This window comes from Bubalus bubalis, chromosome 3 (assembly GCF_019923935.1).
Source record: "Bubalus bubalis isolate 160015118507 breed Murrah chromosome 3, NDDB_SH_1, whole genome shotgun sequence".
Classification (NCBI taxonomy): Eukaryota; Metazoa; Chordata; class Mammalia; order Artiodactyla; family Bovidae; genus Bubalus; species Bubalus bubalis.
In genome coordinates, this window is record NC_059159.1 from 129,286,615 (window position 1) to 129,574,972 (window position 288,358).

Genomic DNA, 288,358 nt, shown 5'->3' on the forward strand with positions numbered 1-288,358 from the left:
GAAAAGATGATGCTGTGAAAGTGCTACACTCAATATGCCAGCAAATTTGGAAAACTCAGCAGTGGCCACAGGACTGGAAAAGGTCAGTTTTCATTCCAATCCCAAAGAAAGGCAATGCCAAAGAATGCTCAAACTACTGCACACTTGCACTCATCTCACACACTGGCAAAGTAATGCTCAAAATTCTCTAAGCCAGGCTTCAACAGTACATGAACTGTGAACTTCCAGATGTTCAAGCTGTATGCAGAAAAGGCAGAGGAACCGGAGATCAAATTTCCAGCATCCATTGGATCATTGAAAAGGCAAGAAAAACATCTATTTCTGCTTTATTGACTATGCCAAAGCTTTGGACTGCATGGATCACAACAAACTGTGGAAAATTCTGAAAGAGATGGGAATACCAGACCACCTGATCTGCCTCTTGAGAAATTTGTATGCAGGTCAGGAAGCAACAGTTAGAACTGGACATGGAACAACAGACTGGTTCCAAATAGGAAAAGGAGTACGTCAAGGCTGTATATTGTCACCCTGCTTATTTAACTTATATGCAGAGTACATCATGAGAAATGCTGGACTGGAAGAAACACAAGCTGGAATCAAGATTGCTGGGACAAATATCAATAACCTCAGATATGCAGATGACACCACCCTTATGGCAGAAAGTGAAGAGGAACTAAAAAGCCTCTTGATGAAGGTGAAAGTAGAGAGTGAAAAAGTTGGCTTAAAGCTCAACATTCAGAAAACGAAGATCATGGCATCCGGTCCCATCACTTCATGGGAAATAGATGGGGAAACAGTGGAAACAGTGTCAGACTTTACTTTTATGGGCTCTAAAATCACTGCAGATGGTGACTGCAGCCATGAAATTAAAAGACGCTTACTCCTTGGAAGGAAAGTTATGACCAACTTAGATAGCATATTCAAAAGCAGAGACATTACTTTGCCAACAAAGGTCTGTCTAGTCAAGACTACGATTTTTCCTGTGGTCAAGGCTGTGGTTTTTCCTGTGGTCATGTATGGATGTGAGAGTTGAACTGTGAAGAAGGCTGAGCGCCGAAGAATTGATGCTTTTGAAGTGTGGTGTTGGAGAAGACTCTTGAGAGTCCCTTGGACTTCAAGGAGATGCAACCAGTCCATTCTGAAGGAGATCAGCCCTGGGATTTCTTTAGAAGGAATGGTGCTAAAGCTGAAACTCCAGTACTTTGTCCACCTCATGCGAAGAGTTGACTCATTGGAAAAGACTCTGATGCTAGGAGGGATTGGGGGCAGGAGGAGAAGGGGACGACAGAGGATGAGATGGCTGGATGGCATCACTGACTCGATGGACGTGAGTCTGGGTGAACTCCAGGAGTTGGTGATGGACAGGAAGGCCTGGTGTGCTGCGATTCATGGGGTCGCAAAGAGTTGGACACGACTGAGTGACTGATCTATGGCAGAAAGTGAAGAAGTACTAAAGAGCCTCTTGATGAAAGTGGAAGAAGAGAGTGAAAATGTTGCTTTAAAACTCAATATTCAGAAAACTAAAATCATGGCATCTGGTCCCATCACTTCATGTCAAATAGATGAGGAAACGATTGAAACAGTGAGAGACTTGATTTGTTTTGGCTCCAACATCACTGCCGACGGTGACTGCAGCCATGAAATTAAAAGACACTTGCTCCTTGGAGGAAAAGCTATGACTAACATAGATAGCATATTAAAAAGCAGAAACATCACTTTGCCAACAAAGGTCTATCTAATGAAAGCTATCATTTTTCAAGTAGTCATGTATGGATGTGAGAGTTATACTATAAAGAAAGCTGAGCGCCGAGGAATTGATGCTTTTGAACTGCGTGTTGGAGAAGACTCTTGAGAGTCCTTTGGACAGCAAGGAGATCAAACCAGTTCATCCTAAAGGAAATCAACTCTGAATATTCATTTGAAGGACTGATGCTGAAGTTGAAGCTCTAATACTTTGGCCACCTGATGCAAAGAACTGACTCATTGGAAAAGACCCTGATGCTGAGCAAGATTGAAGATGGAGAAGTGGATGACAGAGGATGAGATGGTTGGATGGCATCACTGACTCAATGGACATGAATTTGACTAAGCTCTGGGAGTTGGTGTTGGACAGGGAAGCCTGGAGTGCTGCAGTCCATTGGGTCACAAAGAATCAGACACAACTGAGTGACTCAACTGAACTGAAGAAATAACAGGGCTTCCCAGCTGTCACAAGTAGTAAAGAATCCTCCTGCCAGTGCAGGAGATGCAAGAGACTTGGGTTTTATCCCTGGGTTGGGAATATACCCTGGAGAAGGAAATGGCAACCCACTCCAGTGTTCTTGCCTGGGAAATACCATGGGTGGAGGAGCCTGGCAGGCCCCACTCCACAGGGTTACAAAGAGTCAGACATGACTAAGCAGGTATGTAAGAAATTCCATCTGAAACCTGGAGTTCTGGGGAAAAGAAGGGCCTAGATGTTGGTTTTGGAATTCCAGCCGCAGATTGATGAGATTACCTAGGGAGAAAATGGTAGAGAAGAGACATGCTCTAGGATTTCAATATTTAGATCTCAAGAAGAGAAGGGGCCAGTAGAGGAGACTGACAGAGTGTAACAAGGAAGAACGAATCTGACTCCATATTGAATCTGTTCTCTTACCTTAACCTTTGAAATCTATTGATTTTTCTATAAGTGAATCACTAAAGAGATGTCCCCTATTGCTAAAAGTATACATAAAGACTCACCTCTGGTAACTCTGCCTCTCACACCTGAGCGTTAGGCTAAAATACCTTTGTTTAGGTCACAGAAAACAGCCTGACCAAGCCCACCTGTGAATGGCTGCAGGAAGGAAGAAATTAGCACATCCCCTGTAGAATCTGTCTGGAACCGGGAAATACTTGCACTACCTTACCACCGCTTTTTACTTTATCTCTTCAACTCCCCCTATATAAGAAACTAACATCCAAACCTGAGCAAGATGTTTCCTTGTGACACTAGTCACCATCTTCTTGGTCTGCTGGCTGTCCAAATAGAGCTGCTATTCCTTGCCCTAGCACCTCATCTCTCAATTGATTGGTCTGCCCTGCAGTGAGCAGTACAAGCTTGGACTCAGTAACAATGGCGGCCCATGAACTAGGAGGAAAAACAGAGAAAGTGGGTTTCTCAATACCAAGGCATGAACATGTTTTGAGTAGGATAGCATAATCAATGGTTCAATAAGGAGGGGATCAGTAATTGATCACTGGATTTGGTAACAGGGAAGTGGTTTTGACAAGTGCAGGAGGATGTAGAAAAGGCTCGAGGGTCTTACATAAGGATGTATCCTTCCCTTTGTTTCCATCTTGCCTCCCGGCTGCCATTGGCCAGCTGTGAGAGCAGGTGGTGTCTTCCCACAGCAAGTCCACAGTAATAGAGGCCAACAAGAGCCCCAGACTTGGGGAAGTTCAGTGACAGGAGTGGTTACACCAAGTCACAACAGTGGCAGGGAGAGAAGGTCCATGTATGTGTGGTGGGGGGAAGGAGAACACAAATAAAGGAAAAGCATTGCTTTTCACCCCAGGAAGTCATCAGTTAGATCTTCCCATCCATTGCATGGGATTTCTCAGAGGGCTTCCCTTCCTACTTCCATGAGCCCTAGCCTGAGTCCCAGCTTGGCAGAACCATTAATTTCATGGTGAAGACCCTTAAGATCTGAGCACTCACATCCTTAGAGTAGAGCATTCACTGGACATAGGGAGCTGGATCAGGGACACTTTGTGATGGCATTGCTTTTAGTCCATTTTATCACAGAGGTCTGAGATGGAGCTGATAATTGGACATTTGACTCAGCAAAATGACAGCTGTTTAAAATAACAGGTTAGCCAAAGTATAGTCTTTTTCTAAGGCTTATTGTAATGTTTAGGTTCCTAAGTTTTTTTGTTTTTTCTTTTGAAGATGCTCCACTTTGAGTTTTTCTTTCTTTCATTTTTTTTTCTTTTTCTTTGACCAAAAGAAAGTGGCAATTGACCTGCTTCTTCAGCTATGGTTCTTTTTACCCTTTCATAAGGGTTGTGTTTGTCATAAGCTTTGTTTAGCATTATGTGTGGATGATATCTGGGAATTGAGTTTGAGTGTTGGGACTTTTTATAAAATCATACAAATTTTAGTTTGGACCTAAGACATATTATTGCTTGCTGTTCCTTAACCCTTCGTGCCTCAGTTTCTTCATCTGCTTAATGGGATGATAATAGGACTCAGAGGAGTATTAGAGTCATATGAAATAAGTTCTGAGCACAGTAGCTAACAAGTAATAAGTATTCTTCAGGTCAGTGATAATACAATTACTGTAATCCACAATTATCATTATCAAAATAAAAAATCAAAGTTACTCTTGGGAATCACCTTCCAGTAGATCATCTTAACTTCTGTTCTACAAAAAGGTATTTAAAAAGCTGTACTTCTACATAATAGCCATAAAAATTAAAAAAATAAAATAAAGGGAGGTTCTGTTCTAATATGCTTCCAGGAAAATCTGGGTATAGAATTTCCTCTGAAACCTTTTAGGAAACTTGGCACATCAGTTAGGACTCTTTCAGTTTCAAGTGACAGAAACCTAATCCATACTAGCTTAAGGAAAAAATATAATTTTCAAATAAGCAGGTAGAGAGATAATAAAAGACAGACAGAGACTTTCTCGTCTCTCATTTTTCCCCTCTGTCAAACTAAGTGATTCTCTGTTCATCACTTGTGTCAGTTTCCATCTCTGGGTTGGCTCCCTTCTCCCTTGCTCTCCATTTAATTAAGGACATGACCGTGGGCAATTCTGGAGTAATGTTCTTAATATTACTGAAAGAATATTCAGAGAAATTTCCTTACCTCCAACTACTGAAAATTCCAGGGAAGGACTCTAATTGGTCTAGTGTGAGTCACAGTCCTAACCGCAGGGGTCTGATTGGCTCAGCCTGGGTCATGGTCCAAGCCCAAAGGTCTGGTTGGTCCAGCCTGAGCCACAGTCCAAGTCAGGGGTCAGGGAGACTTGATTGGCAGCTCTCCCAAAGTCTAATGGTCCAGTCAGGGAGGAGCAGTTCTCTGAACAATGGAGAGATCTGCTAACAGAAGAAAGTAAGAAGGCAAGGAATGAGTGCTTGGGTGGTCCCAGACAGCTAATGTCCACTGCAGTTGGAAATGCTGGACACTTCAGGTCTTTAATATCCTCAGAATCTTGTTTAGCTCTAGTTCGGCCTATAAACCCCAGTGGTTAAGAGTGTAGGTATGAAGTCTGACTGCCTGGGTTTGGAATCCATCTCTGGTGCATCTTTCATAAGTGACCTTGAACAAGTGACTTCGTCTCTTTTGTGCTTGAGTTTTCTTATATACAAAATGGAGATGACAGCAGTACCCACCTCACAGAGTGCTTTTGAGCATTAAATGATGTAATTAATGTATAGCATTTAGCACAATGCCTCGTGCATATTAACTACACAAGATATGTTATTATTAATACATCATCATTATAATTCCAAAAGCTGGGCCAAAGTCCAGGCACTGACCACTGCTTCTAAACAAAGCTTCCCAATGAGACCCACAGTATTTTTTGTTATTCAAATTGCTTGTCATAGACAAGGGTGTCCATTTTTACCACTATTATTCAACATAGTTCTGGAAGTCCTAGCTACAGCAATCAGAGAAGAAAAAGAAATAAAAGGAATCCAGATTGGAAAAGAAGCAAAGCCCTCACTGTTTGCAGATGACATGATACTGTACATAGAAAACCCTAAAGATAGTATCAGAAATAATCAGTGAATTTAGCAAAATTGCAGGATACAAAATCAATACACAGAAATCACTTGCATTTCTATATACTAACAATGAAAAATCAGAAAGAGGAATTAAAGAATCAATTTCATTCACCATTGCAACAAAAAGAATTAAATATTTAGGAATAAACTTACCTAAGGAGACCAAAGAACTATACACAGAAAATTATAAGACACTGTTTAAAGAAATTAAAGATGACATAAACAGAGAGATATTCCTTGTTCCTGGGTAGGAAGAATCAGTATGGTGAAAATGACTACACTACCAAATGCAATCCACAGATTCAATGCAATCTCTACCAAATTATCAATGGTATTTTTCACAGAGCTAGAACAAAAAATTTCACAATTCATATAGAAACACAAGAGACCCCGAAGAGCCAAAGAGGTCTTGAGAAAGAAGAATGGAGTTGGAGGAATCAACCTTCCTGACTTCAGATTATACTACAAAGCTACAGTCATCAAGACAGTATGGTACTGGCACAAAAACAGAAATATAGACCAATGGAAAAAGATAGAAAGCCCAGAAATAAACCCAAGTACCTATGGGTACCTTATTTTTGACAAAAGAGGCAAGACTATACAATGGAGCAAAGACAGCCTCTTCAATAAATGGTGCTGGGAAAACTGGACAGCTACATGTAAAAGAATGAAATTAGAACACTTCTTAACACCATACAGATGGTAAAGTGTCTGTCTACAATGCAGGAGACCTGGGTTCGATCCCTGGGTTGGAAAGATTCCCTGGAGAAGGCAATGGCAACCCACTCCAGTACTCTTGCCTGGAAAATCCTATGGATGGAGGAGCTTGGTGCAGGCTAGTGTCCATGGGGTCGCAAAGAGTTGGGTACGACTGAGCGACTTCACTTTCTCACTTTCTAACACCATACACAAAGATAAACTCAAACTGGATTAAAGACCTAAATGTAAGACCAGAAACTATAAAACTCTTAGAGGAAAACATAGGCAGAACACTCAATGACAAATCGATAAATTGATAAATTTATCACTTGATAAATCAAAGCAAGATCCTCTATGATCTACCTCCTAGAGTAACAGAAATAAAAACAAAAGTAAACAAGTGGGACCTGATCAAACTTAAAAGCTTTTGCACAGCAAAGGAAACTATGCTGCTGTTACTAAGTTGCTTCAGTCATGTCCGACTCTGTGCTACCCCATAGACGGCAGCCCACCAGGCTCTCCTGTCTCTGGGATTCTCCAGGCAAGAACACTGGAGTGGGTTGCCATTTCCTTCTCCAATGCATGAAAGTGAAAAGTGAAAGTGAAGTCGCCCAGCCGTGTCCGACCCTCAGCGACAAAAGACAACCCTCAGAATGGGAGAAAATAATAGCAAATGAAACAACTGACAAAGGATTAATTTCTAAAATATACAGGTCATACAACTCAATATCAGAAAAACAAACAACCCAATCAAAAAGTGGGAAAAATACCTAAACAGACATTTCTCCACAGAAGACATACAGATGGCTAACAAACACATGAAAAGATGCTCAACAATGCTCATTATTAGAGAAATGCAAATCAAAACCACAGTGAGATATCACCTCACCCTGGTCAGAATGGCCATCATCAAAAAGTCTACAAACAATAAATGCTGGAGAGGGTATGGAGAAAAGGGAACGCTCTTGCACTGTAGGTGTGTAGGGAATGTAAATTGATACAGCCACTATGGAAGATGGTACTGAGATTACTTTAAAAACTAGGAATAAAACCACCATATGACCCAGCAATCCCACTCCTAGGCATATACCCTGAGGAAACCAGGGTTGAAAAAGACACACATATCCTGTTGTTCATTGTAGTACTATTTACAATAGCTAGAACATGTAAGCAACCTAGATGCTCATTAGCAGATGAATGGTTAAAGAAGTGGTGGTACATATACACAATGGAATATTACTCAGCCATAAAAAGGAACACATTTTGTCAGTTCTGATGAGGTGGATGAACCTAGAATATATTATACAGAGTGAAGTAACTCAGAAAGAGAATGATAAATATTGTATTCTAATGCACATATATGGAATCTAGAAAAATGATTGTGAAGAATTTATTTACAGGGCAGCAATGGAGAAACAGACATAGAAAATAGACTTATGGACATGGGCAGAGGGAACTAGAGGTGAGATGTATGGAAAGATTAACATGGAAACTTACATTACCATATGTAAAATAGATAGCCAATGGGAATTTGCTGTGTGGCTCAGGAAACTCAAACAGGGGCTCTCTATCAACCTAGAGTGGTGGGATGGGGAGGGAGGTGGGAGGGAGGTTCAAAAGGGAGGAGATAAATGTATATCTATGGCAGATTCATGTTGAGGTTTGACAGAATACAGCAAAATTCTGTAAAGCAATTATCCTTCGATAAAAAACAAAACAAAAATCAAATTGCTCGTCATGAGCTGAAGGCCAAAAAATTACCCACAGCCTGGAGATTTCCCCTTCATTAATATCCCAGATGGTCTCATTTTACCTAGAGAGCAGGGTCTAACACATCTTGTGTGCTGGCTTAGTTGTTTTGTGGGAAAGAAACAGAGAATGATAAGATATGACACAAAGCACCTCAAAAACGAAGCACCAAAGTCAACAGCTTACTCAGAGGATAAGCAATCGAGAAAAAGTTCAACCAGATGAAGTGACTTGCCTGAGGTTCTCCAATCCACTGGTAGAGGCAGTACTTAATCCCAGGGGGTCAGTGCTCTTTCCATCCTCCTCTCTGTCTCGGGCCCGGATCCCATGCCTTCTGGAACTCAGTTCCATCCTACTCAGACAGTCTCATTTTCTAACACTCTTCAAGTCTCCTTTGAAATCTTTTTGCCTTTTCTTGGTCTTCTTTTCTTTTCTGGAATGCCTTTTTCACCTCTTCTCATCTGTCTACATCCTTCAAAACCCAAGTCAATTTTTTCTTTTGTATGAACCCCTTCTCAGGGAACTATTGTCCTCACTGACCTATGGCCTCAGTCATGAGGACCAACAGACCAACACCTCCCTGTCCTTCGATGATGTCAGGTATTTTAGGTCTGCCTACCTCTTTGTGTCCCTCCCTCCTACAGGGCTTCACACAAGTTTGGGAACCTGGTAGATTGAATTTCAAGATGATGGGACCCCAGGACATTGGAGCTGAGATTGTCTAAAATCTCAACACTTAAGGTCTTTGATTTGCATGCCAGGAAGTGATTGGCTGAGAGAACCCTAAGGCTTTCAGGGAAGACTGGAGAACCACACAGTTTCAAATTCCTAGTTAAATTCAACCAGTAATTATATTAAAAAAAAAATTTACTGTCACTGCTATTAAAGACCACCCTGAGATTTGCTCCATCCTGGTTTACACAGGGTCCTTTCCTGACTCTCATAGAACAAGGAAGTCTTGGGACCAGAAAGTCAGGAACCACACTAGCCACTGTGATCATCCTTGGGGAATCAAGGAATTACAGGTCTCAAAGGATGCTCATAGCAGTCTCCTTTAGCATCCGGAAGGCAATGGCACCCCACTCCAGCACTCTTGCCTGGAAAATCCCATGGACAGAGGAGCCTGGAGGGCTGCAGTCCATGGGGTTGTGAAGAGTCGGACACGGCTGAGTGACTTCACTTTCACTTTTCACTTTCATGCATTGGAGAAGGAAATGGCAACCCACTCCAGTGTTCTTGCCTGGAGAATCCCAGGGATGGGGGAGCCACGTGGGCTGCCGTCTATGGGGGTCGCACAGAGTCGGACACGACTGAAGCGACTTAGCAGCAGCAGCAGCAGCAGCACCATGAAGTCGGAAGTACTGCCATAGTAATGTCATCCCATCCATGGGAAGTTAAGGGGCCCTGAGCTTACCTATTGAGAAAACCAAGACTAGAATTTAGGTCTCCTGAGTTTGGATTGATGCCATTGTCATAAAAGAAAGGAGCAGACTGTGGGGAAAAGTGTTTCTCAGTTTCTGCCTTGTCTACCCAGGGCATCTCTCCAGCCTAAGATTGATTCTCTGCTTCTGAGCCCTGGGACAGCTTTCTGTCTGGCTGACAGCCTGGTTGAAGGAAAATCCTGGAAAGGCACGGTACCTGGGGCCAGCAACTATCTCTTTACTCTCCCTGTGCTCCCCATCTGGGGTCCCCAACTACACATTCTTTAAAGCACAATAGTACTCCCAAATGTGCACTTCTCTCACAACTGGTGAATTATCAGTATAATTATGTTACTGAAGTTGAGTAGAGGAAACGATTAGACTTTTACTAGATTTTCCCAGAGAAAAAGAAAGAAAAGAAATGGGATAGATGGAAAAAAGATAGTTCTATGCCATCAGTTAAGCCTTGTTGAACGTGAGTCTTCCTGATCATCTGGCAGCACGTACTCTCTCTCTGGACCTCTGCCCACCAGGTCACCTGCCCCCTACTGTGTACCACATCCTTCCTTCAAACAGCCCTGGCATGCTCCATATCGGCTGCAGCTTTCAAGTCTTCTCCTTTTCAACTCTTCTGAGGCCTAAACAGCTTCCCTAATCCTTGGAGCTCTGCTTTCTTCCCTTTCTTTGAAAGTTCTCTCTCCCTGCTGCCTCCCACCCCCACCAACAGTCTTACCTGGTTTTCCCTCACCCCGAGTCCCCGTCTGGCCTTTCTGTCAACCCACCCCCACTGTTGACCATTATGATCTTCCCCTGCATCCCCCAGGGCTGCTGCTTATACTGCATAAAGATTCTTGTCCTGGTTGTCTCTGAATCTCTCACAATGGCTTTCCCCATTCTCCAGCAAGAGTTGAAGGAAAGAAAATATAGTTACACGAACTATAAGGGGAATGGGAGAGAAAGGGTTTTGAAACAGAATGAAGGAGATTTGGATTTTAATCCCAATTCCTCTACAAAGAAGCCATTCATTTATTTATTCACACATTCATTCACATATTTATTTAATCATAAAACATTTAATTATGTGTTCTATGCCAGGCATCCAGCTAGGTGCTAGAGGTTGCAGAGGTGAATAAGAGATAGTTTAGCATTGTTGTTGTTCAGTTACTAAGTCTCGCCTCATTCTTTGTGATGCTGTGAACTGCAGCATGCCAGGCTTCCCTGTCCATCACTATCTCCTGGAGTTTGCTCCAACTTATGTCCATTGAGTCTGTGATGCCATCCAAACATCTCATCCTCTGTTGCCCCCTTCTTCTCCTGTCCTCTATCTTTCCCAGCATCAGGGTCTTTTCCAATGAGTCAGCTCTTCACTTCAGGTAAATATTGGAGCTTCAGCTTCAGCATCAGTCCTTCCAATGAATATTCAGGGTTGATTTCCTTTAGGATTGACTGGTTTGATTTCCTTGCAGTCCAAGGGATTCTCAAGAGTCTTCTCCAGCTCCACAATTCAATAGAAAGTACAAATTGTCTCTGGGGAGACAGACACATGAACAAGCAAATATAAGGCAACAAGGTCATGTAGTAACTGAGACAGATGGAAGGTGAAAGAGGCATGGAGGAGAGTTCCCTTTCCAGCCTCTGAGGCTAAAGGAAACTTCCCAAGGAGGGACCACTGGTCTGACTCAAACTGAGGGGAAAGAAGGAGGCAGGGCACACCAGGTTGGGAAGGCCACTAAGCAAAGGCAAAGGGCTTGAAAGTGTGTGGCAGGAAGATGGTGGCTGGGTGAGTGGAGATCAGCACACATGGGGGTTTATTGCTGCTTTGCCTGGGTGGGAAGTGCTCAGCAATATTTGGGACAAATATAAAACCTTAAGAGGCCATGGTAGGAAGGTTGGAATTTATCCTACACATGAAGTAGAGCCTTTTAAAATTTTTAAACAGAGGAGGCGCATATTCTGTTTTGTATTTTTTTCTAACAGGAATTTGGGAGATGGATTTGAGGGACGCCAAGAGATGGATTCCCCGGTGGCTCAGTGGTAGAGAATCCTCCTGCAATGCAGGAGATGCAGGAGATGAAGATTCGACCCCTGGGTTGGGAAGATCCCCTGAAAGAGGGCATGGCAACCCACTCCAGTATTCTTGCCTGGAGAATTCCATGGACAGAGGAACCTGACAGGCTACAGTCCATAGGGTTGCAAAGAGTCAGACACGACTGAAGTGACTGAGCATGCCTGCAGGCATGCAAGAGATGGATTGGGAGACTGTAGTAGGAGTGCCCGGGGAGGGGAGAAAAGGGGGACACATTTGAGGGATGTTTAGGAAGTAAAAGCATCATCAGAATTTGTCAACTGGTTCCATGGAAGTGAAGAAGAGGGAGGGGACAACAGCTGAGACTGAGACTCTGGGAGGACCCAGGGAGGGCCATGTTTGAGGGTGAAGGCAGGGAGGGATGGGGCAGAGTTGGTAGTCATTTAGTTTGGGAAGGTTGAGTCATGGATTTGGGGACTTCCAGGTGACAATGTCCAGCAGGCAGTTGTGTGTAGATGAATCTGATTTCATCTACATCTGTAGATTTGAATCTCTTATGCTTAGAGCAGAGTGCCTAAGCTCACTCAGGGAGGATGTATCCACAGGGCTATAGACACCAGCAGGAGGGAAAGAAGCCCCACCAAGAAATTGAAGAGTCACTTGGTACCAGGATGGGGAGCCAAGGCCTGGAAACTGTTAGTCGTTCAGTCATGTTCGACTCTTTGCAAGCCCAGGACTACCAGAAGCCTGCCAAGCTCCTCTGTTCATGGAATTCTCCAGACAAGAATACTGGAGTGGGTTGCCATGACCTCCTTCCTTTAGGGGATCTTTGTGGCCCAGGGATGGAACATGGGCTTCCTGAATTGCAGGCAGATTCTTTACCACCTGAGTCACTGGGGAAGCCCCGAAAGGAAAGTCTCAAATGACAGAAGGTATGTTGGTGGTGACCAGGAATTTATTATGGAGAGCTCTCTTCAGGGGACAGTGGGGGGCAAAAGTTTGGTTTTGGTGAATTAAGGTGTGGATAAGATGTGTAGGAATAGAGACTATGAAGATGGACTTTTTTTTTTCTTAATGAACTTTTGGCCGAGAAAGGGAGGAAGGAGTTTTGCCAGTAGCGCCAGGGGAATCAAAGAATCTATGACATCTCTATGAGACGTTCAACCAGGGACAGGGCGCCGAATCTAATTTAAAACTCAAATCCAAGACTTCTCTGGTGGTCCTGTGGTTAAGAAATCCACCTGTCTGTGCAGAGGTTATGGGTTTGATCCCTGGTCTGGGAAGACTCCACATGACACCAAGCAACTAAGCCTGTGTACAACAACTACCGAGCCCACGCTGTACAGCCCATGCCCTGCAATAAGAGAAGCCTCTGCAATGAGAAGCCCACGCACCACACCCGGAGACCAGCTCATGCTCGTCTCATGCAGCAAGGAACACCCAGTGCAGCCAAAAATAAATACCTAAATAAATAAAATTAAAAAGAAACAAGAATTGGTGAGTTCAAAAAATATTCAAATACAGAGACTTGGTATGAAGAGCATTTCTGGAGCCTCACATCTTCACTGCTGCAGAGCTGACCTAACATTATATTCAATTTCACATCCATGTGACTCCACTGATATATTCTATTTAGAACTCAATGTTGGGAAACATTTGCTTCTTCTGAGTAAGTAAACTCTCTTTCTTTCATCTGACAGCAAGATGTTGGGATGTATTATATTTTCTTCTTTACTTTGCCTGCCAGGAAGCCCAGAGGCAAATTAAAGTCTAGTTATCGTGAACAGTTTATTTCTGGCTTTTGGCATAAAATCTCCTCCTTTGCCTACATGGCTTCTGATTTCTCTTATACTTTATTTTATATTCACATGCATATGAGTAGTTGAATGTTTTTTAAATGTTCAATATAAGTTTATTGAGCAAATAAAACCTGAAAATGATGATTTTCTTCATAAATTGAAGTACTTAAATTGTCATAACATGTTTTCAGCACATAGTTTTTGACCAAATGTGGAAATGTTTATACAGTTAAACTTCAAATGCTGGTAATTATGTAAATATGGTTTTATTTTAAGCCACTGAAAATCCTTTCTGAACAGAGGGAGGGTATAAATTACAAAAAAATGGGAAGAGGTTTAACCTTTTTGGAACTCAGGCTCCCCATCTGTGAAATGGTGATAATAGTTCCTATCAGCCTGCCTCAGGAAATAAAGAATATAAAAACAATTTGAAAGAGGTAAGACAGTCTACAAAATCATATAAATAATAATATGATTTTTTTCTTTTGAATTCCTCATAATGCATAGCCCAAGTCCTTCTCTGATTTATTGAAAATGGAGGTATTGGGAGAAGGGGGTCTTAATGACCTCTGACCTTTCTGATGCTAAGGGTCTAAGGGTCCACAAGTCAGACTTATTTTTAGAGGATGATAGGATGATGACAATTTGCTTTATAGTTAGGGAAACTGTTCAGCTATGCCATTTCCCAGGTGTTTGAGGTGGGATAAGAGTATGGTAGTGTGTTAGTCAGAATTCTCCAGAGAAACAGAACCAATAGGATATATATATGTGCGTGTGTGTGCTTCTGTGTGCGTTGGTCGCTCAGTCGTGTCCGACTCTTTGCGACCCCATGGACTGCAGCCCACCAGGCTCCTCTGTGCCTGGAATTCTCCAGGCAAGAATACTAGAGTAGGTTGCCATTCCCTCCTCCAGGGGATCTTCCTGACCCAGGGATCGAACCCAGGTATCCCACATTGCAGGTGGATTCTTTATCATTTGAGCCACCTGGAAAGCCTGAGAATACTGGAGTGGGCAGTCTATCCCTTCTCCAGGGAATCTTCCTGACCCAGGAATTGAACTGGAATCTCCTGCATTGCAGACGAATTTTTATTTCCTGTTGTTCAGTAGCCAAGTCACATCCGACTCTTTGCTACCCCATGGACTGCAGCATGCCACGCCTCCCTGTCCCTCACTATCTCCTGGAGTTTGCCCAAGTTCATGTCCATTGAATTGGTGATGCCATCCAACCATCTCATCCTCTGTTGCCCTCTTCTCCTTCTGCCTTCAATCTTTCCCAGCGTCAGAATTTTTTCCAATGAGTCAGCTGTTCATATCAAGTGGCCAAAGTATTGGAGCTTCAGCTTTAGCATCAGTCCTTCCTATATATATAGATCTATAGAAAGATATTTATTTTAAGGATTGGCTCAAGTGGTGATGGAGGCTGAGAAATCCCACTCTCTGCCATCTGCAAGCCTGAGGCCTAGGAAAGCTGGTAGTAAGTCCCAATCTGAGTCTGAAGATCTGAAAACTGAGAGCGTTGATGTCTGAGGGCAGTAGAAGATAATGTCCCAGCTCAAGAACAGAACAAGTTCGCCTTTCCTCCAGGCTTTTTGTTCTAATTAAACCCTCCAAGGATTGGCTGATGCCCTCCTGCACTGGTAAGGGTGATTTTTATTTTTTACTGGAATGCAGTTGTTTTACAATGTAGTATTAGTTTCTGCGGTACAGCAAAGTGAATCAGCCACATGAATACATATATTTCCTCCTTCTTGGATTTTCTTTTAAATTAGGTCAGAGGGTGATCTTCTGTCTATTGATCCAAATGCTAATATCTTCTGAAAACAGCCCCACAGACACACCCAGAAATTATGTTTTACTAGAGATCCAGGCATCCTTTAGCCCAGTCAAGTTGGGCTTGAAAAATAAAATTAAGCTTTACAGGTGGGGAACAGGTGGTTGCTGCCTGTCATCCTTGTTACACCCTGGTGACTGACCTGTCTCAATGGGGATTTTTTTCAGCAGGTTTTGTGAGCATCTTCGGACCCTGGAAACTATAAGGGTGGGTGATGCATGGAGGAGATACAGTGCTGAGGCTGATGAAGAGCAGCTGCCTGTCTGCTGATATGCAAGGAGCTGTTCCTGCCTTGCTGGGAGGTCTGCAGGGTTATGGAGGGAGAAGGGATGATGGATAGAAGCGGGGCTCCCTCCCTGCCATGGCCCGCTGGCCGGACCATCATTCACAACCCCTGATAGACTGCCTCCTCTCCACAGGCACAGCTTTGGGGTGGGTTATGAATGAGCTACCGTAAAGACTGTATTTTATAATTACATTTTTGAGCTTGGGACACGGCTGTCCATGAGAGGTGGAGGTGCCTGATTCTGGAGGAGGAGGTAGAGAAATAAAGATACGGGAGCATGTGGGAAACTTTTGCTCTGTAGATGACTCTATGTAATCAGCTAAGAAAGATCAGGTTTTAGGAAAGGCTGTGGATGAAACTATGACTGGCCTTTGATGAGCCTTTCCATACTCACTCACATATTCATTCATCAAACACTCTGAATGACCGCAATGTGCATGACACTATACACAAGACGTTCTCTAGACAGAACTTGTCATACTTGTGCATACAAAGCACCGGGATCTGGTAAAAACTAGAAGCTGACTCAGTGGGTCTGGGGTGAGGCCTGAGATTCTGCATTCCTGCTGTCAGGTCTGCCTCTGTTGCTGATCCAGAAACACATAGATGATATATGGCTCTTACCTTGGAGGAGCTTTCAGTCCAATGAGGAAACGGGTATGTAAACAACTTGCTGCAATTAAAATAAAAGTCCAGTTTTATGATATAAAGGCCAGAACAATGAAGGAGCAGGAGAAAAGAGCCGTTAATTTTGACTTAGAGGATCAGGGAAAGCTTCAGACATAGATGCTGTTTAAATTGTGCCTTGAGGGCACACTGAATTTTAATAAGGAAGGAAAGTAGGAGAGAGAGAGGGTTGGAGGGTTGTAGTGAGGATGCTTTCCAAGGCTGATGGAAGAACATTGTCGTGAACCAAATATCTGTATCCTCCCAACATTCAATACTTCATTGGAAATGACCCTGATGCTGGGAAATATTGAAGGCAAAAGAAGGGGGCGGTCAAGATGACATGGTTAGATAACATCACCAACTCAATGGACATGAATTTGAGCAAACTCCAGGAGACAGTGAAGGACAAAAAGCCTGGAGTGCTGTAGTCCATGGGGCACAAAGAGTCACATGACTTAGTGACTGAACAAAAACCCTATGCTGAAACCTAATCCTAATATGTGAAAGTGGGGCCTTTGGGAGATGATTAGGTCTTAAAAGTGGCGCCCTTATGAATGGGATGAGTGCCCTCTCATAAAAGAGACCTCCATAGGGCTCCCTCACCCCTTCTGCCATGTGAGGTCACAGAGAGAATACTGCTGTCTACAAACCAGGAAGCAGGACATCACCAGACCCTGAATCTGCCAGCACCTTGATCTTGGACTCCAGTCTCCAGAGCTGTGAGAGATCAAAGCCTGTTGTTTAAGTGCCCTGGCATGTAGTATTTTGAGATATCCATGAAAAGAGGCATGCTCAAGGTTAGATTAGTCCCCAGTGATGGTAGGCTTGCTGGACAATTTAAGTTGGATCTTTTTCTCCAATAAAAAGACTTGTTGGGATGGGAGTGATGAGATGGAACCTATATCAAATGCACTGCTTTGAGCTTTAAAGGGGTGGGCTGGGCAGACTGGAGGTCATCTGGGAGGCTCTCAGTCTCTGTGGGAAGAGGAGAGACAGGACTCCTGATGGGATGGAGAGAGGGGCTCTAAACCCACAATGATCTGTCTCTGCAGCTCTTATTGTTCACCCAGGAGGCAGTGAGCTCTACCTTCCCAATTTTCCCATGAAAGTATGTCCTATTGTTCTACCTTGAATATGGGCTTTGGGGGTTAGGGAGACTCTCTTGCACCTGGCAAAGTACCTTGTACTCAGCAGGTGCTCATTAAATATTGACTAATGACAAGCATGTAAGGAAAGTGATGAAGACGAACTAACTCACACTGTGCCATTAGTGATTCCATCCAATGGCCTGTGGTTTTCACCCTGCAGTTTGTTGCATCTCTGTGTTTGACCTGAACATCTCTGAGGAACAAGATTGAAAGGAAGTTATCCCACCAGACATTAAAACATCCTTTAATGGATGATGAAGTCATGCGTGACTTTCCCAGGTGTGAATAGTGAATATGTGCTCATTCGTGTCTGACTCTTGGCAACATGGACTGTAGCCTGCCAGATTCCTCTGTCCATGGAATTCCCCAGGCAAGAATACTGGAGTAGGTTACCATTCCCTTCTCCAGGGGATCTTCCCAACCCAGGGACTCATTCCAAAACTCCTACATCTTCTGCATTGGCAGGTGAATTCTTTACCTCTAGCACCACCTGGGAAACCTCAGGAGCACTTGCTTTTTGAAAGTAGAGGCCTGAAGAGATCCCTTGAGGCTTGCTTACCTCCCTGCCCCCAGTCTTAGCCTGAAGATGGATGGAAGAGTTGGCAGATGCCACAGAGAGATGCTAGACTCCCAGGTGAGGAAGGAGATCTGGAGCATCTTAAGGGTTTCCCAAGGCTGTGCCACTGGTTAGGGGCACACAATTCAGACATGTTGCTTGCCCTGGAGCAGGCTGGCATTGCTGGCATTGCAGACCTTAGAGACAGACTGCGGGACATCCTCCGTGTTCTGGGCTGGTAGACACTGAATATTGCGTTTACACTAGCCTTCTTTGCAACGTCTAAGCCACCTCCTAAGAGGGAAATAAATGAAGAGGACTTACGAATGAGGTCTTTTCACACATGCTCAGAAATTAGGTGCAATAAACTCCAACAAGCCTCAGTCCTTTGTGAACCTTATTAGTTAGCCCTGAGGAAGATCACTGAGACTCAGAGAGGTAAAGTCATAGGTTTGGGATGCAGCGAGGATGGGATGAGCTGATCTGAGCCCACAGCTACTTCACTGAAAGCACCTCCCTGTGCTCTGGCCTGTTTTACCTGGTGATAAATGCAGACAGCTAGGGGGACACATGTCTTGGGAAGAAGGTTAGAGTCAGCCTTTAACATGTGGCCTTTATGAAGGCTGCAAGAGACAATGTTTTACAAGCACAGCAGCTCTTGTGGGAAACCGGTGAGGGTGGTAACCAGGGCCGTGCCATTCCCTCTCTCTCCTAAACCCACCAGCATCATCCTGCAAACTGTGCCAGCACCTGTCTCCCTAATTCAGAGTGACTGCAGATCAACACCCTCCAGCCACACCCTATCAAGGGAAGAAGGAGAAAATACTCAGGTCCAGATCTCAGCGCTAGCATGAAGTAGGGATGAAGTGAGTAATTGTGGAACAAATGGTTGGATCCAGAGAGCCAGCACTCAGAATCCCAGCAGGTGATAGGACTGCAAGAACATGGACCTGGAGTCAGAATTATTTGGGATGAAATTCTGCCTCTTCTTTGTATTTGCTGTGTGATGTTGGGTGAGCCCCTATCCTCTCTGAACTGGTTTATTCATCTGCAGACAGAGGGAAGGTAATGACTCCCACTTTATGTGTTTGTGAAAAAACAAGAAAAGAGAAACTATGAGGAAGTTTCCTTCTTTTCTCAGCCCTGGATTCTACTCTTACTTTATTCTTGTTAATTATGTGCCTTTGGGGAAGTCAGTTTCCACACTTGTGAAATGAGGAGTGATGTCATCCTGCTTAACTCCTCATCTTTTAGGACGATGTGTGTGTTGCATGTGTTCTCAGTCGTGTCTAACTCTTTGGGACCCTATGGACTGTAGCCCACCAGGCTCCTCTGTTCATGGAATTTTCCAGGCAAGAATATGGAAGTGGGTAGCCATGCCCTTCTCCAGGGGATCTTCCTGACCCAGTGATGGAACCCATGTTTCTTGCGTCTTCTCCACTGGCAGGCAGATTGTTTACCACTAGAACCACCTGGCCTTCCAGGTGTCAGGCTGGGTAGTGACGAACCAGTGATGTTAGTAATGACAATGGAAGCAGCAGCATGGCTGCTCTATACTGACGGCAGTCAGCACTTGCTGAGTGTGTCCTGGGATTAAACAAGGCATCATATGGTCAGAACTATACCTGGCACAGAAGGAGTGCTCAGGACTGTTTATACTGTTGCTATTTTGGCCGCAGAGTGGAATGGTGGGGGAGATAAGCTGATGCCAAACCAGGGGTCAAAACTTAAGATCAAGAATGCCCAGGCAGAAGCCCCAACTGGGACCTGTTGTCTGAATGCTTCTTCCTTTCCTTCCGGACCAGCAAGGTTGTGTAACTTGCCCAGGGTCTCAGCCCAGAGTCAAGGTCCTGACTCCTATCCCAGTGCTGGCCCCCCAAAACTACTGGGTTGCCCTTCCAGCGAAGGGGCAGACTGGAATGGTTCTGGCCTTCAGCCGTCTCTCTTCCGGATTTCAGTTAACAGCTTCTTGGTTTCTCAGCCCCGCTCTGCCCTCCAGCCTATAGTCTTTTCTCCTCTGCAATCTTCCCAACTGGCAAACCCAATCATGGCACCCCACAGCTGAAAAATTGCCCAACTCTTAAATCTGAATTCCTCAGAACAGCTCAACCCTCACCCCAGGCATAATGCATGCTCTGAACATGCAATTCCTAATGCCCGTGTTGCCTTGTGGCTCCATGCTTTTGCCAGTGCAGGTCCCTCTGCCTCCCACACTTTCCCCTGTCCATCAGTTTATCCTTTAATTCAGCAAATAATATTGAGCTCCTGTTATATGCCAGATGTGGTACAGGATGCTGATGTCATAGAAGTTAGTGAGACACTGTGTCTTTGGTCTCTTGGAATTTACAGTGAAGCGGTGAGAGACACAACATAGAGAACAAAAAACCAAAATATGTACATATTTTGAATTTATGTATTTGTTTGTGCATGTATGTATTTATGGGGCTTCCCAGGTGGTTCAGTAGGTAAATAACCTGCCTGCCAATGCAAGAGACTTAAGAGACGTGGTTTGACCCCTGGGTCAGAAAGATCTCCTGGAGGAGGGCATGGCAACCCACTCCAGTATTCTTTTTTTTTTTTTCTTTTTACCGGTTTCATTCACTTTATTACTCTTTTTATAAAATTATGTGGTGGCTACAGCTGGGGCCTGCGTCCTCTGCGTGGAGACTCTGGTGTGGGTCTTCACAAGATGGTGAGTGAATTCCTGATATGGAATCTTGGTGAACACTGTCTCTTTCCAGAGGTCAGGGGTGAGATAACTGGAGGTCTTAGAAATGGCATCAAAAGTGGCCTTGGCGAAGTTGTCCAGGGTGGTGGTGCAGCCCCTGGCAGAAGCGTAGCAGTCGTTAATGCCGGCCATCAGCAGCAGCTTCTTGAGCACAGGGGCGGAGAGATGCCAGTGCCTCTGGGGGCAAGGAAGAGGAGCACCAGCATGGAGCCACAGCGGCCAGTCACCTTGCAAGGAACCGTGTGGGGCTTGCAGATCTTGTTCCCCCAGTAGCCTCTTCGCACAGGGACGATGGACAGCTTAGCCAGGATGATGGTCCCACAGAGGCAGTGGCTACTTCCTTAGAGCACTTGACACCCAGACTGACATGTCCATTGTAATCCCTGATGGCAACAAATGCCTTGAACTTGGTCCACTGGCCAGCACGGGTATGCTTTTGCACGGGCATAATCGTCAAAACCTCATCCTTAAGGATTGCTCCCAGGAAAAAATCAATAATCTCAGACTCCTTGATGGGCACAGAGAAAAGGTAGATCTCCTCCAGGGACTTGATCTTCATGTCCTTGACCGGGAGGCCCAGCTTGGTCACGGGGAGCCACTCCTTGTCCTCGGCCTTGCCTCCGCGAGCTCCGCGGCCCCTGCCCCGGCCCCGGCTGCGACCCCGGCCCTGGAAGCCACTGCCGAAGCCTCTGCGGAAGCCACCTTGGCCTGCATTCCACGCCCCCGGGGCCTCCAACACTTCCGCAGCAGTGGCGTCATCCACCATTTGGTGTTTTCACGAAGGAGAAGCCACTCCAGTATTCTTGCTTGGAGAATTCCATGGACAGAGAAGCCTGGTGGGCTACAGTTCACAGTGTTGCACAAAGTCGGATACGACTGAAGCGGCTTAGCACGCAGCACACACGTATGTGTTTATAGGTGGGAAATGCTACAAGGGGAAGTAAACAGCATAATATAACGATCTCTGGGGTAAAGGGCTGGTGGGTTTGGATTACTAACTCATCAAACTAATGTTTATTTATCTACACACTAATCAGGGGCACCTCCTCCAGGAAGCCATCCTGGATCAGAACCTCTTTTGCCTGTGTTCCCAGAGCAGCCTGCCCTGCCTTGCCCATGCCATGTCTGGGCACTTAACACACCAAACATCTTACAGTTTTAGTGTCTGTCTCTGGAGGTTCTGAGTTCCCTGTGGGCAGTGGCTGTCCTCTCTCAGGGCAGTACCTGGCCCTGAGAGAGGGCAGCTGCTGACTGTGAGTGAATATACAGGCCAGATAGTCAAGGGACTGGGGTAGGGGAGGGAGATATCAAGGAGGAGAGCTTGGTTGGCTCTTTTCAGAAGAGTGCAGTTGAAAATAAAATTGTGGAAGTCACTTGGGTATTTGTTTATAAATGACAAAGGCGGTCAGGAGCTTTTGATGAGATCCTCATTCATCCTGCCCCCATCACCTTCCTGTCATTTTCCAGTTATTTAGAACCAACCGGCCAGATAGCCCTTAACCAAGCAATATACATGTTAATGTGGAGAGCAGAGGCTGAGATTGGAGTAGCAGGCACAGCACATTATTCAAAGGGAAGATGAGAAGGAAAAGAAATGAATGGGCTGGAGGCCGGGGGCAGATGTTGCCTTCATTAAAAGTCACCACCAGCCTGGTCTCCCTAGGGCCTGACACCCTGCTGTGCTCTCCGCCCCTCTTCTTGCTGCCCAGCCTCTCCCCTCCAACACTCTGTTCCCAACAGAACACCCTCAGTTTATTTTTAGTCCTTTCCAGAAGGCCCTTGGCAGTCTCACTTTAATTAGAATTGTACCCGAGTACTCCAGAGCTATTGATGGAATGATTTTGTCTCATCTTGCTGGCATTGTGTAGGGGGTGGCCAAAACTGCTTTCAGAGAAGTGGAAAATTTATCATTTATTTATTTCTCTTGGCCAATTAGCATCAGTCCAAGGAGGCATGTGAGAAAGAACACTGGAGCTGCCAGGAGGAGGGGGCGTGAGCTGACACCTTCACCTATGGGCTGAGCCGTTTCCTTCACTCATGTAATGGTGTCCTCATGCCTGCCAGCCTTCCTCCTGGGTTACTATGAGGAGCAAATGACTCCAGGAGAAACACTGATATTATGAAATGAGGTTCAGTGGAAGCACTGCATGTCAATTACTGAAGCACGTGCATAGAGGGGGAGGAAAGGGAGGAGAAGGAAGAAAAGGAGTCACATTCCTAGGTTCTTGAGCACTGCTGCTTCCACCCTTCTCTCTTGGGTGGTGAAGGTGACATCATACTGGCCTTTGCAGCCACCTCCTCTGGATGGAGTTTTTAGGATGGATAGAAATGATTGGAAAATTTTTTGTGTGTTTTGTGTATGTGTGTGCATGTTTTTTGTTTTGTTTTGTTTTCAGATGAGTGACTCAGGAGACCCTCCAGTGTACTCTGGAGGATCAGGGACCCTTTTGGTTCCAGGTTGCAACTCTGTAAGCCATGGATACAGCATTGGAGGTACCTGACAGGTGGGCTCTGGTGGGCTTCCCAGAGTCTTCCCAGGCTCAGCCAAGGTGTTAAGGTGTGTGGCAAGGGCACCACAACCCTCCTGGCAGCATACCCAGACAGACACTTGCTCCCAGAAGTGAATACACACACCTATTCTGATGTAATTCTGCACACACCTCCATGGGCACACACTCACCCATGCATGCTAAAAATGTACAGAGCTTTGACATAGGAACCATATTAGTCATAGGAGGTTGGGTTATTCTGCCTGTATTCTGTATTAGTCATTACAGGTTAGGTTACCCTGCCAAACCAAAGAACCCCAACTACTTCATTGACTTAAAACAGCCAGAGTCTGCATCTCTCTTTTGCAAATTTATTGTGGATCTGGGTGATTCTCCAGGGCAGCTTCCCTCCAGATGTTGGCTCGGTCGTCCACATTTCCTTACCTTACGGCACCTCTGCGTCAACACGTGATTGCCATGGCAGGATTGGAGGTGAGAAACAGCCATTAAATGCTTTGGCACCAAAGTGACACATTATCATTTCTGATGGAAGGAGAGCCAGGACTGATGATCATCAGTTACATTTTCTGCTTTCACTCACCCCAGTCCTCAGGTTCCTTCTCTGTCTTTGTTTCCCCCTTTCAGTGACGAAGATAAGCCGGATGACTTCCTGCTCAGATGTTCTGTTGTAAAATGTGCCCAACAGTCTTGTACTTCCCTTTAGCTTGCTGCCTTAGTGCTCTGGATCAAGTCCCTTTTTGATATCCTCCAAGTCACCCTACTTTATGAGAAACACCTGCGGGGTGTCCCTGAGCACCTCTCTTGTAGAGCTGGTTTATGCATTTATAAAGAATGAAGTGTATCCACCTCCATTTAGTGTCTGAGGTTTTCTAATTTTAGTCCCAAATTAGTTTTCCTGGATCGTCTGTTACTTCAACTCCAGTCCAAATGGACAACTTACTGTTCCTTAGATATAACCTTGGCCTTCATCTAACACTACTTTTCTACTTCTCTATTCTTCTGTAGCCACATTGGTCTTAAATCTTTTCTCAAACATGCCGAGCTTGCTCTTGCCTCAAGGCCTTTGTACTTACTGTTTACCTTGTCTTGCTTTGCACTTGTCTTGCACTTACTGTTTACCTTGTCTCAGTCTTTTTTACTCTTATCTGGAGTATGTCCCTTCTAGTTATCCTAACATATTGTCTTCATGTACTTATCACTGTCAGAAATCATTTTGTGTTCTTAACATTGATGTTGATTGTCTACCTATCCCAATTAAAATGTAAGCTCCCTGATGTAGTCACCTTGTCTATCTTCTTCTCTCCCGTGATATGAGAATAGTGGTTGACACATAATCTTGTTGTTCAGTTGCTCAGTTGTGTCCGACTCTTTGCGACCTCATGGACTGCAGCACACCAGGCTTCCCTGTCCTTCACCACCTCCCAGAGCATGCTCAGACTCATGTCCATTGAGTCCGTGATGCCATCCAACCATTTCATCCTCTGTCATCCCCTTCTCCTCCTGCCTTCAATCTTTCTGAATGTCAGGGTCTTTTCTAATAACATATGCCTTGGAAGGAAAGTTATGACCAACCTAGATAGCATATTCAAAAGCAGAGACATTACTTTGCCAATGAAGGTCCGTCTAGTCAAGGCTATGGTTTTTCCTCTGGTCATGTATGGATGTGAGAGTTGGACTGTGAAGAAGGCTGAGTGCCGAAGAATTGATGCTTTTGAACTGTGGTGTTGGAGAAGACTCTTGAGAGTCCCTTGGACTGCAAGGAGATCCAACCAGTCCATTCTGAAGGAGATCAGCCCTGGGATTTCTTTAGAAGGAATGATGTTAAAGCTGAAACTCCAGTACTTTGGCCACCTCATGCGAAGAGTTGACTCATTGGGAAAGACTCTGATGCTGGGAGGGATTAGAGGCAGAAGGAGAAGGGGACAACAGAGGATGAGATGGCTGGATGGCGTCACTGACTCGATGGACGTGAGTCTGAGTGAACTCCGGGAGTTGGTGATGGACAGGGAGGCCTGGCGTGCTGTGATTCATGGGGTCGCAAAGAGTTGGACACGACTGAGTGACTGAACTGAACTGAACTGATACAAATACAACATAAAGATGGCTTTATTTTACATCTTATTTGACAGTGCTTCCCTTAATTGAATATATCAGATAAACCTAATTATTTTAATATTGCTGCTTCATAAGGAGAGAGACCAAACATTTTGAGATATCTCAGGACACTCTGGAAAAATCCCAAAGTTAGTTAGAGGTCAAAAAGACTTCATTAAAAATTTTATTTGAACCCAGAGGGATGGTATGGGGAGGGAGATGGAGGGGGTTTCAGGATGGGGAACACGTGTACACCCGCAGTGGATTCATGTTGATGTATGGCAAAACCAATACAATATTGTAAAATAATTAGCCTCCAATTAAAATAAACTTATATTAAAAAAATTTATTTGAGGAAGTTTACCAAAAAATATCAAAAGTTATGGACACTTGAATAAAAGGATCACAGATCATTATGAAATACTGCTCAATTATCCACTGAACCAAAGAAACAATTTTAAAACAAATACAGGTCACAAAATTGTGAGCAAAACTTCACTCTTTTTAATATTGAAAAAGAAGATTGTTTTCTTGAGTTATTAAAGGACTGATTAAGACAACATTGTAACACAGGAAATTATGTTGATAAAACACAAAATCTTTGCTTTCTAGGCAGATTATTTAAAAGGTAAAGAAAAAGATTTCACAATCTGTTATCAAAAGCAGATCAAAAGCCCAATAAAACTTGGTCCTTTCATAGAGATAGCCAATTCTAATTTTACACTAGTGTACTTTTGATATTAAAAATCATTTTTTAACTTAAATTTATCCCAATCTTAGCCAGCTTGACCATGCATAAAATTTCTTCCCAAGATTACTGGAGTGGGTTGCCATTTCCTTCTTCAGGGGATCTTCCTGACCTGGGGATCGAACCCAGGTCTCCCTCATTGCAGGCAGACACTTTACCCTCTGAGCCATCAGGGAAGCCTTCTTTTTCCACAAAACTGCTAAAATATTTTTCCTATTTTCCCCCTCTTCTTCATTCTAGAACAATTAATCATTCTTTTTTCCTTACCTACTTTTCAAACAGAGTTGTTTCCTTTCATCTTTATTATTATTACATAGCTTTAAAAATTAAAATTCCTAGCCCTTCAAATTCTTAAATAAAATTCTCAACCCTTAGAACCCTTAATTCCTGGTAAGGAATTACCTAGGAGGTAAGCAATAGTGGACTGTCTTTTATACTAGAATTCTGTATATCACCAGGCTTATAAATATATTTCATAATTTCTGGAAGTACATTATTCCTCATCATAAATTTTTAAATGTAGCTCCAAACATGTTTACTAATAGACCCAAATACCTAAAATTTCTCAGTGGTAAGAAGCTGTGTATAAGACTATGTTCACTAATTAAAGTTTCAGTATTTTATCTGTAAATGATCTAGATATTCATTGGCTATCAGTTATTTGATTAAGCTTAGCAAAACTCTAAGATTTCAAGTTACCAAAAAGATTTGGGGAAATGAATTAAATAGACATGCCCTAGAACACAATTATTTTTGCAAGTTCACCTAGAAATGTTTATTCCACTTACATATATTTAATTCACTTGTTCTCAACAATTATATTTGCATTGCTCATGAACATTTTATCATACCAAGTTATTGTTCTAGTTGACAAATTTCATCTAACAGAGATAACACAAACTTATTTGACTAGTAAACCAAGCAGAATAAAACTGCATTTCTGCATTATTTTAAATGCTGACAGCCCTGAAGATATAACTAATTTAATTAAACTAGAGAAGTTAAACTAACTTTAATGCTGAACATTTTCCCAGATCATGTGAACCTGAAAAGCATTTGGGTTCATTTTTATTGTATTTCTTAGATCTTTAGGAATACTTAAACAAGTGCTTGCTGTTTTTAAGCTAATTAAATAATGTTCTTTTACAAATTAATTTTAATAATACCATACAGAGGTAGAAAAATATCTCACATTTACTATCTCTCTATCTATCTAGACACATGTAACATACAGACAAATGTAGAGATCATATAGGATTTGTTTTAAAACTTTAGGCACGAGATGAGTGTGATCATGAAAGACTCACTGGTTTATAAAGGCTCAATTGGATCAAATCATGTTTCTTGAAGATGGAATAAATTTTAGGGTTACCTTCTCAGATGGCTAAAGCTTTTTATTAATATTTGTGGAGATAACACATGATTGTTCATTCACTTAAATCCCAAATAATCAGTTTTTTCTTTTCTTTTTTCTGTTAAGAATTGCCTCCCTGAGGTTTGCATTTCAAAGAGATGGCCTAGATAAGAGTTCCTGGCACTTGGAAAGAGTGAATGTACCACCAAGAAGGAATTTTGATTCCTAGGGTCAGAATTTTTATAATATTTACAAGCCCTTTGAAATAAATAGGTGATGCTTTAGGCTTGATAAAAAGGATAGGTGAGCTTTGAATTGTTTCTGGAGCTGCATTTTCTGTTATTGTAAAAAGATACAATTTGTAAGAACATTTCTCAAAGAATTGGTTGCAATCTGAATGGTCAGGTCATGGGCTGAAACAATCATCCAACTACTTTATCCTTAATTTGCTTCTTCAACCAAGATGGAAATAAAAACATTTTTATGTTCTAGACTTAGAGTTGTATGCATTTGGGATGTTTAGTAAACTCTTCCACAAAGTCTTCGGTAGGTTTTTCTTTTCTGGTGGGTACATTTAGCTTAGGGGACAAGGTCTGATAAAAGAGTTTCATATTGGCCTTGAATATCAGCTTCCAAATTGGCCAAATTCTGACCCTAGAGCTACTTAAAAAAAAATCCTTTAAAATATCATGACAAGTTTCAGCCAAAATAAGCAGTAAATATTCCTGGCAGTATTAGACAACCTCATGGACCAAAGAAGCATCCCCAAAGAAGGTGCAAAAGATGTTACCTTCCCAAGATTCAGAGTCATCCCCAAAGATACCCAAAAGAAAGATGAACTGAGACAATTCCCTTGAGCTCTGGAAGCAGTTTGATATAGGGTCCCAGATGCAAATAGAGTTCAACTCATATTTATGTCCAGTCTTAGCGACCCACAAATGGGATGCAACCCACTTTTCTCTCTTGCTATATTTTTGAGGGTAGCTCTGGTTGTTTTTCTCCAGTTGCTAAGCCATGTCTGATTCTTTGTGATCCCATGGACTGTAGTATGCCACACTCCTCTGTCCTTTACCATCTCCTGGAGTTTGCTCAAATTCATGTCTGTTGAGTCAGTGATGCTATCTAACCATTTCTTTCTCTGTTACTCCCTTCTCCTTTTGCCTCCAATCTTTTCCAGGATCAGGGTATTTTCCAATAAGGCAGCTCTTCACATCAATCTTTAGCATCAGTCCTGCCAATGAATATTCAGGGTTGATTTCTTTTAGGATTTACTGGTTTGATCTCCTTGCTGTCCAAGGGACTCTCAAGAGTCTTCTCCAGAACCACAATTCAAAAGCATCAATTCTTCAGTGTTTAGTCTTCTTTGTAGAGACTCTTGGAGAAGGAAATTGCAATCTGCTCCAGTATTCTTGCCTGGGAAATCCTATGCACAGAGGAGCCTGCTGGGCTACAGTCCATGGGGTCACAAAAAAATAACAAAACAATACCATGATGAAGTACATCTCATTCCAGAGATGCAAGAAGTGGTCAAATCTGCAAATCAGTCAACATGATACATCACATTAACAAAACAAAGAATAAAAATTGTGTGATTATCTCAATATATGCAGAAAAAGCTTTTGGCAAAATTCAACATTCTTTTATGGTAATAACTCTTAAAAAAGTGAGGTAGAGAGCACATAATTCAACATAATAAAGGCTGTTAATGACAAAACCACAGCTAACATCATACTCAACGTTGAGAAGCTGAATGCATTTTCTCTAAGATCAAGAACAAGACTAAGATATCCACTCTTGCCACTTGTACTTAACATTGTACTAAAAGTTCTAGCCAAAGCAATCAGATAAGAAAAATTAAGTCATCCAAATTTGAAAGGAAGAAGTAAAATGTCACTGCTTGCAGATGAGGTGTTACTATATAAAGAAAACTCTAAAGACTCAAATACTCTAATACTCAGACTAATACTCTAATACTAAGACTCAGACTCTAATACTCAAAAAAGTATTATAACTAATACATGAATTCAGTAAGATTCTAAGATACAGAATTAATATATAGGAATCTATAGAGTTTCTATACAGTAGTAACAATATTTTACAAAGAGAAATTGAGAAAAAAATTCTATTTACAATTGCATCAAAAAATTAAAAAAAAACCTAGGATTAAATTTAATGAAGCAGGTGAGAAACCTGTACTCCTCAAAATATAAGATATTGATGAAAGATATTGGAGATGGAATAAATGGAAAGATATACTGTGTTCAGAGACTAGAAGAATTAACATTGTTAAAATAAGCATACTACCCAAAGCAAATTACAGATTCAATGCAATCCCCATCAAAATACCAATATCGTTTTTTCAAAGAACTAGAACAAATAATTCTAAATTTTGTAGGGAACTACAAGAAATCCCAGGTAGCTGAAACAATCTCAAGAAAGAAGAACAAAGTTGGAAATATCATGTTTCCTGATTTCAAGCTATACTACAAAGATTTACTAATCAACACAGTACAGTACTGGCACCAAAATATATATATATATAAAAAAAAATATATATATATATATATATATCAATGGAACACAATATAGAGAAATAAACTGACACTTATATGCTCAAATATTCTTTGATAAATGAGGCAAAAATGTACAATGAGGAAAACACATTCTCTTCAAGAAATGATGTTGGGAAAATTAAACAACTACATGCAAAAGCATGAAACTGAACCATATTCTAATATACAAAAATAAATTAAAAATAGATTAAATGGAAGACTTAAAACCATGAAACTCTTAGAAGGAAACATAGGCAGTGTGCTCTTTAAAATTGATCTCAGCTATATATTTTTTGGTCTGTCTCCTCAGGCAAAGGCAACAAAAACAGAAATAAGCAAGTATGACTATATGAAACTAAAAAGCTTTTGCACAGGAGAGAAAACTATCAACAAATGAACAGGCAACCTAAGGAATGAGAGAATATATTCGCAAATGATATGTCTAATAAGAAGTTAATATCTAAATTATATAAATAAATTACATGCTGCGTGCTGTGCTTAGTTGCTCAGTCATGTCTGACTCGGTAACCCCGTGGACTGTAGCCCACCAGGCTCCTCTGTCCATGGGAATTCTTTAGGCAAGAATATTGATAGTGGGTTGCCATGGCCTCCTCCAGGGGATCTTCCCAACCCAGGGATTGATCCAGGTCTCCCACATTGCAGGGGGATTCTCTACCAGCTGAGCCACCAGAGAAGCCCTTACAACTCAATATATTAAAAAATTCTGATTAAAAAATGGACGCATGATCTGAATAGACATTGTTCCAAAGAAGACCATACACATAGCCAACATATATATGAAAAGATGCTCAGTATCACTTATCATCAGGGAAATGAAAATCAAAACCACAATGAGATATCACTTGTCAAAATGGCTATTGTAAAAAAAACAACAACAAATAACAGATGGTGGAGAATAAGAATGTGGAGAAAATGAAAACCTCATGGACTGTTGGTGGAAATGTAAATTGGTGTAGCCACCATGGAAAACAGTATGAAGATTCCTCAAGAAATTAAAAAAATAGAACTACCAGGTGATTCAGAAATTCTGCTCCTGGATATTTAGCTGAAGAATACAAAAACACTTATTAGAAAAGATATATGCATTCCTATATTCATTGCAGCATTATTTCCAATGACAAACATACAGAAACAATGTACATGCCCATCATTATATAAATAAATAAGAAAGATATGTATATGTAGATATAGATATATGTATAATAGATATATGTAAAGATATTAATAGATATGTAAAGATATCAGCCAAAAAAATAATGAAATCTTGCTGTTTGCAATCACACAGATAGACCTTGAAGGTTTTATGCTAAGTGAAATAAGTCAGACAGAGAAAGACAGGTATCATATGATTTCAATTATTCATGTAATCTAAAAGGCAAAACAAAAGAGAAACAGTCTCACAGATGTAGAGAACAAACTGAGGGTTACTGTGGGTTGTAGTGGGTAAAATAGGTGAAGGAGATTAAGGGGTCCAAACTGCCAGTTATATATAATATATATGCTAGAATGTGACCCCAGAGAAGGCAATGGCACCCCACTCCAGTACTCTTGTCTGGAAAATCCTGTGGACGGAGGAGCCTGGTAGGCTGCCGTCCATGGGGTCACTAAGAGTTGGACATGACTTCATTTTCACTTTTCACTTCCATGCATTGGAGAAGGAAATGGCAACCCACTCCAGTGTTCTTGCCTGGAGAATCCCAGGGACGGCAGAGCCTGGTGGGCTGCCGTCTATGGGGTCACACAGAGTCGGACACGATTAAAGCGACTTAGCAGCAGCAGCAGAATGTGATACACTGCATAAGGAATATAGTTAATCTGTGATAATTTTGTATGGTGACAATGGTTACTGACATCGTGGTGATTATTTTGTAATCACCACGATGTCAGTAATCACCATAAAACACTCAGTCAGTAATCACCATTAAATACTCAATGTATTTAAACATTGAGTCACTATGTTTTACACCGGAAACTAACATATTATCCATCCAAAAAAAAATCTAGTTTTTATAACTACAAAGAAAGAGAAGTATCTGTAGGTATCATGCTCCAAAGGCTACAGTATTTTTCAGATTCATTTTGCTTCTTCATCTCACAAAAACCTGTGATAAATTCTTCACAGGTGAAGGAGCTCAGAGAAGTCCTACTTCTCGTGAGAAATCCTGTCATGCCTGGAAGTCATGTGTCCTGCTTTTGTGTCTTCTTCCACATCACAATGATGTTCATTCTCCTCCAACCTATTGGTTGTACGCAAATCAAATAGTCTCAGTCCCTGTCCCAGTGGTAAGCACAACCCCCTGGGCCTGCTTCTCTCTTTCCCAGTCTTGAGTCTCAGAGGAAACTGTGCTGAGCACCACTGGACTCTTGTGGAGGCAGCATCTGAGGATCACAGGCCAGTGGGAAGGGGGCCTGCAGGGACTTCCCAAGGGAGGTGCTTTGTGAGTCTACTTTCAAAGGAGGAGACTCAAACAGGCGAACAGGAGAAAAGATGGGTATTCTGAGCCAAGACAGTCAAGGAACAAAACAGCAACAAAAGGAGATTCTCTGGGCCCAGCCCCTCTAATTTGCTTTCTGCAGGCCATTTAAAATCAGGAGAACCTCTGACTTGACTCTGGAGCCTGGGGAAGAAATATAGTCTGCTGTTATTGAAAGGAGGAGCATTCCACTCCCCCCAAGGCTGACCAGGATGTTTGGGGTCTAGGGAGGAGTGAAGAGGAAACCAGCTGGGAAAGAGAAATAGGGAAAAGGAAAATAAGAAAAGACCATCAAAGGAGGGGCATTCTCAGGTTGAAGCTAGCTTGCAATCGTGGACAGCTAAAGCCAGAGAGTAGGCAGTCCAAAGTCTGCACTGGCTTTAACCTGTTCTGTAATACATTATTATTCCTCTGACTTTAAAGAGCTTTAAGAGAGGTCTTGAGTTTGAGTCCATGATTTAATAGAATAGGAAGCCCTTGGTAAGTTATGTGGTGTCTTTGAACCTCAGTGTTGTCATTCAGAAAATGCAGGTAATATTGACAGTCTCATAAAATTATGAAGATTGAATGAAAAAAGTTCCAGTTAATTTGATGCTGGGGACCATTCATCTGCTTAATAAATGTATTTCCTTTAGTCTCTGCTTGTCAGGGGACAGGGGACTGCTCTTCTTCCCTCAAAAGATGAAGGAACTCAGTCCCCTGATGGGGACTCAGGGTCTTTTGGCTGAGAGCAGGGTTATCATTGTACTGGGGGATTATCAACCTGTCCTATTTCTCCAGCAGTTTATACTAGCCCCCAACTCCCACCACAAAACCCATAGTCTACAATGAGATTCGACTGTGGCCATTCCTCCAGCAGGAGAACAATTACTCTTACCTTCATTGTGCAGAAAGAGAGTTGAAGCCCTGCAAGCAGGGAGAGCTGGAGCTGGAATTCCCAAGGCTTGACTCTCTCATTCCCTGCTTTCATTCTTTAAGACATGTTTCCATTCCTCCATAGCTCAATTAAAGACAAAACAAAACAAAGAGTAATGTTGCTTGAAACAGAAAAGCACAAAGCTAGTTAGGGCAAGAGTCTGGCAATTAGTTGTTGCTGGAATGTCTTTTTTTTCCCCCTCATATGGTTCAGAAGCCTTCACAAACAATTTTTAAAATAGACTGGGAAATTAGATAACAACAGTGTTTCTCAGTAACAATGATAAAAAAAAAAAAAAAAAAAAAAAAAAGATAAGACTATGGTTTTCCCCTCTGTGTGGCCTGCAGCTTTCTTGGGAAGAAACATGGGAGAAGGTAGTGTCTCTGGGCTGGAGCCTAGTGGGGTGGCCTTAGAGCGGGTGGAAGGCTGTCCCCCTTGCCTCTCATGATCACCCTTTTTGGAGGGTACAGCAAGGCCCGAGTCTTTAGAAGGAAGGTATTGGAGCTGACTGAGACCTGGCTGGAGGAAATGCCCCCAAAGAATTCCAACAAAGATGGATGACCATCGCACTCCCATGATGGTCTCCCAGAGACTGCCTTTCGGATTATCTTGGTTGTGTACCAGCAAGCCTGTGTCTCTCCTGGGTGAGAAGCCTCAGTGACACATGGCTGAGTTCTCAGTGAGTGGACAGTGGGCTGGCTAGTGCAGTGGCCCAGGAGGCCCTGGGCTCCATCCTTGCTCAGCAGTGAGTGTAGTGTGACATCATGACCAGTGGTTTTAGTTATCAGACTAACCCCCCTTCTTGGGCTTTCACAAAGTTGTTGGTTTGCTGAAAAAATTACAAAGTGTTAGGTGGACAACCTTTAAAGCACTTCTGGGCCTAAGAGCATGCAATTTTTGAGAGGCTGGGTGACTGGCCTGGGGCTGGGTGAAGCAGGAGAGACACTGTGGCACATAGTGAAGGGAGGCTTTGCTCTCAGGGATGTACAGGCACAAGGTTGGCCTCAAAAATGGGAGCCTCCTTAAACTTGGCATCCCCGGTGCCTCTCCAGCCTCAGTCCAGTCCCAGCTCTGGTGGGTGAGCAGATATTCTTCCCTCTTAGTTCCTGGAGGACCACGTGGTCATCTGAAGTCACCTGGACTAGCCAGGAAAGACAGCCACCCAGCAAACGGGAAGGGTGATGAGCTCTTGTCTGAGCCAATGAAAGCTCAACACTTTGAAGAAGGGAGAAGGCAGGTATAATAGGGACCAGGAATTCCTTTCCAGCACATCAGGGTAATGATGGGGGAAGAAGGGGATCTGTAAGGTCAGAGGGAGGTATCTGGATTTGCACCCTAGAACTGTGATCCTGGACAAGTCATGTTACCTCTCTGAGCCAGTTTTCTCATCCATTAACAACACTATAATACCCTCCTCAAAAGGTTGTTGAGAAGGTGAGAAGGGGATAAAGGCTACAGGAATGATGGTCTTTGGGATATAAAAGGCATTCATAAATTGCAAATTTCTTACTCCTTCCAAATAGTACTGGGGGAAGAAAACTCCAGAAAACCTTAAATCTATCCACTGAACCCATCAACTCTCCCATCATTCTCAAGTGAAGATGGGGAGAATTGTCATCACAACTTGTTAGCATCCTTTTCTGCTTCCTGCCTGACTTGCATGTCCTTGGTCTTTGAGAGTGGGGGGCTAGAAAGAAGAAAAAGTGGGATAGCTATCATATCATAAATTATGGAGGCTCAGACACTCCTGAGAGAGGGAAGTGGGCATGAGAGGCTAGAGGAGGAGAGGTGCAGCCCTCATTGCCCTGGGCTCTGTGCTGGGGGTGTTTGTGTGCTTAGGGGCTGGCATTCAAATCAGATGAACTGACCCAATATCTGGGTTCTTTCTTCTGTACCTCTCGATTCACATAAGTAGGCAGGGGTCTCTGCTTTAGATAGCTCAACCCCTGGCCTAATTAAAATAATGATGAAAACTGTACCTGTATCAGTGGAAATTGTGGGACCATAACTTAAATCCATTCCTCTGGTTCAAAGGTTGTGATCTGGCGCTGCTGCCACATCACACTTTCGGGTTGATGTTCCTGACTTACTGACCCAATCGTAGGGCTTTTCCATGAGTCTCTATGGGTTAAGGTAACACTTCTTCCAAAAACAAAGCTCAAAGTTTCAACCTGTAGGTTTGCCCTTGCAACACTTGGCTTCCAGGGTTGTAGTCCTCATATGCCATTACAGAGAGAAAGAGCATGGAGTGTCATGCCCCAGAGGCTTCACAAACCACCTCACTTCCACTCTCATCCTACTGGTTGGAGCTCAGCTACATGACCACACACAAGGGATCCTGGGGAGCTGCTGGTCTGCTTTGGAGACAAAGGACTTCTGCATCAGCTGACAGTGGCTGTGGGGAGCTTATTGAGGAGCAAGAGGCCCTTAGGGGTCACCTCTCTGGCTGTCTGCTGCCCATTGCCTGATTCTGACCCTGGCCTGTTCTGGAGTCCTGTTTCACACGACTCACCCAGTGCTGGAGTCCTATTTCATATGATTCCATTGGAGACCCATAGAGTTCCTGACAATCTCTAATAGCCCAGGTAGGGAATGGGTCCTGGATGACTGAATTGCTTTCACAGAAGAAGAGTATATTGGCTGTGAGGGGTGTTTGCTTGTTATGTCCTGTGGCAAGGTTTGTTTAGAGAGGGGACGCTGGCTTTAGAATTCCATGGAATGGGTATAACTGAATCACTCTGCTGTGTACCTGTAACTAACATATCATTGTTAATCAACTATACTCCAGTATAAAATAAAAATTGAAAAAAGGAAAGATAAAAAAAAAATGCCTATGTGTAAGTCATTTCAGTCATGTCCAACTCTTTGTGACCCTATGGACTGTAGCCCTCTAGGCTCCTCTGTCCATGGAATTCTTCAGGCAAGAATACTGGAGTGGTTTGCCATTTCCTTTACCAGGGAATCTTTCCGACCCAGGGATTGAACCCGCATCTCTGGTAGCTCCTGAACTGCAGATGGTTCTTTACCACTGAGCCACTGGGGAAGCCTATACAAAAAACAGATCTAGACTAAAAACCCCTCAAACAAAAAAGCCAACAAACAAACCAACAAAAAGAAGCCCTTGGAAATATGTTTCAAAGAAAGAGGGAATTTGGGGATAGCAGAAGGGGCTTGGAGGCAGAAGACCCAAGTTCTGATTCTGACTCCATCTTTCACTGTCAGTAGGCAAGCTACTCAGCCTCTCTGAGCCTCAGCTGTGTGTGTGATAAGGCAGATCGCCTCCTCCTACGGCTACCATGAGGACTGGACATGATGAAGGTGTTTGAAAGTGTTTGGCATATACTCTGCCCTCGCTACATGTTAATATCAGTCCTACTGGGAAGGAAGGAAATTAAGTCCGCTTCCTTTTCTTAATCACCATCAATGTCTAGTCCCTGCTGTGCCTTCTTTTCACCAGCAGAGCATTCTCAAAAGTTGTGTATCAATTGAATCTTTTTTTTTTTTTTTTTTTCTAAATTGAATCTCATTTCCAATGCACCGAGGGAGCCGGAGATTTAAAAGAATTCTCTAGTTTGTCTTTTTGTAAAGCTAATAACTACCTCTTGATGTCCTTGGTAAAAATCAGTTTTTTCATTTATTGGCTTTGTTGAAAGTGGGGTTGCATGTATTTATTAAGAAACCCCTATATTCAGACTTGAGTGCTGGCTCAGAGATTGAAAAAGTCAGTTTAACAGACCTGGTGCCTCCTGTCATTGGGGATGCAGCTGAAGAGAAGTTGAAAGATGTCAGGGAGAGAAGAACCATGGAAATTGCTTGGGGAGGCCAACTCCTCTCTCTCCATTGGAGAATGTGAATTGATGCTGCTACCTGCTGGGCAGTGGGGGGCAGCAAAGGAGGAGGGACATTTTCATTTTAGATCTGTGGCTGCTCTTCCAAGAGAGAGTCCCACTGTGCCCAAGTGAATTCTTGATGCTGCATTTCTGTCCCTTTACTGAAATGTATTCCTCTCCTCTCACTCCCCCCACCCCCACCCCGTCAACTGTTTCCTGATGAATGAAGAAGTCTTCTGTTCCTCAGATCCCTAGACACATGTCCTGAGGTCCCAGGACTGACTTCAGCATAGATACAGATTCATCCGTCTAGTCTTTAAATCTCATTTGGTTTGTCTGTTTTCCCTAATAAGAAGAATAGAATTAGTTATCTTGCTACTCAGCAGGGCTCCAGTATGGAATTTACGTAAATTATCTCCTTAATAAAATTACTAAATATAGAATCAACATGGTTGCAAAGGGGGAAAAAAAAAGTAATGCTCTCAGATTGTGTCTTTAAAAAATGAAGCAATGTTCCACCACCAAGGGAAATGAAATTTAGCTTCTTAACCAGTAGGTACAATATAAGGGAAGGGGAAGTGGGAAGCTCAGGGAGGGTGGGGGACAAGATAGGGAGAGAGAAAGGGAAAAGTCTCTAAGCCAGACACAGAGATAACCATTTAATTAATTGCTCTCCAGGGATTTGCTGGGTGTTTGGAATCAGGTCAAGAATATAAACAGTTCTTGCCTTCCTGAAAAGATATTCTGATTACCTTCTCTCGTGTCAAAGAGATTGATCCAGTAAAATAAAAACACTAGATATGTGACAATAGGTCAGGGTAGGGTGTGTGTGTGTGTGTGGTATGTGTGTGTGCGCGCAAGCAGGCCAACACTGGGAGTAGGGGCTAGATAGAAAGCATAATGTTAGAACCTGGGGACAGAAACTGAAACTTTGTTTTAGGGGCACATTTTTGTGCTAGCTACAGGAGAAACACAGAAAAGACCCCATGGTGTTCTGAGTCCTCCCTTAGTTCTTACATATAAGATGTCCTCTGTATTCTACCTACCAAGTCTCTTGTTTTCAAGGGTCCCCATCACTCCCTTTATTCAGTTCCTTCTCTGTTTAAACACTCTCCATAATACTCTCCTGTGACCCCATCTCTAACCTCTCATATTCCATCTCCATAGGGCTGTCAGAGGCATCTTCTTAAAGTATGCTTAGATCATGAATTGTGCTGAAAAAGCCTGTGGTCCCTGATATTCTCAGTCCATCATCCTCAGCCCAATGCTCAGGGGCTCCTACCTCACATCCGACCACCTCTTTTCCTGCCCAGCCTTCTCCACAAGATCCTGCCCTGCCTTCCACTCCAGCAATGCCAGAAGGATGCTCCTCAGATGCATTTTCTGTAGCCTGGCATACCTCACCAGCTCTCCACACATAGTCCACACTCAGATGCCTAGATACAGCTCACACCCAAACCCTCCATAAGATATTTCTCTCTTCTCTGACCTACTTCACTCAGTGTGACAATCTCTCAGTTCAGTTCAGTTCAGTCGCTCAGTCGTGTCCGACTCTTTGAGACCCCATGAATCGCAGCACGCCAGGCCTCTCTGTCCATCACCAACTCCAGGAGTTCACTGAGACTCACATCCATCGAGTCAGTGATGCCATCCAGCAATCTCATCCTCTGTCATCCCCTTCTCCTCCTGCCCCCAATCCCTCCCAGCATCAGGGTCTTTTCCAGTGAGTCAACTCTTCGCCTGAGGTGGCCAAAGTACTGGAGTTTCAGCTTTAGCATCATTCCTTCTAAAGAAATCCCAGGGCTGATCTCCTTCAGAATGGACTGGTTGGATCTCCTTGCAGTCCAAGGGACTCTCAAGAGTCTTCTCCAACACCACAGTTCAAAAGCATCAATTCTTCGGCACTCACCTTTCTTCACAGTCCAACTCTCACATCCATACATGACCACAGGAAAAACCATAGCCTTGACTAGACGGACCTTTGTTGGCAAAGTAATGTCTCTGCTTTTGAATATGCTATCTAGGTTGGTCATAACTTTCCTTCCAAGGAGTAACCGTATTTTAATTTCATGGCTGCAATCACCATCTGCAGTGATTTTGGAGCCCAGAAAAATAAAGTCTGACACTGTTTCCACTGTTTCTCCATCTATTTCCCATGTAGTGATGGAACCAGATGCCATGATCTTCGTTTTCTGAATGTTGAGCTTTAAGCCAACTTTTTCACTCTCCTCTTTCACTTTCATCAAGAGGCTCTTTAGTTCCTCTTCACTTTCTGCCATAAGGGTGGTGTCATCTGCATATCTGAGGTGATTGATATTTCTCCCGGCAATCTTGATTCCAGCTTGTGCTTCTTCCAGCCCAGCGTTTCTCATGATGTACTCTGCATAGAAGTTAAATAAGCAGGGTGACAATATACAGCCTTGATGTACTCCTTTTCCTGTTTGGAACCAGTCTGTTTTTCCATGTCCAGTTCGAACTGTTGCTTCCTCACCTGCATATAGGTTTCTCAAGAGGCTCTAGGTCCATCCATATTGCTGCAAATGGCATTATTTCATTCTTTTTAATGGCTGAGCTATATTCCACTGTCTATATGTACCATATCTTCTTTATCCATTCCTCTGTCAACGGACACTTAGGTTGCCAAGGGGAAGGATGGGGGAAGGGATAGTTAGGGATTTGGGGATACACATGTATACACTCCTATATTTAAAATGGATAACCATCAAGGACCTACCATATAGCACATGGAACTCTGCTTAATGTTATGTGGCAACCTGGATAGGAGAGGAGTCTGGGGAAGAATGGATAAATGTATATGTATGGCTGGGTCACTTTGCTGTTCAACTGAAATTATCATAACATTGTTAACTGGCTATACCCCAATACAAAATTGAAAAAAAAAATAAAAGACAAAAAAATAAGTAGTTTACTATGGTGCCACACTTAAGAGATGAATGAAGATGCCTACAATAATTTTTCCCTACCATCCCTGTTTCTAAGCTACCAATTGTTCTGCCCAGAGGCAACAGTTTATTGTGTACCTTTTTAGGGATATTTTATGCATCTGCAAGCAAACATATATAGCTATTCTTTTTCTTCTTGTTACATATGTAATAGCTTGCCATACAACTGCCCTGTACTTTGTGTGTGTGTCAAGGTTGGGGGGTGGGGACGGGTGCTTAGAGATCTATCTTGGTGCAAGGATTTTAAAGGTGTGTCCAGAGATTCTTCAATACTAGCCTCCTCAAGGGATGGAGGTAAACTCCTCTCCCCTTGGCTGTGGACTGGAATTAGTGACTTGCTTCTAGTGCATAGAATACAGCTGAAGAGATAGGGAGTCACCTCCAAGACTAGCTTATTAACAAACTGCCTCTTTTTTCTTAGGAGCTCTCTCATCCTTTCTCTTTTGAATCACTTATCTGGAGGAACCAGCTTTCTTATCCTGAGGACACCCAAGCAGCCCTAGAAGAGGCTCTCAAGCTGAGGGACTGCGTCCTGCCCAGTGAGAGTAGAAGCAGATCTTCTGAGACCAGCCAACAATGACAGGACTAGATTAAGAAGCAGATATGGAATCCTTTCCAGTCAAGTTTTGAGGTGAACCCAGTCTGAGCCCATAGCTTGACTCTGACCTCATAGAATCAAGAAGCCCCCAGCTAAGCCACTTCCAAATTCCTGCCCATGGAAACTGTGAGATAGCACATGTTGCTTTATTTTATTATTTTTATAAATTTTTCAGCTGTGCCACGTGGCATGTGGGATCTTAGTTCCCTGACCAGGGATCAAACCCATGCCCCCTCATTGAAAGCACAGTGTCTTGACCACTGGACCACCAGGGAAGTCCAATAAATGTTGCTTTAAACCAGCAAATTTGTTAGCAGCAATAGATAATATACTTGGAGGTCTTTCCACAAGAGAACTTAAGCGGGTGTGTCTGTTCCTTTATATAGCTATTTTGTATCTCACTGTCTGGACACAGCATCATTTATTTTCACCAGTCCTTGGTTTATGGGCATTTTGGTACTTCCAAGCTGAATTCTTTGGGAGAAGGCAATGGCAACCCACTCCAGTACTCTTGCCTGGAAAATCCCATGGATGGAGGAGCCTGGTGGGCTGCAGTCCATGGGGTCGCTAAGAGTCGGACACAACTGAATGACTTCACTTTCACTTCTCACTTTCATGCATTGGAGAAGGAAATGGCAACCCACTCCAGTGTTTTTGCCTGGAGAATCCCAAGGATGGGGGAGCCTGGTGGGCTGCCGTCTATGGGGTCACACAGAGTCGGACACAACTGAAGCGACTTAGCAGTAGCAGCAGCAAGCTGAATTCTTTAAACAATGCTGCATAAAAAGTTTGATAAACATAGCATTTTACATGTGTGTTTATGTATCTGTAACATAAATTCCTAGAAATGAAAAAGTCATGTCTGAGTGTTTCTTTTATTTTGTTGCTGCTGCTTCTGAGTCGCATGAGTTGTGTCCAACTCTTTGTGACCCTACAGACTGTATCCTGCTGGGCTCCTCTGTCCATGGGATACTCCAGGCAAGAATACTGGAGTGGGTTGCCATTCCCTACCCAGAGATCGAACTCGTGTCTCTAATGTCTCCTACATTGGCAAGCAGGTTCTTTACTAGTGCCACCTGGGAAGCCCTCTTATTTTGATAAATTCTGCCACATTACCTTGTGTAGAGGCTGCACCAGTAGCCATAGATGAGAGGACTGCTTTGCCTACATCTTCACCATCTTCTGTTACCCCTCTGGAACAAAACACACAGGATGGACTTAATGCGTCTGGTGATAGACTATCTTCTGCATCTGAAGAGGAAATGAATTGAAATCCCATTAATTTGTTTAGAATCCTGGAGGTTCTCTGGCTTCACCCAATGAATTCAGTCTCTGCAGTGAATAGGATCAGCAGTAAAAGCTATGCTGGACAGCAGCCTGGTATGCTGGGGATAAAAAAAAAAAAAAAAACAAAAAAAAACAAAACAACAAATAAACCAAGACCAAGCTTGGTCTGTTTCCGTTCCTGCTCCTAGGAAGAAAGGAAACATCCAGGGGTCTTAAAATATGTGCTGTGGAGATGCAAAGGGAGATCTGTAGTTAGCAGGTGTCTAGTGACCTTCAAGGGAGCTGCTGGCTGCCTCTGAACCTGGGTGGGTGGCTGGGCCTTCAAACACTTCTGCCCTCGGAGCACAGCTGCCTGGGGCCCACACAGTGGGAGGTGCTGTAGCTTGACTGCGGGAGGGCGCTTGTGAAGCAGGCTCTGAGCTGATTGAAGCAGGCAGGGGCTGGCTTTCACCTGCAAGTCCCCGCATCTTCTGGCTCTTGGCCATTTGGGGTGGTAGTCTTCTCCCAGCAGTAGGCAGGCTTCTCTTTCCTTGATCTAGGAGGGTGAGAGAGAAAAAAGAAGGTAAGCAGCCCCCCAGATTCTGAGGAAAAGAAAAGTTCTTGGGTGCCTAGTTTTCTGGAGAGCAGGGATGCTCTTCCTGCTTCCCTTTATCCAACTGGAAGTGAATGGCTTCCTGCAAGAGGCTCTTTTGTGCACTCACTCAATCAACCAATATTTCCTGAGCACCTGCTGTGTGCAGTGAACTGGCTAGATGAGAATCTCCAGTTCCTTCAGGAGTGAATCCTACCCAGAGCCTGGGATCTGTGTCTATTGCTAAATTTCAAGTGTAATACTCTGTGTGCATGCCTGCTAAGTCGCTTCAGTCATGTCCAACTCTTTGGGACCCCATGGACTGCCTTCCAATGCAGGAGAGGTGGGTTTGATCCCTGGCTGGGGAACTAAGATCCCACAGGCCTGTGGGGCAGCTAAGCGCACGTGCCACAGCTACGGAGACTGTGAGCTCTGGAGCCCACCCACCATGGCTGGAGAAGCCTGAGCACAGCAACGAAGAGCCTGCGTGCTGCAACTAAGACTCCCTGCAATCAAAAAAAGTTAATTCATTTAAAAATTTTTAAAAAGGAGAGACTTGGAGACAAAGACACACAGTGGGAAGATAATGAGGTGAAGATGAAAAGAGATTGGAGTGTGTCAACTACAAATTGTCACTTGCCAAGGGCATTTGCCAGCGACTGTACAACAACAACAAGGGCATTTGCCATCTGCCTCTGAGCTGCTGCAGTTTTTGACCTTTGATGCTCCCTGAAAGGAGTTCAGGGTGGGGAGTGAGGCACTCTGTGCTCCAGGGAAATTGATGGAACAGGTCTTTAGATAGTTAGATATTTTTGGGAACTGGTTTCATGATCTCAGTCCTTGCATCTCCTTATATCTAGGAAAGCATTAAATCCCCTCATGGTAATATCAGCCCCTTGTGATTAGCAAAAAACCTTTTGTAAATTGAGTGCTTGATTGCATTGAACTCATCCTTCGCCAAAATCATATATAGCGACCTTCCCCCACTGTCTCTTTGGAGCAGTCTCTCAGAGCTATCTGAGATGCTGTCTCCTAGGCTGCAGTCCTCCTTTTGTCCCAGATAGAACATAACTCGAAACTCTCATGTTGTGTATCTTTTTTAGTTCACGGAGGATGTAGCTACAAACCAGTGAGTGGCCAGGGCTGCTGGGAGCCACCACAGCCGGGAAGAGGTGAGGATTCATTCCTTTTCTAGAAGACTGACTATAAGAAAGATTTGTCTCTAGAGTCTTCAGAGGGAGTGAGGTCCTGACAATAACCTGATTTTAGACTTCTGGCTTCCATAACTATGAGAGAAAATTTTTTGTTAAGTTAAGCCACCCAGCTTATTCTACTTTGTCAGAGCAGACACAAAAAACTCACATAGAGCCCCAGGCCCTGGACGGTTCTTGGTCTAACACATTGCTGGGTTGAATGAATGAATGCCCTGTTGACTGAAAAAGAAAGCACCATGTGAGAATTGTGAGTTAAGTTTTATTAGGGGCAACATGATGACTATAGCTCATGAGACAGCATTTCAAATAGCTCTGAGAAACTGTTCCAGAGACGTGGGGGGAGGTCAGTGTTCTATATAATTTTAGTGAAGAGGGATGCATGTAGTCAAATAGACATTTTGGCAGAGGCTCGCTGTTAGTCACGAGGAACAGAAGTGTGTCAGTTGCTCAGTTGTATCCAACTCCTTTGCGACCCCATGGACTGCAGCCCATCAGGCTCCTCTGTCCATGGGATTCTCCAGGTAAAAATACTGGACTGGGTTGCCATTTCCTTCTCCAGGGGGTCTTTCCTACCCAGAGATCAGACCTGGGTCTCCTGCGTTGCAGGTGGATTCTTTACCATCAGAGCCACCAGGGAGACAGATATCACCATTAATGATTTTTAGCGCTTTTCTAGATTTGAGGAGAGGCCAAAATTGAGCTCATAAAAATCTTCTCCCGAATATACCTAAGTATCTGAAGACCTGTTCTGCCAGTTTTCCCCAGAGCACTGAGTGCCTCATTCCCGATCTCCACCCTGAACTCCTTCGGTGGGTGTTGAAGGTCAGTGGCTGCAGGAGCTTATAATTTGATTCTCTAGAGGTAGACGGCAAGTGCAGCTCGTAGTTGGCAGCCCTAAACTGCTGTCGCCTCCTGGTGTTCAGTGTGCCCTCTGAGTGCCCTGTGCTCAGCTGGGGGCCCTTACAGAGTATGGGCTGCTGAGGAGGAAGAAGGCCTCACTCACGCCTGTCCTGTGTTTTCATGTGGGAATTGTTTTTTGGCGTATCTCGGGGAGGTTTGTGTTTTTGAATCCTGAATCCTGAGAAAAATGAGTTGAGAAATTGGAAAAAGAGTGAAGAGTATTACAGCTAAGTCCCCTACATGCAAATGAATTCCATTTGTTCCGTTCTGAGAGTGTGATTGTAACTCCAACAAAATTAGCTAGGAACCCAACTAACACAATCAGCTATATAGTACTGAGACCCCCTGGAAGGCCAGGGGTCTCAATAGGCTGCAAGAGTCAGACATTTTTTGTCTCTCTCTTAAGCAGCAGGAGGAAACAAAATACAAGCGTCAGATTTTTTTTCCTTCTCCAAACAAAATTAAAAGGAGGTTTCTCTATGAAAATGTTTTTCTTGAGCTATGTTAATGAAACTATGTATTTGCTTTGGAATTTGCCTTTCTTCAAAATGGTTCCACCTAAGACTAACTTTTTTTCTTTTCTCAAAACTCAGGCTGATAATAGCTCAACAAACCAGTATTCATATCAATTGTTTTATGGCTGGGGGATGACACACCTCATGCCATCCTATCTCAGAAATGCATATTGTGGGAGGGGGGCCTGATGAAACTCCGTCAGCCTTGAGGTGTCTTTCTTATCTGATTAATAGCTTTCTAGCAGACATAAAACAGCTTGCTAAAGACTAACAGGGCCACTCTCCATCCCTCTTCTGATGTCTATGTCAGAAGGTTTCTCTGTCCCTTTTCATACTTAAATAAAACTCTGCTATTCAAGAACTCTTGAGTGATCAAGCCTGGTCCCTGGTCCCAAAGCTAAATCTTCTTCCTCGGAGGGCACGAATCTGACATCATTCACCATAAACCATCACTACTGTACTGTAATAGTTTTATAATACTTTTCACACAAATAATACATAAAAAACAAACGCAAAAAATAGAGAACATTTTTAATCTTACAGGGCCGTGCTGTGCTTAGTCGCATAGTCGTGTCTGACTCTTTGTGACCCCATGGACTGTAGTCCACTAGGCTCCCCTGTCCATGGGGATTCTCCAGGCAAGAATATTGGAATGGGTTGCCATGCCCTCCTCCAGGAGATCTTCCCAACCCAGTATAGTACCTTGAAAAGTACAGTACAACAGTTGGCATATAAGGACTGGCATTGAGTGAAGAGGCCAGAAGAGTTACTGACTGGAGGAGGGAGAGGAGGAGGGAAATGGTAGAGTTGAATGATCATCAGCAATAGGAGTCAGAGGGCAAGCTGTGATTTCACTCATACCTGACTCTGATGGACTGCATGTTCACAACTTTGAAAGTTTGCAACTTGAAGTTTCGTTATGTACTGCTTAAGTCTCTTGTGAGAATTAAGGCTTGCAATCAACATAAAGACCTCACAGCTTTGAAGAAAACCACTGAGGTCAAGTCTATAGCAAGATTGGGAAACATTAAAGTGTAAAATTGAAGGTTGAGGTGGACATTCCCGGGACCTAGGGCCAGAGCAGGTGGAAGAAGTGGTGTCATGAGTTGAGATCTGATCAGTATTCATTGCCAAGTTGAAGCATGTGTTTACTGCTCTGCCTGCTGCTAACAGTTACCTGTGTAAATAAAATAAATGTCACTAATTTTATGTGCATAGTATCCTGTTACAGATACTTTAAATGATGTTCTTAAAAATGCCAGCTTTTGGAAGCAAAATAAATCCTTAAATTGGCAAGTTGACATACCATTCTGTGTGATGCTCCCTACTGGCTCAGATGGTAAAGAATCTGCCTGCAATATGGGAGACTGGGGTTCTAACCTTGGGTTGGGAAGATCCCCTTGAGAAGGGAATGGCTACCCACTCCAGTATTCTTGTCTGAAGAATCCCATGGACAGAGGCGTCTGGTGGACTAAAGATCATGGGGTAACACAGCCGGACGACTAATACTTTCGCACTTGGTGTGTGATGCAGTTAACCCGGCTGGGAGACATAGATATTGTATTATTCAAATTCCACCTCAAAGGTTCCCTGGTGTTTTAAATGTTCACTGTAGGCTATAGCATTTTTTGTAAATACTACTAAATTTTTCTTATTTATTAAATAACTGTCTTAAGAAATATATTCATAATAATAAAGAAAAAGTATACAATATGTTGGAGAAGGCAATGGCACCCCTCTCCAGCACTCTTGCTTGGAAAATCCCATGGACGGAAGAGCCTGGTAGGCTGCAGTCCATGTGGTTGCAAAGAGTTGGACGCGACTGAGTGACTTCACTTTCACTTTTCACTTTTCACTTCCATTCATTGGAGAAGGAAATGGCAACCCACTCCAGTGTTCTTGCCTGGAGGATCCCAGGGACAGTGGAGCCTGGTGGGCTGCCATCTATGGGGTCGCACAGAGTCGGACACAACTGAAGTTACTTAGCAGCAGCAGCAGCAGCAGCATACAATATGTTGGAAGTATTTTTAAAATAATATGATTTGGGGAAATTCTGATTTGTTGCTTCTAAATGCAGAAGATTAACAGCTATTGGGAATTTAGAAGCCTTATAGTTCTGCCTTAGATTAGAAATAGCTTTTGTACCTCAAATAAAGTTTGGCTCAATCTCAAACCCATCACAATGCCTTTCTTTGGGTTTGAAGTGGAACTATGGGTATCCAGTCCTGCCCTGGGGCAGCTGTGTGACCTTGGGCAGACAAGGTCATCTCTGTGGGCAGTTTCCTTTTAATATTTTATCTCTGTCTTTAATTTTTGTCAGTTTGATTACTATGTGTCTCAGTGTGTTCCTCCTTGGGTTTATCCTGTATGGGACTCTGTGCTTCCTGGACTTGGTTGACTATTTCCTTTCCCATGTTAAGGAAGTTTTCAGCTATTGTTTCTTCAAATATTTTCTCAGGACCTTTTCCTCTCTCTTCTCCTTCTGAGACCTCTATAATGAAAATGTTTGTGCATTTAATGTTGCCACTGTGGGCAGTTTCCCAATCCCTGTTCCCACGCACTGACCATCTGTATGGATGATGTCATAGCTTTTTCCAGTCCTTGCAATCTTTGATCTCATCTCTCTGTTTAGGCTATATTTCCAAGTGAAAATACCCTGTAACCCACTTCCCACTCAGCTGCCTGGTGGGCAGGCTTTTTCTTGTGTCCAGTGAGTATAATTTAGGGAGCATTTATTTGCTACTTGACTACTGCAAGGAGATCCAACCAGTGCATCCTAAAGGAGATCAATCCTGGGTGTTCATTGGAAGGACTGATGTTAAAGCTGAAACTCCAATACTTTGGCCACATGATGCAAAGAGCTGACTCATTTGAAAAGACCCTGATGCTGGGAAAGATTGAGGGTGGGAAGAGAAGGGGATGATAGAGGACGAGATGTTTGGAAGGCATCACCAACTCAATGGACATGAGTTTGGGTAAACTCCAGGAGTTGGTGATGGACAGGGAGGCCTGGCAAGCTGCAGTTCATGTGGTCACAAAGAGTTGGACATGACTGAGGGATTGAACTGAAACTGAAACCGACTCTGGGTACATCCCTCCTGTATGTTACTTTGCTTTATCTCAGAAGCTTAACCCTGTTTTACTAATGATCAAGCTAAGGTTCAGAGAGGTCATGAATTGTGCCTGAGGTCACACAGCTGGTAAGTGGTGGGTCAAGGAAAAGGGAATATGGGTGGTCCTGTGAAATGACCTCTGGGCACATGTGGAAACAGGCTCCATTGAGAGCCTTTCTCTTCCTCTTTGCTTTTTCTTTTTTGCATTTTGTCTCCCTCCCCACAGAGGGAGTCTCCTGTGGAGGGCTTTATAGACGAGAGGGACATTTACATCCTGTGGGAGTTGCTGGCTGCTCTAACACTACCCAAACCTTGGTTTCAGTGCAGGGGAGAGAAGAAAAAGCTGGTGCAGGTTAAAGTACAGGACGGGATATAGATGCTGTGTTCTTTCCCTCCTCCATAGATGCTTAGTGAAAGACCCCGGTGTGCCCAGCATACTCAGGCCTGGGGTACAAAGGTGGATCAAGTTCATTCCCCAGACAGGGTCTGTGGTGTGATGGGGATACAGGTGAGGATACAGTCCCCTGGCAGTGCTGGGTGTGGCAGGAGGACTGATGGGGCCAGCGGAATCACTTCTCCCACTCTTGTGCCTTAGTGTCCCCTTCTGTAAAATGGTACATGGAAAATGGATATAAAGCGCCTTCTTGATTTATATTTCCTAGATGTATGATCAAAATAAAGCTGTCTTTATGCTCTCAATTTTAAAAAGTTCTTAATGCCATACATTTTAAGATCTCAAACAAATGCCCATGATATTTACATTACAAATGGATTCTTCACCTGGCCGGAGGACCCATGTAGGTGTCTTTGAGGGAGAACGCTTCCTTCTATTATGAACTGAATTCTGTAATCCCCATGCCCTGGCCACAATTTATATATTGAAGCCCTAAACCCCCAATGTGACTGCATTTAGAGATAGGACTTTGGGAGATAACTGAGGTTGTGTTGTGCTTAGTCACTTCAGTCTTGTCAACTCTTTGCAACCACATGGGCTGTAGCCAGCCAGGCTTCTCTCTCCATGGGGATTCTCCAGGAAAGAACACTGGAGTGGGTTGACATGCCATCCTCCAGGGGATCTTCCCAACCCAGGGATCAAACCCTGGTCTCCCACATTGCAGGTGAATTCTTTACTGTCTGACCCACCCCAGGGAAGCCTAATTAAGGTTAAATGAGGTAAAAAAGGCAGACTTGTGGACACAGTGTGGGAGGGAGAGGGTGGGATGAATTGAGAGAGCAGCATGAAAACATACATTCAGTTCATTTCAGCTGCCTAGTCATGTCCGACTCTTTGTGGAGCCATGGACTGCTTCCAGGCTTCCCTGTTCATCACCAACTCCTGAAGCTTATTCAAACTCATGTCTCTCGTCTTGGTGATGCCATCCAACCATATCATCCTCTGTCATCCCCTTCTCCTCCCACCTTCGACCTCTCCCAGCATCAGGGTCTTTTCCAATGAGTCCTTTCTTCACATCAGGTGGCCAAAGTATTTGAGTTTCAGCTTCAGCATCAGTCCTTCCAATGAATATTCAAAACTGATTTCCATTAGGATGGACTGGTTGGATCTCCTAGATGTCCAAGGGACTCTCAAGAGTCTTCTCCAACTCGATAGTTCAAAAGCATCTATTCTTCGGTGCTCAGCTTTCTTTATAGTCCAACTCTCACATCCATACATGACTACTTGAAAAACCATAGCTTTGACTAGATGGACCTTTGCTAGCAAAGTAATGTCTCTGGTTTCTAATATGCTGTCTAGGTTGGTCATAACTTTTCTTCCAAGGAGCAAGTGTCTTTTAATTACATGACTACAGTCACCATCTGCAGTGATTTTGGAGCCCAAAACAATAAAGTGTCTCACTGTTTCCATTGTTTCTCCCATCTATTTGCCATGAAGTGATGGGATAGGATGCCACGATCTTAGTTTTCTGGATGTTGAGTTTTAAGCGAACTTTTTCATTCTCCTTTTTCACTTTCATCAAGAGGCTCTTTAGTTCTTCTTCACTTTCTGCCATAAGGGTGATATCATCTGCATATCTGAGATTATTGATATTTCTCCTGGCAATCTTGATTCCAGTTTGTGCTTCATCCAACCCAGCATTTCACATGATGTACTCTGCATATAAGTTAAATAAGCAGGGTGACACTATACAGCCTTGATGTACTTCTTTCCTGATTTGGAACCAGTCTGTTGTTCCCTGTCCAGTTCTAACTGTTGCTTCTGGACCTGCATACAGATTTCTCAGGAGGCAGCTTAGCTGGTCTGGTGTTCCCATCTCTTGAAGAATTTTCCACAGTCTATGTGATCCACACAGTCAAAGGCTTTGGCATAGTCAATAAAGCAGAAGTAGATGTTTTTCAGGAACTCTTGCTTTTTCAATGATCCAGCGATGTTGGCAATTTGATCTCTGGTTCCTCTGCCTTTATAAATCCAGCTTAACATCTGGAAGTTCACAGTTCATATGCTGTTGAAGCTTGGCTTGGAGAATTTTGAGCATTACTTTGCTAGCGTGTGAGATGAGTGTAATTGTGCGATAGTTTGAACATCTTTGGCATTGTCTCTCTTTGAGATTGGAATGAAAACTGACATTTTCCAGTCCTGTGGCCACTACTGCATTTTCCAAATTTGCTGGCATATTCAGTCCAGCACATATATATCACCATATGTAAAATAGATAGCCAATGGAAATTTGCTGTGTGACAGGGCGCCCAACCCAGTGCTCTGTGATAACCTAGAGGCATGGAATGGGGTGGGAGATGGGAGGAAGGTTCAAGAGGAAGGGGACATATGTACACCTGTGGCCGATTCATGTTGAGTATGATAGAAAACAATACAATATTGTAAACCAATTATTTTCTAATAAAAAGTTTAAAAGAAAAAGGTGGGGCTGTAATCTTATAGGATTGGTGATCTTATAAGAAGAGAGAGAAATCTCTCTTTCTACATCCACATGCCAAGAAAAGGGGACAGCAAGAAGGCTGCCATCTGCAACCCAAGGGGAGAGCTCTCACCAGATACCAATGCTGCTGTACACCTGGATCTTGGACTTCTAGCTTCCCCACCATTAGAAAATAAATTTCAGTATTGACGCCCCATGGCTGGGCAGTCTAAGCTGACTGTCTTAGTCCACTTGGATGGCTATGACAAAATATCATAGCCGGAGTGTGCTTATTAACAACAGACACTTATTTCTCACAGGATGGAGTCCAAGATCAGGACACCAGCACTGTCAGGAGAGCGTCCACTTCCGGTTTCATAGCTCATGTCCTCTTCTGGTGAAGGGGGCTAGGGAGCTCTCTGAATCCTCTTTGGTGAGTGCAGGCTAGGTTGCTTCAGTCGTGTCTGACTCTTTGTGACCCCATAGACTGTAGCCCTCCAGGTGCCTCTGTCCATAGGATTTCCCAGGCAAGAATACTGGAGTGGGTTGCCATGCCCTCCTCCAGGGGATCTCCCCAACTCACAGACTGAATCCAGGTCTTCTGCATTGCAGGCAGATTCTTTACCATCAGCCCAAGCCCTCTTTTACCAGAGCACTAATCTCATTAGTGATTAGGTGTCCTAATCACTTCCAATGTCAACATATGAATTTTGGGGGACATAGATATTCAGATAATTGTGTCCACCCTCCTTGTCCCAGAGGCATACAAATATGCTTTGACTTCTCATTTATTAGCATGAAATAAAGGTGTGTGTGTGTGGGGGGGTATGGGTCGGGTATGGATATGTGTATGTGTCAGAGTGTGTCTGTATGTACATTCTGTTGTTTTGAACAAGCATTCTGAAAAACACAGTCATAAAAAGAATGAGAAGCTCCCTCCATGGGAGTGAGAGGCCCCCTTCTGTGCCAAGCAAGCACCTCAACACAGAGGAGCCCCCTTCTGAGACCCTGAATGGGCAATGAATGGGTCCGGCTTTATCTCCGTCTCCTAGCAACAGTGCTTGGAAGGTGGAAAGTGCATGGCATGGTGAGGTCTGCAGACCAGGCTGGGTCAGGAGGGCAGGCGGGAGACCTGGGCGCTGCTCCAAGAAGCCCCCGAACCCTCAGGGCTATAGACAGATGCTTTCTCATCAGTGTCACTAGCAGAGGGGTGGGTGGTGGTCATTATTTAACTGTATAATTTGTGTTGACAGGATGGATAAGAATGTTTCATCAAGCAATTATACCAAGGAGTCTGACTTGTTCCAACGCACAAAAGGCGACAGCCAGCAAAAATTAATGTGCACGTGTGCTGGTGCATTAAGTGTCTGCCATAGCTGAGAGGAGGCGGACACTGCCTTCTCCTGGCAAAGTGAGTGCAATTCAAGCAAGAAATATCTCTGCACTCAGCCACTCATTCCAGTCAGTGTTCTCTGGGGCCCTGGTCTGTCCCTCATGCCCTGGGAGCCTCTTCATCTATCTCTAGTACAGTGGGGCTCAGACAGTAGTACTCTGCCTTCCTCTGCCTTTGATGTTCATCTTAACTCGAGGTCACGTGGCTGAAGATCAAAGGTACTTGGAGGAAAAATAATGTCACAAAAAGCTGCTTGCCTCTGAGGAGGTTTGGAGAGAGGCTGTGTTCTGAGGAGGCTTGGAGAGAGGCTTGGAGAGAGGCTGGGTTCTCGACTGCTTTGCCTAAGTACTAAGAGGAGAGCTTGTTGCTTTCTTTTCTGTTTTTCTCTGCTTTCCTTTGGTGTCCTTCCCCCTGCTTCCCCTGCCTTCCCCTCTCCCTTTCCTCTCTTTATTGAAGGAAGGTTTGGGTAGGGAGGTTTTCTGAGCACACGCAGGTTCATAAATATTAGCAGCTGCAAATGGGAGAGGCAGTCTTACAGGGTGAAAAGGAGCTGGATTAGAAATCCAGAGGCCAGAGCTTCTATTTCTGGCTTTGCCACCGGATCGCTGTGACTCTGGGCAATTGAGCCTCAGCTGGTCACTTCTAAAGCATACGGGTTAGAGTAGATGGTGTTCAGAGCCCCTTGCAGTTCTAACTTCCCAGGACTCCTCCCTAGCCATTTGGCACCTTGGGCATCCATAAGTGACTGCCTGCCATCATCAGAGCAACATGAATGGGCAGGGGGAGGGCAGGGCTGACGTGCTGCTGACTTTACCATCTGATTGTCAGAAAATGATGAGCGGGGCCATACTGGATACAGGACTTACTCTTCTGTACATTTTTCTCCAAAGAAAATATATTTATTATTAGTATTATTTTTGGACATTTATTGGGCTTCCTTGGTGGCTCAGGTGGTAAAGAATCTACCTGCAATGCAGGAGACCTGGGTTCAATCCCTGGGTTGGGAAGACCCCTTGGAGAAGGAAATGGCTACCCACTCCAGTATTCTTGCTTGGAGAATTCCATGGGCAGAGAAGCCTGGTGGGCTACAGTCCATGGGTTGGACACGACTAAGCAACTTTCACTTTGCCTGTATACACATGGTGTAAAAAGAAATTCAGTTAAAGACATATTCCAAATGAAATCCTCCTCGCCCCAACTCCACCTACAGTCAGATTCATCCCTGATGTATATGTTACCAGAGTTTATAAAACACAGCCTTATGTGATACGGGTCTTCCCTGATGGCTGTGATCCACCTACAATGCAAGAGACTCAAGAGGCACGGGTTCAATCTCTGGGTCAGGAAGATCCTCTGGAGAAGGAAATGGCAACTCATTCCAGTATTCTTGCCTGAAAAATTCCACAGAGAGTAGACTGGCAGGCTATCATCCATGGGGTCACAAAGAATCGGACACGACTGAGGAATTGAGTGCAAAGTATATATATATATGTTTTGATTAGTGTAATTTTGATACTTGCTATGATTTTGTGGTTCGTGGACTGGTGATATGGTGACCACCAGGACTGTCACAGAAAAAGGAGGGAAGCAAGCAGCATCTTCTGAGGGGAGGCAGAGAGACAAGCTAGGTCCTGTCTTCTGGGCACCAGGAGACAAATGCAGAAGTTTCAGCCTAAACGAACTTTACAGCTCATGATGGTTAACTGTACATGTCAACTTGGCTGGGCTAAAGTATGCCCAGATAACTGGGTTAAGCATCATTTTGGGGTGTGTCTGTTAAGAATGTCTCTGGATGAAATTAGCTTTTGAATCAATAGACTGAGTAAAGAAGATCGCTCTCACCAAGGAGGGTAGACTTCAATTAATATGTTGAGGGCCTGAATAGAACAAAAAACTGGAGGAAGGAGGAACAGACTCTCTCTGCTTCAGCTGAGACATCTGTCTTCTCCTGTTCTTGGAGATCAATGCTCCCATCTCTGTTGCTTGGACTTGGGCTGAATTACACCGCTGCCTTTCCTGGTTCTCTAGCTTGTAGACAATAGACCGTGGGGTTTCTTAGACTCCATAAACATGTGAAACAATTTTTGTAATAAATCTCTTCTTATGTATATCCTATTGGTCCTGTTCTCTGGAGAACCCTAGCACAGACCTGCTGATACATTCCCACAAAAGCACAAGTGAGTGCTTGTGGGATTCAAAAGCTAATTTCTTAACCTTCTCAAAGCACACGTGAAACCACTTTGTTGCTAATACAATGGTAGAATCTCCAGGGATTGCTATTTATTTCTCTCTTTAAAACACTTAAACATTTTAAAACAAATGCCTTTTATTGTGAAGAAATTAGAAAAGAGAGAAATGTACAGAAAAAAAAATCAGAGCGTGTCTTTAAAAATTATGAAGTGTTTTTATCAAAGAATAAATAAACTTTTTGCACACATAAATTTGAGTAGCCTTTCCAGTGGCTTGTTATTTGCCATTTGGAGACAGTTTGAGGTCATATGTCACCTTTCATGCCCCCTGGGACCTAGATATGAAAGCCACATTTATGCAGCCAGGCCCTTGGAACATGAGATGAATATAGACCGGGTTCTTGTTCTGAAATTTCTCACAGTATGTTAGGAGAATGGTCTCCCCTTCCTACCCCTGATCTCTAAGTTACAGTATGGTGTGTGCTAACATTTAAAAATATACTGAGCATCATGAGAGCGGAGAGGAAGAAGTTGTTAATTGAATAGATGTGAATCTGGTAAAAGGCCATTGAGGTAATTTAGAACATCTTCCCGTTCAGACATTCATCCTAGATAGAAGCTATTTACTCTCATTATGAGGGAGCTTTAAGGATGCCTGTGGGTGGATTCGTAGAAGGGGGCTCTAACTTTTACTCTCAGCTGTTTGAGGCAGAGAGGTGGGTGGTAACATTTTCTTTTCTCTCTGCAGAAACCCTGCTTTGCCTGCCCTCCACCACCTAAGTCTGCAGTCTTCCATATGGGTGGGTGGGTGAATGTGTGTCTTTGAGTCTAGGGCAACAATACCAGCTTCATTTTTAGTATGTGCCAGACTCCAGGCCTTGTGAGTCTACCAAGCTAGAATAGACTGGTTATACACAAACTTCTTATCTTCAATTCCTTAGAAATCTGTTTGAGACCCTAAGTCAACTCTTACTCATTCTGGAGGAAAAGTATGGGATGGGTGAGGGCATTCTCAGGTGGTTCCAGGAAAGTGCAATGATATAAATTCAAATCTGGGAAGAGATATGTACTGACTTAGGTTGAATTAATTGGACACAGATCTTGAGACAGAGAATTGCATATGTAAGATTTCTTGTAGATTGCTCTTAAGAGATGTACTCTAGGAGACTGAGGAGGAGGAGATTGGGCTTTGGGAGAAATGAATGGATCAGCAACTCTGTTGCAACTGAAGCTTCAGTTGATCTCATAAAGAGTTCTGGAGCCAAGATAAGAGTTCAGAGTTACCTAAACTGAGTCAAGAGTGCAGTAGCTATGTGTTCACATCAGCCAGTCACTGGCTATGCCCTATCTTCTGAGAGGAGGAGTCATTTCAGATTCCTGCAGCCAAGGGCATTTTCCAGTGAGGGACGCAGCTATGAGCTGTCAGCAGTGATATTCCGAGAAGTGGAGGGACGGGTGTCAGGAAAAATGGGAACCTAGGGTGACAACAACGGTATCCATTACAGTCCACATTCTGTGCCCCCAAGATCTACTTCTTCATACTGTTATGCTCACACAGTCCTTCTACTAGGGCCTCACGGCAGACCACGGATTTGGTATTACAGGTCGAATGTCTGTTACAGGTGGCACGGTCTTGCTCTAAAATCCCAAGGGTCACGTTGTGATACTTACTGGGGTGTGCCATCAACTTAACTTGATGTCTTTTCCAAATGCAGAAGCCTCTAATACAAAAAGGTTTGCCAACTTGGATGGTCAAATGACAGGACTGTCTGTGCCACAGCTTGGACCTGCTACAGAGCCCTCTCTAGGCCTCACTTAAAGCTGGCAGCTTTTGGTACCACCTGGTAAATGGGTCAGAACAGTTTTCCAAGTGTAGAATATACTGCCTCCAGAACCCAAAGAATCCTACCAAGCATTGTGCTTCTTTCTTAGTGGTGTGTGTGTGTGTGTGTGTGTGTGTGTGTGTGTGTGTGTGTATGTGTATATGCTCAGTCTCTCAGTTATGTCAGACTCTTTGAGACCCCATGGATTGCAGCCAGCCAGGCTCCTCTGTTCATAGAATTTTCAGGCCAGAATACTGGAGTGGGTTGCCATTTCCTTCTCCAGGGGATCTTCCTGATTCAGGGATCCAACCTGCCTCTCTTATGACTCCTGCATGGGCAGGCAGATTCTTTATCACTCTGTCACCTGGAAAGCCCCCATACTGCACTTGATCTTAGCTAAGTGACAAGCTGGGAGTTGTGAGATGCAATAATGAGTCATTTATTTGGAGGACTATATTCTATGCCCCACATCATTGGATGTTGAAACTTCACTTCTAGGGCAAGACACTGAAACGTCATAGAGTTCACCAATACCCTCTAGAATACATGTCCCTTACCAAGGTCTCTGACATATCTGCCCCTTCTTGCTTATCTGGTGGAATTAGCATGATGCCACCAAGCAGAGGACTAATTTGATAATTGGTGGAATGGATGGATGGTTCAGGTTTCCTTGGTAGAAAGAAGGTGAATTAACAGAGCTCTGGGATTTGTGAATCCATGCTGCTTTTGATCTTTCTTAGGAAATGAAACAGAGGCATTTGCCAGAGTAATGTTGGTATATCACCTGCTGGCCTCTGTTAATCTTCCCTAATCAAGGTATCACATCTGGCACAGTAGCTACAGTTGAGGCTGCTCTTTGGTTAAGTAGGCAGTAGTCTACCATCACTTACCATGATCTATCTGATTTTGGGGTTCGTAGCATTCCCACTGTGATCAGTATGTCCAGTTCTGTAACAGCATCTCCCTTTGCCAGCTCCGGCTATTAATACAAGGGGACAGACACTATTGGGCACCTTAATGATGCTGGTGTCCTGCTACCGGCACATTCCTTGTTATTTCCGTAAATGGAATGTCCTCTTATCCTCCCGAGGAACATAGTAAGCTGGTAGGTGTTCTGCCTATATCCGCTCTCTCAAACCCACTTTTCTGAGCCCTTTGAGCCCTCTTCTATCATCTGGCAAGGAAGTTCTGGTACATCTATATAGTGTGGACCATTGTTTTTTTCAAGCTTCCAAGATTCAACCTGGCAGTTTGTTAGCACCTTCTCCTAGGATTCTTGCCAGGGTGTTGAATTCTGTATCATGAGGGAATTTTAGTACACTTGCATGCTGAGACACTCTTATTTATCCAGCTTTGTTCCACCCCCTTGAGCCATCACCATTGGGCTCCAGTCCAATATATACCCTCCTACCTTCTCCTTTACATATTATCCAGATTCTGCATTCGTTTGCTATACAGCCCCTGTCTTTTCTTTTAACTGACTTGTTGGCTGTGTCATAATTTGACGATGATTTGATCATGATCCATATTGATATGATTAAAAGAAGGAGAGTGGGGTAGGGATCCTGAGGGGAACTAGCAAGGTCTAAAAGGCACCTGATTTATTTGAGGCCTTGGGTGACACTCAGGCAAGGGAGGGTGTGCTCACTGTTTTCTGTCACAGAGGATAGGCCATCTCTGCAGGTTCTGTAGGTTTAGGGGAAGCTAGGAGTTCAAAACTCTCAACTACATCAACCCCAGTAATCACATCCCAAGTCTCAGAGTCCCACTCATTTTGTGTATGACCTTGACTTTGGTGTAGGAGGCCTGCGAGCTGAGAATTCAACCTCCTCTGAGGTTCTGCTGTTCCCATATGATTAAGCCCTGAACCTGATCCTTTGTGGTGACAGCCTTCTGCTGCAAGAGTTTCAAGTTTTCCTAAATGCTGCAAAGGAAATCCTGCTTTTATATTTTGCCTTGAATTATTAACTAATTGCCGTATGTCCGATTCATCTGTCTTTGGTGAGTGAATCGGTAACGCTCTGAACAAGCCACCCATCCCATGGCTGTTCTGGTTACTCTTTCTCTTCATGCCTCTCCTGGGCCAGAGATATTACTCTGGTGTGTCACCTTCCATTGGTGTTCTAACATGCTTAACTTTGGTTGACATTTTGCAATTGCACTGCGGCAGCGCACCAGAGACTCCCCATACTACCCCAACCGCCAGGGATAGAATCCACATGCCAGCTGGCCAGGGAGTGTGCTCAGTCACTTGATTGTGTGTGACTCTTTGTGACTCCATGGGCTGTAGCCCACTAGGCTCCTCTGTCCATAGGATTCTCCAGGTAAGAATACTGGAGTGGGTTGCCATGCCCTCCTCCAGGGGATCTTCCCAACCCAGAGATTACTCACCTCCAAATTCCCATTTTATAGTCTGTTTTCTAGGATCACTCCTGGCTTAGAAAGGGATCCCTGGAAACAGACTACCATATGGAGAATTCCATCCAGTGTTTATTAAGGAGTTGTGTTGGGGAGAAACAGCTGTCCAATTAAAAAAAAATGGTGCGGGGAAGAAGGCAAAATTGGTGAAGAAGGAGGAGGAAGAAGAGAGGCAGAAAGATAGTGAGGGGGAGAGGAAGATGAGGAGGAGGAAAAGTAGAAGGAGAGTGAGGAGGAGGGGGGAGGAAAAAGCGAAGGAGAGGGAGGAGGGGAAGGACAGGGGAAGGAGGAGGGGAGGAACTGACCTCAAATGCAGTTTCTGCTGAGGATTCAGTTGGCTTCATGGAGAGCTTTGAGCTCGGATGGCTTTTCAGTAATACCCCAGTTGAGGCAAAGGTCCTGAGGCTTTTGGATTCCTAGTCAGCTCATCATTGGCCACGGCTTGTCTCCTAAGAGAGGTGTAACCTTAGGAAGACAATTCCTTGTGCCCAGAGACAACTCCCAGTGAGGGATGCACCTATGAAGTGACTGTAACCAGTGTTCTCAGACCAATGTTCTCAGCAGCCGGGGACTGGATGAATCAGCCCTGGTGAGGGGATCTGAGGAGAACACCCAAGAGTCAGCTACAGGTACCCTGTGATCATGCTTCCTGCTGAGCAACCAGGAAATAACTGGATTTAGGCAGAGTGGGAGAGCAAAGATAATATATTGGTAGTGGTAACATCAATTTCACACCTGCCTAGGAATATAAAAACATTATTCTGTTTCATCTTGAACAAGGTTTTCAGCCTTTTTGTGCCTGAGATTTTTTTCGACTATAGAATGAAATGACTAATTAGTAAAGACCTGAAAGAGTGCCTAGCATATTGCAAAAAAAAAAAAAAAAAAAAAAGTCCTTACTGTTGTTCTTGGTTTTGCTTTTAGCATTGCTACTTTTCAACAATCCAAACTCATTTTCCAGCTACATTTTTCTTCCCATAACCCTCAAATCTGGCTCCTCAATGCTTTTGTCCTTAAACAAAACTTCCACTTCTAATTTGTAGATTTCTTCTTTCTTATTCCTGAGAGATGCTATGCACTGTTCATTTGCTATTTCTCTTCCTAGACTCTGCTTTCACTTCTGTGAAGCTACCTAAATACATCCCACCCTTTGAAGGAGAGGAAGGAGCATGCACATTTATTCAAGATTCTCCACTTGCTTAAGTTGTGTGACCTTGGGTAAGCCACTGATCATGCCTGAGGATGGATATTCTCACATTTAAATTGAGGATTAGAGCCACTGCTCCATTAGCTTGTCATAGGATTAAATGTGATGACTCAGTTAAACTCCCAGTATGATGTCAGGCACAATTTAGTTGCTCAATGAACAATAGCTATTGAACCCAGTGCTGCTGTACTTAGTTGTTCTGTTATGGCTGACTCTTTGTGACCTCATAGACTGTAGCTGGCCAGGCTCCTCTCTCCATGGGAATTCTCCAGGCAAGAATACTGGAGTGGGTTTCCATGCCCTCCTCCAGGGGATCTTCCCAACCCAGGGATCAAACCCAGGTCTCCCACACTGCAGGCGGATTCTTTACCATCTGAGCCACCAGGGAAGCCACTGAACCCAGTAGCGATCCTAATACTATCTAAGTGTAAAGTCATTCAGTGTAGAGTTTTTTACAGCTAATGATGTGCAGGTACCTGTAGGGGATGCATAGATGCAGGAACTACTATAAGGAAGAGAGCACCCTGAAACTTTCCCCAGCCTTGCTTGTGCACATCTCCCCTGTCTCCACTTCTCCTTCCTTACAACACCTACAGCCTGGATCCATTCTGCATCTGAATATTAATTTTCTTGGAGTTGCACTTTACATTTTCCTGTATGCTGGTTATGGCTCTCCAAATAGAGATGCTTGTTAGCAGCTTGAGGGGAGAAACTGCTGTATTCTTCTTTATCCCCCACACAACCCCTAACACAGAAGTGGGCAGTGCCTTATGCTAAGTGTTTGTTCAATAAATTATGGTAATGATGACAATGAATGAGTATGATTCTTAATAATGGTTTCCCAGGAGGCTCAGTGGTAAAGAATTGCCTGTCAATGCAGAAGAAATGGGTTTGATCCCTGCATTGGGAAGATCCTCTGGAGAAGGAAATGGCAACCCCTCTACTATTCTTATCTGGAGATTCCCAGGGACAGAGGAGCCTAGAGGACTACAGTCCATGGGGTTGCAAAAGAGTTAAACACGACATAGCAACTAAACAACAATGCTTCTTAACAACATAAAGAAGTTTCCACTTTGCAGGTGGAGACCTTTTAGAGTCAGAACATCAGTTTTGTATCCTGTGATATAAAAATGCACCTGACACGTGTAAGTAGTATTTGGTAAAACTTCTGTTTCAGTTTTGAATATGTGTTATGGTCTGAATTATGGTGTAAAAATAGATTTCTTGCTGAGAATTATGGCTTTAAAAAAAAGTTAGAAAAACACTGGCAGAATATGTATCATAGGACTTCCCTGGTGGTCCAGTGGTTAAGAATCTGCTTGCCAATGCAGAGGACATGGGTTCGATCCCTGGTCCAGGAAGATCTTACATGATTTGGGGCAACTAAGTCCATGTGCTACAACTACTGAGCCCTCAAGTTACAACTACTGAAGCTGGCAAACCCAGAGCCTGTGCTCTGTGACAAGGGAAGCCACTGCAACGAGAGGCCCAAGCACCGCAACTAGAGAGAGTAGACCCCACTCAGCACAACCAGAGAAGCCCAAGCGCAGCAACAAAGACCCAGCACAGCCAAAAATAAATAAATAAATAATTTTTAATTCATGCATGTTACAGGGTACCTGGTGTTGATGCTGACAACCTCATGGACCAAAGAGGGAAGTGGACGCCAGAACCCCTGAGCAGACGAGGCAGAGACTGGGTTCAGAAAGGTTCTGTAAAGGTTGGTGGGGATTAGAGAATACAGTAGTCAAGGGAGAGGAAAGTTCCAGGGCCCTAATACAGTCACTCAAACTTCTTATTGCCTGCACAACAAATTGGAACCATGGGCACACCTGAAAACCTCAAGTGCCTTTCCCTCTGAGAGACAGAAAGCATTTGTGTGTGCATGCGTGTGTGCTGAATCCCTTAGTCATGTCTGACTCTTTGTGCCCCTATGGACTGTAGCCCACCAGGCTCCTCTGTCCATGGGATTCTCCAGGCAAGAATACTGGAGTGGGTTGTCATTTCCTTCTCCAGGGGATCTTCTGGACCCAGGGATCAAACCCACATCTCTTTTGTTTCCTAAATTGGCAGGCCAGTTCTTTACCACGAGCACCACAAAGTATTTAATAGCCTGCAATTGCTCCAGATTTTCCTCTGTGCTCCCTTGTTTTTTCTAGAGTTTAAAGATTATAATAGAAACACGATTGCCTCTATTCTCTCCCCACTTATTACCCTGAGAAAGTAGCCCAGGATCGTTAACCTCTGGAGATGCAGTGATAATATTTTGATGTAAAATTTGTACACACAGCTTGACAATTATTGAGGGGACCACAGGATAACCTCCTAATTGAAATTATTCTCGGAATTCTAGGACAGATGTTCTCCCCATCTATAGGAGCTTGGAGATTCAATTCAAAGTGTCCTTGGCCCAGGTGTCCTCAAGAGTAGGAAGAATTGTGCTCGTGGGAACTTGCAACCTTGCACCTTCCTAAGTCTACAGTGATGGAGCTCGAGTTGTCTGCTTTATTCTGCACAAATTCTTCCCACCTTGCTTCCAGGAGTCCCTGCCTAGTGCCTGGCTGTCTGCTATTTGTACTCTGAAAAGTGCTTTAATTGAGAAGGTAAAATACAATATCAAATGCCTTTTTTGTGTGTGCCTTGTGAAAGGCCTCTAAAGCTTAGCTTAACTCAAAGAGCTTAAATCAATAGAACTGGCCCATTTTCTAATCAACAGAGAATTTAATAATGATCAGGAAAAGCCATTGTCAGTCTGATGTGTCAGACTGTTAGGACTTTAACTCTTGGAAAACAGCTTCCTGTCAAACTTACATACCGTTATCATATTAAATGCCACTCAGAAGGGTATTAAAATTCTTCTTTAGAGAGAAAGCTTTACAGGGGTTCTATCAAAATTACTCTATATGCTGATGAGCTGGTTGCTGGGGTAGTGAGTTAAGACAAGCCTGGCCATGGGAAGAATGGAATTGTTCTCTTACCATAATACACCAAAGCCCACAGGAAGGGGCTTGGTGTTTGTGTCTTTAATTCTGGAAGACCATTGAGATACTTTAGCCCAGAGGCTGAAGTTTACTCTTATCAGGTGAAGCCTGGGAAACCCCTTGGGGATGCATGATGGGAGGAGCAGCTCCTAGCATGTCAACCAGGACACTCCAGAAGCCCTAGAGAAGCCGAAGACCCAGAGGCTCCAGCAACTTAACCCCGTTCATTATCAAAGAGATTCGTGATGACCTTAGGTCCCAACACGCATTTTGGAAGTGCTGCTGAGGTTTCCAGCCCTGACGCCCAGGCAACAGTGGAGACTTTCATATATTGAACCTGGCGCTGTTGTTTTTAGGGATTAAATTTTCAGACAGAACCATTTAACTGGGGGCAGATGGTTGGCCTTTAATGAAACCCTAAATGAAATGGGAAGGAGTGTGGATAACAGGGGATAAACATAAATGAGAAGAGGAAGTAATTGAAAAGCTGGAAGAGGATGAGGGCAGCAGAGCACAGCATGGCCATCTGCCTCTCTGCGCATGTACTTTTTTTCTGCAGCTAGGGCTTCCTTGGTGGCTCAGATGGTAAAGAATCTGCCTACAATGCAGGAGAGGGTTTGATCCCTGGGTTGGGAAGATCTCCTGGAGAAGAAAATGGCAACCCACTCCAGTATTCTTGCCTAGAGAATCCCATAGACAGAGGTACCTGGCAGGCTACAGCCCATGGGGTCACAGAGAGTCAGATATGACTAGCCACTATCACTTTCGCTTCACTTTCAAACATCTGTAGAGAGAAGGAGAAATGAGTGTGTCTGGGCTCAGCAGAGCTTATACCTCCTGTTGTGTCCTCACATCAGAGCCCATCTCCCCATCCCTAGCCAGCTCTCGAGGCTGCTGCCTCCAGGAGTCTAGGGTCTTTTCCAAGCCATTGCCACCAAGCCCAGCGAAAGCCCCCAAGTGAAGGAGCCACACAGCCAGCATCCTGGGGACTGCTTGCCCATTCAGTGCAAATGGAGATCCCATTGTGTCTTTGCTTGGTTTCAGAGTTAAGTTTTTTCTTGTTTGTTTTGGTTTGTTTTGCTTTTGGCCACATCCTGAGGCATGCAGGATCTTAGTTCCCTAACCAGGGATGAAACTCATGCCCCCTGCAGGGGAAGCAGAGTCTTAACCACTGGATTGCCAGGGAAGTCCCCAGTTAAGACTTTTACAATCACACATCATAGGTTTTTAACCATTTTTAACTCTTTCAGAAGGCATTAGCCTTCTAATAAACTTATAACACATATACCACAGATGCCACACCACTCACTGATTTCAGGTATTTGAAAACTCAGAGATGATAATTGAACCCTGCTGGTAAGTAGCAGCCTTTGGCCAAGATGCTGGTCTGGAACCTCCTTGCAGCCTGTGTGATGATCTGTACAACCTACCTGGACTTGTCACTGTAAGGGAGCAAATTTTACTACCCCTAAATGTCTCCTTGGTGTGTGATTATGTTTTAGGGAAAAAATGGGGCTTGAGAGGATGGTCATATCCCAGATCGCTTGTGAGTCCCTGGGATGGGCTGCGAAGTGAAGGTTGTGGCTTTGAGTAGGAAAGAATTCAAGAGCGAGTTACAGTAAAGTGAAATTTGGTTTATTTAGAGAGATATACACTCTGTAGGGGGCTTCCTTGATGGCTCAGTGATAAAGAATCTGTCTGCCAATTCAGGAGACATGGGTTCAATCCCTGGGTTGGGAAGATCCCCTGGAGAAGGAAATGGCACCCCTCTCCAGTATTCTCCAACCTGGAGAATCCCATGGACACAGGGGCCTGGCGGGCTATGGTCTATAGAGTCACAAAGAGTAGGACATGACTGAAGGGACTTAGCATGAGGGCCAGGTCCACTGGAAGTCAAATCTTTTGCTATCTTGAGCCTGCTAAGTTCTAACTGGTTTTTGTGGTATGCTGTTCTTAATGGTTGTGTCATTCTTTTAATCGTTGTGCCCTCCCTCTTCCTTTTTTTTTTTTCAATTATTTTGAGCTAAAAAGTATCAAAGGACCCATAAAGAAAGCTCTGACCTTCCCCTTTAGCTGCCTAAAGAATTTAGACAGAAGGAGACCTGTTCCCCAAACAGAGCTATCACCAGAGCTATCTGCAAAAAATATAGGCTAGACAAGGATATATTGTACAGCACAGGGAAATATAACTGGTATTTCATAAAGACTTTAAATGCAGTACAATCTATAACAGTATTGAATCAGTATGTTGTACACCTGGAACTACTATAATATTTTAAATCAACTATACAACTATAGAAAAAAAAGAATATGGGCTAGATGTGATGGGGGAGACTTGGGCAAGCCTAGATATCAGAGTCCACTCTGTTGTTCCATTGTCTCTGTATGGCCCAGCAAACATTTTTTTTATCAAACATTTGCTCTTCCATGAGGTAGATGAAACTATGGCCTATTATACAGAGTGAAGTAAGTCAGAGAGGGAAAAACAAATATCATATATTATTTCCTGGTGAAACAATTTGCAGGGCAGCAGTGGAGATGCAGACATAGAGAACAGACTTGTGGACTCAGCTGAGGGAAGGAGAGGGTGGGGCAAATTGTAACAATGACACATATACATCACCATACATAAAATAGGTAGCCAGTGGGAATTTGCTGTATGACTCAGGGAACCCAGATCTGGTGCTTTGTGACAACTTAGAGGGGTGGGATGGGGTGGGAGGTGGGAGAGAGGTTCAAGAGGAAGGGGACATACGTATACCTATGGCTGACTCATGTCAATATATGGCAGAAACCAACACAATGTCATAAAGCAATTACCCTCCAGTTAAAAATAAATTAAAAAAATTGATTTTCCATTCAATGTAAGTTTCCTTCCTTCCCTTCAAATTCTCAGGCTGAAATCATGTAACTCAGATTGGACTTGAACCATAGTCCTCTGAGGTCACACACTTGGTCTCAGGACTTAATGAAGCTCGGGTTCTGATGTCTCATCACAGAAAGAATTCAGTGAGAGACAAAGTGATAGGCAAGAAGTGGATTTATTTAGAGATAAACACATTCCACAGATAAGAGTATGGACCATCTCAGAAAGTGAGAGTGGCACCAGGGTACAGGGTTGTCAGTTTTTATATGTGTGAGTAATTTCATAGGCCAATGGGAGTGGGAGCTTCCCTGGTGGCTCAAATGGTAAAAGGTCCACCTGCAATGGAGGATAACTTGGTTGGGAAAACACCCTGAAAAAGGGAATGGCAACCCACTCCAGTATTCTTTCCTAGAGAATCTCATGGACAGAGGAGCTTGGCATGCTACAGTTCATAGGGTCGACTGAAGTGACTGAGTATGCATGCAATGAGTGGAAGGAGTATTTCAGTTATTTGGGGGAAGGGGTGGGGATTTTCAGGAATTGAACCATCACCTACTTTGTGACCTTTATGGTCAACCTTAGAACTGTCATGGTGACTGTGGGTGTGTCACATAATTTGCTCATGTGTTATAACGAACATATACCGAGTCTCAAGGTGTAGTGGAAGTCTCATCCACCATCTTGGACTTATATGGTTCTAATCAGTTTATGTCATGTCTTTGGGCTATGTCATTCTTTTAAAGATTGTGCCCTGTCCCCTTCCCTCCTGTTTCAAGAACACTACCCCAAACACCTGATGCAAAAAACTGACTCCTTTGAAAAGGCCCTGATGCTGGGAAAGATTGAAGGCAGGAGGAGAAGAGGATGACAGAGGATGAGATGGTTGGATGGCATCACCAACTCAGTGGACATGAGTTTGAGTAAACTCCGGGAGCTGGTGATGGACAAGGAGGTCTGGTGTGCTGCAGTGCATGAGGTTGCAAAGAATTGGACACAACTGAGTGACTGAACTGAACTGAACTGAACTGAACCAACACACCCTTTTGTCTTTTGCTGAGGATGGTATTTAAGGTGATTTTAGCCATTCTGATGAGTTGCTGAATTTCCTGGCTCTCTTCTATGTATATATGTTTTGAAACTTTTGTTAGATTTTTCTTCTGTTATCAGTTTCATGTCAATTTAATTCTTAAACCTACCAGAAGAACTTAGAAGAGCAGAAGAAAATTTCTTTCTCACTGATGTCTCCATGTGCCAAGTGAAGACTCTGGTTCAAGATTTGTCACCTACAAACTGAGTGACCAGAAGAATTGTCATAACCCCTCTGATCCTCCCTCTCTTCTTCTGTAAAATGAGGATAATAATGTCTAATTTAAAGCCCAAATGTATATAATATTAAACACTCAGTTGAACTATTGCTAGTATGCTTCCAGAAACACTACAAGAAAAAATAGATCTGGAAAGACAATTGGGAACACAAAGGAACAAGGAAATATGACCCAAGTTTGAATGCTGGACTCTGTTGAAGACTTGGGGTTATCAGATCTATTTTCCTAAGTGCTGGTCATGAGCACAACAATGATATTTGGGTAGAAAGGCCAGTGATTGAGTTACAATACTTACTACATAGACAGAAAGGACCAACCTTAACAAAACCTGAGTTAGACCTTCCCAAGATGGTGGAGGAAGATGGTAGAGTAGAAGGATATGTGCTCATCTTCTCCTGTGAGAAATCCAAAATTACAACTAGCTGCTGAACAACTGTCCACAGGAGGATGTTGGATCCCACCAAAAAAAGATACCACGTGTCCAAGAGCAAAGGAGAAGCCCCAGCAAGACAGTAGGAGGGGTGAAATCAAGTTTAGAATCAAATTCCATACCCACCAGAGACACTTGGAGGATTCAAACAAATCTTGTACATACCAGGACCCAGAGACCTCACAGAGACAGATCCAGAACTGAGTTTGAGTGTCTCCTGCAGATGCATGGGTTAGGAGTGGCCTGCCACAGGGATAGGGGCTCTGGGTGCAGCATACCTGGGTATGGCATAAGCCCTCTTGGAGGAGGTTGCCATTAACCCCACCATAGAGCTGCCAGAATTTACACAGGACTGGGGAAACAGACTCTTGGGGGGCACAAACAAAACCTTGTGCACACCAGAACCCAGGAGAAAGGAGTGGTGACCCCAAAAGAGACTGGCCCAGACTCGCCCATGAGTCTCAGGAGTCTCTGGCAGAGGCATGCATTGGCAGTGGCCTGCTGCAGGGTCACGGGCACTAAGTGCAGCAGTGCATGCATGGGAACTTTTGAAGGAGGTCGCATTTATCTTTATTACCTCCACCATAGTTTGGCCTCAGGTCAAACAATAGGGAGGGAACACAGCCCCGCCCATCAACAGAAAATTGGATTAAAGATTTACTGAGCATGGCTCTGCCCATCAGAATAAAACCCAGTTTCCCCCTCAGTCAGTGTCTCCCATCAGGAAGCTTCCATAAGCCTCTTATCCTTATCCATCAGAGGCCCAACAGAATGAAAGCCACAATCACAGAAAACTAATCAAGGTGATCACATGGACCACAGGCTTGTCTAACTCAGTAAAAGTATGAGCAGTGCTGTGTAGGGCCACCCAAGACAGACAGGTCATGGTGGAGAATTCTGACAAAATGTGGCCCACTGGAGAAGTGAATGGCAAACCACTTCAGTATTCTTGCCTTGAGAACCCCATGAACAGTATGAAAAGGCAAAATGATAAGACATTGAAAGATAAACTCCCCAGGTCGGTAGGAGTCCAACATGCTACTGGAGATCAGTGGAGAAATAACTCCAGAAAGAATGGAGAGACAAGCCAAAGCAAAAATAACACCCAGTTGTGGATGTGACTGGTGATGGAAGTAAAGTTGATACTGTAAAGAACAATATTGCATAGGAACCTAGAATGTTAGGTCCATGAATCAAGGCAAATTGGAAGTGGTCAAACAGGAGATGGCGAGTGAGCATTGACATTTTAGGAATCAGTGAGCTAAAATGGACTGGAATGGGCGAATTTAACTCAGATGACCATTATATCTACAAATGTGGGCAAGAATCCCTTAGAAGAAATGGAGTAGCCATCATAGTCAACAAAAAAGTCTGAAATGCAGTACTTGGATGCAATCTCAAAGATAACAGAATTATCTCTGTTCGTTTCCAAGGCAAACCATTCAATATCACAGTAATCCAAGTCTATGCCCTTACTAGTTATGCTGAAGAAGCTGAAGTCGAATGGTTCTATGAAAACCTACATAGGTCTTCTAGAACTAACACCCAAAGAAGATATCCTTTTCATTATAGGGGACTGGAATGCAAAAGTAGGAAGTCAAGAGATAACTGGAGTAACAGACAAATTTGGCTTGGAGTACAAAATGAAGCAGGGCAAAGGCTAACAGAGTTTTGCCAAGAGAATGCACTGGTCATAGAAAACACCCTCTTCCAACAACACAAGAGAAGACTCTACACATGGACATCACCAGATGGTCAATAATGAAATCAGATTGATTATATTCTTTGCAGCCAAAGATGGAAGCTCTGTACAGTCAGCAAAAACAAGACCAGGAGCTGACTGTGGCTCTGATCATGAACTCCTTATTGCCAAATTCAAACTTAAATTGAGGAAAGTAGGGAAAACCACTTGACCATTCAGGTATGACCTAAATCAAATTCCTTATAATTATACAGTGGAAATGACAAATAGATTCAAGGGATTAGATCTGATAGATAGAGTGCTTGATGAACTACGGATGGAGGCTCGTGACATTGTACAGGAGACAGGGATCAAGACCATCTCCAAGAAAAAGAAATGCAAAGAGGAAAAATGGTTGTCTGAGGAGGACTTACAAATAGCTGAGAAAAGAAGAGAAGCTAAAGGCAAAGGAGAAAAGTAAAGATATACCCATTTGAAAGCAGAGTTCCGAAGAATAGCAAGGAGAGATAAGAAAGCCTTCCTCAGTGATCAGTGCAAAGAAATAGAGCAAAACAATAGAATGGGAAAGACTAGAGATCTCTTCAAGAAAGTTAGAGATACCAAGGGAATATTTCATGCAAAGATGGGCTTGATAAAGAACAGAAATAGTATGGACCTAACAGAAGCAGAAGATATTAAGAAGAGGTGGCAAGAGTACACAGAAGAAGTATACAAAAAAGATTTTCATGACCCAGATAACCACAATGGTGTGATCACTCACCTAGAGCCAGACATCCTGGAATGCAAAATCAAGTGGGCCTTAAGAAGCATCACTATGAACAAAGCTAGTAGAGGTGATGGAATTCTAATGGAGCTATTTCAAATCCTAAAAGATGATGCTGTGAAAGTGCTGCACTCAATATGCCAGCAAATTTGGAAAACTCAGCAGTGGCCACAGGAATGGAAAAAGTCAGTTTTCATTCCAATCCCAAGGAAAGGCAATGCCAAAGAATGCTCAAACTACTGCACAATTGCACTCATCTCACATGCTAGTAAAGTAATGCTCAAAATTCTCCAAGCCAGGCTTCAGCAATACATGAACCGTGAACTTCCAGACATTCAAGATGGTTTTAGAAAAGGCAGAGGAACCAGAGATCAAATTGCCAACATCCATCAGATCATCGGAAAAGCAGGAGAGTTCCAGAAAAACATCTATTTCTGCTTTGTTGACTATGCCAAAACCTTTGACTGTGTGGATCACAATAAACTGTGGAAAATTCTTCAAGAGATGGGAATACCAGACCATCTGACCTGCCTCTTGAGAAATTTGTATGCAGGTCAGGAAGCAACAGTTAGAACTGTTCATGGAAAAACAGACTGGTTCCAAATTGGGAAATATACATCAAGGCTGTATATTGTCACCCTGCTTATTTAACTTATATGCAGAGTACATCATGCAAAATGCCAAGCTGGATGAAGCACAAGCTGGAATCAAGATTGCTGGGAGAAATCAATAATCTCTGATATGCAGATGACACCACCCTTATGGCAGAAAGCAAAGAAGAACTAAAGAGCCTCTTGCTGAAAGTGAAAGAGGAAAGTGAAAAAGTTGGCTTAGAACTCAACATCCAGAAAATGAAGATCATGGCATCTGGTTCCATCACTTCATGGCAAATAAATGGGGAAATATTGGAAACAGTGAAAGACTTTATTGTTTTGGGCTCCAAAGTCACTGCAGATGGTTATGGCAGCTATGAAATTAATAGACACTTGCTCTTTGGAAGAAAAGTTGTGACCAACCTAGACAGCATATTAGAAAGCAGAGACATTACTTTGCCAGCAAAACTCTGTCTAGTCAAAGCTATGGTTTTTCCAGTAGTCATGTATGGATGTGAGAGTTGGACTATAAAGAAAGCTGAGTGCTGAAGAATAGATGCTTTTAAACTGTGGTGTTGGAAAAGACTCTTGAGAGTCCCTTGGACTGCAAGGAGATCCAAACAGTCCATCCTAAAGGAAATCAGTCCTGAATATTCATTGGAAGGACTGATGCTGAAGTTGAAACTTCAATACTTTGGCCACCTGATGTGAAGAACGGACTCATTTGAAAAGACTCTGATGCTGGGAGAGATTGAAAGTGGGAAGAGAAGGGTATGACAGAGGATGCGGTGGTTGGATGGCATCACCATCTCAATGGACATGAGTCTGAGTAAACTCTGGGAGTTGGTAATGAACAGGGAAGCCTGCAGTACTGCAGTCCACGGTGTCACAAATAGTCAGACACAACTGAGCGACTGAACTGAACTGAACTGAATGAGTAAGTGGCTTCCCTGGTGACTCAGTTGGTAAAGAACCTGCCTGAAATGCAGGAGACATGGGTTTGATCCCTGGGTATGAAAGATTCCCTAGAGGAGGGTATGACAACCCACCCCAGTATTCTTGCCTGGAAAATCCCCATGAACAGAGGAGCCTAGTGGGCTACAGCCCATGTGATCACAAAGAGTCAGACATGACTGAGCTACTTAGCACAGCACAGCACCGCGAGTAAGAGGATTATTCCAACTATTTTGGGGAAGGGGCAGAGATCTTCAGGAATTGGGCCACCACCTACGTTTTGGTCATTGGAACTGTTATGGCGCTGGTGAGTGTGTCGCTTAGCTTATGCTACTGTATTACGATGAACACATAATGAAGCTCAATATCCACTGGAAGTTGAACATTCCACCATCTTGGACCTGGTTGGTTCTAACCAGTTTTTGTCATATCCTATTGCTCTATCATTCTTTTAAAGCCTGGGCCCTGACCCCTTCCCTCCTGTTTCAAAAGCAAAAATTTGTATGCTACCATGCAAACTTTCTCAATTAACAATATTAATGAGAGGGAGCAGAAGAATCTTTGATTCAAAAGTAACAAAATATATACTGGCCACCTTTTCCACCAAATAAAAGCTTGAGAGGGACTTTATTGGTCCCCTTCCTTGCTGTGTCACATGGTAGGCACAGAGTGAACATTCTTTGAGTGGACAAATCCTGAATTAATTCACAAAATAAATCAGGTAGGGCTAATCAGAATTCAATTATTTGATATCGAATATGCTGACTAACATTGCAGTTTTAAGATCTTAAAGACATGTGCATATTTAGTCAGTTCTTGACTATTCCTTCTGTAGCCTGTACATGCTTCTAGATCATCACCTAGAATCTCTCTTTACTGCTCATTTGTTGCTAGTTTTTTGCCCAATTGGTTTGCAGTCTATAACCATGTCTAAGCAGAAACCAGTTCAAGCCAGGCAATAATGTGAGTCTTTGCTCTAGAATGAGCTTATATCTTGAGAAAGTTAGGCTGATTGAGCAAATGGGGTTTTGGGTGCTCTATGTCAGGCCATCTATCTGTTTGCCCTGGTCCTCACAGTCATGTAAAATTGAAGAGTGAGAGCCAACCCCAACTTCCTCAGAATCTTCCATGAATTGAGAGCACTGGCAATCTGTCTGGGGCCACAGTAATTGAAATTAATTGGATTTTAGAGATAATAACACTTATGCTAATGTGGGTATTGAGAAGAGACAATAGCCCTGGAGATAATACCTTAGAGAGGTGGGGTGGGAGAATTTGCTGTCCCAGCTGGAGAGATTAGGAATCCTGGTGGGGCGGGTGAGTTGCTGCTGGAGTGTGGGTGTGAGATGAGGTACATGAAGTTATAAAGAAGATGGGAGACTTTAGAGAAGCAAGAGAGGAGTAAAGTGGGGACAGGGGTGGGGACACGGAGAAAAGAAGAGCTTTTTTGGTTAAGGATAGCAGTCACAGAAATGAGCCAAATGGCCCTATTTCATGGTTTCTATGTATCAAGTGCTACGTGTTTATGCCATTTGATCCTCATAGTAAACTCCTTAGGTGGTACTATGTTGTTTTCTTTATTTTAAAGAAGAGGCTTGCAGGGGTTAAATAACTTATCCCAGATTGCTTGGCCAATGCATGTGTAATCTTTTCTCCACACCACCTTTGGTTTGTCCAAAGCAGGAAACAAAGAGCAAAGAGGACCAGGAGATGGATGTGAAGTTCTGCTACATCTCTGAAGAGAGTGATTTTGACAAGGGACCTGAAGGAAAGACCTAGGACCTGAGAGAATAATTTCAAATAGTAAGCCCTTTATAGGACTTCCCTGGTGGCTTAGTGGTAAAGAATCTACCTGCAATGCAAGAGATCCCGGAGATGCCAGTTTGATCCCTGGATTGGGAAGATCCCCTGGAGGAGGGCATGGTAACCCACTCCAGTATTCTTGCCCAGAGAATACCATGGACAAAGGAGCCTGGTGGGCTACAGTCCATAGTGTTGCAAAGAGTTGGACACTAATGAAGTGACTGAGCATGCACACACAAGCCCTTTACAAGGAAAGACCTTGGCTTATAGGTTTTCCCCTACTTTTGCATCACCAGCAATCTTCCCATGGGGCTCTGCATGAGTCCTGTCAAGTGAGGGATTCATGATCAGAAGGTGAACTGCAAAGCTGTGCAATCAGCTGAACATGTTAATGAACCAAACATTACCGTAAGTGAGCATGAGAACCATCACCCCATCCTGGCCTGTGTCCCAATAACTGGGGAAATTGACCTTTGCAAACTTAATCTCCAATACCTTGGCCACCTGATGTGAAGAGCTGAGTCATTGGAAAAGACCTGATACTGGGAAAGATTGAAGGCAAAAGGAGAAGGGGGTAGCAGAGGATGAGATGGTTGGATAGCATCACTGACTCAATGGACATGAGTTTGAGCAAACTCTGGGAGAGAGTAAAGGATGAGAAAGCTGGGCATGCTTCAGTCCATGGGGTCACAAAGAGTTGGACACAACTTAGTGACTGACAAACAACAACAAACCTTATCTACACTGGGGTTTTCACACTGAGAAAATGCCTGCAAACTTTTATTAACTGTATTAAGCTGGAAGTGGCACAGCAAGAAGATGGAGAGAGACTGGCTGGAGAGAATCAGATTTTGGAAGAGAAACCCAGATCACATGAATGGTGGCCATGAGACGGAGGGCAATCTCACTGTGAGTGTTCTGCCTAGAGTATGAGTAAGCTATTTTGTCAAGGATTCTTGAAGGTTAAGTAGTAGAATAATCTTGGAGAGAATCTGGGCCTTCTGAGACATACTGGCACTGCTTTGTGTGTGGCAGTGTGATGTGCTATGGAGAAATTTTGGAGATAGAGCTGGATTCAGTTACAAGCTGAACCATCCATTTGCTGGGTGACCTTAAGTACTTCACCTTGCATGCGTGATAAGTTGCTTCAATCATGTCCGACTTTTGTGTGACCCTATGGACTGTAGCCCACCAGACTCCTCTGTTGATGGGATTCTCCAGGCAAGAATACAGGAGTGGGTTGTCATGCCCTTCTCCAGGGGAACTTCCCAATCCAGGGATCAAACCTACATCTCTTACAGGCAGGTTTTTGTTTTTTTTTTTTTTTACCACTAGCACCACCTGGGAAGCACTCGGTATGTCACCTTGTCACTCTAGGATGCTTAAGAGCCAAGTAGGGTACTAACACCCAGCTCCCAAAGTTTTCTTGTGGTTTCCAATGAGTGATTCGAACCCTTGGTCCATCACAGACACTCTATGAACAGTGTGGATTTTGTGGATGTGTTTATACTTCAACCAGGTTGTGGGAGTGGAGAACAGAAAACTGGGGATTCCTCCCCTTTATCTTTGACTTTTAGTATTCTTTTCTATATTATCAAAGAAGTCTGCTGAGATATGAACATTGGCCTTCAAACTCTATTTCACCCAGATTTAAGTCAACATTGAACTTTGTGTTTCGCAAATGGAAGGCCACATCACTATTAATCCATTTGGTCATTTCTTTCTTCTTATTTTGAGCTTTTCTCAGTTACTTATGCTTGAAAAAGTCTAAAATATACCTTTAATCTCCTTGTCATACAGCAACCTGCCATTTCCAGCTACTTCTTATAATAAAAGGATTCTTTATTCAGTATAATGTGCTAAGGCTATATGCAAATATTGTTTTGTTTTTTTTTTTTGCTATCTAGGTCAAATCATGGGACTCTTCTCGCGTGTTTGAGAAAGGGGACAAAATTAAAATGGTAGTGAGATTAACAAACACACTCAGAACAATATTTAAACCAATTCCAAATTCATGGTATGTTTAAATTTTATGAATTCTTCTTGGCTTGCCTTCCAAGTCATTAGGAAAGCCATTCACCTCCTTACTAATCAATCTGTCTAATTGATTGCTAATCAATTTCCAGAAGCCCTGAAATCCTAGCAAAACCACCTGCCATCCCCTCTCCATCGCAGTACCCCGCCACTGCCCTGTTCCCCTATTGCTCTTGATCTTTGTCTCTGGGAAAACGTACACAGGCCTTATAGATCTCACTTGATCTTTTTGAAGCATAAACACAGCACCATAATGACAGTCAATTAAACAAAAAGGCTGCCTGTCCCGACACTGCAGTGCCCCGAAAACAGCGAAAACTACTAGCCACTTAGAAGCAATGAAAAGCATCAAACCGGGTAGAAATTGCGGTGTTGCTCTTAAGTTCAATTTTCCTTGTAGCTCAATTTCCTAGCTTTGCACTTTCCTAGGTAAATCATATTAATAGAAGAGAAGGAGGGGGGCATGGGGAGATAGGTGGTAGAGAGCCAGACAGTCCACTGAAGTGACAGCATCTCATCCTGAGCCACGAGGCAATAGGAAACAGGTACTCTTGACAAGCAGGTATTCAGCAGTACGAGAAGTCATTTAATAGGAAGTGGGAGCAGAGGTCTTCTGCTGGCAAGGAGTATCTTCATTATTGCTGTCATGGTGCCTGTTAACTATCCCCATCTATCATTCGTTCAATACCTCAGTGAAATTAGCCAACTGCATATTAGAGCAAAGCTCGGATGTGCCAATCTCCCTGGAAAGCATTAAGCTGTCTTCTGTTATGCATTCTCCCCACCCTCCACTCTTTTTTTTTTTTTCTTTTTAACTGCCCATTAATGAACTTTCATTTGCATCATGAAACAATGAAGTCCTTCGGCCAATTACATGAAATGACAGGTGCTCTGTCAGTGTCCCTTGTCACCTGCTTGCCATCTTTGTGGAAGCAGTGGGCCAGAGTGGATTTATATTTCAAACATTACTTCCCTTTGCCCATTTCTGGATGAAAGCAGTACACTTTTAGCTGGCACAATGAGTCTCTGCCTTTGGCTTAATAAACTGGCTTGTGGCCAACCTGGATGAAAAACTATGAAGTCAGTTTTGACAGATCCCTTTATGGGATCCTAGCTCATAAACCATGAGGGGAACAGGACATCTAGGAGCCATAATAAAGTGGTTCTTTCTATCCCAGGAGATGCGTACTGTGGCACATCTTGAGATTACTTTTGGCAGGCATCCTCTGGGATGTTTCCCTTACCATAGAACTATTATTCCAATTGCTTTGATTCAGGAAAAAAAAAAAAGTTAGCTTGTAGTTTTGAGCTGTCTTCTAGGGACTGGCACACAAGAAATAGCAGAAACCAACACTTATCATTATCAGCCAAGTGCGGTGCTACTCGAATTTATGTTAATTCTCCATTGAGTCCCGCAAAATAGATATGAAAACTGGTCTTACAATTGTGAAAGCTGAAGCTTTACTAGATCAAGAAAATAATCCAAGATCAAAACTGCAAAACTATTACTTTTCTATAGCGCAAGGAGGCAGCGGTGAGCAAGGCGAGAAAAATAACATCGGGTCTCAGCTCTGCCGCTTGTTAGCTGAGTTACCATTGGGAAACCATTTATCCTCTCTGTTCCCCCAGTTTATCATCTGGATAATAAGGAGTAGGTACTGTTCAGCTCTAGGAATGTTATGAGATTAAATTAGACATCATAACAGCCTTGGGCACAAGGAAGGCACTCAATAATTTTTGTGACATTTGATTCCTTTTACGTATGCTACTCAGGGAGAAAGCTTAAAAAAAAATCTCAGAAGAGAAGACAAGATATACTCATGTAAAAAAAAAAAAAAGCATGGAAACATAAAAGCACTAAATTTCATAACACCATTTATTGATAGTATATACATTTTAGCAGCATAGTATAGCACTTAGTAGAAAAGCTTATCATTAAGGCAATAGATGGGTAGTGCAAATGCTAAAAGCAAGAAGATTTGAATGAAGGAGAGATAATACTGAAGTCATAGGGAATGACAATCACCTTGCTAAGATAGCTTTGATTTTTAAAAATTATCTACTTTTTAAAAATAGGCAATACATTTACATGTATGTCTCAAATATCAAAAAGCTTAAAAGTTCACAAGGGGAAGTTTTCCCCCCACATTTCTAACTTTTAGTCCCCTAGTACTCCTCCCCAGAGGCAACCAGTGTTGTCAACTTCATATCCCTGCAGAAATACAGCGTGTGTTTGGCTCAGTGGTAAAGAATCCATCTGCAATGAAGGATTTGCAGGAGACGTGGGTTTCATCTCTGAGTTGGGTAATTCCCTAGAGGAGGGCATGGCAACCCACCCCAGTATTCTTGCCAGGAAAATTCCATGGACAGAGGAACCTGGCAGGCTATGGTCCATGGAATCACAAAGAGTTGAACACACTGAAGAAACTGACTATGCATTATAAGCAAATACATATAAATAATCTCTCTTATCTTATGCTACATTCTTTCTGAACTATTATTTACAGGTTATTTCACTTAAAAGATATTTTAGAGATTATTGGTAGAGATTATTGTATATCAGTATAGAGAGCTTTCTTTCTTTTTGTACCAGCATAACATTCTATGGTATGAATGTATTATACTTTATTAAATTCCCATTGATGGATGTTAATTTTATTTCCAATCATTTTCCACCAGTAAAAATGCTTCAGTGAATAATCATATACATATATCATTTCATATGTGTGTGAGACTATCTATAAGATAAATTCTTAGAACTGGGTTTCTGGGTCAAGGACCTTTTGCATTTGTGAAGTTAATAGATAATGCCAAATTACCCTCTGTAGAGCTTGTAATTTACCCTCCTTCAGCATCATATGAGATATAGCTTTGCCATCCTAATACTGTAAAAAATTCTGGATTTTTATCAATCTGATAGGTAAAAATAGTAACTCAGTGTAATTTAAACATTTATCTTTCACTTATGTGGAAGGTTGAGCATGCTTCAGAATTGAAGATGTCTTTTGTAAAGACTTTATCCTCATTTCTGTTGTGTTGTTTATGTATCCTTTTAATGTGCTGCTTCAGTTACGTTTCCTGGTTTGTTATTTGTCTTTTAACTTCCTATATTGTGTTCCTCCCGCTGCCCCCCTCACCCCAGGCAGATGTTTTTTGTTTTTTTTTTAACATAGTTAAACTTTAAGTATTTAAACATGGCTTTGAAAACTCAATGAACTGACTTAGAATTATTCCAGTGTGATTTGGGTCCCTGGTTTCTCTCCATATTCCTCCCAACTCTGTGTGGAATAAAGTCCTGAGATGATGTTTCTACTGTTCCCTGACTCTGTTATAGAGCCAGAGGTAAGACCCATCCACTCCTTTGCATGCATTTCACTTAATACTGGAAGCTTAATAAATATTAAATGGATGAATGGAGAGTGGCTAAAAGGATGAGGGAAATGCTGAATTGCTGAATTCAGGCCCTGACAGTGATATGTGAGTCTACAAAGCATGCAGACTAGATGTTTTTGGATTCAGTGCATTTATTCATTGGTGAGTGAGTTAACAATGCAGTATACAGCATCATCCATTTTGTGAGTGGCCATTAAATGTTAATAGTTATGTGCAACAGGTAGAATAGAAGGAGAGGGAGAGAAAAAAAAGAGGAGTCTGGATGAAAACAACCAAAAAGACTTCAGAACCTTGAACAGCAGTGGGGCAGGCAGCCCTAGGACAAATCACGAATGAAGGGATCTGCTTTGTGGCTCCAAAACTTCCTCTTTTGCCCCATGTATAGTGCTTCTTCTCCTGTAGAGAGCTGGGTGCTGGGTTTTCAGCACCCTGTCCCCTTAAAAGTGGTGGGTCTGGGCCTGTTCTTTGCAAATAGCTGAACTTTTGCTCCAGACTAATTTTTCAGGGCTGCCCATTTCATATAGAATCCATTTAATATAGACTATGCTCTGTGTTATCCTGAACACACAGGTCCCGTTCTTGACTACTTGACACTGGGAAGTGATCTGCTAAACAAATCATGCTAGGATGGTAATGACTACTACTATACATGTTACTCTTTAAGCCCAAAGAATGCATCTTTTATAGGAAGGTTTTATATGATAAGAAAGTTGATAATTGATGCATTTTGAACCTGAGGAATTTGGTTTACAAGTTAAACCAGGATATTTGGATCTAGTAAGCAGAATTTTTTACTTGTGGTAGTTGTTGTAGATAAGTGAATTGTGTGTGGGTCTTTAAACTGAAGACAAAATGAAAAGAGAAGCACCAACGTTCTGTGTAACTGTAGTGTCATGGGCAGTTTGGGAATGGGGAGAGTGTACCAGGAGTCAGGGCCACCAGATCCCTGAAAATGTCTTTGATGCCCCTAAGAGCATCCTTAGAGCTTCTGCCATAGCAGTTCTTCTGCATAGCTGGTAGTAAATCGCTCATAGGCATGCTAATTCTCTTTTATTTAATCTCGTCCCTTTTCAGCACCCTTGACTGCCTGCATGTTTTTCTTTTCCATTCTGGTTTCTCAGGCTGGGAAGAACAATTTGACTATGCCTTGCTAACATACCTCAGAGCATTCATGATCATCCTCAATAGCCAGCTTAGATGTGTGTATTTAAGTTGCTAAATGCTCATCCTTGGAGAAGCCATTGCCTTGATTCTGTGTGACAGCGTGCATTTACTCCTGCTCAGCCCACAACAGCAGTGGGAGGGGATATCTGAGGGCTTCACCAGAAAGTGAAAAGAACTTCCCCAGAGGAGCAAATGATCTTGATGCTGGAAAATAAGTACATATGCATTTTTATTTTTTCTTAGTTAATTCCAAGAGAGGGGGTGTAAAGTGAGAGAATGTAAGGGTGCTACATCCAGGCTGTCAGAATGCTAAGGCAACATTTTTCATGATGCTTTACTACTTCAAGTGACTTAACTGTTGAAAGAAAGACTGATGATTATAGAATCATAGACATGGGGGAGAAGAGAGATGACCCCCCAATACTTGTAAAGGATGCAGAGGGTGAAAAGGAGAAACTAACATCTGTGTCGTATGCTGCATACTGTACTTATGTTTTATTATATTAACATAATTATCATATATCATGATTAAAGAAGTTTTAAAAACATATTATAGTTAAGGAAACTGAGGTTCTGAGGGATGAGATAATTTTCTTGAGTTCTCAGTATTAGCACAAAGTAGAATATATCAGCCTTATTCCAAACCTCATTTTGTACCTCCCCATATTATATCCTTCTGTTTTAAAGGTGGGCAAATTTAGACCCAGGAAAATAAAGTCTCTTTCTCCCATTTCTCAGTCCAGAGCAGCAGGAAGCCAAAGAGGAGAAAAGGTGAATGCTTTCATCTTCTTCCTTTTGTCCTTCATGTCTTTAATGATGTGTTTTGATCACTACAGAGATTCTGCAGTTAATGCAGTCTGAATCTCTTTCATTACATGCTCCTTTAAGTGATATACACTTAATAAGTTGATAAAGTGGTTGCAGTTTGGGTCTCAGACGGTTGTACAAGGTAGAGAGGGCAAGCTTCTTTCAGTAACTCATTACTCAGCATGCAAGTCAATACGCAAGGATCTTGACAGGGACCCATGCACGCGTGCGTGTGTGTGTGTGTGTGTGTGTGTGTGTGAATGTCCAGAGACCAAGCATGAGTGACTTTTTTTTTCTTTTTTGTCTGTCAATTGGTTTCTTCCAGCTGGACCACTCTGTGCATCCTAGAAAGCTTAAGGAAGTTAGTAGTCCATAAATCATCCACTAAGTCCTCAAATGAGGCTCTCTCTATTGGAAATGGTAACAGTAATTCTATCAAGCGTATATTAGGGTTGTGAACTCATCACTGTTGTCATAACATCTTTCAAGTCAAGTCATGCTCTTTGCACTTGCTGTCTAAAGCTGGTGTTTGGAGATAAGCTTTTGCTATGTATCACCAAGCCAGAAACTCTTAATGCAGAAAGGGAATTGTGCTTTCCAGCATGAAAGCAAAAAGAAAATCTGGAGCTTAACCACTTTGGTTAGTGCCCTAGTCCCTCTTGTGAACTCCCAAGGGTAAGATCTCTGTGATCCAACCACCCTTGGACTGATCCAACCCTGCTTAGACTGCTGCTAAGTCGCTTTAGTCATGTCTGACTCTGTGCGACCCCAGAGACGGCAGCCCACCAGACTCCCCCGTCCCTGGGATTCTCCAGGCAAGAACACTGGAGTGGGTTGCCATTTCCTTCTCCAATGCATGAAAGTGAAAAGTGAAAGTGAAGTCACTCAGTCGTGTCCGACAATTCGTGACACCATGAACTGCAGCCTACCAGGCTCCTTCGTCCATGGGATTTTCCAGGCAAGAGTACTGGAGTGGGGTGCCATTGCCTGAGGCTTTCCCAAATACGTTTGGTCCTGGGAACTTTTTCAGACCTCCTATGACCAGAAGTCATAGGAACAGCTTTGGTAAAGGATGAGTTAAGATAAGCGTGTAAAAGTTCTAATGCAAAGTGTCATTTGACAAAACTTATATGACTCATGTCATACCATTTTAAAAGTTTTACCTCAACTGCTGCTGCTGCTAAATCACTTCAGTCGTGTCCGACTCTGTGCGACCCCATAGACGGCAGCCCACCAGGCTCCGCCATCCCTGGGATTCTCCAGGCAGGAACACTGGAGTGGGTTGCCATTTCCTTTTCCAATGCATGAAAGTGAAAAGTGAAAGGGAAGTCGCTCAGTCGTGTCTGACTCTTAGCGACCCCCTGGACTGCAGCCTACCAGGCTCCTCCGTCCACGGGATTTTCCATGCAAAAGTACTGGAGTGGGGTGCCATCGCCTTCTCCGTTACCTCAACTATGAGGGTCCAAATAAGGAAAATTATAACTGACCTTAGAATAATGCAATAACTCAACCAACTGTACAAAGTGTATGTTAAGATTCCATGCTGCTGAGTCACGGTATCACCCTTATTCAACATGAATGATACACAGTGTGTTTATATGATCTCTTTCCTACAACACTGCTAATTAGAATTCTGTTTCTTTTACGGCTCAGTTAACATACTCTCACATTATCAAATATATGTTCATGAAAAAAATTAACAACCAGAGGACAAAATTACATGATTTATTCATTCACACATTTTTATAAATCTAACCAAATGAATTTGACAGCTAATTATATAAAATTATCAATAGCAACAAGAGTAAACATTACTTCCTTTCCAGGTATTTTTAGAGTGAAAGTTGATCTACAATTCTGTATCTTTATAAAAGGTTTTTTTTTTTCAAGATACTACCATTCATCCTCCATTTTTATGAAACTTATATGAAAAACTATATTATTAATTCAATCACAAGCCATATTAAAATTATGTTAATTTGTATTCACCTTTAAGCTAGAATATATTCAGTTAAAGTGTAATAAAAGTATGTGGTTTACTAATTCTTCATTTAGAAAGACTGAGGCGTGTTTGCCAAGAAAGGGACTGATTAACTACAACAACTTATATCAGTAATCTTAAAATGCTAAGAACCTGGTGACTGCACTTTCAATTTTCATAGTAATGCCACTCAGAAATGCTGTCTACCATGCTCAGGACCCACATCACACTTACTGAGAAAGACTTACGGGTTTACTAATGTCAAAATCAGACTAAGGCTGTCAAGAAAGTCAAACGTGTAATTTCTAAACATTTAAACAAAGTGGTAGATTACTTGATTTTTAAAAAAAATTATAAACAGCTAATAGCAATATGTATAAACAATTTAGTTTAAAATAACAAACTTAAATATTGAGATTTCATTAAAAATGTGTCATTTGCAGAAAACCTAAAGTTAAACAAAGACGCCATTTTAAGTTATCTATACAGAGAAAGAAGTTACATTCATTAAGAATTTTATTCCACAGAAGACAAAATACACTGAAGAAAAACATATGCTGCAAAAAAATTAAAAAAGGAAAAACAGTGCCTCCTGTAGTTTTATTTCACCATAGATTAATTTATGGTCCACCGAATGTGATTCAGGATAAAATTTTAGGAACTACAATTTTCTTCTTCACAGGCAAAGAGTCGCAAGTTTCTGTTTTCTGATTACGTGAGCAAATAAAACCCCCCCTACTGTAAAGATCGCACAAAATCTAGGCTTCCCTTTCTGGCTCACCTTCAAATACCAACAACTACAAACAAATTTTTCAAAATATAATTTGTAACCTTCAGGTAAGTATAAATTAGTTTTATGTACTCTTGCCTGGAAAATCCCCTGGATGGAGGAGCCTGGTAGGCTGCAGTCCATGGGGTTGCTAAGAGTCGGATACGACTGAGTGACTTCACTTTCATGCATTGGAGAAGGAAATGGCAACCCACTCTAGTGTTCTTGCCTGGGGAGTCCCAGGGACCGGGGAGCCTGGTGGGCTGCCATCTATGGGGTCACACAGAGTTGGACACGACTAAAGTGACTTAGCAGCGGCAGCAGGCTTGCATCATTTAGCTTCTTATACAATCTATCCTTTAGACTAGGGTTGCCCAAAATAAAAGAAAGCCTTCATGAGTAGAAGTAACTTTCAATAGAATCAGGAACAGTGAATAAAGATGGGTATAGGAAAAATTATTTCTCATTCTTGGGAAGGAAACTGGTATTACAATCTTGGCTGTAGCTGAGCCAGTGATGTACCATGTGAACTTAGGAGAATGACTTCACTTGCCTGGACCTCAGTTTTTCTATTTGTGAAGTGGAAATATTGATATCTTTTCAACCTGTTTCATAAGATTACTTTGAGGAAAAAAAGATCTTATATCCATGAAATGGCTTTAGAATATTAATGACCCTATATGTCTGCAAGGTATTCTAATTATTAAGGCCCATGTTGCACTCCTCTCATTTAACCAGAAAATGTCTGTTGATTCTTTATTCCTTATAACCCTCCCATTGGGGTCTGCAGAGTTATGAGATGACCCCTAAGATCTGGTATATGAGCCGTGTGTGATCTTCTTTCTTCGAGTGTGGGTAGGAATTCCCTGATAGCTCAGATGGTAAAGAATCCACCTGCAATGCAAGAAACCTGGATTCTATTCTTGGGTCAGGAAGATCACCTGGAGAAGGGCATGGCAACTTACTCCAATATTCCGGCCTGGAGAATCACATGGACGGAGGAGCCTGGTATGTTACAGTCCATAGTAGCTAAGTGTTGGATACGATTGAGCGGCTAGCACTTTCACTTTCACTCACAGGAATTGTGATTATGATGCAATAGCCATTACTGTGATTATGTTAGCTTATCTAATATTCCATCATAGGAGTCTGGAATGGGAGGACTGCTACTGGCCTTGAAGACACTATCTCCCTGAGTTCTATAGCTGCAAGGAAATGAATTCTGTAAACAACTAAGTCATCCTGAAAGAAGACCTTAAGTCTCAGGAGAAACCTCAGCCCTAGCTGACACTTTGATTTCACCCTTATGGTAATCTGAGCAGAAAACCCAGCTAAATTCTGTCTAGACTTCTGACTTGCAGAACTGTGAGATAATGAATATGTGCTGTGTTAAGCTGTTAAGTTTGTGGTCATTTGCTACACAGGGATAGAAAATGAATAAACCCATTTATTCCTTTTTTTCCCTCCACTGCTACCAAATAGATTCCCACAGGTGTCTTCTTTTGTTATTTTATCTATACTATTTCCACAGTCTTCCTGGAATCGGTTTTCCTTTCATCCCACTTCATCTCCTGGTAAGCTATTCCATACAAAGACATATTACTTCTTTTTGTTTTTTGATCTCAGTTTAAACTTTTTATTTTGTGTTGGGGTATAGCTGATTAAGAAACAATGCTGTAATAGTTCCAGGTGAACAGTGAAGAGACTCTGCCATACATATACAAAAAGGCATATGGCTTGTATATTCTGTATATCAAGGATCCCCAAGCCCTGGGCCACAGACTGGTGGTGGTGAAGCTTCATCTGTATTTACAGCTGCTCCCCACCCCTCACATTACCGCCTGAGCTCAGCCTCTTGTCAGATAGTGGCAGCATTAGATTCTCATAGGAGCGGGACCCCTACTGTGCACTCCCTATGCCAGGGATCTGGGTTGCCTGCTCCTTATAAGAATCTAATGCCTGATGATCTGAGGTGGAGCTGAGGCTGTGATGCTAGCGCTGGGGAGCGGCTGCAAATATAGATTATCATTAGCACGGTAAATGTAATGTTCTTGAATCGTCCCGAAACCATCCCCCAGCTCGCCCACCCGCCTGTCTGTGGAGAAATTGTCTTCTATGAAACCAGTCCCTGGTGCCAAAAAGGTTGGGGATCACTGCTGTACATTGTTGGCTCTATTGGTTAAAACTCGGTTTTGCATTTCTGAAATAGGTGTGTGTCTCATGACAGATGTGCACATTTATTGTAGTGCTTGTTTTCTTATTACCCAAAAGCTCTTATTAAATTGATGATACATCTTACCAATGAATAGTGTCTAAAGTGAAAAAGTTAGTCACTCAGTCATGCCCGACTCTTCACAACCCCAAGGACTGTAGTCCACCAGGCTCCTCTGTCCATGGAATTCTTCAGGCAAGAATACCGGAGTGGATTGCCATTCCCTTCTCCAGGGGATCTTCCTGACCCAGGGATTGAACCCATGTCTCCTGCATTGCAGGTAGATTCTTTACCATCTGAGGCACCAGGGAAACCTAAGCCTAATAGTGTCTAAGAATCGAGGAAATCTGATACAGTAGTTCAGTCCTAAGCATGACTGTGTAGCACTAAATAATGTCTAGAGAGAACCTTTAGATACCCTCCAGGAGGACAGAAGCAGGTCTCCTTCTTATGAACCTCTTCAACAGCATCAGTAGTAAAATATGCTGATGTCCAGTCCTTTCTCTATGAAGAAGCTGCTGGGGACAACTGTGGGATTTGGTTTATTTGCATTTATTTTTCACTTTCTCATTGTTCTAGGTTGGGGACATCCTGGATTCCTTTGACATTCCTCTTCTTCTTCAACCCCAATGACCTGCATCTCTGATACATACTATTCCCTGATTCCCAAATGACATCACAGATGGTGACATATTCATTTTGGTTTGTGCATCGATCCTGGATCTGACCTATGAGAGTGACCAGGATCTGGCCTCTTCCCAGGGTTCCCAGGCTATCCTACTCATTCTCTTTTGCAAGCTCTGATTGGATTTACTTTAGGCGGAGGAAGAGCGCGCTCAGGCACTTGACCAGATGGCTCAGTTATCGTTTATTAGCAGCACAATCTTGGGAAAGTCACTCTTCCCTCCTCTGGTGTCAGTTTCTCATCTGTTGTTGTTGTTTAGTCCCCAAGTTGCACCTGCCTCTTTGCGACCCTATGGACTATAGCTTACCAGGCTCCTCTACCCATGGGATTCTCCAGACAAGAATACTGGAGTGGGTTGCCATTTCCTACTCCAGGGGATCTTCCAGACCCAGGTATTAAACCCACGTATCCTGCATTGGCAGGCAGATTCTTTAACATTGAGACACCTGGGAAGCCCTTTCTCATCTGTACAGTGGTGCTTTTTAAAGGTTTTTTTTTCTCATCTCTATGACTAGCCTGACCTTTTTGCCCCTTTATTACAAATCTCTCTAAAGCCATAGCAGAGGGTGGGTACTGACTACAATGGAGTCAGTCCATGGCACTGAGGGCTTACAGCATTCCTTGGCATCCCAGGAGGGGGTGGGGAAAAGCCTGGGCCCCCTTATTCATCCTATCGTTCTCAGCAGGAGACAGAGCCATAATCTACATTTCTCACAGCAGATTTCCCTCACAACCAGACTAACTGACATCCTTCTGTCTCCAAGTTCATTCCTGCAGTTGTTTTCAAGCCTCATCACTTTATCATAATTGTTATGATAAACATCTCTACCAAAATGATAGTAAAAACTCAATTTTCCTGAGCAAAATTAACAACAAAAAGTGTTCATGGCTCGTGCAACCTGGTTATTAAGCTGTAGCAGGAATTGACTGCAGCTGTGAAATAAGATATAATTAAAATCTGGGGCCCTTTACCACGTGTCTGGTTTGTGCATTTGCAGTGTTGTAGATACATGAATTACTGGGGCTGACCAGTTTAAGCTGTCAATTGGGAACCTGTCCAGTGGAATTATATTCATCTGAATGTCGGGAGTCGGGGAGGGGGGCAGGATGGGAGGGAGAGGGAGAGAGAGAAAGATGGGAGAGAGAGAGACAAGTACAATACATTCAGGAAAGTACAGCAATAACTTGGGTAAATAGATAAGTAGAGGGAAAGTAGGAAACTCTAGCAATAATTTGGGTAAATAGGAAGATAGAGGGGAAAGATCCTCATCATGGACTCCAGTTCAGATCTGCCATCAGCTGTGCCATCTTGAATGAGTCATTTATCTCTGGGATTCTTAGCATCCTCTGATGGTATTAGGAGAAGGCAGTATATATTATTCATAAGGTTCTTTGCTCTAACATTATGGGCTACTATCCTACTTGCTCAAGGTAGAAAGGATAGGCCTAACATGAATAACTTGGAATCATAAGAGTAAAAAACATTATGGGTTCATTGCCAAAAGACAAGACTGATGAAGACGAAGCCAGGAATCATGAGCAGTGGATTCAGTTACTCTGGTTGGACTCCTGTTTTTCAATTTATGTGGGCATTATTATCTCATTAGCTCTTTTTTCCTAAATGATCACACTTTTATTAAACTCATGTGCAAAAACTCTTTTCTTCTGAAGCCCTTGGCTGGGCTGTTCATTAATGTTTTGCTTATTATAAGAGTCAAAGGAATTTTTTTGTGACTGACCTCTGTTTGGCCCCTCCACCCTATGACCATCCCTAGATGCAGTGGTATCTCCCAGTCTTTCATATTATTTCAAATATTAATAAAATGTATATGCATGTTACATATATTATGGGTCCTCAAGGTCTTGATAGACCTCTGTGGTTTTGACTTCACTTATACCCTTCAGATCCATTGGAACAAACTGGTGCTAATTGAGAATATCTTTTATGCCTGATTTTTCAAGTGGACTTTAAAGAGTCTGCTGTTCTTACCTTGGATAGCTCTGAGGCCATGGACAGTAGGTCATAGATGGGGCTCTGCTTTGGAGCTGTGATATAGGACAAGAAAGTTAGTGGTCAGAAGGGCACCTGGAACCCAACGATCTGCTGGATGAAGCTGTCCTTCACACTGAGGGTTGGGTTGATGAATTATAGGCTCAGTCTGTCTCTCACAGAGGCTACTTCCAAGTACTTGCAGGAGTTTCAGCCACATGTCTGTTAGTTTATCTTCTAATATCCCAGAGAGGGTCCATCCTCCAACTCCGCATTTGTCTCCTATGTCCTTTCCACAGCCCAAAACCCTCTGATGATGAATGTCCATCGACAGGGGGATGGATAAAGAAAATGCAGTATATAAATAGCCAGGACATAGAAGAAACCTAAATGTCCATCAGCAGATGAGTGGACAAGAAAGCTGTGGTACATATACACAATAGAATATTACTCAGCTACTAAAAAGAATGCATTTGAATCAGTTCTAATGAGGTGGATGAAACTGGAGCCTATTATACAGAGTGAAGTAAGTAAGAAAAAAAACACCAATACAGTACATTAATGCATATATATGGAACTTAGAAAGATGGTAACGATGACCCTATATGCGAGAGAGCAAAAGAGACAAAGATGTAAAGAACAGACTTTTGGACTCTATGGGAGAAGGTGATGGTGGGATGATTTGAGAGAATAGCATTGAAACATGTATATTATCATATGTGAAATAGATTGCCAGTCCAGGTTCAATGCGTGAGACAGGGTGCTCAGGGCTGGTGCACTGGGATGACCCTGAGGGATGGAATGGGGAGATAGGTGGGAAGGGGGTTCAGGATGGGGAACACATGTACACCCATGACTGATTCATGTCAATGTATGGCAAAGACCACCACAATAGTGTAAAGTAATTAGCCTCCAATTAAAATAAATAATTAAAAAAATTCTTATATGGAAGAAAGGAGATATAATAGAAAAGTGGTTACATAGAATATTGAGTTGTAACTGGAATTATCAATATCAATATGTGATAGTATCAGTAACAAATATTTCATATATATTTTGTAGTTCTGTCCAATGAACAGCCCCCAAACAATAACCAACCCAGAGATAGCATGCATCCTTTATGCTTAGATTGTATACAATGTAAACTCTCATTATAATTTCTCATTAAAAGAAACCAGGGCTTTGGGGAGGAGCGGTCAAATTGGGGACGTGGTTAAGAAATGAACTAGACAAGCCTACAGCATCCTGTATAACCAGAGAGAAAGAAAACTTTCAAATATTGCTAGAGTCACATCAAAAGGATTCAGAGGCCAGCTTTAAAGGGCTCCTAGTGGTCAAAGATGGGACAATCTGAGCTCAAACATGATGATAAATACAATGGATTGAAGCTCATACAAATGTTTACACTGAAAAGCTTATAATGATTGTGTGTGCACATTTGTGTATATACCCTTTGGAAAATGATAAAGAAGCAACTCATTATCTTGAAAACTGGTGAATAAAGAGAATGAGTCCAACATTAAAAAAAAGAAGAAGAAGAAGAAAATGCAGTATATAAACACAATGGAATATTATTCAACCATTAAAAAGAATGAAATAATGCCATTTGCAGCAACATGGATGGACCTCGTGAGTGTCATACTGAGTAAAGTCAGTCAGATAGAGAAAAACAAATACTATATGATATTTCTTATATGTGAAATCTAAAAAACTGATACAAATGAACTTATTTACAAAAGATAGAGACAGAGAACAAACTCATGGCTACAAGAGGGGAAGGGCTGATGGGGGAGGAATAGTTAAGGAGTTTGGGATAGACATGTACACACTGCTATACTTAAAATGGATAACCAACAAAGACCTACTGTGTGGCACAAGGAACTCTATACAATATTATATAGCAACTTAAATGGGAAAATAATTTGAAAAAGAATAAGTACTTGTATATGTATAACTGAAACACTTTGCTGTACATCTGAAATGATCACAGTATTGTTGAAGTGAGGTGCAAGTTGGTCAGTCGTGTCCAACTGTTTGCGACCCCATTGACTATACAGTCCATGGAATTCTCTAGGCCAGAATACTGGAGTCGGTAGCCTTTCCCTTCTTCAGGAGATCTCCCCAACACCAGGGATAGAACTAGGTCTCCTGCATTGCAGGTGGATTATTTACCAACTGAGCTATCAGGGAAGCCCACAGTATCAACTATAATATAAAATAATCTTTAAACAAGACCCCTTAAAACCCTCTGCAGCTATGTCTTTCTTCAATCTTCAATGTCAAACAAACTGTGGAGCGGGGTATGCTCTTGGTTCTCTCCAGGCCTTTGTTTCTTTCACAGATGAATGTGTGAACGGACTAGATAATCTCCAAGTTTTCTTTCTGTCATGGACTGTTATGCTTCTTAGACAGGTGTGAACAGCTGTGGCTGGATTCTAACAGAATTGTGATAAAGAATCTTGGACCAATTTTCTTCTTACAATCATTTAATATAGGTTTTTCATAGATTGAAGGTAATTCTTGCCCCTGCCATTCAAGATAGAGGCAAGTAAATCTGACAAGGGACAATGAAGGAAAAGGGGCAAAAGGACATTAAAATACATCTAACACCAGGGCCTGACCCTGTGCCAGGTGATGCCCCCAACATAACATCATTTGGAGGTACATTAAGTACACAGGAACCCAGGCTCTGGGTTCTGGCTGCCTATCATGGAACCCTGGCTGTAATAATAAATATTTATTTGGCCTTGGGTAAGTTATCCCACACCTCTGCATCTCAGTCACCTGATCTATAAAATGGTATTAGAACAGCCTTGTTACAAATTTACTGTCAGAAGAATGTGTTTGTACATGCAAAGGACATAGAAAAGATACTGACACATATTAAATGCTGAATAAATGTTAGCTATTATTACTACTATTCAATCTTTTTATTATTTATCTATGGCTGCACTGGGTCTTCGTTGCTGCATGCAGGTGGTGAGAGGGGGCTACTCTCTGGTTGCAATGCACGGGCTTCTCATGGTGGTGTCTTCTCCTGTTGCAGAGCACGGGTTCTAGTGTATGTGGGCTCCGGTAGTTGGTGTGTGGAGGTTTAGCTGCTCTGTGGCATGTGGGATCTACCTGGATCAAGAATTGAACTTGTGTCCCTTGCTTTGGCAGGCAGATTCTTAACCACTGGACCACCAGAGAAGTCCACTACTATTCAATCTTAATCATGCATGCCTTTTACGAATATGAAAACTGAGAATCAGGGAGGTTAAGTAGCTTGCTTGAACTCACTTAGCCACTGAGTGGCAGAGTTGGGATTCAAACCCAAGTTTATCTGGCTTCAAAGCCCATCATCTCTTTTCTACTCTAAAAGTCTTAAGAGACAAGAATCTGGAAGAATTATCTTCCCTCTCAATTTTGGCTTCTAAAGCATCACCATAAGAATGTTTTAAAGAAAACTGGGACTCACTCTTCATTTCCCACATAGACTCTTGTTTAGGAAAGCAACCATAATGCCGAGAATTTGATGCTTTGAGCATGTAATGAATCTGGGCCCAGTCAAAAACTGAGGTTGCAGCAGAACCTGTGCCATTGGCTTCAGAAGGTCCCTTTCCACTGGCTGGTGGGAGAGAGGTCTCCTTTGGAATCAGACATTTGTAATGCAAATAGGTAACTTAGTCTCTGAAAGTCTTGATTTTCACATCTGTTATAGGAACAGGGGCATCCGTGGTGGTTCAGAGATAAAGAATCTGCCTGCAATGCAGGAACTGCAGGTTCAATCCCTGGGTCAGGAAGATCCCCTGGAGGAGGGCATGGCAACCCACTCCATTATTTTTGCCTTCAGAATCCCATGGACAGAGGACCTTGGCAGTTCAGTTCATAGGGTAGCAAAGAGTAGGACATGGCTGAAGTGACTTAACATGCACACATAGAAATAGGAGTCTGGGCCACCTGCCTTGCAGGATAGTGGCCAGGGTGGCAAGACACCACTCCCGCCAGTTCCCTGGAACATTACACAGGAAATCTTAGCTCATCTTCATTTTCTTTCTACTTTCCCCTTTCTCCTACTGTTCCTTGAGCAGATAATTCTTCCTAACAATCAGAAACTAAGTATCTAAGATCTTGCAACCATTGCTCTGTTTTTATATATAAAAACAAAAGCTTATCGAGGACTGTAATTGCTCAGGGATTTCCTTCCTTGAAACCTCTTTGGGTAACTAGAGTCTCTCTGGCTCCTCTCATACTGTTTCTGATGTTAACATTTTAATAACACATTCAGAGTGTTTTTGTTTTATGAATTTTAATATAGATGGAAGTTCTCCCCAAGAGATGTTTTTAAAACAGGTGTTTTAAAGTGAATATCCACATGCCTATTTCCGTGACTAAAAGCCATTTTCCCCCCCTCCAGACGTCAAATTGTTCTAGTTTTCAGGCAGCTCCAAAGTGGTCACCTGTTTTGTTTAGCATTTCTTTACTTTTCTCTGAACTGCAAGCTGAAAGATCCATAAGTGGGTGCGTGCATTGTACAAGTATGTGTATGTATGCGCATGTGTGTGTTGAACATTCAGAAAAGTTTGCCCACAGTTTGATGTTAACCTCCTTTCTCACAATGGTTCAAGAAAATAGCTGTAACACCTCTGAAAATATCTCTAAGAGAGTGTCTTCAGTTCAGTTCAGTTCAGTCACTCAGTCGTGTCCGACTCTTTGTGACCCCACGTTCAAGGATTGGCCGTGAGGGGCAGCCGTGAGGAGATACCCCTCGTCCAAGGTAAGAAGCAGCAGCTGCACTTTGCTGTAGCAGCCGTGAAGAGATACCTCACGTATCTCAAGTAAGATGGTAGGTGTTGCAAGAGGGCATCAGAGGGCAGATACACCGAAACCATAATCACAGAAAACTAGTCAATCCAATCACACGGACCACAGTCTTGTCTAACTCAATGAAACTAAGCCATGCTGTGTGGGGCCACCCAAGGCGGGTCATGGTGGAGAGGTCTGACAGAATGTGGTCCACTGGAGAAGGGAATAGCAAACCACTTCAGTATTCTTGCCTTGAGAACGCCATGAACAGTATGAAAAGAGAGTGTCTTACTAGGTAACAATCCACGTGTCTATTCTTTTGAACTCATCTGTTTCTCTGAATGTTAAGTGAAAGAACTGTAGGAACTGCCTGACCCAGGGGAAGTTTCAGGTCTTAACTTCATACAATGTGTTTGTGCCTTGGGTCTCAGGGTTTACAGAGCGGGGTACAATAGCTGGAACCAATGTTTACTGGAGAGGTGAACAGCAGGAAGAGAGACAGCCACTTGGGTGAAGTGAGATCCTAATGGAATTTTCCAAATGTTATATCTAAGGGAATTTCCCTGTGGAAGATATTAATAGGGATTCCTCCAAAGTTAGGGTTGCAAAACCTTGGGCCATACCACTCTTCCAGCTCCTTCTTAGGTGTCAAGATGCCTGATTATAGATGAAGGGCTCTCAGTTCAGTTCAGTTCAGTTGCTCAGTCATGTCTTGACTGTGACCCCATGGACTGCAGCACGCCAGGCCTCCCTGTCCACCACCAACTCCCGGAGTTTACTCAAACTCATGTCCATTGAGTCAGTGATGCTATCCAACCATCTCATCCTCTGTTGTTCCCTTCTCCTCCTGCCTTCAATCTTTCCCAGCATTAGGGTCTTTTCAAATGAGTCAGCTCTTCATGTTATAGTTTAATTGCTAAGTCGTGTCTGACTCTTCGTGACCCCATGGACTGTAACCTGCCAGGCTCCTCTGGCCATGGATTTCCCAGGCAAGAACACTGAAATGGATTGCCATTTCCTTCTCCAGGGGATCTTCCCAATGCAGGGATCAAACCCAGGTCTCCTGCACTGGCAGGTGGATTTTTATCCACTGGGTCACCAGGGAAGTCTAGTTGTAAAGTATTAGGAAACACATGTATACCTGTGGTGGATTCATTTTGATATTTGGCAAAACTAATACAGTTATGTAAAGTTTAAAAATAAAATAAAATTTAAAAAAAAAAAAAAAAGAGTGGATGAATCCTCTGTAAAGGATCCTGGAAACTAGGCTCATCCCTTTTGAAGAAGGCTGGAAAGCAATGTACTTCTGATTTTGAGACCATAGTGCCAGAAGGAATGAACATTAGGGCTAGGAAGGATCCCAGACAGTCAGCTCATTCAATCTCATCTTCCTCTTTGGGGAAAGGAGCCTTGCTCAAAACCCTTGAAGTAGCAGTAGCAGAATGGTGATGAAGAATCCCCCATCGCCCACTCCTGGCATGTGGTGATGCAAGATGCCAGGCTCACCGCTATAGTCCAGAAATGTGGAACAGGGAAGAGAGGGACTGAAGATGCAGAAGGAGAGATGCAGAATAGACAAAGGAAGAATTTTTAGATACTGGTCCTTAGACTGGATGCCTGGGGGTGGCGGGGGAAGGACAGAGCAGGGATGCACCTTGAGTTGAGCAGATTTAACAAGCTTCTGGCGAGAGTTATAAAAAGTATCAGAGTAGGAGAAACAGTGTTTGCCTCGGAAAAGGAGTGGAGAGAGGGGAGAGAGTGGGGTGCAGCACCTGTGGAGAGATCTCAACGCTCCCCAGAGAACGAAATTTTGGAGCCATTCGGCAGAGCTTAGGGAAAAGAAAAAGTGGTCATGTTCCACTTACAAAGAAAAGACATATGGGGATTTAGATTATAAACAGGCAGAAGAGGAGGAACGAGGTATCCTTTTTTGAGATAAAGCCTCTCTGGGACAGAAGCAGTGCTGAAATCAAAGCCGAATCTGGCCTCTGTACCCCAACCCCAAATTAAATCTCGGAGACAGAGTTTTGGGTGAAGCAGGAAAGAATAGCTTTAGTGCTTTGCCAGGCAAATGGGGACACAGGGGGCTAATGTCCTCAAAACTGTATGTCCCAACCCAGGTCGGGGTGGAGTGGGGTTTGTGAGGGGCTTCCCTGGCTGCTCATACAGTAAAGAATCTGCCTGCAATGCAAGAGACCCAGGTTCCATCCCTGGGTTGGGAAGATCCCCTGGAGAAGGGAATCGCAACACACTCCAGTATTCTTGCCTGGAGAATTCTATGGACAGAGAAGCCTGTTGGGCTACAGTCCATGGGGTTGCAGAGCTGAACACAACTGAGTTGTTGTAGCCACGAGTTCTGGGAAACAAACTCAATCAGGACAATGCAGATAGTGGAGTGCAGTTTATTACACAGGAGGGCCCAAGGCAGAGTCTCCTCTTCACCAAGGACCCCGACCAGTTTTTGTGAAAACATTATATACCCTAAGTGTATGTGCCCAAACCCACCTCCCCAAATTCCCTGAAACTAGTCTGAACAAAGGAAAAGAAAGATACAGTCAAAGATAATCCGTGATTCATATGCCTTAAGCCTAGGTAGTTAACAGTGGACAATTATCAATAGGCCTGTGGTCATACCCCAATAAGCATAATAGAATTTATGATTCTATTCAGTTACACAGATAATTAGGGTATTCTTTTAGGTAATGGAGAGTCTAGGTATGAGCCCTGGGGCTCTTCCAGCTGGAGGGTCTGGTTTTGCAGTTGGTATGTCGTTTCCATAGATACTGGGCATATAGATCAAAGTCGATAGTCCAGCCCAAGATGGAGTCCTGCTTTCAAGACGGAGCCTGTTCTGTCTGTTTCCTCCTTCAGAGTGACTAACACATACACACAAAATTTTGCAGTTGCTAGTATAAATGTTTGTGCATAGTCCAGCAAAGGGAATAATTAAACCAGGTCACTGAAGACTGAAAAATGTCTTCATGATATCTCAAGACGCAGGAAATATGCTAATTTTTCAGTTTCTGGGGAAAATGTGGACCCTGCTGTTGGTACCTACTGCTGAGCATCACCTGCCTGCTTGTGCCCTGTGATGTCAACAGTATCGGAATATAAGCAGTGCCCACCTGGGACCCTTGAGGGCTCTCTCACTGTGCCCCTGTGCCTGGCCTCAGGGCAGAACCTTAGCCTGGTGGTGGAAGTCCACATCCATTCTGTAGCCCCCTCTGCTCCTCCTCACTTCCCCCATAGTCCATGCTTCGTGGCTCACAACTTTCCAAGTTCAAAGACAAAGCCAGCCCATCCCCCAGCAGACGTTACCCACCTTACTTTTTAAATTCCTAAACAAGGCACCCTGTGGTATTAGCTTAGCCCAGAGTCTGGCATATGGAGCAGACTCAGGAAGTGGCAGATTTTATTATTTTGGCTTCTGGTGCTTTCTCTCCCAAAGGGCAGGGTAACGACTGCTGAATTAGACACTGGGAACCAAGGAGGGTGATGAGCACACCCAGGGGCAAACCTCAGAGCCCACCTGGAGGTCTGGGGCACCCAGAATATCTGGACAGCATAGCTCTCCTTCATTTAGGCAGCGCGGCTGCAGGAGAGGCAAGCAAGGAGGACGTCTGAGTGACAATAAGCCCTCAGAGCTTCTTGAGAAGGGCTAAGTACAGTAATTTGTTGTAATGACTCAAATTTAAAACAATAACCCAGAGGCATAATAGCATGAGCCAAGAATACCTACTGCATGTGACGGGCTGTTAATGGGAAAAAAAACAGCTTGATTTGGTGGCAGAAAAATCTTCAAATGACTTTCACTCTGGATGTTTACTTGGCAGTGTGAAGTGCTAGGTTTCCTATTAGGGTTAATTTGGACCACTTTCGCTCTGCTTGCCGAGAGCCATCCTGCTGATGGAGACCCCTTTACTGTTCTCCTTTCCCCACAACTTGAAGCAAAATTCCCAGGCTTCACGTGCGTGCCTATCCCCCTCCCTTTCCTCTTTCTTTCTCCCATCTCCCTTTCAGAGGAGCTGCTACTTCAGTGGCACTTTCCGAAGTGAGTGATGGAGCCAATACACTGTAACTGTAGCACCTGCACCTGGCCACGTGGAGAGGTTCGAGACAGCCTGGAAATCTGCCCACATCTGGGAGACTCGCCAACCACACCTAAGGCTCCTATTTCACAGGTAGGGGGCAGTCCACAGAGGCAAGAGACTCCTGTAAAGTCCCCTGCTGCTAAGCAGAAGGGCTGGGACTAGAAGCTCTGCTTTGCCCCCTTCATCCTCTCCCTGGAGATAGATGCTAAGTCTAGGCATTTACAAGTGGACATCTGTTTACATTTCTTGGAGCAAGAAAAAAATGGGCTTCAGGCTTAACACTTATAACTAGCCTCCTGTTTGCATTTCCTGAAACAGGGGTAGGTAGGCTCCAGGGTAGATATCTACAACCAGTCTTCTGTTTGCTCTTTGAAATGGAAGCAACAACTGAAACAGGGTAAGTAGCCAGGCTTTGTCTCCTGTGGGCACCTTAAGAAAACAGTCATGCACCTTAAGATAACAGTCATGGCAGGAGCAGAGGGGTGGTAAGCCCTGTTTGAATAAAGGATCAGTTCAGTTCAGTTCAGTCGCTCAGTCGTGTCCAACTCTTTGCAACCCCATGAATTGCAGCACGCCAGGCCTCCCTGTGGAGAAGGCAATGGCACCCCACTCCAGTACTCTTGCTTGGAAAATCCCATGGACAGAGGAGCCTGGTAGGCTGCAGTCCATGGGGTCGCTAAGAGTCGGACACGACTGAGCGACTTCACTTTCACTTTCCACTTTCATGCATTGGAGAAGGAAATGGCAACCCACTCCAGTGTTCTTGCCTGGAGAATCCCATGGACGGAGAAGCCTGGTAGGCTGCAGTCCATGCAGTCGCACAGAGTTGGACATGACTGAAGCGACGCAGCAGCAGCAGCGGCGGCAGCTGCAGCAGCAGGCCTCCCTGTCCATCACCAACTCCCGGAGTTCACTCAAACTCATGTCCATCGAGTCAGTGATGCCATCCAGCCATCTCATCCTCTGTTGTCCCCTTCTCCTCCTGCCCCCAATCCCTCCCAGCATCAGAGTCTTTTCCAATGAGTCAACTCTTCGCATGAGGTGGCCAAAGTACTGGAGTTTCAGCTTTAGCATCATTCCCTCCAAAGAAATCCCAGGGCTGATCTTCTTCAGAATGGACTGGTTGGATCTCCTTGCAGTCCAAGGGACTCTCAAGAGTCTTCTCCAACACCACAGTTCAAAAGCATCAATTCTTCAGCGCTCAGCCTTCTTCACAGTCCAATTCTCACATCCATACATGACCACTGGAAAAACCATAGCCTTGTCTAGACAGACCTTTGTTGGCAAAGTAATGTCTCTGCTTTTCAATATGCTATCTAGGTTAGTCATAACTTTGCTTCCAAGGAGTAAGAGTCTTTTAATTTCATGGCTGCAGTCACCATCTGTAGTGATTTTGGAGCCCCAGAAAATAAAGTCTGGCACTGTTTCCACTGTTTTCCCATCTATTTGCCATGAAGTGATGGGACCAGATTCCATGATCTTAGTTTTCTGAATGTTGAGCTTTAAGCCAACTTTTTCACTCTCCTTTTCTACTTTCATTAAGAGGCTTTTTAGTTCCTCTTTACTTTCTGCCATAAGGGTGGTGTCATCTGCATTGATATTTCTCCCGGCAATCTTGATTCCAGCTTGTGCTTCTTCCAGCCCAGCGTTTCTCATGATATACTCTGCATATAAGTTAAATAAGCAGGATCAGGAGGTCATATATCCCCCTCCTGGGGGCAAAGGAATCATCTCACATGCACAGAAAGGCTCTTTGGCGGGTTATGAGGAGGGGGCACCACCCCATAATATGTGATGCTAATATGTGATTCCCATAGGCCTCTGGGCTGGAATCCATCTTGAGCAAAAGTTGCTCATGCATGTTGGGGAGTGTCCTAGGGCAGGTCAGGTATGGAAAAAGTAACAAGAAAATTAGCTAAAGATTAAAAAAAAAAAAAAAAACCTGGAAGAACTGCCCTATATAAATGACTTAACCACCTCTTTCTGTGCTCCTCCTAAGCAGGGGGGACCCCCACATCGTTTGTCTCAGGATGTGAATCTCTGTCTTGCTTCTGTCTTAACTAAACTGTTTATCTGTGTGCTTTCCCACTTATTGTTGTGCTATGTCTCTAATAATAAACTTTATACATTTACAGCTTTTGCCTCCATGATAAATGCTTTTTTCCCTGAGGGTAAGATCCAGGGAAAAATAGCTTCTAACCTTTAGGCCTTGCTGGCCTGGTGACTAGGACTCCCGGTTTTCATTCAGGCTGAAAAGTAAAGATAGTGTTAGTCACTCAGTCATGTCTGACTGTTTGCAAACCCATGGACTGTAGCCCACCAGGCTCTGTCCATGGGTGTCTCCAGGCAAGAATACTGGGAATGGGTTGCCGTTCCCTTCTCCAGGGGATCTTCCTTCACCTGGGTCTTCTGCATTGCAGGCAGATTCTTTACTGTCTGAGCCACCAGGGAAACCCTTCATTCAGGCTACCGAGGTTAATTCCTGGGCAGAGAATTAAGATCTTGCTTCATGCCACCACACACTGCTGCCTCTCTGAGATCATTCCCACCTCTCTTTCCTGCCCACACCATCCCCTCCTCTGACACATCAATGTAGGAGCATGGCATAGCTCACTCCCAGCACCATCTCTTGGGAAGACTAGGGTGAGAGCACCTAATGTTTGAAAGGGGTTTTAGAATATATTAGGAAAAAGTCGTTGAGCCCAACTCAGTACCTCCTTTCCTTGTTTGATCTCACTCCTCCTTCCTGGTGCTGCCTCCTAAGAAGCTAGCCCAGACCTTCTCAGACTTGCATCACTAGGGCAGCACTCCACACACCAGCAAGCTCCCTGTGCATTTCCTATCATGTTTTCCACCCTCTCAATGCCCTTCGGTCTGATGAATTGACATTCAGTGTGAGTGACAGTTTAACTTAATGGATAGCCTCTTAGGAGACTGCCCAAGAAATTCATCTCTAAGGGTGGAATTCCAAATTATGGCAGGCCACAAGGGACACACACACACAGAGCAAACATAGACACACACACAGATACACGGACATACACGAGGACATGTTTTCTGTGGGAGACATTCACATCTCACCACTGAGAAAGCTGGCCCCACCTCTTCACAGGAAAACAATTCCTTTGCAGAGAATAAACCTATTCAATTCAGTTTAGCAAATCATCCCCTAGTAAGTTGAAATGTGTCTTTCAAAAAGATATGTTCAAGTGCTAATCCCAGTGTCTATGAAAGTCACTTTATTTACTGAGGTCATTGAGATGTAATCCAGGTAAGGGGTGGTCATACTGGGTTGGGGAGGATGCTTACCAATGATTGGTGTCCTTGCAGGAAGAAGACAGGACACGCAGAGATACACACAAGAGAACGCCACGTGACGATGGAGGCAGACACTGGAGTGATATATCTACAAGCCAGAGGACACCAAGGATTGTTGGAATCTGGGAACAGGTGAAGAAAGATGCTTCTCTAGAGCCTTTGGAAGGAAACTGGTCTGCTGACACCTTGATTTCAAAGTTCTAGCCTTTATAACTGAGAGAGTACATTTCTGGTGTTCATGAGAATACATTTCAGGTTTGTGATAATTCATGACAGCAGCCACAGGAAACTGATACAATCCCTACATGCTCATTAAGGGTCCGGCTTTCTTCCTGATTCAGCGGTGGGTGAGAACTATGTGGCTCTGTGCTCAGGGATCTCACTGAGATCTCTTTGTGGGGGCTCAGGGTCGGGGATCAGGCAGTGGGTGAGGAAAATTCCCCTCTTGGGCTTCCTCAGCATCCTGCATCGACTTTACTTGGCTTCCCTTCAGTTCCACAGTGGACCGTGTGTCCTCCCTTGTTCAGCACAGGGCTTAGAGCTGGTTAGATGGGGCACAGTCCCATCCTCAGTCACTGACCTCCCCAACTTTCCCCAGGACCCAAGGAGTTGGGGGAGGTATTTGCCTTTTGTGTTATGTAGACCTCGTTTTGAATCCTTACTCCATCATTTTGTACTTAAAACTTCCATTTCCTCATGAGTACAGGGTAATACTTGGAGTTGTGAGGAATCTGAGAGGAAGATCCCAGGGTACATCACAGAGTCAGACAGATGAATGGACCCGGGTCCTGTTAACTCTGCTTCTACCCATACTTGCTAAGGTTGTGATCTTGAGCAAGTTACTTAAATTCCTGTGCCGGCCTCAATCTCCTCATCTATAAAGTGAGATCAGTAATAGCATTTGCCCCATGGTGATGTTGTGAGCATTGACTGAGTCAATCCCATGGTGATGTTGTGAGCATTGACTGAGTCAATACTTGTAAGAAGCTTAAAAGAGTTCCTGGCAGATAGAATGTGCTCAAGGAAGAGAAGCTGATATTATCGTTTTACTGGTAAGCAGTTGAGTCACACAGAGGTGACATGATCTATCTGAGGGCAGTTAAAGGCTGAGCTGGTCCCAGTACCATTCTCATACTGATGGCTTCTCTGAACAGCCACTGTTTCATTCATTTGAGGGGCTGTGCTTCTTAAGAATTCAAACCCTGTAATCAGATAAACATCAATGCAATTTTAAACCTAATTAATTACTAGCTGGGTGATCTTGGACTTGCTACTTAACATCTGAGGATCTGATATTTTTTTCACCTATAAAATACAGATGTAGACTTCACAGGTTATCGTGTGGGTGAGATAGGAATAAATATAAACACTTAACCACATACTGTAAGCATTCATAAATATTTCTGGCTACCATTTGTGTGAATTAGAAGTCAGTTCAACTATATCTAACTAAATAGTGATAATAGTGGCTTTAAAACTCTCTCATTCATTTTTTCCCATGAAAGGGAGTAGAGACAGTGGTCCAAGAATAACATGGTGGTGCCAAAAAGGTCACAACGGACCCAGGCTCTACCTCTATTTCTGCCTTAACAGTCGCAGTTTGTGGTTTCTATCCTCAAGGTTACATCATAATCCAATATCACTTCCATAAGCTAAACAGCAACAAGTGTGTGTGTATGTGAGATGAGGTTGGGGGATGAGGTGAAGAAAAAAAAGACCACCTCGAAGCTGAATCAACTCCCTTAAGAAGCCATTTCACAAGTTGATACTTTGCTTGTATTTTATTGGTTAGAACTTAATCACATGGTCACACCTAGCTGCAAGGAAAGCTGGGAAATGTAGTCTTATACCCATCCATTACATTACAGTCAGTAGGACCTAGGATCCATTACATCCATTACAGTCAGTAGGACCTAAGCTTTGGTACAAATGTAAAGGAGAAATGGATATGGAGAAGACAAATAGCAGCCTCTGCCAGATCATTGTTATTATTCTTATAGTTGTTTTTACTATGCTCCAGGAGCCTGCCCTCTAGGAATCTACAGGTTTTACTGTGGTGCTATAAATGTTGTGAAAGACATGCACAGTGATGTAGGAGTACTTAGGAAAAAGAGATGAACTGAAGGCATTGGTGCAAAAAGTGATGTTTGAGTGGCCTGCCAGGGCAACAAGCATTGAGGGAAGGGAATGCCTAACACAAAGAACACCACACACAAAGTCTAATTGTTTTGTCAGCCTATCCCCTGACTGCTTGGAATTGCGATTTTGGAAACTGTGTTGTGAGTGGGAGGTGGGGATTGGGCAGGCTTTCAGGGACTGTCCTGGGACTTCTCTTATCCACTCAGTCTCCAGGGCAGATGGTGAGGGGTGCTGAGCCCTGCTCTTTGCAAATTTTTTCTTATTCTTCATTCTGATTTCACCAGACAGCAATCTATTTGTTAAATAAAACAGCTGGTTATTGAAAAAGACATATTTATTGGGAATTAACTGCCATGTGCAAAATGGGTATTTACTACCTACTTGTCAAACATCAGGGAATTTGTGTTTAATAATCATTTTTTTTCAATTAACTCACAAAAAATACATCTCATTAATTCTAAATTAAATGCATATTTGCTAAACTCTAATTTACAATGTAATCAAATTATCTCTTTCCAGCCTGTTTCTGATGGTTACGTGTTGGTGAAAGAACCTCAGTTGATGTTCTTAGAGACACAGTTTTCTTTTATCCATGCGCAGTTGCAACTTGGACTAGAGGACAGTTTTTTCAATCCCTTCCTCCCTGTGTTTGTCTTCTCACTCCTGTCTTCTTCTTATATTACCAGCAGCTAGAAGGTGACAATGGTTAGAATATTTGGATGATCTAAACTGATGGTTGAAGTCTGACCTCTGTCTTTAATCCCAGTGGTAGAAGGTCTTGGAACATGTGCCAAACAAATCTCCTTTCACTGTGCTACAGGGAAAGATTGCTTGACTGGACATTAAGGGACTTGGGTTTTAATTCTGAATTTTGTTGTGTGACCTTGGGCAAGTCATTTTCTTCCTTAGAGCATGCATATCAGAATAAAGTTAAGCAGGTTCCTTCACTGCAGGATTTCTTAGAGATATTATTACTATGTTAATATGCACAGAGAGTATCCAACTGGAGAACAGATATAATTTTCCTTTTCCAAAACTCCTTTGACCACCCAACTCTCCTTTTTTTTTTTCCTTTTCATGAAGCATCTGGGTGGATTGATGATTTGAGGAAAACATTCTGGCAAAGACTGGGCAGGATGGTTTCCAGGGTTATCTGGCTTTAACATTTCAGGCTTTCTTTTTGGTCCAGAAACCTGGACTGAGCTTCTGAAGGATGACTTGGCAATAGGGACCTCCATCCACCAGACACCCCGACTTCTGCCCCCAACTCTGGCCAGATCAGAAACCACCAGCAGGCATTGCACATGTCCTCGGAAGCCCTACCTCTTGTGAATCTGCCAGACAAGCAAAACAACGAAGTAATCTCTGGAGCCTTGCTACTCCCTGCTGCAGCCAGCTGCACTTAGCATTCAGCCCCTGCTTTCCCCAGCACAGCAATTACATGCTCAGCGTGCACCTCGAAAATGTTTTAAGTGGTAACAAATGCACTGAGGGTTTATTATCATCCAGCAGTGCAGACGGCCCTTGCACAGGGCGTGGAGCACCTTACAGAAGACAGTGATTTCTTTTCTCATTTGTTGAGCCATGTGGCTAAACATATGCTGGTTTTGCAGGGAGAGGGGCCAGCACAGCCCACTCTCGCCTTGGCATGCCGCCTCCGCCTCTGCACAAAGCTGTCTGCTGCCCTTGCCTCCATGCGCAGTGCGGAGGGAGAGTCCTCCGCCATGGCTGCTGGTTGAGCAGTCCCCACCTGGTCAAAGATGTGACTTCACAATGCAATTCATGATCAGTGTGGAAGAGTTCAGAAGGGAGGGCTGTCAGATGCCCCGATCACCTCTTTCCTGGACACCTTATTCCTGTCTGCATCACTAAGATAGTGGTTCTAATGTCTCAAGACCCTGTACATTCTTAGAAATAATTGAGGACTCCAAGGAGGTTGGTTTATGCTGATTATATCTGTCAGTATTAATTATCTTAGAAATTAAAGCCAAAAAATATTTATTAATTCATTGAAAAATAACAATACACTGCTTGCATGTTTACATAAATAGCACATTTCCACCCCAAGAGAAATAACTATCTTTTCCAAAGCAAAGAACAAATGTGGTGAGAACAGAAATGTTTCACATTTTTGCAAATCCCTGTTATGCCTGGCTTAATAGAAGACAGTGGAGTCTCATATCCACTTCCATAAACATCTGTTGTGATTTGTTGTTCTGGTTGAAGCTTTTGAGGAAGATCTAGCCTCTTACAGATAAGTATTTGAGAAAAGAATGACCTTAGCCACATACAGACTAAGATCCTAGATCCTGGACCTGTGTGCCCTGGTCCTTGCCAAAGTCTCTACCTCATTTCTTAGTTCACTTTCCCTTGCTGATTTTACCCTAGCCTCACTGGCTCTTTCGGAGAAGGCAGTGGGACCCCACTCCAGTATTCTTGCCTGGAAAATCCCATGGATGGAGGAGCCTGGTAGGCTGTAGTCCATGGGGTCGCTAAGAGTCGGACACGACTGAGCGACTTCACTTTCACTTTTCACTTTCATGCATTGGAGAAGGAAATGGCAACCCACTCCAGTGTTCTTGCATGGAGAATCCCAGGGACGGGGAAGCCTTGTGGGCTTCCATCTATGGGGTCGCACAGAGTTGGACACGACTGAAGCGGCTTAGCAGCAGCAGCAGCAGCATGACATGACTGGCTTGCCTTGCCATTTAGATTTCAAAGCAAATGTTACTCACATTGAAAAAAAGAATGTATTCTTCATGATCTTTGACTATCTGCTATTGTTTTGATTATTGTGTTTACTTCTTTATAATATATCTTCCCATATTGGGAAGTAAGTTCCATTGGAACAAGGATTTTATCATATTCAATGCTGTATTTTCAATGCTTAGAATGGTTTCTAGTATGTAGTATTGATAGTGTGAGTCGCTTAGTTGTGTCCGATTCTTTGTGACCCCACGTACTGTAGCCTGCCAGGCTCCTCTGTCCATGGGGTTTTCCAGGCAAGAATACTGGAGTGGGTAATCAGTCCCTTCTCCAGGGACTCTTCCCAACCCAGGAATTGAACCCAGTCTCCCGCATTACAGGCAGATTCTTTACTGTCTGAGCCACCAGGGAAGCTAGTAGTGACCATATGCTGTAAATATTTTTGAATGCATTAATGAAAAAAGAGCTGCATAAAAGGATATTTGAACTAGAAGTCAGACCTAGTTTTGTATTTCCATTTTATTGCTTACTAGCTCTGTGGCCTTGGACAAGTTTCCTGACAAGTTCAGTTTTCTTACAAGTAAAATGCTGATAACAATACCTGCTTGTCTTAGTCAGTTTGGGTTGCTACAACAAAAATGCCTGTAAAGAAAAAACTCACTCTTCGTACTAGGTTTCGCCTTTGCTCTAACACTACTCCCACACTGAGACTTTTAACACCAGGTATATGAGGGCTTTTTACCCGAACCAAACGATTGTACAATACCAGCTGGGCGTCTGACGATTTAACTCCATTCTGACATATCTATACCTGGAGAAGTCATCAGATACTGTAGCTTAAGGGTTCAGTCCCTTGAGAGTATCCCTTACTTCAGATGTCAGTCACAAGTAGTAAGTCCCCAAGTCATCTGAAACTTCTGTTTGACTTGGCTAAAAATCAGAGATTCTCATGTCCTCCTCCTTGGATTTAATTACTGCTAGACCAGCTCACGGGAGAAGGCAATGGCAACCCACTCCAGTACTCTTGCCTGGAATATCCCATGGGCGGAGGAGCCTGGTAGGCTGCAGTCCATGGGGTCACTAAGAGTCAGACACAACTGAGCAACTTCACTTTCCCTTTTCACTTTCATGCATTGGAGAAGCAAATGGCAACCCACTCCAGTGTTCTTGCCTGGAGAATCCCAGGGACGGCAGAGCCTGGTGGGCTGCCGTCTATGGGGTCTCACAGAGTCAGACACGACTGAAGTGACTTAGCAGCAGCAGCAGACCAGCTCACGATCAGGGTTCGATTCTTGGGTTGGGAAGATCCCCTGGAGAAGGGAATGGCAACCCACTCGAGCATTCTTGCTTGGAGAATTCCATGGACAGCGGAGCCTGTCACGCTTCAGTCGGGGGGTCAACAAAGAGTGGGACATGACTGAGCCACTAACACTTTCACACTTTCAGACCAGCTCACAGAACTCAGAGAAACGTTTCACTTATGTTTATCAATTATTAAAAGATATGATAAAAAATACAAATGAAACCCCAGATAGAGTGATGTGCAGGGCAACAGCTGGGAGTAAAGGACTTTCTGTTCCTGAGAAGTTGGGGTATGTCACCATACCCAATATATGAATGTGTTCACCAACTTGGAGTGCCCCTTGCTGGTGGTGTGGCTGAATGGAGACCCACACTCCTTACAGCAGGCAAACCCTCTCCACCATCTACTTCTGAACACAGCAAAACTCAGACCTCATGATCCAAGCACTCAGGGGTGAGTCTTCAAACTGGGGCTCCTTGGACATGTGATCAGAATTATGTGGGACAGTTATGAAAGTGCTAGTTTCTGGCCTCCTGGCAGATCTATTGAATTAAATCATTGGGGGCACTGCTGCTGCTGCTAAGTTGCTTCAGTCGTGTCCAACTCTGTGCGACCCCATAGACAGCAGCCCACCAGGTTCCCCCGTCCCTGGGATTCTCCAGGCAAGAACACTGGAGTGGGTTGCCATTTCCTTCTCCAATGCATGAAGGTGGAAAGTGAAAGTGAAGTCACTCAGTCATGTCTGACTCTTCGTGACCCCATGGACTGCAGCCCACCAGGCTCCTCCATCCATGGGACTTTCCAGGCAGGAGTACTGGAGTAGGGTGCCATTGCCTTCTCCGATTGGGGGCACAGGACCCAGAAAATGTTTTCCAGGAGATCCTGATGCAAGTTAACTTTTGGAGAAGACTGAAATGGAAAGTAAGGAGAAGGTGCAAAGAGATTTTCTTTTATTCCTCCCTACACAGCCACCAGGTTTTCACTTCTCAAATATTTATACAGTAGCCCAAATTGTCGAGAGGACAGTGATTCTCAGATGGCTCTGCCCAAGGAAGGACCTGCTCCAGGAATGCAGGGCAGGGGGAAGCCTCCTTGGGTGTTGCTCACAGCCCTGTCCTAGGCTCTGTTTCCCCAGATAGATGAGGTACAACATTGCATTCAAACAATCCGTAGCAGTGAACATAGCATAGAATCTCAGAGCAGTGCATGAAATATCTATTTGAATAACAGCCCCAGCAGCTCTTGCCAAATTCTCAGGATCCACTAGAAAAACAGAACAGTCCTTTTCCATCATCGCATAAATCATCCCACTGAGAGCCGTCAAAATGCAGCCCGAAAAGACATTTTCACTTGCAGCAAAGCTAGAAGACATACACTCTGGCCCACTCAGCTCGTCTCCCCTGAGAACCAGAAATGAGATTCTGGGAATGCGGTGGGGGTAAGCTTACTGGGAGCAAGTTGTCACTTTCCATCAAGCACAGGGCCTTGGATTCTAAATACAATTGTACTTGGCTTTCCTCAGGGGTGAACGGTTTTGTCTGAGAGGCAAATATTCTTCTGGAACATCCCTTTTATGGACCGCAGTTAGTGCTAGCTCTGGTCCCATGAACTTGAAGGAAATTGTAGAGACAGATAGAATTAGGGTTGAATCTCAGGCTTTTGCTCATTCATTTTGAGATCTTGGACAAGTCACTCAACAGCCTTGGGCTTCAGGGTTTCAAAAGTGATAATAAAATATAGCTCACAGTATAGAGAACTGTGATGTTGGAGAAGACTCTTGAGAGTCCCTTGGACTGCAAGGAGATCCAACCAGCCCATCCTAAAGGAGATCAGTCCTGGGTGTTTCTGATGCAAAGAGCTAACTCATTTGAAAAGACCCTGATGTTGAGAAAGATTGAAGGCAGGAGGAGAAGGGGACGACAGAGGATGAGATGGTTGGATGGCATCACCAACTCAATGGACATGAGTTTGGATAAACTCTGGGAGCTGGTGTATGGACAGGGAGGCATGGCGTGCTGCAGTTCATGGGGTCGCAAAGAGTCGGACACGACTGAGTGACTGAACTGAACTGAACTGATAGAGAATAGTAGACGGGACAGAACAGGTGGCATCCCTGTATGTGCCCGAAGCACATTAACAGTTGCTCAGTGAACACCAGTATATTCTTGGTCAGCAGTGGAGGCCCTCACCTAGCTTAATGATTAGTAGGAAATAGAAAAAATGACATGTGTTCCTCTCCCTGTTGTAAGAGGCAGCGGACCTGGTTGCAGGCTCAGTATTGCTGTGTGACTTTGGAGAAACCACTGTCCCTTTCTGAGTTCCAGCATTCTCTCCTGGAAAGCAAGGGGGATGCAGTAATTGACCTTGAGTATCTGCCCCACTCTAACCTCTGACTTTGGAATTTCAACATCAGACAGACCAGACTCAACACCACAATTGGCTCTCCTCCTGTGTGATGCAGCCTGCTGGCTCTGTGAATATGTCCTAAGGAGGTCTGTGGGCTGCTTCACAAAATGGAAACAACAACATTCTTAGTGCTCCAGGGGTTGTGGCAAAGCTTTAGTGATACAGAGATTTTAGGGTAGATTCTCTTTTTTAAATCAGACACTTATTTTATAAGTTTTGTTGAATTAATAAAGAATTGACTTCTTAGTTTTCATATGAATTGTTGGGTTGGCCTCAAAGTTCATTCGAGTTTTTTCTGTAAGATGAACAGAAAAACCCAAACCAACTTTTAGGCCAACCCAATATATCCAGAAGCTATATCCTGTATGCAATGAATTGCTTCTTTTAAAAAGTGATTTTTCATTGGAGTATAGTTGATTTACAATGTTGTATTAGTTTCAGGTGTTCAGCAAAGTGATTCAGTGATATACATGTAGCCACTCTTTTTAGGTTATTTTCCCACACAGGTTGTTCAGTTTCTAAGTCATGCCTGACTCTTTGGGATCCCCATGGATTGAAGCACCCCAGGCTTCCCAGTCCTTCACTATCTCCTGGAGTTTTCTCAGACTCATGGATGTTAATTCGCTGATGCTGTCTAACCATCTTATCCTCGACTGCCCCCTTATCCTTTTGCCTTCAATCTTTCCCACCATCAGGGGCTTTTCCAATAGTTGGCTTTTCCCATAAGGTGGCCAAAGTAGTGGAGCTTCAGCTTTAGCATCACTCCTTCCAATGAATATTCAGGGTTGATTTCTGTAAGAAATACCATACAAAGGAGACATTCTGAGTCCTTTAGTCTCTCTGGCCCAGGCTTTCCCTGCCTGTGCTGGGTGCTGGGCAGGGTGATGGGGGCTGACAGGTAAGCCAGGGCTGAGCACAGACACTTGTTACTTTGGTCTTCCAGCCATGGGTAGCTCTGCTCTGCTCCTCTCTTAGGGCCATCCTAGGTAACTTGTGAGGGGCAGGAGGAGGTAAGATTAGAGGAGCAAGGAACAGAGGTAGAGGGAGCCAAGTTACAGGAGGGAATTCAAATGCAGAAGAAAGGAGAGGAAGAGAGGAGAGGAAATGGTTCTCATTGTTCTCTCTTTAATTTTGCTTGGGCCTCGGCACAACCATCATGAGCAGATCAGAACACCTCATTCCGAACTCTTAGCTCGAGTTAAAAAATAATTCCAAGCCAAACTGCAGTGCCTAAATCTATCTCAAATGTCAGCAGCCGGGCCTGAAGCCAGGGCTGTGATCTTCCTCATGTCAATAAATCCTTGAAGTTCCCTCTCCCTTGGAAGCCTGGGTTTCTTCTGATGCTACTGCTTTCTACCCCAGGCTGCCCTTTCATGAGTAATTTCTTTTAACCCGAGGATCACAGCTGTGAGCCATAATGAAAAGATTTCTTCTGGCCTGAGACTGCAAAGAAGCCGCTGCACCAGCAGAAAAAAAAGTTGGGAAAAACCACAATTAAAGTCCATGCCCTACTAGGAGTGAGCAGGGAGATGCCTGGCTGTGCGTATACCATCATCCTCACACCAAAAACCAAGAAATCTTTAGGTGGGTCTTGTCCTGTGGGTCCTGTAAAGATGGCAGGGAGACGAGGGGCTGCCATGGACACAAGAGGTGACAACAGAATGAGAAGGTGAGTTGCACACTCAGGTGTCTGCCTCAGGCTCCATCCATGACCTTGGGCTTCAAGAGAGGGGAAGGCTCTCTGCTGACCCTGCCACCTCCTGTCCATGCTCAGTTCAGGGGCAGGAAATGGGTAGGCTGGACACAGGAGCTTCTGATACTATCTGTCTCATCTTTGGGCTTCCCCGGTGGCTCAGTGGTAAAAAGATCTGCCTGCCAATGCAGGAGACTCAGGTTCGATCCCTGGATGGGGAAGATCCCCTGGAGAAGGAAATGGCATCCTACTCCAGCATCCTTGCCTACTCTAGCATCTTTGCCTGGGAAATCCCATGGACAGAGGAGCCTGGCAGGCTGCAGTCCAAAGGTCGCCAAGAGTCGGACACGAATGAGTGACTGAGCGCGCATGCATGCATGTCTCATCTTGTCCTGGAGAGACATGGCTTCTTGGCTGCCATGTCTTGTTTTGACAAAGTGTGTCCCCCATGGGGTGAGAGAGAGGGACAGGAATACAATTCAGTTGGGAATGAACATTCCACTTTGGGTGCTGGGACCACACTCCTGCCTCCATAAGTGGGACTCAAGCTTGTCTCATACCTACTTCTTGGAGTACATGCCTTCTGGCTACAAAGGGAGGGAATAACCCTGGAGTTTATTTGACTTATTTACGAGTGTAATTTCTGATTTTTTAAAATAAGAATCTATCAGTTCATACAGGGTTTGAACTGTCATTCAAATGACAGTGTATGTGTATGTGTGTGGGTCGGGGGTGGGGGGCGGTTAGTTGCTCAGTCATGTCCAATTCTTTGAGACCCCATGGACTGTAGCCTGCCAGGCTCCTCTGTCCATGGAATTCTCCAGACAAGAATACTGAGGTGGGTAGCCATTCCCTTCTCCAGGGTATCTGACCCAGGGATTGAACCCAAATCTCTTGCATTGCAGGGAGATTCTTTACCACCTGAGCCACCGGGGAAGCCCCTCACATTGGGTTAATATTCTTTGAATATGTTGTGGAGCACGTTTTTACCAATATGGATGAAAATTCACTTTGGTTCTACAATTTAACTTACCCCAGGGATGCCATTTGGACATTATTTAGGCAGCTCTGTACTTCCCCCCATAATAACATGTTCTTGAAAAGTTGTAGAAATTTTGAAATTTTGGTAAATAGATTCATATTTTAATGTAATATAAGTGTTTGTTGCATAAGGGAATTCCACAGTATATCATTTTACAGACAGTCCTTTTGTAACACAAATAGCCCTTCCCAAAGCCCTTATCTTTTTTCTTCTTCCATGTGGTTTTCATAAATCAGATTAGCTTGAATAGACCTGTTCCTATACAGGTCAGTAGCCAGCCTCCCCCAGTTCCTAAACAGCTAAGGTGGAAAGATGGAGAGTTAATCACTAGCTTGAGAGTGACCTGTCCCAGGCATGTGCTTTCTTAGAGCTCTGGACAGGGATTGTGGGCACCTTGGCATTAGGTTCTGAGTCTCTTTTGGGGTAACTGTTAGGAATTAGCAGCATGGCCCTGAAGAAGTTGCCAGCTAGAGCCCAGATTTCTGAATGAAAAGCTCAGGGTTGGAATGTATATCAGATGAAACATATCTTGGCTACCATTTTAAAAACTGTTTCTTTCCTTCTGCAGATTGTGTGATCCAAAGCTTCAAGACAGGAGAAAGGCTCCCTCATCAGAACTCTGAGGAGAACGCCTTTTTACAGCCTCTCTGTCCTGTCTCAGCGTGAGCAGACATTAATGGACTGCAGTGTCAGGAATGAAGGATGGTCCTCTCCCGCTTGGGAGCTCAGTCCAGCTTGGAGAGGCACGAGCCTCTGCCAGCACTAGGCTTTGCGGGGCGTGGATGTGTGTGCATGCGCATGGGTGCTCAGGAACACATCTTTCCCACTAGAGCGGCATTTAATTATACCACAGCTTCCTGAGCAGAAGCTGGAATCCTGGCCAAAGGTTTTTTTTACAGTCATTCTCTCAATTTGTGCATTTACCCTCAAGCTGGATAACCCCTAAGATACCAAAATCTAATAGAATCTGTAATGATGAAACAGAGGTGGCAGGTGTGAGAAAGGGTGAGGGGGAGGGGCAAACACATTTTTCTGTCCAGAGGTTCAGCCTTATAAAGGGATGCTAGCTGTAAAGGGGACTTAGTATCTGGCATTTATTTGAAGCATTTTGGATTTATTGAGTGTCTCTAGTAGAAAAGGCCCAACCATACTGTGCAACCAAAGAGATGGAGTGAAATGAAGGCGTTCCCGCCAGAGAGAGTGGAAAAGATCCATGAAGGTGATAGAAGAAAGTGGAAAAGCCTGGAAGGGAGCACCTTTGACAGGATATGGGAAGCAAACTGGATCTTCAGAGCCAGGGAAGGAGGGAGGGCTGCGAGTAAGATGGAGGTGGGGAGGGACTGGGGTAGCAGATTGGATTATAGACACTCGAGGAGCTGAGATGGAGAGTTTGAGAGATGAAATGAAGGAAGAAGCCTGGTCCATCTCCTGAGTCACAAGTGGCGGGGGTAATCACCACAAGAGAAAAAGGCATCCCGTCCAAGAGGCTAGGTTGCTTCCTTTATGTTCTCAACAACGCCCACAAGACAAGACTTTTGTTGTTAGAGGTATAGTAACTAGTCACTCTTCTTGTTTTCTTTCTCCAGGCAGTCACCCCTGGGGAGGCCAGGCTCCTGAGGTTGGGACTGTTATAGTTCTACCTGGGTGTCACCACCTGTGATCGTGGGTTTCACAAGTGACTGTCCCATTGTACCTTGGGAAGGCCACTGTTATGAGCAAAGTGACTTACTGTCCCTCTCTGGTCCAAGTTACCCATAGAAATTTGTTTTGTCTGAGGGAGAAGAGTTTTGATCTTTTTGTGAGAGGAGAGAGGGAAAGGAATAGATAACTTCATGCCATTTCTGTGCCACTTGTTGGAAATATTAACAGAAGGCTCCTAAGAAGAGAAGGGCTAGGAAAAGAAGCAGAATGCTATTTTTGGAAGATTTTTGAGGGCAGTGTGGGAGAAAGCAGGGACAAAGCAAAGCGTGAAGTCAACAACAGGGGAGTTCTCCACTGCAGTGGCGATGAGTCTCTTCAGTGGTTTTCTGAGAGGTTTTGTCTCTTGAAGAGAAGGAACATGGTGGACACTTTTGGTTGACTGCACCTACCACTCCAGTCCCACCCCATACACACACAGGTCTTGAGTAAAGGAAAATCTCCATTTAGGGCCTAGAAATTCTTCAAGATATGTGTGATGAGGGTGAGATCTTTGAACTTCCTGTAGGACTAGAAGAGTGAAAACTCCAAGTTATTGATTTTTTGGTGACTTTATTTCTAGCTGCAAGTTGAGAAACCTTGGTAACATTTGAAGGACACATTCACCAGCAAGACTGTTAAAAATGTATAAGGTTGTGACTTTTTATTTGCAAGGTTACTTTTCTTTCCAAGGTCAGTTTTTGACTAAGGAAGAGTTTTGCTTTGTTATGGGCCTTTAACCCATGACGGCTCCTTGTGTTCCCTGCAGGTGTTGAGGTGTCCGTGTTTCTACACATCACTCGAGGAAGTCCGGATATCTCTGATCAGGGCCAAAGATCTTAATTAACAGTTTATCTTAAATAACAGATCATTAGAAGAAAATATATGCCCAAGCATTACCCATGAATGGGTGGAGTCTCTCAAGCTATGAACATTAGGCAGCTAAAGCTGGAAGTTTAACAACATGAGTAGTCATAAATATGAATGGATACATTTATGCATACTTACTAAGCATTTACGTGTCCGGTGCTCTGTAAGGTTTTACAGAAAAGCATGCAAGACATGAAATGTTGTCCTGACCTCAAACTGTACTAATGCTGCTTCATTTTGTTAAGGGAGAGCTTAAAAAAAAAAAAAAAACCCAAAACCAAAAAACCTCTGTTTATGGGCATGAAGAGCACTGACACTATGTAACATATCCATATGTGTGTATGTGTGTTATATATACATGGACTGTAGCCTGGCAGGCTCCTCTGTCCACGGGATTCTCCAGACAAGAATACTGGAGTGGGTTTGTTTGTTTGGCTGAGCCAGGTCTTGGTTGCAGCCTGTGGGGATCTTTGATCTTTGTTGTGGCAGGCAGAATCTTTAGTTGGAGCAGGTGAACTCTTAGTTGTACCAGGCGGGATCTCGTTCACTGACCAGGGATTGAACCCGAGCCCCCTGCATTGGAAGCATGGAGTCTTAACCACTGGATCACTAGGGAAGTCCCCGTAATTAATGTGTGTGTGTGTATATATATATATATATATATATATATAAATTTTTTTTTTTCAACTGAAACTAAAATGGAAAGTTGAGAGTTAGTCTTATTCCATGGGAATCATGAGGATTTCAAGCCCAGGAGACAGCATTTCAGGTGACCCCAAGAGAACTGTTTCCGAGGAGATGGAGCGGGGGAAGGAGCAAGGCTATATAGAAGTTTACAGCAAGGAGCAGGTAATCTGCGTATTAAAAGATTACTGTTAATTAAGGAAAACCACATCTCTCACATTAAGGGATTTAGCGCTCTTCTTATGTATGGGAAGATGCAAGCATCCAGACTTACTGAAATAATTTCTTTCATATGCATTTCAGTTGTGCTTCTTTTCCAGGCAAGAATACTGGAGTGGATTGCCATTTCCTCCTACAGGGGATCTTCCCAGCCCAGGATGGAGCCTGTGTCTCTTACGTCTCCTGCATTGGCAGGCGGGTCCTTTACCACTAGTGCCACCCAGGAAGCCCACGCATCTCAGCTATATTTGGGGCCAAATCCTACTTTTTGATTGTTCTCATCCTTGATTCCTCATTTACTGTAAAGGGTGGCTGCCTCTTGTGCTTTCTCGAATACTCTATGCTTCTCAGCTTATCCTGGGGAGGAAGTCGCTGATGACTGCTGGATGGCTGGTGTTTTACCTGGGCTCCGAAATTTGCATTTGGAATCTCTGATGTCTGTAACATAACTTGTTTACTTGTATAGCAGAAAATATTTCATTTCACATACACACACACACCTATTTTTTTCCTCATAGGAATGATAGAAATAATTGTTTATTTACTGTCTCTTTTTACTCAAATTGTTCTCATTAAGATCCATGGAGCCAATCCCCAAATATATATATATACATATATGTTTTCCCTAGCACTGATACAGAGATTTTATTTAAATTGTATTGTGTTTTTGTAGCACACTGCATGTTTGTCACAAGGGCCAAAGGTAACTGCACATTTTGAATTTTTGGCCGTATCATGCCACTTACCCCTCTGTCAACTCTGAAGAGTACTTGATGAATACATCCGAGCTCAGAGCCCAGAGCCTCTCTCCAAATCCATGTAGTATGTACACTGATGGGACAGTCTCTCACCACAGATACAGTTTCTCAAATGTTTCCAACCTTACTGTATCTGAAAAGGGCCAGTTCAGTTCAGTCGCTCAGTTGTATCTGACTCTTTGTGACCCCATGAATCGCAGCACACCAGGCCTCCCTGTCCATCATCAATTCCTGGAGTTCACCCAGACTCACATCCATAGAGTCAGTGATGCCATCCAGCCATCTCATCCTCTGTCGTCCCCTTCTCCTCCTGCCCCCAATCCCTCCCAGCATCAGAGTCTTTTCCAATGAGTCAACTCTGCATGAGATGGCCAAAGTACTGGAGTTTCAGCTTTAGCATCATTCCTTCCAAAGAAATCCCAGGGCTGATCTCCCAGTGAAGCACAAAACAGTCAAGTTAATTAAAAGGCAACTCACAACTGGCAGTAAATTTTAATGATTGAGAAAACGCTTGGAAGAATTTTCCATATCTGAGACAGGCATAGTTTGTTACTTTTTCAATGATCTCAGGAATTTCCCAGACACAAAGTCTCCATCATTCAAACAAATTTATGTATAAAGGAAGGAGAAGAAAGAATGTGCAAGGTTTGAAAAATTCCTTAGAGAAGTTCCTCTCTGCCCAGATTATTCTTACTTCCTTTTTAGTGTTTTTTTTTTTTTTTTTTTTTTTCTAATTGGAGAATAGAGACCATTTTGTGCCTTAAACAGGGTAACAGAGTTAGTGGTTGTCATTACCTTTTGCCCTTGACTTTTATCCAGAGGAGATAAGAGTGGGACTCCAAACATCCCTCCCCTTTGAAACTGTTTACCTTTCATGCCAAGGGAACTTGGTTTTGAAGTGTGAATAAGTTTTGATTTTTTAAAAATGCTTCGACTCCAGATGACATGATTTGAAAAGTACAGCAGTAACCCACCCCCCTTATCTCAGGGGGATGCATTCCAAGACCCCCAGCAAATGGCTGAAAACATGGGTAGTACCAAACCTTATATGTACTATATTTCTTATACAAACCTACCTATGATAAAGTTTAATTTATAAATTAGGCACAATAAGAGATTAACAACAATAACTAATAACAAAATAGAACAATTATAATAATATGCTTATAATAATAAAAGTTAATGTGGTCTCTTCTCTCTCTTTCTCAAAATATCTTTTGTTAAATTAATTTTTTTAATTGAAGTATGGTTGATTTGGGCTTTCCTGATAGCTTAGCTGGTAAAGAATGCATGAGACCCCAGTTCAATTCCTGGGTCAGGAAGATCCCCTGGAGAAGGGATAGGCTACCCACTCCAGTATTCTTGGGCTTCCCTGGTGGCTCAGATGATCAAGAATTCGCCTGCAGTGTGGGAGACCTGGGTTTGATCCCTGTGTTGGGAAGATCCCTGGAGGCAGACATGGCAACCCACTCCAGTATTCTTGCCTGGTGAATCCCCGTGGACAGAGGAGCCTGGCGGGCTTCAGTCCATAGGGTCGCAAAGAGTTGGACACAACTGAGAACTAAGGACAGCACAGCACAGCATTGTTGATTTGTAATGTTAATTTCTGCTGTATAGCAAAGTGATTCAGTTCCAAAATATCTTATCATACAAATATAATGCCTTTTCTATTGTAACTAAGCACTTATCATGCACTGTGGCAGTAACTTTTGCAGTTTTTGGTGTGACAGCAAGCTAGCATGAATTTCTTTTTCCGTCTTCACTATTTTATGGATAGAAGATTCATTCTTACCTTAGATCTTAGCAAGCTCAGTATATGATTTTTTTCTTTCCTTATTAAGTTTATAAATTTCAACTTTTCACTTTAAAGAAAGCAATTTACAGCTTCTCTTTGGCATATCCATGTTGCCAACCTCTCTGTTCTTGCACTTTGAGGCCGTTATTAAGTAAAATAAGGCTACTACATGTCTAAGAGGCAGGATATGCCAGACAAAGGGATGATTCAGGTCCTTGGCAAGACAAAATGGGATAGCAAGAGATTTCATCATGCTACTCAAAACAGTGCACAATTTAAAACTTATGAACTGTTTATTTCTGGAATTTTCCATTTAGCATTTCTGGACCATGGTTGATCATGGTAAATGAAACCATGGAAAGCAAAATCATAGAAAACGGGGGACTACTCTAATGTCAATGCCATCAAGGGCTAGGAGCAGTGTGTGTGTGTGTGTGTGCTAAGTCACTTCAGTAGTGTCTGACTCTTTGCCAACCCCATGGACTGTAGCCCACCAGGATCCTCTGTCCAGGGGATTCTCCAGGCAAGAATGCTTGCTGGAGTGGGTTGCCATTCCCTTCTCGGGGGGATCGTCCCAACCCAGGGATTGAACTGACATCTTCTACATGTACTGCTTTGGCAGGCAGGTTCTTCACCACTAACGCCACCTGGGAAGCCCCAGGAGCAGTGTGGATATTATCTTTTTTTGTTTGTTTTTAATGCAAATGAAAGAACAATAAAACCACTTTGACTAGTCTTTGTATCCCAAAGTCCTACAACATTGCGTGATGACCCTAACAGAATCAAAGTAAGTTCTGTGCTATAGTGTGCTGGGGTGGAGGCAGGAACCTTCCAAATTTGACAGATCCTAGTACATTACATCTATAAGGAGTGTGTTTGACTGAGAGGTAACTGAACCCACATAACTTTCCCGACATGCACCATTAATGGTTAGAATATTGGGGATACTGTTTATTCTTCCAATATCATCTGATACCAATTTTTCCACCAATACCACATTGTCCTGATTATTGTTGCTTTATAGCAAGTCTTGAAATACAGTAGTTTAAATCTTTCAACTTTATTTATTCTTTCTAAAGTTGTTTTATTATTCTAGGTTCTTTGAAACTTGTTAATTTCTATCAAAAATGTTTCTCAGCTTTTAACTGAAGTTGCAGTGATTATATAGCTCCATTTAGGAGAGAATTAACAATACCAAGTTTCCCAAACCATGAATATAGTATACCTCTTCATTTATTTAAATCACCTTTAGCGCCATGGTGGCTCAGAAGGTAAAGCGTCTGCCTGCAATGCAGGAGACCTGGGTTCAATCCCTGGGTTAGGAAGATCCCCTAGAGAAGGAAATGGCAATCCACTCCAGTACTCTTGCCTGGAAAATCCCATGGATGGAGGAGCCTGGTAGGCTATAGTCCATAGGGTAGCAAAGAGTCAGTCACGACTAAGTGAGTTCACTTTCACTTTTACTTCTTCTCACAAATGCTGTTTTCAGTGTATATATTTTATTACACTTACTCCTATGCAGCCCATAGTTTTTGATGCTATTGTAAATAGTATTAAAATTATGTTTTAATTGTTCATTGCTGACATATAGAAAAACAATTGACTTTCAAACTACTTTGATCTTGATATGGCACCCTTGTTCAATTTACTTATTAGTTTAAACAGCTTTTCTTGTGGAACTATGTGTACCATAGTGAAATATTTTGACTTTGAGTTAGATGAAAATAAACTAAATGAAGTTAGAGCTAGCAAAGTCAGCTGATAGATCATATGTGGCTTAGGAGAGAACAAATTTTAGAAATTTAATTTTTGAACATGTTCAGTTCAGTTCAGTTGCTCAGTCATGTCCAACTCTTTGTGACCCCATGAATCCCAGCATGCTAGGCCTTCCTGTCTTTCACCAACTCCCGGAGTTCACTCAGACTCACGTCCATAGAGTCACTGATGCCATCCAGCCATCTCATCCTCTGTCAGCCCCTTCTCCTCCTGCCCCCAATGCCTCCTGGCATCAGAGTCTTTTCCAATGAGTCACCTCTTCGCATGAGGTGGCCAAAGTACTGGAGTTTCAGCTTTAGCATCATTCCTTCCAAAGAAATCCCAAGGCTGATCTCCTTCAGAATGGACTGGTTGGATCTCCTTGCAGTCCAAGGGACTCGCAAGAGTCTTCTCCAACACCACGGTTCAAAAACATCAATTCTTCCATGCTCAGCTTTCTTCGCAGTCCAATTCTTGCATCCATACATGACTATTGGAAAAACCATAGCCTTGACTAGATGGACCTTTGTTGGCAAAGTAATATCTCTGTTTTTCAATATGCTATCTAGGTTGGTCATGACTTTCCTTCCAAGGAGTAAACATCTTTTAATTTCATGGCCGCAGTCACCATCTGCAGTGATTTTGGAGCCCCGAAAAATAAAGTCTGCCACTGTTTCCACTGTTTCCCCATCTATTTCCCACGAAGTGATGGGACCAAATGCCATGATCTTCGTTTTCTGAATGTTGAGCTTTAAGCCAACTTTTTCACTCTCCTCTTTCACTTTCATCAAGGGGCTTTTTAGTTCCTCTTCACTTTCTGAACATGTTAGAGGTAGATATTTAAGGCTATTAGATGAATCTGGAGGTCAGAGAGAGGTCATTGATGGACATTTGGATTTGGAAGCACTAGTTTATTAGTGATGCTTAAGCCATGGAATTGATTCAGATCATCAACATTTAGCATCTGAAGTGATGATGAAAAATCAGCAAAGTCTGAAGAGGAGCAGTCAGACAGATATAAGGAAAACCAGGTACCTGTGGTTCCCTGAAACCAGGAAGAAGGAAGAGTTCCAATTAGAGTGGTCTGTTGTTTCAACTATTGCTTATAGATCCAATAAGATTTAGACTGAGATTGACCTTGCAGTTAAGAGATCCCTGGTGACCCTGACAAGCAGTTTTGGTGGAACACTGGGAGTGAAAACTGTTTGGAGTGCATTGAGAAGGGAAACTGGGGGCAGTGAATACAGGGAACTCTTTCAGAGAATTTTGCTCAGAGGAGGGAAAGGAAGCAAAAGTTGGAGGTAAGTGGAGTAGAGAGATTCATTTGTGCTTCTGTCTTTCTTTGTTTCTAGTTATTTATTTGTTTGTTGAGTTATGGCTGTCCTGGGTCTTCATTGCTGCCCATGGGATTTCGCTAGTTGCGTCATGTGGGGGCTATTGTTCATAGCAGTGGGCAGGCTTCTCCTTGCAGTGGCTTCTCTTGTTGAGGCATATAGGCTTCAGTAGTTGTGGCTCTCAGTCTGTAGAGCACAGGCTCAGTGGTTGTGGCAGGGACTTAGATGCTCTGCGTGACATATGGAATCTTCCTGGACCAGGGATGGAACCTGTGTCCCTGCTTTGGCAGGAAGATTCTTATCCACTGTACCACCAGGGAAACACTGTTAGTACTTCTTGTTTGTTTTGTTTTTGAATAGGAGAAAAAATAGCATAAATTTATGCTTCTTTGAATGATCTAGTATGATCCAATGAAATAAAGGAGAGAGGGGAGGCTTGAATGGCTATGGAAACGTAAGAGGGGATGGGATCCAGTGCACAAGGGAAGGAACAGCCTTAGTCGAAAGCACAGATGGCCTATGTACAGTGACAGGAAAGAAGGCAGAGTGGGCGTGTGCTGGTGCATGTGTAGATATTATGGACAATCTCTTCTTATTGCTTTAATTTTCTCATTGAATTCAGTTTGGTTAATTCCTTTAATTTTTGTAAAACATTTAAAGTAGTGCCTCAGTTCAGTTCAGTCGCTCAGTTGTGTCCGACTCTTTGCCATCCCATGGACTGCAGCATGCCAGACCTCCCTGTCCATCACCAACTCCTGGAGTTTATTCAAGCTCATGTCCATTGAGTCGGTGATGCTATCCAACCATCTCATCCTCTGTCATCCCTTTCTCCTCCTGCCTTCAATCTTTCCCATCATCAGGGTCTTTTCCAATGAGTCAGCTCTTCCCATCAAGTGGCCAAAATATTGGAGTTTCAGCTTCATATCAGTCCTTCCAATGATTTCCTTTAGGATTGACTGGTTTGATCTCCTTGCTGTCCAAGGCACTCTTAAGACACTTCTCCAACACCACGGTTCAAAAGCATCAATTCTTCAGCACTCAGCTTTCTTTATAGTCTGACTCTCACATCCATACATGACTACTGGAAAAACCATAGCTTTGACTAAATGGACCTTTGTTGGCAAAGTAGTGTCTCTTCTTTTTAATATGCTATCTAAATTTGTCATAACTTTCCTTCCAAGGAGTAAGCATCATTTAATTTCATGACTGCAGTCACCATCTGCAGTGATTCTGAGGCCCCCAAAACTAAAGTCTGCCACTGTTGCCACATCTATTTGCCATGAAGTAATGGGACCAGATGCCATGATCTTAATTTTCTGAATGTTGAGTTTTAAGCCAACTTTTTCACTCTCCTCTTTTACTTTCATCAAGAGGCTCTTCAGTTCTTCTTCGCTTTCTGCCATAAGGGTGGTGTCATCTGCGTATCTGCTGCTGCTGCTAAGTTGCTTCAGTCATGTTCAACTCTGTGCGACCCCATAGACAGCAGCCCACCAGGCTCCCCCTTCCCTGGGATTCTCTAGACAAGAACACGAGTGGGTTGCCATTTCCTTCTCCTGTCAACATTTTAGGAATCAGCAAACTAAAATGGACTGGAATGGGTGAATTTAACTCAGATGACCATTTTATCTACTACTCTAGGCAAGAATCCCTTAGAAGAAATGGAGTAGCCATCATAGTCAACAAAAGAGTCCAAAATGCAGTACTTGGATGCAATCTCAAAAACGACAGAATGATCTCTATTTGTTTCCAAGGCAAATCATTCAATATCACTGTAATCCAAGTCTATGCCCAGACCAGTAATGCTGAAGAAGCTGAAGTTGTTGAACGGTTCTATAAAGACCTACAAGACCTTTTAGAACTAACACCCAAAGAAGATATCCTTTTCATTATAGGGGACTGGAATGGAAAAGTAGGAAGTCAAGAAACACCTGGAGTAACAGGCAAATTTGGCCTTGGAGTACAGAATGAAGCAGGGAAAAGGCTAATAGAGTTTTGCCAAGAGAATGCACTAGTCATAGCAAACACCCTCTTCCAACAACACAAGATAAGACTCTACACATGGGCATCACCAGATGGTCAACACCGAAATTGGATTGATTATATTCTATGCAGCCAAAGATGGAGAAGCTCTATACAGTCAGCAAACATAATACTGGGAGCTGACTGTGGTTCAGATCATGAACTCCTTATTGCCAAATTCAGACTTAAATTGAAGAAAGTAGGGAAAACCACTAGACCATTCAGGTATGACCTAAATCAAATCCCTTATGATTATACAGTGGAAGTGACAAATAGATTTAAGGGATTCAATCTGATGAACAAAGTGCCTGACGAAGTATGGATGGAGGTTCGTGACATTGTACAGGAGGCAGTGATCAAGACCATCCCCAAGAAAAAGAAATGCAAAAAACAAAATGGTTGTCTGCGAAAAGACAGAGAAACTGTGAAACAGAGAAGCTGTGAAAAGAAGAGAAATGAAAAGCAAAGGAGAAAAGGAAAGATATTCCCATTTGAATGCAGAGTTCCAAAGAATAGCAAGGAGAGATAAGAAAGCCTTTCTCAGTGATCAGTGTGAAGAAATAGAGGAAAACAATAGAATGGGAAAGACTAGAGATCTCTTCAAGAAAATTAGAGATACCAAGGGAACATTTCATGCAAAGATGGGCTCGATAAAGAACAGAAATAGTATGGACCTAACAGAAGCAGAAGATATTAAGAAGAGGTGGCAAGAATACACAGGAGTACTGTACAAAAAAGATCTTCATGACCCAGATAATCACTATGGTGTGGTCACTCACCTAGAGCCAGACATCCTGGAAAGTGAAGTCAAATGGGCTTTAGGAAGCATCACTACGAACAAAGCTAGTGGAGATGATGGAATTTTAGTTGCTGCTGCTGCTAAGTCACTTCAGTCATGTCCGACTCTGTGTGACCCCGTAGATGGCAGCTTACCAGGCTCTCCTGTCCCTGGGATTCTCCAGACAAGAACACCAGAGTGGGTTGGATTTCCTTCTCCAATGCATGAAAGTGAAAAGTGAAAGGGAAGTCGCTCAGTCATGTCCGATTCTTCATGACCCCATGGGCTACAGCCTACCAGGCTCCTCAGTCCATGGGATTTTCCAGTTGAGAGTACTGGAGTGGGGTGCCATCGCCTTCTCCAGAATTCCAGTTGAGCTATTTCAAATCCTGAACGATGATGCTGTGAAAGTGCTGCACTCAACATGCCAGCAAATATGGAAAACTCAGCAGTGGCCACAGGACTGGAAAAGGTCAGTTTTCATTCCAGTCCCAAAGAAAGGCAGAGTAGCACCTGGCATGTAATAAATGCTGTGCAATATTTTGTTAACTAGGTGTCTTTTCTTGCTTTCTCAGAATCTGCTCGGGAAATTAATGATTGAATACAGACTTTCAGCTTTGTTGTTGAATCCACAAATGTTGAGCCAGAACTGGCACCTGAGTTTGTACTATAGCTTTGTGTTACCTGGGAGGAGATGTGATCTTTTTTGGTAATTGCAACATGTGGATGCTTGTAGCTTCTACCCTATATTCACATAATGATGGAAGCCCGTCCTTTTTTTCTAAATGATAAGTATTTTTGAGGCATTTTGAGGCCTGTTGTTGTTGTCAAAATAGCTGGGCAGAATTTTTAATAGTATAAATAAATAATGAAGGCTAACAGAGATAGTCATAGATAGTCAGCATTTACTATGTAAAAGATGTTGTGCTAAGTGCTTCATATTTGTTATTTTATTTAGGACACCCAACAAGCTTATATGCAAGATCATATCATACACATTTTACATTTGTGGAAAAGAAGCTTAGTGAGCATCAAATCACTTGATAAAATTAAGATTCCAGGATTTTTTCCCTGCCAATTGTCATGCTCTTCTGCTATGCCTTTTTAAAATAAGTGAGTTATCATTGAGTGATGGGCAAGATAACTGGGCTTATATCAGACAACCCCAGCTCTAACTCCAGCTTAACCAATAACTGGCTGATTGAACTTTTTTTTTTTTAATTTTATTTTATTTTTAAACTTTACATAACTGTATTAGTTTTGCCAAATATAAAAATGAATCTGCCACAGGTATACATGTGTTCCCCATCGTGAACCCTCCTCCCTCCCCACTTGAAAAGTTACCTCTTAGGGGATTTTTCACCTGTGTTTTGTGAACTCAGATGATCTCTCCCATTCCTTCTATCTCTAACATGATGAAATTTTAATATTTCTATGATTGTTATTTAGTACCACCCATATCTTATAAATATCTAGGTCAGAGCCTCCCTAGGTAAGAAGGTGGTTACAGATTTAATCAGGGCAGAGCTGGAGGCAGCTGTGGACTGGATGAAGCTACCCCCTGTTGCTTCCCTCTCAGTGGGTTTCCAGCAGAAGTAAATAGTGGAAGCTGCCCAAGCCTCAGTTCCAGGATGAGACAAGAGTCTCCTCCTGCTAGGTCTAAGCTGCAGCCTCTCAGAACCAGGGCCTGATGGGCTGGTTTCAGTGCCTGGTATTTATTATCTTTGCAGAACCTTGGCTTGGAGCCTAGAGCCTGGGCATGCAGGGTGAGTGATTAGACATGGGACTCTCATGCATCTAACTTTAAAAAAAATCTCAATTACATCAAAAAGAGGGCTCTAGGTAATAGATGGGGTCCTGGGGACAATAGTGTAAATAACAAGCAAATGCTCTTAACCATGATGCATCACTGGTCCCAGGGAGCTCGTGGAGCTGGACAGGCTCTCCAGCTGGAGTGCCCAGAGAAAGAAGTCCAGGAGGTGGCAGCACTTGTAAATGGTACAGCCCTGAGACCCTGGTGCACCTCGGAGCCTCCTCTCAGAGGGCTGGCTGGCTTGTGAGCTGTGGGTGTGATGGCACCTCATAGGGCCTGGCCAGAGAAGTGTTTTGTGAAGCAGGTTGATGGAGTCGGGAAATGAGTGCCCGTCTCAATTCTTGGAGATGCAGGGACAGGGTGGAGTATATTCTGGGCAGAATAGTGAGTTTGATTAGGCAGTGTCCCCTGGTGAGGGGGGCGGGGCATGAAGCCAATGGAAGCGTAAGTCAACAACAGAGGGGATCTTTTAATTGAAAGATGGACTAGGGATTTTAAACTCAACCACCCTATTTGCAGACTAAGAAACTGACACCCTGGGGGAAGACACAACTTTCTAAGGTTGTCCAATTGGTTGGTAGCAGGCCCAGGATTAGATTTTTCAGTGTCCTGATTCTCAGACCTCTTCTCTACTTCTGCAGCACTTGACTCAAGACAGCTTCCCATAGTGACCTTCCAGGTTTGTAAAGAAGAAGATGACCCCACATCTTCGCAGTTGCCATTGTGATTTTATAACCCAATAAGCAATGTGGGTCAGGTCCTATATATTCAAGAGCATTATTCACTGTGGGTGATGATGAGAAAGCAAGAAGGGAGAAAGGGGAAAGCCAGCTATGTGTGTGCTCATAGGAACATGGGAAACAAGGAGAGAATAGTTCTCTGGCGTGGGCTGCAAGACAGGACAGGAAGATTGTGGAGCAATGTGCCCAGGACACCCACTGGCATGAGGAGCCATATAGCCCCGTTGAAAGACATGGGTCCTGGAATCGAATGGCCAGGGCTGGAGTCTCAGCTCTGTTACTTCTGGATGCATGATGTAGAGTGAGACAAACATCTTCCCCAAGGATCTCTTGTAGAATGGAGCTAGAATTTGGAAACAACCTAATGGAATATTAGATGGAAGGGGGCTTTTGGTAACCCCTAAGAGCAATGTAAATGAGAAACATTCTGATTTTAATGAAAAGAAGAAAAGTTGTATGACTGAGCGACTAAGCACATATGGATGGAAAAGTGTGCAAAATTGTCTTGTGCTTGGCCTCAAACTGGAGGCCTTTCCTTGTGGACAAGGAAAATAAAGAGTCAGGAATAAATTCTAGGCTCTGCACTCAACATGGTATGAGGGGAACAGACTGCTGAAAGTGGTAGGTATCAGAGATCGATGGGGACAAGGAAGTTTGTCAGCAGGCACCCCAAGTGTGAGTAACAGGAGTTTCGATTCTATTTGCAAAACAGAGTATCAGTTAGCTCCTCTCCGGTGGACTAATATTGATAAACACAGAATTTTTGAGGATTCATTTGCTCAAAGAATTCACTTGCTAGCTAAAAGAATAGATTCATTTATTCATTCTAAGTTTTTTATTGGGTACCCAGCACTGTGTTAGATGCTGGGGACATCTAACATCTAATGATAAGCCTGGATGAGGTCCCTGGTTCATGGTACCTTGATGAACACCTAGATGTCCATCTAGTGATGAACAAAGGAGACAGGAGGTGGTGACTGGGGAATTTTCCAGGGTCCTGACAGTGTTGAGGTGTGACCTGTGTGAGGCTTCATTTACACTCAAGCTTAATCGCCAAGAAAAGAGGGGGCAATTTATAATAGGTATTTTCCAAGATGATGAAAATCCCAGCCAAGATTGTTAAAGATATCATTCCTGATATCGAGTAGACCCCTAGGTTTCATCTAGTTATGAAACCCAGTATTTCCATGTAAAGCCCATGATGACAGAATCCAAAACAATGCAGACCTTAAATGGATAGTTTGCAGTTAGTTTCATCTTTGAATGGATTACTTCTTCATGCCTCAAGATACTGGCCTTGAATTTCACACCTATAAGTCATCTCTTTGGGGACCATTGGCCATATCCATTTATTTCTCTTAACAATTCATTTCAGTTCATACCAATGTACAATTTTTAAGCATCTTTTCTGTACCAGGTTAAAGTATTTTTCTCACTTCCTGGTCACTGGGTATGGCTGAGTCTGCCATTTTATTTGCCAAATATTTAATCTTCACTCACAAATAACAGAAAACAAAGAGGAACTAGAGAGCCTCTTGATGAAGATGAAAAAGGAGAGTTTAAAATCTGGCTTAAAAATCAACATTCAAAAAACTAAGTTCATGGCATCCAGTCCCATCATTTCATGGCAAATAGATAGGGAAACAATGGAAACAGTAACAGACTTTATTTTCTTGGGCTCTAAAATCAGTGCTGATGGTGACTGCAACCATGAAATTAAAAGATGCTCCTTGGAAGAAAATTATGACAAACCTTGATGGCATAATAAAAAACAAAGGCATCACTTTGCTGACAAAGGTCTGTCTAGTCAAAACTATGGTTTTTCCAGTAGTCATGTACAGGTGTGAGAGCTGGATCATAAAGAAGGCTGAGCACCGAGGAACTGATACTTTTGAACTGTGGTGCTGGAGAAGACTCCTGAGAGTCCATTGGGCAGCAAGGAGATCAAACTAGTCAATCCTAAAGGAAATCAACCCTGAATATTCATTGGAAGGACTGGTGCTGAAGCTGAAGTTCAGATGCTTTGGCCGCCTGATGTGAAGAGCCAATTCATTGGGAAAAACTTTGATGCTGGGAAAGATTGAGGGCAAGAGGAGAAGGAGCAACAGAGGATGAAATGGTTGGATGGGATCACCAACTCAATGGACATGAGTTTGAGCAAACTCCAGGAGATAGTGAAGGACAGGGAAGCCTGGCATGTTGTATAGTCCATGGGGTTGCAAAGAGTTTGACACAACTGAGTGACTGAACAACAACACAAATAACAGGAGTCTGGTTTTTAGCTACACACGTTTCTAGGAAGAAAGCTAGAAAACACAAAGACTGCAGTCTTTAGCCTCCTGGCAGCCAGGTGCAGTGATGCGACTAAGTTTTGGCCAAATGGTTGGAAATTGATGTGTTGTGTGGAACTTCTTGAAAGGTTCCTTCTTTCTCTGTTCATCCTGATGCTGGTGACGTGACACTCAGGCAGCACTCCTGAGCTACTAAGGTGGGTCCACATCTAGGGATGGTGAGTAAAGAGCCTGGAGAAACCTGGATGTCTGGTGATCACAGAGCATCTGCAAAATGTCTCAGGAATTCTTTTCCTGGAAGACACATTTCTACCCCAGTTATAGTGCTATTTTCCAGGTCTCCCATTGCTGCTGAACTAAACCTTAACGGATACATTGGGATGCATTTCCCTCAATTTGGGGTTAAAAATTCATCCTCTGGTCCCAGGCTGAACATCTCTGAACCTAATCTTGGCAGAATAACTTTTATTTCCCGTCTCTGTGCCTCTGGGCACAAAGCCTCTGAGATACCTGAAGTATTTGTGCTCTGAAAGTCTTTCTGTTGAGTTTAGAGATGAAGAAACTTAGCACAATATGTACATGACAGTGATTAGCACAGAGCCTGTCGCATAACAGCTGCTGAATAAATGTTACTTGAGACTAATTTGAAGAAGTCTTCTCACTTTTGGCTGACACATCTCATCTCTCCCCATTGTAAATGTCCTCCCTTCCTTTGAATCAATGACATCTCAAAAAGTGACATATTGCTTTACAATTTCATCTATATACCTTTACTTCAGGGAAGAAAAAAATTACATATATATATATATATATATATATATATATATATATGCATGACTGCTAAGTTGTTTCAGTCGTGTCTGACTCTTTGTGACCCTGTGGACTGTAGCCTGCCATGCTCCTCTGTCCACAGGATTCTCAGACAAGAATACTAGAGTGGGTTGCCATGCCCTCCTGCAGGGGATCTTCTTGACCCAGGGATTGAACCATAGTCTCTTAAGTCTCCTCATTGGCAGGTGGGTTCTTTACCACTAGTGCCATATACATACAGTTGTCCAGAGTCTCAATGGTCTAGGCCAGCTCTCTTCTAAAGCACAGTCTGTATTTTTTCTCAGTACAAACATGGATCATATATAACCACAGTTTGAAAATTACTATGATTGCTCTGTTCTGACAGATTGATTTTTAAGTCACACATGATTTTGTGCAAGGGTTTTGCAGCCAAAATTCTGCTGTCTTCTTTTCCAGCAATATGGCATGGAAATCCATTCTGGTTCCCAGGAGTTTGCCTCTTCATAGCTTCCAGGTGCCACATGCATTTTCATGCAGACCCAGTGGGAATGATGATTTCACATGATGGAGGGCACTCTGAATACACCTGCGGGCTGGTAGAGGAGATGTTTGCAGGCTACGGGCTACTTGGCACTTCCTACATCACACAGTCCAGGGGCAGGCACACTCAGTCCAGGACAAGGGCTCCCCGCAAGGCCCTTAGTAACATTTGGGTGCTCCCTGGGCTGGTATTGACTTTCCATGGGCTTCCCTGTGGCTCAGTGGTAAAGATTCTGACTACCAATGCAGGAGATGTGGGTTCAATACCTGGGTCAGTAAGATCTGGAGAAGGAAATGGTAACCCACTCCAGTATTCTTGCTGGGAAATCCCATGGACAGAGGAGCCTAGTGGGCTACAGCCTGTGGGGTCGCAAAGTCTGTGGACACGACTGAGTGACTAAACAATGACATAGACTTTCCACAGCAACATCTGATTTCACAAGCGATGCTGAAAAGGAAAATGAGTTCGAGAATGCACTTCAGCCACTTAAGTCACATAACAGCAAAGGTCTCAATCCTCTATTTTTTTTTTAATGATACAACATGCAAACACTTTCTTTTTTTTTTTTTTTTTGCAAAAAGAAAACCTCAGATACTAGAGTCAAAATGAAAGCCTGACTTCACTAACATTCCCCACAACACCCCTAGAGAAAATTATGGTTGAAGTTTTAGCGTGTATTCGTTGGAGCTTTTCTGTAAGTGCGCATGTGCACGTCTGCAGTCTGTACATCCCAAACAGGGCCGCACTGCTGCATGTACTGTTCTATGCCTTGCTTTTCTCACCTGGCAATGTTCCCTTCTGTGTTGCTGGCATTCATAGCTGTCTTTCTCTTTTACCTGTACAGATACAGCGAGCTCCACTGAACAATTTCTATGGTTGTAGTAATATAGTTTCTTTCCAAACCAGTGTTTTTCTATTTTTTAGGAATTATTTTATGTATTTATTTTTGGCTGCATCAGGTCTTGGCTGAGGCACGCAGGATCTTTCATTGCAGTATGTGGACTCTAGTTGTGGTGTACGGGCTCAGCAGTTGTGGCGTCTGAGCTTCGTTGTGGGATCTTAGTTCTCCCTCCAGGGATCAAACCTGCATCCCTTGGATTGTAAGGTTGATTTTTTTTTTAATGAATTTATTTATTTTAAATGAAACAAAGATGAATATTCTAATGATGAAAGGTACAATTCACAAAGAAGATAGATATCATAAACCATTATACACCTTCACAATAAAGAAACAAAGATACATGAAGCAAAAATCAGAAGCAAGGTGAATTCTTAAGCACTGGATCACCAGGGAAGTCCCTCAGTGAAAATCTGAACCCACAGGCCAATCCCCTTTTTTCCCAGTAAAGAGCTCCCTCCTTTGGCTTGGACAAAACAGCACACAGTAGGTACTTGAGTGGCTGGCTTTTGCTTCACAGGCCAGTACACTGCAGGATGAACACCCATGGCACCTGCATTCAGAAGGAATTCTGTGATCAGGTGTCGGTGCCAACACCTGCTTTATCACCCTTATTACTGGCCTCCAGGCCATACCAGCAGCTGCAACAGAGCTGTGAAGAGCCGCCTTTCTTTACTCTGGCTTCCCTCTTATTTTTTTTTTAGAGCCCGCTGGCCAGGACTAATATGCAGTAAAACTGATTTGTGCACTTTCCAGGCCTAGCTGAAAACAACAGCCATGTGCATTAGTTGGGAGGTATTTAATGGATGATTTATAAGATATTGAAGATAAAACTTGAAAGATACATAGGCAGCGCCGACGTGCAACATTTTGAGGAACAGAGAACATTAAGTGCTTGATTGGCTGAGATGATTTAGAGGGCAGCCCTGGGCGACCATCCAGCCATCCAGACTCTGTTCCGGGAGCTCCTCTCCCCACAGCCACAGCCCCTGATGCAGGTCTGGGGCAGAGATGGGTTGGGGAGTGGATCTCAAAGGGAACTTCTGCTTCATCTGTGACCAGGGCCTCAGGGCTTCCCTTGCCACAACCCTCTTGGGATGCAGCTTGCATTTCTAGAACTGAGTGCAGTCTGCTGAAGGTGCAGTGCTTCTTGGGGAATGGCCTCTGCTAGGTAAGGTGATTTTGCTCTTTCCTAGAGAAGTTCATTTCAACAGATCAGTGCAGTTAAAAAAAACACATATATGGGGAATCTAGAAAAATGGTACACATGCATCTATTTGCAGAGCAGAAATAGAGATACAGACGTAGAGAAGAAATCTATGGACACTGAGTGGGAAAAGGGGGGTGGGATGAATTGGGAGATTGGGACTGAAACATATACACTGCTTTATATAAAACAGGTTACTAATGGGACTGCAAGGAGATCCAACCAGTCCATTCTGAAGGAGATCAGCCCTGGGATTTCTATGGAAGGAATGATGCTAAAGCTGAAACTCCAGTACTTTGGCCACTTCATGCGAAGAGTTGACTCATTGGAAAAGACTCTGATACTGGGAGGGATTGGGGGCAGGAGGAGAAGGGGACAACAGAGGATGAGATGGCTGGATGGCATCACTGACTTGATGGACGTGAGTCTGGGTGAACTCCGGGAGTTGGTGATGGACAGGGAGGCCTGGCGTGCTGCGATTCATGGGGTCGCAAGGAGTCGGACACGACTAAGTGACTGAACTGAACTGAACTGAATGGGAACCTACCAAATATTACAGGGAACTCTACCTGATGCTCTCTGATGACCTAAATGGGAAGGAAATAAAAAAAAAAGAGGGGATGTATGTATATCTGATTTAATTCATTGTACAACAGAAACTAACATAACATTGTAAAGCAGCTATACTCCAACAATTTTTTTTTTTTTTTTAAAGCTAACTGGGTGCCTACTATGTTCAAGGCAAAGAGTTAGGTATGGATGAGTAGAGGTGAGCAAAGTTGACAAGGTCCCTGAATGCACAAAACTAGTAGCCTTTCTTCATTGAGGTTTTCCAAACAAACAAAAAAAGCAAATGTGGTCTAATAGAAAATATAAATTCAGAATTATCTAGAAGAATTTGGTTGATTACTGACAGCACGGTAAAGAGACTGAGAAATCATTGGTTTGAAACATTTTGTTCTTCCCAAATTCACTTTGAATACACACGATCCCTCTTTTTTTCCCTCGTTTTTTGGCTGCATCGTGCAGCATGTGGGAATCTTAGTTTCCTAACCAGGGATTGAACTTGTGTCCCCTGCGTGGAAGTGTGGAGTCTTAACCCCAGGATTGTGAGGCAAGTCCCTACATGATCCCTTTTGACTCACTTGCCAGAGCCCACCTTACACTCCAGGCTCACACTTGGCGGAAATTTAAGGTAGGTGTGTGGTCCCATCCTCTTCCTTCTCAGAAATCCTTTCTTTCTTTTCTCCTCATGCATCATCCTCCTCCTCCAAACAAATATAATTCATCAACCCTCTCTGGCTGGGGTCCTTCTCAAAGTTCATGGACCCCCACCATTTCCAGGGCCTGCTGCTGCTTCTGCTAAATCGCTTCATCATGTCTGACTCTTAGTGACCCCATGGACTGCAGCCCACCAGGCCCCTCTGTCCATGGGATTCTCCAGGCAAGAGTACTGGAGTGGGGTGCCACTGCCTTCTCTGATTTCCAGGGCTTATTGGTTTCTATTCAGATTCCCAAGGACAAAATAGCTCTGCACCTTGTAAGTATGGTTTCCCCTGGTGTAGAATTTCAATCGGTGGCAGTGAAGAGGAGAGGACCCTTCCTGGCTCCTCAAATTTTATGGCACATCTGGACACCAGTTCAGGCTCTGATAACCAGGCAGAACCTTCCTATTTCCTGTCCCTCCCAGACCACTGGAGTAGGCCCAGCTCAGAAACCACGAGCGTCTGCTTTCAGGATGCAACGCACAGCCTTTTGGGTCTATAATCCTGTTTGCCTCCCAACTCTTGGTTCTGGGAATCCAGTCAGAAAGGAGAAGTTACTAATCTTATTTTAAGAAACCTGGCTATTGCAAATGGAAATCTGAACTTACCCAAAGGATGACATGGGGGAAATGTTGGTTATTGTAGAAAAACAAAGACATCTGACACCCTAGCATGAGTTTGGGAAAGGGATTAGTGACTCTAGGGTGGTGACTGTGTGCCAAGCCACACATGAGCTCATCTGTATGCTCATAACCACTGAACAGATGAACATTTTGAGGACTAGGGTGGTTAAGTGACTGGATAAGCTCACCTTGTTAGTCAGTGTCAGGGTCCAGAATGTACCTGGAGTTGCTTGTCACTCAGGATGAGCAAAGTCAACCAAGCTTTGCTGAATGTCTGGAGTGAGGCATCATTTGTGGGGAAGAAGGCACAAGGCGCGGCCTGGCCCACCTCCTGGGACCACAGTGTGGCTCCCTGGCTACCTGTCTTCTCTCCCCACTATCATAGCCATTCATTCATTCTGCACTGCTCTGGCCAAGGAAAGAAAGATGTGAGCTAATTAGCCACATTCCTTTTTTTTTTTTTTTAATAAAAGAGGAGAGAGAGCCAATAATAACCTCATCTTTTTGAAAAATGGCCACACTCTGGCTTCTCTGCACCCAGCAGTTCCAGGGTCAGAATACATTACAGACAGCATCAATATCTGCAACAAACAGTGAATGACCACAGCCAAGGCATTGTGATAGGTTGCAGAGAGAGGAGACTATCAGAAACTCTTGAGTGGTTAATTTAATACAATTTAATTATAGTATGCTGAGATCGACATGTGCTAGATATTGTAAAGGATGGTAAAAAGATTAAGATACAGGCTAGATCAAAAAGTCTCATTGTCTAGATTGAGATGTAGGATATATTAATGAAAAGTATGTTAAAATATAAGATAGCAAATAAGCAGGGACTGAAACATTAAAAAGTCAAACACTGGACTTGTCCCCAGAAGGCCTGGAATCAACTCTTAGCATTGCTACTCGCTGTGCAGTCTTAAGCAAGTCACTGAACCTCTCTGAGCCTCATGTTTCTGTATTGTAGAGATGATAATTCTAACTTCACATGATTATTTTGGGAAATAAATGAAAGATATGAATGTAAAATTAAACTTTATATTTGATATGTTTCTGGTGTTTTTCAGTCACTCAGTTGTGTCTATTTGCAACCCCATGGAATGCAGTACTTCAGGCTTCCCTGTCCTTCATTATCTCCTAGAGTTTGCTCAGACTGACCATTATGTCAATGACGCCATCCAATCATCTCATCCTCTGCCGTCTCCTTCTCCTCCTGCCTTCAATCTTTCCTAGCATCGCAGTCTTTTTCAATGATATGTGCTGCTAAGTCGCTTCAGTCATGTCCGACTCTGTGCGACCCCATAGACGGCAGCCCACCAGGCTCCCCTGTCTCTGGGATTCTCCAGGCAAGAACACTAGAGTGGGTTGCCATTTCCTTCTCCAATGCATGAAAGTGGAAAGTGAAAGTGAAGTCGCTCAGTCGTATCCGACTCTTAGCGACCCCATGGACTGCAGCCTACCAGGCTCCTCCGCCCATGGGATTTTCCAGGCAAGAGTACTGGAGTGGGGTGCCATCAGATAAAAAATGAGATATATAGCTCTAGAGCTGACATGTTGGTTAATTTTCAAAAATGCCCCAAAGCAACCATCTCTTTGGCTCACACTTCTGTGAGTAGGTAAATCGGGCCACAATCCAATGTATGCTTCTTCTCTATAAATATCTGGGGTCAGTTGGTGGGTTGGCTAGCCAGAGGATCATCTAGGATTGCCTCACTCACAAATCTGGTGGCTAGCAGGCTCTTGACAGGGGTGACCTGGATCAATGGGTCATGTTTCCTTTCATCCTCATCTAGCAGTTTAGCTCAGGCTTCTTCACATACTTAGCTGAGTTTGAATCTAACAGACTGCAAAAGCAAGAAGTGTTAGTTGTTCAATTGTAAGTCCCAGCTAAATTGGCACCAGGGTCTCTCAGGAAGGGACAGAAAATAACTCATCTTGTATATTTTTTCACTACAGGGGTGGGAGACATCTATGTGAACCCAGGAAGATGAACAACATTATATTATGTTGGTTCAATACTTTTAATATTAACTAAGCAATTCACTGTATTCAGATTTCACCAGTATTTCCACTAAGGTCCTGTTGCCATTTCAGGGTCCAATTCAGGATTCCACCTTGTGTTTAGCCATCATATCTTCTTGTTTTCTCCTGATCTGTGACAGTTTCTCATTTTCTCTTTGTTTCAGAAATGTCAAGGTCATGAAAGAGTATTGGAATTTTGCAGAATATCCTTCAATTTGAGTGTGTCTGATGTTTTCTTATGATTAAACTGGGCTTATGGATTTGGGTGAAGAATACCCCCTTTTCATCACTCATTGTAAGGGGTATGTGATCAACAGGACTTTGTTAATAACACTGATGATGACCATGTGTTAAAGGTGGTATCTTCACTGTAATGTTACTAATTTTTTTCCATACTCTATTCTTTGAAAGAAAGCCCAGCCCACATTAAAAGAGAAAGAGATTAAGCATGATACAGGTTTTTTTTTAAATAAGACTTTTAAGTTTATTATTATTATTACCCATGCCACATGACATGTGGGATCTTGGTTCCCTGAACAAGGATTGAACCCTCGCTCCCTGTATTGGAAGTCTGTAGTCTTAACCACTGAACTGCCATGGAAGTCCCAGATAGAGCATTTTTTAAAAAGATTTTTTAATTTTTAGATAATTGTGGGTGTGCATGCAGTGGGCTTCTCTGGTGGCTTGGTGGTAAAGAATCTGCCTGCCAATTCAGGAGATGCAGGTTTGAACCTTGGTTGGGGAAAATCCCCTGGAGAAGGAAATGGCCAACCCACTCTAGTATTCTTTCCTGGGAAATCCCATGGACAGAAGAGTCTGGTAGGCTCTAGTCTATGGGGTTGCAAAGGAGTGAGACATGACTTAAAAACTGAACAGCAACAATGGCAACAGCAATGTGGTTTTAAGAAATAACACAGAACATTCCTGGATACCCTTCACCCAGTATCTCCCAGTGATAACCTCTTAAATTGCTATAGTACAATTTCATCACCAGGAGATTGACACTGATATAATTAAACCATCTAATTCATATTACACCAGTTTATGTGGACACATTTGTGTGTGTGTGTGTGTGTGTGTGTGTTTAGGTCAGTGCAGTTTTATACTTTCACTGGTGGGTAGATTTGTGTGATCAACACTATAATTTAGGCACAGAAAATTTCCATCATGTCAAGGATCCCTCATGTTGTCTTCTTATAGCAGCCCTTGGTCATTACTAATCTATCTCCATTTCTATGATTTTGTCCTCTCAAGAATGTTATATAAATAGAATCATACAGTGTATAGTTTTTTGTTGGGGGGGGGGCTTGGGTTTCTTTTTACGCAGCATATTTCCCTTGAGATCCATCCAAAATGTTGCCGGTTTCCATATGTATCCCTGTTGGTGGCTGCATAGTATTCCACGCTGCCAGATGGACCATAGAGTATTTAATCACTCACACACTGAAGGACATTTGGGTTGTTTCCAGGTTTTGACTATTGTGAATAAAGCTGCTACAAATATTCATATACTGGTTTTTGTGTGAACAAAAGTAGTTATTTCTCTGGGATAAATGCCTATGGCAGATTGATTCTGAATAGAGTCCAGAGCATTAGTGGTTTTGCTCTTTTCCTCTTGATGCCTCATATGATCTCGATGCCTAGTTTGGGCTGGTGTCTGTCTATCTATAGCACCTCCATTGCCCCGTACCAAGGATGCTGAGCAAGCAGATCAGGTGGTGCTGCTGTCTTTCAAATTGGAGGGAAGGGACTTTGTTTTTCCTCTCTTGATAGTCTTCAGTAATGACTGGGCTTGGCTGCCCAGTAGGAAGAAGTCACCCTGATTCTGCAGGGGAACAAAATCAAGGCTTCTATCAGGCATGCCATCCTGGCATCCCCTGCCTCTTGGATTGCCTGTGGCAGCACGAGGGGAAACTCACCCTCTGGCAAGTCTCAGGGAGGCTCTGGGAACCATGGGTTTTTGCATCTATGTTCATCAGTAATATTGGTCTGTATTTTTTTTTTTTCTTTTTGGTGATGTCTTTTTTCTGGTTTTGGTGTCAGGATGATGCTGGGATCATAGAATGAGTTTGGAAGCATTCCTTCCTCTTCAGTTTTTTAGGCTAGTTTGAGAAGGATAGGTGTTAACTCTTCTCTAAATGTTTGGTCTTATGGGGTTTCTGGGAGACACTGTTCAAGGGGCACTGCCATGCTCTTCCCCAGGCAGAGTCTGAAGAGTGAATCCTATGCTCCCCCGATGCCTGTAGCTTAGCTAGGGACACTTTGTGAGACAGAGGTTCTGCCAAGTTTCATTTAAAATGAGAGATCTCAGTACTTTCCCCGATCCTGCTTGGTCAACAAGGTATTGACAGCTTTTGAGTGATGTCAAATTCTGGTCGCTACCCTAAAGGCACTGAGTGAAAATTTTCAGAAGGGAGATAGGAATCTATATTTTAGCAACTTCCCAAATGATTTGATGAGCAGCCAGATGTGAGAATGGTACCCCAAATGATGTCTACACTTATATCTCAGGATGGAGGATGAGGAGAAACAAAGGTAGAAAGGTGCCTTTATTTTTATACCCAGTATCTTCATCCCATAAAATTCTGAAGCCTTCTGTATGATCTTGTTCTCATAATCTCCCCATTCAGGCAAGGTAGCAAGAAAAATGCCACACAATTTGCAGTACTTTTGAGAGAAGATGAAACACAATTGGAATATTTTCTCAAAATTTCTTCCTTTACAGAAATATTTAGAAATTATTCATCTGACCAAAAAACCAGCTGGAAAAATGAAAAAATTTGGATTCCCAAGGAGAGGCCAATGGTGACCATGCTATTTTTTCGCAGCCGCATTTTGGAAAGAGACTTCTCTGCTCACCATCTCTACTTAGCTCCTGTGTATGTGTGCTCGGTCGCTCAGTCATGTCCGACTCTTTGCTGCCCCCTGGACTGTAACCTGCCAGGTGCCTCTGGCCATGGAATTCTCCAGACAAGAATACCGGAGTGGGATGCTATTTCCTTCTCCACTGCTTATCTCCTATTCTCTACTTAATGTGCCTGAGTCTGATGTTCCTTCCCATCATTGCCCTCAAATAGTTCACACAAGCTAGCATTTATTGATGTCTGCCATGTTCCAGTAATTTAAAACACATATCTGGTCTTCACATCAGCCCTACAGAATAGGAACTCTGGGCATGATTGTCCCTATTTGGGAGAAGAGAACCCTGAGGAACAGAAAGGTTGATTCCCCCAAGTGTCACCGCTTACAAATGTAGAGGTCAGGTCTGAGATGCCAATAGCCTGATTCTACCCTTCACTTTCCTATCCTAGGGCTTGAAGCAGTCCCTTTTCCTGAGCAAAGTTAGATGGGTGGGAAGGATCTGGGGGCCACAGGTAAGGTGCAGAAGTCAAAATGGGAGATTGAGACTCAGAAGCAAAGATCTCCCCCTTGATACTGGATTGGGAGGGACACAGCAACTCCACTGCAGTTCCCTTAGCTCAGCCTGGAGAATGTAAGAGAATAATAGAGAGATTGTCCTGACATGTCATGATGGCTTGACAGCCTCAGTCTCCACCACCACCTCCTTTAAATCACTGAGTTGGAGAAAGGGAAGGAAGAAGGGGAAAATAACTCTAGGTTTGAGGAATATTTTCTTTAAAGCAGGTAGTCAAATGGCCCCACCACCAGACAAGCGGATCACATACAGATGATTTAACTGCAATATTGTCGAGTTCATGGAGTGAAGAATTCCCATTCCCATCTCTGAGAAGACTGGAACTAAATAAAGTTGAGCTGGCTTTTGACAGTGCAGTGCTCGAGAATCTATTTGAGCTCCTATTTAAAGGCACATAACCTTATTTCAAATTAGTTTCTTTGGGTTTGGCTAAGGCACTCCAAGGTATCAAAATGTACATTTCCTTCTATTGTGAAAATGTTCTTTGCTTAGATGTTTTCCAAATATCTCTGTAGCAGGCTTTTAAAAAATCTATGGGGAAGTTGCAGACTACTCAAGCTAAGGTTGGGAATAATAATAATAATACCAATAATAATAATAATAACTATTTTTTATGTTAAGTACTTTCTTGTGTTATTTCATGGAAATCTTCACAAAAACCTTATAGAGCAAATAATATTATTCTTAGCTTGCTAGTGAGGTGACTGAAGATCAGAGAGGTTAGGCCACTTGCTTAAAGTCACACAGCCAGTGAGGGAGATAAATGAGTGTGCTTGCATTCTGGCCAATCTATAAATAATGTAGCTGTAAGCTTTTCTACATGAAGCATGGGTAACCCAGGATACCCAAATTCCAAGTTTGGGGGCTCAGGGACTTAACTATAGTGTTATGTCATGTGTTCTCTTAGGCTGGGCTCCAGTTTGGACTGGAAGGTTTTGTTTCTGGGTGAAGTAATTGGGTGGGGAATAGCTCTGCTTAGTGACCTTGGAGTATGACACATTGAATCCTTGCTTGAGTTTTTTTTTTTTGCCTGTGATAAGGATGAGAAGCCTCATACCCTGGGTTTGATATGTCTAGGGAACTCATATCCCACCTGTGTTAATCCTGCCTGTGAAATCTCATTGTAATTATAAACACGTGGGCAGGCCCAGTGAGCACTTTGACTAGTAGAGCCCTTGGAGGAGGGCTAATTGGCTGAACCAGGATCCTGATTCCACTGCCTGGCCCTGGGCACTCTGAGTCTCCAGACCTCCTAAACTCCTACACCCCAGCCCCAGTTTCCAATGTCAAGACAGCAGAGTACTCTGGTCCTGTGGTTGGTTTTTTCTTTTAAACTCCAGGCTTGGCCAGACTTTCTTCCCAACCTGGAGTCTTAATCACAGGGAGCAATTACACCAGAATAGAATGACAAATCGGGATCAATACAGAGAGGCGACTGTCTACTGGAAGAAACACAATTTATGGCTTGGCTGGATTATGCTTACCAGCCAAAAACAGCGGTAATTCCAAGCAACCCTACTGACTGGGATCAATCATGGCATTTTATTACTTTGCTAAACCCTGCTTGCTCCCTACCCCCAACCTCTGTCTTTTTAGAACCCAATCCTCAAGGAAAATATTGCACTTGTTATCAAATTTTAGAAAGAGAATTTATGGCAAAGGGAGATTGATTTAAAGCCTTCTTCTAAAAGGGGAGCAGAGGGTGGTGGAAAGGTAAATTTTGCTGCGTCTTTTAGATTGGTTCTTTTGCTTATCTCTCCATTTTATGACATAATCTGTTGTAGCATTACCCAGGGTCCTCTGGGCTGACGCTTCTTGCCCAGCATTAGATAAGGGGGAGATATTGTCAGGGTGTAAAGTTTAAAGCCCATGGCAAGGGCTCATTTTTCTCATTTCAGGCAAGGGAGAAAGGATATAAAATGGAAAGCAAGCAATCAATAAAGAAGAAAGATAGAAATCTTCCCCAAAAGGGGTGGGGCGGGGAGAAAAGAAATCCTCACCTCACTGACTGCTCTTCTAACTAAGACTTTAACAGGCGGATAATGAGCCCACACATCCTCTGGTCAGGGCAGGGACTGGAGACCCATCTCCCATTGCCAGCATGATCCACTTGAAGCCTGAATAATGGGGGCACAGCTTCCATTAGGAGCTCTTGGATTTTTTGTATAAAACCCAGCCTTCATTGTGCCTGTTGCGTGCATGCGTGCTTGGTCACTTCATGCATGTCCGACCCACTCCTCTGTCCATGGGATCCTCCAGGCAAGAATACTGGTGTGGGTTGCCATGCCCTCCTCCAGGGATCTTCCCAACCCAGGGATCAAATCCATGTTTCCCATGTCTCCAGCATTGCAGGCAGATTCTTTACCACTGAGCCACTTGGGAAGCCCCCTCACGTCTGTTAGTCAATCTTTAACATAAAAGCAGCATGGTTAATTACTTATCCAGTGAGTGGGGTGGGGAATCATGGCAGTTTGTTCAAATTAGGTAATAGATGAAGCGTTCCTATTTGTCTTAAGTGGACAGAGCCACCCTCAATTGCCCATGAGACAATAAAAGAAAAGGTAGAACTACTCTTTGGTTAATCCTAGAGTTTATGATAGTCTAGTCTGATTTAATGACCCTACAATCATTCTGTTGTTAGAAAATCAATATTTTCCTAAGAAACAGTAGGAACTGCCATAAATACACTCCTGGTTATATGAACCTTTGGCCACAGAACTTACACGCTGCAGAGGCCATAATGAGTGGCAAGGAAACAGCCTTCAGAAGCAGCAAGGGAGCCAGGCACCCTATAAATAACACCACACACCTGTTTATGGACTCAGCCCATCAGAGACTAAAAGCAGCTCTCCTGTGACTGTCAGAGATCTGGGAGTTCTCTGTCATTGATTTTTACCAGTGGGGTTCCTGGTTGTATGTATCACTGATGCTGGAGCAATAGGGGCATAGTAGACAGGAATGTACCATTAAGGCCAGGTAGGATCCCTAGGGAGTCTCCATTCCCTGCTGGCTCAGAGGTTAAAGTGTCTGCCTGCAATGCGGGAGACCTGGGTTCGATCCCTGGGTCGGGAAGATCCCCTGAAGAAGGAAATGGCAACCCACTCCAGTATTCTTGCCTGGAGAATCGCATGGACAGAGGGATTTTGCTTTAGGAATTTTAGGATGCCAAAGCCTTTGACTGTGTGGATCACAATACACTGTGGAAAATTCTTCAAGAGATGGGAATACCAGACCACCTGACCTGCCTCTTGAGAAACCTATACGCAGGTCACGAAGTAACAGTTAGAACTGGTCATGGAACAACAGCCTGGTTCCAAATAGGAAAAGGAGTACATCAAGGCTGTATAGTGTCACCCTGCTTATTTAACTTCTATGCAGAGTACATCATGAGAAACGCTGGGCTGGATGAAGCACAAGCTGGAATCAAGATTGCCGGGAGAAATATCAATAACCTCAGATATACAGATGACACCACCCTTATGGCAGAAAGTGAAGAGGAACTAAAAAGCTTCTTGATGAAAGTGAAAGAGGAGAGTGAAAAAGTTGGCTTAAAGCTCAACATTCAGAAAACGAAGATCATGGCATCTGGTCCCATCACTTCATGGGAAATAGATGGGGAAACAGTGTCACTTTATTTTTTTGGGCTCCAAAATCACTGCAGATGGTGATTTCAGCCATGAAATTAAAAGATTCTTATTCCTTGGAAGGAAAGTTATGACCAACCTAGATAGCATATTGAAAAGCAGAGACATTACTTTGCCAACAAAGGTCCATCTAGTCAAGGTTATAGTTTTTCCAGTGGTCATGTACGGATGTGAGAGTTGGACTGTGAAGAAAGCTGAGCACCGAAGAATTGATGCTTTTGAACTGTGGTGTTGGAGAAGACTCTTGAGAGTCCCTTGGACTGCAAGGAGATCCAACAAGTCCATTCTAAAGGAGATCAGCCCTGGGTGTTCTTTGGAAGGAATGATGCTAAAGCTGAAACTCCAATACTTTGGCTACCTCATGCAAAGAGTTGACTCATTGGAAAAGACTCTGATGCCGGGAGGAATTGGGGGCAGGAGGAGAAGGGGCTGACAGAGGATGAGATGGCTGGATGGCATCACCGACTCAATGGACATGAGTTTGAGTGAAGTCCGGGAGTTGGTGATGGACAGGGAGGCCTGGCGTGCTGCGATTCATGGGGTTGCAAAGAGTCGGACACGACTGAGCGACTGAACTGAACTGAACTGAAAGCAAAGACAGCAGGGTATTATGCCACGAACACAGGGCTAGCAATCAGAAGACCGAGTTTGATCCTTCTACCACTTTCCTGCATAAGCTGGAGCTGGTCATGAAGCCCCATTTTACAGAGGAGGAGACTGAGACTCTAGTGGATTTATCACAGCTAACACACTGAGTGGTTATGAGTTTTAAAAAAGATGTGTTGATAGATAGCCAGTGGGAATTTGCTGTGTGAGTCAGGGAGCTCAAACTGGGCTCTGTGACAATCTAGAGGGGTGGGATGTGGTGGGAGGTGGGAAGGAGGTTCAAGAGAGAGGGGACCTATGTATAACTTTGGCTGATTCATGTTGATATATGGAAGAAACCAACACAATTGTAAAGCATTATCCTCCAATTAAAAATCAAAAAGTGAAAATGTTAAAAAGATATGTGTGGGATATTTGTCATTTATTTCAGTTGTCTAGCATCTAATACTCTTTCCAATGTTCAAAGAATTCTGCATGCTATTGAATCAGGGTGGGAATTAGAGTCCTGTTTCTGCCATAGAATTAGAAAACACCACACAGTTGTTTTCCCAACCTCCTTCAGAGTTAGGGCTCCTCCGCCTAAAGCATAAATTGTCAGACAAACACATCTGCTGCTGATTCGATTCAGGATTGATGAGGCCAAGAAGCAGGGGCAGCAGGTCATCTTTTGCTTACGGTAGAGATGATGGGAGCATCTTGATTCTTAAGTAGTGGCTAGAGCCACCATCCAGTGCCAGTGGCGCTAGCAGCGTGGCCGCACAAGCTCGGGAGTCTGGAGTTTCATGGAGGCAATGAGTTATCCCTACCACACCATCCTGTGGAGGGATTCTGAATGCCGTTTCTGGCCATGTAGGCTCACACCCCATCTCCTCAGGGGTCCTGTGCACACTGTCATATCTCTTTTATTTTGAAATATATCCTTTGGTCTGAGGGAATGATACGGGGATGTGTTACAAAGCATCAGATGTTCTACAAGGTCTCAAATGATGGAGCTAGCAGATGGACTGGGGATAAAACGACAATGCAATACGCCAAATATGTATGAAGCAGATCTATCTGGAATCATTGCTTCTTCCAGCCAAAAGGAATCCAGTGTCGTCAGTTCATCACCAAGTGGCTGTTGGGTTTGAGGGATGCTACTACACATGGGACTTAGCATCAGTCTTTGTTGCTGGCAAGTCAGCCATCCAGAAGCATACTGACTCTCAGGCTTGGTGAGGAGTCCATGCTGTTGGATCCATGCATAGCCTCCACCTTCGCCGCACGACTGCTCCATTCATCAGCCCATTATGTAAGCAGTGTGGTGGTGGGCACTCCTGCACTTCTGCTGGCTGAGTCTTCCCATCCACCTGCTTGTTGAGTACTTGCCCTGATGTGGATGCTCTCTTTCCTACAAACTCCATGCCCACCCTCATGGGTCCACACACAGGCTTCTCTCCCAGGCTTTTGTCCCTGACCTCTCACAATGACTCCTTCCAGGTTCTCAAGCAACCGTTTAATCCATTCTCCGCTGCCTAAGAACGTATGTGCTATGTGCTAAGTTGCTTCAGTTGTGTCCGACTCTTTTGTGACCCCATGTACTGTAGCCCACCAGCTTCCTCCATCCCTGGATTCTCCAGGCAAGAATACTGAAGTGGGTTGGCATTTTCTCCTTCAGAGGATCTTTCCCACTCAGGGATCGAACCTAAGTCTCTTACATCTCTTGCATTGACCAGTAGGTTCTTTACCACTAGCGCCACCTGGGAACCTAAAGTCAGGCTGCTTCACCCTCCATACACAAATTTACTGCTCAGAATTCTGCGCACTGAAGGATTTTCCACCCTTTGCTACTTTTCATGAATGTTCCTGAGGGGGGCTATTTTATGGCAGCAGTCCCTTTCACACTGCCGGTAGCAAAATAACAAGCTGACCCTTTCATGAACCAAGCCTGGGTGTTATTCTGTCCATTCAGCAGGAGAAGCCAGAGGTATGAGCTGCCTGAGATGTTTGATGCAGTAGCAGAAGTTGGCATAAGGAGGTCTAGGCCACCCTGCCTTGTGTAATGATTACGCTGTATCCATTCAACCTTATAGCCTATCCAGCTCACCTTTGACACCTAGAATAACATAGTCATTGATACTCCACAGTCAAGTGACTTAGCAGCACTCCCAGCACTGTTTTTTTTTTTCTTTTTTTTTTAATGCTGAGTGATAGTCATTGTAATGCTTTGCTGTAGATGCCTCATTCTTGCTCCAGAGTCCTACAGATCTGCACCTCAACTCAGCAATGTTGGCTTTTAGAAATGCGATACAGCATCCTTATCTACTATGTAAAGTGAAAGTTGCTCAGTTGTGTCTGACTCTGTGACCCAGGGACAGTACAGTCCATGGAATTCTCCAGGCCAGAATACTGGAGTGGGTAGCCTTTCCCTTCTCCAGGGGATCTCGCCAACCTAGGGATTAAACTCAAGTCTCCCACATTACAGATGGATTCTTTACCAGCTGAGCTACAAGGGAAGCCCAAGAATATTGGAATGGGTAGACTATCTCTTCTCCAGTGGATCTTCCTGACACAGGAATCGAACTGGGGTCTTCTGCACTGCAGGTGGATTCTTTACCAACTGAGCTATCAGGGAAGCACCATGGATATCTCTAGAAGCCATCAGAGCTGATGAATCATATGGGCCAAGCATTGGGCCACTTTTCCAAGTTTTGTAGAGCCGTCTTTTGTTTTGGGTATGCATGCTTGTCTGATTCTCTGCAGCCCCATGGACTGTAACCCACCAGCCTCCTCTGTCCATGGAAGTTTCCAGGCAAGAATACTGGAGTGGGTTGTATGCCCTCCTCCAGGGGATCTTCCTGACCCATGGACTGATCCAGCATCTCTTGCATCTCCTGCATTGTCAGGTGGATTCTTTACCACTAGCGCCACATGTCACTACTTAAAACTGACAATCTTCCGAGCCACTGGGTAAATGTGTCACTCTTAAGAGTTGTGTTTGCCCTCCTCAAAAATCCAAAGAAGACTACCAACTGCTAGGCCTTTTTCTAAATGGTGAAGATGTACATACAATAACTTGAGCTTCACCTTGGAGAGGATAAATTGACATGCTGCAGACCACTGCCCCCCTAACATTTTCACTGATGCAATAGGCTTCCCAGCTGGTGCTAGTGGTAAAGAATCCACCTGCCAATGCAGGAGATGTAAGATGCTTAGGTTCCGTCCCTGGGGCGGGGGAAGATCCCTTCGAGTAGGAAATGGCAACCACCTCCAGTATTCTGGCCTGGAAAGTTCCATGGACAGAGGAGTCTGGTGGGCTATAGTCCATGGGACCACAAAGAGTTGGACATGACTGAGCACACACACACACACACACACACATACACACACACACACACCCCAAGCTCCTTATTCTTTGCAGATTGACTTCCAGTAACCAGTGCACATGTGTCTTTCCAGAGTCTCTGGAGTTCTTTCCACATTTTGCTCCTCAGGTATGATTAATATGATTCTGAAGAGCATCTGCCTAGGTATACTGATTCTAGGTCTCAGAATCCCGTGCCTTTTCTAATATTAGCATAGGAAACTTGCCACGCCTGTGAATTCAGCCACATTTAGGATTCTGACATTTGAAAAGCAGATTAGGGACCCGATTTTCAGCGATCCTCTTTCCATCTGCAGATCAGGACATTCATATGGTTTTGTGTTTTATATAACCATAATGTGTCATATTTCACCCCATTTATTATCAGTAACGGGATCCTTGTCATCTGACCAGCAAGGGATCTAACTTCAGAATCCCATTCTGAGAATATCCATTTTGATACCATTCCTGGTGCCAAATGACTTAATATGGATTTCCCAAGGGGACACTGAGACAAAGGCAAAAATGCAAGGATTTTATCTGGAGAAGATGCTAGCAACATTGGTATTAGTCACTCAGCCATGTCTGACTCTTTGCAGCTCTATGGACTGTAACCCGCCAGGCTCCTCTGTCCATGGGATTCTCCAGGCAAGAATACTGGAGCAGGTAGCCATTCCCTTTTCCAGGGGATCTTCAGTAGACAGAAAAGGAAGAATGCCAATGAAGACTGTGTTTTCAGGCAAGTTTCCACTGTAGGCAAATGAAGGATGATTTTGCTGGTAAATCTAGAAGCCAGTATGGAATATGCAGCTCAAAGTTATCCAGCCTGAGAGGTGAGGGAGGAGGGCTATTTATCTATCAACCTCTGTTAGCCTCTTAGTCATTGGTTGAGGGCTGCCCTAGTGGGACAATTCCCTGACACTTCAAGCTAGAGTGAACTTCAGCAGCCAAAGAGTTTGGGTGCCAATGGTTGGAATTGACCCCAAACTCACTCCAGTATTCTTGCCTGAATCCCATGGACAGAGGAGCCTGGTGGGCTACAGTCCATAGGGTTGCAAAAGAATCAGACACAACTTAGCAACTGAACAGCAACAAATATGGAAATGATGGACTTGTAGGAGAGTTTGCTCCATCACTGGTCAGCTATCTCAGAACAGGACCAGGCCAATAGAGTTGAGGGGATGTGGAGATTGCAACGCCTGGTGTCTGATAGCACTGTTTTCAACTCAGAGGGGGAATATCCATCACACAGAATTCTTAGGGCAGCCTTGCTCATAGCAGGTTTTCAGTAAATGAATGCTGATCATTTGGTATCTGAGGGACCTAAAGGAAGCAGGGTGCTAGGAGGGATCTAGTAGATAGACACCATTGGAGATCTGGCTTCTGCTGCCCCAAATGCTGAAGTAAAGGATGGTCCATGTGCTCTAGGTCATGATAGGCATCTTTGTAGCCAGAGCACTGCTGCTCAAAGAATTCTTTAGGAAGGAGTGAGTCCATTCTGTCTTTTCTGTCCTATGGCTTGAGGCAAGTCTTTGGTGCACAGAGGCTTCCTGGTCAGCAAATCTGGCTGAATTGTGTGGCCCATGGGGCCTCATCATCTCCTGTAGTCACTTGCCCAGAGGCTCTTGGTTCTGCCTCCTGGGAATTGAACCTAGGAAATAGGAAGAGGAAGTGGCTGGGGAAAGAATGAGCAATACAAATGGCAAGCACCAGCCCCAAACATGCAATTAATTTTCAAACAGGCTATTTACAACCTGTCAGACAGAGTCTGTTGGGAGTGCAGAGTGTACAGTGTGGGAATGGTCAGGGCTCCAGGAGGCAGGACCAGGAGTGGCAGAGCAGGCTAGGCTCAGAGCTGTGTGAGGCTGAGACACAGAGGCATGGTTGTTGTTGCTCAGTCACTCAGTCGTGACTGACTCTTTGAAATCCCATGAACTGCAGCACACCAGGCTTCCCTTCCTTCACAGTCTCCTGGAGCTTGCTCAAACTCATGTCCACTGAGTCTGTGATGCCATCTGACCATCTCATCCTTTGTTGCCCCCATTCTCCTATCTTCAGTCTTTCCCAGCATCAGGGTCTTCTCCAGGCATGATGGAGCTGGTGACTGGGAGAGAATAGCAAAGGGCAGCCAAGATCCCCTCCTCGTCCCTGACCTTCTTTCTTGCCTCTGATGCGTCTCTTCCAGGAGCTAGCGCCTCACCATCCTGGTCATGTACACCATGTCCAGCACCTCAAGCTCCCACCTTCATCATCCTGCTCCTCCCTTAGTTTTGCCTGGTCCTCAGCTCAATATCCACTGTGCCATACAAAACTGCCCTAACTGCCTTGTCTGCCCTGACCACTTGCTTTCTGAAAATTGGAAAACTTTTGCCACTGTTTGCCAAACAAGTGTCTGTTTGCCACTCAAGTTTCACAGGACTTTTTGTCAATGTCTTTCCTCTTGTTTAAGTTCATTGACTTATTTTTCACCTATGCATTTTCTCCTGATCTTAGTTCAGTGAGTAGCACATAGAAGATGTCTTTGATTTAATCACCATAAACCTCAGCTTCCTGTTTATGAAATAAAACTCAAAATAGTACTTTCTGTTTTTCTTTAAAGTTTTTATAAGCACTGATAAAGGCCAGTGTATCTATTTTTATTTATTTATTTATGGTTGTGCTGGGTCTCCATTGCTGCATGCAGGCTTTCTGTAGTTGTGGTGAATGGGGGCTACTTTCTAGTAGCAGTGTGCAGGCTTCTCTTTGCTGTGACTTCTCTCGTTGCAGAGCATGGGCTCAGTAGTTGTGGTTCATGGGCTTTGTTGCTCCGCGGCATGCATAATCGTCCTGGACCAGGGATCAAACCTGTGTCCCCTGGACTGGCAGGTGGATTCTTAACTAAATACCAGGGAAGTCCCAGTACTTTCTTCTTAGAGTCTCAGTTGGGGCCGTGGAGATCAGTGTTAGCCAAGTGCTCAGCACTGGGCCTAGTAAGCAGTGAGAACTCAATAATGTGATCAGCCATTGCTTGCAGAGCTCTTCATAGCTGCCAGGGCTCAGAGAAAACCACAGTGGTCAGGCCACCCTTTTATTTCTTCCACATTTTGACTCATTTAAGTTAGGGAAAACGTATTTGATTGCAAGATGTATTTTAGAATAATTTTTTTGCAAGCCTTTTGGCCTGGAACTATGTAAATTAGTTCTATATGGTCAAGATTTAGAAATCTTCTCTGTGCTCATTAGCGTGGAATTTGAGAACTGCTATCTGTGTTTGATTCAGATATTTTGGTCAGCTTCATTTTCTAAAGAGATTGTTCAAGTCATTTGTGATCATTAGACTGAGTGAAATCCTCAAAGGCATGTCTGTGTTAGGAGAAGCATCAGGGGGCATTATTGCCAAGCTGGACTGAGTGTGCTGGAGATGAGAACACTTGATGATGCCCATTAGTGATGGCCTTGACAGATACTACACCTGCTCCTATTTTAGGATTGGCTTTGCTTAGTTGGATACAAGATTGGGGCATCTGTCCCCTCTGAGGCCCTCTTAAAAACAAAAACAAAAACAAAACACAGTCCTAGAATCAGACCGGTATTTGGATCTTAGCTAAGACTTAACACTATATTTTCTTTTATTTTTTTTACCACTTATCCTCCAGAATCTTCCTCCATCCTTCTCCCTGCCCTGTGTCCAGGACACTGACCTCCATGACTGTATCGGTGTGTCCTTTTTCCCTCTGGCTTTTACTAGAGTTTAGTCAGTGGGAAGCACTGGCAGGAAATCAGAGTGAGGTCAGGATACTTTTTTATGATTCTCTCCTTCCTGGCATGCAGATGTAGACTGATTTCTTTATCCAAGGCCACAGCTCCCATTGGGTGCCCTTTCCTACAGCTTAGCCCAGATTCCAGTTACCATTCACTCCTTTTCCCTTAGGGCTGTGTGATGGGGACATCTGTTGTTGTCCGCCAGATATTTCTTAATCCTTTGCTGTAGTCTCTTAACCTTGCTCATAACCTTGTAAATGATGCCTGTGGTAAACTCTCCTAAAGCATTCAGTTGTATCTCTGATGTCTATCAGGCAGAACAGCATAGTGTTTAAGAATGTAGGGTCTGTAGTCAGGTCATCTGGGTCATATGTTGATGTTTGGGGCTTCCCTGGTGGCTCAGTGGTAAAGAATCCACCTGCAATGTGGGAGACCTGGGTTTGATCCCGGTGTCAGGAAGATCCCCTGGAGGAGGGCATGGCAACCCACTCCAGTATTCTTGCCTGGAGAATCCGCATGGACAGAGAAGCCTTGTGGGCTACAGTCCATGGGGTCACAAAGCATTGGACATGACTGAAGTAACTAAACACATGTTGACTTTTAAAGAAGCTGTGTGATCTTTTACGGTTACTTCACCTCTGGGTGCCATGATTTCCTGTAACATGAGACTAATCAGGTACTTCTATAATTGGATTACAATGAGGATTAAACAAGACATATAAAGCCCTTCTACGTTAGTCTGTGTCTAGCGAGAGAGAAGGAGAAGTTGAGGAGGATAGGCTAGAAGGAAGCAATAGCATAAACGGAGACCCAGGGGCAGGCAGGAGGAAGATTTGTGCAGAAGTGAAAGTCATCTAAGAAAAAATGTCCTGAGAATAAGATCACCAAACTATAGCTAAGGGTATGGGAGGATGCTGGGGAGTGGGAAGAACACTGTGAGTGCTCATCTTGAGTATGGTTATTTGAAGAGTACACATAAGACTTTTGGCCAATGTCATATTCACCCCAAGCGCTGAAAGGCTAGAATTCCATTAAAACTGCAATCATCCTGACATAGGTGAATTCTATTCTGAAGGTACTTGTCCCCCATTACCAACCCAACTTTGATTAAATTTGTTTCTTTTTAGAACTGTCAATGGAGCATCTGTTATTATAATGCATGCATGCTCAGTCACTAATTTGTGTCCAGCTCTTGTGACCCCAAGGACTCCTCTGACCTTGGGATTTCCCAAGGAAGAATACAGGAGTGGGTTGCCATTTTTTTCTCCAGGGGATCTTCCTGACTCAGGCATTGAACCCAAATCTCCTACATTGGCAGGTGGGTTTTTTACCACTGAGCCACCAGGGAATGCTATGCTATGCTATGCTAAGTCACTTCAGTCGTGTCCGACTCTGTGTGACCCCAAAGACGGCAGCCCACCAGGCTCCCCCGTCCCTGGGATTCTCCAGGCAAGAACACTGGAGTGGGTTGCCATTTCCTTCTCCAGTGCATGAAAGTGAAAAGTGAAAGTGAAGACACTCAGTTGTGTCCGACTCTTAGCGACCCCATGGACTGCAGCCTACCAGACTCCTCCGTCCACGGGATTTTCTAGGCAAGAGTACTGGAGTGGGGTGCCATTGCCTTCTCCAAGCCACCAGGGAAGCCTCTGTTATTATAATATATAATATCTCATATTGGCATCCCCACCCTCTTTACTGATTTTCTTCTCTTTTTAAAAAAATTAATAAGCTTCATTTTTTAGAGCAGTTTTCTGCACAAAACTGAATGGAAAGCAGATAGAATTTCTATCTACACCCATCCTCCCCACTCCTACCTCAGCCTCCCCCACTACGGACACTTGCATCACAGTGCAACGTTTGCTGCAGTCAATGGACCTAGAAATCATTATCACCTGAAATTCATACTTTACACTGGGGTTCATCCTTACTGTTGTATGTTCTATGTGTTAGAAGGATGTATAATATGTATTCATTATGATAGATCACACAGAATAGTTTCACTGCTCTAAATATCCTCTCTGCTCTACCTATTCATCCCTTTCTTTCCCCACCCCATGGCATCTAATGATTGTTGTTTTTTTTTTTTTTTTTTTTACCTTTCTTCATAGTTTTGCCTTTTCCAGAATGTCACATAGTTTGATTCATACAGTGGGTAACCTTTTCAGATTGGCTTCTTTCACTTTGTAATATGTTTTTAAGATCATTCCATGTCTTTTCATGTCTTGATAAATCATTCCCTTTTAGCAATGAATACTATCCCATTATTTGAATGTATCAGAGTTTATTTATTCATTCAGCTACTGAAGGACATCTTGGTTACTTCCAAGTTTTATTATAGACAAATTTTCTATAAGCATACATGTGTAGACTTTTGTGTGGCCTCAGTTTTCACCTCATTTGGGCAGCTAGCAAGGTGCATGATTGCTAGATTGTATGGTAAGAATATGTTTGCAAGAAACCATCAAACTGTCTTCCAAAATTGCTATACTATTTTACAATTCTGCCAGCAATAAGTGAGAGTCCTTGTTGCTCCACATCATTGCCAGATTTTGGTGTCAGTGTTCTAGATTTTGGCCATTCTAATAAGTGGGTAGTGATATCTCGTTTAAATTTGAAATTCCCTGATGACATATGAAATTAAAAGGTGCTCGCTCCTTGGAAGGAAAGCTATGACAAACCTAGACAGCATATTAAAGAGACATTACTTTGCAGATAAAGGTCTGTATAGTCAAAGTTATAGTAGTCATGTATGGATGTGAGAGCTGGACCATAAAGAAGACTGAGAACTGAAGAATTTATGCTTTTGAACTGTCATTCTGGAGAAGACTCTTGAAAGTCCCTTGGCATGAAAGGAGATCAAACCAGTCAATCCTAAAGGAAATCAATCCTGAATACTCATTGGAAGGACTGATGCTGAAGCTGAATCTCTAATACTTTGGCCACCTGATGTGAAGAGACAACTCATTGGAAAAGATCCCGATGCTGGGAAAGACTGAAGGCAGGAGAAGCCGGTGACAGAGGATGAGATAGCTGGATGGCATCATAGACACAATGGAAAAGAGTTTGAGAAAATTCTGAGAGATAGTGAAGGACAGGGAAGCCTGGTGTGCTGCAGTTCATGGGGTCACAAAGCACTGGACATGACTTAGCAACTGAAAAAAGACAATGCTTACTTGCCATCTGTATGTATTCTTTGATGAGATATCTGTTCAGCCTTATGCCCATTATTAATCAAAATCTGCATTTTTCTTATTGTTGAATTTTAAGAATTCTGTGTTTTGGATAGCTATCACATTTATGTGGATAAACATCAGAGCAGAAATGGCCAATTTTAATCAAATCCATTGACTCACCTTTTGGTTTTGGCAATTGCTGTGGCAGTAGGGTGTGTTCACAGGTAGCCTGACCAGAGTCAACTAGGCTGCACAGCTTATCTCTTACTCTCTGTTCCTGGACTTCTTTGTCTCTACCTTGGAGGACACTGCAGGATCCTATTCAACTGTGCTGGTTCATATGCTATTTCCGAGAGAAAGGGAGTTAAACATCCCTTGAGGCAAAGTGGGGTCAGGAGCCAGTCCGTGAATATCTTTTCTCCAGATCTTGTGTAGACAATTCCAAAGCCCAGTGTATACCACTCTTCAGAGATCCCTAGTGGGCTGAGTCCCAGTTGTTCACAATTCTTGAGTCTACTCAGCAATGTACTCATGGATTGACTTGCTCTTTTCCCATTTTAGTTTCCCCATTTCCCTTTATCCTATTCCTTAGGATCACTTCTCAAAATAAACAGCCTTCTGGCAGGCCTTTGTCAAAGGCTCTATTTTTCAGGGGGGGAACCCAAGCAAAGATATTATTTTATTTGATTTTCTGTTATGAAGTGCATTTTCCTGTTGCATTTTATGCTACTTTAGTGAACATAGTTTATGTCCTTTTAATAGTACACAAATAGCCGGAAGTGAGCCCTTCATAAATAAGACCACGGTTTTAATGATGAGTCTAAATAGCCATCATCTTTGGTGAATTATGCCTTCTAGCAAGCTGGGCATATGCTGAAGCAGGATGATTCAGTGGAAGGACCAACAAAGTGGAAGTCAGCAGGGGTGCCTCTTTGATCCAGCCCTCCCGCCATATAACTGTATAATTAAACACATTTGCTGTAAAAAGCTTTACTGAGATATAAGTTATAAGCCATAAAGTCCATCCATTTAAAGTGTATAATTCAATATTTTTAAGCATATGTATAAAGTTGTACAACCACTGTGTATGCTAAGTTGCTTCAGTCATGTCCAACTCTGTGTGACCCTGTAGACTGTAGCTTGCCAGGCTCCTCTCTCCATGGGATTCTCCAGGCAAGAATACTGGAGTGGATTGCCATGCCCCACTCCAGGGGATCTTCCCAACCCAGGGATTAAACCGGTGACTGAGACGTCCCTTATGTCTCCTGCATTGGCAGGCTGGTTCTTCACCACTGGCACCACCTGGGAAGCCCGTACCATAATATAATTTCATAACATCTTTGTCAGCCCCCCAATAAACCTTGTACCAATTAGCAGTCACTTCTCATTCTCTTTCCCTATCCCCACTGCCCCTCTTTTTGCTCAGCCTCAGGCAACCACTAATCTACTTTCTGTTTCTATAGATTTGCCAGTTGTGGACATTTTGCATAAACAGGATCAGGCAATCTGTGGTCATTTGTGACTAGTTTCTTTCACCTTGCAGAATGTTTTTGATGTTCATCAATGTTCCGATATTCACTATGTGATTCTGAGTAACCACTAATCTCTTGGGTCCTGCTTCTTCTCTGGATGTTAGAAGGCAAGGTCCCCAAGGTACTCTCCAGCTCTAAGAGTCCCAAGGGAAGCAGGTGCAAGTAGCAGAAAACTCAGAGGAAAGGTGGCGCCAACATTTAATATTGCAGCTTCGAACTGAAAGAAGCTGAAAGAAGAACAGTGTTCTTTTATTGCTGAGCTCCTATTCGACAGTTGGTGCCCATCTGCGTGCAGAAACCAATTACCTGTGAGGAGTAATTGAAATCATTAATAGCCACAAACAAATGTGCTATTCTGCAAGTAATTTGCAGTAACATTTAGTAATTGATAGTAATTTTTAGTAATTAAACACTGAGTAATTCATTCACCAAGCCACGCAACCATTTTATGGGGTTCCTCGGTGTTCCCACAGCAAATCTTAATTACTTAACCCAAGCACCAGGAATATTTCTGTCATTTCTAAGCAAATATAGTGAGCATGCTATTCTTAGTAAGCACTAGTAAAGAGAAAGCTAAAGAGAGGAGTTATTTTCCCGGGTAGCAGTAATCAAGACTGGAGGAAGCTTTTGGGCCAATAACAAGGTTGCTGAGTGATGCCCCTTAAACATGATTTTTGTCTATTCTGCGTGGAACATCAAAGTGAAGTCTAGATTATAACAACTTTTTTTTGTCCCCCTCCTCAACATTTTAGCTCAGTCTTTTCCAGGTTTGTTCAGGCTATTATAAATTTACACATGAGCTGCTTGTGATAGGGAACAGTCAGAGGGACCATTTCTATCTTCACAATGCCCTCTAAAGATCTGAGTCTGATGTTCACTGTTCCCTGCAGCTTGGCTCCATTATGCCCTTTCTAGTGATTTATGAGCTGTAGGGGACAGTGTTAATAGCTAACTCAGCATCTAGTTCTCCTTGCTTCTTTCTAGTATCTCAATTCCGCACCACTCCCCCTCCCCCAGCCCAGGGGATCATCCCTGTTCTGTACAGCCTATGTCATTTGGGGAAACTGGGTCCTGGGGTGGATTTTGGTTAGTCTAAACCAGTCAGGGTAATCCCACTGTAATCCCATTCCTGCTAGAGACTACTAGTTCAGAAAGTCAGATTACTGTTGGTCCAGGAGTGATCATGTGATCTCAGCTGGCTCAGTCAGAGTGGTGGAAGAGGCTTTCATTTCAGGAAAAGGGGAGAGAATTTTTTCCCTTCATTTTGCTGGATATGAGGAAGTTCAGATGCTGCTGGCAGCCATCCCAGTACCATATGGGAAACCAGTCTGAGAACAAAGTCTAGACAGAGATGGGCAGAGACAAGAGAAACTATAGAGAAACTGAACTAGAGTCCTGCTGTTCCTGAACTCAGGTTCTGCTTCTGGACTTCTAATTATGTGAGAAAATATGTTTTCCTAGGTTTAATCCAGTTAGACTTTGGTTTTCTATTTTTTGAAGCCCCAAACATCCTAATTTATTTGATGGCTCAGATGGTAAAGAATCTGCCTGCAATGCAGGAGACAACAGGTTCAATTCCTGGGTTGGGAAGATCCCCTGGAGAAGGGAATGGCAACCCACTCCAGTATTCTTGCCTGGAGAATTCCATGGAGAGAGGAGCCTAGCAGGCTATAGTCCATGGGATTGCAAAGAGTTAGCCACAACTGAGAGACCTTCACTTTCCCATCTTCCATGGCAATCTAATCGCTCCATTCCTGAAACAGTCTGCACACCTTGGCTCACACAGTATTGTCAGAGCTTAGAATGCCCCGTGCTACTTCTCTCTATCTGGGAGAAATTCTGTACAATCAAAATCAAGAATGTCCATGCTCAGGACCCACCTTCTTTGTAAAGCCTTCACTGCTTTACAACACACCCTAGTGCTGTATGAAATTGTCTAGCACACAATCTGAACACCATACTTGGTGTTTCTCACTTAGAGGTGCATGTACACACATCTTTTCAACTAGTTCCTGGACAACAGAAATGTATCAGCCTGGCACTAACCTGACGATCCGAAAGGGAGAGTGAGCTAGATGCCTGTGGAAACTAGCACCAAGAGGTTGTGTAGAGAGAAGTTTGTCAAATACTGCAGACAGTAAGGGGAGAGGAGATCATCTGGGGCAAGACTGGCTAGGAAGATACGGAACTTCTTTGAAGAAATGGAACCAAAAAAAAAGCGATCTTTGAAGATATGCAGTCTTTTGAAAAAAACTTTTGGTGACTTTTTAAAATTCATTCTGTTGTTTTTTTCCAACTTTAGTGGGATATAATTAACATAATTTTACATAACTTTAAGGTGTACAATGTGTTAATTTGATACACTTGTGTATTGCAATATAATTGCTAACATAATGTTAGCTAAAGCCTTCATGATGTCATAAAATTACCACCTCTTTTTTTCTGTTGAGAACATTTAAGTTCTAATCTCTTAATAACATTCAAGCATATAGTCCAGAATTGTTACCCATATCACCATGCTGTACACTAGATCCCCTGAATGTATTTATCTTATAACTGGAAATTTTGACTTTTGAGATATATCTCCCAATTTCTGCCAGACCGCAGCCCCTGGTAATAATCATCCTACTCTGTTTCTGAGTTTGGCTCTGGCAAATTCCACATATAACTGATATCATACAGTATATACCTTCTTGTCTGACTTATTTCACTAAATATAATGTCTTCAAGGATGATTCATGTTGTCAATAATGACAGGATTTCCTTCTTTCTCATGGCTGTATAACACTCCATCATACATAAATACCACATCTTCTTTACACCTTCATTCATAATGGGCACTTAGGTGGTTTCCATATTTTGAGTACTGTGAATAATGCTGCCTGTCATTATATATTGAGTGTCTACTCTATATCAAGCATCATGCCAAGGTTTTTTCCTCTCATATATCTCATATTATTTAAATTTCAAAATAACATTCATGGAATATATATTGTTTATTTCCATTTTACAGATGCTCAGAGATGGATATGATTTTTTTCCCAGAGTTAGAAACAGGTTTCCAAAACAGATTTCCTACCCCAGGTCCACAACAGTTTCTATAACTCACAGCTACTGTCCAACATTCAGTGGAACTGTTCTCATTCAATTTAGGGCAAGGGGCATCACATAGTTTCTGTAAAGGCCCAGAGACTAAGTATTTTAGTCATTATGAGCCATACTAGGTCCATCTAGTCAAGGCTATAGTTTTTCTAGTGGTCATGTATGGATGTGAGAGTTGGACTATAAAGAAATCTGAGAACCGAAGAATTGATGCTTTTGAACTGTGGTATTGGAGAAGACTCTTGAGAGTCTCTTGGACTGCAAGGAGATCCAACCAGTCCATCCTAAAGGAAATCAGTCCTGAATAGTCATTGGAAGGACTGATGCTGAAGCTGAAACTCCAATACTTTGGCCACCTGATGCAATTAACTGACTCATTGGAAAAAAGCCTGAAGCTGGGAAAGATTGAAGGCAGGAGGAGAAGGAGACTACAGAGGATGAGATGATTGGATGGCATCATCGATTCAATGGACATCAGCTTGAGTAAACTCTGGGAGTTGGTGATGGACAGAGAGGCCTGGCGTGCTGCAGTCCATGGGGTCTCAAAGAGTCGGACACAACTGAGTGACTGAACTGAACTGAACCAATGAGCCATACTGTCTCTGTCAAAATTATTCCATTCTGATGTTAAAGCACAGAAGCAGCCACGGATAATGTGTCAGTAATGTGTGTTCTGATAAAACTGTGTGGCACCAAAGTTTGAATTCCACATAGATCTCACGTTATATAATTTTATCTCTTCTTTCCCTTTTATCCCCCCCAGACTATTAATATATTCCAGAACAGGCTTCAGGGTGAATTTGGCCTACAGTTGACTGGCCCCCTCTTTCTTCAGCCATGCAGGGAGATGGAGGGACAGTGTACTCCTCCCAGGCCTTCTCCATCCCTCTGCTCATCAATTCCTAAAGCTCACCATGACAGTAAAAACCTCCCCAGAAACCCTGGCCTTGACCTCCCAGTAGCTGTGCTCCATTGCTTGGCTCTAACCTGTTTATCAGCACAAGACGTTCTTTTAATTTAGCAATCTGCAAAGGTCTCGGATGAAAAGCCTTCACCTGCCCTTTTTCTCAAATCTGACATAATTAGCTACATCTCAGCCCCACCTTCTATTCTCTCCTTTAATGAGCAGCTCCAGTCCTGAATCGCTTTAAAGGAGCAAGCAGCCTCTTGGTATCAATTAAAAGAGAAACACTTTCCAACACATAAGCTGTAACAAGCCACAAATAAGTACAAAGAGAAATCTGGAGTTCTGGCACTACTAACAGAACAATGCACTCTGCAGTGATTGTCTCTCACTTTTTTGGAGGAAAAAAGAAAACAGGCCAGCATTCTAGGTAATACATTACTCCAGGTGGACATGGCTGAACACTGGAATCCTCAAGCCAGAGACAGGAGAGCTGTCCAGCAACCATGTGATGAAATCTTTCAGCTTGATGTTCTTGTGCTCTCAGATGCAGAAGCCCTGCACAGCCCCAGAGAGCTACCTCCAGGGAAGATGATTTAAGATGAGTGTTTTAACTATATGAAGTTACATCTCTCTCATTTTCCTCCCCTGAAGTGAACAAACAAACAAGCTTTTTTTTTTTTTCCAGGCAGGGGGTGATAGCGAGGTAGTGGGTAGCTTCATTAATCTCCAAGTTCTCCAGAAAAGCCAATTTGATTATTGTAGAGTATCAAGCACTCTGAGAGTATTGTTGCTTGTTAGCTTGGTTGTATGCCCTCCAGAAGCTCCATGCTGGGGAGACTGGTCCACATGCCAGAGTTGGATGGGAAAGGAGGGGCTGGGAGTGAGAGGGATGTGCTCTTGATCTATTCAAAGGATGCATGCACAGAGCCTTGGGTGGATCAGGTTGATACCTGTTAACAAAATCACCTGGGCAAAATGGGAATGCTGGCAAAGTTATTTTCTGAGTCCTCCAGCTGTCCCTTTGAAGTCATCTTTTTGTATCATCTCCTTAATTTTCTAAGACATAGAGAACATTTATACGTTAATGTCAATGTCTTTCTCAACACCAAAAAGTCTGTGTTTCTATCTTACTCGTATAAATAAATTTCAAATAGAACAGTCTTATGGACTCTGTGGGAGAGGGAGAGGGTGGGAAGATTTGGGAGAATGGCATTGAAACATGTAAAATATCATGTATGAAATGAGTTGCCAGTCCAGGTTCGATGCACGATACTGGATGCTTGGGGCTGGTGCACTGGGACGACCCAGAGGGATGGAATGGGGAGGGAGGAGGGAGGAGGGAGGAGTTCAGGATGGGGAACACATGTATACCTGTGGCGGATTCATTTTGATATTTGGCAAAACTAATACAGTTATGTAAAGTTTAAAAATAAAATAAAATTAAAAAAAAAAGAAAAAGAAAACAGTTAGCCATATACTGTGAAAGTTGGAAGTGACTTTTCCTGTCACCTGTAGTATTTTCCATAGGCAGCAGCCTTATCCAGGGATTAGGCTGTTTCTAACGATTAAACCTTGAAGAGTCACTTTGCCCACCCAGAAAGGATTGCACAGGGATGCTGGATGAGTCATTCTTTCCCACCCGAAGCTCTAGATAAAGAGATGCTGCCCTAATCCCAGGACCTCAAGAGTTAACCCCTTCCCTCTACATCAGGAAGAAACATTCATCTTCAGTTGCTAGAGAGCTTTTCAGCTCGCAAAAGGCTTTTTTCTATATGTTGTTTTTTGTTGATTGCCTGCCTGCCCAACAATCTTGAGAGATCAGAGAACCAGGATAATAAAAAGCTCCAATATTGTGTGTGTGTGCTCAGTCGTGTCCAGGATTCTCCATGAACCCATGGACTGTAGCCCACCAGGTTCCTCTGTTCATGGAATTTTCCAGGCAAGAATATTGGAGTCAGTTGCCATGTTCTCCTCCAGGGGATCTTCCTGATCCAGGGATTGAATCCATATCTCTTGCATCTCTTTCATTGATAGGTGGATTCTTCATCACTGCGTCGCCTGGGAAGACCATGCTTCTTCTTCCTCTTCTGAACAAAACTTCACCTTTGCAGACAAACATGCTGATAAAACTTGGTATATAATAATAATGATTGCTGTATGCCTTGCCCTGTTCTAGAGGTTCTGTCTGTGATAATCTCATCAATCCTCCTACTATGTTGTTGTCCAGCTGCCAAGTTGTTTCCGACTCTTTGTGACCCCATGAACTGCAGAATGCCAGGACTCTCCATTCCTCCCCAACTCCCAGAGTTTGCTCAAGTTCCTGTCCATTAAATCGGTGATGCCATCCAACTTTCTCATCCTCTGTTGCCCTCTTCTTCTTCTGCCTTCAATCTTTCCCAGCATCCTTATATACAGAAATAGAGGAATTAAATAACACATCCAGTTTCCCACAGGTAGGAGGTGGTAGAATGGATATTGGAATCTGTACCTAACTGACTTTAGCACATCAGAAGTGGTGGGATAGAGTAAATGACATTAAAATTATCGCCAGGCAATAATACAGATACAGAGAAGCAGGGAATTACTAAGGTCAGTTTGTGCAAGGACATACACTTCAGTGGTAGAGAAGTTAGAGTTTTCTGAACCATAGATCAGAACGCTTCCTACTAGGCCAAATTTGTGAAGGAGCTCATAACTGGTTTCTCCAGACAACCCAGCATCACCTGAACTTTAGCATGGACCCATTCCTTGGACAACATGCAGCGACAGCCAAGTGGTAGCTGCATATTGATCTTGTCGTTGGTAATTAATGACAGCCACAAATTAATCACTGCATGCACAAATTGATTTTCAGAGGTGCAATAATTGGATTTAATGCTTGCCACCCCATTATTTATGTGTTTAATTGTCAGCTTCATTATGAATTTTAATGAACTTTCAATGGCTCAAGATATTCACATCCCATTAGGTATGTGACTTTTCTTCCCATTTATGGATGGATTTTATTTTCTAAGGTCCTAGAGTTGACTTTCCTAGGTGAAAGAAAAACAATGAATTTTCTACATTCTATTGCTCCTTTTAGTCTCACATGGATAGGGAAGGTGCTTTGGCAAAGAGATGAGTTCTTCCAGGTCAGTCAGAGGGAAAGCAGCAGAGAAAGAAGTGATACCTGCAGCCCCAAGTGTCCACTTGATTGCTAAAGTAACTCGCTGTGTGACCTCAGAGAAGTCACCTTACCTCTCTGGGTCTCAATTTTTCCATCTGTAAAGGGATGGGAAGAGAGGGGATGAAGAAAGGGAGTTTATAATGCCTGAAAGGTATGTCTCTAACAGATTCCTGCAGACCTAGATGAGGACTCTTTCCAGAAGCAAGAAAAGTTAGATGAGGGATTCAGGTAATGTTTCCTTAGCCTTGCTCTGCTTTAAACATGGACTCTGCCCTGGCAGAGGCTAGGCAGACTTGGCAGGTGTGAGGCTGCATGTTTTGTTGAGGGGCTGGCTGTTATGATGGCGACAGCGCTTGGGCTCTAGTGGGATTACTACCCCAACATTCACTTGTAATTTGGAGCCTGGGCCACTGGGAAATTGCAGACAATTTGGATGAAAATGGTTGGAAAATTGCAGTGTTTAGGCCTCTTGTACCAGCTCCTTTATTTTTTTCTTACTTTCTTTTTCATTTCTTCCCCCGTCCCCCTGCCTACCACAAAATTACCTTAGAAGCAGAGGAACAACAGGCTAGACCAGTGAGATTTTTTCCCCCCCAGTCTATGGTGTATTTTGTAAACAAACATGTAAATTGATACAGAATTTAGCCACTCTCAGACAAAGTGGCTAGAAGACTAGATGGGGAGAAAGGCTTTATGTGAAAACCTGGATTAACTGAAATGCTAGGGGGAATGTTCGTTCTGGTTAATTGAATTTCTGATTGGATGTGGGTCAACCTGGAAACCTTTCTCTCTTTTTTTGCCAGCTGCTCCAAAATGAGTTCATTCACCTGTCTTAGTACTCAATTAATTATTCAAAAAATGTCAGCCTCTGCCTCATTCAAAAATAATTTGAGGAAGCCACCTTTTGATATAGTAAATTAATGCAATCTTTATTGATAATGGAGATTTGTGGTCATGGCACTAAAGTATTTATTATCATTCAGTACAATACATGGAAATGTGTACAGTGTGGGAAATAAATTGTACAGACTGTCAGGTTACAATAGACAACAAAGGGTTTAATCAACTTGCCTACGTATTTGTCTTCTATTTATCTAGTTGATTTCTTGCCTTTACTTAAATACCTCCACCTGAGGCAGTCCGTTCTGTTTTTGGGTAGATCCAGCTATCCTAAGTTTTTCCCCATTACATTGAGGCAAAAATTTTCCCCCTATCTTCAATTCACCATTGATTCTAATTCTGTCCCTTGAGTCAACATAGAAGAAGCTTTCTTTTTTCACTTACACTGCATGTCCAAAATCACTGTGGATGGTGACTGCAGCCAAGAAGTTAAGATATGATTGTTCCTTGGAAGAAAAACTATGGCAAATTTAGACAGCATATTAAAAAGCAGAGACATCACTTTGCCAACAAAGGTCTGAATAGTCAAAGCTATGGTTTCTCCAGTAGTCATGAACGGATGTAAAAGTTGGACCATAAAGAAGGTTGAGCATCAAAGAATTGATGCTTTTGAACTGTGGTCCTTGGAGAAGACTTTTGAAAATCCCTTGAACAGCAAAGAGATCCAACCAGTCAATCCTAAAGGAAATCAGTCCTGAATATTCATTGGAAGGACTGATACTAAAGCTGAAGCCCCAAAACTTTGGCCACTTGTTGTGAAGAGCCAACTCATTGGAAAAGACCCTGATGCTGGGAAAGATTGAAGGCAGGAGGAGAAGAGGTCAACAGACAATGAGATGGTCAGATAGCATCACCGTCTCAATGGACATGAATTTGAGCAAACTCTGGGAGATAGTGATGGACAGGGAAGCCTGGCATGCTGCAGTCCATGGGGTTGCAAAGAGCTGGACATGACTTAGTGACTGGCCAACAACAATATCAGTGGTTAATGGATTTGAAGTTTCCTTCTTTCTACCAGAAGATTATCCCTTAGTTCTTCTAGAAATGGTGTAGTGGAGTTGGTAAGAGTTCAGACTCTGGGGCTAGCCTCTCTGCTGCCCCCCAACTCCTACTTATAAACTGTGTGTGTGACCCTGAGGGAATTTAGTCCCTCTTTGCCTCAACTCCCTTACATAAGAGAAGGTGATTATAACAGTAAAACCGAAAGAATTGCTCTGGTGATAAATCAAGGCAATGTATATAAAGTCCTTAGAAGTACCTGGTTGATGACAAAGACCTAGTGTATAGCACATGGAACTCTGCTCAGTGTTATGTGGCAGCCTGGATGGGAGTGGGTTTGAGAGAGAATGGATACATGTATGTATATGACTGAGTCCCTTCACTATCCACCTGAAACTACCACAACATTGTCAATCAGCTATACCCCAATACAAAATAAAAAGTTTGAAATTTGGGAAAAAAGAGAAATCTTTGGTTGACAGTGATTGTATTGTCAACAGATGTATTGTCAATTGTATGACAGGTCTCCATGTGTTGTTAAGTGTTCTTTAGTGTCATGGTCTTTTCCCTGTGATCTCTCTCTTCTGAACAGCCTCCAGTTTATTTCCATTATTTTAAAATGGTAACATTCATTAATTCATCAACTTTTTATTGAGCACCTACTATAAAATAGACAATGGGATATACAGGTAAAGTAAGTACTGCGGTCATGAGGTTTATAGTCTATAACTCTTTAGCATGGTTATTGTATGTGCAATAAACTGGAATTACAAGATGCCATAAGAGCAAAATGCAAAGGCACTTAATTGAGGGTGGGGAAGTGAGGCATTTAAGCTGAGACTGGAAGGCTAGGTAGAAATGAATCAGCTGCAGTGAGAATGGAATAAGCAGAGCCAGAGAAAAGTTTCCCTGAGGCTAGAAGTTGGAATGTTTGAGGAAATGAGAAAGCAGTGTTTCTGAAAAATAATAACTTGGGGAGAGGGGATGGTATGAGATTGGAGCTATAGGAAAAGTGCCTTTGATTATGTAGGAGTTTATAGATCATAGTAAAGACACTGGTTTTTGAAAAATTTTAAGCCAAAAATGGAATGAACATATATATATATAATTATTTAGTATATATAATTTATTATATATTATATAAATTTACACTTATATTAATTTTATATAATTTATTATATATTTAGATAATTTATCATATATAATATAATTTATTATATGTATATACACTATTATTATATATTATATATATACTTTATTTTATATATATACTCATTCATTTTTTGCTTAAATCTTTTCAAAAAACGGTATTTTTACTATGATCTCTAAAGTCTTAAATGATCTATGACACCTTTCCTACAGCTCCAATCTCATTCTATACCCTATTATACCAGTTTCCCTAGTGGCTCAGTTGGTAAAGAATTTGCCTGCCAATGCAGGAGACTCAGGAGACTCGGGTTCAATCCCCGGGATCAGGAAGATCCCCTGGAGAAGGAAATGGCAACCCATTCCAGGGAGAGAGAGCATTTTTGAGAGAAACTTAGGAGGAACAAATGAACTTGGGTACGGATTAGATATGAAGCACGAGGCAGCCATCTGAAGAATGCTTCCTGAGTTTCTATCATGATTAGCTGGGAGAATTTAAAAGTGATGCTTCTTGAGGAGGGGACCACCAGGACAGAACCTTGACTTTGAGATGCTTGTGCTGTTCCGGCAGCACTTTCCAAGCCAGCCTTGGACGTCTCAGGCTCTGGAGCTTGGAGATTGAAAGCCGTCTAGAGATGGTAATTGGGGTCATAATGGGAATGGGGTCACCTAGGGAGAGAGCAGGAAGAAGAGGAAATGGGGCATGAGAGAGCCTATGAGAGGAGGACCAATAGGTAAAGACTAAGTAGACTTAGATGGCTGGAATGGAGCTGAGAAGAAAAGAGCAGAAAGGTAGGAAGAAAATCAGGAAAGTTTCCTGTGGAGCCGAGAAGCCACAAGAGAAGACTGTTTCAGAGAGAGAGAGTAGTCAGCTGGGCTGTTGAAAGATGCGAAGAGGTCAAGTGACAGGAGAGCAAAAATGTATCCAGTGGATTTAGTGGTAGGAAGGTCTTCGGTGACTTTACTGAGAGCTATTTCGGTGTTGAGATAGGGGCAAATGTCAGATTGGGGCATGAATGGGAAGTAGGTGGAGACTTAAAGTATTAAAAAAATTCTGTTGAGATGTTTGGCTGTGAAAAAAAGAACTATAGAGCTAACAAGAGGATGATGTAAGATCTGGACTTTTAAAAATAATTATATTTATTTTTAATTGATGATTTCTTTGTAATATTGGTTTGATTTCTGTCATACATCAATATGAATTAACCATAGGTGTACATATGTCCCTTCTCTCCTCTTGAATCTCCCTCCCACCTCCCATCTTTTCCCACCCCTCTAGGTTATTACAGAGCCACAGTTTGAGTTCCCTGAGTCATACAGCAAATTTCCATTGGCCAGCTATTTTACATATGTTAGTGTAAGCACTAACATGCTACTCTCTCTATTCATCTCACTCTCAGATCTGGACATTTTTAAAAAAATTCATTATTACTAATATTAATGGGAGAGACTACAGAAAGTGAAAGTGGCTCAGTTGTGTCCAACTGTTTGTGACCCCATAGACTGTAGCCCTCCAGGCTTCTCTGTCCATGGAATTCTCCAGGCCAGAATACTGGACTGGGTTGCCGTGCCTTCTTCCAGGGGATCTTCCCAACCCAGGGATCAAACCCAGATCTCCCTCATTGCAGGCAGATTTTTCACCAGCTGAGCCACCAGGGAAGCCCATCTCAGGGTAGATCTCAGGGTAGTCCCAGTGAAGTAGGAATCTAGGTTCATTGCCAAGGGTGGGGGAAGTGGTGCAGAGGGTGGAGGGTAGCCCAGTGTAGGTGGGGCGGTCCCGTCCTATTGATGCTGTGAGAAGCTCTGCTTCCTAGTATTTTACTGGTCATGGAGGGCAGTCTTTCAATGTCATACCTTGTTGAGCTCAATTTATGCTTGAGTTCTGCCAAGCCAAACTTCATCATCCTGAACATTTGTAATTGGAATTTCTTATTCAAAAATATTCATGTTTGTGTATGTGCATGTGTGCATGTGTCTTTTCTTTGATCCAGATCTTCTCCTGAAAGCAGTGGCTTGCTTTAGAAGGAAAAAAAAAAAAGTGGAACAACATGATGCTGGCTAGCCTGGGGCAGATCCTAGTGCAAATACTATTAGAAGTGCCCTCTTTCACTCCTAAAAGTCTCCTGGTTAGCGCTGTAAGTAATATGGTCACTCAACATTTTAGGGCTATTGTCGGAGTATAGCAGATATTATTTCTGTTCAGTGAATCCCACTTAGAAGGTATCCCCAAAACTTTGGCCTTCTTCACTCTCTACCCCCCAAATGTTGAGCCCTTGGTCAGACGAGTTGGGCAGGTATGTCTCTACCATTCCTCCATCCTAACTGCTACTACCTGCCCTACCAATGCACACAGCTGTGACATTCCCTTAAGGGACTGAGAACTGAAAACATCAGAAATTGCCACAAGTGATGAGTCGGGGTGGGGTAAGGAAAGCAGGTCGTTCCCACTCCCCAGAGTTAGTCCCTGACCCTACAGCGGCCCCAGTGACCGATGGGGCAGTGTTTCCTGATAATTAATGTGCTCTTGGTACGCTTGTCTTACTGATTTCTCGCTCTCTCTTTTTTTTTTTTTTTTTTTTTGGACACCACGCATTCACGAGCACTTTAGTACAATAAAACAGCCACAAGCATGGTCTATCGATCTATATAAAAGACTCTTGAAACAGAGAGGTTTTTCTGGCTGGGTTCAAGAAAACTCAGCAGAGAGAAATATTTTCTCCTGCCTAAGACATACCCAGGGGATGTTTCCTGAGGGGAGGAGCAGATGCTCCTGGGGATCCTTCATTCCAGCCCCTTTTCAGAGGATGCTGTGCATGATGGGGACTGTGGGAGTGGATGGGGTGGGAGCAAGGAGAGTGGGGAGGGCTGTTTTGGGAGCAGGAGTTGAGTGAAATTGGAAGGTATTTGTTTTATAAAGTTGGACATCCTGTATATATATATTTTAAGGCAAAATGAATAAAAAGCAAGCAACAAGGCACATGAATGAGTTAAGTCCGGGAGGAGGCAGTGAGCCCTGACCTTCCACAGCCATCCTGCACCTATGGCAGATTGAGTGGGAGGCATGGAGCAGGTAACTCAGGAGAACAGCACCGTTCTTCAGCTGTGGTGTTACATCAAAATGAAGCTGGGGTGATTTCAGTTGAGCAAACACCTCATCTGTGAATAACAAAGCCTTGGAAATAGCTTGAGGCCCTGCTTTAGGTCTGGCAAAGCAGTAGGAGGGGGAGGGTAGGGACCTCTTTCAAGTACTGTACTTCATCTCCTAGAGGGAAGGGTGGTACCAAGGGAGGCAAAGGAGGGTCTTCTAAAATGGCCTTTCATATTCTGGGAGGTGCCCCTCCAATTCATCCCCTTTGGGCTTCGGAAGAACAAAGAGCCAGGGTGTGAGTGGACAGGGTGCTCTGTGCAAAATAGCAACCTAAGGCGCTCTGAAGACACAAGTAGTAGAACGTGGAAAAGAACAGGATGCTCACCTGTGGCAGGTGGGAGGGGCAGGTAGCCAAGGAGGCACCTCTCACCTGAAAGGTTGGCTAAAGCCTCCAAAAGCAGCATTCTGAGAGGAGCAGAATCGAGGTGGAAAAACAGGTCAAGGTGACAGAACAAAAGGCATCCAAATCTGCCGTAAGCTACATTTTGGGACAAGTTCAGAGGAACCTCTGAGGAGGAGCCGGGAACACCAGTGAGGCACCCCCTTTTGAAGGTGTTTCCCAGCTCAGCTTTGGGGTGGCTGGCACGGGTAGTGTCTAGCCCAGCTCTGGCACTTTCTTGCTGGGCAAATTTAGATGAATCACTCAGCCTCTCTGATCCTCCGATTCTCCTCTGCAAACTGGGTATTATAACCCCTGCCCTCCCTTATCTGACAAAAATGCTAAAACGGAGTTAAGAGGGCTGAGCAGGTAAGTGATCAGCCCCATGCTGTCAGGAAACCTTCCTAGGAGGTGATTGCTGTTGATGTTGTTTAGTCCCTCAGTCATGTCCAACTCTTTGCAGCCCCATGGACTATTGCACGCTAGACTCCTCTGCCCATGGGATTTCCCGGGTTGCCATTTCCTCCTCCAGGGGATCTTTCCAACCCAGGGATCGAACTCGTGTCTCCTGTGACTCTTGGCATTGCAGGCAGAATCTTTACCACTGAGCCACCCGGGAAGGTGAGGGCGCTATTAATAAGATGGGGGTGATTCCCTCCCTAGAAGGCAAGTGCAGGAGGGGTCTGGAGGCGGAATCGGGATTCCAAACCAGGTTTTATCCACAGGGCTTAAGCTTATCCTCTAAATGTGGTCACGAACTTCTCCACAGCAGGGCTGTGATCACAGGTTTTACGGATTTTGTTGTTTTAATTTCAGTTCAAATCTTCTGGAGCCCACCAACCCCCATGGTCTGCATGCAATCAGGGCATAATGAGACCTTTTGGCTCTGCTCAGCATCAGGGCCCAGAGGGGCCACTTAGGGGGGCTATGTGTGTGTGTGTGTGTCCATCTCTTACTAGAACTCGAAGGTTGTCCCAGCCAGATCCTTTGGTTTTGCTGGTGGAGACCCTCATCCCTAACTGCTTGGCGACCAACTATTTGTTTTCCTTCCCTTGAAACAAAGGCTCCATTTGGGTTCTAGGGAGGATTAAAGGATGCAGAGAAGCAGGAATCTACCGCTGGTTTGTGAATGAGCAGCTCTGTTCTAAGGCCTCTCCCACCCAGGGAAGGGACACTGGGCTGGGATGCCCAGGATTGGCTTCGGGCAGTAAGCGGACACTTAGGCTTTGAGTCCTTCTGCAAACAAAATGAAGATAATATGCATCTGGAGAAGAGAAAACACCCGAACGGACTCACAGGGGTGCTTCCCCGAGACTTGAGTGGGGGAATTCAATTTCACTTCACGTCACTGTCAATTTTCATCCCATCACTGCCAACTCTTTACCTATGAGAACTGGGGCTGCAACCTGTCAAGTTTGAGCCCAGGCCAGGAAAGAGGTTGAGAGGAGGGGGTGGCTCCCAGCTGGAGGTTGAGGGGAGGGTCTTTCCATTCCCTGGAGCTCCAGGCTGCCCTGGGCATGACTCCCGCAGTCCCTGCAGGGACAAATTGTTCCTGTGCTCTCCTCACCTCTCACACTCAATGTGGCTAAAAACAGCAGCCACGGCATCAGTGAGATGTACACTGGATGGATGTATTAATAAAGCTCGGGTTGGCGTGCAGCCAGAGGGGCGGTCAGCTGTGGGGCGGCCAGGTTCCTGTGCTCAGAATAGCAGATGGGGAGGAAGGTCAATGCAAGGGTGCTGCCTTTATGTGTGTGTTTTTCTGTATGTGAGTGTGTGTGGCCATGAGCATGTGCGTGTACCTTTATGTGCTGGTCTGACACAGGAAGGACCAAAGGGCCTCACAAACAGTGGGGGTAAGGGAGAATTCCCTGGTGATCCAGTGGTTAAGAACCTGCCTTCCAAAGTAAGGGACATAGGTTCAATCCCTGGTCGAGGAACTAAGATGCCATACATGGGGTGAGGGGATAAGTGAGACGCAGCCCCTGGTTCCTGCAAAAAAAGACCCAGCACAGTCCCCAAAAAGGGAAAAAGAAAAGAAAAAACAGCAGAGGGGTGAAGTGAAGGGGATCAGGCACAGCAGAGCAGCAGTGTCTGGAGCAAATCTGTTTCCAGGTGGGACAGAGGAGCCTGGTTTGTTGCAGTCCATGGGATCTCGAAGATTCGGATATGACTGAGTGACTGAACAACAAGGTGGGAACAGCTGGGCCCAGACACAACTGTCCAGGGATCATATCTGTTCACAGACTTGCAGCTTCTGCTCCCAAGTGTCACAGAATGAAAACCCACCAAACCAATCGCTCCATGCTACACTGAGAGCAATGCCCTGTGCCTCCTTGCCTCTCTTCCAGTCCAGGCCTTGCATCCTTTTCCTGCTGCTATTTCCCAGCAGAGGGGACAGGCTTTGAACAGTATAAAATGTAATATTGGCCTCCTCCAAGGTCGCTGTCCTGTGGACCACCTGGATCCACCTCAGACGTTTTATCCTCTGTCAGTTCGCTTCTCCAAGCTCTGCTGCTGGTGTTCACAGCCTCTTAGCAAAGCTGGCAACAGGGTGAGGGCCACAGAGTCTAGTCAGCTTTGAATCCCAGCTTGGGCAATTTTACTGAGACTTCCTTGAGCCATGGTTCCCTCATCTGTCAAATGGGCTGATGCGAATAAGATAGTATGAGGATGAAATCAGATAATGTTCCATGAATGTGTTTTATTAAGCCTTTGTGAGGATTAAACAAGCCCATTGCACAGAAAACCTTCTAAACTACCCAAAGGGAAATGAGGTTGGAAATCCACAACTATTTGTGTGCTCAGTTGGTAAGTCATGTCTATTTCGGACCCCATGGATTGTAGCCCACCAGGCTCCTCTGCCCATGGAACTTTCCAGACAAAAACACTGGAGTGGGTTACCCTTTCTTCCTCCAGGGGACCTTCCTGACCCAGGGATTGAACCTGCTGCATCCTAATTCCAGGTCAACCTTATTGACCTCTAGGGCTTCTCCAGCTTCCACGTTCTAAGGTCTCAGTTTCCCGTACTCTCGGTCCATTTGACCCCTTCGCACGTTCCGGTGGGCTTCCTGTCTCACAGGCCAGGCCCTGCCACTCAGGTTTAATCCTGACTGAGATGGCACGTTAAAGACCTTTGAGGGGAAAATCAACTGTTTATCAAATTAGCCCAAATTCTGGAAGCCTGGCTAACACAAGAGGAATCAGATGCTAATTAATGAACAGCCAGTGCTGCCCCACTGCCGATTTGCATAAATATGCATTGTCAAACTGTTAGGTAAACAAAAGCAGGATAAAGTGCTGGGGAGCCAGATTCATTATGCCTGCACTCCTGGTGAGCCTTTGCAATAGGGATTACAGCCTCTGTGATTTTTCCTTTTTTAAAGACTTGAGAAAGATTCCCCCCCTCCCTCCCCCAGCCCCTACTCTCTAGTTAGAATTTTGCTCTTTCCATTATCAGTTGCCAAGCCCAACACCAGGCAAACCAAGGCAGGGCTGGTCTTCAGCAAGAAGTGTCTTCTCTTAAAGGCCTGGGTCTCCTGTTGTTTTTGTTTTTCAGTCACTAAGTCACGTCTGACTCCATGGACTGTAGCACTCCAGGCTCCTCTATCCTCCACTATCTCCTGGAGATTACTCAAATTCATGTCCATTGAATTGGTGATGTTATCTAACCATCTCATTCTCTAGCTACCCTCTTCTCCTTTAGCCTTTAGTCTTTCCCAAATCAGGGTCTCCTCTCAGGTCTCTTTTAAAGAGATGGAGAGAGATCCCAAGAGAAAATAATGCAATCCTGCCATCGTCATGCCCTCCCCCCACCAACATGTCCCACCCATCTTAAATAAAGATATAGGAAGCATGGGGTCTATCTGTAAAACTTTCCTGATGGATGGTTTTAATCCTGTCTAATTACAGTTAATTGGAGCTGTCAATCATTTAAAACCCTGAAACTGATGCAAGGAGGTCAGGCGATTCAAACTTACCCAACTGTACAGAGTATAATTAGATGCACTGAAGTTAATAAGCATCAGGAGGGAAGCTGTTACTTTTCCTGCACATAAGGGAACCTCGGAAGATGCAGCGGAGCCACTGCCAGCCTCTTTCTGGGTAGGAAGTGAGAATAGGCAGCTTGGATGCTCGGCGCTGGAAGCTCGCTCCTTGGTCCCAGAGACTCAGCGGAGGCAGCACCTCTGGTACGCGGCAGTTCATTTCAGCAAATATTTATCAAGTGTTTGTGCTGTGCTGGACATTGCAGGGGCCTCTGGGGAGGTGATGAGGCAGGTGCTGGCCCTGGAGGAGTTCACTGTTTTGCTGGGGAGTCCAACATGACCCAAGATCTGACTGAGGTTCTGGGGGGCAGGGGTGAGGGGTGTTGGGGGAGGGTTAATGATATTCAGAGCTTACTTTGCTGTTGTTCAATTGCTCAGTCATGTCTGACTCTTTGCGACCCCATGGACTACTGCACACTAGGCTTCCCTATCCTTCACCATCTCCCGGAGTTTGCTCAGACTCATGTTCATTGAGTCAGTGATGCCATCCAATCGTCTCATCCTCTGTTGTTCCCTTCTCCTCCTGCCATCAATCTTTCCCAGCATCAGGGTCTTTTCCAGTGAGTCAGCTCTTTGCATCAAGTGGCCTAAGTATCAGAGCTTTAGCTTCAGCATCAAGCCTTCCAATGAATATTCAGAGTTGATTTCCTTTAGGATTTGACTGGTTTGATTTCCTTGCTGTCCAATGGATTCTCAAGAGTCTTCTCCAGCGCCACAGTTTGAGCTCATTATTCTAAGCTAATACACTGGTGAGAGGCTCTGGTTTCTAGCGGGATTCTTCCCTTCAGGGGGCTGACTGTTCCCTGGTTTGCAGGTCTGTGCTGGAGAATCCCATGAGCAGAGGAACCTGGTGGGTTATGGTCCATAGGGTTCCAAAGAGTCCCACACAACTGAAGTGGCTAAGCATGCATGCATGCATGCCCATAGACTTACCTGAGCTGACTGGTCTGGTTCCTGTAACACCCAGTCCCAGGGGTAAAGGGCCAGGAGTTTTCTCTGGAGAAGTTTTGGGTTCTTGGAAAGGTGGGCAATTTCCCCTGGGCCAGTTGGCAGGGTTGCCCATGTACTGTGGCTTCAGCTTTCCTTTGGGAGTCCTTGTGCCTCCAAGTATCTCTTAGCCCATCCACCTGCATGCTACCAAAATCTCCAGTCCACTGGGGGAAAAGAGGGTTATTCACCTCTGTGAAGGTCTACTCTTCTAGGCAATTTACATCTGTTCTGACCTTTATAAAATCACATGAGGTTGGTACCATGAGGTACAGATGAGGGAGATTCAGAGAGGCCACCTGACTCACCCAAGATACTATTGCAAATGCCAGAGTCAGGGTTTACATTCAGTTAGGCAGAAGACAATGGCACCCCACTCCAGTACTCTTGCCTGTAAAATCCCATAGATGGAGGAGGCTGGTAGGCTGCAGTCCATGGGGTCTCTAAGAGTCGGACATGACTGAGCAACTTCCCTTTCACTTTTCACTTTCACGCATTGGAGAAGGAAATGGCAACCCACTCCAGTGTTCTTGCCTGGAGAATCCCAGGGACAGGGAGCCTGGTGGGCTGCCGTCTACGGGGTCACACAGAGTTGGACACAACTGAAGTGACTTAACAGCAGCAGCAGGCCTGAGTCCAGAGGCTGCCATTTTACTTTGTTTAAGGTAAGACCCTTCCCTGGCAATAATAATTGTAATAGCAACACTGACCTCAGCTTTCATTGGCTGGCCCCTTGTTGTCCTTCACTTAAGCTTAGAGCTATAGGGAGCTCTCTGCTCAGTGATGTCCCTGGTGGGAAGACCTGGGAGGCCATGGCACTCAGTGGAAACAGATTCTAAGTCCTGCTTTCACAGGCCTGGAAGCAATGATCATGGAGTTCAACCAGCTGAAACAGGAGGGAAGAAGGCAGTGTACAACCTTGAAAAGGATGATAGAGCCATAGGGTATGACAAAGGCTGATTAGAACCAATTCGATCCAAGATTGTGGAAGTCATGTTTCGATAGACCTTGAGCCTCATCATATGCTCACTGTAATACATTAGCATTCTAAATGACACACCCACCAGCACCATGACAGTTTTGAGGCTAACCATAAAAGGCCAAAAAGTGGGTAGTGGCCTAATTCCTGGAAAACCCTAATCTCTGGGATTCTCCAAAATAATTGGAATAATCCTCCTACTCATCAGCCTGTGAAATTACCCAGCCCATAAAAACTAACCGCACCATATTTCAGGGCTCTCTCATTTTATGAGATGGCTCACACTCTATAGAGTATGCTTCTTTTTAAATAAACCCACTTCTTACCTATCACTGTGTCTCTGAATTCTTCAGCAATGAAGCAAGAACTTTTTAACTTCACTGGGAATGCAGCCAGTTAGGAAATCTGCAGGCATGAGGCCAAACACCACAGAAACTACCTTCACGCTGTACGTGGATATACTTAGTCAGTGGTAAGAAGCCCACTATCAGGCATCATGGTGAGGTTCAGACTGCAGAAGGTTTGGCTTGGAAGAGTTAAAGGCAGATGGTACCCTAAGAAAATGGGGATAGACTATGGGTGTCTCTGACTCTCTGTATCCAGCTCATGTGCAGTATCTGAAGAAAAGTCCAGGCATGTCCTCTTCACCAAAAAGCCCTCTGCACTGGAAGGGAAACAGTTCTATAGAAGAACTCTCTGAGTTGGCTTCCAGCTGGCAAGACCAGTTATATACTAAAATATACACAAGAAGGAAAAAGTTGTGTAATAAAAGAGGAAGGGGAAAGCATTAGAAATTTGCAAGTCTTCACATGCCCCATGTCAATGCCTGGCTCTTTAGCCAGTTGTCTACCCAAAAAGACCCAGGAAGCCACAGAAAAGGATGTGGAAGAGAAGTAGAAAAAAGATATTGAGAAGTTTGAATAAAACACAGAGTACAGTTTTCTAACATGTGTACAAAAACATGATGCTTGTGTCTCTATTATAACACTGAAAAAACTTGAGTCCTAGAGAAGAGGAAAATTATAGCACCATGATGCTAAAGACTGACAGCAGGGAGAGGGCAGGCAAATCCAAAATATTGGAGACTGGGGACTTCCCTGTGTGGTCCAGTGGTTAAGAATCCACCTTGCCATGCAGGGGATGTGGGTTTAATCCTTGGTTGGGCAGCTAAGATTACACATGCGGCACAGCAACTAAGCCCAAGATCCCGGGAACCTGTGAGACACAACTAGAGAGCCTGAGCCACAATGAAAGATTTCACATGATACAACAAAGATCCTGCATGCCACAACTAAGACCTGAATAAATAAATAAGGAACGATATTCTTGAAAAAATAAAGTAAAATAATGGAGACTAGAAAAAATGCAGAGAAGGAATAGTAAACCTACGGAGGCCTCAGAAAATGTGAGACTAACAAGGGAAATGGAACTTAGAGGATTTGAGTGAAAAATTCAATCATTGTCTTAGAGGCAACAAAACAGAGAAAGAACAAAACCAATCAGGTGTCTGCTGGAAGCTGCTGAGCAGAGTGACTGCCTGGACTCTAGGAGTCTGATTTCTTCTCTGTCTCACCTCTGTGACTTTAGGGTCACTTACCTCTTGGAGCCTCAGTTATCTCCCCAGCGATGGTGAGTGTGGACTGTTGGTCTGATTCATTCTCATCAGTCCCCTTTTGGAAACTAGCTGTTAGAAGCTTCAACCAGTATGGACTTGCATGCCCCTGGGTGAGAGGAACTTTGCATTGGGAGACCCTGAGCCAGGTGGAGATCTGAGTGCAGGCATGGAGGGGCTCACCTGGAGGAGTCCAGCCTCTGTGGGCCATAGGCAGAGTCTGGTGAGACCTAACAAAGCTTCGGGGAACCAGGGGAACTTTGGGCTGGCCCTTGGCTTCCCCTGCTATCCTATACCAGAGCCAAAGGGGTCTCCAGGCAGGCCCAGAGCCATCCTGGGAGCTTGGCTAACTGCCCATAGCAACAGACCTCTCCCCAAAACTGAACCCCAAGAGCTGAACTCCAACCAGCTAGACAAAAGTAATGCAACCACCAGAAGCTGTCACTCAGAAGCATACATCAGAGATCAAAGAGAAGACCTGAGGAGAAGCTCCAAGGCCTGTTAGACTCAGTTTCCTGCAAAGACAGTGCTGCTGAGGGCCAGCGGGCTGTGTAGAGGTCTGAAGACTTCAGAAGCTGCCATCCTGTAGACGGTGTGGGTCCCAGGGCATCTGTGTGTGGTGGCCATGCACTGTGATGCAGAGGTGGGGGCCTGCAGGGTTAAGGCAACTGAGCTAGGTCTCCTCTAACCCAACTGTTGCAAATGAAGAGCCATCCTGAAACAAAACAGCAGTGTGTGCAAACTTGTTGAGAATGCTAATCCCAGAGTTCCTCCAGAAGCTTCAAATCTGTCTTGGTCTGGTCTCTTCAGTGGAAAAGAAGTCTGATGTAGGGCAGTCCTTCCCCAGCTCAGACCAGTGCCTCCCTTCTCCTCCTGCTAGCCTTATGACCCAATCCTTGATCACATTCTCTCTTGTATTCCTTACACTTCTTTCTATGCTGGCAAAGTCTCACTTTCCCAACCAGACAATTTGTTCTCTGAGGGTAGATTTCACGACTGGTAAAAAATGCAGTACTTGGCTGTACAGTAGTTCACGTGGTTTCAAAGCCATTTTCTACCCATTTAATTCACTCTTAATGAATTCATACACTGGCAGGGCAAGGATGACCACACCATACAACAGATGTGGACACTGATGCAGGAGAAGGGGAGGGGCTTGCCTGGGCTCACACTGTTGTTTGGAACCAGCCATGAGACCCCATACTACTGGCTGAACTTCTGCTACAAACTGCCTGCCACCAGCTTTATGTATATCTCCTAGCATCGCTCCCTATAAACAGGACAGACTCAAGAAATGTTTGATGATTTAACTTTTTAAGTAGCTCTCTATGTTTTAAACCTTCCAAACCCCAGTGTGGCCAATTAAAGAAGGCTACAAATCTTCTCCCATTAAGAGATGGAGTCTAATTTACTGTTTCCTTGACTCTATGCTTTGGAGACCAATTCCAGTGTGTGTTGGGGAGGGGGGGATTCTCCCATACCAACGCCACTCAATTCTCAAACACACTTCAGAGGTCAACTCAATTCAGACACTATCTACCCAGAGATTGCATCAGATTGAGGCAGGAGATAGATGGGACCCAGGCTGAAGAGCTGAAGTTTCACCCCTGTAGACTGATACTCCAAGATGAAAACAGTGAGATAATTGAAAGAGGAGGATAGGCCCTGCCCAGATAAGAGATAAAAGACTACATATTCCTTATTCTCTAGGTCAAGGGGAACTTCCAGAATACACATGTGCAGCAAGGCTCCTTGGAGGTCAAAGAGGGAGAGGAGTGCCCGAACCCATAGCATTCAGTGTGTTCAGTCACTCTGTCACGTCCGACTGTTTTGTAGCTGCATGGACTGTAGCCTGCAAGGCTCCTCTGTCCATGAGATTCTCCAGGCAAAAATACTTGAGTGGGTTTCCATTTCCTCCTCCAGGGGATCATCCTGACCCAGGGATTGAACCCACATTGCTTGCATCTCCTGTATTGGTAGGCGTATTCTTTATCACTAGCCACTTCATTGTAGGTGATGTCAACCTACCCATAGGCCTCTTTGCTAGACTGCATCTATGCTAAGAGATGTGCCCACACACATGGGAGGACCCTGAGATAAACCAAATACAGACTCAGAACCAGGCTAATTAAGAAAATTGGTCAGAGAAAACCAGGAGAAATACCCCATAAAAATGATTCAAACCACCACAGGGTGTGACTCTCTCTCTGAGCTCTCCTGTGTATCTATCCACATATACTCTTTTTCTTCCTAGTGAACATTTTACTTATTTCACTACTTTCTGTGTCGATGAGGAAATTCATTTCTATACTGCTGACAGGCCAGGACCTTGTCACTGGCCACTGATCCCCAGTGGTCTAGTGGTTAGGATTCAGAGCTCTCCCTGTCATGGTGTGTCTTCAGTCTCTGGCCAGGAATTAAAACCTTGCTTCAAGCCACTGCCAGCCAAAGTCATCCAAAATCAAGATTCTATAGGTTAAAGTTTCAGTCCTACAAGATTGCTCCTCCCCTACCACCATGCTTCCCACCCTCCACTTCAGATGCCAATTGAAAGTCCAGGTGGTCACCTGTCCTTCTGGCTGATGGACTAAATCAGAGGCTCCCACCAACCCATTTGTTGGGTTTAATTAACTTGCTGGGACTGCTCATAGAACTCAAAGAAACACTACTTACCATATCATCAGTTTATTATAACTCAGGCATGGCCAGATGGAAGAGATGCACAGGGCAAGATACGGGGTATAGAACTTCATGCCCTCTTGGGGCTCTCCATTCTCTCCAGCCTCCACCTGTTCACCAGCCTGGATGCTCCATGAACCTCATCCTTTTATTTATGTTATGGAGGCTTTATTATACATTGTTGTTCTGTAGTCACTGAGTCATGTCTGACTCTTTTGCCACTCTATGGACTATAGCTCACCAGGCTTCTCTTTCCATGGGATTCTCCAGGCAAGAACACTGGAGTGGGTTGCCACTTCCTTCTCTAGGGATCTTCCTGATCCAGGGACTGAACCTGCATCTCCTGTAGTACAGGTGGATTCTTTACTGCTGAGCCACCAAGGAAGTCATAGGCATGACCAATTAAATTGTTGACCCTGAGTGATTGGATTCCATTTGTAGTCCCTCTCTTCTCTCCGGAGGTGAGGTGGAGTTTGGGGAGGTGGGACTGAAAGTTCCAACCCTCTAATCGCAATGTTGGCTCCTCTAGCAACCAAGCCCCAGCCTTTAAGTGCTTTCCAAGTCACCTCATGCACATAACAAAAGACAACTTTACCACTGCCTGCATTTAGGAAATTCCAAGATTTGAGGGAGCTGTGAGCCATAAACTGTGGAGAAGGACCACACATACACACATATATATACATATATATATGTATATATATATGAAATATATTTTGGTCATCTGAGTGAACAAATAAGTATTTTTTACAAATCACAAATATCACAGGACTAGACTCCATGGTTTGCTGTAGGCAATAGAATATAGCAGATCTGATACTGCAAAGGTTATGCGGCTTCCACCCTGTTTTCTAGGAGACTTGAGCCACCAAGTAAGAAGTCTGATTACTTCAAGGCTACCATACAGGAGAGGCCAAGGCCTTTCACTCAGGAAGGCAGTCCAGTCTCCTTGCCTCCTTGCCAAAGTGCCAGACATGAAGAAAACCCTATTGAACTTTTCAGACCAGCCCATTCATCAATTGAATACCCATAAATTACCCATAAATGGATTTCATCTATGTAACAGGGGACAGAAAAATCACCCAAAGGAAGCTTATCTGAGCCCCCAACTGCTAAGTTGTGGATGGTTTGTTAGACAGAAACAGATAATGGGAACACCTAGAAAATTTCTCAGTCTTCCCCCAAGTCCATGGAGAACACATATCAACACTTGAACAGCAACTGGTTTTATGAAGGGTCACACCCTGCACAACTCTTATGTTATAGGTCCTTTGGTACCATCTTAGCTTTTCTTGTTGCCTCTGGCTATGGGATGAAATGGGCCTCCCAGGTGGCCCTAGTAGTAAAGAATCTGCCTTCCAATGTAGGAGATGTAAGAGACGTGGGATTGATCCCTGGGTCAGGAAGATTCCTGGAGAAGGAAATGGCAATCCACTCCAGTGTTCTTGTCTGGAAAATTCCACAGACAGAGGAGCCTGATGGGCTATGGTTCATGGGGTCGCAGAGAGTCAGACATGGATGAGCAACTACGCAGCAGCAGCAGTATGGGATTAAATAGTGTGGACGTTCTGAATTCTCTCAGAAAATTAGGTCCCACTTAGACATACACTAAAAAATGTGAACTGTGGGAGTGTTTACAAAACACCTTACTTTTTTTAAACACCTTCCTATTCTTGACTGTGTTCAGTTCTAAATATCAGTCAAGGTTCAACTTAGATGCTTCTTTTGCCATGAAATCCTTCTTTTGCTCCCACTCTGAAGACAGTTCTCTTCTCCATGTTTTCAAAGCAGTGTATCTGCATTTTTATTTTTCTGGCTATATTCTGCCTTTCCTTGTTGTTGTTCAGTTGCTCCATAGTGTCCGACTCTTTGTGACCCCATGGACTGCAGCATGCCAGTCTTTCCTGTACTTCATTATCTCGCAGACTTATGTCCCTTGAGTTGATGATGCCATCCAATCATCTCGTCCTTTGTCACCCCCATCTCCTCCTGCACCCGATCTTTCGCAGCATCAGTATCTTTTTCAATGAGTCAGCTCTTCTTATCAGGTGGCCAAAGTATTGGAGCTTCAGCTTCAGCATCAGTCCTTCCAATGAATATTCAGGGTTGATTTCCTTTAGGATTGACTGGTTTGACCTCCTTGCTGTCTCCTTGCTCTTTTTAAACGCAAGTCTCTCCTATGCTACTCAGGATCTTTAACTCAGCCAACCTTTTCTTATTGATCTTATTTGCTCACAGACGCTCGTTTATTGCTTACTGTGGAAGAGATACTGCTATGTGCCCACTCACCTTTTACTCCCTAGCACTCAGGAAGACTCTATGCTGTGCCTTTAGGTCAGGCCTGCAAGAGTGAGTTCTGGCCCCTAGTCTGTGAGCGCAGAAGTGATATATTCGACCCTCAGGTCAGCTCTTAGAACCTCTCCACCATCTCTGTCCCTGCCACAGCAACTTTGGAGGCTAAAAGAGCATAACTACAGGTAGAAGAGGATTGCCCGAATCATATCACATTTGATATGAGTGAAAAATCAGCCTCTATTATGTTAAGAGAGTTTGGGGCTTATTTGTCACCATAGCAAAGCCGATTCTTTCCTTAAACAATGATACAATAACAATTGTAACAATAGCTCCTATCTCTTGAAGTCTATTATGAATCAGATGCTCTGTTAAGTGTTTTTTAATATTTAATATCTTAAAATATTTTTAACAACCCTGAACAGCAGGTAGTATTAATGAAATTCCAATTTTATAGTTGAAGCAATTTAAACTCAGAAAGATTAAAATAACTATTGAATAAAATTAGTAAATGACAGAGCTGGGCTTTGAACCTGTGTCTGTCTGACTCCACAGCAATTACCCAGGCTACAGCATGGACTCTATTCCTATATGTGTACATTCCTGGGGGGCTTGTTGCTGGGTATCATTCCAAGCAGGGGCTCTAGATGAGTGTTTCTGTTTTTGGTTTGATTCAAATTGTAGTAAATCATAAGAAGCATAAGTTTTGTGTTTAAGAAGCTTAAAGTTGTTTCCTTTAAAGACTCTATTACTGTCATTTCTGAATTCTGAAATCATTCTCTTCAGATATTGAAATGAAGAGGTGAAAGTCACTCAGTTGTGTTTTTCCTACTCTTTGCGGCCTCATGGACTGTAGTCCACCAGGCTCCTCTATCCATGGAATTTTCCAGGCAAGAATACTGGAGTGGGTAGCCAGTCCCTTCTCCAGGGTGTATTCCCAATCCAGGGCTTGAACCCAGGTCTCCTGCATTGACAGGAAGAGTCTTCATGTTAAGAGGTTTGAAAACCAAAATTTCATCTCTCCCCACTCTCAACTTTATTCAGATGCAAGCCTAAGGTGGCAGAAGCAGGAGATGGGTTTCCTCCTGAATTCTGGGCCCCAGAATAACTGATCAAATGCAACACATTTTTTGGGACTATTGTGATGCTTGGAGATTTTTATCTGAATCTAAATCTAGTCTTTTCTCTACTTGTGCCTTAGATTCCCTTGAAACCTCCCTCTTCATGAAGGTTTTGGGTTGAAGCAACAGCATGGCAGTTCTTCTCAAGATGAAATAAAAAGTTGGATTCAAGTTTTGAAGAGGCCTTACCAAGGGTCACTCATTTGGGGGCTGCCCCATTGATGGGACCTCATGAGGTTTTATGTAAGCTGTGCCGGTGGCCTGAGCCGAGTATGTCTAGTGAGGGCAATAGTGCAGAGTTTATGGAAGCAATTACTGAGCCAAATTCTTAAGTAGCCATGATGCCTTCAGTTATGGGCAAAATTGGGAGGGGTTTCAATAGAATGAGTGTTTGTATTTTCAGGGCCCTGGGAATCCATAAAGATCACTGGAGTATATTATTTCACTCCTACTCTGCCTTCCTAGTCCTCTCATCTGATTTAAAACGTTCTCAGCACCGGGTATAAAATTAAACACTCATGACCAAGCTGGTGCTAGCACACAGAATAAAAGGGAAAAAAGAAAACCTTTAAGATACAATGTAATTGTGGGAAGCAGGGCCCACCACTCTTTCCCATGGATAGAATTTATAATTCTAGCTGTAGGATTCTTTTCAGTATATAATTTTTTTCTAATGTTGAAATGATCTCATATGTATAGAAAATCTGCAAGTACAGTAAGTTCCTATGTACAAACTTTCAAGTTCCGAACTTTGAGAGATGCAAACATGCACTCCAGCCCCTGTACGCCAGGTGCTGACTGTAGTACCGGACTTTTCAAGGTGCTGTACAGTGAGATTAAAATGTTTCCTTTATTTTTTGTGTTTGACTTTTATGTACGTATTATTTGTATGAAAAGTATTATGAACCTATTACAGTACCAGCATTATATGGTTGATTGTGTTAGTTGCATAGCTAGTTAGCTGTTGGACTTATGAACAAATTGGACTTACTGACATGCTCTCAGAAGGGAACTTGTTTATAAGTAGGGAACTTACTGTACAATTAAAATAATTTGCTTTAGTTGAACCATTTAAGAGAGTTCTATGAGCCATACATTCAGTACTTTGGCCACCTGAGGTGAAGAGATGACTCATTGGGAAAAACCCTGATGCTGGGAAAGTTTGAGGGCAGGAGGAGAAGGCGGAAACAGAGGATGAGATGGTTGGATGACATCACCAACTCAATGGACATGAATTTGAGCAAACTCCAGGAGATAGTGAAGGGCAGGGAAGCCTAACGTGTTGCAGTCCATGGGGTCACAAAGAATCGGACATGACGTAGCGACTGCACAACAACAATCTTAAGCTGTCACGGACAGCCCTGAAAATTAGGAAACTGACATTGGTGCATGAGGACAATTTTCCCAGACTTCTCGAGATATAATGGACCTATACCATTGTGCAAGCACATTTGTGCTAAGTTGCCAGTCATGAGGATGTTTTGTGACCCTACGGACTGTACCCTGCCAGCCTCCTCTGTCCATAGGATTCTCCAGGCAAGAAAACTGGAGTGGGTTGCCATACCCTCCTCCAGGGGATCTTCCCAACCCAGGGACTGAAGCCATAACTCATATCTCCTGCCTGGGCAAGTGGGTTCTTTACTACTAGTGTCGCCTGGGAAGCCCAAGTAGGTTTAAGATGTACAATGTAAAGATTTTATATATATATATATATATAGTGAAATCATTACACAATGTTAGGTAACACCTCTGTCAGTCCATATAATTAGCTTTTTTCTGTGTGCAGTGAGAACATTTAAGATCTACCCTCTTTGCAACTTTCAAACATACAATCCAGTATTGTTAACTGCAGTTACCATGCTGTGTATTAGATCCTTGAAACTTATTTATCTTAATAACATGATTATCATTTAGTCCTCAGACCCCCTTCAAGTTTCTGAGCTCTCCCATTATGTCCTCCCTGGGAAGAAGATCCAGTCCACCATCCTTTCTCACCTATATGTTCTTGGGCTCTAATACCCACACACTGGGTCACCTTATATGTGGACGTTCTCCTCAATTGCTTGGACTCAGAAACCCCACACTGGGAAGCCTTCATCTCTTAGCTTGGTTCTGCTCTAGGACTGATGTGTTCGAGAAAAAATGTAACTGGAACCACAATCTGAGGACCCAGGTGATAAAAGTTTATTGAATTCCTTCTCTTCTGCTGCTCTCCCTTTCTTGAGGTGATAGGAAGTAGAGACACGACAATGCTCACAATAGAAACGCTCTGGATCTCAAGTGCAGACAGAGTGAGGAAGCCCCCTCTGTGTGGCCCAGCCCCTTTCTGTCATTTGGTCCTCTCCACGAGGTCCTCTCCATTAGAAGGGAGAGGATCCAAGTGACACTTATGAATGGCCACTATGTAACACCTATTGTTTAAATCACTCTTAACCATAGCCCTCGAGTAGGTGTTATTTTTAAAACTTTTCAGGTAACGAAAATGTGGCTTAGAAAATTTGCCAGGTTTATTCATGCCTACCAGGGGAGCAGAGCCAGGACTTGGACTCAGGACAGAGTGCCTCCAAATATGTCTACCTCCTTGTCTCTTGTGATGGATTGTGATATGTATCAAGGGGTCAGCCAGTCAGAACATGCTTAAGAATATCTGTTAAAGGAATGCCCAAGCAGTATGAAGGTCTGCGTGAAGACAAACTTGGAGTGTGAAGTTGGGGGGAGCTTTAGGGGATTCCCTGGTGGCTCAGAGGTTAAAGCATCTGCCTGCAAAGTGGGAGACCTGGGTTCGACCCCTGGGTTGGGAAGATCCCCTCGAGAAGGAAATGGCAGCCCACTCCAGTATTCTTGCCTGGAAAATCCCATGGATGGAGGAGCCTGGTAGGCTACAGTCCACGGGGTTGCAAAGAGTCGGACATGACTAAGCGACTTCACTTTCTTTATGAGTTTAGGAGACTTTAGACTCAAGCCCTCTCAGGGACTTTTCTCTACTTATCTTTCTGAGATAAGAAGGAGAAGAAGATTTATTTTAAGAGAAGAAGCTATTAGTGTTGCCAAACTGAGAAGTATTTTCTTGGACACCTTCATGAGATTAGCATTTTATCAAGAATAAGGAAGTCATATTTATTAAGCTTTTGCCTAATAATATATATTTGCTATATATCTGATCCCATTCTAATGCTTCCCACCTATTATTTTATTTAAAGGTCACTATGAGGTGGGGGCTATTGTTCTCTGTTTGTAAGTAAAATCCTAAGGTACAGAGCATTAAGGTAGTGTGTGAGGTTATGGGATGGAAAAGAGACAGGACTAGTGTCTGAATCCAGGTTTATTGGTTCCTGGACCTAGTCCTTGTCCATAGGTTCCACCTACAGACTTTACAGCAGCATCGTTTAGCTGAATGTATTTTTCATAAAGCTGTTATGACAACTCAATGGGCATAAAACACTTTGAAAAATGCAAAAGTCATACAAATCTATGTTTATATTATTACTTATTGAGTTTGTATTAAATCAAGTGTTTTTCCCTCTTCAGCTATTTTTGAGAAAGGTATTACAATATTAATTCAGAAATCATAAGTCAGAGGCAAGTGGACCTAGGTATTCATTGAATGCTTTGTACCAGGCAGCATAATTTAAAAAAAAAAAATGTCTTTAAAGAGCTAACAATCCAGATGAGGAGATGGACAGGCAAGTTAGCTATTACAGCATCCTGTAATAATTAGTGTGGTGGATGTAAGGAGAGGATGCTACAGAAGAAGAAAGGAAGGGTACATAAAAGAGGGAAAAATAAGATCAGGGTCCTGGTAGGATATCAGCTTCACTCTATATGGTTCAACAGAGTGAACTTTCTGGAACGGACTTTTTAGAGAGGCATGGGCAGGGGGCCAAAAAGAGGTGTTGAGGTACCTGGAGTCCAGCAACCATGGGAAGCTGCTAACACTCTAGGCTGAAAGATCAAAGAAAGAACATTTACCAAAGCCCATGAGAGCTAGAACTATGGGAGAAGGGCTTGGTGATGCAGCCTCAGAGGATGCGGTTATTGACAGATATCAGACACAAAACAAGAGGCTTCCCTGGTGGCTCAGATGGTAAAGAATCTGCCTGCAATGCAGGAGACCCAGGTTCAATCCCTGGTCAGGAAGGTCCCATGAAGAAGGATATGGAAACTCACTCCAGTATTCTTGCCTGGAGAATTCCATGGAAAGAAGAAATTGGAGGTGGGCTACAGTCCATTGGATCACAAAGAGTTGGATACAACTCAGCGACTAATACACACACACACATACACACACAAAACAGGAGTTGGGGAGCAGAGAAAAATGCTCCAACCTCTTCCTCCTTCCACCTTGCAATTTCCTGCTAGAATCTCTCATCAGTAAAACCCAGATGAAAGTCAACTGTCAAAGGAGCCTCCATAATGCAGTCTCTAGGGGTCAGCCACCTGGGAAAAATGGGCACAGAGGAGGGCAGGTCAGAAAATAGATCTGGAGTGAAGACAAATGGAAAATAATCTGGGAGGCTTCCAAGAAGTGGTGATTCCTTACTCAGACTTGACGTATAACGAAGTGTTTCCTAGGTGAAGACGGAGGAGGAAGGAAGGGAATCTATACCAGGCAGAGCCTATCCTGTTTAAAGGCATGTTTCCATCAGGAAACTGCAATATCTTCACTATGAATACAATGGGAGGGAGGTGTAGGAAAGGTGGAGTGCTAGATGCTACTGGAGGATTCTTACATGAGCCACATCTATATCTTTGCCTCCAATCATACCTTCTCCTCCCCATTCTTCTTTCTCTGTTTTTAAACCATGTAAAAGGACATTTATTAGAGAAAATAAAATCATCTTACTCATTGAAGAGATCTCAAAAATATCATCTCCTGGATCAGGCTGGCAAGTTTCCTAAGTCATCCAGAACAGGCATCTAGAATTAAACATCCCTTTTACTCCAAAACTTATAATCCCCTTCAATAGCCCATCATCTCCTGCCCAGGCACTTAACTTTATAATTGTTTTAATTCAGTGTTGGGGAAAGCTGAGTTCCTCTAAGAGCAAGGTCAGATGAGACCAGGTCTAAGGGAGACTTTAAGCTTAATGAATCGATGGATTTGGCACGAACTCTTCCCTAATGCATTATAATTTCTTTCTTTGCAAGTACCAAACCTAGCCCTACCATTCTCCTTCTATGGCAAGGCCTTATGTAGGCCATAACTATTGCAATCTACTCATGGCCTGGACCAGTATAGCCTCCTAGTCATTCTTTCTTTCCACTCTGCCTGCTCTCCATCCATTCTAAACCCAGAACACTGATTATCATTCCCAAGTATTTTCTTTCTGCCATTTGCCTTCTTAGAATCCTTCGTGTCCGACTCTGTGCGACCCCATAGACGGCAGCCCACCAGGCTCTGCCATCCCTGGGATTTTCCAGGCAAGAACACTGGAGTGGGTTGCCATTTCCTTCTCCAGTGCATGAAATGAAAAGTGAAAGGGAAGTCGCTCAGTCGTATCCAACTCTTAGCGACCCCATGGACTACAGCCTACCAGGCTCCTCCGTCCATGGGATTTTCCAGGCAAGAGTACTGGAGTGGGGTGCCATCGCCTTCTCCATCTTAGAATCCTTAGTGACTCTTAATTACCTCTAACAATTCCAAGTACATTGAATATATGAATCATTTAATCACCACAACAATACTTTCAGGACCCCCATAGTGGTCCAGTAGTTAAAAATCCGCCTTCAATGCAGGGGACATACGTTCAGTCCCTGGTCCAGGAAGATTGCACATGCGAAGGGGTAACTAAGCCTGTGTGCCACAACTACTGAAGCAAATGCTCTAGAGCCTGTGCTCTGCAGCAAGAGAAGCCACTGCAATGAGAAGCCTGTGTAACCCAGCTAAAGAGTAGCCCCTACTCTCTGAAACAAGAGAAACTCATGATCAGCAACAAAGCCCCAGCGCAGCCAAAATATATAAATACAATTTAAAAAGATACTTTCATTATCCCTATTGTGCAGATAAGGAAATCAAGGCATAGAGTTTTTAAAAAATTTGTTATTGTTTTTTATTGGAGTATAATTGCTTTACAATGTTGTGCTGGTTTCCACTGTACAACAAAGTGAATCAGCTATATGTATACATATATCCCCTCCCTCCTGAGCCTCCCTCCCACTCTCCCCTCTCACCCCTCTAGGTCACTATAGAGCACTGAGCTGAGTTCCCCACACTACATAGCAGCTTCCCATTAGCTATCTATTTTACAAATGGTTTGTCAGTGCTACTCTCCCAGTTCATCCCACCCTCCCCTTCCCCACTGTGGCTACATGTCCATTCTCTACCTCGGTGTCTCTGTTCTTTCCCTGCAAATAAGTTCATATCTACCAATTTTCTAGATTCAATATACATGCATTAATACATGATATGCTTCTCTTTCTGACTTCATTCTCTATGACAGACTCCAATTCCATCTGCATCAGTACAAATGACTCAATTTCAATCCTTTTTATGACTGAGTAATATTCCATCTTGCCACATCTTCTCTATCCATTCATTTGTCAATGGGCATTTAGGTTGTTCCCATGTCCTGGTTGTTGTAAATAGTGCAGCAATGAATGTTCAGGTACATGTGTGTTTTTGAATGATGATTTTCTCAGGATACAAGAGCATAGACTCTTTATATTACACACATAAAAAGTGTAGTGCTAGGGTACAATGTCAGGCTGTCTAGAATGCATGCCCTTCACTCTTAACAGCTATGCAGTATGCAGTACTTCCTCTCCACTTGGAGGCCCTTTACAAGCTAATCTGATTTTCTGACTTCCTGTATTCCTTGCCCCGCACTACCCCCACCCCCCCTACCTCAACCCCCCACCCCCCGCACCCCTCCGCATGTAGGACAGTGCTTTTGTTTTAGCATTCTTTCTGAATCATTAAGAACTCCTTGTTTGGGATGCCTTATTTTTTTTCCCTTTCATGTTACATCCTGTTGTCTATACTTACTTAACCTCAGATTAAGCCCCAAATCTCCCCTTCCTGCTTCCAACTCTGACTCCATTATAAATCTCATATCTCTAATTTTTACCATGAGTGCATACTTTTCTGAGTGGTTTGCTGCATGCCTTCATGTGAAACAGTTGTTTAGGGCTCTCAAGCCAGGAGTTCTATTTCTAGTTTAAGGAGATGCAACCCCAGAGATAAGGTGGTCTGGGACTCTGGCACCAAGTCCAGGTCACCATGCTCCTTCCACACTTTCCACTTGAACTGACTGTATGACCTGGTGAATTAATTAGTCAACATCCTGGTTTGCCTGGAATAATTCTGGTTTACCTTATGATGCTGCTATAATAATGAGAGGTATCTTTGTTTTTTTCTCAAAAGTGTCCTAGTTTGGAGGATAAATTATATGGTGTTGGGGATGGGAAAATTCCCCCCTTTACCCATCTTGAGTTTTTTTTTTTTTTTTTTTTCCTATTTTGAGTCCTTGTTGCTGGACTAATAATGAAATTGATGTAAGACAGATTAATGGGAGAAAAAGAAACAAATTTTAATTCATGCATGTCCAAAACAGGTAGCTTTTATACTTTTTAGACAAGGAAACAACAGCATTTGTAAGGAAGTAACAGGATAAAGAAACTAGGTTTAGGGGCCCAATTAGTGAAGAACTACATAGAGTTTGGGTTTTAGGTAATAAAGAAGTAACAAGGTTTGTTTATATAGGCTTGTAGGTTGGTTCTGAATTCCCTATCTTTGCCATAAGGGTATCCTTCTACCTATAGATTCAGGGAATGCACCTCTCACATGAGAGATAGTTTTTCCTACTTTCTAGCAATGGAGAAGGAAATGGCAACGCGCTCCAGTGTTCTTGCCTGGAGAATCCCAGGGACGCTGGAGCCTGATGGGCTGCTGTCTATGGTGTCGCACAGAGTCGGACATGACTGAAGTGACTTAGCAGCAGCAGCAGCAGCTACAGGAAATAGGAGAGTTAGCCTCTTAAGTTGGATGTTTCTTCAAATACCTTTTAGTCAAAGTAATCTATACATCACTGAGGCTCATTTGGGAGTGGCCTACTCTGGGCCTCAACAGCAGTCATTCTATCTAATGATTCCTCTATGAAATAAACAAGGCCTCTGTGATGGACATGGGAGGGTCTGAGGTCTTTGACAGTGGGCTTACAGATGGAATGTCAGGCAGTATATATGGGCAATAACTTGGCTGTTGGTAAAACACAGACTAGAGGTTTCATCTTTATACTTCTCTTTTTAAAACCAGACCCAGGAAGTATGGCTAACAACTCAGCCAACAATGACATAGCATGGAATCTAGTTGTGCATAGATCTATTTGTGCTTCCCAGGTGGCTCAGCAGTAAAGAATCCACCTGCCAGTGCAGGAGACATAGGTTTGATCCCTGGTTTGGGAAGATCCCCTGGAGAAGGGAATGGCAACCTACCCCAGTATTTTTGCCTGGGAAATCCCATGGATAGAGGAGCCTGGCGGGCTACATGCATGGGGTTACAAAGAGTTGGACATGACTGAGCAACTTAACAACAATATCAATGATCTATTTAAAGTAGTAGATTAACTGGACTCACCTGGTGATGAAAAAACATTGCCTTGGTCACCCATCAGAGGATGAATAATGGACACAGCTGTGGAATCTGTGCAGTCAGTGACCCTTTTTGCTCTCTGCATGGGGAAGACCAGTGCAAAGCTTACCTGCAGCATCCCTGGAATAGTTGTATTGGGCCTGGGCGATGAAGGGCTCCAGGAAGCCGCTCAGAAGAAACACTGCCATTGTTTCACCAGAGCCATTCACATGTGCCATTTTGCCTGACCGCTGCTGGTTGATTCCTCAGCTCTTCTCTTCCTCTTAGGGGCTCATCTTTTGGCTTGCCCATTTGTCTGGGACAAAGCCCTTGGGAGCAGGGCCAGAAAACAGAACCAGGGAGGTCTTGCTGGGTGAAATGCATTTCAGAGAACAGCTCTTCCAGGTCCTTTTCTTTGTTTCTTTTGACCTTTCCTCCAATAGCAATTACAAAATTAATTCTTGAGATTGAATTGACTAAAAGGACAGTGAATAAAAACTGGTAGCTGTACATCACAAAGTCTCTGGGAAGAAAATAAAAATAGAGACCCTGTCTCAAAAGTGATATTAAAGGTCAGATAGACTGAACGTGTTGACCTTGTCCCTGATGATGAGAATTACAACAATTTTTTCTAAGGGACAATATTTTTTTTCCTAAGTGGCAAAAACAATAAGCCACACCCTCTCCCCCTTTTTTAAAAGACAAAAGAAATGTTGTCCAAGGACTAGAGAGGGGATGAAGGACTGGGAGGGAAAAAAAAAATGGAAGAGTTGGTATAAAGTCACCTGAAGGAAAGAGAACTAGACACAGATCACTTGGACAAACAGGCGTGCGGGCAGAAAAGGTGGAGAAAGATGAGTGAACATGGGCTGAGCCTGTTTCTGGAGGCAGAGTCCAGAACAGTTTGCTTGGGGGCTGGTGCTGTGGCTGGCCAAGGTGGGATGCAAGGGGCTGGTAGTGACCCATACCATTGCCTGTAAATCCCTAGCCTGGCCAGTGTGCCCAGATCACTTGATTACTGTGACTATGGTATCAAGAGTCTCTGTTAAAATAGAAATTTCTTAGATGTCTATGAAGAATATAATATGAAGTAACGTGTCAAATAGAGTTAGCCCCTTTTTTTTGTAGCCTGAGGAACATTTTGGAAAGGGGAGGGCAGGATGTCAAAGAGATGCAGAGATGGGACATTATCTGAGTGGTTGAAAACATTAAACCTGGAGTAGAAGGGGGCCTTTGACATTTAGGGACAAGAATTCTGAGAATAAATTTTACCTACTTCATTGTCTTACCTAGAGTAGGATTAGAATAGGCTTCCATTCATTCATATACTTCATTTATCATTATGTGCCCAGCTGGAACTGTATGGCAGACTTATATGTGATTTGGTGGTTAAGACAATGTATGATTCCAGCAATGGGCTACAGAGAAAGGTCAGAAACACTTCTGAGAAAGGCAGAGAATAAATTAGAGCAAGTGCATTTGTTCCTTGTTTGTTGGTGAGTCAAGGAGCGTTAGCAGTGTCTTGGATCTTTGGGGAAAGGTCTGTTGGTACAGTCAGCAATGACCAGAAGCAGTGGGGCTAAAGGAGGTTTAAGTCAAGATGGGATGTAGCAGGTTGAACAGTGTCCCCAATTCCTCCCCAAATTCATGTCCACCTGGAACCACAGAATGCAACCTTATTTGGAAAGGGCATCTTTTCAGATGCGATTAGTTAAAATGAGATTATACTAGATTAGAGAGTATGTGTGTGCTCGATCATGTCTGACTCTGCAGCCCCATAGACTGTAGCATGCCAGGCTCCTCTGTCCATGGAATTTTCCAGGCAAAGAATACTGGAGTTGGCTGCCATTCCCTACTCCAGGGGACCTTCCCAACCCAGGGATTGAACCTCTTCTCTTGAGTCTCCTGCATTGGCAGGTTGATTCTTTACCACTAACACCACCTGTTGTTGTTGTTCAGTCACTAAGTCATGTCCAGCTCTGCAATCCCATGGACTGCAGCTCACCAGGCTTCCCTGTTCTTCTCTATCTCATGGAGTTTGCTCAAACTTATGTCCATTGAGTCAGTGATGCTGTCCAACCATCTCATGCTCTGTCACCCTTCTCCTCCTGCCCTCAATCTTTCCTAGCACCAGGGTATTTTCCATTGAGTTGGCTCTGCACATTAGGTGGCCAAACTATTGGAGTTTCAGCATCAGTGCTTCCAATGAATATTCAGGGTTGGTTTCCTTTAGGATTAACTGGTTTGATCTCCTTGCTATCAAAAGGACTCTGAAGAGTCTTTTCCAACACCACAACTTGAAAGCATCGATTCTTTGGTGTTCAGCCTTCTTTATGGTTCAACTCTTACATCTCACATGACTACTGGAAAAACCATAGTTTTGACTATAGCTTTGTCAGCAAAGTGATGTCTCTGCTTTTTAATATGCTGTCTAGGTTTTTTTTTTATAGCTTTCTTTCCAAGGGACAGTCACCACCTGGGTGAGTTATAAATTCAATGACAGGTATCTTTATGAGAAGGAGGAGAGGAAGATTCAGACACAGGGATGTAGAGAAGACAGGGAATAAAGCTACACGACAACAGAGGCAGAGATTGGAGTAATGCATCTCAAAACCAAGGAATGTGAAGAGTTGCTGGCAGCCACCAGAAGCTGAGAGGCAGGACAGTTTCTCCCTCAAAGCCTCCAGAAAGAACCAACCCTGCTGACATCTTGATCTTGGAATTCCAGCCTATAGAACTCTGACAGAATAAATGTCTGCTTTTTAAAAATATTGGTATTTATTTTTGGTGGTGCTGAGTCTTCATTGCTGTGGGAGTTTTTATCTAGTTGCAGTGAGTAGGGATGTTCTTCATTGCAGTGCAAGGGCTTTTCATGTTGGTGGCTTCTCTTGCTGTGGAGCATGGGCTCTAGAGCCTGAGGGTTTCAGTAGTTGCAGCATGTGGGTTCAGTAGTTGTGGCTCCTGGCTCTAGAGCACAGGCTCAGTATTTGTGGTGCATGGGTTTAATTGCTGCAAGGCATATGGGATCTTCTTGGCCCAAGGATCGAACCCTGTGCCTCCTGCATTGGCAGGTGGATTCTTTACCACTGAGCCACCAGGGAAGGCCCTGTTTGTTTGTTGCAGCAGCCCCAGGAAACTAATGCTTCGGGTTCTAGGGATACTCTTTCCTCCCCATGATTGACTCAGGAAGAGCAAGGAAGCAGCACAGGGCTGAATGTAAGCTTAGGACCAAGAGAACATCTGAGATGAGGGAGGGCCCGCAGCAAGTGTGGGTGGGGTAGATGCACTGACTCACACAGCATTCTTCAGCAATGGAGCAGTTGCCTATGCAGGTGCTGTCTGTCTGTGGATGCTTCAGCCAGTTGTAAAGGCCCCTGGGTCTTGGACCAATTGTACACATGATTCAACTGATTTTTGCTATCCTCCTTCTTTAAAGAGTCTCTCTCTTATTGAAAAAAAGTCTCTCTTTCCATTAACCTCCTCAGTCAGGTGCTTTTTTCTTGGTGAGAAGCATGACAATAAGCTTGCTAATGGCTCAGAACTTGCCCCAGTATGGTGTCAGATTCAGTGGGGTCTGCCCTCCCAGGAAGGCAGATTTGGGAGAGTTACCAGTTGGGTTTCACTTCTTTGGATGCAAAGGGAAATCATGAGACTATACAGCTACTGTTTGCCTAAGGTGAAGTAAGCTATGAAATAAATCCCTCCTATTCTTAGAAACTCCTCAGGAGTTCTAGGGCTTAGGATGGTTCAGAGGTAGAGATGGCTATCGAAGGAAAAGTCTGGTCACCAGGTTAATGATGGGTGGTTTAAAGCCCCATGGAGACTGCTGTAGATTTTTTTGAGAAGATTCTCTCTACGGAGAACATGAGCCTCTTTGCATTTGAGTCTAAGCCAACCTATACTAGAGCAGAGAGCGCTTATAAAGGCACAACATAGCAAGTATGAGACATTTAAGTAATCAAAGGGCACTGGAAAAGCCTATTCAAACTTAAGTGACTTTGAATGCAATACCCTGATTATCTACTAGAGGGAATTATACGAAGTAAATGGTGAGACATATAGGGGAGTTTGGAATGGGGAATCATCAGAAAGCCCCATTAAGCCTGAGAGGGCTTATTAGAAATGTTACTCAATGCGTGGATTCAAAGATATGTTTAGAGAGGCTTCTTTGGCTGTCTTTCTGAGTCTTTACTTGAGCCCTGGAGGTGGGGAGGATTTCATAGCAGGATAGAGTTGTATTTGCTAATTCTTGAGGATTAGTAGACAGAGAATGAGATCTCAATCAGGGCCTGTTGTGGTTATGGGGACCCAATTTGGGTTTGATTACCTTTTACAGTACCTTTTAAGATTCAGGATTCTATCTGATTTGAAAAATATATATTCAATGTATACTCTAGGGCCAGCAATAGGCTTAATGTGTTACACTCAAGACACAGTTTGGGGAGGCAAAAGTTAAATGCACAAAGTGTTGCTGAGACAGCACCACCCTCAGACCTGGGTAAATGGGGGCTGTTGCCTGAAACCTGTACCTCAGGGGACCCCATGCTTTGGAGTGTTTGGGAGAAGACAGATCTGGCAGTGGGCAGAGCAGTCAAGCAGAGAACCAGAGTCCACACAGGGCCCCACATGACCCTGATGCCCATTTCTATCCATTGTAGCACCCTTTGGTCCTCTGCATCCCTCCTCCAAAGTGAATGCATGTAGGTACACACACACACACACACACACACACACACACTCACTCACACACTCACTCACACACTCACTCACACACACACACACACACACATATACAGGCTCCACTGACCCAGTCTGAAGGCAGTGCTGTTTGAACAGGGATTTTTGCACTTACATTTTACCTCTCCGAACTGTGTCCTAAATGTATGCATGTATATACACACACACAGATAGACACAAACACACACATACACACATATTCAAACTATGTTCTTGGGTTGATCAGGTGTACCAAGGAACTTATGTCATTGTTCTAGAGCTCTGTGTCTGGCTCCAAGTTTCAGGCAAGAAGTCCAAAGTCTAGATTGGTCCTGCTGGCTCCTGGAGTCTTTCTTTCACAGAACCCAGAAAGATTGGGCTGCCAGAACAGTGCTGATTTTGGGTGACCTTCATTCATGTCAGACCCAGGATGAGTTCAGTGCTCTGCCAGCAGTCCACAACCATGGACTGTGAGCCACGTGTATGGTTCTGTGAGTCATGTGTGTGGGTCTGTGTGTTGACTGCCACTCATTTATGTTCTGTTCATAGTGACACCTCCAGCCTACAGGACCTGAGGGCAGTGGGATGTGATAGCAGTGGAGAATGCCTTCAGTCTGAGTTTCCCTTCAGTCTGAGTTAGAAGACAAAACTAGAGACATTTTTCTTAAAATTTCTTATCCTAACAGAATGTGTCCAGACATAGAGGTAAGTGAGAAAATGGGAGCTTGGCTGCAGCCATAAGTAGAGATGATTCCTATAGGGGATGTTTGTTCTGGCAGGTGATTTATAGAAGATGAAGTTATAAGACACAGCTTTGAACCAATCAAGTTAGCTTTTAAGACCCTGGAGCACAAGAACTAGGGCCACCAGATACAGTACTAAGTTTTAAGAGAGGAAGTGTGGTCTTTGGGAAATTGAGGGAAAGCAAAGTAGTGCCCTTAACTTGGGCCAGTGTGAATTTTTTGTAGGCCATCACAAGAAGAAATCTTAAAACACATAATAAAATTAGGAGGAAGAAAAATTAGGATTAGGGTGCATAGTCCTAATGCATTTCTTGAATTAATCTCATTGCATTTTCTTAAATTAATCTCGTTGACAGAGCCATGGCCAAATTAGACATGAAGATGTCTTTAGCTTGCTGAACTTCAATCCTGGGAGACTTCAGGAGTGGAACTTTGAAACCATTTGGAGGCTATTCCAGTTACTGGAATAGAGAATGGTGGTTGGGAAGAGCAATGTCTGTGGTTCTCTCTCAGTACAAGTTGTGTCCAAAAGGGGCAGGTTTTAGGCACATAGATGTTCCTGCCACTAGTGAAACAACCTTCAGGTAAGTCTGTTTCATCATGACTTGCTCCATGCTCCATTATATCCAGGGAAGGAGCATGAGCTTTGGAACTAGTCAGATCTGGGGGCATCCACGTCCTTAGACAATCTCTCTGAACCTTAGTTTACTCATTTAGCATAATGAGAAGAATACATGGTTGTGGTTCTAGAAGGAACTGATGTATAAAGAAGTGCTTCATGATCTGTACATGTTCCTTCCATGTGCAAGTCCCTGTTCTTAGTTCTTCTCAAAATCCCTCTTCTTCTTTTTGAGGGCATGTTTCAGCTGAGGGACCAATGGAGCCCTTCTGCAGAGCCCTCTCCCTGAAGTACCGGGGTCCAGCCCCGGTGGAGTCAGGGGTTTTGAAGGGGAGACAGCTTCGGCGATCAGGATACGATAGAATTAAAGATATAAAGAATGGTTAAATAAGGATAGCTCAGTGAGAAAATTCAGTGGAGAAAAGAGGCCGAATAACTTGGTTTACGTGGAAAGCTAATAAAATTCCAAAATAAGGAATTTGCATCACCTACGTAGGCTGTAGGCATCCTCCCATTCTCCTGAAGGAGAGGAGACACTAAGGCCTCCCCGGTCAGATCTTAGAAGCCCAGGCATAATTAGTAGGCTTGACGAGCCTCCACACTCCAGGTGGGAATTCAGCCAGAAGGTGAGAGAAAGAACGACACGGGGAGACCAAGCTTCTGTGAACAAGGCCCGCACTTTATTTTCCAAAGTAGTTTTTATACCTTAAGTTGTGCATAGAGGATAATGGGGGAAGGTCAGCAGTCCTTGATCCTTATTGAAGCCAGGCTTTCAAACTTATCATATGCAAAAGTTTAGGTGATTTACATCATCTTCTGGCCAGGGGGCCTGAAGACATTTTAAGATCCTTTCTTCAGAAAACTTATTTTTCTCTAAAGGTGAAAAGTCAGGCGCCACCCTCTGAAAGCATTAGATAAAGTTGCATTCCTATAGGGCAAAGGTGTGGTGGGCTATAACAAGAAAAGAATTAACTCAAGGGTCCAAGGTTACAAGCATTAAAGCTACTACTTACATTGCTAAGTCACTTCAGTCGTTTCCGACTCTGTGCAACCCCATAGATGGCAGCCCACCAGGCTGCCCCGTCCCTGGGATTCTCCAGGCAAGAACACTGGAGTGGGCTGCCATTTCCTTCTCCAATGCATGAAAGTGAAAAGTGAAAGTGAAGTCGCTCAGTCGTGTCCGACTCTTAGCGACCCCATGGATTGCAGCCTAACAGGCTCCTCCGTCCATGGGATTTTCCAAGCAAGAGTACTGGAGTGGGGTGCCATTGCCTTCTCCGACTACTTACATTCCTATACACCAATTATATTAATCAATACACTGCCAGGGACACAGTAGGCAAGGGATATGGAAACTTAGCAGCAAACATTGGCCCAACAAGTGAAAAATCCTTCACCAATACAATTTCTAATCAATCTTTTAACTGCTCAAAGGAATCTATATTTAGATAGTTTAGAACATCTCATGCCTTTCACAGTTGGGAGGCTCTGAACAATCACATGTGGCCGGAAGAACCTATTCAGTCAGGCTAGAGGACTTCCAAAGGAGTTTGTAGGTTGAAACACTCTTGTCATGCTCAGGAACTTTATTAACTAGAGTTGTAAGTTAACTCTTTTTCAGAGAGAGGTGGTGGGGGACAGCCCCCTGTAAAGTCAGAGGTGTAGGTGATACCACAAAGCAGTAAAGTAGGCAGACTCTGGTTTTGGGGGTAGATGCTCGAGAATTTCCAGGGGGACTCCTGAGGCTCAATCCCGCCTTTGCGTATGCCGAGTCTCCTTCCTCATGACCTTTTCCACGGGCAGAGTTCCTCACGCTGACTCCCAGCACTGAAGCATGGGCATGTTCCTTCCTTTCTTCAGTTAGAAGAGTGGAGTACTTGGCCCTGAGCCCTAGCTCAGATGTGAGCTCTTTGATTTTCTCTTTCCTTAATGCTTTTGAAGATCAGGAAAATTTCCTCCTCCTTGTGAATGAAGCTCAGCTGCTAACAGAGAACACAGGAGCAAGTAGAAACCAGAGCCAATTAGAACTCGGGCTGATTTAAAGACCAGATTCCATATGGCAATTCCTGAGGAATCTCCTACAAGTTAGAGATCTAGGACTGCTGAGAGGGATGTGCAGGAAATTCCTTGGAATGTAGGTGGAAGTGAAAGGCTTCTTGGAAGTAGTTGCAAGCTGGCCATCAGCATCTGATGCCCCCAGATAACCATTCCCAGATCCTCCTGTTCTTGTGTCAGCCTCTGGACACTATTTATCACCAAAGCCCCCTGCCTCCTCTGAGTGACCAGCAGAGAAGGGAGCTTGCAGAGCACTTTGAGCTGGGCAAAAGGTCAGCCTTGTCACCCTGGAGTGAGAAAGATATTGGTTGGTAGCTTGGAAGAGGGGCCTTTTGCTCCTTTGGGATCTTGTATATTATCTCTTCCCACATATGAGAGATTTGTGATTCTATGTGACCAAAGGGTCAGTATTGAGGTTAGATTTTGCACTCCTTGCAAGTGCACACTTTCTAGAGAGCTTGATCTCTGAGGGCTTCCCTTAGCTTCTGGCATCTAGAAAAACTCATCTGTGTTGAACCTGAACTTGGACTTGTGATGAGAGTTCTTTTGATTTATGCATTCACAGGCAAAATATATTATCACTCTGTGAAATAATCATAAACTGTTAGAATTATATAATATAATAAAAAACATACATTTTCCTGCAGTTTCTACATTTTTTTATCCTTTGAAAGTACCAGCGTCTTCTAACTGTGAATTGGAAATGTCATATAATAAAGAAATAAACATACATGCTATGTGTAAGCCACTTCAGTGTATTAACTATAGAGTCCCTTGGACTGCAAGGAGATCCAACCAGTCCATTCTGAAGGAGATCAGCCCTGGGATTTCTTTGGAAGGAATGATGCTAAAGCTGAAACTCCAGTACTTTGGCCACCTCATAGGAAGAGTTGACTCATTGGAAAAGACTCTGATGCTGGGAGGGATTGGGGGCAGGAGGAGAAGGGGATGACAGATGAGATGGCTAGATGGCATCACTGACTCGATGGACGTGAGTCTGAGTGAACTCCGGGAGTTGGTGATGGACACGGAGGCCTGGTGTGCTGCGAATCATGGGATTGCAAAGAGTCAGACACGACTGAGCGACTGAACTAAACTGAACTGAAATACACAGTGGGCTTCCCAGGTGGCACTAGTGGTAAAGAACCTGCCTGCCAAGGCTGGAGATGTAAGAGACTAAGTGTCAAACTTTGGGTCGGGAAGATCCCTTGGAGGAGAGCACAGCAACCCCACAACCGACTCCAGTATTTTTGCATGGAGAATCCCATGGACAGAGGAGCCTGGTGGTCTGCAGTCCATAGGGTCACAGAGAGTCAGACATGATTGAAGCAACTGAGCACAGCACAGCACAAATACATGGTAGAGACAGGGATCAAATTAGAAATATGTGTATCTATGATTTAAGGACATATCTATACAACTCTATTTTCAAACTGTGTGCAAAGTAGAAGCACTCTGTTCTCTTCCTTCTTCCTAGCCAGTGTATAAAATTAAGCAGAGCCCCAACTAGAGGACCTAGTGTAGATTCTGACATTGTGATGCTTTTTCCTGTCCCCTTGCATGAACTCTGGTGTAGGTGCATGGGGCAGTCCACGCCGCATGTGTGGGTGGATTGGGTTAGTTCCCCAGAGTCTCATTTCCCAGTGCGCAGTGCTACTAATCAGCCTGTAGAGCTATGGAGGTCAAGGAGAGGGCAGCGCTCTGGGGAAGGTGAATGAGAAGCACAGATGTTGGTGGAGAGGGGAGCCTATAGCAGGCTTACTGCTGTTTCCAACTATTTCCTACAGAGCTTTGCTAAAACAAAGTGGCACAGAGGAGGAGGAGCAGGGGTCATAGAAGTTGCCTCTTATTGGTCAATCCATGTGATTGGAAATACAGGGAGTCCCCATCCCCTCAAATTATACTCTTTCTTCCTGACAAATTACTACTGTTTTTTTTCCACTGATAGTCTATCTAAGTGCTTCTTCATTTGTTTTGAGACTGTAAAGGAAAAAAAAAATCTTTAGAAAAGTTCAATAACTTCATAGGAACAAAGCAATATATGAAAAGACTTTCAAATTGTGCCTGTAAAATATTTCTTTGCTTTGCTACTTATCCTTTTCACTTTGTGATCCCAAAAAAGTATCAGCAATCGTTTCCTGGGTTTGGACATTTTCTACTCTCTTCTAGGGAAGATTCTGTACATGTTTTCATTATATATGTAAGGTTCTTTGTTCTTTATTGGATGTATGTACTTTTTTTGAAAATAGAATCACTCTAATGCACTGTATGTGGCAGTGGAAATTGGCACAAACCATCTTGTAAAGCAGTTTAACTGAGTGTATCAAGAGTCTTAAAATGTTGATCAGTACCTTTTAAACTAACAATTCTACTTCGTAGCTTTTACAGTAAAGAAATACTCTAAAACAGTGGTCCCCAACATTTTTGGTACCAGGGACCAGATTCGTGGAAAACAATTTCTCTACAGACTGGGAGGCAGGCATGGTTTTAGGATGATGCAAACACATTACATTTATTGTGCACTTTCTTTCAGATCTAATGCCGTCACTGATCTGACAGGGGGTTCTGGTGCACGGTCTGGCTGTTGGGGACCCCTGATCTAAAGCAACAGTGTTTCATATATATTTTAAAACTGTAAACAACCTAAATCCTAATCCGTTGAACAGAATGTTATATAGCCATTCAAATGATATTTATGAAGACTAGAACAGAAAAACATGAAAAACATATGACATAATTTAAATGACAAGAGAAAGATGTACAGTTACATGTCTTATATGTATATGACTATGTACAAATATGTGAATTAAAAAGAAATGGGAAGAGACCATATGAGTTGGTAATTAGGTTTAAATGGTGGTGTAATATATGGCTTCTATATTTTTTATTCTTTCTATTTTTTTATTTTCTTTCCCCAAAAGCTTTTTAATGAGCATGGCTACTTTCAATTAAAACAAACAAACAGATACACATAGTATTCATATGTTTCTTAGTTTGGGGCTACATCTTCATAGGCTCATAACAAGCACAGACCTTGGAGTGTAGATACAACTGTGCTTATATAACAGGATGGTATGGCATGCCAGAAAGAGCATTGGTTTGAAATTAAAGAGATGACCCAAGTCCTGGCTTTATAACTGGTGTTTTGACATTAGACAAGTCATTTATTACCTCTGACCTGCCCTATACTATTTATAAAATGAACATGTTGCTGTAGAAGTCTCTAGGCTTCTAGGAGCACTCTTTTGTGATGTGAAAACTAAATGTATAGAGATTTGAGATAAAAACTACAGTAGAACATAAAGAAGCAGTGGATCTTTTTCAAATCCAGTGATTTGGGTACTACTTGGTGTAAAGAATGCCATGTTTTTTTCCTTCTGAGCTTACTTTGTCATTTGATGACATATTTTCCATGGCAATTAAAAGCATCACTCTTGCATACAAACTTAAAAAAAAAAAGAAGCCTGGAAAGTTGCAAAAATTTCAGTCTTAGTATGCCAACAAGTTGACTTTAGCTTCCAGACTGGATATTAGATACCAAACAGACATTAGATAACAGTATTTTACAGATTAGGAAATAGCTTCAGAGAAAGGAAGTGGTTTAATTCAGCCACATGGGTAGAGAGGAAACAGGATGGGTTTCAAACTCGGTTTCTTGTCTCTCAGGTCAGTGTGTTCTCTCTTGTGGTTATGGTTGTTTACAACAAAATCAGATTAAACTCAATTCATGACTGTTAAAAATACTAGTAATTAGAATAACCATGATGCTGGGAAAGATTGAAGGCAAAAGAAGAAAGTGGTGGCAGAGGATGAGATGGTTAGATAGCATCACCAACTCAATGGACATGAGTTTGAGCAAACTCCAGGAGATAGTGAAGGACAGAGAAGCCTGGTATGCTGCAGTCTATAGGGTCACATAGAGTCGAACACGACTGAGCAACTAACACACACAGGTACATATTAATATATATTTATATATATATATATTTCAAATTCTTTTCTCTTATAGATTTTTACAAAATATTGAGTATAATTCCCTAGGCTATACAGTAGGTCCTTGCTTGTTATCTATTTTGTCTATAGTAGTGTGTATTTGTTAATCCCAAACTCCTAATTTATCCCTCCTGATGCTGGGAAAGAATGAAGGTAGGAGGAGAAGGGGATGACAGAGGATGAGATGGTTGGATGGCATCACCAACTCAGTGGACATGAATTTGAGCAAACTCTGGGAGACAGTGAAGGACAGGGAAGCCTGACATGTTGCACTCCATGGGGCCTCAAAGAGTCGGACACGACTGAGCAACTGAACAATAACCTCTTTCCCCACTGGTAACCATACATTTGTTTTCTGTGTCAATGGGTCTATTTCTTTTCTTTTCTTTTTTTTTTAATAAGTTCATTAGTATTAATATCATTTTTTATATCACTTATATGTGGAATCCAAACAAATATTTTTTGTGTATCCCATAGGGCTAGGAATACGGGATGAGCTTGGTCCATACACTCATGGAGTTGATGTTCTCTACCCGACCATGCTAACTGAAGGTGCTCCTGAACCTTAACCCAGGGAAGTCCATGTTATGCATGAAGCAACAAGAGGGCAATAAACAAGGACACATCATCACCTGCTGCTTGGTATTTGTAACTCCATATGCTACAGGACTCCAAAGAAAGCAAAGTCAAAATAGGGCAAAACAATTCAAATCTAGGCTGAGCTCAGGAAGGAGACCGAGAGTTCCATGGAAACATGAGCAAATCAGAGCTGAACTTCCAAAGAGAACAGGAGAAAGGCAAAGGGACATTTATATTTGTTAAACACTGATGATGCACATGAATCTTGCTGGGTACTTGTTTTCTAGTGGAGACAGTGCAATGTTTTCTAGAATTAGGTATTATTATCCTAATTTTGTAGACAGGGAAGCCAAAACTCAGCAGGAATATGTAGATGCTGAAATAAACAAACAAACAAAACCCTGGCATATCCTCTCCTTCTTTAACAGAGCAATTCAGGTTTAGCCATGAGACTACTGGGTAAATATCCTATCTCTATGAGCAATGGGCAGCGGGAATCATGGCACCGAGAGAGGGTGTGGGTGAGGTACCAGAAAAAAGACTTGCCCTCAGCATCCTCCTGCTCCAGACTCCCTCAGGCTCTCAGTCCTACAAACAGCAGACTTCTCTCTACCACCCCACCTCAAAAATATATGTTTTATGTTGTCTTTAATAGAGGACTCATATCGTATTGATCCCAGCCCTGCAGCATGCAGACTCAGATGAGAGAAAAAAATCAATTTGGATCCCACAGTGCATTGCTGTTTTCCAAGTTTACTGGATTATCTCTTTCTCTCTCTCTCTGTCTTTTCAATGGTGAAAGGACTGCCCTGTGTTCTAACTTTGAACAATGGCCATGTGGCCACAGCAGCCCTTCCTACAGTAGGGAGCTGTGTTATTCAACAAAGAAATCAGGTGTGACTCCTCTCCTAGATCAGATGGCTTAGGGAGTATACAGTCGACCATACCCAACGCAGTTATGTCAGAGGCCAGGAGGTAGTAATTGATGCTGATGATCTACCTTCTGTGTTAACTCTCATCTGCTTTGACTGCTTCTTCCAAACACCACAGCCAAGTATTTCCTGCCATAATCAATTCAGAAAGAATTCCTTGAGCCCTCAGTTTTTTATCACTGCACACAATTCAATACATAGAGCTATAAGATAAGGCCCTAGCTTTCAAGAAGTCACACATGAAATAATTAAAAATTACTCTGAGATTGCCATAAATTATCCTCTGCGAAATAGGGTGGTATTGTCAAATTTTCTAAGATATAGGAAAAGAAATAGATCAGGAAGAGATAGAATAGAGAATAGACTGGTTGAGCTTGCATTAACAGATGAGTAGCATTTGGAGAGAGCATGGGAAGAAGTGATGTGTCAGTATCTAGATTTCTTCTCTACCCAACTCAGGGTTTCCATTGACAAATACCTCCTATTCAGCTTCAACTCCCGTTATGCGTTCCATACACTGAGTTATATTCAGCCATTTACTCAGCACCTGGTGTGTGTCAGGTCTGTGATTTGCACCATGGATACAGAAATGAATAAGACACAATCTCTGATCTAAGGAGATGTGGTACCATTATCTAAAGGGGATAATAATTCACTGTGCTGTAGTTATTTGTGTCTGAGCATTAAGTCCTATAATTGGTGAATAGATGAAGTTCAAAAGGGGCACAAATGAATGCCTATTTCTGTAGAATAAGCAGAGGTGAATCAGCAAAAACTACAGAAAGGAGTTGACATTTGAACTGGGACTGGAAAGATTCACAAGCATTCCCATGGGGAAACAAGAATTCCTAGCAGAGGAACCAGACCAAGCAAAAGAACAGAGGTGTGAAAATGCTTTGTAGGACATTGGAGGTGGAGAGAAGTAGATTAAAATCACATTTAGGAGATAAATCAATGAATTTGAAAGATTCACTGGTTATGAGAGTCATCACATTTACTGTTGGTATCTTGCCAGATCCCCTTTACCTGGCAGGTGGATCCTTCCCCCAGTTGCTGTAAGCTTTGGTTGTTAATCCATCACAATGATCCTTTTCTGTGGAGCAGGGACTGTTGGAACAAGAGGCATCTCATCTAGGGGCTTACATACCCCTTGCCCCATTGGCAGCTTGTGGCCAACGACTGACTGACATGACGATACAGAAGGTGGCCTCCTGGCCTCAAGGTGGATCAGCATTTTGGTGCTCACTGTCCTGCTGAATTCCCTGGGGGACCAGGGTGAATGAAGCTGGTCTCCAGTTGAAACCATGCCTTTGCTTATCTTCTTCCCCTGTTCTGTCTTGCTTTTTTCACTCCCCTTCTCCTGAGAGTAGAGACTTTCTAAGTCATTACAAGAGATGCACCCCCACCCCAGGCTGTTTCTAGGAAACTCAGAAAGGATAGGGTATGAAAGAGACAGGGTATGGAAAAGAGGGAGGTTAGTATGAGTCCCAGGTTTTATTTTGGGTAAGTGGTGGCTGGAGTAGCAAAGCTGAGTGAAGGAGTATTAGAGGAAGATTAAGCAGTGAAAGGAGATGCGTTCAATTTCGTTCATGTGAGAAGCAAACGAAATACGCAGGAGGCAGTTGGATAGCTATGTGTCTGCACCGCGCGCGAGAGAGTTCTAGGCACTGTTACCAATTGACTACATGCCAAATGAAACGATGAGGTTGCCTAGCAAGATGGGGAGTGGGGAGCAAAGGACATAGAATGAACTCTGAAGACTGTGGATATTATACACTGAACAAAAAAAAAAAGAGAGAGAGGTTGCAAAGGATGCTTGCTCTTTTCTTCTTCTTTATTAGTTCAACCTCCAGTGAAGTTCTGTTTATGTATCCTGTCATTAGTCTATTAGTATAAACACTTTCAAATTGTGACTATGTGTGTGTGTGTGTATGTAGTATATAGAGAAAAATGTTCAATGAAATAAAGTTTATCCTCACTACTAATTGCATATGATGTGTGATATTTTAAAACATGTTTATTGAGGTATGATTGATACACAAGGAACTGAACATATTTAATGTGTACAAATTGATGAGTTTGGACATGTGAAAACATCTGTGATACCATCACCACAATCAAGCTAATAGATATCACACCTCCAAGAGTTTCTCTGTGTCCCATTATTTTCTTGTTGCTTTGTGAAGTGTGTTGAAAGTGAAAGTGCTAGTCACTCAGTCATGTCCAGCTCTTTTGTGACCCCATGGACTGTAGCCCACCAGGCTCCTCTGTCCATGGAATTCTCCAGGAAAGATTACTGGAGTGAGTAGCCATTCCCTTCTCCAGGGTGTCTTCCCAAACCTGGGTCTTCTGCTTTGAAGGCAGACTTTTTACAGTCTGAGCTTGGTAGGAAACATGTAATATGATATCTACTCTCTTAACAAATTTGGAAGCGTATGGTACAGTATTGTTAACTATAGGCACTGTGCTGTACAGTAGATCTCTAGGACTTACTGATCTAGCATAACTAAAACTTTATACCCATTAAATAACAACTCCCCATTTCTCCTACCCCCTAGCCCTTGGGAACCACATCATATTCTCTGCTCTGTGAGCACATACTAGAATCATGTAGTATTTGTACTTCTGTGTGATTGCCTTATTTTACTTAGCATAATATCTTCCAGGTTAACCCATGTTCTTGCAAATGGCAGGATTTTCTTAATATTTAAGGCTGAATAACATTCTATTACATGTGTCAATTCAGTTCAGTTCAGTCGCTCAGTCGTGTCTGACTCTTTGCGACCCCATGAATCGCAGCACGCCAGGCCTCCCTGTCCATCACCAACTCCCGGAGTTCACTCAGACTCATGTCCATCGAGTCAGTGATGCCATCCAACCACCTCGTCCTCTGTCGTCCCCTTCTCCTCCTGCCCCCAATCCCTCCCAGCATCAGAGTCTTTTCCAATGAGTCAACTCTTCGCATGAGGTGGCCAAAGTACTGGAGTTTCAGCTTTAGCATCATTCCTTCCAAAGAACACCCAGGGCTGATCTCCTTCAGAATGGACTGGTTGGATCTCCTTGCAGTCCAAGGGACTCTCAAGAGTCTTCTCCAACACCACAGTTCAAAAGCATCAATTCTTCGGCCCCTTCTATTCTATTCTGAATGATACTGATGAACAATCTACTAAATTGGATTTCAAAAAAAGATCTTCACAATCCAGATAATCATGATGGTATGATCACCAACCTAGAGCCAGACATCCTGGAATGCAAAGTCAAGGGGGCCTTAGGAGGCATCACTATGAACAAAGCTAGTGGAGGTGACGGAATTCAAGTTGAACTATTTCAAATCCTAAAAGATGATGCCACAAAAGTGCTGCACTCAATATGCCAGAAATTTTGGAAAACTCAGCAACGGCCACAGGACTTAAAAAGATCAATTTTCATTCTAATCCCAAAGAAAGGCAATGCCAAAGAATGTTCAAACTACCCCACAGTTGCACTGATCTCACACACTAGTAAAGTAATGCTCAAAATTCTCCAAGCCAGTCTTCAACAGTGGATTTAGGAAAAGCAGAGGTACCAGGGATCAAATTGTCAACATCTGTTGGATCATCAAAAAACAAGAGAGTTCCAGAAAAACATTTACTTCTGCTTTAATGACTATACCAATGCATTTGACTGTGTGGACCACATCAAACTGGAAAATTCTGAAAGAGATGGGAATACCAGACCACCTGACCTGCCTCTTGAGAAATCTGTGTGCAGGTCAGGAAGCAACAATTAGAACTGGACATGGAACAACAGACTGGTTCCAAATTGGGAAAGGAGTACATCAAGGCCGTATATTGACACCCTGCTTATATAACTTGTATGCAGAGTACATCATGAGAAACGTTGGGCTGGATGAAGCACAAGCTGGAATCAAGATTGCCAGGAGAAATATCAATAACCTCAGATATGCAGATGATACCACTCTTATGGCAGAAAGTGAAGAAGAACTAAAGAGCCTCTTGATGAAAGTGAAAGAGGAGAGTGAAAAAGTTGGCTTAAAGCTCAACATGCAGAAAACAAAGATCATGGCATCTGGTCCCATCACTCCATGGCAAATAGAGGGGAAACAGTGTCAGACTTTATTTTTTTGGGCTCCAAAATCAATGCAGATGGTAACCGCAGCCATGAAATCAAAAGACACTTGCCCCTTGGAAGGAAAGTTATGACCAACCTAGACAGCATATTAAAAAGCAGAGACATGACTTTGCCAACAAAGGTCCATCTAGTCAAGGCTATGGTTTTTCCAGTGGTCATGTATGGATGTGAGAGTTGGACTATAAAGAAAGCTGAGCACCGAAGAATTGATGCTTTTGAACTGTGGTGTTGGAGAAGACTCTTGAGAGTCCCTTGGCCTGCAAGGAGATTCAACCAGTCCATCCTAAAGGAAATCAGTTCTGAATATTCATTGGAATTCATTGAATATTTACTGATGCTAAAGCTGAAACTCCAATACTTTGGCCACCTAATGTGAAGAACGGACTCATTTGAAAAGACCCTGATGCTGGGATGGATTGAGGGCAGCAGGAGAAGGAGATGACAGGATGAGATGTTCAGATGGCATCACCGACTCAATGGACATGAGTTTGAGTACACTCTGGAATTTGGTGATGGACAGGGAGGCCTGGTGTGCTGTAGTCCATGCGGTCGCAGTCGAACACGACTGAGTGACTGAACTGACTGACTGAAGCCATTGATTGATAATGACTCCAGTTAAAAAACATTTCAAATGGTAACCTGTAAGCTAAAAAAAAAAAAAAAGATGCATTAGTTTTTTTCTCCCCTGTTAATGTAAAAAATGTAAGTATGTCTCTTGACTCCTGACTTAGAAATTAGTACATTTTACTTCTATTTTCTATTTCCCCATTTTGTTATCATAGTCTGATATTTTATTCTTGTATTGTTACTATAAAATTTATATTTTGAATTTTATATCTGCTGTTAAAGTTATCTTTGACAGTTTTAATAAATATAATAGTATATTAACAACATACCCAATTCTGTGATATATATGTGTGTATATATATACATCTATGTTAGCATGTATGTACAGAAAAGATCAGAAAGCTTTATGTTAAAAGATTTATGTTAATTATCTCAGAGGAAGATGAAAGAGGAGAGTGAAAAAGTTGGCTTAAAGCTCAACATTCAGAAAACTAACATCATGGCATCCGGTTCCATCACTTCATGGCAAATAGATGGGGAAACAGTGGAAACAGTGCCTGACTTTATTTTTCTGGGCTCCAAAATCACTGCAGATGGTGATTGCAGCAATGAAATTAAAAGACGCTTGCTCCTTGAAAGGAAAGTTATGACCAACCTAGATAGCATATTGAAAAGCAGAGACATTACTTTGTCAACAAAGGTCCATCTAGTACAGGCTATGGTTTTCCCAGTGGTCATATATCGATGTGAAAGTTGGACTATAAAGAAAGCTGAGCGCGGAAAAATCGATGCTTTTGAGCTGTGGTGTTGGAGAAGACTCTTGAGAGTCCCTTGGACTGCAAGGACATCCAACTAGTCCATCCTAAAGGAAATCAGTCCTGAATATTCATTGGAAGGATTGATGCTGAATCGGAAACTCCAATACTTTGGCTACCTGATGTGAAGAGGTGACTCATTTGAAAAGACCCTGATGCTGGGAGAGATTGAGGGCAGGAGGAGAAGGGGACGACAGAGGATGAGATGGTTGGATGGCATCACCGACTCAATGGACATGGGTTTGGGTGAACTCTGGGAGTTGGTGATGGATAGGGAGGCCTGGCGTGCTGTGGTTCATGGGGTCGCAAAGAGTCAGACACGACTGAGCAACTGAACCGAACTTGTATTTCAGGTTTGTTTTTTTTTCCTTTGTGCTATTCTACCATTTTTACTTGTTGAATGAAGAAGCAGTGATATTTCTAACAAGTAATAAAGTAATAAGAAAAAAATTAAGAGAGTTTGTTTATAATGTTCTTGATTTATAAGACAAATATCATATATTGATGCATATATAAGGAATCTAGAAAGAGGGTACCAATGATTTTACAAAGGAGACAAAGACATAAAGAACAGAATTTTGGACTCTTTGGGAGAAGGAGAGGGTAGGATGATTTGAAAGACTAGCATTAAAACATGTATATTACCATATGCAAAATAGATAGCCAGCAGGAGTTTGATGTATGATGCAAGGAACTTAAAGCCAGTAATCTGTGACTACCTGGAGGTTTGAGATGGGGAGCAAGGTGGGAGATGGTCCGGAAGGGAGGAGACACATATGTAATTATAGCTGATGTATTCATGTTGATGTATGGCAAGAACCATCACAAAATTGTAAATTATCCTCCAATTAAAATAAAATTTAAAAATTTATAGTTACAACTACACTTTATCTGATTATATGCTTCATATTTTTAAATTTGAAAAAAATTTCATTTCTAGGAATTAGCATCCCCATTTCTCTGGCTTTTAGTTAAAATTTAAGTTTCCATGTTTTGTTTTGTTTTTTTTATTATTATGGACTTTATTTTTGCCTGTTTTAGGCACATTGAATCTTTGACAGCAGACTCGAGGACATCCTAAGAGAGTCCGTGCCAGTGACTGTAGCAGTGTTTTCCACAGGGTGACTCTTCAGGCACCTGCAAGTTCATGGGCCTGATTCCGGAACTATGGATTCAAAATTTCTGGGTGTGATGCCCAGAAATCTTTACTGGAAGGGCTTTACTAGCCCTTCCCCTTTCTCTTATGGCTCAGGTGGTACAGAATCCACCCTCAATATGGGAGACCTGGATTTTATCCCTGGGTTGGGAAGAGCCCCTGGAGGAGAGCATGGCAATGTACTTCAGTATTCTTGCCTGGAGAATCCCATGGACAGTGGGATGCAATTCATGGGGTCACAAAGAGTTGGACACGACTGAAGCGACTGAGCACGCAAACATGTGCATCTGCTTTCAATTATTAATGGTTACCATTGGGATAAGTTTTCTCAGCTCAGATGCCATCTCCTTAGAAGGTCTTCCTGGCCTCTCTATTCAAAATATCCTATACCCCTTGCTGCTGTTGCTGCTGTTGTGTTGCTTAGTCATGTCTGGCTCTTTTTGACCTCATGGGCTATAGCTCCCCAGGTTCCTCTGTCCATGGGATTTCCCAGGCAAGAATTCTGGAGTGAGTTGCCATTTCCTTCTCCAAGAGATCTTCCCGACACAGGGATTGAACCCATGTCTCCTGCTTGGCAGGTGGATTCTTTACCACAGAGTCACCTAGGAAGCCCATTCTACACCTCCTGCCTCCAGGTAGTTTTATCTCATTATTTCAGGTATTTTTTTAGTGGAATATATGAGTTTCTTGTTTTTGTTTTCAGTCACTCAGTCGTGTCAGACTCTTTGCAACCCCATGGACTGCAGCATGCCAAGCTTCTCAGTCCTTCACTATCTCGTGGAGTTTGTCCTAGAAATACAAGTTTCTAGAATGTATTATATTTTGTGCTGACTTGCTTGTTATCTGTTTTTTTCCCATAAGAATGAAAACTCTAAGGTGGCAAGCTTCTTGCCTAGGACAAGAGCTGACTCCAAGGCAGCATTCAGTTGTTTTAATAAGTCTTTCCAGCATTAGCTCCATTCATTTCTTTCCTACTGAGTTCCACAGATGACCTCTTTGGTCATCTTACACCAGTAATGTTGCCTTGAAGCTTTATCAATGTCCATGTGCCGACAGCTTATTTCGTTATTTTCTCTGTACGACTGAGAGATCCTTTGAGTTAGGAAACTAAACTGGGAACAAAGTGGGAGGGGAGAGAGAATGAAAAGAAGGATAAAGAGGACCCCTGAGCGACACCCTAAAGCAAAGGATTCTGAAGTGAGTGTGTGACTTCATGACAGAGTAAGAACACATGTCTATATAGGCATATGCACACACACATGTCTCTGTGTAAGCAAGAGATAAACGTAATGCATTATTCTGCGGAAATTTTCTTAATTAATTATTATACAAAACATTGCCAGTGGTGTTTTGCTCATAAACAAATATTTTTTAATCATATTTTATACTCTCCATACTATAACAGAAAGCTATAATCTAACTGAGGTTTTGCTTGAGTTTGGCTGCTAAATCCTCATTTCATTTCCCTCTTGGACAATTTCTGGAAAACCCTTCACATATGGGTGACACTGGACTTTTAGGAATTCTCCTCCCATTTTCCTCTTAGCACTTTTTTTTTTTTGCATCTGTAGCAGAGCAAAACTTGATACCCCAGAATGTCTCTTTAGCATGTGGATGATTTCAAGCTGAGAAAAATCAAGCCCCAAAGACTCAGAAAGAAACACTGACTTTGGGATTTCCCTGGTGGTCCAGTGCTTAAGATCCTGCTACTTATGTTCCTTCAGGGGACATAGGTTCAATCCCTGGTTGGGGATCTGAGATACTACATGCTGCATAGCATGTCCAAAAAATTAAAAACAAACAAACGAAAACCACTGACCTTTCCTCTAAATGACTAAAAAAATTAGAGGAACTGTTCCCTGAGTAGAGCTATCACCAGAGATACCTGCAAAGAGTATGGACTAAGGCTTAGAGATCTGAGTCTGCCCAGTGGCCCATCAACTCTGCATGGCCCAGCAAACTTTTGTTCACAACATCTTTGCTTTCCTGCCTCCATGTGAGCTGTTTTATTTTTGAAGTCCCAAACAATTACTCTTAACCTTTGTCTTTGTTGAAGATGGTATTCAATGCTAGGATTTTAGCTATTTGGTGTTATTTAGGTGGTTCAGTGGGTAAAGAATCTGCCTGCAATGCAGGAGATGCAGGCAGACATAAGTTCGATTCCCAGGTGGGAAGATCCCCTGGAGGAGGGCGTGGCAACCCACTCCAGTATTCTTGCCTGGAGAATCCCATGGACAGAGGAACCTGGTCCGATACAGTCCATGGGGTCACAAAGAGTCAGACATGACTGAAGCGACTGAGAACAATGCACACACAGCTTTCATGAATCTCTCCCACATATACATGCTATTAACTTTTGTTTAATTTTCTCCTGTTAATCTGTCTCATATGAACTTAATTCATTTTTTTAAAAATTAAATAATTTATTTATGGTTTCACTGGATCTTCGTTGCTTTGGGTGGGCTTTGTCTAGTTGAGGCAAGTTGGGGCTACTCTTCATTTCAATACCTGGGCTTCTCACTGCGGTGGCTTCTTTGTTGTGGATCACAGGCTCTAGGCTCACAGGCTTCAATTGTTGTGGCATCCGGGCTCAGTCGTTGCAGCTTGCAGGCTCTAGAATGGAGGCTCAGTAGTTCTGGAGTGTGGGCTTAGTTGCTCCGAGGTATGTGGAATCTTCCTGGACCAGGTATGGAAACCATATCCCTTGCATTGGCAGGAAGATTTCTATCTGCTGTGCAACTAGGAAAGTCCTGTCAACTTAATTCTTAGACCAGCCAGAAAAACCTAGAAGGGTAGAGGAAAATTTCTTTTTCCCTGACACAGCATGTTTATATGGGTAGATTTGGTATGTTGGGACCCTTGGTTGTGAATCTTACCTGATTGTACTAAGTGATGAAGCAAATCCCATAACCTCTTTGAATTCACTTTCTATGTACCCTGAAGACAGTGGTTTCTACCTCTCCTCATTGTTTCTTTAAAGGTTTCATACTGGACAGGTGCTGTACAGACTTAGAGCTCCAGATTCTCTACCTTGCATTGATGAACTGTCCACAGCGCTGAAAGGTTGACAGGCTAATTCTCAGTCTTCGGATATTCTCTATACCAATGTGCATTCTGGAAAGTGGCCTGCTGGGACAGGTTGTTCCACTGCCAAATGCACAACTGTGGCTTTATACTCCTACCTGTGATATAGAAAACACATTGCTTTTCCTATTTTCCAGCCAAATAATTTGGATGGTGAAAGTCAAGGCCCAAAATTGTTGGGAGAATTTTAAAAATCTGTGGTTCTGTTCTCAGGTACCTCAGTACCCAAGCCACTAAAACTAGGCTTTTAAATTCTAATACAACCACATAAAATTGACGCATTTTCAAAAAAATGTAAATTGCTTCCAAACATGTTTGTTGCATAGCTATTTATCTCCAGTTCTATCTAGATGAGCTACTTAGAAAGAATTTTAACACCAAGACCAAGTCCAATGTATTGACTAGGATTAAGATCTGCCTTTTTATTAGTGAGTGTGTCAGAAATGTTCCAAACTTTTACATGTAAGAGAGCCTGGAATTTGATCAGAGGTCTTTTCTTATTGGTCCAACACTAATCTATGGAGAAAATAAGGAGGAAAATAATACAGTGAAAGAGAGTGAGGAAGACTAAGGGCCAGCACAAGGTTTGGAATTTCTTTAGAACCTTCCTTTAATCAAAAACTCCATAAATAATAAGCTATATATGGAAATTCCTTATTGTTCATTTGGCCATTTTTTTTTTTTTTTGGCAAAGACCTTGTTGTGTGTGTGTGTGTGTGTGCATGCACATTCCCAAGATTTATGTGCTTGGAAGTGTGAAAGAAATGGCCTATTTGATGGTATTAACTAGGAAATGCTGTTTTTAGCATCTATGATGAACTTAATCCAAACTTAATCATGATTGAAATGTGAATTTTAGATTTGTTAATGTTTATGCTAAGAGGAAGTAATTTAACTAGTATTCTATAAATGTAACAACAAAAAAATTGGCTTACAACTCAACATTCTAAAAACTAAGATCGTGGCATCCAGTCCCATCACTTCAAATAGATGGGGGAAAGTGGAAATAGTCACAGATTTTATTTTCTTGGGCTCCAAAATCACCGTGGACAGGGACTGCAGCCACAAAATTAAAAAAAAAAATGCTTGCTCTTTGGAAGAAAATTCATGACAAATTTAGATGTGTATTAAAAAGCAGAGACATCACTTTACTGACAAAGTTTTATATAGTCAAAGCTATGGTTTTCCCAGTAGTCATGTATTGATGTGAGAGTTGGATCATGACAAAGTCTGAGTGCTGAAGAATTGATTCTTTTGAATTATGGATTGGAGAAGACTCCCAAGAGTCCCTTGGGCTAAAAGGAGATCAAACCAGTCTATCCTAAAGAAAATCAACCCCAAATATTCATTGGAAGGACTGATGCTGAAGCTGAAGTTCCAATAATTTGACCACCTGATGTGAAGAGCCCACTCAGTATAAAAGACCCTGATGCTGGGAAAGATGGTGGGCAAGAGGAGAAGGAGGCGACAGAGGATGAGGTGGTTAGATAACATCACTAACTCAATGGACATGAGTTTGAGTAAACTCTGGGAAACAGTGAAAGACAGGGAAGCATGGCTTGCTGCAGTTCACGGGGTCTCAAAGAGTTGGACACAACTTAGTGACTGAACAACGACAACAAAATGTAATATGTTTTGGACAGGGGTGATGGTGGTCTAGAAGCATTAACTAAGTGAAGTAGGGATGAAGAGAATATCTGAACATGACATTAGGATGATTTTCTGAAGTCTAGTGTGCTCCTCAATGTGTTAAGAATATATTAAGTGGCCAGCAGTAACAAGTAGATGAGAACTGAAAGTAGGAAGCATTAGCTCTGGGTGGGGAAGATTATCTATTCTTTATGCCTTACTTTTTCAAAAGACACGAGGAAGGTTAGGAAGTACTTCCTTAGCTAGAGTGAGAGTGAAAGTGAAGTCGCTCAGCCGTGTCCAACTCTTTGCGACACTGTGGACTGTGGCCTACCAGGCTCCTCTCTCAATGGGATTCTCCAGGCAAGAATACTGAAGTGGGTTGCCATTTCCTTCTCCAGGGGATCTTCCCAACCCAGGGATCAAACTCGAGATTCTGCATTGCAGGCAGACGCTTTAACCTCTGAGCCACCAGGGAAGCCCCCTTAGCTAGAGTAGAGCTAATGTAAAATGTGTCCTTATCAAACACAATCTCATCTATTTTAATATATTTTACAGTTTACTTATAGCTGATCCACACAGCAACACTAAGAGACATCTTTATTTTAATAGATTAAAAAACTGGGACTTAAAAAGGTTAAGTGACTTGCCTAAAGCCATGCAGTTAGTAAATATGAATTTGGAACTGGGACAAAATCTTTTGACTTGAAAATCAGTGCACCTTTCATTACATTATACTCACCACTATTAACTAAAGCGAAGGTTTATTTAAATTTCCTTTTGGGCTTCCTTTAATAGCAAGGACTAACACCTACAAAATGTGTGAATTACCAATTCTACTGACTAAAGAAAGTAATTTCAGAAGTTGTAGAATTCTCCTATCTATCTCATTCATCCCCCACCCTGAAATCAATAATATTAGCTACTTTAATTAAGCATCTACTATATGCTAAGCACTGTGGCAAGTGCTTCATAAGCATTATTCTACTAAATCCTTCACAATAATTTTATGTAATAGGGAATAGTAGTATTATAGAAAAAGCAAAAGAGTTCCAGAAAAACATCTATTTCTGCTTTATTGACTATGCCAAAGCCTTTGACTGTGTGGATCACAATAAACTGGAAAATTCTGAAAGAGGTGGGAATACCAAACCACCTGACCTGCCTCTTGAGAAACCTATATGCAGGTCAGGAAGCAACAGTTCGAACTGGACATGGAACAACAGACTGGTTCCAAATAGGAAAAGGAGTATGTCAAGGCTGTATATTGTCACCCTGCTTATTTAACTTCTATGCAGAGTACATCATGAGAAACGCTGGGCTGGAAGAAGCACAAGCTGGAATCAAGATTGCCGGGAGAAATATTAATAACCTCAGATATGCAGATGACACCACCCTTATGGCAGAAAGTGAAGAGGAACTAAAAAGCCTCTTGATGAAAGTGAAAGTGGAGAGTGAAAAAGTTGGCTTAAAACTCAACATTCAAAAAACGAAGATCATGGCATCTGGTCCCATCACTTCATGGGAAATAGATGGGGAAACAGTGGAAACAGTGTCAGACTTTATTTTTGGGGGCTCCAAAATCACTGCAAATGGTCCTTGGAAGGAAAGTTATGACCAACCTAGATAGCATATTGAAAAGCAGAGACATTACTTTGCCAACAAAGGTCCGTCTAGTCAAGGCTATGGTTTTTCCTGTGGTCATGTATAGATGTGAGAGTTGGACTGTGAAGAAGGCTGGCCGCCAAAGAATTGATGCTTTTGAACTGTGGTGTTGGAGAAGACTCTTGAGAGTCCCTTGGACTGCAAGGAGATCCAACCAGTCCATCCTAAATGAGACCAGTCCTGGGTGTTCACTGGAAGGACTGATGCTGAGGCTGAAACTCCAATACTTTGGCCGCCTCATACGAAGAGTTGATTCATTGGAAAAGACCCTGATGCTGGGATGGATTGGGGGCAGGAGGAGAAGAGGATGACAGAGAATGAGATGGCTGGATGGCATCACTGACTCGATGGACATGAGTCTGAGTGAACTCCGGGAGTTGGTGATGGAGAGGGAAGCCTGGCGTGCTGCGATTCATGGGGTCGCAAAGAGTCGGACATGACTGAGCGACTGAACTGAACTGAACTGAACTGAATAGTATTATCCCCATTTTACAAGGAAATTGGCTTGGATAGGTTTAGGGACTTGGACTTGGGAAGATAAAATTACCAGCAAAAATAACAGCAATATTTGTTGAGTGTTTGCAACATGACAGGCATGAAGCAAGACCAATTACAAGTACTAGGTCACCTCACGCATTCAACCCAATAAATAAAATATTTAGGTTTGTCCAAGAGGGTCTTGGTTTACTCATGTTGTTCCAGAAAAATTTAACTCTAAAAAGTGTCCTTTTTTGAAAGATAAAATAATTTGGTTACCCTCTCTATGAGGAAGCTACTCGTATTATTTCTCTGTTGTGGATAAGTAAAAATAGGTAGAGAGAAATTATGTGACTTGTTCTAGGCCTTCCAACTTAAAAAGCAGCCAAGCCAAGGCTCAAACCCACATCCTTTGACTGATTTTCCTTGTAACCTTCCATTTCTTAAGTTTTCTCTACTTGTCTTTCACTGATCACCTCTTTTGTACAGCGGCCAGTTCCTGTTCTGAAGTGTTCTTAGATTTTTCCCACTGAGAGTTGCCCCATCTTGGTGTCTGACTCCCTTTAACTTCCAAACAAATATATATCCTAAATCTCATTCCTTCAGAGCCTTTCCAGGGAACAGGAGATAAGCTAAAAATAAGAAGCACTATAGAAAATATAATTTTCCTAATGCCATATGTATATAATATGTATGTTATATATATTTTAATTGATCTAATTCTTGAAACTTCTCTTCTCTCTCGTAATGTATATTACTCAAATGAGAATATAGAGACTTAGAGATGTTAAGTAATTAGCCCAAGTTCTCATAGCTTTAGAAGTAAAGAAGCCAGAATTTGATTTATTTCTGCCTCATTCTAAAACCCATGTAGTTTCATTGTGGACACTGCCTTCAACAGCAGAAAATTCTCCAACGCCATATCACAGTTCCTAGACTGTAACTCTTTCATTTTATTAACAAAATTTTATTCAGTTTGAAGCCCATGTCATCTTTCTACAGATTGGTGAGTAGCTTATATGTTCTTTAGCTGGGGAACTCCAGTGCCTTTACCCTGTGATAATTTCAGGCATCATGACACCCTCAATGAGGCTGAAGGTCCTTCTCATTTGAAGTCCAATCCCTGAGATAACTGCAAAGAGACTGAAGATCAATTTACATATAGGTACTAAGCCAGGGCAGTGGTAAAGAATCCACCTACCAATGCAGGAGATGCATGTTCAATCCCTGGGTCAGGACGATCCCTTGAAGGAGGAAATGGTAACCCAGTCCAGTATTCTTGCCTAGGAAATCCTATGGACAGAGGAAGTTGGAGGGCTATAGTCTATGAGGTCACAAGTGTCTGACATGACTTAATGACTAAACAATAACAACTTAGCCAGGGAGGGGCTCTCCCCTGATTCATTATCTCCCCAAACCCCTGTTCAGATAATTGTTGCTGACCTGAGTTTCAGACCTTGGGTACCAAATGTGGTGCTACCAGGCCAACTAATTAACAGGGAATAATGTGTGTCCCATTTCATACTCCATTGAGGAAGGATGAAGCAGGCTGAGCTTGCAAATGATGACAATAATGAGGTTCTGTTTATCTACCTGGCTCTTCTCTCCCCTACTCCCCACATGCTGTCTTTTTCAGGTGAGGACCATGTCAGTGAATCCAAGCAGATTCTGACATGTTGGATCTGCTTCGGCCATTACTTGAGGGCAGCTCTCAGAGGGCTGTGTTCTTGTGCTCACTCAGTCTTGTCTGACTCTTTGTGACCCTGTGGACTATAGCCCATCAGTTTCCTCCATCCATGAGATTCTCCAGGTAAGAATACTGGAGTGGGTTGCCATTTTCTACTTCAGAGGATCTTCCTGACCCAGGGATCGAACTTGCACCTCTTACATCTCCTGCATTCACAGGTGGATTCTGTACCACCATGCCACGAGGGAAGCCCCTCATAGGACTGGGGTAAATCCAATTCCCTTGCAAGCCCCAGAGGACAGGCTGTGTGACTGCTCTAAGTCTTCCTCCGGGAGGTGAGGTTCTGAATGTCTCTCTCTGTAGTCCTTAATGAGGCAGCCATGGTGAGGGAGTGATCTGTGTGTGAATTGCTCAAGCATAAAGATGTGGGTGGCTTGAGAGGAAAATGAAAGGGTTTTTCTTGTGCTCAGGCAACTAATGAAATCAGAAAAAGAAATGGAATTCACCCAAAGTTGAGACAATGGGAAAGATACAGATATTAATTTTTTAAAAAGTAAGAGCAGCTTACTGAAATGTCAAAATATCTTTTTATACAGGTTAAACAAAGGGAAGAGATAATGTGGTTTCAGTCGTATTTGTTGGCCAAAAATCTCTAAGCTGTCTTCATCCTATTTATAATTTTGATGGCACTTTTGCCATTCAAATTGACTATGAAATTTCACATCTGTGTAAGATATTAACATGAGTTATGACTGAATGTAGGAATAAGTTTATGAAGTAGAGCACAAGCTTGGCATGTAGAGAGTTATGTCCGTGAGACACATGAGATTCGTATGCCATAAGAATATGGCATGCCAATGATAAAATACAGGTTGCTTCTCACGGCAAGAAGAAACAGTTGGCAGATGTGTGAACTATCGCTGTCTCAACTCAACACAGACTGAGAAAGAATCATTTCAGAAATTAGGCATCAAGTTCCACACTTGGGAAGTTCTTGAGCTTCCAGTCATCAACTATCTATGACACATTTCCACCTGAGAGTGTGAACTGAAGCTGTTTCCATTGATTCCCGTCCTCCTGGACTTTTTTGGAGTTTGGTCAAGATGAAAGCTTCTTCATTCACTCACTTGCCCTTCTCCTCTTTGGCTTACTTCTTCTTGAACTTCTGTCCTCTATCTTAACTCTTTCTGCTCTTTCTTCTGAAAACTTGCTACATTATAAACAAATTTTAAATTATTTTAATCACTCTTAAAATAAAGATTTCCACTATCCTTGCTGATACCCTGTGCTTGCCCCCTTGTAGAACTTGTTCATCTTTGTGTGACATTGTTAGCCTTCCAACAATTTATTGCTATTGCTGCAAAGGTGTATTCCTGGACCTACTTTTTAAACCCCTCTTCAGAGATGCAGGCTTTCAGCTGCACTCTGCCCTATTTTTTCACTACTCCCCATCAGTCTTCATGTTTAACCCTTTACATTCTTCAAGGTCTTAGACAGCTGTCCAAGAGTATTTCTCTCCATCCCCTTTGCTTTCATTTTGAATGACTGCCGTGCTGTGTTGGTAATTTCCTCACCTCCCTAATTCAGTGATTGACACTCCAACTTCCCTTTCACAACCGCCTCCCAAGATCACATGCTGAGAGATTCTACCTCTGTAATATAAAACTCTAATACCCTACTTTCCACTCACAGCTTCCTCCTTTACTTCACCCAAGCTTCAATCTGGTTTTGTCGCATCATCCTATGAGCCCTTAACTTTTTCTAAATGTAAGACTCCTGAAGGCATTTTGACAAACGCCTTCTCCCTAATTGCCTTTTGACCTCCTCCCTAATTGCCAAATCCTCCTCATCTCCTCTTTCTTTATCCTTTCTTTCTTTTTTTTTTTTTAAATATTCTTCTATTTATTTGGCTGCACCAGGGCTCTGGAGCTCCTGCTGAGCTGTCCCACAGCTTGTGGGATCTTAGTTCTCCAAACAGGGATTGAACCCACCTCCCCTGCATTGCAAAGCAGATTCTTAACCACTGAACCACCAGGGAAGTCTCTCTTATTTTTCCTTGGTTTTTTTTTTTTTTTTTTTTGAACATGAAGTTTTAACCTCCTATAATGAAAATGCCTTCTCTTTTGGCTTTTCTGTTGTACTTCACATACTCCTTTTAGTCTCCCTCTTTCAGTCAGGTGGCTTGAATATCTCCTCATTCTGAATGCTTTCTGACTCATTTTCTGGTTTTCTTGCTTCTTAATTTACATATTCACTGAGCAATTTTACCTTTTTTTTTTTTTTTTTTACTGTAACTTTGTCTTGAAAGACTTTTCTCTTCAGCTCTGGCCCAACACATCCAGTAGCCTGTTACATGGCCCCCCAAACAGCCCTACTATAAAATATTCAGTTCATCTCAGTTCAGTCGCTCAGTCATGTCTGACTGTTTGCGACCCCATGAATCACAGCACGCCAGGCCTCCCTGGCCATCACCAACTCCCGGAGTCCACTCAGACTCACGTCCATCGAGTCAGTGATGCCATCCAGCCATCTCATCCTCTGTCGTCCCTTTCTCCTCCTGCCCCCAATCCCTCCCAGCATCAGAGTCTTTTCCAATGAGTCAACTCTTCGCATGAGGTGGCCAAAGTACTGGAGTTTCAGCTTTAGCATCATTCCTTCCAAAGAAATCCCAGGGCTGATCTCCTTCAGAACGGACCGGTTGGATCTCCTTGCAGTCCAAGGGACTCTCAAGAGTCTTCTCCAACACCACAGTTCAAAAGCATCAGTTCTTTGGCGCTCAGCTTTCTTCACAGTCCAACTCTCGCATCCATACATGACCACTGGAAAAACAATAGCCTTGACTAGACGGACCTTTTTTGGCAAAGTAATGTCCCTGCTTTTCAATATGCTATCTAGGTTGGTTATAACTTTTTGTAGATGAAGGGAGAGAAAAATTTTGAGAACCCTTTAAGAGCTAGAATTGGCATAACATAGTTTATGTTTTTCTGACCAACACTAACAGCACCATCTCAATCATTCAAGGCTAGATCCTGAGTGTCATTCTTGTTTTCTCATCTTATCCCTTCTGATCAAAGAATGAGTCATTAAGTTATGCCAACTCTAGCTCTTAAAGGGTTCTCAAAATTTTTCTCTCCCTTCATCTACGCTGATACCATCACTTCAGACCTCACCATCTTTTCCTAGAAATTGTAGCAGACCTTTAACTGGGTTTGAATCTATATAATACCACCAAAGTCAATTTCCTGAAGCATAAATTATTTGTGAATTTTCTCTAATTGAAGCCCTTCAATACCTCTTTCCCCATTTGCCACTTTATTTTTTGATTGAAGTGCCGAGGTCCAGCCCCGGCTGATCCAGGGTATTCGAAGGGGAGACGGCTTCGGCGATCAGGAAACAACAGCTTTAATTAAATATTAATTAGAGATATAGTATATGTGCTGCCAAAGCGAGCACTAATTAGAGATATAAAGAGTAATAGAATGAGGATAGCTCAGCAGGAAAATTCAGTGGAGAAAAGAGGCTGAGTAGCTTGGTTTACGCGGGAGACCAATAAAACTTCAAGACAAGAAGCTTGCGCCACTTACTTAGGCCACAGGCATCCTTCCGTTCTCCCGAAGGAGAGGAGACACTGAGGCCTCCCCGGTCGGATCTTAGAAGCCCAGGCATAATTAGTAAGCATGGCGGGCTCCTCGCTCCAGATGGAGACTCAGCCAGAGTTTGAGAGAGAGAACAACATGGGGAGACCAGTATTTTGAGGAACTGATCCCAATTCTTTATTTTCCAGAGTCTGTTTTTATACACTGAGATGTTATACAAAAGTCATGCGGGATCAGCAGTCCTGACTTTTATTAAAGTCAGGTGCTTCATACAAATGTTTACAGAGGTCTTAGGGGTGTTACATCATCTTCTGGCCAGGGGGGCCTGCTGACAATTTATGACCCTCTCCTTGTGACAGTGGTCAGTCAACACATTTCTCCAGGAGTGATTATTCTTAAAACAGACACCACCCAAATAAAGTTACATTCCTATAGGGTGAGGGTGTAGTGGGTTTTAGTTAAGGAAAGAATTTACTTAGCCTAAGGTCTAACGTGATTTATATCAAAGGTTAATACTTATTTCTTCTATATATTCATTAATGTGTAGACTTAGCAGTAAGCATTGGTTTAACAAATGAAAAACCCTTCACCAATACAATTTCTAATCAGCCCACTATAGTATACTAATAGTTTTCTAACTTCTCTAAAGAACCTGTTTTTAGAAGGTTTAAAGCATCTCGTGCCTCTCACGGTTGGGAGGCTGTGAGCAATCACATGTGGCCGGACAAGCCTGTCAGGCAGGCTAGAGAACCTTCAGAGGAGTTTGTAGGTTGAAACACCCCTGTCATGCCCAGGAATTATTATTAACTGGAGCTCTAAGTTAAAAGAGGTGGCGGGGGATAGCCCCCCGTAAAGTCAGAGGTGTAGGTGAGAGCACAAAGTAGTAAAGTAGGCAGGCTCTGGTTATGGGGGTAGATGCTCGAGAATTTCCAGGGGGACTCCTGAGGCTCGATCCCGCCTTTGTGTATGTCGAGCCTCCTTCCTCATGACCTTTGCCACGGGTGGAGTGCCTCACGCTGGGCCACAACATTGAAGGATATTTGCTTTACAGAGTTTTGTGGTTTTCTGTCATACGTCAACAAGAATTGGCCATTGGTACACCCATGTCCCCTCCCTCCCAAACCCCTCTTTTGTCTCCCTCCCCATCCCATCCTTCTAGGCTGTCACAAAGCCCTTGTTTGAGTTCCCTGAGTCATACAGCAAACTCCCATTGGCGATCTATTTTACCAGTTATATTATAAATTTCCATGTTACTCTCTCCATACATCTAACCCGCTCTCTCCTCCCCTCCCCCCATGTCCTTAGGGCTGTTCTTTGCACGTCGAAGTCAAACTTTAGAACTCGTCTATCAAGATGCTTTATGATCTGATATCTGCCTATTTATTTAGCTTTATTCTTTGCCATGTGCTAAACATTCCAGTGATACCAAAACACCTCTTATTACCAAAACATGACCACCAAAGTGTATCTTTGCACCTGCAACTCTCTTTCATCCTGTATTAGTCTTCTTACTTCGTCATAGCAACACTCTATTTTTCATCAAAGATTTATTTCCAGTATTACCTTTATCCTTAGCTTCTCTCTGTAACATCATCTAACAATACTTTCCTTCTCTTGATCCCCATCTCCATTCATGGTGGAATTCCTATATTTCCCCCAAACATACCATGCTTTTGCTGCTTCCTTCCCTTTTACTATCCTTTTCCCCCAGGTTAATTTCCTACTCAAGCTTAGATAACATTTCCTTTGAGAGGTCTTTCTGGTCCAAATCCCCAGTATAAGTTAAATCCTCTTGTTTCATGTTTCCATTGTAGGCTATGTCTTCTCTTTGATAATAAAACTCTTTTAGTGGTTCTTTTAGTATTCGACCTCTACAAAGACTGTCGCATCCAGACAGGAACCTGGTCTGTATTTTTATTATTTTTACACCATCAGAGCTTAGCACATTGTCTTGCACCTATTAGATGCTCAGTAAATATGTGCTGGATTCTGAAGGAATTAAGGGTATTGATGATATCTGCACAGTTGATCACAATCTCTTTTGACGCCACCCCCATCCCTGTCCCACAGCAGTACTTTTTCATCCATCAGTGTACTAATCACACATGCCACGTCTGAATTTCTCTCCACAGTTGGGGCTCACAACATGGCTCCCAATTCAACTGGGGGTCTTGGAACTCAGGTTGGGACCAAGAAAACTCACATGCCACAGATCATGGAACTTGGGTTGGTCAAAAAGTTCCTTTGGTTGTTGAGTAAAAACAAATCACACAGTTTTCATTTTCACCAGGAACTTTATTGAACAATATATTCACCATTTTGTTCCACTACCTTCTGCTGTTTTACAGACAACTTCATAATTCCATCTTCCCAAAGAACTGTTCTAGGTGCCTTTTATAGTTTTCTAGGGAATCAATTTTTTTTTCCCATTAACAGAAATTTGTAAAGACTGAAATAACTGAAAATCCAAAGGTGCAATGTTTGGTGAATATGGTAGATGAAGCAGGACTTACCAGCCAAACTGTAACAGGTTTTGCCTGTCATCAAAGAAATATGCAGTCTTGCATTATCCTGATGGAAGATAATGTGTTTTCTGTTGACTAATTCTGGATGTTTTTGTCAAATGCTGCTTTCAGTTGATTAATTGGTAGTAGTACTTGTTGGAATTGTTTGGTTTTCCACAAGGAGGTCATAATAGAGGACTCCCTTCCAATCCCACCACATGCACAGTATCACCTTCTTTGAATGAAGACCAGCCTTTGTGTGGTTGGTGTGGTTCATTTCATATGCCCCATGATCTCTTCCATTCCACGTTATTGTACAGTATCCAGTTTTCATTGCCTGTCACAATTTGCTTTAAAAATGGATTTTTTTTTCATTTAAGTAAAGAATTGCATGGGATATGTGGTCAAGAGTTTTTATCCCTTAACTTATGTGGAATGCAGACATCCCAGAATGCACACAATGCAAAGCGATTAACAGAACCAAGCTGTGCATATGATTTTCAATGCTTGATTTGGATATTTGGAGTATATGGGGTATATCCCACAAGGTATGGCATTGATTATTTTAAATTAATGTCTCAATTTGATTGCTATCAACTTCAACTGGTCTATCAGACTGTGGAGTGTTATCCAGCAAGAAATTTCCAGCACAAAACTTCACCAATCACTTTTGACACACCCAAGCAGTCACACCTTCTCCATACACTGCACAAATTTTCTTTTTTTTTTTAATTTCAGTTGTGTTTTTACCTTTCTTGAATTAATAAAGTATAACATGCTGAAAATGTTGCTTTTTTCTTCTTTCTTCAAATATTAAAATGGCTATATAACAATTTACCAATTTTGATTTTGTCTTTTTAATGCACACTGATATGACAGCTGTCACAATACAATCTAACAAAATTGCTTCAAATGAAGTTAAAGACAACTAAGCGCTACTAGAGCCATTGTATGGGGGGAAAAAAGAATGAACATTTTGGCTAATCCAATAAAAATTCTACAAATCTGAGCTGGACATCACATTGGAATTAAAAAATAATTCTGTCTGAAAGGGTGGCAGCAATCAGAGGAATGGGAACCAGAGGCATGAGAATTGGCCTGGAAACTTGGCCAGGTGGGCTGGTGTGACCCCGTGAGATCTGGGATAGCCACAGGAACACAGGGCATGTACAAGATTCCAAAAGGTGCTGAACAGACTTGGACACATTATGGTTTTGTTGAAGTGATGGTGGTGTAGTTGATGTATTTTTACATACCAGCTTCCTCTTCTAGACTCTGAACCCTGTGGAACAAGGGAGTTTATTTTAATCAGTTTAAATCTCAAGCCCTCAGTACACTGTGCCCTTAATAAACATCTGTAGAGTAAATGTGTGTCAAGTTATTCTTCTCATCTAAAAGCTGATTGTTTACAGCCTTATTTATAAATAAAAGCTTATTCCCTTTGCCTTTATTAGAAAGGTTTGTGTAAGAATGAGCTGAACTTGACATATTGTTTTGAAATGCAAGCTTTGTGAAATTAATTTATAAAATCCAAACACAATTTCAGCCTATTAGGGGCTTGTAATTAAGAAATAACCTGCTAGTTAAATAAACCATTAGCTTTGGAAATCAAAGCATACCGATGAACTTGCTCTGTGTGCTTTCCTGCTGTGGCTCTTAGCCCAGGAATTAGCCAGGAAATGATGCACTCTGCTGAATGAGTTGTCAGAATTTCAAGTGGAAGGAACTCCTGAGGCCAGTGGAGTGCTCTGTTGTTGAAAGGGTACAAGGCATAACTGAAGGGCTTTGTATGGCAAAAATGGTTATGGCTACTCACTCACTCCTCTTCTGCATCATCTAATTGATTTTCCCTTGAGTGTTAGGCCAAAGGCTTAGGAGTTCAGTGGCCATTGCCTGCCTTGGGTATAGGTGATAATGATATATTTTGTCTGTACAGAATTAAAAATATAACAACACTATAACAATACTGACTAAAAGTTGTTCACCATTTTGTAATCACAATTCATTGACAATTCTAATTAATGCATGTGTGCTAAGTCGCTTCGTGTCCGACTCTTTGCGCCCATATGGACTGTAGCTCTCCAAGCTCCTCTGCCAATGGGATTCTCCAGGCAAGAATACTTGAGTGTGTTGCCATGCCCTCCTTCACAGGATCTTCCCGACCCAGAGATCAAAACTGTGTCTCCTGTCTCCTTCATTGGCAGGTGGATTCTTTACAATTGGTAATACCTGGGAAACCCATTCTACTCAATCAATGACAAAATAATCTTCCTTCCAATAATTCTATATTTGAAATAATTGCTATAGTTACTATTGAGTTTTAATAATATACATGCGAGCTTCAAATTGTTACATTTTTACTACTTTTAACAAACATTGCATTTCAAATGGAAGTTAATTTGTACAACTTCTAGTTGTACAAACTCCAGATACATGTGGCCTAAATACACCTGTTTATTTCCAGAGTGAATACATAAGCTATTAATCATCCAAACTTGTTCCCAGTATATAGTCTTATCTTTAAATGATAAATTAAAAAAAATGATAGTACCATAATTGTAAAGCTGAGGAAACATAATGTGTGAGCCACTTCAATTCTGTCATTCCACATGACCCTCTCAGAATTTTTGTGGTTACGATTTAAAACCCTCAGAATGGGGAAAAAATATTTGCAAATAAAGCAACTGAGAAAGAGTTAATCTCCAAAATATAACAAGCATCTCCTGCATATCAATATTAAAAAAAATAAAAAAACAGGAGAAAATCCTAATTAGACATTACTCTAAAGAATTGGCTCAGATGGTAAAGAATCTGCTAGCAATGCAGAAGACCCAGGTTTGATCCCTGGGGATCCCCTGGAGAAGGGCATGGCTATCCACTCCAGTATTCTTGAGAATTCTAGAGAATTTCATGGACAGAGAAGCCTGGAAGGGTACAGTCCATGGGGGTTGCAAAAGAGTTGGAGAAGACTTAGCAACTGAACAACAATAACAATAATAATATAATGATAGTAATATAATAACAATAAAATAACTAATGAGAATAATACCTTGGCCAACTGATGTGAAGAGCATCATTGGAAAAGACCCTGATGCTGGGAAAGATTGAAGGCCACAGGAGAAACGGGCAGCAGAGGATGAGATGGTTAGATAGCATCGCCAACTCAATGGACATGAATTTGAGCAAACTCAGGGAAATAGTGGAGGACAGAGGGGCCTGGTGTGTGACAGTCCGAGGGACTGTAAAGAGTCAGACACAACTTAGCAACTGAAGAACAACCACAAGGAAAGCATACTGTAGCACTGGGAACTCTACTTAATGCATTGCGGTGACCTGAATGGGAAGAAGGTCCAAAAATAGGGGTTATATGAATATGTTTGACTGATTAATTTTGAAAAACAGTAGAAATGAACACAACAATATAAAGTAACTTTACTCCAATAAAAATTAATCTAAAAAACAAAAAGTAAAAACAGAATGACAATTGAGACATTCAAGAGTATTTATTTGGTAAGTCCAAATTTTAATTTATTCATGACATATATTTATTTTATTGCATTATCATCACTGAAAATAACTTTGTTTTACAGAGAAGGATGTTAAAACACAATCTGTTTCACGTGTCCAATATGCTAGATTTGTCTCTCTCTTTCTTCTTTTCTCTTCATAACATCATGAGATACCCTGCAAACATGTGATCTCACCTTTCCTTGCCTCCTTCACTACTCAGAGAGAGGCCAGGCCAGGCCAGAGACCCAGGTGCCAGAACTCTGCCGTCAGGTGTTATTCAAGGCCATCTACATTTAGATTCTAAAACCCTACCCTAGGGTTATTACCTCATTACTTCCCAACGTTACACCTCTGGTTCATGCACTGGGGCTGGCCCCTTTTGTTCATCTCCCAAGCACCACGTTCATTCTCTTATATTCTCTTGCTCATACTCTTCTCTGTCTGCAATGTCCCCTCACTTCTTTATCCTCTTACCCAAATCATTCACAAATCCTCCATGAAGGGTTTTATGACTGCTTCATCCCACAAGTGAAAGTGGCTCAGTCGTGTCCGACTCTTTGTGACCCCTTGGACTATACAGTCCATGGAATTCTCCAGGCCAGAATACTGGAGTGGGTAGCTGTTTCCTTCTCCAGGGGATCTTCCCAACCCAGAAATCGAACCCGGGCTCCTGCATTGCAGGCAGATTTTTTACCAGCTGAGCCACAAGGGAAGTCATCCCACAAATATGCCTCAATTCTCTAACTTCTCATAGTGTAAGGTATTTAAATTGCTCTAGTTTCTGTTAATTGATAGATTTTTAAAAAATTGTGGTGAAATACATACAACAGAAAATGTACTGTCTTGGGTTTCTCAGGTGGCGCTAGTGGTAAAGAATCTGCCTACCATTGCAGGAGATGCAGGAGACTTGGGTTTGATCCCAGATAGGGAAGATCCCCTGGAATAGGAAATGGCATCCCACTCCAATATTCTTGCTTGGAAAATTCCTTGGGCAGAGGAGCCTGGTGGGTTACAACCCATGAGGCTGCAAAGAGTCAGACACGACTGAGTGACTGAGCACACATGATTTACTGTCCGAGTCGTTTTAAGCATCCGGTTCAGTGGTAATAAGGACATTGACACTGTTGCACAGCTATCGCCTTTATCCTTTTTCATCTTGCAAAACTGTGACTCTGAACCCACTAAACAATAGCTCTCCATCCCCTCTCTCCAGCCCCTGGTCTTCATCATTTTATCTTCTGTCTCTGAATTTGATTACCCTAGATTCTTCCTATAAATGGAATTGTACGATATTTGTGTTTTTTTACTAGTTTTTTTCCACTTTCACTTCAATTTTGAAGTAGTCTAACTCATTTTTTTTCATTTGTTGTTTGTGCTTTTGGTGTCATATACAAAAAATTATTGCCAGATCCAATGTCATAAAGCTTTCTCTATATCGTTTCTAAGTGTTTCAAAGTTTTACCTTTTAATCTTTGATCCATTTTGAGTTAATTTTTGTATATGGTTATGAAGTAAGGACTTAACTTCATTATTTTGTGGGTAGATATCCAGTTTTTCCAGCATCATTTATTGAAAAGGCAGTCTTTTCCCATTGAATGGTCTTGGCAGCCCTGTTGAATGTCATTTGACCAAATATGTGAGAGGTTTAATTCTGGGCTTTCAATTCTATCCCATTGCTCTATATATCCATCTTTATGTCTGCACCACAATGTTGTGACTATGGTAGCTTTACAGGAAGTTTTAAAATACAGAAATATGCAGGCTTTAAGTTTGCTTCCTTCCAAGATTATTTTGACAGTTTATGGTCCTGCTGCTGCTGCTAAGTCGCTTCAGTCGTATCCAACTCTGTGCGACCCCAAAGACGGCAGCCCACCAGGCTCCCCCGTCCCTGGGATTCTCCAGGCAAGAACACTGGAGTGGGTTGCCATTTCCTTCTCCAATGCAGGAAAGTGAAAAGTGAAAGTGAGGTCGCTCAGTTGTGTCCGACTCTTAGCGACCCCACGGACTGCAGCCTACCAGGCTCCTCCATCCCTGGGATTTTCCAGGCAAGAGTACTGGAGTGGGGTGCCATCGCCTTCTCCGTTTATGGTCCTATGAAAGTCTATATGAATTTAGCATGAATTTTTCTATTTCTGCTACAAAAAGGTCATCAAAATTTTTATAGGGATAACCTTGAATCTGTACATTTGCTTTGCGTAGTAGTATTAACATCTAAACAATATTAAGTGTTCCAGTCCATGAATGTGGTGTATCTTTTCACTTATCGGTGTCTTCTTAATTTCTTTCAGCAATATTTTATATTTTTTTATTGTACAGGACTTATGTTTCCTTTGCAAAATTGATTTCTAAGTATTTAATTCTCTTTAATGCTATAGTAGATGAAATTGTTTTTTAAATCTCCTTTTTGGACTGTTCATTGTCAATGTACAGGAATGCAACTGATTTTACATGTTAATTTGTTTCTAATTTTGCAAATTTGCTGAGTGTTTATTAATTCTAAAAGCGTGTGAGTGTGTGTGCATAATGTTTAAGGCTCTCTACATGTAGGGTCATGTTGTCTGTGGACAGAGGAAATGTTCTTTCTTCCTTTCCAATTTGAATGCTTTTTTGTTTCATTTTCATGCATAATTGCCCTGGATAGAATGTCAGGGCCATGTTGAATATTGGAATACCTCATTTTATTGTGCTTTGCTACATTGTGCTTCTCACACATTGTATTTTTTGAAAATTGAAGGTTTGCGGCAACCATGGGTCAAGCAAGTCTATTGATGCCATTTTCCCAACAATATTTGATTACTTTGTGTCTCTCATTATTATTATTATTATTCTTATGTTTGTTAACGGTGCTCTGTGACCAGTGATCTTCGATGTTACTACTACAACTTGCTGAAGGCTCAAATGATGATTAGCATTTTTTTTAGCAATACAGTAATTTTAAAAATTAAGGTATTACATTATTTGTTTAGATATAATGCCATTGCACATTTAAGAGCCTATAGCATAGTGCAGACACAATTTATGTACCGAGCAACCAAAACAGTATGATTTACTTTATTGTGATATTTGTTTCATTGCTGTGGTCTGTAACTAAACCTGCAATATCTTCAAGATGTGCTGTGCTGTGCTTAGTCGCTCAGTCATGTCCAACTCTGCAACCCTGTGGACTGTAGCCTGCCAGGCTCCTCTGTCCATGGGGATTCTCCAGGCAAGAATACTAGAGTGGGTTGCCCTGCCCTCCTCCAGGAGAATCTTCCCAACCCAGGGATTGAACCGAGGTTTCCTGCATTGCAGGCTGATTCTTTACCGTCTGAGCTACCAGGGAAGCCCAAGAATGCTGGAGTGGGTAGCCCAATCCTTCTCCAGGAGATCTTTCTGATCCAGGAATCGAACCGGAGTCTCCTGCATTGCAGGAAGATTCTTTACCAGCTGAGCTACCAGGGAAGCCCATCTTCAAGATAAGCCTGTACAAATAATGGAAATGAGCATCATTGTTTTGTTTCTGATTCTAGAGGAAAAGTTTTCAGTGTTTGCTGTTGAGCATGCTGTTAGCTGTGGGAGTAGTTATTTTTCAATTGGGAGATCTTCAAAGGCTCACATTTATTGAGCATTTTAAAAATGACCTGATGTAGATTGCCCTTTTCCTATGTTGCTCATTTAGACTTCACAAAAACTCTATGAGGGAGTTTTCCCTACTTAGCAAATGTGGAAATCAAGATTCATAGAAATCGAGTAACTTGCCAAAGTTTATGCAATGTAAGTGACATTTATGGGTTTTGAATTCTGTTCTTTCTTTCTTAAAAGCCTAGATTCTTTCCACCTTACCAAATAGCCTCATGGATAAAGAACCAGGTCTCCGCAGACTTACATTTCATTTTCTCTTCTACAGTGTCAAGCAGAGCCAAGCCCATACAGATGCTCAATATCTTGTGGATGAATCCACTGCCACCATGAAAACCCATTTCTAAATGCCCTGAGAGCTTTCTTGTGCCAGTTGAAAAGGGAAGCTGGATAGCTCAGACAGTTGAATTCCTCTTGCCAAACTCAGTGCTCAATTTTGGTGACAGGTTCTCTCAATGGGCCTCTAAGCCTGGTTTCCAAAGCCATTCATTCTCCAGCCTACATCTGCAACTTTCTCTGTCCCCAAGATTTGCAGCCATTTCCTCTTAGGATCCTAGGGGCTTCTCTGGTGGCTCAGCTGTAAAGAATCCACGTGCAATTCAGGAGGCCTAGGAGACGTGAGTTTGATCCCTGGGTTGGGAAGATCCCCTGGAGAAGGGCACCCACTCCAGTATTCTTGCCTGTGAAATTTCAAGGACATAGGAGCCTGGCAGTCTATGGTCCATAAGGTCATGAAGAGTCAGACACGACCTAAGTGACTTAGCACACACACACTCTTAGGATCCTACTGCCTGATTCAGAGAAGCAGAGTGCCTCTTCTGCATTTTTCTCTCTCTGTGCCTGGGATCATCCCAGCCACCAGCCCACCCCCACCACCAGTGGCACATAACTCTAGAGATAACAAGGGACCTCCTGAAAAACCATTCCTGACCTTAAGCCTACCCTCCTTCTGGACACAGTGGAGGAAACCAACCCGTGGCAGGCAAATTGGGTATGATATCAAAAGGAAGGGGAATAAATAATTTCTCAGACTAAATTCCAGTTTCCAGAACAAACATCTTTATAGTGTTTACAGCCTTGGTCCATAGGTGGTCTAGAAAAGAGACAACCATGCCCTTGAATAATCTTGGGTTCTGAAAAATGTGGAGGGGCAGAGCAAAGCCACAGATAAAAACAAAAACCTCTCCCCTGATTAGGAGAACCCCATAAATCCCCACTTTCTGGGACATCTTGATTACACATGATTCTGTTCATGTGTCATAAGCCAGAATGACTACCATATGACAGACTGCTGTGTTTTGATTTTTGGGGTTCAGGAAAAATGGTCACCATAATAGGAAAAATAAACAGAACAATCAAAAGTACTGTAAGAGTACAACTCATATTGCAACATTCTGTGGGAAAGCGTGTGTGCATGTGTGTATGTGTGTGTATAACATGTGCAGATGTGATTAAAATTTAAGCCCATAGGGAACAATAATCTTCAACCTCCACCAGCTTCCCTTAACCCACATATACTTCAGGTAGAATTGTTATGCAGCTCTTACAGGATCAAGATTGAACCCATGGGCTAGAGACAGGACTTCCTTTGATACTCCCTGCTTACATGTGGAATGGGAGACAGGAAGGGAGAAGGACATGGTCCTGCCTCCATCTGGGAAATGCCAAACTCCCTCTGAGAGCCCAGAGGACTGGCTTCAGCCATGGCGAGTTTGATTCTACCTCTTGATACCTGAACTTCCTACTCCAGCTTCTCTGTGGAAAGAACTCTGGGGTTGGAAAGTAGGCAATCATGGAAGTGGAAGCATGAACAAAGATCTTGGACTGTGGGGTATAGAGTAAAGAGCCTGGACTTTGTAGTCCTGCCTTAGCCACTTTATTCTCATGTGAAAAAAAGTTGCTTAACTCCCTGATACTGACAATCCTCACTTTCACAATGGAGGTAGTGCTTTTCAGGGTCCTTGTGATAATTAGAAAGAATATATGTAAAGTGGCTGGCACATTATATGAGCACATTCAATGGCAGTTATCAGTATTATTAGAGTTGACCTACTCAACAGTCTCATGTAACTGAGAATGTTGAAGCTCAGAGAAGGGAAATAACTCATCAGTGTCATACAGCCAGTTGATGAGAGCCTGGACTGGGACCATGTGGTTCTTCCTCTAAATCACTTTGTCTCCTAAGATCTGCAGCAGTGGGAGGTATGAGAACTAAAACACACTATTGCTACTCTTGAGGGCTCTATAATTTAGTGAAAGACAGATATATGAAAAAAAAATCTATAAGGGTACTTAAGTAAGAAATGGAGAAATAAATGCTTGCATGTGTGGTATATTTGCTCAAATACATAGAGTGGGAGAAAGTCTGTGCATTTCGCTAGACAACTGAAGAGAAGCCCAACACTGCATTTGGCTCTTGCTTTTAGGTAAGTAAAGTGGCTTATTTTTGTTTCAATTTTCCTGCAGTTTATAAAGCCTGTAATTGTAGAAGTCATTTTGTTTCACCCTCTATGTGACTTTGTTTAATTTTCTATTAAAAAAATGAAATATTTTCCCAGTGGATTCTCAAGACAGGTTGTATGGAATGTAACTGGACTACCCAGACACACCCCATTTGTGCCCACCGTGAAGAGGACCTGACTCTCCTTTTCCCCTAGGTGACTAGGACTCTCCCATCAAGGGTAAGTTAGCAGACAGATGGGGCAAGCACATGTTCTGTGCACCATCCTGTCTCCTATAACACGATACCTGGCACATTGTAGATGCTTAATAAATGTTGTTTCAACAAATTACATGTGGATTGGGCTCCCTTGCACCCCTAGTTCACCTTTCTGCTGCAGCAAGAAAGACCAGAGCAGGAAATGTTTCTCCATCATTTGTTCAAGTAAGACAAGAGAAGTTCTCACCAGGGGATGTGTGTGCATGCTCAGTCACTTCAGTCATGTTCGATTCTTTCTGACCCTGTGGACTGTAGCCCACCAGATTCCTCTATGCATGGGATTCTCCAGACAAGAATACTGGAGTAGGTTTCCATTTCCTTCTCCTGGGAATCTTCCCAACCTAGGGATCCATCTCATGTCTCTTACATTTCCTGCGTTGGCAGGTGAGTTCTTTACCACTAGCGCCTCTTCGGAAGCCCCTCCCAGGAGACAGGCATACTGAAAATTCCCTCTCTTCAGCCTGGCTAGTCTTGTCAGGATACTGGAACCTCCTTTGAATTTTCCCAACCTCAAAGACCTCCTGCCAGCCTCAGCAGTCAACATGATTTTACTGGATCCAGATAAAGTCCAGCCTTCTTCACAAACCTCCTCTGACTCCCCAGGCACTTACTTGCCTCCCTTCGCTGAGCAATTTGTACCTTTAGCATACAACTATGAGGTTTCTTTTGTAGTATGTTTACACTCGCCCATGTCTGTAAGTGTGTTTTCTCCACAACGAGCTACATTTATTAGTACTTTGAGAGCAAGGACTGTTGTCCTCTACCTTCTGGATCTCTGTGAGTCCTCACACAGGTACATGTGGTTTGTAATAGGTATTCCACAAGCTTGATTCAAGAGCCTTCTAGTTCTTGGAGGGCATGGCTACTAGTATCTCCACTAAGCATACTGTAAGTGACCTTATTTTCATGTATGCTTTTCCTTCAAGGACACTAAGAGCCTAGTGTCTAATCTATGGCTAGCAGTTGCCCAGGACTGCATAGTCTTTATTTATATAACAATGATAATTTAAGTCTTGCTTTTTTTAAAAAAAAATCTGCTACATTTATTTTATTTTCACATATTCTTCTCTCTCTCGTGCATTAGCTTATATAAAGAGATTATAAATGAGGAAATATGAAATATAAAGTTCTCTATTTGAAACTGTCAGTGGTTAAAAATGACCTATCTACCTTTGGTTGGCCATTTGGCACTGAAATAAAAAGCACAAGGCACTGTTGAAAGGATTATGTCTCCAACAGTGGAAGTTCAGGTAACGTGGTTGAATCAAGTCCCATGGCAGCCTTCCAGTTTCCCACAAATTTTGTATCTGAAATTGGAGTTGCTGATGCTTAGAGAAGAAAAGAAGCTATGAATGAAGTTTGGTCCTTCTTTATCCACTTGCTGTTGTTGTTCAGTCACTAAGTCATGTCTGACTCTTTGTGACCTCATGGACTGCAGCATGCCAGGCTCCTCTGTCCTCCACTATCTCTGAGAGTTTGCTCAAACTCATATCCATTGAGTCAGTGATGTCATCCAACCATCTCATCCTCTGTCACCCCCTTCTCCATCTGCCCTCAATATTTCCCAACATCAGGGTCTTTTCCAATGAGTTGCCTCTTCACATCAAATGGCCAAACTATTGGGGCATCAGCTTAAACAACAGTCCTTCCATTGAATATTCAGGGTTGATTTCCTTTAGGATTGACTGGTTTGACTTCCTTGCAGTCCAAGGGACTCTCAAGAGTCTTCTCTAGCACCACACAATTCGAAGGCATCAAGTCTATAGCTCTTGGCCTTCTTTTTGGACTAACTCTCACATTTGTACATGACTACTGGAAAAAACCATCATTTGCTAATATCCTGTTTATATGCTTTTATCAGCCTTTTATCCCCTTGAGAGCAGTCCCCAAGCTAAGGGTTTAAGATCACCCACAAAGCAGTTCACATCTGTTTTCCCTAAGACCACACAGGGGGAGAAAAAGAACTCTTCGGTGGGAAGACATGAGTCACAATCCTCTCCCAGTCTTAGGAGCCCAACCAGGGGAAACAAAGAAGTAGTTGAACAAGGAGCAAAGAAAATGCAAAAGGGGAAATTATTTCATGTCAATAGAATCTGAAAGTATCAGAACTGACATTCTCATTTTACAGATGAGTAAAACTGAGAGAGGGGAGATGGCTGACCCAAAAACCACAGAACAGACTGGTACTCATCTCCTCGGAAGACTGAGCAGCCTCTTCTAGCTCCACAGCCTCTCCTGCCTTAGGATTCCAGTTTTGAACTGAAACTCCATTCTGCTCCTGCATGTGTAGCCCCCAGTCTGCACCCTTATTGTCCATTTAAGGCCCAAGTCCAAGTCTCTCCTATTTCACTGTATATGCTGTAACTGAATTCTTTCTCTGGTGGAAGGCAGACTTTCTCCAAGACTGACCCATGTACCATCAGCATCTGAATTCCTTGGAAGACCATTGATGCTGATGCCTTCTAAGGCTTACTGAGTCAGTTGCTGGAAGTGGTCTGGGGATTTGCATTCTCACAAGAGCCCCAAGGCATGGCTGGACACATTGAACCTCAGAACTGCAGGTCAAAGGAAGTGCCAGGGATAGCGTTGCCTTTCCTCCATCCCCCTTCTCCCAGCTGCAACCCAGCGGACATTTTAGCAGCAGCTGGAGAAAGTCTATCAAGACAGGGACTCCCCCCAACACCAGAAGGACTTTGTGAGCAAAATCTTCTATACAACTGCATGTGTTGAGAACCAGCAGTTTCTTTTCTTTCTTTCTTTTGAAGATTCTTTGATGTGGACCATCTTTAAATCCTTTTATTGAATTTGTTACAATATTGCTTCTGGGTGTCTTTTTATGTTTTGGTTTTCTGGCTGTAAGGCATGTGGGATTTTGGCTCTCTGACCAGGGATAGAACCTTCAACCCCTGCATTGAAAGGCAAAGTCTTAACCACTGGGTGTCCAAGGAAGTCCCTCATTTCTTAATAGCTAGTTAAAAAGTTGAATTTGTGAGCTAAGAAGACTTCTGTTCTTCTTTCCTCCATCTCTGCCCTGCTCTCCTTCTTCCCCAACCTCAAGACTTCTTTTACACGTTTCTAACCTTTTATAACTTTGAGTGCTTGTTTACCTTCTTCTTCATGACCACTCAAAAGGCCAGGGGCCTTCACATTTCCTCCCACAGATAATACAAAAACAATCACAGCAATAACAATAGGGTGGCGATGACCCAATCCTGGCTCCAATGAAGCCTTGAAGTATTGACCAGGGCACACCTATTTTCACTTGCCCAACTTGCTTCAGATTATGAAGTCAGGGTTTTTCCCTCCTTTCTTCAAATCAGTTGTCCTTCTCATGAAAGGGTGTCCATGACAAGATCTGACCTGTTGATGTCATGTGCGTGACCAGTCCAATGCAGCAGCAGCTCCCCTCCCCACCGCCCCCACACCCCACCCCCCACCCAGGTAGGCATGACCTGTAAGTGACAGCTTCTGTGGGAGAGAACAAGGGTGAAATGAGCACAGCAGAGAGAGAAGGGATGGGCAGAAGAGAGGTGAAGTCTCAATTTCCCTTGTGAGTCTAATTAGATGATATGGGAGAGGAAAAACTCTGGTGAGAGGGGAGACAGCTGCACAGGGAGTTTGAGAGCCACAGAGTCCCAGTTTCCCTTGGACATTGTCTAGTCAAGGATGGAGAGGTTCATTTGGTTGTGATTTAAAGAAGGAGGAGTTGAGCTAAGTACTGGCATCAGGGCACAGATTACATCAAGCACAGATATAATGGTCCTTCTAACAGAAACCTTGATAAGCCTATGGAGGTAAATATATATCATGCAAGGTCTGCTTATCAGGTGGGTTGAAGGATTCAGCCTATACAGGTAGACATATGCATGGAAACATTTATGCATGCCTGTGTGTACACGTGGACTTCCCTGGTGGCTCAGACATTAAAGAATCTGCCTGCAATGCAGGAGACCCAGGTTCAATCTCTGGAAGATCCCCTGGAGAAGGGAATGGCAACCCACTCCAGTAGTCTTGCACATGTAAGTAAATATACACATATACTCCCTCCACACATTGACACAAGGACACACACACTTACATTCAGTCACACAAGCATAAAGATACTCATATATGGATTTAGAAACACACATGTAAAACAACCATCCACATACGTGCATGTACCTCTATGCAGTCACACCAACCCTCGACCATCTAGATCAGTCTTATACACAGATGTTGATTCACACATATAAATCAGAGTAAAATAGAAAGTGTGCCTATGGTATGGTGGCCATGTGACTTGTTGAAGGCCACACTGAGCCAAGGACATGGCTCTAGGTAATAGGAGGGCAGTGGTCAAGCCCCCTGGAGCCCAGAGCCCTCAAGGGCTGGGTATGGAATGGATACACACTAAGGTCTTACAAATTGATGGATTCTGTGGCTTAACTTGCTGACTTTTGCCTTGATTATGACAACCATGGAAAAACTGTCTCCCCTTCTGTCCATTCGTGTGAGTGCTTGGTGTGTCTTAGAATCTTCTCATCGACTAAGATTGTGCTCATGAAACCTCTCCTTATCCCCTGACTCTCCACCCCCAGAACCCTACCTCACCATCAAGTGAAAAACCTTACTTTCATTTTTTTTTTTGACACTTTGAAAATTTTCTTTCATTGGCTTTTTCATTTTTGACATCTTATAATATTTTAAAAATTACATATTCCTGGTTTTTTAAAATGTGAACCAGTTGGCTTTAGTGACTGCATTATTTAAATTATTTATTTTTATTTTTAGTTGTGCTTGGCCTTCATTGCTGTGCATGGACTATCTCTAGTTGCAGTGAACAGGGACAACTAGTTGTGGCTCGTAGGCTTCTCCACGTGGTGGCTTCTCTTGCTGTGGAGCACAGGCTTTAGGTGCTTGTGATTCATGGACTCAATAGTTGCAGCCCAGAGGCTTAGTTGCTCCACAACATGTGGAATCTTCCTGGACCAGGGATTGAACCCATGTCCCCTGCATAAGCAGGTGGATTCTCATCCACTGTACCACCAGGGAAGACCCATATTCTTTGATTAAAACATTGAATATAGAAACTTACAAAAAAGAGAGTAAAAATCACTTAAATGTCCACCATTAAAAGTTAATTGCTTTTTAAAATCATTTTGGTGAATATTTTTCCAGTTTTCTTTGATAAATTGTTAGAGTTTTGACAAACATAGACTTTTAATGGATAGTATTCAAGCTCTCTGTCTTTAAAATTCTGGCATTTGCTTTACTATTCAGAATATTTCTTATTCCAAGATTTTAGTGCCAAGTTTTCTATTGAAAACTGTGGTTTATTGATTCTATTTAAGTTTTTATAAGAGCATTTTTTGTTTATTATTTCCATTTCTTTAAAAAATAAAAAGACAAATCCACAACAGTCCCTCTGATATGGGGTTCTCTGGAAAACAGAACATGGCCCTGGCACAAGGGAGGCCAAATATGTCATCCAAGGGCCTCCCAGGTGGCTCAGTGGGTAAAGAATCCTTCTGCCAATGCAGGAGACACAAGAGATGTGGATTCTATCCCTGGGTTGGGAAGATCCCCTGGAGAAAGAAATGGCAACCCATTCCAGTACCCTTGCATAGGAGATCCCATGGATCCTGGCAGGGTACTGTCCATGGGGTCGCAAAGAGTCAGACACGATTGAGCTCGGGGATGATGATGAGCTCCTGGGACTTGGGGGTGATGTCCAGGGCTCTCTATGGCACACCTGGTGTCTCAGACAGACCTCCCTAAAGAGGGCCCTTGTCTACCTCACAGCCTGAGGTGTTATGATAGGTGGCAGGCAATGATTGCTGACATACCTATAGTTTATTAACACTGTCACACTCATTAAACATCACCATTAAAAAGAGTGTACATTCCATGTTTGTTTGCTTGGTCAAGTTGTAGTGAAAACAACACACATGCGCTCTGGGTCACTGGAGGAAGACGGCACCTGCACGCCATGCCTTAGAAGCTGGCATCGCCTCTTAAGCAACAAGAGACCTGGAGTCACAGATGCAGGAGCCTAGAAACCGTTCATTCTCCCTGCGCAGCTCCTGATTGTAATGAACCTTGTTTTCAGTCTTCATTTCCTTTGCACTTGTTACCGATTCCGGTATATATTGCTGCTGCTGCTGCTGCTAAGTCGCTTCAGTCGTGTCCGACCCTGTTCGACCCCATAGACGGCAGCCCACCAGGCTTCCCAGTCCCTGGGATTCTGCAGGGAAGAACACTGGAGTGGGTTGCCATTTCCTTCTCCAATTCATGAAAGTGAAAGGTGAAAGTGAAGTTGCTCAGTCATGTCCGACTCCCAGCGACCTCATGGACTGCAGCCCACCAGGCCCCTCCGTCCATGGGATTCTCCAGGCAAGAGTACTGGAGTGGGCCGGTATATACTACTTAGTGGTTAAATAGGAGGGGGAAGAAATTGGGATACTAATCTTGAACTTTTAATGCCATCCATTTGCTTTTTTCCCTCCAAGAACTTTCTCTGCTTTTTTCTTCTCTTATTTGTTCTCCCTTCTCTTCCATTACTTCCCAAAGACTGATGGACTGCCTCTGCAGTTGCACCCTACAAAGTTGTCATGTCTGACTCTTTGTGACCCCAGATGCTGTAGCCCACCAGGCCCCTCTGTTTTGTAGTCAAGAATACTGAAATGGGTTGCCATTTCTTCCTCCAGGAGATCTTCCTGACCCAGGGATCAAACCCAAGTCTCCTCTGTCTCCTGAATTGCAGGTGGATTCTTTACTGGCTGAGCCATCGGGGAAGCTCAAAGTCATACCCTAAAGACTGCAAATTCCTAGGACCATGCACTCGTTTCCTTATCTATCTCTTCTGCATAAGCCACTTTTCAGTCATCCTCTGAGGAGTCAGAGTGAACTTGTGATATCAGGAGCTCTAAGCTTTTATTCCAGGGGTGACTCTACTGATTGTTTTAGGGAATTAATTTCCAGATCTTCAACCGCCACAGTTTCCTGGATTAGGTAGGTCCTCTCTGCTCTCTCTACCTACTTCTCCTTTCAAAAATAGCCCTTTTCCATTTTACAAAACCAAGGCATGCATCCTTCCCCAATTTTACTCTGATTGATTGCTCTAGGATATAAACACCTCCCGGAAGCCAAACCTCCTGTATTAATGAAAGCACTAGAAACTCATGGGACAGTTTCCTCTTTTTACTGATTCTATACATTTTTCCTGTTAAGGATGAAGCATGGTGATAGAAATGGAGTATGTTAGCCTCTTTGGGGAGGGTTGAGACAATGAGAGTGATGGCAGTTCTGTTTAACGACCTCACTTCTCCCAAGTCTGGCTTTTGTCAAATAATGCTTTGCTGTTGTAGGAGAAAATGGTGAGAGCAGAGCAGAGGAGAAAATTGGTAAGAAATATTGAATGCTAAAAATGTCTCTTTTTTTTCACAAATTTAATCACAAGCAATTATGTTCAGCTGTTCTCAGTACTCATCTTTGGGAAGTGTCATTATCTGGAAAGAAAAGCACCTTGGAACAGCTGAAACAGTAGAGGTTAGTGACACGGATTCTATTAAATGTAATGGGAATGTTTTCCAAGGCTACCAAATGATAAAACCTGGGGAAAAAGCTTTCCCTGGTTTCTTTTAAATTCAATGTGTGTGTATCCTTCAACAAGTTAGTTAAAATCTAGGTTATCAAACTCTATCATGAAATATTTATTCCATTTAGTCAGTTCTCTGCTTATTTTTTTCTTACTATTTTCTAACTCTGATTAATAAAAGAAAATGATATTTTAGCTGCTGCACCATTTTGTCATTACCAGTATGTAGATTTCTCTTTCATGAAATATGTGGGGAAAATCTTGATCACACTTCACAATATTAATGACATTATTTCTAAAGTTATATACATAATTCTTACTTAATGATTTTCAAGAGCTGAAAGATTCAATGCATGCATGCACATACATTTACCAAAGGACTACCAGGAGTTTTATTTTTCTTGCTTCTTAAATAACATGTTTCTTTGGCTACAAATTACACAGCATTGTTTCAAACTAAGTAGCGAGCAACAGCATGTAGATTTATTATTGTTTTCATAAATTATAAAGACAGACTATATTAGTTTTATATCAGTTTAATCTTGATTTGACTGCTTTTAGTAATCTCTCATAAAAAGCCCAAGTCCCGTAATATATTACTCAGTGATTTTCAATAATATTCCTGAAATGTATATTAATCTATTCATTAATTTTGAATTGATAAATGAAGTCAGATATTTTATGACAGAAAGCGAGTCTGATTGGCCTGGTGGTTTGACAGTGATGACTGACGTTTCCAATTAGGTTATGAGGCAGACAGTTCCCCCTAGTCTGAGTAAGCAAAATTTAAACTTAAAGAATGGGATGAGATAGAAGCAGTTTATAGAAAAATATTGTATGGTCAGAGCTGTCTTGACATTAGCAACAATTTAAATTTTTCCAATTTTATCTGTGTATATCATGCTAAATAACAAAATGGGGGAAAAAAGCAATGGGTACAATTACTGGTCTTTTAATAAAATTTAACAGTCTTTTTGGTATTCTTCCCAGAAATTGAAAAAGGGAATGCATCTAATACATTCAGAAATGGAAAGTAAATATATAAAAATTCATACACATACACACACCCCTATTCATTTTTATATAAGGTGGTTTCCAATCCTTTGCTTTCAGCAAAAGTGCAGAAGAACCTAATCAAACTGCTAGTAAACAGTGTCAGTCAACTGAACACTAAAAAATAATTATTAATAATATATTATCAAGTGACTTTTAGCCTATAAGAATTCAAAACTCCTAGCAGTATTTCTCTCTACTCACTATCTTCAATTCTTGAGCTTCCATTTTCTTTAATCTCATGCCCAACAAGATTTTTGCCCTCAACTATTCCAAGAAAACGACTCTTGTTTGTTTAAGGTCACAATGACTTAACTGTTACTAAATCCATAACCAATTCTTAAAGCTAATAGTATTTGACCTTTTAGTAACCACTTCATGGCTATTCATTTCCTCTTCCTGAAAATGCTTTTGTCCCTGGGCTTCCTAAACTCTGCACACTCTTAGTTTTACTCTGAATTTACTGGTAATATTTCAATTTATTTTTCTATTTGCTCGTCTTCTCCTTTATCTCTTATTGTTGGAGTGCATCGGGGTTCAGTTCTTAGACCTCATTTCCTCTCTATTACAATGCTTTCCTAGGTGATCTCATCCCATCTGTAGTTTCACAGTCCAGCTCTGCCTTGATGACTTGTATCTCCATCACAGACTTTTCCCCTTTACTCCTGATTCCATCCAGTGGCTAGTCAACAGTGATGCCTAATAGCAATAACAGAATTATCATGTCCGAATGATCTTAACTCCCCAAACCCTTCTTCACATGATTCTCCATCAAAGCTCAGGACAATGTCATCCTTCCATTTGAACAGAAGAAGAACCTGGATGTCATCCTTGACTCCGGCTCTCGAAATCCAAATCCCACTTGTCCTGAAACCACCTTAGCCCTTCCTTTATGATACATCCAGCATCTGGCCCCTTCTCACCATTTCTGTCACTATCCTAATCTTGCCTGGACTTTTGTAATAGACTCCTAATGGTCCTTTACTCACTGTTTTGTCTTCCCACCTACCACCTATTCTCAATACAGCATCCAGAGTGAGCCTTCCTGTGCTCAAAGGCTCAAAACCCTCCAGTGGTTCCCCAGCTCACTCCAGGTAAGAGTCAGTATGCTTACAATGGCCTGCAGGGACCAACACTCTGACCTCATTATCTCTCTGAATTTACCTTCTATGACTTTCCTCTCATTCTGCTCTAGCCGCACTGGCCTCTTCATAGTTGTGCCTCAAATAGTCCCCACCTCTGGACATTTGAGAGCTTCCCAGGTGGCACTAATGGTAAAGAACATGCCTGCCAATGCAGGAGATGTAAGAGATGAGGGTTTGATCCCTGGATTGGGAAGATCCCCTGGAGGAGAGCATGGCAACCCACTGTAGTATTCTTGCCTGGAGAATTTCATGGACAGAGGACCCTGGCCAGCTACAGTCCAGAGGTTTCAGAGAGTTGGATATGACTCAAGTGACTTAGCATGCAGTCACTGGACATTTGCAGTGGCTGTTTCTTTTACTTGAAACACTCCTCCTCCAGGTATCTGCAAGGCCCATTCCCTCTTTTCTTTCAAATGTTTGTTCAGGCATCAATCACTAAGATCTACTCTGACTACCAATTTAAAATTGCACTTCCCTTACCCTGCTTATTTTTTCTACAGTAATTATTGTGTTTATTCTATTCATGGTCTCTCCCTTCCTAGAATATATGCTCAATGAGAGAAGGGTGTTTTTTTTTTCTTTTTTGACTTGTTTTTGTTCATTCTTGTAACTTCAGGGCCTTGAGGATTACTTGGAAGTAAGAAGTATTCGGGCTTCTCAGGTAGCTCAATGGTAAAGAATCTGCCTGCCAATGCAGGAGATGTGAGTTTGATCCCTGGGTCAGGACAATCTTCTGGAGGAGGAAATAGCAACCCACTGCAGTATTCCTGTCTGGGAAATCCCATGGACAGAGGAGCCTAGAGGGTTACAGTCTATGGGGTTGCAAAGAGTCAGACACGACTGAGCAAATTAGCACAAAAGAAGTATTCAATGAATACAGTTGACCTATATAATCTATATGTTCTGAATTTGCAAATTCACCTACTAGCTAAAATACATTTGCAACCCCCAAATTCATGTTCATGGCATACTTGCAGTAATTCGAAGACAATGCACTGAGCACTGAAAAATTTGAGTCACCTAGTGTTCACATTCCCAACTGAAGCTGAGCAAGGCAACTGACTTCTTTCTTGCTTCAACTCTCATACTGTAAATAAATGTCCTTTTTGTGGTCTATTTTGTGCTACCTTTTCCGCCTTTTTGTGGTTTGGTTGGTGATTTTACTGCTAAAAATGGATCTATCCCTTTATTTTCTGGCACTGGATAGTGCTCTGGAGATGTCCAAAGGAAGCCTGGATTTTCTTCCTTCATTTAAGGACATTTAGCTGTAAAAATATCTTGGAATAATTTTTGCTGCAATTTTTGGGTTCTCTATTTCAGGAATACCTTTCATCCATATGTTGTATCATTTCTGCCTGCCCTTGATATCTGTAGCTTTATCTGTACTCATTTTATCTTTTCCTTTCCTTCCTTTTACATTCTCTCTGGAAGGACTTTCATTTCAAGACTTTAATTAAATTTTCAGCCATGTCTATTCTGTTTTGGCTGCTCTAATTATTAGTTCTGTAATGATATTGTTTGGGTGTTCTGTCCCCTTAGTTCTGCAATCCCTCTTTTAATGTCCTTCTGTTCTTTTGACATCCTGTCTTTAACTCCTTTGTAAGAAATAGAATTCATGTTATTATCAAATTATTCCATAGCCTGCAGCCCTTGCAGGGAATCTTCTTCTGTTCCTTAGGTTATATTTTCTGTCACTTGAGTTATTTTTCTGTCCCCTGTAGCCTTGCTTTCTTTCTTGGTTTTTGTGTGATAGATTTTCACAGTCACCATGACATGCTCACTTTGCTCCTGTGCTCATGCCAAGTATGGGAAACTCTGACAGTCATGGAGAGGTGGGGGTAAATTCTTCTTAACATTTCACCCATATTTTTTTTTTAATGCAACTCCACTTCCCTCTATTTTTATTTTTAAACTATATTTATTTATTTTGCTGCCTCAAGTCTTAGTTGTGGCATACAGGATCTTTCATTGTGGTGCATAGGTTTCTCTCTAGTTGCAACTCATGGGCTCAGTTGCCTCATGGCATGTGGGATCTTAGTTCCCCATCCAGAGGTTGAACCCTCATCCCCTGCATTGTAAGGTAGATTCTTAACCACTGGACCATCAGAGAAGTCCTTCCTTCATCTTATTGATACATTTTTTTACTTCCCTTCTGAGCCAAATTTGAGAAATATCATTTTCTTACTGCTTTTCATTACCTTGGTGGCTCAGTCAAATCAAAAAGTTCAGCTGGAGTGGGTGAAGATTCTTTGGAAAACTAGAAGCCTAGTCTTTCTTCTGAAATAAAAAAAAATACTCTGTTATAGATTACCCTATATGGATCAAGGATATATTCTACTCTTGTGGGGAAACACCCTTTTGTTTTAGATCATTCTCGTGACTTAGACTGGAATTCTGATAAATGGTGAATCCAAGGGGTAGCTTTTCTGCCTCTGTTGAGACAGTATAATGCTTAGGATCAACTGGTCCTAATTTTTTTCTGTAAACTATGCAGCTAGTAATATCATAAGATTCTTATGAGTCTCAAATAGAATGTTGCATATACTGGTGTATCATCATGTCACAGGCTTCCCCAGTGGCTCAGCAGTAAAGAATCTGCCTGCAATGCAAGAAATATAAGACATGCATGTTTGATCCCTGGGTGGGGAAGATACCCTGCAAGAGGGCATGGCGACCCACTCCGGTATTCTTTCCTGGAGAATCCCATGGACAGAGGAGCCTGATGGGCTACAGTCCATGGGGTTGCAAAGAATTAGATGTGACTGAAGTGACTGAGCATGTACATTTTGCCACACTTGCTCAAAACATGTTAGATATGATTATTTTATTGCAGTGAAATATGAAAATTTCCTTCCAGAGAGCATCTCTTTGCTTTTGCCCTGAGCTGGGTACTCAGTCACTCACTCTTTAATTCTGCCTCTTTCTAAATGGGGTTGCTTTCTTGGGATTTTATTAACTTACTACATTTGTCTCATATCATTTGTTGGAGGTGTGTATGGGAGGGGAAAGACTTATGATGAGCCATGGACAAGTATTTCCTCTATCCATTTTCTTGGGGACCACTTTTAAAAATTGTATGACATGAGGTCATGTCTATTTATTTTTTGTTGCTGACAGTGATCCTTTGTTATTGTGGTTAGGTTCAGCCGGTTTTAGGGTGGGATGTTGCTTATTTTCCTCCATTCATCATGTCTACCTAGAAGTTCAAAAAGGATTAGAGACAGAAGGGAGAGAGGCAGGCACTCAGGATGGGGTTTGAGTGAGGGAGGGAGCAGACATAGAAATGGGTAAGAGGGGACAGTGAAGGGCAGAGGTTAGTTAGCAATGAAGGGAACAGTGGGTGACGAATGACACTAGGTAGGCAGACTGAAGTCTGGTCAGAGATTTTGGAGCCCAGGAGGAAGAACTGAGACTAGTGGTGGGTCTAGGCTGTTGATCTTCTATAAGACCTGGCTTTCCTGCAGGTCATCTGTTGACATGATGTCTCTCCTAAGTAAACCTACAAGCTGCCACAGCCACATGGCCCAAAGGTTCTGACTGGGGTGGACATGCATATCTTGCTTTTTAGAGAAACAGAGACCACCAGGCAGGAAGACAGTTGCAGAAGATACCGAAATTCTATCTGCTAGGAATAGATATGGCTGAGACTACCTCTGGGCCTATTAGTCTAAGGTTTTTAAATTTTTTTAAATATTTAAAAAATCTTTGGTTGTGCCTCATGGCATGTGGGGTCTTAGTTTCCCAGCCAGGGATACAACCCATGTCCCCTGCATCGGACATATGGATTAACCATATGGACCACTGGACCATATGTTAACTATATGTTAACCACTGGACCACCAGAGGGACCCCCTATTGTTGTTGTTGTTCAGTCGCTAAGTCATGTCTGACTCTTTGTGAGCCTATGGACTGCAACATGCAAGACACCCCTGTCCTTCACTACCTCCCAGAGTTTGCTGAAGTTTATGCCCCCATTAGTCTATGTTTTTTTTAAAAAATTTTTATTTATTTATATTAATTAGAGGATAATTACTTTACAATATTGTGATGGCTTCTGCCATACATCAACATGTTTTATCCACCTCTGAAGTGTGGGGGCCAAACAGTCCCAGGAGCCACTTCTAATGATATACTCATAAGTTCTCATAACTTAGGGTTCTAACATTGGTTTGGACATCAGAGAGAGAGAGAGAGACAATTAATTCACGACTCCGTAAATACCATGACCTTTTTCATTAAGTCTAGTTAATGTTGCTCCTGAATAGAGAGCTTCCAAAGTCATTGCCCATCCATGTGTATCCAGAGCCAGTGCTGAAGCCTTGCACAAAAGATGTTCCTTAATTAAATGAAGAAAAGATAGATCAGTTTGACAGCACTCCAGAAGTTAGAAAATATCCCTTGAGTCCCTCCACCCCTCCCTCCCACCCTATTGCCATCTCTAATTTAGCACCAACTTCTTCCCAAGGAGCTTGAATCTGCCAGCAGAGTGAGGAATCATCCACCAGGCGGGTTATTTTAAATCTTTAATAGACATATTACCTTACATTATGGCTTCATCATCCGCCCCTCAGTGTGAGCACAAAGAGAACATCCATCACAATTAGTGTAACATCCCGAACACATAAAAAAGATGAAAATGTGCAGCTTAGTTGGGTGTAAGGGAGCCCAGCCTCTCAGAGTGGCTTTCTGTTACACTGTGGGCACATAGCCAGGCTTGGATGTGGCTTTCCCAGGGGCCGAGAAAGGGTGTAGGGCATGCTGTAAGCCCAGAGCACTGTTCCATGATGCTTGTCCTTCTCCAGAAAGGCAGAGCCTTCCAGTGCTAAGCTGAAGCCATAGCTGTCATTTACAAAGTTCTAGTCTCACTTCTGGGCTTCCCGGGTGTGTCAGATGGTAAAGTATCTGCCTGCAAGGCGGGAGATCTGGGTTCAACCCCTGGATTGGGAAGATCCCCTGGAGGAGGGCATGGCAACCCACTTCAGAATTCTTGCCTGGAGAATCGCCATGGACAGAGGAGCCTGGCGGGCTACAGTTCATGGGTTGCAAAGAGTTGGACATGACTGAACAACCAAGCACAGCACAGTCTCACTTCTATTACTGGCCAAACTGAGGTTGCTGGCCAAAATTTGGAGTTCCATGTCCAGAGCAATCAGAAATGAAGAATGTATTTACTCAGCCAAATACTACTGTATTAGGCTCTTTTCTCTATTGTTAGCTCATGGAATCTCTATGACCACCATCTGAAATAGATATGATTATTCATACTTTTGCAAAGGGATTCAAAAATTTCCTGAGACTCATACCCTGGTGAACCTATTTCCAAAGGTAATTAGAATGTGGTCACTGGACAAGACAAGTGTGCCAGGAGCTAAAGCAAGGAGGAGGTAAGGAGATGCTGTTCCAAGCTTGGAGGCAAGAGACATGTGCTACTCAGGTGTGAAAATCTGATGTCCTTTCCCCTCTCCTTCTCCTTTGACCTTCACCTGCATGTAATCCTTCATAAGGCCCAACAAATCTGTATTCTATTACACAGATCCAACTGTCTGCAATGGCAAGGGTATACCTAGGTCTGGGGACAAGTCTCATAGTTAACAAATCTTGGGGAATGCCAAATCTATGATGTCTATACAACTGTGGCTGGTGAGAGACTTTGAAGCTGTTGTAGTATTTCAGGAAAATGCAGCCAGACTTAGTATTATTTAAGCAATGCTTAGAAAATTCTTGTGTTATGATTTTGGTATCTGATTTATATAAATTTATGGACACATTTGAAACAATGTAAACCATCAACATAAATATGCAAAAATATATTTTCTCAGTGTCTATGTTTTCTCTAATATTCTGGGATCTCAAAAGACAAAGTGTTATCTGAGACTCCTTCCTGAGGGGTGTCTCTAAGTAGTTGAGCAATGCTTTCAAGTAAAATAAAGGAATTAGACATAATCTGTAATATCTCTTTCAAATATGAACTTTGGTGATTTTATGACTTGAAGTCTGAATGGCAAAACTAGGATAGAGGTCTCCCTTAGTCCCTTATTAAATAAGTTAGCATAAGTTCTTAACTCCTAACCTTAGTATCTTCCTTTTAAACATAGACAAAGAATATTTGCCAGGGCAATTTCTCAAAGAAACTGTAAGGACCAAGTAGAATAGTAGATGTGAACATGCTATGGACAACATAGATACACACGAATATACATCATGATTTGTATTCTTTTTAGTTTTTATTTCATCTTAATTTCTTCATTTCTTTTCACTTTTATTAAAGGGACATGAATTGGGTTTTCTCTTACATGAATGTTTCACTCTTCAGGCCCATATCCTGTGACTTCTTCAACTGCACCTACTCACACCTCCTTTTCTGTCCTCTACAGAAGAGGTTTCACTAGTGAAGGAGGAAACACAATAGGCTGTATCTTGAAAGCAGGACTCCATCTTGGGCCAGACTGCGGACTTAGAGCTATATGCCCAGTATCTATGGAAACAACATACCAACTGGAAAACCAGGCCACCAGAAGAAAGAGCCCCAGGGCTCTCCATCACCTAAAAGAATACCCTAATTATCTGTGTAATCGAATAGAATCATACATTCTATTATGCTTATTGGGGTATGACCACAAGCCTATTGATAATTGTCCACTGTTAGCTACCTAGGCTTAAGGCATATAAATCATGGGTTAACTTTGATTGTATCTTTCTTTTTCTGTTGTTTGGACTAGTTTCAGGGAACTTGGGGAGGTGTGTTTGGGCACATACACTTAGGGTATATAAGGTTTTCAGAAAAACTGGTCAGGGTCCTTGGCTAAGAGGAGATTCTGCTTGGGCCCGCCGGTGTAATAAACTGCACGCCATTATCTGCATTGTCCTTCTGAGTGAGTTTGTTTCCCAGAATGCATGGCTACAACATTTGGTGCATTGGCCGGGGAACTCCTCACTTTGAGGAGACAAGTCCCATTTGGGACTACTAAGAGGACTTGCAGCTTGAATATTCTAGACGGGGGAAGGCGCCTCACCCTTCTGGAAGGATTCTGCTTCTCAATGCCTGGACCTTTCACGTTAGCAGGTAGTGGACAGCCCCAGGGCAACTGAGCGCTCAGGTGAGGAGAAGCCCACCCAGTAGGGTGGAAGAGGGGGCATGATCACCCCCTGGGGGGGACTAGAAGGGGCACGGACCCACAGGAGCCTGAAATAGGCAGGCAGCAGCAATTGCTTGGTACACAGGTCGACGAGTGTGTTAGGGCTTAGGAAGGAAATTTGTGAAGGTCATTTAGGAGGTGTGTCCATGCCGTCTTGGGGAAAATTATAACCAAGTAATCACCAGTGGATTTTTAGGAGAAGAAACTTGGTCCTTGTGTGCTCATATTCTACTCTCCCCTAGGAGGTGTCCCGTCTGCTGTGAAATTCTTGACCCCCTCAGAACTGTCAGGCTAGAAGGAGGGGGATACATAAGTGAGTATGAATTGGCTTTTCTGGAGATGGCCTGGGACGTGGGATATTTAACCCATCTGTGTTTTCATCCACACCTGATCAAGGACACCAAGTCAGAACGGACTTTAAGCGAGAAACAGTCTTGGACCATATGGTGTTCTGGTTCGGCCATGCTGACCAGCAGAGTAAGACACTCTGATCCCCCTTCTCCCTCTGGGATCTGGCAGGATTTGGACGAGGATGACCTGCCCCTCTCCCATACTGGATGATGATGCGCCTGCCGCCCAGTGCTCCACCAGGACCGGAGGCCACCTTAATGCCCGATCCAGGGCCAGGTGAAGTTCCTACAGCAGCCGCTGCTCCTCCACCAGCTCTCCCGGAGGTCGTAGAGCTGCCACCTCGGCAGGCTCCAATCCTGGTGGCAGAAGCCCCTGACCAACACTTCCAGGATCCAGCTCCAGATGAACCGCCCAAGCTATACCCTCCTCTCCCAGTGAGTACTGACAAGAAGGGTTTCCTCAGAATCAAACGGAGGCTGTGTTCCGCTAAGGAGCCAGAGGAAAGGGCCCCGCTACAAATGCCCTTCAGAGAGTTACAGCAGCCTCCGGTTCAGGGGACAGATGGCCACTACTATCAGCCCCCCATAGCCTATTTTTACCAAATTAGGCTAATGGAGACTATTTTTCAAACCTACTGCCCTACATGGGATGACACACTCCAACTACTAGTCTCCCTCTTCAGCACTGAGGAAAGACACGGGATCCTAACTGAGGCCAGAAAATGGTTAAGAGAAATGGTACCTGAGGGTACTGCAAACCTGCAGCAGTGGGCAGAACTAGCCACACCCGATGAGAGGCCCAATTGGGACTGTAACACAGAGGAAGGGAGGGGCCACCTGGAGAGATATCGGGTGACTATTTTACAAGGTCTCAAGAGGGGGGCCTGAAAAGCTATGAGTATGGGAAAATCCTCCAAAGTGATTCTAAGGGAAAGTGAATCACCCTCTGAGTTCTATGAAAGACTGTGCAAGGCCTATAGACTTTATACACCAATAGATCCAGAGGCTGCTGGGTCTCAGACAGTGATTAAATGCAGCCTTCGTGTCTCAAGCCTACCCCAAAAATGTCAGATTGGGGGGCACCAAGTGACTCATGAATTTTTATACATCCCTAAATGCCCAGTACCTTTGTTGGGAAGAAACTTGCTGTCTAAATTGGGGGCACAAGTGACCTTTCCCCCCACGAAAGATCCACTCTTCGAGTGGGCTCACCCACCTATTTACTCTTTTTCTCAGACACACCTCAAGATGAATTCAGGTTGCATGATCTCCCGGAAGGGAAACCAGACGGTCTAAACAGTGGAGAGAGAGAGTTTACTCAACATATTCCCTGAGGTCTGGGCAGAAGACAACCTCCCACCCCCCCCAGGTTTGCAAAACAAGTCCCAGTGGTAATAGAACTCAAACTCTGTACAATTATGTCAGAACCCGCCTTGGGCCTGTCAGACCTTGCTAAGCCATTTACTCTTTATGTGACTGAAAAGGACAAGGTGGCTATGGAAGTGTTGTACTCGGACTATGGGGACATGGGACAGACCCATGGCTTATCTCCCGAAATGGCTGGACAATGTTGCCACTGGGTGGCTGGGATGCTTACGGGCACTTTCTGTGGTTGCCTTACTGGTCCGGGAGGCAACCAAGTTGAATCTGGGCCAAGATTTGATCATAAAAGTCCCACATGAGGTCAACACTCTCCTGCGAGGGGACCCCCATAATTGGCTGTCAACATCCCAGATTATTCAATATCAAGGGCTGCTATGTGAGAACCCTAACCTCCGTATTGAGCCTTGCCAGACTTTAAACCCAGCCACTCTCCTGCCAGTGGGAGAGGATGGACCTTCTTATGACTGTGGAGAAATCTTAAAAGAGGTCTACACTAGCAGACCCAACCTCCGAGACCAACCGATTCCAGACCCTGATTGGTCCTATATACTGATGGCACTAGCCTGATAAAATAAGGACAACAGCTGTCAGGTTACAACATAGTCACAGAAAAGATTATCATCGAAGCTGGCTCCTTGCCACAACACTGGTCTGCTCAACGAGATGAGTTATGGGCCTTGATTCGAGCACTCCAGCTGTGAAAAGGCAAGAAAGTAAACATGTACACTGACTCCAGGTATGCTTTTGCCACAGTACATGTACATGGGGCTCTGTATAAGGAAAGAGGTCTTTTGACAGCTAGTGGAAAATATATTAAAAATAAAGAAGAAATTCTGACCCTATTAGATGCTATCTGGGAACCAGAAAGGGTTGCAGTCATACACTGCTGAGGACATAAAAAAGAGGATAACCCCCAGGCTCAGGGAAACAGACTGGCAGATAAGACTGCTAAACAAGCAGCCAAGGGCATGGAGGATGACAAGTGAGGCCCCTATTAAAGCTCTCATATTGGCGGAGCTGCCTGAGCTAACGCTGGAGTCTCCAAAATACACTGAAGCCTAAAACCAACTAGCCAAAGCAGAAGGGGCTATCAAGACTGAAAAGGGATGATAGGAATTGCCAAGTGGCAAATTATTGGTACCAGAGGAGCTGGCACCCACTCTGGTAAGCCAAACACACCAAGTGACCCACTTAGGCCATGATAAACTGGAAGAGCTAATTCAAAAATATTTTTTGGTTCCCTGCCTCTCTTCCCTACGTAGGACAGAATCTCAGAACTGCACTGCCTGCTCACAGGGTAATGCTGCCTCTCGGCACAGACAAAAACCTCCAGAGATTCAGCTGAAAAGCACGCTGCCCTTTGAACACCTGGAAGTGGACTTCACTGAAATGAAACCTCACCGACACTACCGTTAAGTTCTCGGGATGGGTAGAAGCTTTGCCTATGTGGTCTGTAAGAGCATCAGAAGTAGACTGGTGCCTGCTTAGGGAAATAGTTCACAGATTTGGATTTCCTACCAGCATTGGATCAGACAATGGCCCAGCTTTTGTAGCTGATTTAGTACAACAAGTAAGCAAAACTTTAAACATCAAATGGAAACTGCACACTGCATATAGGCCCCAGAGTTCTGCGATGGTGGAACGAACTAACCAGACACTTGAAGAGACACTCTTCAAGTGGATCGTAGAGATTGACTGCTCCTGGGTGGACTTGCTTCCGATGGCTCTGCTCAGACTCAGGATGACCCCACAGTCCCAAGGCTATTCTCCATATGAAATTGTGTATGGGAGGCCCCCTCCCATAATAAAGCAGGTGTCAACAAATTTGCCTCAAGTAAGGGGGTATAGGATTTCACAGCAGATGGAACTGGATAATGTAATAAATCAGGTAACTAAGTTTGTACAAAAAAGGGTGCCATTCCCCCTTGGGGAACAGATTCATGAGTTTATGCTTGGTGACCAAGTATGGGTCAAAGATTGGAAACATGATTTACTAGCCCCCTTGGTGGAAGGGCCCTTATACTGTTATTCTATCTACCCCTACTGCAGTTAAGTTGCAGGTATTGCCCCTTGGATGAAGAGAGGGTGAAGAGAGCAAAGCATGCAGACCCAGAAAACGCTGAGTGGACTGCACAGAGGGACCCTGCTGACCCTTGAGAGATCAAGATCATCCTTAAGAAGAAGAAAAAGAAGATCCTGGAGGAGCCCCTTCAGGATGAAGTCGCATAATCAACTCCTGCTGCTTGGTCTCATCAACGTGCACATTCCTATGTGGACTTCCACAATACCTCAACTATTGGGTATGTGGGGCTATTCCTCTGTCTATGATGGATGGACTTCCCTGGTGGGTGTCACTGCTCCACCAAGGAGATTTTAAACCAGTCTACTCTTTTCTGGGACAACAAAAAGAGATTTTCCTTTCTCTTGTGGACCATAATCTCTCCCTGCTCTCTAGGTGTAAACCAGACCTACGGTCAATAGACTCAGGTCATGGGGTTACACATTATGTAAACACCAGTTTCATAAAAGTAACAGAAGCGGTAATTCAAATTAGAATGGTTTTAGACATGCTCACAGCTGCTCAAGTAGGGACCTGTGCTATAATTAAAGTTGAATGTTGTATATATATTCCTGATTTATCTGGAAATGTATCAGCTGCTTTAGATGTCATGAAAAAACAGGTAAAAGCAATGTCAAATGAAAACATTCCTTTCTGGACTTCGGTACTATCTTGGGTGAAGGGTAATTGGTGGAAAACTATATTTACCTTTGTTATAGTTGCTTTGATAGTTCTGCTCTGTGGACCCTTCATTTTACAATGTATTATGAACTTTGTAACACAAAGGTTGGTGTCGTTCTCCCAAATTGGTGATCGGAGAGCCAGGGTGCAATATATCGTTATGAATGATGCTCATACTATGCGTTAAGAGCATCAAGAGTGGGGAATGAAGGAGGAAACAGAACAGGCTCTATCTTGAAAGCAGGACTCCATCTTGGGCAGGACTGAGGACTTAGAGCTATATGCCCAGTATCTATGGAAACAACATACCAACTGGAAAACCAGGCCCCAAGAAGGAAGAGCCCCAGGGCTCTCCATCGCCTAAAAGAATACCTTAATTATCTGTGTAATCGAATAGAATCATACATTCTATTATGCTTATTGGGGTATGACCACAAGCCTATTGATAATTGTCCACTGTTAACTACCTAGGCTTAAGGCGTATAAATCATGGGTTAACTTTGATTGTATCTTTCTTTTTCTGTTGTTTGGACTAGTTTCAGGGAACTTGGGGAGGTGGGTTTGGGCACATACACTTAGGGTATATAAGGTTTTCAGAAAAACTGGTCAGGGTCCTTGGCTAAGAGGAGACTCTGCCTTGGGCCCGCTGGTGTAATAAACTGCACTTCACTATCTGCATCGTCCTTCTGAGTGAGTTTGTTTCCCAGAACACGTGGCTACAACAGTAGCATATTTCTAAATCTATTGGGATACTGTGATGCTGAATCAAGAGAATAGTAGAGAGAGACTTGACTGGCCTGAAAGGAGAGAGAAAAAGGATTGAGTTTAGCAGAGAGGCTAAACTGACCAATATGTTACATTGCCCTGGAAGAGAGGAGAAGCTCAGTGGGAGGATCTGGAGAGAGTGCGAGAGATTGCATGTAAACGCCTTGGAACAGCCATGGATGTAAGAGAATTGGGAAGTAGACAAAGGGGCTTTGAACAGAGTTACATTGGCTTATGAATTAGATCCCCTTTCATATTCTTTAAGAGGCATAAATGCTTGTGATTCCTTTTTAATTACCATTTAGTGGCAGGATTTGTCTCTTTGAATATGAGTCCCTCCAGAGATTGTGTAATATAGCAGGTCATTTATTACATCACGATAGATTGGAAACTATTAGTCTTTTTGTGGACCACCTGCAAAGGGAAGATGTGTAGTATTTGTGGGTAGGCAGTGAGGAGGGCAGGTCCCATTGTACTTCTTGCTTGGGTCCTCCCTGTGCTGGCTGGATGCTGTACCCAAGAACCAGCCACCTGTGCTCTGGGTCTGGGACAGTGAGCGGGGTTCTGCTGAGGGTCTGCTACCAATTATTAGCATTCCCAAGGCCACACACTGAGCAGCAAGACTGAGGCCTTGCAAATGAAATGGCACCTGGATACTGTAACCATGAGAATCAGAGAGACTCAGCAAACAAGGAATATGGAAGTAGTACATTTGTGGTATCCACTGAAAAACTATATGTGGCCTAAAAGTTGAGAGTTAGATTTATTTGGTGGAAACTATGGGGACCTCAAGCATCCCAGGTGACCCTGGGAGAACTGTTTTCCAAGGAGACTGGGGGAGAAGTCACACTACATAGAAGTTTTACAGTAAGGGGCAGGTAATCTGAGTATTAAAAGATTATTGTTAATTAAGGAAAACCAGCGGAGAAGGCGATGGCATCCCACTCCAGTACTCTTGCCTGGAAAATCCCATGGGGGGAAGAGCCTGGTAGGCTGCAGTCCATGGGGTCTCTAGGAGTCGGACATGACTGAGCGACTTCATTTTCACTTTTCACTTTCATGCATTGGAGAAGGAAATGGCAACCCACTCCAGTGTTCTTGCCTGGAGAATCCCAGGGACGGGGGAGCCTGATGGGCTGCCGTCTATGGGGTCGCAAAGAATCGGACACGACTGAAGCGACTTAGCAAGCAAGCAAGCAAGGAAAACCAGATACATCCTATCCTTGGTGGCTCAGACGGTAAAGCATCTGCCCGCAATGCGGGAGACCCGGTTTCGATTCCTGGGTGGGGAAGATCCCTTGGAGAAGGAAATGGCAATCCACTCCAGCACTCTTGCCTGGAAAACCCCATGGATGGAGGAGCCTGATAGGCTACAGTCCATGGGGTCGCAAAGAGTCGGACATGACTAAGCGACCTCACTTTCTTTTCTTTCTTTTATGTATGGGAAGATGCAAGCATATGGGCTTACTGAAATAACTTCTTTCATATGCACCTCATCTATCTGGGGCCAAATTCTGCTCTTTGATTGTTCCTGTTCTTAATTCCTCATTCACACTAAGGGTGGCAGATGTGGTGATGGCTGCCTTTTGCACTTTCTTGCATCCCCCTGAGCTCCTCAGTGCTTATAGGAGAAGGAGTTGATAGCTACTGGATAGCTGGTATTGTTTTCTGGGCTCATAAATTTACATTTGAAAGGCTGGAATCCCTGATGACTGTGATATTCTTGTTTACTGTTACAGCAGAAAATGTTTCACAGTGGAATAGTGACCCAAAGTCCTAATTCTTACTCTACTGCTGTGCTGTGGTGAGAGGTTTGCTGATGATGTCCAGGAACATCAATGAAGCTGACAAGTGAATGGTGATGACAGTCCAATGAAGTCAAGTGATATTGGATCTCTATCAGTTGTCGGAGCAGGAGGCCAATTCTTGAGCTGATGCTCTGTTTGGTCTATGTACTATGAGTGGCCATCTCTGAACATTGCAGGCACTATTGGGATGTCTTGTACCCTGGGGAAACCTGGCTTCTTTAGGATGAGCGCCTTCCTGATCATACTACAGACCCTACAGTCATCCTCCAATCCCAATTTTTGATGGTGATCTTGACCACAAGCCAATTGAAGCAAATATCACAAATGATGTATGTGACAAATATAACATTTTTCAAGGATAAGCAGAAAGTAGATCTAACATGGCTTGGGATTGTTTTGACTAACCCCAGGACTTCCCTGGTGGCTCAGATTGCAATGCAGGAGACTGGGTTTTGACCCCTGGGTCAGGAAGACCCCCTAGAGAAGGGAATGTTGACCCACTTCAGTATTCTTGCCTGGAGAATTCCATGGACAGAGGAGCCTGGAGGGCTACAGTCTGTGGGCTCCCAAAAACTTGGACATGACTGAGCGACTAACACTTGCATCCTTTCACCTGGCCTGCTGCCTTTATACCTTTTCATATTATATATCAGTAACACTTGTCTTCAGGGCTGTGTTGTGTTCAGGGCTTGTAGTAAATGTATGCTTTAATTGATGATACAACATAATAGTTAGGAAAATAAACTTGGGACCAACCTGCTTGAGTTCAGATACCAGCTCTTCCACCTACTAACAGTGATACTAAGCAAATTACTTAAGTTCTTGGGCCTGTAAAACTGGGTTACTGAGAGTATTAAACTCATAATGTTTGTTGTGACGATTGAGTTAATACTTGTAGAAATAGAAGAAAACTGGTGCATAGTTTTGAGAAATTATCATTGGTATAACTAAATGTAGAACAGTGCTCCTCAAAGGATGGCCCCAGGATCACTCAAGTCAGAGTCACAGTAGGGCCAGGAGGTGGGAGGGGGGCCTGTTAAGTGAGAAGACGTTTAAACAGGGAAACCAGAATCTATAGAGAAAAGCCCAAGCATTGCCTCTGTCAACAAATACTGCATGGAATTCTTAATTAAAGACAAAGAACTCCTGTGGTATGTAGGATTTTCCTGATGCCCTGTTCCCCGCCACCTCCCCCCCCCCCCCCCCAACATACCTGCTGAGTGAGCCATGGCTGGCTATTCAAATACTAAATCTAGGTGCTGCTGGGAGGAGATTTGCGGATAGAAGTAATATCTCTATTCAGTTGACTTAAAATATAGAGATTAACTGGGAGGACTAGATCTATTACAGGGACCCTGTAAAAGGCAGAAGACTTTAGAAAGATTTGGCAGAAGGGGTTATCTTAACCATTGCTAATTTACAACAGAGGGGGTGTATATGAGAAGAAATGAAGGCACACTTAAGACACTGAGAGGAAAGTCCTCAGCTTCTCCCAGGGACCTCAGTCTTACAACCTCAAGGAACTAAGTTCTGCCAGCCAACTGCATGAACTGGATTCCATCAGAGATTCTAGAAAAGAGTATATCCCTGATGACATCTTGTTGCTGGCCTTGTGATATCCTGAGCAGAGGACTCAGTTGAGCCTGGGAAGACTTCTGACCTATTGAACTGTGAGATGGTAAATGGGTGCTTCCTTAAGCTATGAAGTTTGGGTTGATTTATGTTGCAGCATTAGATTGTAACTAGTGCAACCACAGACAGAATGGGAAGGGCACTGGACTTGGAATATCTCACTAGAGGTGTATCTTCTGGCAAGCTATGAACTTTCCTTTTTTTCTTCATCTATAAGATAGTAACAATAAATAATATTTAAAAATACAGAATTATAGTAATATTTAAGTGAAATAAGTTATACAAAATGTCTTTTACAGTATAAAACATCCTTTTAACAAAATAGGAGTTTATGAGGTGTTTTTTTTTTTTTTTTTTTTTTTTTTTCCCTCAAGCATAGTCTCTCCATTGGAACTTTTATTCAAAACACCAACTAACAAGTGTCTTTGTAAAGCAGGGGCATCCCCAATAATATTCTATGGTTCTGAGACTGAATAGATTACTGTCCCCAATTTATATGTGCCCACATACATGCTCAGTAGCTTCAGTCCTGTCTGACTCTTTGAGACTCTATGGACTGTAGCCTGTCAGGCTCCTCTGTCCATGCGATTCTTCAGGCAAGAATACTGGAGTGAGTTGCCATGCCCTCCTCCTTATATGTGCCTACACATTACCTAAGGCTGCAAGCCTAGCTCTGTTTCTGCCCAGAGGCTGTTGGTCCTTGGAAAGTTACTGGTGCACTTCCTGGAAGGGTTTATCCTCATTTTGGGGCACCCTCCTTACACCAGATCTTCAGCAAACACTCTTGAAGCAGATGCTCCTTGTATCTCTGGTGAGCATGAGTAAGCCTTATGGAAGCTTTTTTCTTAGTTGTTGTGTACCACCACAAGCAGCAGCTCCACACCCTCCTTCAAGGAAAGTGTGACTCCTTTTAATAATATACTAGGGTTGAACACCCTAAGAAACATATGAAAACCACAGCAGGGTCTTCCTGAGCAAACTAGTGAGTTTTTATTAGTCGAGCTTGAAGGTAAAGTCCAAAGTAGATGGAATTGTATAATAAAAATGATTTTAGACATTACCACGAAGGGGAGAGAACATGAGACCATTGTCAATAGGAAAGGAATTTTAGGAGAAGAACCCACAAGAGGCAAAGCTGGAAACCCATGTACTACACATCTCCACAGTGTGCCATTAACATAGATTGTGCTATGCAACCTCCCCAGAAAAGTCTGATGGAAAATTTCATTACAGTTCTGCTATTTTGTGTGACATATAAAACCTCTTCCTCTCTCTTCATGAAATCTAAGTGAAATCTGCATGACTTTCTAATGCAATATTTTGGAGGATATGGTCAAGTACTTTACACAGACTCATGTTGGCTGTGACAAAAGAGGCAAAGCTCAGCAGGATGAAGTGACTAATCCAGGGCAATCCATGGGTACCCACTATGGGTCTGGCACTGTGCTAGGGTAAATACATAAATAAATATATTCATACTACATGAAAAATTCTAAGTCATCACAATAATCTTGCAGGATCATTTTATTCCTAGTTAGCAAGAGAGAAAGCTCAGAGATGTTAGCCATTTGTGAACACTGCAGAAGGCTGGGATCGATTGAACCCCAGGCCATGTGCTACCCATTGCAGCACACTGTCTGCTTTAAAGATGAAAAGAACTATAGGCAAAGGGACTTACCAGTTTCTTGTTCCATCAGTAACTTCCAGAAATCCTGATGCTAGGGGACTTGGGGGGGATGTCAGGTCTCAGGGAGCTTTGGCCAACTCTCTTGCCAGTGTCATTAATCTTAGAGAAAGGCCTCACTAAGAGAGTGAGGCTCACCTGCTGAGGGACATTGTCAGGTTGGCTTGGGGAAAACTTTCTGTTTTCTCTTCTGGATACTGTCTAACAGAGGGAAACAAATATCTTCACCATTCCTCCCTTTCATAGAGATATTCTATGCCCAGAATTTCCAAAAAGCAGCTCAAGAAACAAATAACCTCTGTCCCAATAATTTATCATTTTCGTAACTTCATAATAGGGCTCTTCCAGCTGGGCCACTGTATTATAATGAAGCATGTCAAAGAGGTCTTGAAGCTTAATGAATACAAAGAAATTAAACTTCCAAACCTCCTGATTTGAACAATCACCACTGCCCACCCCCACCCCCCTTTTTTGGTGTGTTTCTGAGCCATTAAAGAAACTAATTACTTTCTCTTCCATTTGCCCAATAACAGAGGTCAGACTTGAATGTGTAAGCAATGAATGGCTCACCCCTTTGACTTTGCATCAGCACAGGCAGAGATTACCCCTTGTGGTGATGAGGCTTTCTCTCCTCCCTTCCTTGCAAAAGATGTATTGTTTTACAGAAACATCAGGCAGGCACCTCTTTTAGAATAATCATATAACTTAGAGCAAGTGTAAATATGAAATGTCTGGGAATAAAAGGAAAGAAGCAGTGTTGGGGGGCTCTATTGAGCTGTCAGGAACTGCTGACAGAGCTGTTTGGTGACTAAAGGGGAATGTTGATAAGAGGGAGAAATGAATATAGTGCTGACTGGTCAGGGAAGTGTTGGTAGGAGAGAGGAGGAAGCCAACTTTTTAGATACCTTGAGATAACAAAACGCATCCCCTATGTAGTTGATGGAAGCCATTTTTATGATTGATAGTAATGATATACTATTGGTAGAGGGCCACGGGTAAACCAGTTGTCCAGGAGGACAGGGCATGAGGAACTGAAGTAGGAGAGCCCAGGGAGATGCCCAGAGTAAGGGCTCCATCTTCAGGCAGACCTGGAGATCTTCTTGTTTACTTATGATGATACCTTGTGTAAGTTACTACACACCTTTTTTTTGTCCATCTATAAAGTGGGCATGGTCACTTGGTGGGGTTTTTTTATAAAGATTAAATGAAACACATTAGTGCTTAACTGAATGCCTGGTCTATAGTAGGTTGTAAACAAATAATAGTAGATTTATTATTAAAGTAAATTCCAGTAATCAAGGCTTGAATTTCAGAGTAAGGCTGTCGCCATTGTGAGCCTTGCCAAGACTCTCATGAAACAGAAAATGGATCAGAGGGTCCTTGGGGGCAAAGCTCATAAGTCTACTTCTTTGCCCAAGTTTTCATGGCTTAGGAGTCTTGAGGCCAGGCAAGGGGATAAGGCAGAGAATGCTGCCTGGGGTTATAAAGTTCTTGGAGTCAGGAGTTTTACCACCACCCCTTCTTCCAACCTGAGAATTTGAGAAAGTGACTTGTTCTCTGCAGAAGTTTATTTCCTTATTGATAAAAACTAGAGTAAAGGAACTCCACTCTAGTACTCTTGCCTGGAAAATCCCATGGACGGAGAAGCACGGTAGACTGCAGTCCATGGGGTCGCTAAGAGTCAGACATGACTGAGCGACTTCACTTTCACTTTTCACTTTCATGCATTGGAGAAGGAAATAGCAACCCACTCCAGTGTTCTTGCCTGGAGAATCCCAGGGACGGGGGAGCCTGGTGGGCTGCCATCTCTGGGGTCTCACAGAATCGGACATGACTGAAGCGACTTAGTAGTAGTAGTGGTAGTAGAGTAAAGGAGGTTGAATTATCTACCCTATTCATCTCTTCCAGTTGTGATATCTGAGAATTCCAGGTATGAAAATTAAGGTCCTTAGAAGTCACATGTCCTTGCTTCTGCTAAGATCCACAATTCCATCTCTACAGGCCATCATCTGATCCCAGAACACTGAGTTTTAAGAGCTCCTTCCTGGACTCCATGTCTCTGACTTTGTCATTTCCAAATACTCATTCAAGGACTCTGGCTTTCCCCAATGTCCATAGCTGAGTGCTCTGGGGAAAAAGGGAGGTCAGATGCCTCCAGTCAATTTTTAATTATAGACAGCAGATGCTGAAGCCCTGGATTTATGAATGCTTGTCATCTTAACAAACCTGCTGCCAGCTCCCAGTGACTCTTGCCTGACCTGTTTGATTTATACATCTATTGCCTGCCACATTAAGCCAGAGGCTGAACTGCAGAATTTCCAGTTGCATCACCTTTTCTCAAATGCATTCCAGCTCTCTTGTGCTGTCACAATAGACTCATCTGCTGAAAGGGGTTTTATCCCATGGAGGGCCTCTAGCATGCTACCTCCCCTCCAGCCCATCATCTCTCCCCATCCTTCTTCCCAGAGTTCCCCTGCAGCTCGTAATGCCTTGGATGGAAACAGGCTCTGCCCCTCTTGCCTTACCCTCTGAAGGATTGTGGCTTCCTTTAATGAAACTAGCACTGATGGATTTGGACAAGAGTCAAGAACAAGTGAATTTTAACGGGTTTCTGTGGGAGAATTGCCTCTGATTTCCCACTCCTCCTGAACTTCAGAGCGCAGGGCCTCCACATTTTTCCTCACAAATGGGATGCATCAAATTCAGACGGGGTCTGTGAGAGAGACCCTGGGTTCCTGGAAAAGATTTTTAAATTTATTTAGATGCATCATGATGGTCTTCTGTAGCCAGCACTTAAGTCCAACCTTCTGAGAAAGGATTCTATGTTTCTCAGCAAAAAAAAGTGCTATGACCTCCCTCCCCCCTCTTTCTTATTTATGTTCTTGAAGTGAGGATAGCTGGTTAAGGTTAAGAAAAGGGGCTGAGTTTTAAGGAAATGATTCTACCAGTTGTGTTTCTCTCTGAACCCCATTTGGCCATCAAGGTAGATAGCAGAGTGGAAAGAGGATATCTATTCACCCTTAACTGGAGTGCTAGACACTTCACATCACTATGGAAAACAGTTTCCATAGGGTCAGGCAAGTGAAATAAAAGAGTAAATTGGCATTTAGTACAAGTGAGACTAGTATAAGTACAAGGGTTTCCCTGCAATATGGGAGACCTGGGTTTGATCGCTGGGTTGGGAAGATCACCTAAAGAAGGCAATGGCACCCCACTCCAATACTCTTGCCTGGAAAATCCCATGGATGGAGGAGCCTGGTAGGCTACAGTCCATGGGGTCACAAAAATTTGGACATGACTGAACGACTTCACTTTCACTTTTCACAAGTGAGACAGTGAGGAACGGTGGGGTCTGAGGAGAGCTGAAGAAAATAAACCCCATATACAGAAAATAGATACTACTGTACTTAGGTTTAACTGGTCAATCTTTGGGGAAAATTTACGTGAAATGTTACCAGATCTTTCAGTTTTTCAGAAGAGTGCAGAAATGCAGTTTGTTTGTTTTTTTTTAAGTGTGTGAATTCTTTTATATATAATGATTGACAAATAATTAAAAAATAGAAAATGTTATCCTGCATTCTTCAGGCTAAGCAAAACATATTTGCTTACCAGATTTGACCTAAAGATTTCTAGTTTTCAAACTTTGTTTTATATGCTTGATCTGATTTATTATTTCCAGCAATCTTAGAAAGTGAATTTTATTAGGTCATTTCATGGTGGAAGAGACTAAAGGTCAAAAAAGTCAAGGACTTTGCCTGGAGTCCCACAGTTAGTAAATGGTAGGAAAAGGGTACTTTCAGAGAGCAGACCCCCTGGAGGTCTGTCCCTGACACCTGTTCCTACCACTCTGCCAGGTTGCATAGATTCAGGGGAGCATCACTTTTTCTTCTCTCGCTTCTTCTCTCACATGCTTTACAACTTTCTAAGACTTTATGAATCTTCTTATGAATCTGCCAGATTTGACTCCTAAGTACTTGAGAACTCCAAGAGCATCTGCAGAAAAATGTCCTTGTTTCTGAGTCATTGTGCTCACTATGGCTCATTCAAGTGTGGCTTTTAAAGCTCCCAGTAATGCTAATTTTTCTCTTTTACCTTCTTTTTTTAAGCCAAGATATCATTCCCTGGCAGTATTTTATATATAAAAATATAGTCATATTTTCAGAGGTTGCAAGTCAACAGATACATAGAGAATTGAACTAGGTTTTCTTGGTTGGCAAGTAGATTTGGAGCTTGAGGAAGGTTGAAGAATCAGCATTTATTGAGCCTCTGTGATCCTGTGAAATGAGAATTATTGGTCTCATTTTACAGATGAGAAAATTGAGTTCAGAAAGTTTAAGTTACATGTCCAAGGTCATACAGTGCACAAGCAATAGGGTTGGAATTTAGACTCTTGGCTGCCTGAATTCAATACTTTTCCCACTGTACCATGCTACCTTTGAATATTACAGTGTATTGGTCTGTGTTAGTAAAATTAACAGAATGGCTGAGAAATTATGCTTTTGAATTGAGATATTTCACTGGGCCAGAAAAAAGGAAAGTAAAATATGTTCTGGATCAACACGTACATATGGGTTTTGTATACATTAAACTAAAAGCAGGAGAAAGTCAACTCAAGTCTAACCCTGTCTGAAATTCATACATTTACTATTCTCTCAAAAATTCTCAGTAATAGAGTTAGCACAAAATGATATGCTGTACTATGTCACAGAAGTATGTGCTGTGCTGTGCTCAGTCGCTCAGTGGTGTCCGACTCTTTGCGATGCCATGGACCGTAGCCCACCAGGCTCACAGAAGTATATGAGTATCCAATTGTATAATTTTATATAGCACTTTGTGTTCTTATTGCCTATATTTTATAACTGTGTATGATTCATTGTTGTTTCTTTAGAAAGACAGTAGTCCTTTATATACATTGTCTGTGATATAGTCACATATCAACTAAGAATTTTACCTAGTGACTATATCTTCACTTTTATATATACAGGAAATATATTGCAAATATAATATACAAATACATATTTATATCAAAAGTATGTATAAATTTGTATAATTGAATTAAATATGCAACATATAATTACATATAAATATATATACAATATATTTATACATAAGTATATAATTTGGTTTATTATTGCATATATGCTGCTGCTGCTGCTGAGTCACATCAGTTGTGTCTGACTCTGTGCGACCCCATAGACGGCAGCCCACCAGGCTCCCCCATCCCTGGGATTCTCCAGGCAAGAATATTGGAGTGGGTTGCCATCTCCTTCTCCAATGCATGAAAGTGAAAAGTGAAAGTGAAGTCGCTCAGTCGTGTCCGACTCTTAGCGACTGCATGGACTGCTGCCCACCAGGCTCCTCCATCCATTGGGTTTTCCAGGCAAGAGTACTGGAGTCGGGTGCCATATAAGTTAATGCATATAAATATATAATTATATTTATATGCATATATATATATATATATAGAGAGAGAGAGAGAGAGAGATACACAAAAACTGAAGAAAATATTCATTAGGTAGAATTCCAGGTTGACTATTTCCTTTCAGCACTTTTAATATACCATCCCATTGCCTCTTTTTGTAAAAATTAATTTTATTGGAGTATAGTTGATTTGCAATGTTGTATAGTTTATGCTGCACAGCAAAGTGAATCAGTTAATCCCTCTATTAATGGGATTTCCCAGGCAAGAATACTGGGGTGCTTGATTAAAGGGTGCCTAGGTGTGGCTTTTGTAGCAATTATTCTGCTTGGGGCTCAGTGACCTTCTGGGATCTGTCAGTCATTGTCCCTCCAGCTTACTAGCCATTGTTCCTCCAATATTTCTGCAACCCCACTCTCTTTCTTCTCTCCCTGGGACTTGAATTACTTGTATGTTCAAGCATTTGCTATTACATAGCACGTCTAGAATGCTCTGCTCTACCTGTATTTTATTTACCCATCTTTGTCTTTGTGTTCTAGTTTGGACACTTTCTAATGATGTGTGTTTAGGTTCATGGACCCTTTCCCCATTTGTGTTCAGTTCAGTTCAGTCACTCAGTCATGTCTGACTCCTCGACCCCATGGACTGCAGCATTCAAGGCCTCCCTGTCCATCACCAACTCCCGGAGTTTACTCTAACTCATGTCCATTGAGTCGGTGAAGCCATCCAACCATCTCATCCTCTGTTGTCCCCTTCTTCTTCTGCCCTAAATCTTTCCCAGCATCAAGGTCTTGTCAAATGAGTCAGTTCTTCTCATGAGGAGGCCAAAATATTGGAGTTTCAGCTTCAACATCAGTCCTTCCAATGAATACCCAGGACTAGTCTCCTTTAGGATGGACTGGTTGGATCTCCTTGCACTCCAAGGGAGTCTCAAGAGTCTTCTCCATTGTATTAGTTTTGCCAAATATCAAAATGAATCCGCCACATGTGTAAAGTTTAAAAATAAAATAAAATTAAAATAAATAAATAAATAAAACACCCATGACAGACCAAAAAAAAAAAAAAAAAGAGTCTTCTCCAACACCACATTTCAAAAGCATCAATTCTTTTGCGCTCAGCTTTCTTTATAGTCCAACTCTCACATCCATACATGACTCCTGGAATAACCATAGCCTTGACTAGACGGACCTTTGTTGGCAAAGTAATGTCTCTGCTTTTTAATATGCTGTCTAGGTTGGTCATAACTTTTATTCCAAGGAGTAAGCATCTTTTTATTTCATGGCTGCAGTCACCATCTTCAGTGATTTTGGAGCCCCCCCCCCCCCCCAAATAAAGTCTGCCACTGTTTCCACTGTTTCTCCATCTATTTCCCATGAAGTGATGGGATGGGATGCCATGATCTTAGTTTTCCAAATGCTGAGCTTTAAGCCAACTTTTTCACTCTCCTCTTTTGCTTTCATCAAGAGGCTTCTTAGTTCTTATTCACTTTCTTCCATAAGGGTGGTATCATCTGCATATCTGAGGTTATTGATATTTCTCCCAGCAATCTTGATTCCAGCTTGTGCTTCCTCCAGCCCAGCATTTCTCTTGATGTATTCTGCATTTAAGTTAAATAAGCAGGGTGACAATATACAGCCTTGATGTACTCCTTTTCCTATTTGGAACCAGTCTGTTGTTCCATGTCCAGTTCTAACTGTTGCTTCCTGACATGCATACAGGTGTCTCAAGAGGCAGGTCAGGTGGTCTGGTATTCCCATCTCTTTCAGAATTTTCCACAGTTTATTGTGATCCACACAGTCAAAGGCTTTGGCATAGTCAATAAAGCAGAAACACATGTTTTTATGGAACTCTCTTGCTTTTTCAATGATCCAGCAGATGTTGGCAATTTGATCTCTGGTTCCTCTGCCTTTTCTAAAACCAGCTTGAACATCTGGAAGTTCACAGTTCACATATTGTTGAAGCCTGGCTTGGAGAATTTTGAGCATTACTTTACTAGTCTGTGAGATGAGTGCAATTGTGCGGTAGTTTGAGCATTCTTTGGTATTGCCTTTCTTTGGGATTGGAATGAAAACTGACCTTTTCCAGTCCTGTGGCCACTGCTGAGTTTTCCAAATTTGCTGGCATATAGAGTGCAGCACTTTCACAGCATCATCGTTCAGGATTTGAAATAGCTCAACTGGAATTCCATCACCTCCATTAGCTTTGTTCGTAGTGATGCTTCCTAAGGCCCACTTGACTTCATATTCCAGGATGTCTGGCTCTAGGTCAGTGATCACACCATTGTGATTATCTGGGTTGTGAAGATCTTTTTTGTACAGTTCTTCTGTGTATTCTTGCCACCTCTTCTTAATATCTTCTGCTTCTGTTAGGTCCATACCATTTCTGTCCTTTATCGAGCCCTTCTTTGCAAGAAATGTTCCCTTGGTATCTCTAATTTTCTTGAAGAGATCTCTAGTCTTTGCCATTCTATTGTTTTCCTCTATTTCTTTGCACTGATCACTGAGGAAGGCTTTCTTTTTTTTTAAATTTTTTTTAAATTTTATTTTATTTTTAAACTTTACAATATTGTATTTGTTTTGCCAAATATTGAAATGAATCCACCACAGGTATACAAGTGTTCCCCATCCTGAACCCCCCTCCCTCCTCCCTCGCCATACCATCCCTCTGGGTCATCTCAGTGCACCAGCCCCAAGCATCCAGTATCGTGCATCAAACCTGGACTGGCGACTCGTTTCATACATGATAGTATACATGTTTCAATGCCATTCTCCCAAATCTTCCCACCCTCTCTCTCTCCCACAGAGTCCATAAGACTGTTCTGTACATCAGTGTCTCTTTTGCTGTCTCGTACACAGGGTTATTGTTACCATCTTTCTACATTCCATATATATGTGTTAGTATACTGTATTGGTGTTTTTCTTTCTGGCTTACTTCACTCTGTATAATAGGCTCCAGTTTCATCCACCTCATTAGAACTGATTCAAATGAATTCTTTTTAATGGCTGAATAATACTCCATTGTGTATATGTACCACAGCTTGCTTATCCATTCATCTGCTGATGGGCATCTAGGTTGCTTCCATGTCCTGGCTATTATAAACAGTGCTGCGATGAACTTTGGGGTACACGTGTCTCTTTCCCTTCTGGTTTCCTCAGTGTGTATGCCCAGCAGTGGGATTGCTGGATCATAAGGCAGTTCTATTTCCAGTTTTTTAAGGAATCTCCACACTGTTCTCCATAGTGGCTGTACTAGTTTGCATTCCCACCAACAGTGTAAGAGGGTTCCCTTTTCTCCACACCCTCTCCAGCATTTATTGCTTGTAGACTTTTGGATCGCAGCCATTCTGACTGGCATGAAATGGTACCTCATAGTGGTTTTGATTTGCATTTCTCTGACAATGAGTGATGTTGAGCATCTTTTCATGTGTTAGCCATCTCTATGTCTTCTTTGAAGAAATGTCTATTTAGTTCTTTGGCCCATTTTTTGATTGGGTCATTTATTTTTCTGGAATTGAGCTGCAGGAATTGCTTGTATATTTTTGAGATTAGTTGTTTGTCAGTTGCTTCATTTGCTATTATTTTCTCCCATTCTGAAGGCTGCCTTTTCACCTTGCTAATAGTTTCCTTTGTTGTGCAGAAGAAGAACTTTGTTTTAAGTTTAATTATGCCCCATTTGTTTATTTTTGCTTTTATTTCCAATACTCTGGGAGGTGGGTCATAGAGGATCCTGCTGTGATGTATGTCAGAGAGTGTTTTGCCTATGTTCTCCTCTAGGAGTTTTATAGTTTCTGGTCTTACATTTAGATCTGTAATCCATTTTGAGTTTATTTTTGTGTATGGTGTTAGAAAGTGTTCTAGTTTCATTCTTTTACAAGTGGTTGACCAGATTTCCCAGCACCACTTGTTAAAGAGATTGTCTTTTCTCCATTGCATATTCTTGCCTCCTTTGTCAAAGATAAGGTGTCCATATGTGCGTGGATTTATCTCTGGGCTTTCTATTTTGCTCCATTGAACTGTATTTCTGTCTTTGTGCCAGTACCATACTGTCTTGATGACTGTGGCTTTGTAGTAGAGCCTGAAGTCAGGTAGGTTGATCCCTCCAGTTTCATTCTTCTTTCTCAAGATAGCTTTGGCTATTCGAGGTTTTTTGTATTTCCATACAAATTGTGAAATTATTTGTTCTAGCTCTGTGAAGAATACCGTTGGTAGCTTGATAGGGATAGCATTGAATCTATAAATTGCTTTGGGTAGTATACTCATTTTCACTATATTGATTCTTCCGATCCATGAACATGGTATATTTCTCCATCTATTAGTGTCCTCTTTGATTTCTTTCACCAGTGTTTTATAGTTTTCTATATATAGGTCTTTAGTTTCTTTAGGTAGATATATTCCTAAGTATTTTATTCTTTCCATTGCAATGGTGAATGGAATTGTTTCCTTAATTTCTCTTTCTATTTTCTCATTATTAGTGTATAGGAATGCAAGGGATTTCTGGGTGTTGATTTTATATCCTGCAACTTAACTATAGTCATTGATTAGTTCTAGTAATTTTCTGGTGGAGTCTTTAGGGTTTTCTATGTAGAGGACATGTCATCTGCAAATAGTGAGAGCTTGACTTCTTCTTTTCCAATTTGGATTCCTTTTATTTCTTTTTCTGCTCTGATTGCTGTGGCCAAAACTTCCAGAACTATATTGAATAGTAATGGTGAAAGTGGGCACCCTTGTCTTGTCGCTGACTTTAGAGGAAATGCTTTCAAGTTTTCACCATTGAGGATAATGTTTGCTGTGGGTTTGTCATATATAGCTTTTATTATGTTGAGGTATGTTCCTTCTATTCCTGCTTTCTGGAGAGTTTTTATCATAAATGGATGTTGAATTTTGTCAAAGGCTTTCTCTGCATCTACTGAGATCATCATATGGTTTTTATTTTTCAATTTGTTAATGTGGTGTATTACATTGATTGATTTGCGGATATTGAAGAATCCTTGCATCCCTGGGATAAAGCCCACTTGGTCATGGTGTATGATCTTTTTAATGTGTTGTTGGATTCTGATTGCTAGAATTTTGTTAAGGATTTTTGCATCTATGTTCATCAGTGATATTGGCCTGTAGTTTTCTTTTTTTGTGGCATCTTTGTCAGGTTTTGGTATGAGGGTGATGGTGGCCTCATAGAATGAGTTTGGAAGTTTACCTTCCTCTGTAATTTTCTGGAAGAGTTTGAGCAGGATAGGTGTTAGCTCTTCTCTAAATTTTTGGTAGAATTCAGCTGTGAAGCCGTCTGGACCTGGGCTTTTGTTTGCTGGAAGATTTCTGATTACAGTTTCAATTTCCGTGCTTGTGATGGGTCTGTTAAGATTTTCTATTTCTTCCTGGTCCAGTTTTGGAAAGTTGTACTTTTCTAAGAATTTGTCCATTTCTTCCATGTTGTCCATTTTATTGGCATATAATTGTTGATAGTAGTCTCTTATGATCCTTCGTATTTTTGTGTTGTCTGTTGTGATCTCTCCATTTTCATTTCTAATTTTATTGATTTGATTTTTCTCCCTTTGTTTCTTGATGAGTCTGGCTAATGGTTTGTCAATTTTATTTATCCTTTCAAAGAACCAGCTTTTGGCTTTGTTGATTTTTGCTATGGTCTCTTTTGTTTCTTTTGCATTTATTTCTGCCCTAATTTTTTTTTTTTTTTAAATACGAGGATGACTTTATTAAACATACAAATTCAAGAACATTCTTTTTTTTTCTTATTATTTTTTCTTATTTCTGCCCTAATTTTTAAGATTTCTTTCCTTCTACTAACCCTGAGGTACTTCATTTCTTCCTTTTCTAGTTGCTTTAGGTGTAGAGTTAGGTTATTTATTTGACTTTTTTCTTGTTTCTTGAGGTGTGCCTGTATTGCTATGAACTTTCCCCTTAGGACTGCTTTTACAGTGTCCCACAGGTTTTGGGTTGTTGTGTTTTCATTTTCATTCGTTTCTATGCAAATTTTGATTTCTTTTTTGATTTCTTCTGTGATTTGTTGGTTATTCAGCAGCGTGTTGTTCAGCCTCCATATGTTGGAATTTTTAATAGTTTTTCTTCTGTAATTGAGATCTAATCTTACTGCATTGTGGTCAGAAAAGATGCTTGGAATGATTTCTATTTTTTGAATTTACCAAGGCTAGCTTTATGGCCCAGGATGTGATCTATCCTGGAGAAGGTTCCATGTGCGCTTGAGAAAAAGGTGAAATTCATTGTTTTGGGAAGAAATGTCCTATAGATATCAGTTAGGTCTAACTGGTCTATTGTATCACTTAAAGTTTGTGTTTCCTTGTTAATTTTCTGTTTAGTTGATCTATCCATAGGTGTGAGTGGGGTATTAAAGTCTCCCACTATTATTGTGTTATTGTTAATTTCTCCTTTCATACTTGTTAGCATTTGTCTTACATACTGCGGTGCTCCCGTGTTGGGTGCATATATATTTATAATTGTTATATCTTCTTCTTGGATTGATCCTTTGATCATTATGTAGTGACCGTCTTTGTCTCTTTCACAGCCTTTGTTTTAAAGTCTATTTTATCTGATATGAGTATTGCTACTCCTGCTTTCTTTTGGTCCCTATTTGCATGGAAAATCTTTTTCCAGCCCTTCACTTTCAGTCTGTATGTGTCCCCTGTTTTGAGGTGGGTCTCTTGTAGACAACATATGTAGGGGTCTTGTTTTTGTATCCATTCAGCCAGTCTTTGTCTTTTGGTTGGGGCATTCAACCCATTTACGTTTAAGGTAATTACTGATAAGTATGATCCCGTTGCCATTTACTTTATTGTTTTGGGTTCAAATTTATACACCGTTTTTGTGTTTCCTGTCTAGAGAATATCCTTTAGTATTTGTTGGAGAGCTGGTTTGGTGGTGCAGAATTCTCTCAGCTTTTGCTTGTCTGTAAAGCTTTTGATTTCTCCTTCATATTTGAATGAGATCCTTGCTGGGTACAATAATCTAGGCTGTAGGTTATTTTCTTTCATCATTTTAAGTATGTCTTGCCATTCCCTCCTGGCTTGAAGAATTTCTATTGAAAGATCAGCTGCTATCCTTATGGGTATTCCTTTGTGTGTTATTTGTTGTTTTTCCCTTGCTCTTTGTTCTTTGTGTTTGATCTTTGTTCATTTGATTAATATATGTCTTGGGGTGTTTTGCCTTGGGTTTATCCTGTTTGGGACTCTCTGGGTTCTTGGACTTGAGTGATTATTTCCTTCTCCATTTTAGGGAAGTTTTCAACTATTATCTCCTCAAGTATTTTCTCATGGTCTTTCTTTTTGTCTTCTTCTTCTGGGACCCCTATGATTTGAATGATGTAGGGTTTAATATTGTCTTGGAGGTCTCTGAGATTGTCCTCATTTCTTTTAATTCGTTTTTCTTTTATCCTCTCTGATTCATTTATTTCTACCATTCTATCTTCTATTTCACTAATCCTATCTTCTTCCTCTGTTATTCTACTATTTGTTGCCTCCAGAGTGTTTTTAATTTAATTTATTGCATTATTCATTATATGTTGACTCTTTTTTATTTCTTCTAGGTCCTTGTTAAACCTTTCTTGCATCTTCTCAATCCTTGTCTCCAGGCTATTTATCTGTGATTCCATTTTGATTTCAAGATTTTGGATCAATTTCACTATCATTATTTGGAATTCTTTATCAGGTAGATTCCCTATCTCTTCCTCTTTTGTTTGGTTTGGTGGGCATTTATTCTGTTCTTTTATCTGCTGGGTATTCCTCTGTCTCTTCATCTTGTTTAAATTGCTGAGTTTGGGGTGTCCTTTCTGTATTCTGGCAGTTTGTGGAGTTCTCTTTATTGTGGCGTTTCCTCACTGTGTGTGGGTTTGTACAGGTGGCTTGTCAAGGTTTCTTGGTTAGGGAAGCTTGTGTCGGTGTTCTGGTGGGTGGAGTGGTATTTCTTCTCTCTGGAGTGTAATGAAGTGTCCAGTAATGAGTTATGAGATGTCTATGGTTTTGGGGTGACTTTGGGCAGCCTGTATCTTGGAGCTCAGGGCTGTGTTCCTTTGTTGCTGGAGAATTTGTTTGGTATGTCTTGCCCTGGAACTTATTGGCTCTTGTGTGGTGCTTGGTTTCAGTGTAGGTATGGAGGCGTTTGATATGCTCCTGTCAATTAATGTTCCCTGGAGTCAGGAGTTCCCTGGAGTCAGGGTTTGGACTTAAGCCTCCTGCTTCCAGTTATTGGTCTTATTTTTACAGTAGTTTCAAAACTTCTCCTTCTATACAGCACCATTGATAAAACATCTACTTTAAAGATGAAAAGTTTCTCTGCCATGAGGGTCACTCAGAGAGGTTCACAGCATTACATGGAGAAGAGAAGAGGGAGGAGAGAGTTAGAGGTGACCCGGATGAGATGAGGTGGAATCAATAGAGGAGAGAGTGGGCTAGCCAGTAATCACTTCCTTATGTGCACTCCACAACTGGACCACTCAGAGATGTTCACAGAGTTATACAGAGAAGAGAAGAAGAAGGAAGGAGGCAGAGGTGGCCAGGAGGGTAAAAGTGGGGAATGAAAAGGAGGGAGACAGATCCAGCCAGTAATCAGTTCCCTAAGTGTTCTCCACCGTCTGGAACACACAGAAATTCACAGAGTTGGGTAGAGTATAGAGGGGTTGGGGAGGTGACACAGGCGACCTGGTGGAGAAAAAGGAGAGTCCAAAGGGAGAAACAGCAGTCAAGCCAGTAATCTCACTCCCTAGTGAAAAATGGGTACTGAAGATTGGGTTCTTAAAGGTACAAAATTGGTAACAAATACATAAAAGAAAAAATTAAAAATCTAGAGTAGAGTTTGGAATTTCAAAAATACAATGTTAAAGAAAAGAAGAAGGAAAAGAAAGAGAGAAAAAACAAACAAAAAAACAAAAAGTCGCAAAAATTATAAAGAAAATATAGGTATAAAATTGATAACAAATACCAAAAAGCAAAATTTAAAAATCTAGAGTAGAGTTTGGAATTTCAAAAATACAATGTTAAAAAAAAAGAAGAAGAAGAAAAAGAAAGAGAGAAAAAAAAAACAAAGTCGTAAAAATTATAAAGAAAATATAGGTATAAAGTTGATAACAAATACCAAAAAGCATAAATTAAAAATCTAGAGTTGAGTTTGGAATTTCAGGTATACAGTGTTATATAAAAGAAGAAGAGAAAGAAAGAGAGGAAAAAAAAGTCACAAAAATTATAAGAAAAAAAATATATATAGGTACAAAATTGATAACAAATACCAAAAAGCTAAAATTAAAAATCTAGAGTAGAGTTTGGAATTTCAAAAATACAATGTTAAAGAAAAGAGGAAGAAAAAAAAAGAAACAAGGTCAAAAATTATAAAAAATATATATATATGAAGTTTGCTTTAAAAAAAATAGGGTCTTTTTTTTTTTTTGCAAAGTAATAGTAGGTTATAAAAGTGAAAATTAAAGGAATAATAGAGGACTTAAAATTTTTTTAAAAATTTAAAAAAAAAAGAAAGAATGATTGTAAAAATATATCTAGGACTTTCTCTGGTTTTGTTGTCGGTATTGTGGGTTCAGTTCATTTTCGGCTAGTTCCTTGGTCCGACTTATATTTCTCAAGATCTATAGGCCCCTTCCTATGTAGACGGTACTAACCACAGCGTTTTAATCTATTGCCTGTAGCTTCCAAGGCAGTTCCCTCTGTTATAGCTTCTTCTGTTTGCTGGTCTCTTCAGTGTCTGGTTTCCGCCCTGACACAAAGGGAACGGTGGAGGACGCTTTTTTTTTTTTTTTTTTAAGGCTTACTTGTTCAGTCATGCTGTGGGGAGGGAAGGACGCTGCAAACAAATAACACTGGTGCGTGCTCGCAGTGCCTCAGCCACACTGGGTCTGCCCCCGCTCACGGCGCGTGTAGCCTCCCTGCCCACACTGCTCAGGCTCTAGGTTGCTCTGCCGGGAACCATCCGTGGCTGGCTCTGGGCTGCTTGCACCTCCCAGGTCCAAGGTGCTCAGGTTCAGGCACTCGGGTAGTCCTCAGAGGCGCAGACTCGGTTGGTCCTGCGTTTTGTGCCCTCCCCAGATCCAAGCAGCTCAGGTGATGAGGTGTTTGGCGAACATGATTGCTGTGACTTATCGCCTCCCCGCTGCTCAGTTATCTAGGTGTACAACCAGCACACCTTCTCAGGCTGATGTTGACCGTCCAGACCCCCAAGAAGTCTTAGTTAGCAAAGAAGCCTGCTTACAGTTTTGTAGATAATGTCTCTCTGGGGCTGCGATTGCCCCATTCCGGCTCTGGCTGCCTGTCACCGGAGGGGGATGGTCTGCAGCCTGCTATCTCTGTTCAGTCCTTTGTTCCGTGAGCCGGCCTGGTGGTGTCTTAGGTTAGGGCTGGCTTTTCGCGTGGTAGATATCTCACAGTCTGGTTTGCTAGCCCAAATTATTTCACTCATATAGCGCTCAGGGTATTCAGGCCAGATCCTTACTCTAAGCGATGCAGCCCGCGCCACGCCTCCCTGCCCAGCCCCCGCTTGCTAATGGCGTGTGCAGGCGTTTGTGCTGCTTCTCCGCTGGGGGAGTTACCGTAGGGCTTGTAATCTGCGGGTTTTAATTGTTTATTTTTTTTTCCTCCCTGTTATGTTGCCCTCTGTGCTTCCAAGGCTCGGCACAGATTCGGCAGTGAGAAGGTTTCCTGGTGTTTGGAAACTTCTCTCTTTTTAAGTCTCCCTTCCCGGGATGGAACTCTGTCCCTCCCTCTTTTGTCTCTTTTTTTGTCTTTTATATTTTTTCCTACCTCCTTTCGAAGACTTGGTTTGCTTTTCTGGGTGCCTGATGTCCTCTGCCGGCATTCAGAAGTTGTTTTGTGGAATTTACTCTGCATTTAAATGTTCTTTGATGAATTTGTGGGGGAGAAAGTGCTCTCCCCGTCCTACTCCTCCGCCATCTTAGCTCCTCCCCCTCTAATCACTGAGGAAGGCTTTCTTATCTCTCCTTCGTAACTCTGCATTCAAGTGAGTACATATTTCCTTTTCTCCTTTGCTTTTGGCTTCTCTTCCTTTCACAGCTTTTTGTAAGGTCTCCTCAGACAGCCATTTTGCTTTTTTGCATTTCTTTTTCTTGGGGATAGTCTTGATCCCCGTCTCCTGTACCATGTCACGAACCTCTGTCCATAGTTCATCAGGCACTCTGTCTATCATATCTAGTCCTGTTGTTCTCAAGGCATTTATTCCAGAGGTAATCTACGTAAAACTAAAGGGATAACACAGCTGAGACCCATTTCAACCCAACAACGGGAGCTGACTGTTGCTTAGTTATTGCCAAATTCAGACTTAAATTGAAGAAAGTAAGGAAAACAACTAGACCATTCAGGTATGACATTTTGTGTTCAGCATCCTGCTAATCCATTTAACAAATTATTTATGATCTTACATTTTTCATTTCTAGCATTTTCATTTGCTGTTTTTTTTTTTTAAATCATTTCCACATCTCTGCTAAACTGCCCATTCTTCACATGTGTGTTCACCTTTCCCCTAGCTCCTTTCCATTTTATCATAATCTTTTTAGAGTCTCTTTATGATAATTTCATTATCCAGGCCATCTCTTGATATTGCTTCTGCTGTTTACTGTCGACGTTGAGCTCCATTTTCTCTCCTTTTTGTGTACTTATAACACACAGGAGAACACTAAACACTGAATTCAATAATGTTTGTATCCGTAAAAGTTCAGTCTTGTTTTTCTGTTCCACTATGAGAGTGATGGCTAAGTCAACCTAAGGTGGACTAAGCTGGGTCGAAAAGGGTCTCAGCTGTGTTATCCCTTTAGTTTTACTTACTTCACCACTGGAACAAATGCCTTGAGAACAAAGTAGACATTTTCTTTACATCAGGAACTAAGAGATCTCACAGCTGGTAAGATTCTGGAAATTTACCTCTGATTCATGGCTTCCAGATATCTGGGAGATTTCTCTCTACCCTACAGCCTAACTGACATGTTTGGGGTCATTAGTGAGTTCTTTTTTGGAGAAGGCAGTGGCACCCCACTCCAGTACTCTTGCCTGGAAAATCCCATGGATGGAGGAGCCTGGTGGGCTGCAGTCCATGGGGTTGCTAAGAGTTGGACACGACTGAGCGACTTCACTTTCACTTTCATGCATTGGAGAAGGAAATGACAACCCACTCCAGTATTCTTGCCTGGAGAATCCCAGGGACTGGGGGGAACCTGGTGGGCTGCCATCTATGGGGTTGCACAGAGTCAGACATGACTGAAGTGACTTAGCAGTAGCAGTGAATTCTCTTTACCATCAAGTCCTACTGACTGCTTTCTGCACCGTGGGTGTTTGCACTTAGTCCTGCCAGTTTCCCAGTTACTGGAGGTCTTCAGAAGGTCTGAGGTGCCTTGGGAGTTCTCTCTTGGCAGCTCATTGAGAGTTCTTTGAGTTTTCAATTCTTTGATGGTTTTATGAAACAACATTTATTTTCTTTTTAAAAATTTTTTTACATTGAATATGATTGGTTTACAATGTTGTGTCAATCTCTGCTGTACAGCAAAGTGACTCAGTTATACACATATATACATGATTTTTTATGTTCTTTTCCATTATTGGTTTATCACAGGATATTGAACATAGTTCTCTGTGCTGTACATTAGGACCTGGTTGTTTATCCATTCTAAATGTAATAGTTTGCATCTACCAACCTCAGACTCCCAGTCCATCCCTTCCCACCCTCCACCCCTTGGCAAACACAAGTCTGCTCTCTATGCTTATGAGTCTGTTTCTGGTTTTTTTTTTTTTACTATTTGCATAATTTATTTTCTGTTGGTTGTTAGGATGGAAACAATGATTTCATAACTTTTTTCATCATGTCAAAAGCAGGACTATTTTGGTTATGGTTAATGTTGTTGTTATTGGTGGTGCTGGTAGCAATGGTGTGTGTATGTGTGTATTTGAAAGTGTCATTTACAAAAGCAGAATTTAAGGATTTTAAGCTTCCTTTATGCAATGTCTAGACCCATGATATTTATTTTTCTATCACTGTCCCAGATAATTTGTCCTTGTAGGTCATGTTGTCTGGTCTCAAGTCTTCTGACCCCATAGTTTTGCAAATAGCTTTTGATACCTTTTCATGTATCTCTCACCTCCTTGTGACTCATTTTCCATTTTTGTAGCTGAATTAGGTATAACCCAGTAGAAGTGATCTTTTCTCTTCCTTTCTTTTATGTATGTACACACATACACACGTGCACACACATTCACTAGATCTGGCTTCTGACTCAGTGTTTTGGTGCCATTCCCACTGACACATAAAATTAGCTCCTGTCTCATGTCAACACAGCATCTCACTCTAGACCAAATGTTCTAACACATTTGGAAAGAGTCAGTAAAAAAATTATTCAGCATCTAAAAAAATTTGAAAACAGACTTTTAGCTCTTTCCTTGAAAATCTCTTCAGGCCTGGAAGACCTGTTCCAATACTGCATTCATCTATATCCTGAAGGATATGAACAATGAACAAACAGCTGGAGATAAATGCTGATAGGTCTTTGGGAAGTGTCCTGAGCCAAGATGTGTGAGAAGAGGGAGGCAAAAATGTCATTCATGGCAAGAGCCTGTTAACAGGTGAGGGAAAGGAGAGGTGACGAGGGGCATCTGATACAGTTTTGCAAACAGTGACTTCCTGGCCCAGAACTGATGGCTCTGATTGCTTCTCATTGCAAGGCACTACTTGCCATAAAGCATTAACACTCCCCTATTTGGTTCACATAATTTCATTTTAATTTAATGCAATTCAGTTCAACCCAACCAATATATTAAATATATATCATGTAACTACTATATGTCTAATGCTGTATTAGTCACTGTGATGATTACAGAGAAATGAAGGCATGAAATGGTTCTGTTCTCAAGGAGATTGTGAGTGTAATCCTACAGTTGAAATAAGAGCTGTGCAATGTTCAGCTAAAATTAGAGAACAAAGTAAGAGAACTGAACTGAAAGTCAGATCGGGGTTTTAATTCCAGATCAGCAACTTACTGATCAGGCCATTTAATTTCTCTGTACCTCACTTTCTCCTTCTGTAGAATGAAGGATTGTAATAGATCAGTGGTTCTCAAACTTATTGTATTTAATATCCCCTTTTATAACAAATAATTTGTAATGCCTCATTTACCAAATCGAAATGAAATTTGCAGATATTGTAAGGTACTTATATACATAATAAAAATCAGTATAATGCCCTAACTATAATATAAAGGAGAAATAAAAAAGTAGGCATTTTCAAATAAATGATGTATACTTCAAAATGTAAATTTTCAGGCATAACTGCAGTAGGTGATGTAATGAAGTAGTCAGATAGTTGCACCTGCTTATAACGAACATTTGGATTTAAGAGAAGTGAGATTAGAAGCCATTCTGTGCTAGAGGAACATTAAATGAAAGAGCAGAGGTACATGCTTATATTCTAGGACTAAAACACATGTAAGGGTAATGAGTACCAGAGCAGACTTATTTGTATATGAAAAGAGAAAGAGAGAAATAGCTTTAATTGAAGCAAGGACAGCACACCATTCAAATTATAGGCTGTGGAAGCAGAGAAAATGAGGAAGCATGTTATTTCTCACAAAAGGGTTGATCTTTAATTATAAATGTAGTGTCAAAATAACGCCTGATGTTGTGACACAGGATGGGATGTGATGGGCATTGTGGAAGGCGTGTCTTGGATGTGAGATCCCACCATGTGTCAAGGCATGCATTCTGGGTATCCAGCAGGACATTCAAGGTTTGTATAAGATCTGTCCCCAGCATTGCAGGAGTTCTCACATCCCTGCTCTCTTTCCACCACATGCTACTGCTGCTCTAGAAGTATTATGAGAACCAAAAATACTTCCCTCCATTTTCAAACTACCTCCCAATTAAGAGGTCCTTACCATGTTTGAGGGCTTCCCAGGTGGCACCAGCTGTAAAGAAACTGCCTGCCTGCCAATGCATGAGACACTGGAGATGCAGGTTCAGTCCCTGGGTTGGGAAGATCCCTTGAAGGAGGACATGGCAACCCACTTCAGTATTCTTTCCTGGAGAATCCCATGGACAGAGAGGAGCCTGACCGGCTACAGTCCATAGGGTTGCAAAGAGTCAGACATGAGTGAAGTGACTCAGCATGTACCATGTTTGAAATTCCATCAGTCTACTGTTCTAATCGGTCAAACCAAATGAATGGGAAAGATAATAAACCCAATGGCAAGTCATGATGAGGAAGATCAATGAGAACAGAACTATCTTCATGGAAGAAGTAGGGCCTGGACTGGTCTGGAAGGATGGGTAGAATTTGGCTAGCAAGAATGGTGCATTCGAACACTTGGTTGTGTTGATAAACAGAATAATCAGCATTGCAGGGAGAGACTTTTTGGCACTTAAGCATTAGTAGTGTGACAAGTGGAGAAGGCAATAGCACCCCACTCCAGTTCTGTTGCCTGGAAAATCCCATGGATGGAGGAGCCTGGTAGGCTGCAGTCCATGGGGTGACTGAGGGTCGGACACGACTGAGCGACTTCACTTTCACTTTTCACTTTCATGCATTGGAGAAAGAAATGGCAACCCACTCCAGTGTTCTTGCCTGGAGAATCCCAGGGACTGGCGAGCCTGGTGGGCTGCCATCTATTGGGTCACACAGAGTCAGACATGACTGAAGTGACTTAGCAGTAGCAGTAATGTGACAATTCCTAAGCCTGCGCCTGGTATAACTCCAGTATGTGGATCCTACATGATGCCTACGTGTTCATTACAACAGATCACAAATGGAAAGGGGCTCAACTTGCTTTAAAGCATATATGCTGCATTCATTAACATTCTACAATTTTAGATTTTTCATGAGTTCACACTGAGTTTAAAATGGTAATGATTCTGAATGACATAGATTTCAACTCAGGCAAAGAAAGATTTCCAAAAATAGTCACATGGAGTGAGGTGAAAGGGAAGGGTTCACCCAGTGTCAGAAAGTTGTCTTAGAAACCTGGAGGCCCAACACTTATTGACCTGCCAAGTATCCCTGAGAGTTTTCACCTTAATGCAAAGCTCTCTTCAAACTAACTGACACTCCATTGAATGCCCCCAGATGATGCTGAGGTTTAGGCTTTTAAGAGCAGCTTGGAAACCTTTTCATGACATGGGGTTTTGATGATAGCTCTTAAGGCTGAGGAAATATGTCATCAATCCTAAGTGCATTAAAAGCTGAGGACACAACAGAATCAAGTGCACCTGAGCCTTTACTCTGTTGGCACTTCAGAGGAGCAGCTGTGGGTGGCAGGCACTACAGGAAAGAATGAGAAATTTTTTTATTTATTTATTTTTGATTGAAAGATAATTGCTTTACAATATTGCTTTGGTTTCTGCCATACATGAACATGAATCAGCCATAGGTATACATATATCCCCCTCCCTCTTCAATCTCCCTCCCAACTCCCACCTTTTCTCACCCCTAGAGGCTGTCACAGAGCCCAGGTTTGAATTCCCTGAGTCATAGAGAAAGTTCCCATTGGCTATCTATTTTACATATGGTAATATATATGTTTCCATGCTACTCTCTCTCACCATTCATCTCACCCTCTCCTTCCCCTCCTCTGTCCATGTCCATAAGTCTGTTCTCCATGTCTGTATCTCCACTGTGGCCCTGCAAATAGGTTCATCAGTACCTCTTTCTAGATTCCATATATATGAAGCATGAGAAATTTGAGAGGAAGCTTTGGCTGCCCTGGCCATGATGCTGGTCCAAGAGAAGGGAATGAAACTGACCAGCTCATGGTGTTGGTAGACTTCATATCTACCTCCCTGAGCCACTGTAGGCAGAGTTCAGAGCTCTTTCCTCCTGGCTGGGTGATAGGTTAGGATAGAAGCAAAGTTGGGGGACCTGGCTCATCTGCCCTTTTCCCCAGGTGGCTCTTTTTTTTTTTTTTTAAAGCATTTTATTTATTTATTCATTTTAACACCAAAACCATTTTGTATTGGGGTATAACTGATTAACAATGCTGTGGTAGTTTCAGGTGTGAAGGGATTTAACCATACATATACATGTATCCATTCTCCCCCAAATCCCCCTCCCATCCAGGGTGGCTCTTTTTAAAAAAAAATATTTATTTATTTTTGGCTACACTGGGTCTTAGTGGTGGCATGTGGGTCTTTCATTGCAGTGCACAGATTCTTCTCTAGTTGTGGCAGGCAGGCTCCAGAATCTATGGGCTCTATAGCTGCGGCATGTGGACTTAGTGGCTCCACAGCCTATGGGATCTTAGTTGCCCGATGAGGGATCGAATCCATGTCCCCTTCATTGGAAAGTGAATTCTTAACCACTTATGGAAGTTTCCCTCAGGTGGTTCTTTAAGCCCACGTTTCCCTGTGGGATTTCTGGGAAAATACCAGAAACAAAAGGAGGATGAGATAGGAAAGAGTAAGCACATAAAGAGTGTGGGTCCTGGAGGCACAGTGGGATAGAATATGAAAGAGTATTTGCTTTCAGGATGAGACCTCTGGTTTCTGGCTATGCCTGGTTACTCCCTGTGTGACCAGCCCCTGCCTAGCACACTACCAGTCCCTTACTCTGTGCTCTGTGGGCCCTGCCATGCTTCATTTCCCTTGGTCCCCTCTTGCTCCTTTGAACCACTCACTTCACATCAGTGGCATCTCAGCCTGGAAGGCTCCAGGCCTTCACCTCTTGGGCTAACTTCTATTCAGGAAGTAGACAGCCCACCTGGGAGATTATCCAAAGAGAGCTTAGTGAAGGGACTTGGGACCCAGGTGAGGGCAGGCTCAGGGCACCAGTGAGGCATGGTGAAGCACCAGGAACTGGCAATGTGGGAAGAATGTGTGTCCCATGGCTTAAAGCAGCAGCAGGAGAAACAGATGTCAGTACCTGCTGAGAGCTGGGCTGTGGAGGGGATCTCTGGGAGCAATGGGCACCCTGGGAGCAGCCTCTGGGCTCTGGGAAGTCAGAGAACAAACAAGCAGAGGCACCATTGCAGGAAAGCCATGACTTGCCCAAGAAGAGTGAGTCAGAAACCATGGGAAGAGATCACCATCTCACTTCCACCTTCCATGTCTTGTGCTAGTGGAGGTCACTGGTACAACCTAATTAGTTTTCAATATCATAGCTGCAAGGGATTCTGGGAATTTTTTTTTTTTAAGATTTCCAACCTCTGCAGATGGAAAGGGTATGAAAAGGGACATGAGAACACCCATCTAAGACCTGTGTTAGACCCATCCCTGTGGGGTGGGTCTAAGACCCAGACCCATTTGGGTCTGTGTTCTTTCTGTATACCTCCCTTCCAGGTAGTTAGTGTATGCTTCTCAGCCTCACCTAAGCAGGCCTCTCCTCCTGCTTCCTTCTCAGAGAAGCCTTCCTCCATGTATAATGCAGCACCCATTCCCTCTCATTCTCTTATCTTGCTCCAGAACCTTCATAGCTCTCATCACTCACGGTGTGTGTGTGTGTTAGTCATTCAGTTGTGTCTGACTCTGCAACCCCATGGAGTGTAGCCCACCAGGCTCCTCTGTCTATGGGATTCTCCAGGCAAGAATACTGGAATGAGATGCCATTCCCTTCTCTGGAAGATCTTGCCAACCTAGGGATCAAACCCAGGTCTCCTGCATTCCAGGCAGGTTCTTTACCATCTGTGCCACCAGGGAAGCCCCTCATCACTCACCATCTGAAATTAAAACCTATTCATTTAATTCTTTCTCTCCACACCAGAGTGTAAGCCAATGTGGGCAAGCATCTTTCCTATTTTTCTGGATCACCTGTGTCTACTTTTTTTCTGTAAATAATTGTTTGAAAGAATATTGAATGAAAAAATCAGGAGAAGAGAAGGCACAGGCCTGATGTTGAAGGGCCATTTTGAGACACATGTTAGAGGTACTCTTTTGGGGAAGTTAGAGGTACTCTTTTGACAGGTGATGCTGAGAAGGAATCATGGCAGAGAAGTGTGATGCTGCCTGTCACTGAAAGGTAGTTATTCTGGAGGCAGATGAGAAGGAAGCCTGGAGAGGGACACAAAGGGAGATAGCTGGTCAGTGAGGCAGTGGGACAGTCCACCAGCCATTTGACTGGGACTTGTGGACACACGACACTCTTCCAGGGTTGCAGGAGGTGTGTCAGTG

General features: G+C 42.8%; 1 pseudogene; it reads right to left on the reverse strand.

The window, feature by feature from the left end:
- Window positions 1-20,560: 20,560 nt before the first annotated feature.
- On the reverse strand, window positions 20,561-191,967 carry LOC102410476 (annotated as a pseudogene).
- Between the last annotated feature and the right edge of the window lie 96,391 nt (window positions 191,968-288,358).